Below are 288,358 nucleotides of genomic sequence, written 5' to 3'. Positions count from 1 at the left end.
AGGTTTGAAGGGTTGGTAACTTTGTTGGCTTCTAGTATACCCCCTACACGTGTCTTCGGAATGGTGGGATATTTGTGTCCTCAGGTGTAGGGCTTTAACCGGATTCGTCAAAGGGATATTACTCTTGGTTTTGGTTGGTTTTTATTAGTTTGTGACAGTTTTTCAGTTGATTATATTTTGTTAGTGTTTTTTTTTTATGTTTTGGTTTTGTTCTATAATTGTTCCCTCTACATGTAAAGGGCATAGAGTCTTTTCTGCATCCAGAGGTATTAATAGTTTTTTTTTAGTATTTTGGCAGTAAATTAAATGATTGATAACAGTACTACGGCCTTGCTTATCTTTGGCGCGTATGAAGTTACAGTTTTTTCACTTTTGAAGCCAGTGAAGGAACTTGCATCTTTGCGAGTTTGTTTGACAGGAACCTGGATGGTGTTTCACGCTTGCTATTCCTTACAGTAACGATGGAGGTGAACTTCCAATTTAGAAGCCCATCCATGAGACAAAAAGAAATATGCCAGGATGTTGTCGGTCGTAATATTTCTGCCTGGGCTAGAGATTACCATTGTCAAAGTAAAAGCTGATCTGGTCGGCATCGGCCCAAGCAACTCCGTCTTATTTCCTCTATGAATGAACATACTACAGAGATAGAAAGTATAGGAGTTGGCTTGGCACTACATTTTAATACCTTATTAGTTGGATCAAAGGAATGTTCACAATGGAACGACCTTTGCCTGTATATTCAACAAGCGTCTCATATATGGTGACAATGTTTAAAGGAGAGCAAAGTTATCGACAATTTTTCACAAACTGCTAGACAATGGATCATCAAAATGGAGCCAGGTTTAAATTTGGAGGAATTTCCTCCATGCCCCTGGTGACTGTAATAATATCATTGCCTTCTCAATTGCGGGCAAACAGGCCAGTTGTATGCTCGTTTTCTAGCTTGAAAACTGGCAAGGTGCAAGTGACCAAAAAAATGTTTTGTGCTACTTGACCAACGGGCTTTATCAATGTCTGCTTTTCTGATATATCAGCTGTGAAATTCTTGTGACAGTGATCCATTTTTTCAGTCGTATGCTATATCACTGCTTTAATAATACTTTTCAGAGAGAAAAAAACAAGCAGTTTCTGGTTGCAAAGATAGACGTGTGTGTACTGGTCTTTACCGGCCTACTCGTTCAGTAGAAATCTCTTTAGCTCTTGTTTTTCTCGGGGGTCGTGCAGCTTAATACCACTTTTGACCGTGAGACTAAAAAGGATAGACTCACCAAATTACAACTCTGAAAATAATCCCTTGGATAAGCGATTCTCTACCTCCTTTAAGTTGGGATCTTCATAAGTTCGCACAAGTGTAAAATAATTAAATGTTGATTTTCTCTTCATAAATACAACTTTTGTCAGACAAGACACATTTTCTCGATTAAAAAAAACTAAATTCAGACTCGAATCCATGACCCCAGATTGGGAATTTAGAGGGAGGTTCACTTACCAATTATAAAGTAATATTCTAATCCTCTCATTTCTTTCCTTTTGCCTGTTAAATACCGTCGTTATTTATGTAAAATCTGAATAAATGTAGGCCGAGGCTATAGCCTTAGTCGGCATCCCTGCCTCTTTATCTCAGATCCGTGCACATAGGTCTTGGTCTAGTTTCATTTCTTATGTATGATTTGGTATTATAGGATCAGCCTGGCCTATTACTTATGTCAGGACCCTACACATTTGTCTGGGTCTTGGAGGCAAGTTTTTTCAAGAGGGAAACTATTTTGGGAGACAAATATTACTGGAAGGAGTGATCTCACAAGGGGATATCTCTGGTGTTTGTAGGTAGGAATTATCGACTCTTTTAATTTAACCGATCTAATTGTTTTTTATCTAATTTTAGCTTATTTGTATCAAGTCAAATGGAAGAAATATGGAAACATATAATGAGACATGTTAAACCACATCAAGAAGCTTGGAAAATCAAAGCAAATTTAGAAATAAAGGATTTTACTCGTGTAAGTTTATAAATTTGTCAAAAACACTAAACAACAGTTGTGACAGCATGATTACTTCAAAGGGAACCCTATTCCTGCTTTTAAACGGAACCCAATCCCTGGATCCGATGACATCCGTCTCTCCTTCCATGACAGCCAACAGGTGTTTGTTACGTCATAAGGAATGTTTTTAAACGAAGCATGTTTTAAAAACCTACGAGGGCCAGGTCTTCCTTACTCCAGAATTACCGTGTTTGTTACAAAATAGAGTCTTTTAAGACCTTCAGGGGATTCTTTTTTAATCGAGGATTTCTTTGAATGTTCTTTTAAAAACCTAGGAGATCCCTGCAAAATTCTGTTTTCTTTGATCCTTATGATTAAAAACCTAAGGGCGTGGGGAAAAACCATCTGGGGCCCCACCAAATCAGACATTTTTGGATGATACATAATAGTTTCTTTGATTCTTTGAAAAACGTTTAGGAGCATCTTTACCCTGGTATTTCTTTGAATGTTCTCTTAAAAATCTACGAGACCTCACCAAAGCTTGTTTCCTTTGATTGTTATGGTTAAAAACCTAAGGTTGTCGCGAAAAACCCTAAAGGGCCCCACCAAATGAATATTTCTTCGGGTGATACATAATAGCTACTTTGGTTTTTGAAAATGGTTTTAATAGTTCCATTGAAAAAAACCGCGAGGGCCAGGAAAAACCTTCAGAGGTTCCTTCCCAGTTGGGACATAGTCCGCCATTTTCTACGAGCAGAATAGTTAGAGAGACTATTGATTCTATGGAACGAAGGCTTGTTGGTATCCTGTCATTTCCCGGAAAATAGAAGCGTCGTTCACTACTATCCTAACGGGAGACCGAGTTATTCCAGTTGTTCTTCGGGGGGTAAAAACAGGTATTAGAACGGAAATGTCATTAGTCTTACATACAATTTTGAACGTGACACACCTTAAATTTTATAAAACTGATATGTATCAAAGGTTTCAACAGGTAAGCCTCTCTGTCTATACCCTCATCCCACCAAAAACATAAGGTGTGTATACCCAGATTTGAGCTTCTACTCCCAACATGCAAGATGGAGCTTTCGATATTAATGTAAGTAAAATTTGTTGATATTTCTCGTAAAGCTTATTTATTAGCAGTAAAATCTTGATGTTTTTACTCTATGGGGGGAGTACCTAGGATGTGGGGGGGGGGGGTTAACTCTATTGCCTAATCCTAAAAACAAAACTATTTTTCTGAAGCTTTGAAGAACATTTCGCTAAAAACTAAATTTTGAATGGGAACTTTTAATGAATATTGATTCATTTTAATTCAAACTTTGTTGATTTTTGAATTATAATGGAATAGTTGTTGGCATCAAATCATGGCTAATTGTACAAAAAACCATGACAGATAGTCCAATTGAGTGAGAAGAAAAACCTGGCAAAAATCGCCCCCTTATTAGGATTGTATAAAAAGGAGGTTAGTTTATTTGTCAATAGATATGTCTATCTACTATCTGTCCATGCATCATTGCTAGGGCAGTAGAACCAAGATAGATAGTCATAGAGCTAATATAGTGATAGACCCTATTGTTTTCCAAGTGTTTGATTACTTTGGGGTTGCTAAACGGTTGATGTATACGGGTATAAATAAAATTTAATTAAATTCCGTAATAAATAAAATTTATTGATGTATCATAAATGACATGATGAATTTATATTGATAAATTTATTGATATTTATTGATATTAAATTAAAAAGTAACGGATCTTTCGATAGTTTTAAGAACCCCGTCGGTCCTAAAGGAAATGTACTTTTATTTACTATTGGAACCCTCCTCGATAGTTCTAAGAACCCCCTCGGTCCTAAAGGAAATGTACTTTTCACCATGCTTTTAGCTATTAGTAGTGTTTTCAAAATAAGGTGTTTTTTTAAGATCCTGCATTCTACGGTTGAAAATTTTGCGTTCTAAGAATGGGATTTGAGGATCCCAATCCCAAGATTAATAATGGTTTTTTTTTTATTTTCAATTTAATAATAAGGGAAAATATCAGGTGGCCCTCACTATATTTTTGAGGGGAGATCCCAGGGAAATAGCTAAAAATAAAACTTTTTATTCTGCAATTAACTAAGATCTTCATGCTTCTAAAAATAATGCATCTTAGTATTAAAAATTTTTTGAAGAGGGGATTTGAGGGTCCCATGATTGATATTCCTTTTCAGCATATTAGTTCTGAATTGGGTTGAGGTGCCTTAGATTAACATTCTTTTCACAGCTTAAAATTATAAATACTTCAAAGGGAATAACAATTTGTATTCTGTTTCCAGACCACCAATGATTATCTCCCACCATGGATTAAAAAATCTGCTAACCAATATCTCTGGGGAAGAAGAAAGATGCCGCAGTGTATATCAATACCCCCTCAGTAAGTTTTTAAGTCTCTTTAAAACATTAGGAGAGCTGAAACGTAAAGAGGTGCAAATTAATTGGTATTTTCTGTTCATTAAATTTATAGTTGGTAGTGTGGGGGAGGGGCTCGTTGAACCCGAAGTCTCACTTTGGATGCCAATGCACGGCCAATAAATTTTTAACTGGTAGTCTAGTCTCAATACATCCGAAGGGACCCTTTGAGAGGGCCATTTCTTATCATTACACCTTTAGGTGGTAGTATGGTCTCAATACATCCGAAGGGTCACTCTTCAGTTTAATGTATTCTCTTTTCAGCCTAATATAAACTCTTTTACAGGATGAAATGAAGAGTGATTCACTGAGATGATAAGCTCTTTTTATTTTCTAGGATGTTATACCAGCATTTGCACCTACACCAGGGGCGTACATCGAGACGGCTATCCTGTCGCCGCCACTCTAGTTCCATGACAATTCATATACATCCCCTAAGAATAGTGAATGCGAGGGCCATTATAGTTTGGGGATGAGCACATTGGTTGAAAGTACACTTTCCACTAATTTTGATGTATATAGTTTTTTGAGGGAGCTTGGCCTCGACGCAGATTTTTTAGACAATCTATTGAAACAAGTGCCACCTAATGAGGTCGAGAGGATAATAGATAAACATGCGCCCACTCCTCACAGGGATATGGGGGAACCAAAAAAGAGGTACTGGTTCACCCCCTTTATTGCCTGATACTTACCTTGCCGATACCGCTTTGCGAAATATCTATGTTTTCAGAGCTGAGTTCGGAGACCCCTTCAAAACTCCTACTGGTGGTATTACGGATACGGATCTGGTAGTAATATCACGCTCATAAAATAGTAAGATTCGGGCACTTCTTGAAAACACATTCGAGAGGCGTGGGCAGGGACAGCGTGAAAGAATCCATCGCTTAAAAACATTTTTAAATAAAAAGACGGATGATCTGTACTCGCATTACCTGCAAATAGAAATGCCGACACTTTACCTGGACTTGTACCATTTTGGGGTGTTTTTTCGGATTGGGTGGGTAGTATTCTTAATAGGTTGGAAAGTCATGATGGCGTGGGCAGGGACAGTGTGAAAGAATCCATCGCTTAAAAGCATTTTTAAATAAAAAGACGGATGATCTGTACTCGCATTACCTGCAAATAGAAATGCCGACACTTTACCCGGACTTGTACAATTTTGGGGTGTTTTTTCAGATTGGGTGGGTAGTATTCTTAATAGGTTGGAAAGTCATGATGAAAATGGAAGTGGGTCAGTAGTTTTGTTCATTGAAATTCAGATTTAAATGTCACAAAATTTTTAAAGAATTTTTTAAGGGATGGCGCAGGGAAAAAGAATTTTAGAAAATAAAATGCGGATTTAAAGGGCTGTAGAGGTGTACAACGCTTAGAGGGCCTGGAGTGCTTCAAGTACATGGACCATGTGGCAGGACATAAACCTGAGGCAAAGGATGTTAGTAAGACATTTGGCTTCATAGCAGGACATTAACTTGAGGCAAAGGACATTAGTAGATATTTGGACAATTTGGCAGTTAATAGATTTTGAGGAGGGGTCTGATTTTTCTAAAGTTACCTTTGTTTGTTTAAAGGGACAGTATCCAGTAAGGTTTAAGAGGATAGACATTTATGAGAGGGCTAATGAGTATTTACAGATTTGGGTTTAGTGCTACAGTACGATACAGAATATGAACACGGGCAATTTCAAGATCAAAATTGGGTAATATATTCAGGAAGGGCTCCGTCCATTGAGCTAGTGAAATAGTGGGTATAGCTTCTTTACGAACCTGCCAAAGACCCTGATTCAATTGGAAATTTCATTCTTATTCTTCACCTTGTTTCGGTTTTAAGTTAGGGTAAAACGGACTCTGGGGTGAATGCTACTATTGCCCAATGTGTCTTACAAGATTCCTTATTGGATTAAAATTGAAGCATCATTTGAGGCACTGCAAGCGTCATGGGTACCAGTCCGTAGAGACATTTTTTGACAACAATGGCATCTTGCGGTTTAAGGATTTTCAAAATTTGCTCTTGCAGAGCGACAAGGAAGCATTTAATATCGAGGCCAAACTCATGAACGTGTGCGATCCATCAAACTCGAATCGTTTCAAAGAATATGAAGCTATTGCAGTCTCTTTTGCCCACGGACAGAGACTCGATTAATACCCTGCAAATGGTAGAAGTATTTGGGACCTGGGTAGGGAAGATTGTGTGGGTGCAGCTATGGTTGCAATTATTAAAACAGCTAATAAGTCAATTTCACAGTTGTGCAATACAAATTATCTGATGACTATCAGCAGAAGTCGAGTTGGCAATTAAAATTAAAGACAATGTGTTGGGTCTACAACAAAAAATTTGATGAGGGTTTTGGGGATACGACAGTCCGTGTTCATCATCATTAAGTAATCCTATCTATCGGGGGAGTGACTTTTGGTGGGTTGCGCATAAATATCGAAAAGCAAATGCTAGGCAACAATACTGTCTACCGGTTTACGCGCAAAATTTCAACTATGATTTGAAATTCATATTACCAGCGTTGTCATGTTTGCAGAAAGATGAAGTTGTAGATGACGCTTTGGTAGATGGTTCTTCTTCTTATAGCATCATACCAAAATCATCTGAAAAGTTATTGCTCTTATAATTCAATTGGACAACAGTTGAAAATGAAAATACAGAATTGAATAAATTCTGTTTTTAGAATCCTATAGTTTCTTCCCAAAATCCCTAATCCAACTCATTCAAGTACAATAAATTGACGATTTTAATAGCGTCTCTGTCCTCAAACAGCGCTTTCCAGCTGTTGAAATGTTTGATTCATTAACGTGTAAGGACATATACCCATATGAGTACTACAATTCAATCTCGAGGCTACGTCAGGAAAAATTGGTGACCATCAATGTGTTTTATGATTCACTTTAGGAACGCCAATGCACCACTGCTGATTATGAAATTTCTAAAAAAGTTGGGGCAATGGGAGGTTGTAAGAATGAGGGAGGAGAATATAATATTTTTCGAGTAAGTCATGTGTTGACGTTGTTGGATATTATCTGTTAAAACATGGATAAAATTTACAAGGAATTTGGGTTTGATTTGGGGCATTATTTTTCAGATCCTTCTCTGATGATGGATTTAATTCTTGGAATCATTGATGAAAAAATAGGTCTTATAACCCACGTGAATGAGCACTTTTTGTAGGGTGTTCCTTGTGAGGGGGAATGTTTTTCACAGAGATCGTATCCTGGAAGCTGACCCGACTGGACAACGCACCATTTAAATGTCGAATGCGGTTTTTTGGATATGAACTCCCTTTATCCGTTGCAATTTCCTCACTACAGTTTGCCGTTTGGGAATTACAAATGGCTGGAAAATCCTTGTGATGTAGATTTCCCTGACATTTACACTGTTGACGAGAACGGACCGCATGGGTGGTTTTTGAAATTGATAGTGCAATACCAGTGGAGCAATACCAGTGGAACTTCATGACTCGGTAAAGGACTTTGTTTTCATGTTCATAAATAGACCGGTGCCAATGGATTCCTTGAGTCATTATAATTTATCTTTTTTAGAGGACAAGGGTATGCACTGGACACCTTCAAAACTAAACCTTATTGCCTACCTTCATCCTAAAGATAATTTTTATACCTTAGGTTTTTTTGTAGTGGATGCTGGCCAACGGTTTCAAGGTCATAAGGATCCATGAAGCCGTCCAGTTCAATCAAAAGCCATATATGAAGATGTTTATTCATAAATTTGTCAGTAAACGATCTGAGGCAAAAACGAAGGTTGAAAAAGAGATCTTTTAGCTTATTTTAAATTCAGCCTTTGGTAAGATATGCGAGAGTATGTACAACAGGAGTTGTTGTGACGTTGTAACTGACCAAAAACAATGTGTCTGAATCACTGTCGATCTAGATTTTACATCGTTCACGATAATAGACTCCAATATTGTACTTTTACATAGAAAAAGAAGCGTAATTTTAAAGAAAAACATCGCCGCTGGCAGTACCATAGTAGAAATTTCAAAGCGACTCATGTTGGAATTTTATTACAATGTGTGTAAGCTTCAATGCTTAGTGGAGGGACAAGTTCAAGCGTAATTCGGAGACACTAATTCACTCCTGTTGAAATCTAAGACAGATAATCTGTTTATGAATTGGAAAATGGTACGCACATTAGCTCTTTAATGGACTGCACTAACAGGGTTGAGTCCATTTACCCGGAGCTAGGGAAGTGCTAGGCCGCAAATAAGTTTTTTTTTTTAATTCAAGACGGGAGCGACTTGATATCCAAAGGTGTGCTTATCAGTCCAAAGGTGTACTCTGTGCAAACATGAAACGAGGATATAAAACATGTCTACAAAGGGGTGCCTTCACACTATTTAAAGGAAAATATTGATATAAGTTTTTATAGGAACAGTTTAGAAATTAATATAGTTTCAAGAGCAACGATCATGGCCATTCGCTTTTAAAATTTAGAAATTACCCAATTTGATTAGAGAAAAATGCCATGTTTACCATATCGGACAAGGTCTATGTGCGTGCGGACGGTGTAAGAGTACTACCAGACGGTTACTACCTCACTACCGAGATGTAAGTGTAGATTATAGACGGTGTTTCAGTCGGGAGAAAGCTCAATAGTTGGTGGCAGGGGGTCTGATCAGTCTCCAGCTCAGTAATGTGTGTTTTTTAGTCGTTTTCTTATGTTTTTATAAGTAGTGTTTCAATATTTAGTGTTTTTACATGCTTTTTATGTATTTATATTTTTATATATTTAATTTTTCAGTCTCCAAGGTCCCAATCACTCTCGAGCTCAGTAATGTCTGTTTTCTAGTCGTTTTCTAGTGTTTTTATAAGTAGTGTTTTTATATTAAGTGTTTTTACATGGTTTTATTGATTTATATTTATATATTTTTTTTTATAGAATAGCGGAATCAATGCGGAATCTAGAAGAATCAAATGTTATACTATGAATTTAAAATCATCCCCCCGTGCCGCCGCAGTGGGTTCTTCTGGCCGCAGTTCTTGCCGTTGCGTCTTCCGGAGGGATCCGGTCTCGTCCGGCCCTTCCGGGTGGACCCTTTACTAAGTGCCCTTTTGATGTCCTATTTATTTTAAGTGATTATTTTATGTTGTTTTTAATGTCTGTAATTATGTTCAAGAGTCAATTTTTTGTAAATAGTTTGTTTAAAAAAAATGCAGTGTTTATGTATTAAAGAAACCAGGTATTCTATATTTTTAGTATTTATGTCATGGATTGAGGTTAGGTTCGGTTAGTGTACTTTGATATTGGAGGAGTGTGTATCAATTTAAAATTCCATTCAGATCATTTCTTTTTGGACCTTGAATGTCTGGCAAAACAACCCTTTAACGAAAATAATTCAAACTCATGATAAAATGTTTTTAGAAAATTTGAAAAATATGTAATATTTTTATAGTGTATTGCAAGAGTCCCATGATACAGTTAAGACTGTTGAACCAAACGTAAAATTCAAATGGGAACGAAAAAAGGGTGGCTTCACGTTCAACTATTCAACAGAACAGAGGAGGCTTTACATTATCAATCCATTTGAGAATGAAAAAAATTCCTAAATGAGGATTTATGTGAGGTTTTTGGTTTTAAAGATAGTTTTATTTAAGAAAAAAATTTCCAGTGGTAATGATCATGTTATATATGCAGATTATGCACCCAGCTTCTCATCAGAGAATTGTGTATTTCCTTACCCATTCTTTTTCGAGATGCCAAGAGTCGGTAATGTCAATTTCCTTTTCTACGGGTTCTTGAATTGAAGACCATTCACGAATACAGTCACCACTAAAATATAAAGCACCTTCAATATATTTCAGTCAATACTTTGTATTTGTAGTTCTGTTTGTTACCATTAGAAAGTAATTTTGGTTATTCTTTAGCAATAACAAAAGGTTTGACTGTGATTGCATGTCATTTTCGACCCATTCAGTGAGATGGCTATTAGAAAAATACTTTTGTTTGTTCAGATATTGATTGCTATGTTGCTACTCTCGGACCACGACAATTAGGTCATGGAATCAACTATTACTGGGGTCGTTTGTCAGTGTCTGGCTACGGTCTCAGCTATTGGTTTGCTAAGCTGTTTCGCTCTTTATTACCCCTGGCTAAAATTAATTTTGCACCGGTTGCCGCAGATTTTGCTTCATCTATACTACATGATTGGGACCCTGGAAAGGTTTCTAAAGAAAATGATATCTCTGGTCCGACGTTTGATCCCTTAATGAGTGACTGAAATCAAGACAAAGCAGAAAAGGTTTAAAAAGGGCGAGAAACTCGACATCGGTTGGACATCAACTCAGGTCGAAAGTGTAAAATATCCCTCTTGTCAAAAAAGATGAAAAAACCATGAGTACAAAAAAATGTAGATTTATTTTTCTAGAAATGGTATATCTACCACATAAAGAATCTCATCCTTCAGTCCATTTATCTCTAACGAAAGTAAAACAGTTCAAAATAGGGATGAAACCTTTTTATTGACAGTGAACAGATATAAAATTTAACTGGATATTTCGAAAACATATACATTGTTCATCTTCAGCAGTAAAACTAAAAGACATCCGCAACAGCGGAAGCCAATCTCTTTGACCTTTTCGGTTCCAGTTCATTAGATTTATCTGACATTTTCGGAAAGAAGGAAAAAATTTCTAGAATTTTCTGATGATATTCTGGAAAGAACAGAAAAGAAAGATATTTTTGTTCTCTACCATATGTTCCAGGGTTGAGTGAAAAACTTAAAAAAAATTTACAAAATAATGGCTTAAAGGTAGGTTTAAGAGGTAGTAATACTTTGGCTAGTTTTTTAATTTCTGGAAAGGATCGAACTTCCGTAGATCAACAAAGTGGGGTTCATAAAATCCCATGTACTTGTGGAAGCTCTTATGTGGGACGTACTAACCAGAATTTAAAAATGAGATTGCTACAACATCATAATTCTATTTGATCTTCTTTAAAGCAAAATACCAAACCTGAAGATTTCATGTCGGCCCTCTCGGAACATATCTATAATTATCCAAATCATTTTATTTTGTTTGAAAATGTTTCTTTGATTTCTAGGAACCCAGGTTTAAAGCAAATTTTCAGGGAAACAATCGAAATTTTAAAAAAAATTATTCAAGAATAATTCCATAAAGAGAGATACAAGTGAATTTGGATTGAGTTCAATTTATGATAATTTAATGAGGTCAGATAAAGTAAATGTCACCTCACCTAAAAGCTATGACCTCTGCCAACGGAATATGTCAGATAAATCTAATGAACCGGAACCGAAAAGGTCAAAGAGATTGGCGTCTGCTGTTGCATGGAAAAAAATAAGAGCAATAAACTATATGTAATTAGTTTATTAGGTATAAATTTTGTTTGGTTGAGTTTTTGATTTTGTTGAGAGATACAAGTGAATTTGGATTGAGTTCAATTTATGATAATTTAATGAGGTCAGATAAAGTAAATATCACCTCACCTAAAACCTATGACCTCTGCCAACGGAATATGTCAGATAAATCTAATGAACCGGAACCAAAAGGTCCAAGAGATTGGCGTCTGCTGTTGCATTGAAAAAAATAAGAGCAATAAACTATGTAATTAGTTTATTAGGTATAAATTTTGTTTGGTTTTATTCATGTCTTTTAGTTTTACTGCTGATGATGAACACTGTATATGTGTTCGAAATATCCAGTTAAATTTTATATCTGTTTACTGTCAATAAAAAGGTTTCATCCCTATTTTATGGAAAGGCAGTGTGGTCTTCGAAGTTATTTATCCCTAAATTTATTAAATTCGGAAAATGTTGATGTGAGTGTAAAGCATCGTTACTATGTACAATTTTATCCGCAACAACTGCTCTCTGAAAATGTAAATTTCCAAATTTATTCCAGTGAAAATTATGTCATAGATTTCACTTCCACATTTACAGATTTGCATGTCCTTGTCAAAAAATCTAACAATAAAAAACCGAATGCAGCCGAGGGGCTATCCTATACAAAATTGTGTACTACACAATTTGTATAGGCAACTGAGTGTCTACATAATGGAACGCTGGTGAGCATAAGCAACAATCTTTCAAATTATGCAATTTATATGCAATTCATGTTGATGACTCTATTGTCCTATATGCTTTTGAGAGGCATGGCTATTGGATATAAATATAAAAACGGACACTGACACTAGCAGTATACTTAGAGATGCGACAACTAAAGATTTACGCTTGGTTGAGAAAATAAATCATGTGATTTTAACTCCCAATATTAAGATTGATATAAAAATAGAACTTGCTCCGTCCTTTTTTATTTTGTGAAAAGTCGTTGGCACTGCACCCGATGTAAGTCTCTGTCACCTTGGCAATACTTCATGTACGAAAATAAGAAGTTATGAGTTCTTTTGCTTTTTTAATTGAAAAATTAAGAGCTAGTTGAAATAATATCAAATTACTCGTTTTTCACTCAATCATGAATCAACGACATTTTGCTACAGATAAACCTACCTACACTGACTCATCATTTATCAATGTTGAAATTCAAAACTTGGTTTGGCTTTTGTAAAACATGCCAGTGTTGTTGGTTCTTGGACAAATTCTCCACATAAATTTGAAATATTTGGATTTTCATATCTTGTATGTAAAGTAAATGGAGTTCCACTCTACAACCTATGGTTTGATAAATCGTACAGGACTTTATATGAATTGACAATGTAATCCCTAGATCGTGATCCACAATTATTTGAAAATTGTATAATCCAAGGAATGTTTGTATTAGTATCATCTTATCATTGCATTGGATTTGTCCCGTACTCAGGATACGACTATTGTTCGAACGGATACAGTACGTTAAGACTTTACCTTTGCCGAAGCATTAGAGGAGAGTATTGCATTAATCTCGCCAAATCAATTTGAAACCGATCGGGTAGTTACCCCCAATGAAGTGTTCTATTAGACCTTGCACCTTGAACACATCAAATAATCAATGTATTCAATTTGGATCCTTACATGTCCAAATACAAGTTCTACTGCATACTCTTGGGTTTTTTGGACCATATTCAAAGTGTTAACAATACCCTCACCATTTTTAACAGTACTTACAGGCTACGCATCTTTCAAACAGTGAATAATATTGAATTTTTTGAACCTCTTGGCCTACTGTATTCTTTCTACACGCCTCACATTATTAACTTCTGAGTAAAGCGGAAAATTTATTATTCAAAATTGAAAGCGAGTGCAAGATCTTATTTTATTTTTTCGATGTCGCAGATATACTTACAGCGAATTCTATGGCATTTATGGTGACAATCCTCGATTGAGCGACTTTCTAGTTGAAAATTCTCTCTCCTACCAATATAATATAAGTTTTAGTGCCCTAAGAGTGAAATGCGTCACAAATATTTGAAAATTTGTTCATAAATAAAACTTGTATGTACAAAGCACTGTGTCCTTTAGATTTCTTCTTCTTCGTGTAGGCAAGCATCGTTAATTATAAGGGGCGGCAGCTTGTCAGGATTCATCTTGGCATGCAAAAATAGGATCATATTTTCTACATTATAGCGTAACTTTATTTTAGAATATCGCTTCGTAAAGTCAATAATACTATTCTGATTCATATTATAAATTTCACGTGTTTCAATTTGCTTATTTCAAGCAATGTGTAGGTTTGTAATTATAATAGCCAATATCTTCACAGTGATGTCGTAAGAACCAGACTGTCTTGGTATTCAAGCAACTGAAGCGTATACTCTTAAAAATAATCTTCTTAAAAATAAACTGAATTCACGTTTAAGGTTTTATCCAATCCTACCAGGGTAAATATTTCTCCCATTGATCACATTTATCACAGTGACAATTGGAGCATAGGAAAACTCTAATGTGAGAGTCACAAATCCCTTCTCGACAGGAATTAAGTCTTCAATTTGCACAACATATCATCTGTGCAATTTATATAAATTACGTAATGTTCACTTCATTGTAGTCATCAACAAAAGTACAATTCTCAAAGGATGACTAGCAGCTCAATGTATGTAATGTTGGCCGTTTCACTTCCAAAAAGAAACAGACTTGGGAAAATGAAAGTCTTCTAGGAGGTGGAGCAATCAAGTTGCGTCACACATAAACTAATTAAACCCGTTCGGACAGTTTTCTTAATTTCAACTTATTTCTTGCTGCCGGGCAAAATGGCTGTCTAGGTAGTGATTAATAGTAAAATTACAATATCATTTTTTTTGTTTCAATTAATATATCAATAAATTCAGTAAATGTATCTGGGCTACGACGTAAAAGTTTCATACAATAGTCCAAAGACGAACACTCATTTTCATTATATCGTTAAGCATTATTTGAGAAAATATTTTCCTTTCAAAAGATAACTCTAGAAAACTATCATCTAGAATCAAACATTTTTCTAAAGTCACTTATTTCCGTATGATTCTTTGTTTTTCCCAAATAACGGGCCATTGAGTCCTTTGGGATATTGTTTTTGTTATTGTTATTTTATGAAAATAAATAGAACTTGAACTTGAACTTGTTTCTCAAATCCAGTCATTTTAATCCTGACACTCTCGCTACCGATTACAGGCTAACCGTAGATCTCACTAGTAACAAACTCATTCCTTTTTTTAATAGATTAATTCAGATGGTTGTCTACTATTTTTCACTAGTGCCTTTAATTCGTCTTGTAATCATAGTATATGCATCAATTTTTACTGCAAAACATGAATGTTCTTCCGATTCGTATTTTTTCAATTATATAACGCGTCGCGGAAACATGCCGTCCCATTTTATGGTTAACCGGCGACCCCTTGTAATTTTTACTGCAGCAACGGGCACTCTAGGCTCAGTTTTGCCATTATAAGCATCTTGATTATCCAATAAAGTAAAAGCATCCGTTACTAAAGAATAACATTCTTGATGTTGAAACACTGAACTCTTTTTCAATACTGAAGCAGTCAGGCAAGATTGCTTCATCCTTAACTTTAATTACGTACCATTCAGCTGTATCTCTTAGAAAACATTCTCTCTGAGATAACACACCTGCTGGCTGTCATGGAATGATGGAATAGGGATGTCATGGAATCCAGGGATAAGCCTCCGTTTAAAAACAGGGCTCAATTTAAAAGCACGGATAAGGTTCCGTTTAAAGTAATTATGCCGTCAAAACTAACAACATAAGCTGTTTTTTTTTATTTTAATTTTTTTTTTATTTATTTATTTTTTTTTTAGTTTTTTAATTAACTGGAGTAATCTGAAGTCTTGTGGCATTACCAACAACGCTTTAAGCAGCCCGAAGTACTGGTTCTGCCTGCCTACCAGTGGGTAAAGGCAGGCATACTTAGCAGCCCCTACCCCTGGGGTGTAAGAGGGGACTCATCAGGTGAGACCTATGCTAATTTTAATTTGCTCCTGCTTTGTTATTTGAAATTTGCTGCTAGATTGTGAACCATATCCTGCCTTATACCCAGCCTGCCATATACTACTGCTTACTCTGTACCTGTCTTGTTGTTCACATTAAGTAAGTAATGAAAGGTCAAATCAAGCCACCCCGTGAACTTAGGTCAGACAGCTCACTCCAATTCTCTGGATCAGAATCTGTCTCAGAGCAAATACTCATCCTGACTAGCCACATGAATAATATAAAAATTAAACACAAAATGTTAGCAGATTCACTGCATCCTGACAGCCTTAAATCTTCAGTGAAAGGGTTACTTGATGACCTCATATTGGCCAAGATCTCTACCCAGGTAGATGAGGCTGTGACCAAAATGAAAGAGGAACAGGCATTCATTCAACATGATGCCACTATTTCTTCAGATAAGCTGGATGCAATCAAGCAGGATGTGTATGCTGGCCTCAGTCTAGATCTTAGTAGTCTAGTTGATAAGACCCTTGAAAGCTATAATAAACGCATATCTTCAATTGAATCTTCTTTGACTACTCTAGGGTCATCAATGAAAGACCTTGAGAGCTCTTTCAAGCCTATCCAGTCTAACCTGGCAAGATTAAATGATCGTTTTGAACAGCAGGCTTTGAGCAACCAAATTATTGTCTTTGGGGTGAAAGAAGATGCCCCCATTGAAAACACTGAAAGTCAGTTCATGTCACTATGTGCTGTGAAATTTCCTGGCATACCAATTACCCAGTCTGATGTTGTATCAGCCAAAAGAATTGACAAACCATCTGCCAAACCCAGACCCATAGTTGTAGAATTTTGTAATTTACAAATTCGCCAACTGCTTCTCAGACAAAAGAAGGATTTGAAAGGATCTGGGACACTATTTTCTGAGATGCTTACAAAACCACGCTTACAGCTTCTTTCATATGCCAAGTCAAAGCTTGGTTTACGTAATGTTTGGTCCAGTAAAGGTGATATCCTGTATAAAACTCAGTCTGGAAGAGTAGTTAAGTTCAGTGATCAGGATGAAATTGATTTGTGTGCTGCAAATGCAGAGAATTGAAGTGATGGATTTTAGTTCACTTTGTTATAATATGTTGAATTGTTTTTGTATGAATTTATTTTATGTTCTTACATTTTTCCTTTTTCACTCTTCACTGTCTTCACATAATTCTGACTTGTGCTATATTATGCTTTGGGGCAATACCTTGGATGATATGTCCCTTCCCGCTAATATTGCTCTATGTTTGTTTGTGATTCTACCACCTTCATGTAGTTTGCTTTCTGTTTTACTCTTGTCATGTCAGCATACTTATAGCTCACATAATTTTAACTGGTTACACATTATATTTTGTGCCACTCCTTTAATTAATATGTGCCTTTCCACTGATTTTTCATTATGTTTGTTTGTGATCCTATCACCATCATGTTGCATGGCTTCTAGAACGTTCTTGTTGTGTCTGCACACTTGCAGCTCATCGAGTTTTGACTGTTCCCATATTATATTTTGGGCCAATATTATGATTAATATATGCCATCCTACTGAATTTTTTTTATTTTTGTTTTTGACTTTCTCACCTTCATGTAGGCCAATTTCTATCATATTTTTGTCATGTCAGCATAATTGCAGCTCTTATAATCTTGACTGGCTCCACATTATACTTTTGGCCAGTACTTTGACAAATTTATTTTGCCTTAATTCTACCATATCTTTGTTCTGTGTGTTCACATGCAGATCACATAATTTTGATTGCTCAAATCTATTTTGGTCTTATACTTTGAATATTGTGTGTCTTACCATTGATATTTATTTGTATTTGTTTGTGTTCCTATCACCTTCATGTATGCTATTTTCTATCACACTTTTGTCATGTCAGCACACTTACAGCTCACATAAATTTTACTGGTCCCATATTGTAAATTTAGCCTATTCTTCAAATATTATGAGCCATCCTACTAATGTCTCTTTATATTTGTTTGAGATCCTATTGCCTTTATGTAGCCTAATTTCTGTCATTGTTTGTCATGCCTTAACACTCACAGCTCATCTTTTCCTGATTGGTGCCACATTATTTGACCCCTTTCTTTGGTTAATATCTGCCATCCCACTGATATTTCTTTTTCTTTGTTTATGATTCCATTACCTTCAAGTGTACTATGGATAGTGTGTCATTTGTGAAGGTTTTATATGTCTGAGATAAATATGGGTGATTTCTCTTTCCTTATGAATTCTTCTATTCTTAATTCAGTTATATTTGATCAACCAAGTAGTGCTGGTAAACAAGAGGCACACACTTCTGACCCTCTCCTTGAATCTATGGTTAGTTCTAGCTGTAATTATCACACCACCATTGATTATTGTGATAATATTATGCCCTCACTCTCTTCAAACAGTTGCTTTAATGTTTTTTGTTTGAATGTGCGTGGGATAAGAGATAAGTGGGACACTCTTAAATCGTATCTGTGGTCTGATAATTCTTGCCCTTTTGATGTCATAGGCTTGACGGAAACATGGTTATCTGACAGTGATAATTTTACAGCTTATGACATGCATGGTTATATTGCTATTCATGTCCCTAGAATGGTAACAAAGTGTTCTGGGGGTATTTCTTTGTTCATAAAATCTAGTATTGAATTTTGTAGAAGATCTGATCTTGAATCCTTGTTTACATCGGTGGTGTCTAATAGTAGGACAGTTTATTCTCTTGTTATTGATCTGAAAAGCCAGGTTGCATGTGATACTGTTTGTTTGTTTTATAAGCCCCCTCCTTTTCCAACACATCTGTTCTGTGATTTGCTTGATCAGCTTTCTGGTGTGGGGACTTTCTCTAAAAAACGGATTTGTGTTTTGGGAGACTTTAATTGTAATATGTTAAATGTTGGATCAAATGATGAATGTGACCATCTTTTTGATGTATTTTCTTCTTCTGGGCTACTTCCTTCAATTTTTTTTCCTTCACGCGTTGACCCTTCAAGAAATTCTGCCACTTTAATAGATAATATTTTCACTTCTCTTTCTCCTAATTTGAAGTTCTCGTCTGGTCTTGTTTTCACTGATCTTTCTGATCACTTCCCTATTTATCTATCACTATCTGTGCCTAAAACAGAGATTACTATGGATGAGAAAGGCAAGTCTTCTTTTAGAACTTTTACAGATAGAGAAATTTCTAATTTAATACATAGTCTTCAGAGTAATGATTGGTCTAGTGTTCTTGAAGCTAATGATGCTGATTGTGCAACTAGATTATTTTTGTGTCGTATGGGCACTCTGTTGGATAAGCATTTTCCTCTTAGAAAGAGGCCAAGGAATTTTACACCTAAATGCCCATGGATGTCTAGAGGTCTGATCAATGCAACCCATATGAAGGCGTCTTTGTTCAAGGCTGCATGTAAAAGTAAGACACAGGAAGATCTTCTGAAGTATAAACATTACAAAAATGTGCTCACTTCTTCAGTTCGCTTAGCAAAAAAGCTGTATTTTTCACGTCGAATTAATGAGTGTAAAGGGAATTTGCGCAAGGTTTGGACTGTAATTAATGAAGCTCTCTCCCGTAAGAAACTCAAACAATCTTCCCCATCTCTTTATAGGAAAGCTGATGGATCTGTTGTGGATAAAAAATCCTTAGCAAGTGCCTTCAATTCGTATTTCACCACACTTCCCTCAGTTCTCATTCCACCCCTGAGTAGAGTAAGTTGTTTTCCTATGACAGAGAAGTCTTTTTTCCTTTCCCCATGTAGTACTACTGAGATTTCTATTATTATTTCTCAACTTCCAACTAGTTGTTCAGTTGATAGTTTTGGTTTGAGTAATAATGTCCTTAAAAAAATCAGTCAGTTTGTTTCTCATCCCATCTCACATATAACTAACCTCTCTCTTTCTTCTGGTATTTTTCCTCATTTATTTAAAGTTGCTACCGTTGTACCCTTGCATAAAAAAGGTGATTCTTCTCTAATTTCAAATTACAGACCTATTTCTCTTCTTCCCGTCATCTCAAAGGTTGTTGAAAAAGTAGTGTATCGTCGACTCTCTTCATTTGTATTTAGTACTAATTCGACTGCTGGAAATCCTCTCATCACTAACCATCAGTATGGTTTTCGTCCCTCATTCTCTACCTTGCACGCACTTTCTGATGCAACTGAGTTTGTGCGTGTTAATCTGGACAAGGGCTTGTGTGTTTTGGGTCTATTTCTCGACTTTTCTAAGGCCTTTGATATGGTTGACCACAATGTTCTTTTGTCTAAACTATCTTTATTTGGAGTGCATGGAGTCCCACTAGAATGGTTTAGGTCCTACCTCTCAGAGAGATCTCAGTATGTTTTGGTTAACTGTACTTCTTCCTCTACTTTGCCTGTATTGAAAGGTGTCCCTCAAGGCTCTGTGCTTGGTCCACTTTTATTTCTAATTTACATCAATGATCTTGTTGATGGTCTTCATCCCCATGTTCACCCTGTTCTTTTTGCTGATGACAGTAACTTTTTCATTGCTGCGGTGGACCTGCCATCTGCCACTTCTATGGCTCAAGGTCTTCTTGATAAAATAAAGGATTGGTGCTGGTCAAATGGTATGGCTCTTAACAGCCGAAAGAGTGCCATTGTCAACTTCAGGACCCCTTACCGTATGCGAGACGTACAGGAGCCAATCACCCTGACTTTTGGGAATGATATTATACCACAAGCTACTGTGGTGAAATTTCTTGGTGTGTATCTTGACTGTTTTCTTTCTTTCAAACCGCATATAACTCACACCCGTTCCTTAATCCTCCGCCAGTCTTCAATGTTGCACCGGATTAACTCATTTCTTCCTCCTGATATTATGGTTTCTCTTTATTATGCTTTTATTTATCCTTACCTTTCTTATTGCTGCTCTGTCTGGGGTAATAATAATAAATCTCTTCTCTGCTCACTTCAAAGAGCCCAAAATAGGGCAGTGAAGGCTACTTTTCTTCTCCCTCGGCTTTACCCTTCCTCTGATCTTTATAATGATACTGGAATAGCTCCGCTGGATCATATTATAGGTAAAAGTACCCTTTATTTTGCGCATTCTGCTTTTCTAGGTACTCTCCCACCGCCCCTACAGCAGTTTTTCTCACGGACAGGCTCAGGTAGGTACTTTTCTTCTTTACGTAATTCTTCTCGACGATTTATTTTACCAAAGCGATCTTCTACAGCAAGCCAGAGGTCTCCAGTATATCAATCAATTCTATTATGGAACTCCATCCCTTCGGATGTCCCTCTTTTTCTTTCTGCAAAGGCATTATTTCGTCGGGTATTTCCAATTCAATAATTTTTCTCTCTTTATTAATCCTTTCCTAATTTGTATGTCTCTTCTCTTCTTTTAAAATCATTTTCAGCTATATGTTAATCTCCTTCTAAATCTTCTATCTGTTAAATATCCTATCTATTCAATGTCCTTGTCTTGTTCCAGTGTTTTTTTTTTCTTTTTTTTTTTTTTTTTTTTTTTTTTTTTTTTTTTGTATATATTTTATAGTAGTGTTTTATTCTTGTTCTCTGTGGTCCATTACAAGCAAAGCTTCTTGGGCCTAGTAACCACTTTACTTTTGTAATAGTTTTTTCTTTTAGTATCAATAAATTGATTGATTGATTGACATAGATTCTTTGTTTAATTCGTTTTATGACTCTTTGAAAGAAATTACCTTGGTCACATTTGACACATCCCAGTTGAATCCGGCATCAAAAAGAACAGCCCCTTTGAATCTAGGTTGACTCCTGGACTCCTTAAAATTTAGAGGAAGAAAAACAATATTTGGAAGGCTTACAGATCCTTATAGCCATTTTCGCGTGATTTTCGGTTTCAAATTTTCAAAGCTTATAGAAGAGTTTACAATTCGCTTTGCTGAAAGGCCAAATCGTTATTTTATTATAGAAAATTCTCTGCGTGCGGTAAAGAAATTAGGAAGACATGGCAAGTGATCAATTCTGTTACCAGGCCATCTTTTCTGCCTCCTTCTGTCCCTTCAAGTGTTGTGATTGACGGCAAAAATGTAGAGGGTGAGCTAAAAGTTCAAGATGCGTTTACTTCATATTTTGCTAATACCTTGGACCGTCTTGTCCTAAATCAATGGCATTGGAACCTGTGGTTCCAATGAAGCTGAAGCTGAAATAGCCAGAATTGTCAATGGTTTGATGGGTTCTTCATCCTCTGGCCCAGACCGTATTCCGACTAAGTTTGTCAAGTTCATTCTTCCTGTCATCGCGTCTGCCCTCACGAGACTTGTCAATTTTTCTTTTGAATGTCTTCCCAAGTGTTCTAAAGCGCACTCATGTTATCATTCATTTTAAAGGTGGATCAATTAATGATGCTGCAAGTTATCGCCCCATATCTTTTTTATCATTGTTTAGTAATATTTTTGAAAAAGCTATGCTTTCTCGACTTCAGATTTTCTTTATTCTTAACACTTTTTTCATGATTTTTCGGCTTAGTTTTAGGGCAAAGCACTCAACTGAGCATGCATGTGCAACTCCCTTGAATTATTTAAATTCCACTCTTGACTCTGGTCTGATACCTGCTGCTCTTTTTCTTGATGTTCGAGAAGCATTTGACTCATCAAAACGCAAGATTCTTCTTTTGAAACTGTTCCATATTAGTATAAGAGGGAATGCTTATTCATATTTTCTATCATATTTATCTGGTCGAGTCATCTCGGTTGATCTGTAGTTTTCTAACCCTTTTGCAATAGAGTTTGGCGTTACACAAGGATCTGTCATTGGGCTGATACTCTTTTTAATTGACGTCAATGACCTTATTAATGTGGTTAAAAATTTGAAACCTACCATCTGCTGTCGTCTTTGTCAACCAGTATCTGTTACTAATTGTGAAAGGAGTTTGTCCTTACCGGATATACTTATTGCTTTTGCTGATGACAGTACTCTTGGCACAACTGATAGAACTGAGTGTGATCTTCGTTCAAAGATGATAGCCCTTTTCGAAAGATTTATCCAGTGGTTTGATGTAAGTTATCTTGCCTTAAATGTCGGAAAGTCATGCTTTCACATTTTCTTCAGAGTCTCAAAGGCTTGCCCTGACTTAAATGAAATACGTGTATCAAGAGGTTCTTCAAGTAGACCTAAGGATCGTTACGTTTCATTTCTAGGCATCTTGCTTGACGAAAATCTTTCCTTCAAGCATCACATTGACTTGATTAAAATGAAAGTCTCCAGGAGTGTCGGAAACCTTAGAAAGCTCAAATTCATATTTCCAGGGTGGATTCTTAGAATCTTGTTGTGCAGTCTAGTTCAGTCTTATGTTTCATATTGTTCTGTTATTTCGATGTCAACTTTTCCCTCGTCTTTGAAGCCACTTTCAAAACTTTATGATAAAGCAAGGACTCTTATTCAGAAAACTAACCGATCTTCTCTTAAACCCTTGCTTGATTTGAAATCTCTTTATTTTCTTTCTTGTTCTTCTTTCATCTTTTTACGGTTGCACGGACATCTCGCTGCTGTCCTATGTAATAATATATCTTTTGTTTCTGATCAATCGACTTATCATCTCCGCACTTCCAACAATTTACTGGATCTTCATACTTCATCAGTGAGGTCTAACTTCAACCCTCTGACAGCTTGCAACAGGATGTGGAACATGCTCCCAGAGCTCGTACGAAGCTGCCACTCGTATGGTATGCTCAAAAATTATGTTAGAGATTTTCTAGCTAGTAAATAATTGTTTTTATTCTCATTTCCTTTGGAGTTGATGTCTCTGGATTAAGTTGATATTTATTTGAGTTGGTGAAATCATATGCTACCCCTGCCTAGCTTGTCATTTTTGGGATTATTAAGGTGGGCGACTCAATTTGTTTGGATTTTGTTTACATTTTTTTGTGTTGTTGTTTTTTTCTCCCCTGCTCTTTCCTGGCCCTGGAGGCTTATGGAGGAGATTGTCTTGAAGTAATTTTTTGTTTATGAAATTTATTGTTAATTAAAGAACTCAGAACTCGAATTTGTTGAGGAATTCGCTGTAAATATACCAACGATATCAAAAATGTAATACTGCTTGACTACGGTAGCTTTTTATCAATAAATCTAGATGTGTTTGAGGGTGCAGATTGGTAATTATAGCTAAATTCAAGGGGGCACAAGACGCCAGACTTATTTCCATTTTTTGTTGCTATTTCCTGGCAATTCCTGGCCTGTTCAACTCTTTGACTGGCTCGTGTCACCGTCTGGCACACATTATTATTCTTAAAGCATTTTTCAGACGTTTTTTGATAAAAAATTGTATTTCAACTCCATTGGTTTGTGTTTTCGCAAGCCAAACCGTTCGTGATCACCCATGGCAATTCCCGGCCACTCTGTAACAGGCCCAGGACACCCTCTGACATACATTATCATTTCTAAAGCATTTTCAATAGTTTTCCAACAAAAGATAACCGTACAAACCTTATAAACCAAAATCGACCGTTTAAACTTTCAGGAAAATTCCCAATAGCGTTTCTTCTGATGACTCGTGGCACTCTACGCTTGATCCATGGCACCCATCATCGTCATTTAAGCGGTTCAAACGTTTGAACATCCAGACCGATGTTTTTTTTAACAGTGGGACTCACTATTTAATTTTTAAACCTTGATACTCCATAGCAATTTCCGGCTTGTACCACTCTGTGACTGACCCATGGGACCCTGTGATGCACATTATCATTCCTGGAATATTTTCTTGATACAAATCATGACCAGAAATCAAGAAATAGAGACCAATCTGTAAAGATCAAGACCAACTTGTATAAATTATCTATCAAAAACATTGAAAATAAAACGAGATTTGAATCAATTTTATGTATAGAAGTGTCGGGAACCATGAAAATGAAAAGGGATCTTAATCGATTTGATCTGTAAAAGTAGTAAGAACAGTAAAAATGAAACAGCATTTGAATAAGTTTGATCAGTAAAAGTATCAAGGACAACGAAATGGATTTAATTTTTTGACCATTTAAAGCACCAACAACAGAAGCAATGAAATGACGATTGAATCAGTTCGGTCAATTGCAGTACCAAGAACAATGAAAATGAAAGGGGGGTTAAAAAGATTGATCATTAAAAGTAGCCAGAAGCATGAAAATTAAAAAGTGATTTGAATCGATTTGACCGGTAAAAGAACCAAAAACTATGGTACTTTTAAAAGAGGACTTTAATCGGTTTAACCTGAAAAAGTATCAAGAATAGAGACAATGAAGTGAGATTTTAATCGATCTTACCAATAAAAGTAAAATAAAGATCAATCTGTTTCAACTCCCATTTCATTTTTATTGTTCTTCATACTTTAACTGATAAAATTGATTCAAATGTTCATTTCATGTGTGTGTTGTCAGACGTCAAAACAAGTAAATCTCATTTTGTTGACTCTGTTCTTGATGCTTTTAATGGTCATAGCTGTTCAAATCCCGTTTTATTTTCACTGTTCTTCTTACTTTTACATATAAAGCTGATTCAAATCCTTTTTCATTTTCATTGTTCTCGGTAGAGGATATCTACGGGTTGGTCTTTATTCCTACGGACTGGTCTTGATGTCTATAGTTTGTTTAGATTTCCGCGGATAGGTCTTGATTTCTAGGGACTGGTTTTGATTGCTACGGATTAGTCCTGATTTCTACAGATTGGCCATGATTTTTATGGGTTGTTCCGGATTTCTAGAGATTGTACTCTTGATTTCTTCGGATTAGTCTTGATTTTTAGAGACTGACCTTGATTTCTATCGGTTGGTGCTGATTTCTATGAATTCCTTTGGATTTCTAGGGATTGGTCTGAATTTCCCGGTCTTTAATTTTACTAAATGGTCTTGATTTTTACAGAGTGGTGTTGATTTCTACGGACTAATATGGATTTCTATGGCTCTCTTTGAATTTTACGGTTTGGTCTTGATTTCTACAAATTGGTTTCTTGATTCCTTCAAGTTAGTCTTGATTTTTAGAAACTGGCCTTGATTTCTATGGGATGGTCCTGATTTTTAAAGTTGGCCTTGATTTCTGTGGGTTAGTCTGAATTCCTGGTCTTTAAATTTACGAGTCGGTCCAGATTTCTGCAGAGTGGTGTTAATTTCTACCAATTGGTTTTGATTTCTGTAGATTTCTTCGCATTTTATGAGGGATTCTTGATTTTTAAGGATTAGTCTTGATTTCTGGTGGCCAGTCTTGATTTCTATGGCCTGGTGTTGATTCCTACGGATCGGTCTAGATTTGTATGGATTTTCCTCGATTTCTACATTGTAATCTTGATTTCTATGGATCAGATTGAATTTCTATGGATTGGTCTGGATTTCTATGAATTGTCCTTGATCTCTACAGTTTGATCCTGATTTCTATGGATCGGTCTGGATTTTTACGGATTAGTCCTTATTTGTACGGATTGGCCATGATTTCTATGAATTGCACTGGATTTTTAATGATTGCTGTTGATTTCTATGAATTCGTCTCGATTTCTACGTATTGGTTTGAATATCTTGGTCTTTAATTTACGAATCGGTCTTGATTTCTGTGGAGTGCTTAGGATTTCTACGGATTTTCTTTGATTTCTACAGTTTGTTTTAATTTTTTTATGTTTGGTCCTTGCTTATGGTTCATCTTGGCTATTGATCTTCGTGTACTGGTCTTGATCTCTATGAATAGGTCTTTATTCGGGTAAACAAAGAAAACGTGAAAAAAACATCACAATATGAAAAACAGTCTCTTAAAATTCTCAACACCTCGATCCATAAGCCAAACAAAATATTAAAAATATGAAACATTTGTTAAAATATGGAAAATAATCACCTAAAATCCTCGAGAGCTAGTATGTCCCTAGTCAACATAGCCCCCAAGTGTGCGTGAAAACGTTATCGTTGTGCCATCCTGCTCTCGACGTTGAACTTTTGTTATTATGGATCTATTAAATCCGGGAAAACAATGAAAAATGTGAAAAAAAATGAAAATATGGACAACAATCTCTTAAAACTCTCAAAAACTCGATCCGTCATAGTTATTGATGGATTGTCCTTTCCAGGATTACAACGAAAGGGGGGCATTTATTGTTGCTCAGTTTATAGATTTGTCTTTTTTTTTTTTTTTTTATTTGCTGGTTCTCTTGAGTTTTTATAATAATCGATGGATTGTCCCTTCCAGGATTATGACGAAAGGGGGCCATTTACTGTTGCTCAGTTTATAGGTTTGTCTTGTTGTTTTTTTTTTATTTACTGGTTCTCTTGAGTTTTTTTAATAATCGATGGATTGTCCCTTCCAGGATTGCGACGAAAAGGGTAATTTGTTGCTCTGTTTCTAGTTCTGTGTTTTTTGTTGTTGCTTTTCGGATTTGGTGATTTTCTTGCGTTTTTGTAGTTATCGATGGATTGTCCTTTCTAGAATTACGACGAAAGGGGGCCATTTACTGTTGCTCAGTTTATAGGTTTGTCTTGTTTTTTTTTTTTATTTGCTGGTTGTCTTGAGTCCTTTTTTCCCAAAATCATTCGATCAAACCTATGAGAAAGCCATTTAGCCAAAAAAAATCAACATACAAATTTCATTTTAATTATTCATATGCGGAGAGCCAAAATCAAAACATCCATTAATTCAAAATCGTTCAGAAATTAAATAAAAAAAAAACAAGTTTTTTTTTAACTGAAAGTAAGGAGCGACGTTAAAACTTAAAACGAACAGAAATTACTTCGTATATGAAAGGGGCTGGTCCCTCCTCAAGCCCCCGCTCTTTACGCTAAAATTTGTTACTGTTTTAAAAAGTAGAGTTGAGAGAAAGTGTCAAACTTTAGCGTAAAGAGCGGGGCGTTGAGGAGGGACCAGCCCCTTTCATATACGAAGTAATTTCTGTCCGTTTTAAGTTTTAATGTCACTCCTTACTTTCAGTTAGAAAAAGTTTTTTTTTATTTAATTCAAGTAAGGACCGACCCGGCCCAGTTGGGACTAAAATTCTATAAAAGGAGTTTTGATTACAATCAATGCGTCAAAAGAATTGATTTCTTATGCTGATTCCAAGTATGTAAACTTTATTAAGTTTAATGTTTCTCATCAGAAGGTACAGGCCTTAGAAAACTTGCCTAATTCTTGAAAAAAAGGAAACACCCAAAAACCAAGCAATTGTAATGGAAATCTTACAATCAGTTTCGGCATATAAGAGAACCCTACTGTATAGTTTCAAAGTCCTATCTACAGAAATATGGAATTTTTATTTTTTCCTAGATGGAATATAACGGATGCGTGTTTATTTGTTATTATTATATTTTTTTTCGTGATCGTGTCCGACCAATGGTTCTAGAAGATTGGGAGAGGGTTCATTTGAACATTGATCAAAATTCCTATTTCCCTTTCAAGGGACCCAAAAGATTTGAGGGGAACTTATCCCCCTCCCACGCTTCTTTTCTCCCAAAAACATCCGATCAAAGTATTGAAATAGCTATGTGATTTAGCATAAGTGAAAGGTCCAATAACTATGTCTCTGGGGATTACATTACCACCCACAGTCCCTGAGGAATGGGCTATAGGTTATTAAATTTGTCTGTTGTTTACTTATGGTATATGTTATTGGTAAACACACGTAAATGTGTCGGCTGGGGGGGTGGTGTATTTTTTATGGAAGCAATTTCCACCAGAAGGAAGGTTTCCGTGGGGAAAATTTGCACGATAAAAGATGGGGATTTCCTGACATGATTTGACAGAAGGTCAGAAATTAAATAAAAAATAAGTTTCACAAAGAAGGCTCAAATACAAAAGCCGTTGAATTTGAATGAGAAGTACTTTTAAAGTTTTAAGACTTTAGCCTAAACAGCAAGCGATAAGGAAGGAGCCTCCCTCCTCGTAAAAGGAATAATTTCTCTTCGTTTTAAGTTTTTATGTTGCTCCTTACTTTTAGTTGAAAAAACTTTTTATTTAATTGATATCAACAAACTGTCATGAAAAGTTAAAATTTTGGGCCAAATATACAGTTCTTGAGCTTTAACTTACCCCTCCACCCTGAAAAGATATGTTCACTTGCCCGCTCACTACTATTTAGTGCGTAACCGTGCAGTTACTGCATAACCATTAGTATTATAAACAATATAGAATAGATGTTCGTGCTGTAGGGACTCCATATCCAACAGTTCGTGGTAACGAATTTGTAAGGGACGACCCGGCTCAATAGTAACCGAAACTCTAAAAAACGGAATTTTGATACCAATAGATATATCAAAAGATTTGGGGTTTTGTGCTGGTTTCAAATATACAAGTTTCAATAAGTTTAATCTTACCTGTCAAAGGTTACGAGCCTGGGAAATTTTGCCTAATTTTTGAAAAAGGAGGAAATACCCCCTAAAATTCATAGAATCTTAATGAAAATCACATCATCAGATTCAGCGTATCAGATAACCCTACGATGGAAGTTTTAAGTGCCTATCTAAAAAAATGTGAAATTTTGAATTTTCTGCCAGAAGAAAGATCACGGATACGTGTTTATTTGTTTGTTTTTCCCCTTGGGTGATCGTATCCACCCAATCGTCCTAGTATATCGTGAGAGGGCTTATTCAAACGGAAATAAAAAGTTCTTTAAGTGACCAAAAAATTGGAGGGCAAGTTGGCACCCTCCCATGCCCCTTTTTTCTCAAAATCTTCTGGTCAAAATTTTGAGATAGCCATTTTGTTCAGCATAGTTGAAAGGCCGAATAACTATGCCTTTGGGGATATCATGATTCTCCCACAGCCCCTGGGGATAAGTCTTTTTAAGTTATAAAATTTGCCTATTGTTTACTTATAGTATTTGTTATTGGAAAGTATGCATACATTTTTCGAGGGGCGGGTCTGTTGGTGGAATTTTCTTCGGGGATAATTTTCCATGGAGAGAGAAGTTTCCAGGGGGCAACTTTTTCACGGGAATTTTGCACTGGGGCAGTTTGTTTGAATTACTATAAGAAATTCTTCTTATGTTTTGTTTTCTTATGTTTTTTTCAACTGAAAGTAAGGAGCAACATTAAAACTTAAAACGAACAGAAATTATTACGTGTATGAGGGGGTTACTCCTCCACAACATCTCGCTCTTTATGCTAAAGTTTAAATTCTGTCCTAATCTTTTAAGAACGATTCCTGAACATTATATTAGTTTAATTAGAACACTAAGAAGCTTATTTCTCTAGTACTAAAAACCTTTAGCGTTAAGAGAGAAGTGTTGTGGAGGAGTCACCCTCTTATGTTCGTGATGATTTCTGTCCGTTTTAAGTTTTAGTGTTGCTCCTTACTTTCAGTTGAAAAAACTTGTTTTTTTTTTAATTTAATATTTTTAAGGAAGAATGTATTTTTGCAAAGCAGCATGACGTTTAAAACTGTGATGTTGCATGAATAAATGTATTTCGATAATTCTAAACCATCTATACGTGTATCGCAATTCAGTCGATAGAATTTTGGCTCTCTTCCTACAAATATGACAGTTGACAGCCAATTATGGCAGAAACTGGTACCTTGTTGGGGTGCAATTTTGTGTTGGTTGGAAGGGGCTGTAGAACTTTAAAGATGTCTTTGAATGAAGATTCTCCTACTGTTCTACAATTTCTTGCTCAATACTGCCACACACTGAAAAAAAATAATAAACAATCATCACTAACTGTCCATCTGAGGAAAAACATGAATTCTTATACTTCCATAGGCATGGACATATAGTCTACCCCGTTCTCGGGGTTTTACACAGTTCTCCGTCATTTTGAATTTGGTGGTGTAGCTTTTTTTGCAAAACTTTTTCGCATTTTTAAAAATAATACACGTTTACTTGTCTTATGGATGACCATACTGGTGAGTTTTTGTTTTTGGAACAAACAGCAAAGTGTATTTTTTGATGGGTGAAAAGTTTCTGGGATTCTGCTGTTTGGTTTTTACATAACTGTAGACACTGACCCGTCACAGAGGTTGGTTTTCTACTATTTTATTATTCAAAGAAGCCTTAAACAGTGGTCTTTAAGCTAATCAGGTCTAGACAAATTATTTATCACAAGTAACAAGACTGGAAAAAAGCTTTTAGTTGTTTCCATTGTATGCCTGGGTGCATTTTAGGCATAAACAGATACGCATCTTTTTTTAGACACCCTTTCGGCTGTATTGAATTTTTTTTTGTGTATGGATGTTTTTGGAGCCAATTGCTCAGCGAAAGCATAGTGAGAATGCTGCTTATTGTGGAAATAGTTCTGACTATGTCTTTTAAAGTTTTAATTTTTGGTAATAATCCTAATCGATCGTATTTTCCAATCGGTCTCGTTAATTTTCCTCTTATTTTACTATATACTGGTCCTTCTGGCTTCTAAGAAAGTGATTGCTGTCAAAAAGTTTTTGTCAATCTTTTTGGTAATATTCTAATGCTTATTTTCCTGAAGAGTTTAAAGGGGATAAGGAACCTCCTCATCCCCCTTCTAAAGATCAATGTTTATGAATTATAAGTCTTAATTGTATTAACAGTTCAATTTTAGCAAAAAGAGAAATACTTTGATCAAATTTAGTAGTTTCGGTCGTATAGTGAAAAAAAAGGAAATTCTTACCCCCTCAGACTTGAAATATATGAATACAGCCAGGGTCGTCGACTCAGAACCTATGCCTTATAACGTCCTGTTTCTTTAATTGCTCTGATTATTTTTTCCATGTCATTCTCGTCATAAATATTCTTGATGATGTCAATTGTTGTTGATGTGATGATCACGTACAAGAATTACCGATTGATGTGAACAGTCCTAATTTAATTTAGTCAATTGTATCTTCTTTTCATATTTTTAGAATAGCAGAAAATTGGATTTGAAAAAGAGGATTGAACTATTAAAGGAAGATATTGAAAGCATACAGAAACATAACAAGAGGACAGAAAAAGAAATAATAAAATGTCAGGAAAAATGTTTGGTTAAAGGTAATATTTTAAAAATATCATCTTTACTTTCTTTCTGTCGCCCTTTTTAATTGTTAAATATAGAAGTGTTATAAAGCATTTCCGACCTATCGGGATATTGGTCCTGGTCATCCTGTACCTTTAGAGTTTAGACTAATTAAAGGGTCTAAAGAAATAGTTTTTGTAGTTCAAAATGACCCTATTTGCTTTTATATGGACTGAATTTATGCTAGTGTTTAATTACAGCCTCTTTAGCTTAATGCTCATTGATTGTCTTTTACCCTGAGTTATCAAACGTCAAGGGAGTAATTTTTACTGCAGCAGTTGTACTGCTGATGATGAAAAGCAGCAATATATATGTGTTCGAAATATCCAGTTAAAAATTCTATATCTGTTCACTGTCAATTAAAAGATTTTATCCCTATTTTGAATTGTTATATTTTAACAATTCCAGCTCATGCAATATCACTTAATATCCTATTTAATGGCTGGGTCAGGTGAATTTTATTTAGAACGCTAGAAGAAAGCACAGTGTCTTTCCATCCCTCAAGCGAGGTTTTGAGACAAAACCGCTGTATTTTCCCAATAACAAAATAATTGTACCATCATTTGCTTTCTTAAACAAAGAATATTAATTATACAACTGTACAGCTTCACAATGCTTTGCAATGCTACGTGGGGCTCAGAACCTCAGTCTTTTTGACATTAGAAACTTTTAAATTAAGAGTGGAAAATTTTATTGCAGAAATAATTCCTTTTTTTTGTGGGAGACCAGTGCCTTGTTTATGATGTCCTCAAACAAAATCATGTTTGATTCCCCTTAACAGCGTGTGCATATATTTATGTATGCATGTATATATATATATATATATATATATATATATCTATATATATAAAAATAAGTTGTCTGTCTGTGGATGTGTGGATGGATGTGTGGATGGATGTGTCAGGTGACGTCACCTGAAAAAACTGGATTAGGTGACGTCAAAACTGAAAAAACTAAAAAAAGGCAAAAACTACAAAAAAAACTAAAAACTAATAAAAAAAATAAAAAAGCTAAAAAACTAAAAAAACTATAAAGGTAAAAACCAATAAAAAACTAAAAAAAAAACTGAAAAAACTAAAAAAAGGCAAAAACTACAAAAAAAAACTAAAAACTAATAAAAAAAGTAAAAAAGCTAAAAAACTAAAAAAACTAAAAAAACTAAAAAAAGGTAAAAAACTAAAAAAAATAAAAAATAAAAAAAAACTAAAAAAAAGGAAAAAACTGAAAAATAAGCTAAAATAAAGGTAAAAACCAATAAAAAACTAAAAAAAAAAAGGAAAAAACTAATAAATGACGACACTCAAAGAGAAAGCGACCAGGACAAAAAACTAAAAAAAAAGGCAAAAACTACAAAAAAACTAAAAACTAATAAAAAAAATAAAAAAGCTAAAAAACTAAAAAAACTAAAAAAAGGTAAAAAACTAAAAAAACTAAAAACTAAAAAAAAACTAAAAAAGGTAAAAACTAAAAGAACTAAAAAAGAAAAAAATAAATGACGACACTCAAAGAGAAAGCGACCAGGACAAAAGGAATGTTCGATTAGCAATCAACAAAGCACCGGGACACAGGGAGTATAAATGACGACCAGGACACAAGTAAAAAAAAAAATTAACAAAACTAAAAAGAAGGTAAAAACTACAAAAAAACTAAAAAGAAAAAAAAACTAAAAACTAATAAAAAAACTAAAAAATCTAAAAATCTAAATAAACTAAAAAAGAAAAAAAAAGGAAAAAAATAAAGGAGAAAAACAAAACTAAAAAACGAATGTATATACAGACCGGTACACCGGGATACAAATGACGACCGGGACACAGGGAATATAAATAACGACCGGGACACAGGGACACAACTACAACGGGGACACCGGGGGAAACAGGGGGATATAAATGACGACCGGGACAAAAAAACTAAAAAGAAATAAAAACTAAAAACTAATAAAAAAAACTAAAAAATCTAAAAATCTAAATAAGCTAAAAAAGAAAAAAAAAGGAAAAAAATAAAGGAGAAAAACAAAACTAAAAAACGAATGTATATACAGACCGGGACACCGGGATACAAATGATGACCGGGACCCGGGACACAGGGAATATAAATGACGACCGGGACACAGGGACACAACTACAACGGGGACACCGGGGGAAACAGGGGGATAACCTGACAATCTATTTATATGCAAAGACAATGGGACAGCAAAGAATGTTGTATATTCGCAAGTTTTACGTAGTTAAAACCATATATATATATATATATCTATATTCACAGGTGGGACATAGGGACACAACTACAATGGCGCGTAACTATTATGGCGCGTAACGACTTACGCGCGCGGGGGGGCTTGGGGGGGGGCGCGAAGCGCCCCCACCAACTAGGTGTTGGGGTGGCGCGAAGCGCCACCCCAACAGCTAGTATATATATATATATATATATATATATATATATATATATATATATATATATATATATATATATATATATATATATATATATATATATATATATATATAATTATACTAGCTGTTGGGGTGGCGCTTCGCGCCACCCCAACACCTAGTTGGTGGGGCGCTTCGTGCCCCCCAAGCCCCCCCGCGCGCATAAGTCGTTACGCGCCATATTAGTTACGCACCATTGTAGTTGTGTCCCTGTGTCCCACCTGTGAATATAGATAGATTTATATATGTGTTTCAAACTACGTAAAAATTGCGAATATACAACATTCTTGGCTTTCCCATTGTCTGTGCATATACAAAGCCGTATGTACTAATAATGACGTCATATGCAAACGCTCTTTTTACAAACAAACAAACATGCATACACACAACTCGTTTTTATATAGATAGATTGATAGATAGATACAATACAAATTAACTGCGTAAAACTTGCGAATATACAACATTCTTCGCTGTCCAATTGTCGCTGCATATAAATAGATTGTCAGGTTTACCGACCCTCGAACATGCAACGTACAATTGTCCATGGGAAAAACAATCAGTATTAAGATCTATGCCACATTTTTCTAATGATTGACCTTGAGCTTTTTTCTTAAAAGTATTATTGGTACGCCTATTTTTAGTTGTAGCACGTGTGGTGGAAACCCTGAAAGATCCACGGAATTAAAAAATTCAGATGGATAATTAACCACTTCATTTGGTTCCAAAACTGTGTCGACTGACTTGTAAAGGACTGCCTGGTCTTGAACCTTGGTCAAAACAATATTGTTGATTTCGTGGACGTCTATATTTTTGGGTGCGAGAATCGCTCTTTCACTTAGCCATTTATTATTTTTATAATTTTTTAGAATATTCGGAAATACTTTTTCAATCAATTCATTTTTGGACGTCACTAAATTACAGAAAATCAGAAGGTAGTTGTATACATCCTGAAATTGAGTCTACTGCGAGCTTTCCGTTTCCAATTGCCAGCAATTGATCTGAAAATGTTTGACCAGAGTCATCGTTTTGCAATCGGACACGCATATTTGTAGTTAATTTTAATGTTTTTACGTGTGCCCATAAATTAGAATTTTTCAGGCAAGCATTCATTTCGTCTGCAGGAGTTGATCTAGGTATTATAGGTAATGTTTGGCTGAAATCTCCCGCAAGCAATATTAATGTGCTGCCGAAGGGTTTCGACTTCCCTCGCAAATCTTTCAAGCATTGATCCAGAGCCTCGAGCGATTTTTTGTGTGCCATTGTGCACTCATCCCAAATAATAAGTTTGCATTGCTGCAATACTTTACCCATCCCAGATGATTTGGAAATATTGCACGTGGGAGTTTCTGTAGAATGCGAATTCAGAGGCAATTTCAAAGCGGAATGAGCAGTTCTTCCACCAGGCAGCAATGTTGCGGCTATTCCGGACGACGCAATTGCCAACGCTATATCATTTTTTGATCGAATTGATTCCAGAGTCAGTTTTATCACAAACATTTTACCAGTACCTCCTGGCGCATCCAAAAAGAAAATTTCTCCAACGTTGTTATCGACACAATGCATTATCGTATCATAAATGTCTTTTTGTTCCGACGTTAACTTGGAAATGTTATTTTGTACATACGACAATAGATCACTCGTACTGTAACTTTGTTCACGATCCAATTCTACACATGTCGAAACAGCAGCGATACGGTTAGGTGAAGGCATTCCCAAATCCTGAAGAGGTTTGTTTGCCATACATACTTACAAATCTTCTATAATAACTAAAGTGTAGTTATAAATTTCTGATGTAAAATCAAAAGTCATATCTGACGTCTCTAACTGTTTTCGATGGAGTATATCTTCGGATATTTTTGACTTATATTTTTTCCATAAATCTGTAGGAGCTGATGGAGAGCAAGTTGTTAAAATGATGCCAAACAATGCACGAATTTGACTTGGGGTTGACGTTTTGCACACGTCATTGATGCAGTTATCCCAGTGTTGGTCATTCTCCAATAAATTCAGAGCTTGGCATGCACTACGGTAAGTGTCATGTATAGTACTGTTTACAGTTCTCAAATACTCAAAGGATGTCGGACCGGGCACATTCACCAAAAGCAGGCGTAGAAAGAAGCATTCATGTTGATTGGGGTGAACGGTGTAGGGTCTTCCTATCGTGTTATCTTTGAAGATGGTAGGTTGGCCGTCGACTGACTTACCCTGTTTTTGACGTTCAAATACTTTATTTTTAGTATTCCCCGATTAATATGAAGGCACTTCAGTATACAGCAGTTTTTTTGCAAAAAAATCATTTTTGCAAAGCGAAAAGAAAGCGGTTAACTTTGTATCCTATGGATTTAGGGCTCTTTGTTGCACGTTGGTTTCCGAGAAATAAACACGTTGACCATTCTGTAAATGTTCCGCTAAGTGAACAACAGCTGGACTACGTTCATGTATCGGAAATGAAAGAATTTGCCAAACAGCTTCATTACTGCTTATGTATCTTCCAGCCTGATATTGTACGATTTCGTCGATATCTCTGATTTCGGGCTGCAAGCCAAAATCTGCCATGTCACTGCCTTTGTTGACGTATTTACATATGTATTTGATTGCCTTTACGGAGTTACAGTATTCAACGTTTATGTGTGCATTAAATGTTTTTGATAATAATGGGGAATATGGAACAACCCACTGGTTATCTACTTCGATGGTGGTACCGTTACGCTTCTTTATTATTGCTGTTTTACCGCCATCTTCAGTAGATCTTCTTCTATATTGTGGGTAACCATCATTGCCAGTAATTGTGTTGGATACTAAAAGTCGAGGATATTGCTTTGTGCACCTTCCTTTGCCATGCATGGTGAATTTTCGTTCAGTGCACGGCAAGGTCCATGTATCATATTTTTTACAATAATATCATGTAACCCCTTATCGACATTTTCATCAGGTATTTCAGCGGAAATCACATCATCGATTTCGTTCGAAGTAATTTTTTTATGTAGCCAGATTAGTATATGTGCGTGTGGCAAACCTCGTTTTTGCCATTCCACTGAGTACATCCAGCATCGCACTGACCCAAACACTTCAAGTTTTACTATGTAGTTTATCAGTGATTTCAACTTTTGCCGGAAGACACGGGCCGTAATGTCATGTCTATGAACCGCCGATTGTCCTTGAAGTAAAAGCTGTAGTATCTCGTCCCAAGATTGATTACATGTAAATGTAATAAATAAATCTGGACGACCATAGAGACGAACATACGCAATAGCATCTTGAGCATATTCATGCATATGACGGGGACTGCCAGCATTTGACGAAGGTAAAATTGTTAATCTTCCAACGTTTGTGGTATTACTGTCATTTATAACTGAATCTTGCAAATGAATGTATTGTTCAGAGCGGAGCTTGGTCTGATTCAGGCGGATATATAACAAACGTTCTGATTCAATTTTAGCATACACATCAACGACGAATTGGTGAAACAATTGACGGCATTTTAAAATATAATTTTCTTCATCCTGCCGAATCATTAGTCTATAGGAATAATAATGCATTGCACTGCATTTCTTATTCATTTCTTTGTTAGTGGCTGGATTCATCAATTTAATATTAAAGTGATAGCCGTCGGCTCCATCGGAAAAAATGATAGGATATTGTAGGGCATCGTAGCATCGATGAGTTTCAGTAATTCTTAACAACTGAGCGTTTCGCTTATGAAGAATAATATCTCGAGGTAAAAACTGATCACCGACCATAACGATTGCCGTTTCGTCGATAGTTGGAGCATTGTATCTACGCACATGTTGGCCAGGAGGCGTTTTGTCAGCGGAAATAACAATTTTATGCGTATCAGTAGGCATCAAATCGATGGCTGTTTTGAACAGACACACTAAATTATTATTTTCATGGAAAAGATGTTGCAATTGGGAAACGATTGTCCTTTCAACGTTGGGAGAAATTTCGCAACGTGCATTCAATTCAGAATTTCTATCACTGATGAAGTACAATTGTAAAAATTTATGATTCTCGCCTGAGAATGGTAGAAGGGACCCTGCTCTATGATAAATTTGCCCTTTTACTTTGAAAGTAGACATAAATTTATCTGGATTTTCGATTTGGGCTCCAAACGACGTCATTTGGAAACATGAGTTATATTTTCTGATTTGACAAAAAACGCTTAGATTCTGACGTAGTTCCAGTAAGGAAAGTCTTCAATGGCTCGGGTGGTGCAGCCAATAGAGGAAGTTTAACTTTTCCTGAGGCGCAACACATTCCCATTGTTTCACCATTGAATTTCAAGGCCTTGCAATAGGGACAAATTTTAGACATAGTCCCGATTTGAACACATCTACTCAAGCTATAATCATGAACTGGGCTGTACCTGAATGCCAGGCGATAACTTTCAGGTTGCTCTGATTCCTCGGCACGCTTTCTTTTCTTACTTTCTCTATCAGCAGCAAGCCTGATTTCTTGCTGTTCTTGTGATTCCTCGGCACGCCTTCTTTTTTTACTTTCTCTTTTAGCAGCAAGTCTGGTTTCATGGTGCTCTGGTAGCTCCTCGGCACGCCTTCTTTTTTCACTTTCTCTTTTAGCAGCAAGTCTGCTTTCGCGTTGCTCTGGTAGTTCCTCGGCACGCTTTCTGTTCTTTCTTTCTCTATCAGCCTCAAGCCTGTTTCCTTGCTGTTCTTTTGATTCCTCGGCACGCTTTCTTTTCTGACTTTCTCTATCAGCAGCAAGTTTTTTGGCATAGACTCTTTGAGCATCTTCCTCGGCTGTTGCCATTGTAAGTTCATCAGTCATTTTAAAGTTAAACATTAATATATTTCTACGTGAACACATGTCTTAAATATCTCTAATGACGTCACCGTCATAACAAAAATGACGACAACTAATTTCATGACGTCAGTCAACACACAAACATGACGTCACCTGACAGACACATCCACAGACAACTATATATATATATATATATATATATATATATATATATATATATATATATATATATATATATATATATATATATATATGGGGTGGCGCTTTGCGCCACCCCAGCACCTAGTTGGTGGGGGCGCTTCGTGCCCCCCCGCGCGCGTAAGTCGTTACGTGCCATATTAGTTACGCGCCATTGTAGTTGTGTCCCTGTGTCCCACCTGTGAATATATATATATATATATATATATATATATATATATATATATATATATATATATATATATATATATATATATATATATATATATATATATATCTATGTTTTTAACTACGTAAAACTTGCGAATATACAACATTCTTCGCTGTCCCATTGTCTGTTTATATAAATAGATTGTCAGGTTTACCGACTCTTGAACATGCAACATATAAATGTCCATGGAAAAAACAATTCTGATTCAGATCTATACCTCATTATTCTAATGATTGTCCTTGAGCTTTGTTGATGGTGATTGCTAATCGAACATTCCCTGTGTCCCCGTCGTCCCCTGTTGTAGTTGTTTCCCTATATTCCCTGTGTCCCGGTGTCCCGGTCGTCATTTGTGTCTCGGTGTCCCGGTCTGTAATTTCTCTTCGAACATTCCCTGTGTCCCGGTCGTCATTTATATATCCCCCCTGTGCCCCCGGCGTCCCCGTTGTAGTTTTTCTCTTTGAGTGTCCCGGTCGTCATTTATATTCCCTGTGTTCCGGTCGTCATTTGTGTCCCAGTGTCCCGGTCTGTAATTTCATCAGTTGACAAACATGACGTCAGTCGACAAACAACTTCATGACGACATACAGCTCAATCCTTATAATGACGTCAGTCGACAAACATGACATCAGTTGACACACAAACATGACGTCAGTCGACAGACACAAACAAACAACTTATTTATATATATATAGATAGATATATAATTTGTCTCACATGATTTGTGAGTCTACTGCTTAGTAAGAGCCTCCTTAGGCCACTCAATGTGTCCGCAGGTGGTGATAGGGGAACGCCCTATAGATATTTAGGGTGACTCTATAGAAGGCACGGACTGAGGGGGGGGCCTTGTCCCTGGGGGTCCATAATTGAAACTTGGGCACAGTCGCCTGGGGCTGTAAACACAGGTGGAAGAGGAATAAGGTCCTTCATATGTACACTCAACGAGGTCCACCGGCGTATGCACACGTCCTGTGAATTACAAAAATCCTGCCAGTAATGGGTTAAATTGCTTGGTGATGCAGAACACCATCGTGGGAGGATACTATATAGGGGGACCACTAAAGCAGGGTTTAAGATCCTGATCTATGGACAACGGTCTCTGCAAAGGGCTGCCTAGACCCTTTTGGGGTACCTGCAAGACTCGGGAGCTTGCGGTCAACTCTATTCCCACTTGAGGAGTGGCGCCCCTCTAGGAAATTGTAGCCTAGTAAACGACACAGCAGTCGCACAGGATTCTGATTAATAGATAATTTTTCTGGCCTTTGATCCCTTTTGGTGTGCATTTTCCGGCTAAAAAACCTCTTCGTAGCTAATTTACTACTATGGGCTTGCTCCCCGTAGTAGCATAGTATTTGTAGGCGTAAATACATAACTAGTCAGAGGTAATAGACTTGAGACTCTCTGTGCAGGATTTTGACTCTTGTTGATAGAAGAAAATCGATAAGTGCTGAAAACCATGTTTTGACCAAGATTTGCCCAGGATTGCACAAAGCCTCCATTAATACTGGAGGCCCCAGGGACTTCTTACTCTCCAGTTCTAAGCTGGCTTAGCGCTTAAGCATCGACTTGAGAAGATGGGGTGGTCCCCGTCCTGCACTGGTATCCGGGACCTTCGCTTGTCCTGAGGCCAAAATAATTTCATTGATATATAGAACATGAAAAATGGAACTTGGAATGCTACGATGTTAAAATATAATTATTCTATCGACATGATCATTGACGAATTCATGCGATTCAAACTATACATGTTAGGAGTTTCAGAAACTCATATCCCATGGGTAGGAACATGAAATTAGGCGATATTGCATTTGTTTACTCAGGCAGGAAGGATGGGGTCCCTAGATAGGGACTAGGGCTAGTGATGATTATAGAAAATGCTAAGTCTTGTTTATGCTGGGAAGGTATTAAAAATCGTCCATTTTATGACTAAAAAGTTCAGGGTATCAGTTATAGTAATATATGCCCCTCTAGAACTGACAGACGGAGATATTAGCGACTCGGATGAATTTTACTTACAGTTACAGGAGCAAATAGACTGGGTCCCAGGTAGAAATATGGTTTTTTTTAGGAGATTTTAACGTCCAGGCTGGTAGAAACAGGGATAGATGGTATCTTAGCCTAGGAATATTTATTATAGAAAAAGGAAACAGCCAATACGATATCTGGTCGTAAAGTGGCCCCTAAGTTAACTTAGTATTCACGTAATGGTAAGAAAGCTAACCTTATTGAATTTACTATTGTAAACCGAAGATTGGGAGGGCCAACACAAGATACTAGAGCATATAGGAGCGCTGTTATTTATGTTAAAAGTAAAGATCAACGTCTGCTAGTGTCTAGGGTTAATTTAAAGCTGAAATTTTGGAAGGGTAACTACCTCCCAGGAAGCTATGATGCTGCTAGACTCCAGGAGGAGAATTTGATAGAACTTTTCCAGGAACAGTTGAATTCTAAACTGGAGAGTTAAAAATTTGACAGTGTGGAAGATGGATTGAATAATTTTAGGAAAATAATGTGTGACGTTGCTGATGGGGTCTTAGGCAAGAAAGTCAGGACCGCAGCTAGGAATATTAGTGAAAAGGCTTTATGTTTAGGAGAGGAGAAGGGACTTCTACAAGAACTATCTGAGTGATAGGTCATATAAAAATAAAAGGGATGTAAAGAAGGCAGAGAAAGCGTTAAAATATGAACTAAGGAGGTGTGAAGTGGAGGCCGTGGATAAAATTGCCGAGGATCAGGGAGATGCAGCTAGAAGGCTGAAAAGTAGCATATTGTACTGATATGTTAATAAATTGAGAGTGAGTATTCACCTGGACTTGCTCCGCAATTAAAAGTAAGGAAAGAATTGAAGAGAAATGGGCAGAACTTTTTAGAATGTACTAAACCGAGGTAGAGTTTTAGGAAAAGATCTAGAGGAAAATGAAAAAGTTTGTGACACCTTGGATGTGAAGGAAGATTTGTTTTGTGAGGAAGAATTAGCGACAGTGCTAAAATGATTAAACAATAATAAGGCTCGAAGTACTGAAGTTTGGTAAATGGGTTTCTTAAATATGGCGGCTCCTAGACTAGGAATAAGATACTTAAGATTATGAATAGGATTTTTGAAAAGGGGGAAGTACCTAGTGATTTTAGGAAAACCTTAATTAAATTGTAAAAGAAAGGTGATATGAGTGAGTGTGGTAATTATCGAGCCATTTGTCTTGTCTCTGTAGGTAGGGAATTACTTGTTAACATGATTCGTTTTAGACTGAGAGATGCTGTAAACAAAGTTTTAAGAGAAGAGCAGTGCGGTTTTAGAAAAGGTAGACGATATGTCGGCCAGATTTTCACTCTTAGGCTAATAATTGAGAAGTGCCTTAGTTATCAAACACCCTTGGTCCTCAGTTTTATTGATTATGGGCTAGTGTTCAATTCTGTTGATAGATGAGCTTTAGCAAAGGTTTTATCCTTGTATGGTGTACCAGACAAATACATTAGTGCTATGTACAAGAATAACACTTCAGCGGTTAAGGTAGGAAATGAGGTTAGCTGCTGGTTTCGTATTAAATCTGGAGTTAAGTAGGTTTGTGTTTTATTTCCCTTAATACGAATCATTTTGGTTGATTTCGTCTTAAGAAGCACAGGAAAGGTAATGAGAGACCACGAAATCAAATGGAGAGAAAAACCTCTCCGGTACATAGATTATGCCGATGATTTAAGCATCCTAGATGAAAGTGTGAGCAAAATGAATGAACTTTTAGAGGTTTTGCAAGTTCAGGGTGCTAGAATAGGTTCCTTAATACGAATTTCCTTAATACGAACCATTTTGGTTGATTTCGTCTTAAGAAGCACAGGAAAGGTAATGAGAGACCACGAAATCAAATGGAGAGAAAAACCTCTCCGGTACATAGATTATGCCGATGATTTAAGCATCCTAGATGAAAGTGTGAGCAAAATGAATGAACTTTTAGAGGTTTTGCAAGTTCAGGGTGCTAGAATAGGTTTGAAAATAAATGTGTAAGAAAGTGTAAGTCACTAAGAAAGTGTAAGTCACTAAGGCTAGGAATAAGTGAAAATGAAAAGGTTACGATGGACAAGGAAAAGATTGACCAGGTGGACAACTTCACTTACCTTGATAGTATTGTTAGTAAATAAGGTGGGAGCCGTGAAGATGTTAAAAGTAGAATAGCCAAGGCTCAGGGTGTTTTTTTACAGTTAAAAAAGTTTGGAAGAGTAGGAAGATTAGCCTGCAAACCAGAATATTGGAAGCTACAGTGATGACAATGGTTAAATATGGCTCTGAAACATGGGCATTCCGAAAATTTGATAGACGATTTCCAAAGAAATTGCCTACGGTTTGTTTGGATTGTAAAATTTATGTCTCACTTCAAAATCTCGCAATGCAAGTCTCGCAATGATCAGTCTCGAGAAGATTGAGCAGGTGGGCAGCTTCACTTACCTTGGTAGTAGTTTTAGTAAAGACGGTGGGAGTATTGAAGATGTTAAAAGTAGAATAGCCAAGGCTCAAGGTGTTTTTCCACAGTTAAATTTTTTTTGGAAGAATAGGAAGATAAGTCTGGAAACCTAGATTAGATTATTGGAAGCTACAGTGGTGACCGTGGTCAAACATGGCTCTGAATAACGGGCAGTCCGGAAGCGGATGAAGATTTGCCAGATGTTTTCCAGAGAAATTGCAAATGGTTGGTTTGGATTGTGAAATTTATATTCCGCTTCACAATCTCGTAATGCAAATCTAGCAATGACCAATCGAAAAGGTTGATCAGGTGGAGAGCTTCACTTACCTTGGTAGTATTATTAGTTAACACAGTGGGAGCAGTGAAGATATTAAAAGTAGAATAGCCATGGCTGAGGGTCATTTTTCACAGTTAAAAGGAGTTTGTAAGATTTGGAGGATAAGTCTCTAAACTAAGGTTAGAATACTGAAAGCTACAGTGATAACAGTCGTCAAATGTGGCTCTACAGCATGGGTGCTTCGAAAAGTGGATGAACATTTACTATGTGTTTTCTAGAGAAATTGCCTACGGATTGTTCTGGGTACCCAGCTGACTGACCGTATGGCAGGTTCTGCAGATGAAGGATGACGGATCGCCGAAGATTGTCCTCTTTGCCCAAACGTCCAGGGCTAAACGGAAAGCAGGTCGTCCTCGTCTGGGATGGGAGGATGTCATAAAGAAATATTTAAATGAAATGGGAACTTTCTGGGAGGATATGAAGAGGGAGACTTTGAATAGATTAGGATGGAGGAGGAGCTTGCGTAGTTGTGTTTGCCTCAGCCGGCTTGTTGCTGCGGTGACTTGTTAGTAATAAGCATTTTAAGGGTAGCTTACAAGGTAAATGTTTTCCTAACATCAAAAGAAGTAAGTGTAAAATTGCAGGGAATAGCTACCTAAATTGTGCTTCTTTTAATCTTGTCCATCACACAAGATTTTAATCTTGTTTTGTGTGTTTTTTTAAATGTAGGGTTTGTTAATGTTGTCCATATTTAAGCTTAGTTATCATAAATTGAGCTGGCCTTGAGTGGAAGAATAAGAACATAAGTCTTTGAGCTAAGATTAGAATATTGGAGGCCACTGCATTGACATTGACCAGGTAAGGCCCCAGATGCAAACCATAAACGCAGAAAATCCAACCAAGAAGGAGAAAATGCAATCGACTGTACGTCTTTGACCCCATTAGCCTTTTGCCCCTTTAACGAAAGTGTGAAAGTTGGGGTCTGGGTAAACGGCTTTGAAGAAAATGAACAAATTAGACACATTGCTTTTTCAGTTACAAACTAGGAGCTCTTTTGCTCCCATGTCAGGGGAGATTTTGAAGAAACAATGGTTTCATTGAGAATCAATTCGTGCACGGTGACACCAGAGAACAGAAAATTAGATTGGAGAGAAAATGAAGTTATAGCCACGTTCAACGATGGCCACATTTACCTTATACTCCCTTTTAATTTACAATTGAGAGGCTCTGAGACGAGTGCAGAATATAGTGGTTGTGAGAAATAAAATAATGGTGCTCACTAGTCCTGGACTGAGGTTTTTTATCTGATGCTTTGTGAACACTCTGGAGAAGCCGAATCTCTTTATCCGATCTGCCCTTTTGTTTTGTTTTTTGTATTAGCCAAATTTTAGCTGATGCTTGTTCCAGTAAATAACCCTTCTTATGCTTTTGTTTTGTGTATTGGCTTTAAACTTCAAAGCGAAGAAAATAAATGTAAAATATTTTTTTAATTTTTAGTCCAAATCAGTAGTAATAATATGCGAGATACCCTTTGCTTGGTGCCAAAGAACACCGGTAAATGATGCTCGCCCTAGATTATAGGGTCATTTAGAAATAATGAGCTCAAAGATGGAATTTTAAACAGGCAAAAAAACTGATTCCGTCCTACTAAGTGCCTCGAATTTGAAATTCATTGGGCAACTTTTCAGTGGGCACTTTCTGGCATATAAGAGGACCTTCCATACTAGTCCACTCTCTCTAAACATACTCTTTTATGTATAAAGAAAGGTGCCTTCTCAATTATGTAAATTATGTTAAAATTGGTGTATGCTCATTAAAAGTGGATAAATTGAAGTTTAAGTCAATTAAATTAAAGTTTTTAATTAAAACTAAATTAGTATATATTAAGTGTCAAATTGTTACATCATTTGAAATAAATTATATTTCAGTTTGGAATGTCTGTCAAGAAAGCTGTTTCAGGCATGGGGCTACATTCATTACTAGTGAACTTATTCATCTTCTTTTCGTTGTATTATTAGTATTCCTCTGTATTCATTGTATGAGACTCAGGATAAAGGCTGCACCGCGAAATGGAAAATGTATACGAGTCTGTATCCTAACACTCTGTGGAGGGGGCAAGGGTGGTGCAATGCTTTTTAGAAGCCTTCTGATACACAGTTCCTTTCTTGAGGAGCCAGAGACCGTTGACAATTTGTATGATCTGTGGAAAAAAAAATTATAAGTGGAATTGAACTTTTATTGGTATTATATGTTGAGCATAAGTAAGTAATATAGTATTGAGCTTTAACAGTCTCTACCGGTGTTGCTGATCTCCGTTTCATTCCCCTTCATCCAGGAAGTGCAATGGGGGATTGGGGACCAACCATCCCATGGTTTGTCACATCCTTCCTGCTTACCTTCCCCAGATTTCGCCAGGCATCCATTTAGAGCTGGGTTGACAACCCGTTGAGTAGTGAGGGGAATGCTACTCGATTCAATTTTATTTTATGCATCGAAAATTTTAATCAACTGTTTTTTTTGTACTGGTTAGCCGAAGGATAGGAGAAGGGGGAGATAGGCATTTATTAACAAAAAATACAACATAGTTTTCTTCACCTGGAGAGAAAGTCCCAGGGGTTCCAAATGGCAGGCTCATAACCAGGCACTGAAAAATTTGCTCATAATTTTGAGGCTGTGTATTCAATCCTTTCTTCAAACGTTTCGAATCTGAGTAGATCATCCAATTTCCCTGCTGAATAGATCTTGCTTCTTTCGACTTTTTTTCGCATGCTGACCAATGGTCTGCCATGGTCTAGTGCGCTAACCATTTGGCCTGGACGGCTTCTGCCTGGTTTATTTAAATTGTTGAGTCCACCACCTTTATTTTAAATTTGTAAAGTATTTGATGATACTCATAACATGGACAAGTAACCCCTTGCTGCAGAGAAATAATCGATTGGTAAGCAAAGCTATAGTTATTGAGAAGTATTAGTGATTTTTCTTCTAAATGCCATGAGTCTTTCCATCTTTGGTTTTTTCTATATACCATGTGTTCGTAATTATCCAAGTGTATTTTCTTTCTGTTGTTTCTTTCTATTGTTCTTGTTTCAGCTTTAGGACTTATGAAGTAACACTGGATTTTATTAATGCTTGGTTTTAGAAACCAGTTTGAATTTCTATTCGTACAAGTTTCACGTATTCTTTATCACCAGCTCGCAAAGATAAGTACAAAATCACTTTTCTTGACACAGTTTTTCAAATATTTAATTATTTTTTTTAGTTAAATTTTAACTAGATGGCTTTTCGGTTAGTTAATCCTTTAATTTTATTAAGCTTGATGATAATTTTAGTAATTGGTTCGTGTTTTCTCTAATTTTCGTAGAATAAATTTATTGATTTTATTTATTTATTTATCACCTTTTTAATTTCAGATAGAAGTCTAAGGACCTTACAACTGAAGAAGCTTTCATTTTGGAGAGACGTTAAATTTATCAGAATTCACAAATCTGAATGCATGTCCCTGGCAAGGGAGATTGAGGCGCTGACCCAGAGCATAAAGATTATTTATGAGAAGTTTAAAGTCCCTGCTCTAGAAAAAGAAGAAGAAGAAAATGAACAACTTTCAGCAGAGGTTTTCCTTGAAATTTTGTGGTTCGGCTATATCATTCTGTGTTGTAGGCTGAGGGATTGAGCTTTGTCCTTTCTGGGCTCGCCTTGCCTTTGTCCTTTCTGTCTTGATCCAATATTAAAGCAATATGGGTAAACTTATGAATATCCGCGAAGCCCTTTCTATTTCTTCATTAGACGGGGGGGGGGGAGCACCGAGCTTCAGTGATCCCCGTTATAATGGCTTATAGATGTGATAAGGTGATAATGTTGATGCATAAGGTGATTTGATAAAGATAAGTGAAAACGAAAGAAGATAATTGAAAAGTTTTCGATAAAGACTAATGTAACTTCTTTTTTGAAGGAAGCTAGAGAGGGGAAACTTCATCACGTCCCTTGCTGTCAATAAACTTAATTCCTAACGCATTTGTTTATTTAGCATTTCAGCTTCTAATTTTCTGTATTAAATTTCTTGATAATATAATGTTTAATAATTGTTTTTATTTCAGGTTAGCTGTTTAATTGGCGAAATTAAAGATTTATTTGTTAGCAACGAAACGTTTAAAGGAGAGTCAGCTAAAGACAAAATAATGAATCTGGTGGAAAAGTATGACCATTCTTCAGTTCTTGAGGTAATTTTTCATTTCTTCTTTGCTTAAATCTTTCCTCTTCTTTCCTTTCCTAACCTAAAGTGCACATAACCATGTGCCAGAAATAGTTTCTGGGTTATTTCTATATAGAATTTCTATACCATCCCCTAGTTTTGGTACATATGTAAGGGAAGGAAATTATTTAAGGAAATATTTTTTTGGAGGGAAAGTTCTATTGATAAAAATTAGTAAATAGGAATAGTTGGAATGAAGGATTATGGGGAAACTCCTGAGAATACGATTGAGTCATAGAGCTCTGTTTCTGTATGTGTATAATATCCTAGTTTTTTTTTCAGATCCTTGTTGGCCTTTGTATAAACCAAGTATTTTTATTAAGTTATTAGAAAGCAATACTCCAAGAAGATTTTTTTGAAAATTTTTCTCTACCTTTGAGGTTGAAACTTGGACTTATCGAACACATAGGCAAGCGTTTACAGTTGAACAGAAAAAAATAAAACAATTCTTGTAATCAAAATATTCCTTATTTATTAGCTAATAGATTTCTACGAATGTATATAAAGAAAAAAAAAATCATGAACAGTGAGGAATAATTTCCCTGATGGCACAGATACCTCACATGACCATGTCAACTACTGCTGCTGCATAAGTCCTACAGGCTGCACAGAGCCTAAATACGGCTAAACCATGTAAGGCTCATAGCATGCGTTGTCCTTAATAATTGCAGTATAGTACTTGCTGGTGTGGTACCGCTCTTGTATATCCGCTTTGTCTCTGGTTACTGCCCAAGACTTCAGAAATTTGACAGTTATTTGAATCCGGATGGCAACACAATTTAAATTTGCTCATGTAAGCATATAAACTTCCTCGCATATGTTACCAAGGCTTACGAGGCAACTTCGAGCTAAGTTTTTGCACATGTCAAGACTCCGATTATTGGGAAGGAAAGGAAGCGTTGGATACTAAACATCCTGAATCCTAGCAGCAGGACGGTTCAAGCTTGTGGTTCTGTGGTTCTGTTGTTATTATTAACAACATGATGAGGGGCTCGGCTAATGGGGGTCGACTAATGTTGTTTTTTTATGGTTATTTATTTGATTAATAGTTTGGTGTAAGAAGCCACAGTGCTATAATTGCTTCTGGGATTTTTTCCGGAGGCTATTTTAATTTAGTGGATGTTCTTTCTGATAGATGATTTTGAATTGAGTTGTTGGTCGACACCAAAATGAGGAAGGAAGTTCAATTTAAAATGGATAATATACATGAGGGATTATTAGAATTTCATGTGTTGCCAGTGTTCTAGAAGAAAAATAGGACCATTAAAAGCATATTGTAGAAGAGGTGTTTGATAGAGAATTTACTTTACTAAGGCACATCCATCCACATGTGGTTTGAGGCCTTTGGAAGTTTCATATACCAGGGCCCTGTGTGCTTCAATCTCGGTGCATATCGGGTAGTAGGATGAAACGCTATTTGTGAAAATTATAAATCCACCTCAAAGGAGTTGTTTCTCTTCATCTCCTTCAACTGTCCTTCTGAGCAATATTAAGGTAGGCAAAAAGGGTTCATTCTCTTAACGTACCTGACTAGTGCAGTTGCTATTTCGTGACAATTCTGAGAATTGTGTCTGGTGACTTCAGTCTTTCTGGTTTTCCGTTTGTGACATGACAATCCTACTCAATCATATCTATTCGACGTCAACATTTTATATTGAATGCAAGAAGGGTGTGCTTATTGTCAATATTTACGGTTCATAATTCACAATCCCTTGAGAACAACGGGTATGATCAAGGATTTGAAAAGGTGAACTTCAGATAGTTTGAAAGGCTGCTGGATTTCTGTAAGTTTGACAGTCTTCTGAAACTGTGGCCAGGAAATAATATGTGGCTTTAATGCTGGAGGTGTGGCAATCCAGCATTATCCAGGCAATCCAACGGCTGGAGCCGTTAGGAGACCGCTGAGGTAAAGAAACCGATTAACTCTTTCCGCTTACTTGCCATAGATTATTGTAGAGGTTGTTCTGAATTGCTACGACATGATGTAACCAAAATTTTGTTGACATTAATTTATATACTGATTTGCTGTCTTCCTTTCTTTAAAGACCTTGAACGCTTATATCTGTCAGATCGAAATCGTCAGTATACGGCAGTTTGTCAATTTGAGTTCCTTCTGCCCCCCCCCCCTTCCATTCTCGTAGTATATCAGGGAGATGATAGCTTGCAGTAATAGACTGAAAGAGTGTGGGGAGAGGATGAACCCATTGAGGACACAGAAAGTTTTTTAAATTTTCTCATTTTTCTATTTGTGATTTCTTACAATTTTCACCATACAAGAACGACATAAATTTTCAGGCATCTAATGAAAATGGAAGCAAAAGTAAATGTTATGGAATCAACAATCTGTTATTGACACTACTTCAAAGGAAGAGTAAAAGAAAACAAGATGATTTCAAAATAGCAGAAAAGAAGCAAACCTATTTTTTTAGTCTGAACTGGACGTAGATAGACCAAAAAATATCTTCTTAAATTTAAATTGTCGTATACGGGCATGTGCTAGTTCAAAGTAAGGTTGAGACAGTTCAACATTTGAGTAGAAACAAGAAGAGTGGGACCTATAAACATTAAAAAGTAACCTTATATTAGACCTCAGTTCCTCCAGGGCCGGGTGTGGCACATAGGGCGTCTACAAAGCCTCGCCAGACGTCTCAGAGTGGAGCTGCGGCAGTGACAACCTCAAATTGTGGTCAAAGTGACAGTTCTACGATCCTCAGGTCTCGGTCACACTGTCTTCTCAAGGTGTGTTTCGGTCAACCTTTCCTACGCCTTCCCTCTGGACGCCACGCGTATACAGTTCTTGTAAGTTGGTCCCCAGGCATTTGAAGGATGTGACCAAGGTAGGTCCATCTCCTTTGCTTCAGGAGATCGGTAATAAGAGTCTGACCAGTTCTTTGACGGACTTCTATATTCGTGACCTTCTCCTGCCATGGTATGTCCAGGAGTCTTCTAAGGCACATATTCTCAAACGCTTGGACATGCTTCTCTAGCGGTAGTTCCCAGCACTTGGTAGCGTAAAAGAGAATGGACATCCCATTGCTGTGAAGACGTAGCTTTAATCGTAGTGAGTATTTACTACTACGCCAAACTGGTTTTAGTTTGTTGAAAGCTGAAGTTGCTTGTCCTATTCTCCGTTTTATTTCTTTCATGATTTCACCATCATGCCCATTCCAACTCCCGAGATACTTGGATTCCTTGACTTGTTGTATATCTTTATCCTTGTATCTCAGTATCATCGGTAAGTTAGATGTGGCCATAGTCTTTGACTTATCCATGTTTACGGCCTGTCCCACTTTCTCGGCCTGATCAGTTGTGTTGTCAAGTAGCTGCTGCAGTTGTTGTTTCGCCTCTTGTAGGAGAACTGCGTCATCTGCGAAGTCGAGATCTGAGATCACTGCTGCTAATCTTTAATCCAGAACCTGATGACTGCCGTAGAACGTAGTCCATTATGATTACAAATAGAAATAGAGATGGAATGCATCCCTATTTCACACCTGATATTATTCTGAGGAACTGCGTCTCCCCGTTTTCGGTTCGAAGACAGCGTTTGCTAGGGTCATAGAGGGCTATTATCATTTTACTAGCTTCTCAGGTACTCCATAATACTTTAAAATCTTCCGTAAAATATTTCGGTCAATAGAATCAAATGCTTTTTTAAAATTAATGAACAGTAGCTGGAGCTTTGTGTTCCATTGTCTAGAATCCTCCACTATTTGTCTGAGGATGAAAATTAGATCGGAACAGAATCTACCAGGCCAGAATCCATGCTTCTCTTCTCCGAGGTGCGTGTCAAGGGCTGGTCTTAGGCGATGAAGTATGACGGTAGCCAATATTTTCTTGGAGCCGACGTTATATTGATACATCTCCATTGGCCACATTTTAGGGCATCTCCCTTTTTGAAGAGTCGAACTAGAATTCCTCTAGTTCAGTCAACTGGGATCTTCTCGCTTTTCCAGATACTCACTAGAAGGGCGGTCCATATAGTAATACAAGATCGAAGCATTTGTGAAGCTTTCCTGCTGTGGTTACGTTGTTTCCTAGTGCACACCCATTTTTTAGCCTTTTTATAGCTATTATTACTTCATCAGTACTCGGAAGGTCAGCACTTATGTCAATTTACAAAAGATGTGTGTCAAGTACTATTTCTCGGTCATCAGGTTGGGGTCTATTCAAGATTTTCTCGGAATGTGACGCCCATCTTTCATCAACTTTCCAAGGATCAGAGATGAACTCTCCATTCTCGTCTTTTGTTAGAGGTGACCGGTTTGGTTTCTTGCTGACATTAAAAGGTAAGTGTTAAATCAGTTTATGAAGTCAAAGGTAGTGAAAAGAAAATGTTTTATCCAGTGCAAAGTTCAGTAAAAATATGGGACAACGTATTGTGTGTAAGCTCCGGATCATCACTTTCAGCCACCGGAAACCTGAAGTTTATGCTTTGCTTCTTTGGGGTGACAGTTATGCTTAGTACCGCTAAATTATTTTCTAAACGAAAAATAGTAGTAAATTGTGTTCAACCCTCTACTATTTCTATTTCTGTTTACTTGAAACTTTCTTCGACCAAATGAATGATTGACTGTTTCTGTCGTCAAAACTCTTTTTTTTCAGAAAACTAAATATAACAAAATATTACTAAGATTAGATTGTGTGTGTGAACGAAAAACTGGGCTTTCAAATCAAGAGTACAGAATGGACAAAATCTTAATTTGACCTTAGGCGCCAATCTGCTAGCACGTGCCTGTATTGACATGATAAATGAATTTATTGACTCGACTCAATGCGACCCACCAACAAAAGAATAATACTCTCGAACAGATAGCAGAACTTGTAATTCCTGGGGGTAACACGGATAAAGATTTAACACATCAACCAACAATCAACAAGGTAAAAAGTAACTGAATAAATCAAAGAATAAACAATCAATATATAAGGAACTTCCACAAATTTTGCCAAGTGTTTCATAGCAAGAATTAATGCCAAAATCATAGAAATGAGAATGGCTGCCTCAAAGATGCTGTCTTTTGATGTACGCTACGCTTTCTGTTTCTTATGGTGAATTTTGGTCAAAATTCTAGTTAAATTATGCTTATTATAGGTTATACAATGGCTCTTCCACAGATTTTGCCAGAACTTCCATACAAAGAACTGCTGGTAGTACTGTAGAAATCAGAATGGCTGCCACGCACCTACTCTCATTTGGTGGTTGGGGGGGCGTTTTCTGAATATTCTTTTTTATAATGAGTTTTGACCAAAGTTACTATAGCCCTTTACCGCTAGGGTGGCTGCTCAAATTGAACTAGTTTAATTAAAATACCACTAATTTACTCTAGAACAGAAGGACTTTAGAGCGACTGTATGTCATGCTCACTGTCTGTTACTTAATATTTTCTGGGTATTGTTTTCGCTTTACAAATCTTGTTTGTTTTGTCGCAGATCTGAACTGCTAAGCAAAGGGACACATTTGAAGAAAACCTAGAAAATTTCGAAAAATACCGCATAAAAATAATAAATACTTGCTTATCTTATTCGTAAATGAGCGTTTCCTCACCCCCCCTTATTTTGAACAAATTTGATCGTATAATAATTTTGTTTCTTAGGAACTACTAGAGGCAAACTTTTGTCAGTTTTCAGTACGTTTTAATAATTAATTTATCTTTATCTATTTGTCGAAACTATGTTTATAACTTTCATTAACTTCACTTCTTCTAGGAATTCTTGAAACAATCGAGAAATCAGCTTTGTGAGATGGAGCGGCTTAAACAGCAAGTTAAAAACAAAGTAACCGAAACTAAAGAAAAAACAGGAACTGCTGAATTAGAAGAGGATGTCTTGGAGCTAACCACAAAGCTCAATGGAATGCAGTCCCATGTTCATGAGCTAAAATCCAGGGTAATCCCAGAGTATAAGTTGAGAAATTCAAGAATGAAAGAAGAATTAGTAAGAACTATCCAAAATAGGATGGTAAGTCAATCATGGTTCAACTTTATAATATTGAAAATTTTAGCTTTGTTTCAAAAAGTTTAGCTCTGTTTAACTTTGTCTGTTTTTTTTTTTTTTTTTTTTTTTTTTTTTTTTTTTTTTTTTTTTTTTTTTTTTTTTTTTATTAGAAATATACTCCTATTAAAATACCAATGATACCAAAAATGGAATATGATTTTCCTCCTGGGCCTATATTAAGTCAATTCATAGCTGAAAACCAAGATTTGCTAAGATTTTTCTTTGGGTTGCTTCAGGACTACGAAGTTTGTAGGGCAGTATCACATTTTTCTAGTTTTACCACATTGAGCCGTGAAAACTATCAGACAGAGCTAATTAGTCAAGGTTGTCAACGCTTTTCGTTAGTAAAAACTCAAAATCAAGAATATGTTGACTCCCTACGATAACTACACATTCAGAGGGAAGTTAAAGATATTTAAACTGTTTGGTTCCATATATTTTTGTTTTTGGTGATTTTCTCACCCACATTTTTTTTTTTTAGTTTTGGTATCCACTCCAACCAAAAACTGCATTACCGAACGTAAAGGCTATTTCATAATAGCTGCGATTATTTTTAAAAATTTTAAGATGTATATGTTTTCCACCTAACCAATTTAAACAGCATCGAAGAAGTAGTAGAGCCACATTTTCTTCTTGGCTATTGTAATAGGAGTTCAAAATGAAGATCGGGACAGGAAATTTTTCCGTTTGAGACCGGGAAAGTAATTTTTGATAAATGTTTAAAGTATAGTATAATAAAATAAGCGCACAAAGCTGAAATTCTTGTTTAGGTACGGAGGGCGCTCAGTTATTTCAAAATTTTAACAATTATCTCCACTGCTTTCTTTAAAATATCAAAGGAAGTTTGTCTGAAATACGGTTGTTTATCAAATGAGTTCCAATCTAGGGAATTTTTTATGTCAAATGCTTTAAATTGTTAAATTTAAATTTTTATTAAACAAAAATTTAATAAAAATAAATAAAAATAAAAAATAAAATAAAAATAAAATTTTTTTAAAAATAAAGTTTTTAATTAAAGTAAAAATAAAAAATAAAAAGGGAATTTTATATAAAAAACGCAAGCCTCCATAAAGTACGCTCTTTATAAGCTTAAATAGCGAAAGCTTAAATAGTATGTCCCGTATTTGCCTTTCAATATTTATAGAAAAAATCCCTGACCTATTATTTACCTTACCAAATAAAAAAGACTTTCTTAAAAGCCTTTTCCTGCTTGTCATTGGCAGTGACACTTAAAAGCAGAGCTCAAATATTGTTTGATTTGACTCTAATTTCTGAAGCATTGATGAAATAAATATACTAGCCGGAAATTGGTTAAACAAACTTTTTCCATTTTTTTTTTCTATAGTGCAAGTATATTAAAACAATCATTTTTTTACAGCATTGTTTGTAAAAGGAAAGGGAACAATATATTCAATCCCATATGGCCTGAAGAAGCCCCAGGGTTGTTTGAAAATTTGGTAGCTAATGACCATTTTATTTCATTTTCGATAACCCCCTCTCCCCAAGAAAAATCCTCCAGCCTGATGAGATGAATGTCTCGAACATGTGAAAATTTGAAATATTTTGTCGTTCTTATTCGAAAAATTTGCCTTAAACAATTAGAAGTTTCTTGTTTGTGCAGTGGTAAGAATATAGTATTGATATTGCCCTTTGTAAGCTTTATTCTACTTTTTCCGATCATTCTGTTCTTTACCTTTCTGGGCTTTACCCTATATTTAAGAAAAAAGATATTAGCGATATTCGATCCTCTTATTTCCGTTTCTGCAAATTTCTTCTCTATCTTCCTCTGTGGTATAGGAATCGGAAGATAATCAAAAAGTTCCATCTTCCGAATATTACTGAGAAGCTGACTGATCTACACAAAAAGCTCTCTGAAACGGCGTATCGGCGTTTGTCGCCTCACCACGGTCTGATCCGTTTGTATGATTAATGTCTATTGTTGACTCTCGTTTTTTTTTTTTTTTTTTTTTTTTTGTATCACATTTTTTTTTTTTTTTTTTATTTATTTTCCGTTTTTCTTCAAGCTTTTACTCCACTATTTATCTTTTTGATGTAAGTGGGTTAGAAATAAATATTATTATTATATTATTATATATGTTGTAAATGTGGGCTCGAAGTCATTTGGTTTTTCTGAAAAAAAATAATCAAGGCAGATTTCAGAAAATTTCATCTACAATCTGTTGTGCTAGCCTGAATTCATATTAGCAACGTTGATTCGTTGTTTTCACCTGATGTATTTCACTATAAGGTGTTTTTGATTGACAATCTAGGTTTTCACTTTGTAATGCGAGATTGTGAAACGAAATAAAATTTTTACAATCCAAATTGTAAAAAAATCTTCAATCAGATTGTTTAAAGGAATCGAATTTCAGCGCAATATTTGAATTATTAAAAAGGTGGAAATTGAAAAGGCCGGGTAAATATTTTAATTTTTAGGCCGTCGATGGGGACCCATGTTGGCAACTGGCTGAAATTACATGTGCTCTTGCTGCAAAAAGAGGCTTGATTGAATATTATCAAAATGAACTTAAAACAGAAGAAAATGAATATATTGCTCATGAGCTAGATGTTGTGCAAAACATGAGGTCTAAAAGTGATCTGGCTTTGGTAAGTGTCACATTATGTCTAGGATGCTTGATATCATTATTAATATCATGGTAGAATATCTTTAATTATAAAAGAAGAAGGTAGCTGTCTTGATTGTGATCGATAATAAATAAAGTATTACTATATTATGCTCTAGTGCAAGATTCTTGCGCCCATCAATTACTTAGGGATTTATATTGGAAATTAACAATATAAGTTGTTTAACTGCATGCAAGGATTAGTGTTAAAACTTGAAACGAAAAGAAATTATTTCGTGTGTAAGGGGGGGGGCTGCTCCTTCCTCAATCCCTGCTCTTTATGCTAAATTTTGATTTTTTCTTCAACTCTTAAAAAACAGCTACTGAAATACAAAAATTGTATTTTTGCTAAAGTTTTTTACTGTTTTCAAAAGTAGAGTTGAGAGAAAGAGTCAAACTTTTGCATAAAGAGTGGGGCGTTGAGGAGGGACAATCCCTTTCATATATGGAGTAATTTCTGTTCGTCTTAAGTTTTAATATCACTCTTTACTTCAGTTAAAAAAATTTGACTGAATTTTTAGATAAACATGTATTCAGCATACAACCTCATATATGCATCTCAGCATAAGTTCTTGGGTATGGGCTTTTTTGAATATATGGAGGGCAGAAAATTTTCCCCCTGAGATTTACTTTTGTACACATGTTGGAAAAGTGAAATATAAAAAGCTAAAATGTAGAAATTCTGACATATTTGCCGTAAAAAATGCACACTGATCCCACCAAGGAATCTCTAGCCAGCCAAATCGGCCGATGACTATTGCCGGGTATAAATCAATTGAAAAATAAAACGAAAGTTTTGTTTCTAATTACCTAAAATACAAATTAACTTCAAAGAATGAAATAAAAAGTAGCAATCACTGAGGTATACATTGTATAGATTTTGATTTTAATTTTACATATTAAATCTGTTTTTTTTCTTTTTTTTATGAGCGCCTGGCGAAGAAGACATTATAAGGAAACTAAGGTTTGAAAGTTTTTAATTGATTGGCAGCAAGCAAATGTGTTTTTTGAAAAAGTGTTGGCAAGTTTTTCAAAGTTTTCCCCCCACGAAGTTAGACATTTTCGCCAATTCGCTCGTGTATATATATTCAGCAATGGCCTTATACTACTCCATGTTTTATTATCAAAAATTATACCATTGAAAATGTATTGCACAAATTTTTTGATTGGCATTTAAATTTTAACAAAGTTAAAATTAAATCTATGAAAAATTTAATTTGACCAGGATTGAAAGAAAAACCCATAATAAGAATAGAATAAGGAAAATAAGATAAGTAACAATCGAATTCTTGATTAATTTACTTCTTTTGATTGGAGAACCTTCACAACTTCCAGCCAGCAGCTAGTCTGAAAACAATTACTTGATGTTATACGACGAGTACCTTATATGTGTATTTCTCCACAGAACTTTTGTTATCAGCCTCATAGGATAGTAGTCTTTTTTTGTGCAAATAGCTTGTAGTCAAGCGACTATTTATTCAATTCAATTCAATTTATTCAAATGAAACTAAAATATAACACCAATAATAATAAAGATCCTGGAAGCGAACTTGTTGAGGACCATAACCACAAAAAATTATCATATTATCATAGTAGAGATTGCATACAGTCAGTAGGTTTTTTTTTTTTAGCTTTGGCTGCTAAAAAAAACATGTATTGAATAATAAGGATATGTATTTTTGGGTGCATAGAGGAAATGCCCCTCATCATATATTCTTCGAGTTGTCAGCATATCGTTTGTCTCACATGCTGATGGTCGGACCACTGACTGTATCTCAGAAACTTCTTCCCTCATATCCGATGAATACCTTAATATCTGTCTAGGTTTCAATTAAAAAATCAGAAGTGGTTATGATTGAGGTGGGATAAACTCCTTTGCATAAAACCCTGTATTAACCGTTTTTACTTTCGCTTTCATTTATAACGCTGTCGCGCTGTCATATTTTGTATGTTTTGTCAATCTGGATGAACTTCAATGCAATTCATAAAGCAAAAATGGCCTTCAACAAATATCTGCTCCACGTATTGCTATGGATGGATTCTTAACTCTAGATTGTTTTGTAAATATGCAATAAATGACCCAAAAATCATAGATTCAAAACTGATAGAAAATATTAAAAGAAAACTGCAGGTCATCCATTGTTTTAATTCTTATTTTATTTATTTTATAGTTGTTGTTTTTTTTTTCATGTCTCGTATGAGGGCACAGTTTATAAATGTTACCGTAAGTGCTTAATGTGCAGTTGCTGTTTTTTATTATTTTTTTTCATCAATCCCTTCTTTTATTTTTGTACACGAGTTATCAATTAAATCAAGTATAGATATCTTTATTCATATTTTGTAGACAATAGCTGCAAAAGGATTCACGGAGAAAATATACCAGAATTCAGTGCTCTTACAAGATATTAGGCAATATAAGCCAGCTGTGCCACAATTGTTAGATGTTGTCCATCCGTCTGGATTACGGTCACTTAAAATTAAGGAAGTTCAGTTACTTTTGTCCAGCTTTGAAAAACTTTTGACCACTCAACAGTAAGTTTGTTTTGTTATACAGTTTTGCAATATAGGACGAATATTTTTCTTCTGAGTATTTTTCATATATTTTGCTGGTTTTCTGTCCATAAAATGAAATATAAATCAAGGAAATCAAATGTAGCTTGCGAATATAGTTGGTATTACCCCACCATTATTAGGAATAAGATGCTAACTGTTGATTTTGTTGAAAGCTTAAAAATTGCAAACGGTTCCTAAAACATGACAAATTCAAATTTATCGTCTTAACCAAAAATATTTACTTTGACTTTCATATTCAGAAATTCGAGGTACTTGACAATAAATTAAATATATTTGGATTAACTTGTTTGATTTAACTTAAGTCCTATCCATCCTTGATGGTAGTTTTGGGAGCATTTATTTCACTAGTTTAATGATGTAATGCCTATATGAACTTCTATCATCTGCCAGGCGAAGAAAGTACGGCACGTTTAGCGACGAAAAATCGTCTTTTTTATAACTTTGTGGGTCATCCTCTATGGCGAGAGCCATGTACACGGCCTTCAAAGGCTATATTCGGGAGGTGAGTGCTCTCCATACGCTTGGTGTGTCCTAGAAATATAAGTTGCAGCAGTTTTGTTCCGTCTAGGATAATAGATTTGACATTGAAACTTTGGAGAATCTTGCTGTTGGGTATTCGATTATGGTAAATAATCCCGGCGATGCGTTGTAGTGATTGTGTTTGAAAAGCAGCAACGTAATCCTGATCATCTGTTTTACGAGTCCAAGTTTCACAGGCATAAATTGCGATAGGGACGATGAGTGAGCTAAATAGCCTGGCTTTGAGGATTACTGACAAATTTTTATTCTTTCATATGGGCATTTGGGTTTTAAAACCGGAGTTAAAAAGTACCAGGTGCCCCATGATATCTTTGAAGTTGATATTGCCTGAGATGAGTAAGCTACCAAGATAGTTATATTTCTTGACCTGCCCTATATTATTACCTTAAAGTGGGAGGCTGTGATTGTCAGGGGAATCGTTTTTACGTGAGCAGCACATAGCTTTTGTTTTCGAATGGTCATCCGAAAAAGGTTGGTGTTCATGTGAATGGTGTCGGCCTGGGATTGGAGATCAGGAAGGGACTCAGATATGAGGTCTATATCATCGACGTAAGCTAGCTTGTCTATCACTATTCTTCTTACGAGGGCGCCATATGAGCTATCAGTGAGGGAAGGACTGCAGTAAAAAAAAAGATTGCAGAGATCCAGTAATAAAAGACAGTCTCGCAGAACACTGGTAGTCAAAACTTTTCGTGAGCTCTTCTCTAATCATAGCACGGCTTTTGAACTTTATGAACATGTTTGCAATTTAGGCAGCCAAAGTGGGTGGGATGCCAAAAGGAAGAAGAATATACCCTAGACTTTCTCTCAAGATGAGGGCGAATGCCTGTTTCAAGTCTATGAAAAGTTGGTTTTCAAACTGTTGTAAAACCCTATACTTGCCTTAATTTGTAATCCATTGATTTTAAAAAGGCATTCCCCAGAGCCATTCATGGCGGCACATCTCCTCGTTTTTATAGTGTTCCTAAAATTCATAAGCAAGGTAATCCACTTCGACCTATTGTTTCCTGATTTAACTCTCCTACAACAAACATAGGAAAATTCTTATCAGTTGTATTTCGCCCTCTAATTTCGTGTCCAAGGTAAAGCAAGTTTCGGTTAAACAAAATACAAGAATTGGCAGTTTTGATGCGGATTCAATATTTTGTGATCCCCAAAAGGCCGAACTCATTTTGGAGCATAAACTCAGTTCTAAACCATCTATTTCAGAAAAATCGACACTTTCGAATCGGACACTTCTTTTACTTACAGCACTTTGCAACAGAACTTCTTTGTATTTCTATTATAGAGGAATTTTTTTAAACAGAAATATGGACTTCCATTGGATGCCCCCCTTTCACCAATAGAGGCTGATATCATCATAGAAGACCTTGAAGAAAGGGCTATTTCGTAAAGTCTTTGTAAACCTGAATTTTGGGTTCGTTTTAAAGATGATATTTTTTATTCATGGGAGCATGGTGAAGGATCTTTGGGGTCTTTCCTTCACTTGCTTAACTCCTTAAATCCAAAATTCAAATTTTCTGTGGTATCAGAGGTAGATAGGTGGCATCCTTTCTTGGATGTTCTGGTACACCGAAATGATACATGTTTTGAGTTTTGGGTTTATAGAAAACCTACGCATAGTGAGCGTTACTTAAATTGAAAAAAGTATTAAAAAGTTATCAGAAAATGACACGGTTAACTCAAATCAAAGGAAAAATTCCGTTTACCTTGGTCTCTCATACGTAAAAGGGGTTTCAGAACACATTTCCAAAGATATGAAGAAAAATAATATTTGCTCTTGACCCAGTAAAACTATCAGTTCCCGAATTCATCAAAGTAAAGACCATATCCCGAAAGGTCAAAACTCTGGTGGCTACATAATTCCATGCTCTTGTGGTCTTTAGTTCATCGGAAGAACTGACCACGGCTTACGGATAGATTAACTCAGCACTCTACCTTAATTAATAGCACCCTTATAAGCAAAAAAAAAACTTTTCACTCTACCCTTGCAGAACACATATTTGATCACCTGGAAGATACTATTATATTTAACCAGGCTAGTTTAATTTCACATGACAAAGTTATTGTCCAACACTACAGGGAAGCTGTTGAAATTTTTAAATACCAAAATATATGTCTAGCTTTGAACAGAGATTCTGATGATTTAAGAATGAAAAAGCCGTATTTCGTTTTCTCAAAAGAGAAGCCGATAGTTTAGTAATCCCTGAAATAAACCTTGAACCATCTTCCCAATCACAATCAAACACGCTAACAACCCCATAGGCCTCAAAGGGTGTCAGCAAAGAATGCAATTATTAAAATCAGAAATCAGATGACATAGTTCTCTAACTCATTTAATTGCTGGTTCTTTTCCTTTTAAGTGAATGAATGTTTTCTTTTATTTCTTAGTTGTTCGCTAGTATCCGTCGATGGCAGTTCTAATTTTTTGGATTTCCTGCAAATCGCGGATATTGGCGAATGACTCGCTTTATGGTTGTTAGGTATTTGGTTTTAATTCTTATAATTTTTGGCAATTATTGTCTCAGGCTGAAGAAGAGAGGCGTTTGTCCTCTCGAAATATTCACTTTGTTTGTCCATTCAATATTTTCGTTTTTTTTACACTATGGCAAGCCAATTTGGTTTAAGAAATTATCTTAGGTACTATCCCAGGCCCCTTCCTTTTCTCAGTCATAATAAAGAGCCTAGCTAAGAAATTTTATGGAGGATGGAAATTTGTCGATAACTTTAATGTGCTAGAGGAATTTACTGAGCGACCCAATAAACATCCCCAATGACGTTGCACAAGATTCCTTGATCTTGGACATAAGTAATCTACTTTAAGTTCGTGATAATTCCAATTTGTTTCATTAAATCCCTGCCCCATCTTCGTACCATTATCCCTCTCGATTTTTGTATCCTCCTTCAAGTTCCTTGGCGTCTTAACTCCTTCTAATTTGTACTTGGGTATCCATGTTTACAATATGTTGTTACTTGGCGTCACGATTCCTTCCAATTTATGCTATTTGCAATAAGAACTTCTAAATTAGACCCCAATGACTTCCCTTGAAAAGATTCAGCCTGGATTTCTAGCAAGATCTTGACTCGGGCATTAATGGGCTAATTGTCCGAGAGTGAGATTAGATTTTCTAATTGAAAAGGAAAAGAAGATTCTTAGGATATTTCGACCATTTATAGATATTATACTGGAAACAATGACTTAATATTTTCATTTTCTCATAAAGCAAAACAAAAAATATTTGCCCCTTATGTCAAATCATCTTATTTCATATATTTTAAAATTAATTATTTCATTGGTCGACAGTGTCTTGAAATTGACAACACTAAAATACATGTAGAATGAATTATTATTGTTGAATATACCAAACAGTTCGTGGCAGTAAACTGCCAGGAGTGACTTGACGCAATAGTAAACGAAATTGTAAAAAAATAATTTTGATAAGAATTAATATATAAAAAAATTGCATTTTGTACTGATTCCAAATATGTAAAGTTAATTGAGTTTAAGTTACTAATCCAAAGTTACAAGCCTGAGGAAATTAACGTGATTTTTTAAAAGTGAGGTACATCCCCAAAAAGCTAAATAATCTTAATGACAAATTACACCATTAGGTTCAGCAGATCAGATAACCATTCTGTGGAATTTTTCAAGCTCTTACCTGCAAAAATACGGAATTTTGTGTTTTTTCTTTTGTGAGAAGAAACATCACGGATGTGTGTTTATTTCCCAATGTTGATCATACCGAACGAATGGTCACAGAAGTTTGAATGGTCCTAGAGAGCTCATTTGAACGGTTCTGGTACCCTTTTTAAGTGACCAAAAAGATTGGAGGGCAACTAGCCTTCATCTCATGCCTCTTTTTTCCCAAAAAAACATCTGATCAAAATTTATAGACAGCCATTTGTTTCATCCTAGTTTAGAGGCCCAATGAGTATGCCTTTGGGGCTGACATAATCCCCCACAACCCAGGGGAAAAGGGTTGTAAGTTCTGGAATTTGCCCATTGTTTATATACACTATTTGTTATTGGTAAAAACATGGATATTTGTCTGTTACAATTTTCTGGAATTTATGTGCAGAATTCTTTTTATTTGTCTTACTTTCTCTGTGGCTGCTCAATCTTACATGTGGGAAGAATGTTCTGGGGAAAATCTTCCACGGGATGGGAATTGTCAACGTGATTTTTTAGTGCGTGTGTGTGGGAGGAGGCGAGAGGAATATTACATTGGAGAATACTTTTTGTGGGGAAAGGAGGAGGGTGTATTTCTGGCATGACTTGAAAACGATCAGATTTTAAATTAGAAAAGAAGAAGTTTTTTTTTTTTTTTAATGAAGATATGGAGAATCTTCAAGGGGAATATGTTCGGGGACTGTTTTCAGTAAGAAGGGAATTGCGAGGGAAATCTTACTTTGGGTTTTTCCGCGGGGTATTTTCGGGGGTAAATTTTCCATGGAGGGGGGGGGGGGGTGACATGATTTCCAGACATGAAATTAGATATATATATATATATATATATATATATATATATATATATATATATATATATATATATATATATATATATATATATATATATATATATATATAAAATAAGTTCCTTTTTAGTGAAAGCAAGGAGCAAAATAGAACTTAAAACGAACAGGAATTATTCTGTATATCAGGGCACTACCTCCTTCAGTTCCTCGTAGTTTACGCTAAAGTTCTAATCCTTTTTTCGTAAGTCTGTAAAAACAACTCCTGATGCAAAAGGGTCGTTTAATTTAAATAGGAAGCTTTTTTAAAGAACTAAAAAGTATTAGCTTAACAAGTGAGGGAGTTAGGAGGGGGCTGTCACCCTTATTAACAGAGTAAATTGACGTTCGTTTGAAGTTTTAATGTTACTCCTTACTTTCAGTTCAAAAAACTTGTTTCTTTATTCGATTTCAGTTAGGGAGCGGGTATCCTAACTAAAGTATTGATATAACATTTTAAAGAAGAAAGAATAACTTGAATTGATCAAGGATTGTGGGAGAAGTGAAAACAGCAAAATTGATTTTGTATATATCTTTGCCATTTGTCTTTTTTTTTTCAAGAATTAAAAGAAAACAGTTGTAAAAACGGTGTAAAATCAACACCTAAAATCCAACTATCCTTAATTCTGTGCTTTATATTCTGGTAAAAATTACATGCAGAAAAAAACAGAAGTGGTCTCACAATAGCTATTTTTAATGGAAAATTGCATTTTCGAAGAACCGGCAAAATTTTCCAATGAGACTCCAACAGCATAAAAGAGCTATATGCTCCTCCCCAATGTTGATAGAAATACCAGAACCGTATTATTAAGCTTTTGTGTCTTCCGCATCAAAATGAGAAGACAAAAAATGTAATTGCATCAGTTTTTCAGTACTTTTCATTTTATTTTATATAAGTATTTTAAAAATACATACATTTATTATATATTCTTACCCTTGAGTCCCTGATTTGTTGCAAGAATTAAAGAAAAAATTGACAGGAAAAAAAATCGCTTTAAAAATTCAACCAATTGTACGATCTTTGCTAAATTAAATGGAAAAAAAAAGTTTTTTCGCTGGAAGCAAGGAGCAACATTACATCAAAACGAACAGAAATTATTCCATATATAAAGGGACTGTCTCCCCCCTCCTCAATACCTTGCTCTTCATGCTAAAGTTTTTTGCACTTTTGAAAAAGCTTCCTATTCTAATTAAACAGCCCTTGTGTTTCAGAAGTCATTCTTAAGAAAACGGACAAACAGCAAGACTTTACCGTAAAGCGCAAGGTATTGAGGTGGAAGGCAGCGCCTTCATTTACGAAATAATTTATGTTCTTTTCAAATATTGCCAGGAAGTCTGCCTTATCTTTCATAAAAAAATCTCCTCCCCTCATATGAAACTCCTCCATGGAATGGTCTTCCCCCTGAAAATAAATTCCACTCCCCCTTAAAATTTCTTTGGGACATTCCATCCTCGCTGAAAATCCCCTCCCCCTCTATAAAATTTCTTGACGAAGATTCAGCCTGAAAAATTCTCCTAACCTTACTTTCATTTTACAAAGACTTCAAGTTCGGATCATTTTTTCAATCATTTCGGAAATCCCCCTTTCCGTGGAAATAATTTCTCGGAAATCCAAACACGCTGTAAATTTCTTCAGAACATCCCCACATGCAAAATTGAGGAGGCAAAGAGAAAGTAAGAAAAATAAAAACATTTTTATATAGGAATTCTGTCAAATTCCCTAGTGTAAAATTCCCCCTGACCAGTTAACCTTCGGAGATTTTCTCCACACGGAAAATTATCTCGTTGGAAACCCACCCCAAGCACAAAATCTTCCTCCCCCAAAAAATGTCTGAATACTTTCTATAAGAAATTCTATCCGTGAACTGTGGGCAAATTTTATAACTTAAAGACCTATCCCCAAGGGGGGGGGGTCATGTAATCTCCAAAGACAAAGTTTTGGAGCTTTTCAACTATGCTGAACAAAATGGCCAACTAAAAATTTTGATTGGACAATTTTTGGCGAAAAAGGGGCCTGGAAAATTTTGATTCGATGATTTAAGGAGGGAGAGGGTGTGGAAGGAGGGCAATTTATCCTCCAATCTTTTTGGTAACTAAAAAAGAGCACTAGAACTTTTAATCTCCGTTCAGGTGAGCCCTCTCCCGATTTTATAAAACCATAGTTTCAATATGATCACCCCTGGGAAAAAAGTATAATAAATACGCATCCTTGATGTTAATTTTGACAAAAAATACAAAATTCCATATTTTGCAAATATGAGCTTGATACTTCTGTGGTAGAGTTTTTTGATACGCAGAATCTAATGGTTTGATTCTCATTAGGACTCATTGTCTCTAAGGGCCTGTTTCTCTCCCTATTTTGAAAATCAGGCAAATTTTCTAAGGCTCGAAGCCTTTTATAGGTAACACTAAGCTTAACGAATCTTATATACGTCGAACCAGCATAATAAGCCGATTCTTTTAATAATTTTAATTTGATTGATATCGAAATTCTGTTTTTCAAGTTTTGTTTACTATTGAGCTGTGTCGCTCCTTACTTACAGTCCGTTACCATGAATTCTTCGGTAGACTACTAGAAAATATTTGATACTGAGAAAGATAAAAAAGTTGCGTATAATAACTTGTTCATTTAAAAGCCTGCATGTTCGAGATCACGCCAAAATTTTGAAATTAGACTCCAACAGGGAAGAACAGTAACACTCCTCTCTAAGGTGTAAGAAAAAGGCCTGCAGTAATTTATTCAGCGCCTTTGGAACATTCATTTCATACACCGCATTATGATGCACAGTTAGAAAAAACAAATATAGCTGATTTTTGCGTTGACTTTTATATAGCTTTTGTGTTAGAGATTTCATTTGTAACAGTTTAATTAGAAGAATATCTAAAACCTCTTGTGAACATATCATCGCAGTTTTTCCGCGCCAGCTATTTTAAACATGGTGCATTGAAGTACAGCTGTAGTAAGCGCGTTTACACAAAATTGTAATCTGCCCCACGCACTGTGTATCTCGTCGCTTCGGGAATGCTCTCTTAAACTGAGCAGTCGAATGTTCGTTCTTGTTTTTGTCGTAATTTGAAGTTTTTGTAAGTTCCCCATTATTCTGCTGGAACACTTTTATCTCGTAAAATATTCTATTCGCAAAAATTTAGATGCGGTTAATTAGGAAGAGCTCGATGTGTTTAATATGAATCTAAATCGTTCGTTTTATTTTCTGTGCCATTTTGCATTTACTTTAATTATCGTGAAGTACATTAACCTAAGGTATGCATAAGGTTTTTATATGTAGAACTTGATTCATTTACATAAAATCACATATTGGAAGATATTTTTCATTATGTCCTATGCATGGATTGTTGTGGATTCAGCTTAACTGTAATTGTGTACTATGCGTTACCATAATAAAAAGTTATTATGTTTTTTCTTGTATTCATGTATTTTTAATGTTTTTTTCTTTCCTTTCTCTTGTTCTTATATTTGGAGTTTTTCCTCTTTTTGTGTTATTTTTAGTAGAATTGGGCTTTCCCTTCTATTTTTTTTTCGTTGATAAATATTTTCAGATGTGAAGTCGTAACGTTTTCTGGCTTTTTTAGTTGTTTTTAGTCATTTGAAATGAAACTTAAAAAGTTTCACCCATCACTGTACTTCAACATTTTTTTATACTTTGTTTGTATTTTCTAGACCATGGTACGAAAAAGAATCAATAAACTTGCTACCACCATTGAACGTTATGACGAAGAGAAAGACGATTGACTCGTTTCTGCGTATCAAGTCTTTGGACGAATTTATGAATTCAACTCAGCAAACATTTGAAGCCAAGCGGTTGATTTTTTCAAAGAATGAATCGCGTGTTCAAAATGCAAGAGGTTCTTTTTTTCATACCTTTATCTGTCTTACTATGTGTTAAAGACATAATTCAATTATTTTTTTAGTTCCCTCCCTCTCAAAGAGATTCAAGGGTTTGAATGACCTTATTTCTGATTAAAAAACCCATGGTTTAGAATAGTCTTAATTAAATTGAATGTGCAGTACCCCAAGGTTTAGCTCTTTGACATTTAATATTCTTGAGTTTTGTAAATGATAATCGTCTTAAAGACATTAAAGTAAACTTTGGAGATTTAGGCCCTGGAAACGAATAAGTATTTTTACCTGTGTTATCTGATGGCCTATTTTATGTAGCAAGAAGCGAAACGTACACTGACGGACGTTGCAGTGTTATCACGAAACCGTGTCTCTACTTGGCTTCAGTTGAACCGGCTAAGGTAAAATCGAAAGGAATCAAGTTTTTTTTTATATTGTCGAGGACTAATAATTATCATCCATGGATACAGGAAATTCATTCTGGTGGGGAACTAATTAATCGTCAAAAGTTAGTCAGATACTTGGGTTTCGTTACTTGATGAAATGTTGACATTCATCAATTATATTTAATAAGAGTTCCCATATTCTGCATCGGAAATTAGGTATAAAGTCGACTTTCGCTAACTTGAAATTCACGAGGTGACGATTTTTCTTCGTTGTACGTATAGTTCGATTTATAAATAGTTTGAGCTATAGTGGTCATTCTGCATAAAATTAGGTTGGTAAAGGTAACGAGCTATAGAGGTAAACCAAATAAAAATTTGAGTTACAGAGGTACAAAATTGCTAAATTTAATCCCTATAGCCACTAAAAGTGAAAAGTAACTTTATTAGTATATTATAAACTTGACATATCAAGACTTGACTTTCAAATGTCAATAATAGATCCAGTTTAATAGGAAATTGAATGGTATTTGACACAAATATGTTACACAGAATTAATACTTGTCAAAATTTACACGTTGCAAGCTGCTTACCGGGGTTTCGACTAACAAAGGTTCGTTGGAAACACTTTGAGATACATAGGTGAAATTTGATTTGTGGAGGTAAAGTGAAAATTAAATGACGACCTATTAAACGAAAATATACAGGTAATTTTTGGGGCACTTTTACTTACAGAGGTAAAATTTAATTACAAAATCATTTCGAGTTATGCATGGATTTTTCTTCGATTTATACAGGTTTTTCCAAGGAGATTGAAAATAATATGAAATATCGAAGATTTTGATTTACCTAGGTTCGAGTTTTCGAGAGTCGAGTGCACTATGTAAATTAAAATGTTCTTTTCCTACTTACATCGATTTTTATACTCCGTCTACTTTATAGTTCTTTTATCCAATCTTGTTATTTTATTTTTCATTTCTATGGATAGTGGTGTCAATTCACGAAAATCGGGGAGGAAGTAAAATGTATTTCCAATATGTAGAGGGGGGTAAATTTTTTAATTTTTCATTCAATTTTTAAATTAAAATACCCCCTAAAAGTTTATTTTCCAAAATCTAGGGGCTGGTGGAAAAATAGGTTGAGCCAAGGGCTCCCATTGATGCCAATGTCTATGTATCTGAATATTTATGAAAAGTTTGAGATCTATTTGCATCACCCAAAATAATCCGATAAGGAGAGAGTAAGATACTCTATCCCTTTTTTAGAGTTATATTAGCTTATTTTCTTTCACCCTTTGGTTCAGCTCTGCTATCATGTTGTATGATTGATTGAAAAATAAAACTTCAAAACAACAATCATAGTCTTTCCTGATCCATAGGTTTTCGCAATAATTCCTACTATTGATTTTTAAAAATTAAATGTTAATTCTTTAGGAAAAATTTCAGTACACCAATATATGCTCAATTCAAAAATGTAACCAGTTTTTTTATATATTTTTTTCGAGTTTTTGTGTTTCAAAAAAAACGAAGCTCCAAATGCTACTTGGCCAAATCGGTTAAAATTGAAATTTTGTCGAAAATGCTCAAATTTCATAAAGAAAGAGAGAAAATATAAAAGATAATTATAGGAACAGCATAATTATGTGAATGTTCATATAATTATATGAACATTGCCGAAAGCTGCTGTTTCCTAAAATAAAAAAAAATCCTAAGACTGACTCAAGCCGTCTATCTAGTTTATCCTAAAGTAGAAAGTATACTCCCTATCTAGAAGTAATCTGAAATGACGATTAAAATTGGACGTATTTTAAGAAGGTCTTCATAAATCTTTCTAAATTTTTTTTAATGAATTATTCACGGAGCCTGAAAACTTTTGTCAATTTTGATCATCTAAGATCAGTTATTCCAAGTCGAATTTTCTTGAGGAACTTGATTACAGACTTGAAGCCTCCTTTTAATGTTTTGTTTTTTTACGCCGCTCTGAAGCAGGCTCTGGATTGAAAACTCGAGTCACCTTCGCATGTGGGTTACAGCAGTTTTTGCATTTTTGAACCGGGGTCTGGATCACAGACATGAAACTTTTATAAAATATTACAAGGACCTGTGGCTACCGCTTATGGGTTTTGCTTGCAGCATATTTTATTGGGCTTAAACACTTATTTTACAATAGATAATTTGCAGACAAGATTGAAGAGATATACAAGAAACGTGAAGGAATGGAAAAGTCTCTTTTTCCACGATTGAAAGCCAAGCTAGAGAGGGCTGAGAAAGAAAAAGAAACTTTGGAGTGCTCGCAAAAGGCTTTGGATAACTGGCAAGTTTTTATTTTCTCATTTTCTTTTGAAAATTATAACGCAGCCCTTTGCAAGCTAGCTATACAAATTGTAGTTAAAAGTATTATAAACATAGGTATTCTGAGAAAAAATGTATCATTGCAAAAACATAGGTAAATTCTTCTAAAAAAAAATTTCAAAGTCAATAAAATAAAAATCACCTTTAATCAGTGAAAAAATAAAAATCTATTTCAATTACTATATTTCTTATAATTATATTTTTTTTAGTACTTGGCTTCTCGCTTGTGCTATACATGACACTTTGTCCTTTACCACTTCCCAATTCTCATCGTCCCCCTGCATCCTAATCCTCAAGAGGTGGATTGGATCTGATCATCTGATTCTGAGAGATTGGCTTTAATATAAGAGCAAAAAAGCAGAGGTTCTTTCCTTTTAATATTTGTCAATCAGTGATAAGATTAACTTGTGAACAACCAGCCAGTCGGCAGTCAAACATTTACATTTTTATTGTAAAATAAACTAAGTTCCCATCCTTTATCCAATTGATTTATCTCTAGTTTCGGATTTCGCATCCGGTTTGTAGGAAACAAGGAACTCAGATCCGCACTCAGTCAATGGCTTCGTGGTGGGATTTGCCAGTATCAATGTATTTTCTCTAACGCTGAAGGTTGTACTTTCTTATTTCATTTGTAACACCAGTGATACTCCTCCCAACCAATATTTTAAATACTCGTCGAGGTGTACATGAGATTACAAGTTAATGGTTGGCTTATTCGAGTTACGACTATCCAGACTTAAACTATGAAACTATTCCCCCGCAAAACAAAAGGTAAAACAAACAGTTATTGTTTCTACCAATATCAATAACAAATTAAAAAAAAAAAAAAATCCTTGTTCTTGTGATTTTGAATTTATTTTTTTCTACCGTATTTTAGGCATTGTTATTTCTGTAAGCTATTTCTAAATATATTCCCTTATAAAACATATTCCCTTTTTATTATGAACCGTTTTATCAGAAGTCAAAATTCAACTAACAAAACATATACTGACACTTGCTTATATCCTTGCGCTGGTGATTCACTCTATTCATCAGCACATATTTCCATGGCGTTATGATGACAGCCGGTGACGTGCATCACTGAGGGTCGTCACATGACCCACTAGAGGTTTCAGTTGGGCGCATAACAATTCCTCCCTTTCCTCAGAGTTTGAAGAGGTTGAAAGGTTTGAGCTATGTTGAACTTGGTGAGTATATCGTTGAATTAATTTCTTCCCTCTGGGACTATTATTCTCTTTCCATCGTTATCAGTGAAAATCATTCCAGATGTTGCCATAGCTGGTAAAGTGGGAGCAGGAGTGTTATCAAACATTTTGCTGATGGACTCGTGTTGTTTCCTACGTACATATACCACTGGACGTTTCCTTTTTAGCTTCATCGGTATGATCCATATTGTAGTTCCAGGTCTTGGGTCGGGAGTTTTTCATTAAACTCGGGTCTTAGTAGCGTGATTCATGCTCGACAACACTGGTTGGAGTTCTTCTTTGACGCTGGATGTTTCGTCGTTTGTAACTGATTCTTTGATCGGTCTGAGTGATGGAAATTCTTTAAAGTCTTCATCGGTATAAAGGTTCTTGGTGAGTCTAACAAGCTTCGCAAACGTGTCGTATAACTGAATGTCATTGTCGTCTAAAAATATGATTTCTGCATCGTCTGACGTCTAAAGAAAATAATTATTGGCATATATACAGAGCGAATGCCTGCTGATCAGATATGCGAGAGGACGTGCGCGTTTTTGTTCGACTTCCTTGGGCTTGTGCTGATGATGAAATTAAATTCTTGAAGAGACAGAGCCCATCTTTCAAGGGGATGGTTCCTGTCTCTCACAGAGCTTAGCCATGCCAGGGGACTGAGGTCCGTTACTACATCAAAGTTTGGTCCATGTAGGTAGTAGTGGACTCGTGATTAGGCCCAAACTATTGCAAGACATTATTTCTCGATCGTCGCATATCTAGTCTCTCTGTTAAGCAGTCTTCTTGTCTGGTAACAAATTGAATGCAATCGATCATTGAAGGACTTAGACAGCGGGGCTCCAATTTGCTAATTCAGAAGCGTCTGTTTACAAGAAGAATGCTTTAGGAAAGTCAGGGGGATACAAAACTGGGTACGATATCATCGATCATTGCTTTCTTTCTCATCTTTTTCCTCGAACTTTCGTAGGAGGCTGATGTGATATATTGCTTTCTTTTTCCTAGTGCCTCCGAGCTCTGTTTCGTAATCGCCTGGAGAAATAATACGTCTACCTTGAATGGTTCTTGCCAACTGACATTAAGTTTATGTCTTCCTTCTGGTAATAAAAACAGCACTTGGTCACCGATGAACAAGGTTCTTGACTTTGTTGCTTGGTCGTTTACCGCTTGTTTTTTTGCTTCGGTTGCTTTTGTTTTTGTGGCAAAATTGCAGATTTTTGATAATCTCACGCGCATCTGTCGAATATTTTGCAACAATTATTAGGTCTTCTGCTGTCTTATCTTCCATTATTCTTTCAGTAGGACCTGGACTCCACGAATACGAATTACGAATACTGGACTCCACGAATGGCCGTCCGTATAGTTGGTCTAATGGGCCAAACCCCGAATAGGCATGGGTTGTTTTTCGGTATGCGAATAGTATGAAGAGTATAAACTTGTGCCAGTCGTTTGTTGATGTTCCTACGTATTTGTGAAGCATGGATATTAGAATCTCGTTGAACCTTTCACTTTGTCCATCAGTCTCCGGGTGGTTTGGACTTGTCCTTTTTGTTTTTATATTCAGTATCTGGTACAATTTCTTTAAGACAGAAGTCAGGAACTGAGTTCCTGGATCTGTCAGGATTTCATCGGAAATTCCATAAAGTGAATTAACTTGGTATCTTCATCTGCAATAACGGGTGATTTTGTTGCTAGTAGTGGTATTGCTTCAGGATATCTAGATCTGTAGTCAATAATAACTAGTAGATGACCAGCGGAGCTTTTAAGGGCTCCTACTATGTCCATGGCGATTCGTGAGAATGGCTTAGTTACGGTAGGGAGAGGCCTAAGACACCTTTTCCTTGAGTTTGCGCCTGGTGGTCATTTGACAAGCTGTACAGGACTTGATGTAACTAACGATGTTCTTGTAGCTGTTGGAGCACCAAAAATGGCGTAAAATTCGGTCAGTAGTCCTAGCCTTGCTTAAATAATCTCTCATTGTTTTTGTATATTTTAAATTTGAATTAATAAAAATTGACTGATTGATTGATTGATTGATCATGTTGTCTTGACCTTTATTGATAATATGCGATCTACACTCACTTGGAACAATAAGCTGCTTGTTTGTTCTACCAAGATGATCAGTCAAAAGTCGGTAATACATTCCGTCTTGAAATAAAAAGTGCTGAGGAAGAGAGCCATCAAATTCTTGCAATGCTTTCTCCTTTAAAAAATTCAAAGTTAGACCATTTGCTTGGAGATGAAAAAGTGTTGCAGACCCGGTTGGTTTGCGTTCACTGAAGCTTGCTACGTTGTTTTCCAATTCCTGAAAAGAACCAGGGTTTCTAATTTGGGTTGTTGTGTTTGAAATCAGTCCATCGTTCTTGGAGTCAGACTGATCTGTGGTAGAGAAACGAGACAAGATAGTGACTTCTGTCTTAAGGATCTTTTGTCCTGAGTTTAAAACATCTTGTAGTTCTGTCACATATGACATGTCATAGGGCTTAGAGTCATGCAGAACTACAGTCGACGCTTTATGGGCCTCTGGTTCTGAACTGGGACCACTAAGACTCTTTGATGATAAATGTGTGGTTTGAGATCTTATCACCATAAAGGCTTCTTTTGTTTTCACTTTGGGTAGATCCTGGACGTTAATCCGAAGTAAGTTCTCTTCGAATATCGGTAAATTCCCAAGCAGAATGTTTCGGGGTTATATGGGACGGATCCCTTCAATCAGCTAGTCGATGGTTCTTCCTGGGTGATCCATAAGCTGTATCGTCAGAAGCTCAAGAGTGCATTCTATTTCGCTGTCCTCTGCCGTAACGTACTTTAAAATTTTCTCAGGGGTAGGTTAAACTCCTTTGACCAGTTCTGGGTGTATGAATTTATATCCTGAATTGATCAATTAAGGTAGCATTTGCCCATGACAGTGAGACTTGACGACACATCTAAATTTGGGGTTTGATAGCTCCTCCGCTAGATTAGTTGCACATACCCGTTTCTTTTTTGGCTCTTGGGTTTGGAGTTAGCCTCCCTTGCATTCGTCTGTTCTATAGAACGTTTAGTTAAGATAGTATTAGCAAGATTTTGGAGAGGGTTCAATCGATTTACCTTCCTAAGCAGGAGGCATCATCCTTGGGAAGACAGTCGTTTGAATACCTTAACCGATTCTAAATAACCTTTTAACCTTATCAAAGGGTTCGTAATAACAAACTGTACCCAATTGTGTCTTGTAACCGGAGCCCTTAAAATGAATTTTAATTTCAATAAGTGTATCAAAATTATTTCCTTTTTACGGTGATTCCAATTATATAAAACACATCAACTTAAATTGGCATGCCTGAGAAATTTTGCGCAATTTGAAAAATGGGGACCCCCTTAAAAGGAATGTGAGATTGATATAAATTCAGCATGCTCAAGAACCTAATTGCAAAGTTTCAAATTCTTATTTGCAAGAATAGAAAATTTGGTATTTCTTTGAGAAATTCGCTAACGGGGTCGTGTTTATTTGTAGTTTCTTTTCTTTTGCGATTATATCGAAGTAGTGTTCGCAGATTGTCAAAAGAGAACCCCCTTAAACATCCAAGTTAAAAGTACCCAATTGTCCCCGTTTTGAATAACAAAAGAGGCAGTGCCACCAGAAAGTGCTAATTTCCGCCATTTTATTCCACAAAACGAAATTTTTGGCCCGAAGGGGGCTTAAAGTGAAAAATTTAGAGATTGCAAATCGGTATAGAATCATTGCTAAGGTATATTTTATAGTAAGTATTTTTTATAGTAAGGTATTTTTATAGTTAATATTTTATAGTAAGATCATCCTGAGCAAAGTACCGGTTTCTGGCATTTTGTGTCGTAAAGCCGAAATTTTGGTCCCAAACAGGGCTAAAATGCTGTCAAGTGAAATTTGACTTAAAACTATCGGAAAGGCTTTTGAATATCCTCGCCGTTTCAGAGGTCTTACAGCCAGGTTATGCTGCATTTGTCCTTAAACTAATACAAAACCCACAGAAAATTATTTTATTTCTGTTGATCAGCTATTGGGGTATGGTTGAAAATCAACGTATCTTTTTCGTTCTTTCTTTCTTTCTTTTTTTTTTTTTGGGGGGGGGGCACCCTGACTCTTGAAAAGGTTTTTTTTTTTTTTTTGGGGGGGGGGGGTCTAAATTCTCCAGAATCTTGTGAGAGATCCTTCCCTTCACTGAAAAGAGGATATTCAACCTCTGTCAATCCCACGTTCGGAATAATATGTTTGTACTAAGGTTTTAATATGGCTGATAACAAGAGAAATGTTTTCCTAATATTGCAGAAATATTTTAGTGTGAAGTAAAATTCTGATACATGATGCTAGATTTTAAACAATAATACTTTGAACAATAAAACTTCAGTTAAAGAATTTTGAAAGGCAATCGGTGAGTAAAACATCCACAATAACCTAGTGTCTTTTTTCACTCTCAAATGCTTTTAGTTAAGCATTAGTTAAACTTTAGAGTAAAGAGAAGCTATTGAGGGTAATATCTTGCCTCATATACAGGATAATCTCTGTTCACGACTTTTAATGCTGCTCTTTACTTTCATTGCAAAAAAGTGTTTTTGTTGTTTAATTTAATAAGTATCCTGCCGTGTCTAACAGTAGCCTGTTACTAGTCATTTACTGAAACTAATGAATTTTTTCTATTAATCTTTACGGAAAATTTTTAGATTACTTGTGGAGCCCATGAATTTTTTTTCAGCAAAAGCATTTATGTAGAACACACAGGAAGAAATCTGGGATCATTTGTTGATAATTCTAGTTCATTTTAGGTCCAACTTCTATAATTATTTACATATCTTTATACCTTCAGGCTTAATACAAAAAGAAATGTACTTGTTTTGAGGTAAGTACGTACATTTCCATCTCTTTAAAGGAAGGATCATAAACGGGTCTTGTTGATCATCCCTCCGGAAAATATCTCTCCGAACCCCCCCCCCCCCCCGTAAGTTATTCGTGGAAAATACCCCCAGTGGACAATTCTCCTGATAATTTACTACCATGAAACATTTCCCCACACACAGCGTTGAGGTTCCAAAGAGAAAGTACAAAATACGTACCTCAAATGTCGATCAGTGGTAACAAAGGATGAGCTATCAAAAACAGTTTTAGGACAGGGGTTGTTTGGTCTCTAATTACTTTCAACTTGTAAGAAAGGACTAGAATCCTCAATTTCCGATTGAATGACCATCCTCCGAAGTTTCTACGAAAATGAGGAGAAGGTGGGGATAAAGAAGGGGCAGTCCTCCTCCAATACGGAGTAAATTCGGCTGTTTTGGGGGTTTCATGCTGCTCCTTACTTTCATCATAGAATGGTAGATCAGAAATATTGCTAGATATCAACAGGGATTATTTATCAATTTCTAAATCCCACTCCGCCTGTCTCTTCCTCATATTTAATTTTGTATTTGCCTGAAGGCTCAATGAGGGATGGAAATGTTGGCATGACTTGAAAAAACTCAGTAAAAATGCATCAACATATTTTTGATGTTTTTTTTGTTACTTAACTCCTCCCCCCCCCCCCGAAAAAAATCCACCCCCAAACAAAAGTCCTAGATACGATCTTAGAGATTATATATTAATTTCTACCTTGACCATCCTTTCGGGTCTTCCTTGGAATTAATTCTGTATTTACCTGAAGGCTCTATGAGAGTTGGGATGTTTTGGCGTTAAAATGCACCCTTTGTGGCATCTTTCTTCCTCTCATAAAACAATCAGAAAATCCCACTGTAGAAGTTTAACGATCTTATGTGCAAATATTTGGAATTGTTATTTTATCCCCAAAAAATGATCGTAAGTAAAAACAACACCTAGTAAAACAACAGGTAATTTACCTGAGATTGAAGTTTGTTTAGAGCTTTGAAAATATTTCGACTCTATTCAAGACCTGTTCACAGCAAATTACATATATAAATCTAGTAAAATTTACAACAAAAGTTGAAATTATAAAATTAAATCATTCCAAAGTTTGTTGTTCAAATGATGGAAAGGTAATGTGGCCTTTGTATTTAAAGATCATGGATATGTGTTTTTTTTTTTTTTTGCTTCCCCCAGGGAGGATTGTATCGAGCCAAGGGCCCTAGAAGATTGGGAGATGGCTCATTCCAACAAGAATCCAAAGCTTGAGTGTCTTTTTGTATGACCAAAGAGAATAGAGGCAACAAGGCTCATTCCCTTGTAATCCCCCCCCCCCAAAAAAAAATAACCGAATAAAATTCAAGGTAGGTTTTTGGCTCATCATAATTGAAAGGTCCAATAAGTATGCCTCTGGGAATGACAAGACCCCCCAATTTGACCACTGCTCGAAGATAATATTTGTTACTGGGAAAAAATACGGGCTTTTTTTGAGTTGTAGTCTATTTTTTATTAGTCAAAAGTGATTGGAGACCATCCAGCCCATTTCCTGAAACTGTATTTGATCTATGGTCCTTGTGTTACCCCTTAGGACATCTGACAGATATTTTGAGGTACTTATTTTGTACTTTCTCTTTTGGACCATGACTTTGCATGTGGTGAAATTTTTCATGGAAGGGGGATTTTCTTGGGGGGGGGGATTCACATCATAAACATCTGAAAATTAGAGTAACTTCTTGTAAATTTACGCATGTGGACTCTCCTCTCCCCCAACCTCCTTCGTCTAGGACTGTAGAGATAATTGAGGAAGAAGACGTAAACACAATAAACGGATGTTTTTCGTTCATGCTGTTTTTATCATTTAGGAGTCCTTGCTCTATTCTAATGTTTTAATCAGCTCAGGTTATTTACCCCCATCCGTGGTCAATTGAAATTTTGCTTATAATGTTCTTTCTTTTCTGTAGGAATTACCGAAGGTTTTTTTTTAGGAATTACCGAAAAGAACGAACACTACTTATGTTTAAAATAGGTCACATCCCCCTCCCTTTTCAGTCTTTATTCCCTGAAGAATTATCGCTATGTAGAAACCATAAGCTTTTGTTTTAAAGTATTTCTTCGTTTTTTCTAATCTGGCTAGCGCTTTTTCAAGTTTCTTTTTCACTTGTGGTTGTGATTTTGTATAGACTGCGTACACCTTTATGATTCAGCAAGCTCCACCGCACGGTATTACCATCTCTGAAACTGGAAAGTTCAACGGATAGTTTTTTTTTAACAATTCTAAATCAGTTGCTTATCTTAGAATTTTCATTCGGTGGCTTTATAGTAGACCTTTGAGCCAAAATTGTCGTCTTACTTCACAAAATGGCAGAAAACACCAATCTGCTATGACACTATCTTTTGTTGTTACTAAAAAAAGGTAAGTAGAACTTTCAATTTCTTTTCTTGTAAACATATACAATTAAATGGAGGCAAAATGGTGGGGAGGGATTATTCGAGAGGAACGCGTAGCACCACCCAAACCACTGCAGTTGCTGCCATTTGATTTTCTTGTTCTCTTTAGACTTCCCTAAATAGTTCTAATTAACCCTTTAATTGCAGGATGAAGGAGCCTGGCAAAAATGCTATTATGCCATTCAGAACCGTTGACAATTTGACTTTCGAAGAATGGCAAGCTAAAGTGCCCATGTTTAAGTGAACCTTTGTTGACTTATCCTCACTTTTTGTGTCATTTTAGCTTTCAAGTTAAGTAATTCTGTTAGTATTCAATCACTTGTTTCAAGTGACATGTATTTTTACTAATTTTGTTCAACATTATTGTAATGAAGTTCAAGCATAATAAATACTTAAATTTATACAAATGACCATTCCTTATGTCGTATTTCCATTTTGCTTAGGTCTAGAAGGTGGTTCTTGAATATAATTCGAATAGTCAATTGTCCAGTAATTCAAGTTCAAAACTTAAAGAATAACACGTTCAAAATGAACTGTAACAGGGGTATCAATCGGGGGAGATTGGGGGCATTTGTCCCGTCCCCTACATTTCGAAAAAATTCCTTTTTTCTTTGAAAACATTTTGTTTTGGTATTGTCATTAAAAAAGTCGGAGTCAACTTAACCCACTCCCACAAACACAGATATTAGACAACCGTAACTGGTTGTAGAATTTCCCAGCTTCAAATCTGTTTAGTTTTAGCTGCTCAAATTTAAGGAATAATTGCCATCGTAAAGAACATAAATTTCTCGTTTTTTACGTCTAGGTGGTATGCAAATATAATTATTAGTTTCGGAATTTAAAGATGTTGACACTGATGAGGGGAGAAAAAGCGAGAGTAAAGTAAAATAAAAAGGGTAAGGGATTTCATTTTTTGTTCATAGTATTTACCTCTTTTGGCCTTTTACTAGTGCTGTGCCTTTGGTGCTGGTGCTGTCTCGGAGTTAAATGTTTGATGTGCCACCGACCCTATCAAAGGTTTTCTTATAAATATTTATTGGTGTTGATGTATTAACCATTTGCGCTTCAATTAATGGACTAACTAATCTAGTAATAATTTAAGAACACATTGACTTTAAATTCAAAAAGGGGGTTGCTAATTCGATGTTTTTTTTTTTTTTTTTTTTTACTCTAGTTCTTTTTATAGCCTATTAAGGAATTATTAACTGTGATATATGGCCTCTACAATTCAGGTTTTTACCTAAAACTCATAACAAGTGTATATTTAGGTTTAGTTTAATTTATTAAAATTTGTTTTATTCATTAAAAGTCCAACTTCCTTTAAATTTTATTACTATTCGTAAAATTATGTATCAATTTTGGTCTAATGCAGTTGTATGTCTCGGCTCCCTGGATTTCAAGGCCATATGAGGAATATTGGAAACTCTATCAAATGGCATCATATTCGCCACAAGATTGACTCAATTCTAGTACTGCTAACAACTCACCGCAACAACAAGTAAAACCCAAAAAAACAACTCAAATCAAGTTGAAATTTCGATTTATCAAAACTTGTATTTAGATTAAAGGTATAGGTTTACGTGTGACAATAACTGATTCTTATTAAAAATAGCAAAGAATAGACTAATATGCAGAATATAGGCTAATTTCGAATTATACATATACACAAATTTAGATACAATCCTATTTTGGTGAAAATTTGTAGTTTGTTCCCATCTTCGTTGTCGTAGTTGAAACATTTTACTTGAATCAATAAACGGACCTGTTTTTGTTCTTCTTTTTTTTTATGGTCCCCTGTTGACTAAATAAACTATTTTTAATAAGCTTATAGATAGAAATATTCATCTATATTGAAGTAATGGAAGAAGTTCGGTTGGATTTAGTATTTATTCCGTATAAAATATTTTGAACCATTGTATTCTGTTCCTGTGAGGGTTTCTATCCTTTTTCGGTCGAAGGAAATTAAATATTTAAAAGAAAAGGAAGAAAAATCTTTAAAGTGGCAAAAAGAGTGAAAATGAAATGTGATCGGTTGAACTGATTGAGTTCTCAAAATAAGGGGAAGTCGGGAATAAATTTTTGATGAAAAATGCAGTTTATCGTTGCAGCGGTTATGAAATCTAAAAATAGAAACATGGGGGAAAATCCTTGAGAAAATAAGCTAATATACATTGTATCAAAAAGCTTAAACCAATGTAGCTTTCCTTTGAAGGTGTAGTCGTTTTAGGAATCAACAGATTTTAAATGCTAAAATATTGAGAACGGATGAAAACCGTTGTCAAATTTGACTAATTAATTTTGCTTATTTATTTTCACGATTCGGTGTGGTAACTAATGGAATTTGGTACTGCCCTTAAAACTTAGTAAATTTTAAACTGATTGGTTCCAAGTGCTGAAAATGTTTTTGTTTTATGTGCTTGATACTTCAAACAAAGAAAAATGTGAGCTCAGTGTTTTTACCTATACACGATGAGTCTGTTTTAACAATAACGCATTGAAAATTCTGCAAGTCTAAGCCCTTTGAGCTATTAAATGTGTGGTTATTTGGCCCAGTTGTTGAACTGTAGTGACTGGTTCTGAGTCTGACCTTCACTGTTAGCTTTTCGGGGGACTTTCTCTTTAATTTTAAGAAATGAGCATAAACCTCATGTTTTCGCCCGACATTTTTCATTGGGTTTGACATCAAATCTATTTCGGGTCTGATTGTGCCACGAGAATAATTTGCATGGTTAATTCATTACACAGTAAAACTATTCTATAATGATTTGGGTACTAGGTTTGCCCCCCAAAAAATTAGTCCGCGAATATCTTCCCAGATAATTTCCCCTGCCCCACAAAAAAATTCCTCCACACTCAAAAATAAGCATCCACAGTGATTGTGCAAAATGGGTATCTCGAAATGTCAATAAGATGTCCTCGGCGGTAACAAAAAGACGAGATGTCTGATTTTATTTTTATGAAATTTACAAGCCTTTTTTCAGTAACAAAATAAAAAAATAAATAAACGGAATCAAACAGTTAATCACATTTTCTGAGGAAAAATTCGAATGAAAAAATCAAACAGCAAGAAACGCTCTATTGTTGTCTATAGTAAAGGGTCATAATGCTGACAATTATTAACATAAGGTTTCTATGGAAGGAGTGGTCGTATAAACTTTGGAGGGTGCTCAATCGATATTAAATTCAAATTTATATTGCTCTTTTTTAGAGTCATAACTGTTTGACGGGGACCACTCTATCATATTTATTGTACTTTTCAATTATGACCAACCGAATGGCTATCCCAAATTTTCATTCGAATATCTTGCGGGGAAAAGGGGATAGTTGCTCGCGATTCTGTTTTGTCGCTCAAAATGGCACTTGGATTTTTATTTTCTCTTCTAATGATCCGTCTCCTTATCTTCTAGGACCTGTGGTTCAGTACTATCATCTCTGGGTGAAAAACAGCACATATCCTTGTCCCTCTTATCCACCTATTCTCCCATGAGAGCCGAATAGTTACCATCGTATCTGTTCTTTGTCTTTGAGGTAAGAATGTTTCTACAAACAACAAATGCCAAAAAAGAATATCGTTGCTATACGATAAGAGCCTTATGTTGTAAATACCGTATCTGGATGTTATTATTTGAGTTTACGGTGAAAATTACATTTGAATGCCAGGTATTTTGTTCAATAGTTGAATTGAGCTTAAAGTGACAAGATGTTCAATAAACGAAGTTTTGATATGGATTCTAATATACAGTCGGACGAGATTTTCTTGTACTCTAATTGCATCAAGGATACTGATTCTTTCGATGGTCAATGATGCTTGTTTTGATGCCAAAAAGTTGTATTGACTACATCCGACCAGGTATCCTTTTTTTGATGTAATGGTCCCGAGCATACTGCTTTTTTATTACCAAATTTCGGCACGAGTTTAGACGCACATGTTCCCCTCCAGGGCCTCTTGTCCCCTCCATGGATCCTGATGCCCTCCCCCTTTCTTTATTTTGAATTTTTTGCTTACAATTTTTTGAAACTTAAAATTATTTCTTTTTAACCTTGAAATTTTTCAACTTTTTCTCTTTATGTCTTAAAATGACATGTAATGTTATGTGAATATGGTTTCTAGATTTTTTTATGTGGCCGTCCTCCTGGTAATCTGTGCTTGGTCATCGACAGTAGTCGTTTTATTATGTGTTGTCGATTAATATTAATGGTGCACTGGAAGGATAAACACATAAGTCTTATATTAAAAATAAAGATGAAATATTTTGTGAAAGTATTTCTACATGATAGAGTTGTCCTAGCACTGAATGGTGACAAAGAGACATACCTGAACTTTGAAACAAGCACTAATGGTAACACTTTTGGAAATATATGCGAGTGTTTTCATGGCAGTCAGGGATTAAATTTCTTTGGAGAACTGCAAAAATTCAAATATTGTAGCGGTGGATATACCAGAGTAAAATTTCGAGAGATGGAAGTGGCTAAAGATAATTCAAGCGTAAAACTAAAAGTTAATGACGAGGGCCACCTTCTTGCGAGTGCTAGTGTTAACATGTTACCTGTTGATAAATCATATCAACATCTTTCTGGTACTACCATTCATTGGAACGTAAAAGGAAGAAGAAGAAAAGAACTTGTAAATGTGTTGGAACTGTTACCTTTGTAAAAATGATGGGATAATAAACAGTGGAATCGAGGGCAAAATAAAAAAAAAACAGTGGCAAATAACATCGCCAAGGAAACTAATGACAATTCAATGATAGGTAAAGCATTGCTGAACGTTAATAGTATCATAGGTAGTTTACCAACAGATACCATCATTGAACAGAATAATAGCAATGATGAAAATATAAAGAGGAAAAACTTCAAAAAAGTGGTTGCACATGATAGAGTTATTTTAGCATTGAATTCAGACAAAAAATAATGTGGTAATAGATAGTTAGATCTCTGGAAAAAATAAAAAGTGCATTGGCATATATTATCACAAAGAAAATTAAAGACAATTCAGTGAAAAGCAAAGCATCAGTGAATTGTTAATAGTATCATTGGTAGTTTACCATCAGATACCATGATTGAACAGAATAACAGCAACAGTGAAATTTGTGATGAGCCTGTAAGTAAATCCATATTAAAAGCCACATTTGACCCCAAAATGAAACAAGTGCCATGTCAAGATAAACATGATGAATTATTTTCTTTAATGGAATCGAAACATTCAAATATTTTATAATGATATTCTACATGCTATTATTTCAATAGAAAATATTTCATTCTATTTCTATGTTATGTTTTCTATTATTTTTAGGGTTAGCTAGCGACTCCAACTTTTCTAATGTTTATTCAAAAGTTGGAGACGCAAGAACAGGAATTATCAAAGACATATGTACTACTAGGGAACTCATGGGGGGTCTACCAGGGTCTGAGATACGTTAGCAGGGTTTTTAATATAGTCTGTAAGATATTAACAGGATTTTTTCAAAGTCCACATACAGACATGGAGAGAGCTACACATAAGCACATACACACACATACACACACTAAGCATTTTGTCAATTAAATAACCCAATTAATCTGAAATCATTTTTGCAATATACAAAATATTATTCGATAATGGAAAGTTTTTTTTACATGCAAACTGCAAAACCAAAGATTCTGAAACATTTTTATAGTTTCTTGATTCTGTGAAATGATGTAAAATCCTTTTCAAGCTAAAGAAAACATGTATTTTTCGATAAAAGAAGGTTTTAGTTACATGTAAACTGCAAACCCAAAGGTTCTGGTTTATTTGCATAGTTTCTGGATTCTTTGAGTTATGTAACTCTTTTCAAGTTAAAAGTACCTTTATTATTCGATAATTAAAGATATTAAGCTGCATGAAAACTACAAAAGCAAGGATCCTGAAATATTAGGATAGTTTCTTGATTCCGTGAAGTGATGTAAATCCTTTTCAAGCTAAAAAAACTGGTATTAGTCGTTAACGGAAGGTTTAAGTTACATGCGAACTGCAAAGAGCAAATATTCTTTTTACCTACCGTTTAATACGGTGACATAAGTCCTGTCACATGAAATATGGCGACAGGACTTTTAAACGGGTAACTTTTTACCAGAATCATAAGCAGGAATTTGACCCTCGTCAACTATTACTTTTAGGCATGCGCTATCCTTAAGCACTATCATCTCTGCAAATTTTATTCTAGTATATTTACCATCAGTAATGTTGAATTTTTTTTGGTAATCCGAAGAAATTTAATTTCTCAGTGTCATGACAATACTTACATACATTTCCAGTGCTGTCGCCATTAGTGCTTGTTTCGTAGTTTAAATGTTTGTTTATGTCAGCATTCAATGTTACGATTACTCTATCATATGCACATACTTTCTTGAAGTATTTTATCTTCACTTTTTCATCATTGCTATTATTCTCTTCTATGATGGTATCTGTTGGTAATCTACCAACGATACTGTTAACGCTCAGCGATACTTTTCTTTTCATTGAATTGTCTTTAATTTCCTTCACGATGTTATCTGATAATGCTCTTTTTATTTTGCCCTCGATTTCATCGTCTATTAGTATATTCTTTTTACAAAGCTAACAGTTTCGACACATAGACAATATATTGTTTAGGATATTGGTAGAAGAGTATAGTTTTCTTCTTACTTTTACGTTCCGTTGAATGGTGATACCAAGAAGATAGTTGATATGATTTGTCACCAGGTAACTTGATACCACTAGCACTAGCGAGGAGTTTGCTTTCATCACACCCTATTAGTTTTAGGTTTGTATTATCTTTAAGCACTATCATCTCCTGGAATTTTATTCTGGTATGCCCACCACTACAATATTTGGATTTTTCAGTACTCCAAAGAAAAATCTACTAGTCAAAAAATCTAAGTCAAAAAATCTATCGAGGTAAAAAATTGCGGGAGGGATCACTGGGGCCTATAAATGGGTACATGGGGCTCTGGAGGGGAGCACGGGGACCCAAACTTATGCGCAAGCCTGGTTTCAGAAAACCAGTGTGCTCGGGATTCTTACATTACATAAAAGACAACTGTTTGCCTGTATTCATCACAATTTTTTGGTATCGAAACAGGTCTCGCTGACAATTAAAAGCATCAGGTTACTTGGCTCGATTAGAGTAAAAAAAAATCTCTTGCAATTTTGCATTAGAATCCATATTAAAACGTCGTTTATTAGACATCTTGTCACTTCAAGCTCACTTTAATTATTGAACAAAATACTTTGCATTCAAATGTAATATTCACCGGAAACTCAGATAATAACGACCAGATACAGTATTTGCGACATAGGGCTCTCATGGTATAGAAACGATATTTTTTTGGCATGTGTTGCTTCCAGGAACGTTCTTAGCTTAAAGGAAAAGACCAGATACGATTGTAACTATAGGGCTGTTATGACAGCGCTATAGTTACAAGAGGCTTATTACTCCAATAGTACACCGAGATAGGGCTCTGATGGGACCCATTAATAGGATACTGCTGAAATAGATTTAAAATTCCTCGTGATTTCCTTGGATACTTCTAGTGTACACCGTTATTATGAATGTAAAAAGTAACATTAAAGCCCAAAACGAGTAGACTTTATTCTGTATAGAACGGGGCCCCCTCCTCATCTCCAACCTCCCACTCCTGGTTGTGGAAACTTTGAAGGATGATCATTCAATCGGAAATTGGGAGTTCTAGTTTTTTAAGACAAAGTTGATTGGAGACAATCTGCCACTGTCCTAGTCTGGTGCTTTTGTTACCCCTTAGGACACCTGATCGGCATTTTGAGGTTCCTGTTTGGGTTTCATCCCTGTTTCTTTTCTTTTTTAGATAAATGACCTGTTTTTTTTCGTAATTACATCGGCTTAGATTTACTTATGGTATAATTTTCAATGTTTAGTCGAAGTCCCATCGCTAAGCTAGTAGTTTGCAGTAATTAAAAGCTGTGGTTAAAAATTTATTTTTGTTCGGCTGATCTGGGCCATTGAAATAAAATATCATTCAAAAGAAGCTAATGGTTTGAATATTAATTTAGCCGATTGGTCATGGCCAATCTAAGGTCCCCACCTCCGCAAAGGTTGTTGCATATAACTAGTGATTTAGTTAGCAGTCTCCACCGAGACCCCGCTTAGGGAGTCTGTCGTCAGAGTTTAGAGATTTGTGTTTAAGTGATCTTTGGAAGATTACATGGGATTTATTTTATGGAGCCGTGTGGATTTTTTTCCAGGAACCCAGGCAGGGTAGGAAAAGAGTTTGCGAGAAAATACCGTCATTAGTATATCGAGAGGGGGGGGGGGCTTTTACCCTCTAAAGAGATAGTTAGATATATTAGTTGCGACCCCGGTGGTGGCACCCTTGACCGACAGTTTTGCCCAATTGACCGTTTGATCACGTTACCGTACCCTGGAACAGGGTATACCATAATATGGTATTACCAGACTGTATATTTATGGTACATTAGTGGGGACAGCGAGGCTGTCCATTACAATATGTGACGCTAGCGAGGCTTTCCACTGCAATAAAGTGGTGCCAGCACCAATTTCAACGCCAATAGTACCTATTTTGTACTTTCTCTATGATTGCTCAACTTTGTGTGTGGGAAAGTTTTCCATAGAGTGGGGAGGGGAATTATTCTGGGGGAAAACTCTGGCCCCTAATGGCTCGAACATTTTTGCATAGGCTGATACGGTGCATGATGTATTAGCTTTAAGCTACCACGCAATGCAATAAAAAGCCTAGGTGATAATATTTCTTAAGCCTAGGTGATAGTATAAGCACTAGGTGATAAGCCGAGGTTTTTTCAAATAGAGTATTGAATTGAAGTTTTCAGGGCATTTTGAGGGTGATGCTGAACTAAATCGAAACAAACAATATACGTGCTGGTTATCAAAGGGTTGTATCGGCAATATCCCAGGAACGCCTTAGGTTAATAAGATAAAACTGTCAGGGCTACTGATATTGCTACTAATATACTCCTACTGCTACTATTGAATTGAATCAAAATAGTTTAAGTGGATCCATGCTGTTAAAATGACCCTGGCGGGAACTTAGGACTGAAGTATGGTATAAAGAAGAAGTTTCAGAGAAAGTTTATGTTGCTACGATACTAAATCAAAAGGCACTAAGCGCTTGCGGGTTTTTCAATAGGACGTTTCAACAGTATCTCAAGAACGACAGAAGTTATAAGGTTGAAACTTCCAGGACTACTACTACTATTACTACTGCGGCTACTGCCATTGAACTAAACCAAAGGGGTTCAAAACCCTTTTATTTAGTATATTTTATTTATTTTGATTTCATCTGCATCCAGGTTGTAAACCTGGCATATATGTAATGTCTTGGGAACAGAATAAGGTATTGAAATATAAGGAGAGTTGATGGTGTACACAACTAAATCATAAGGTTGTATGTGTACCAGATTGTGTATTATGATGGAACTTTCAGAGAATGTTACTGGAAATTTTGAACTAAATAAAACGACGCATCTAAGTACATCTAAGTTTGTCAGGAGGGTGTATTTACAATGTCTTTGCAACAGATAAAGGCAATAAGTGGAATTGTTCAGGGCGACTTGAGGGGATGTTTAATCAAATATGGATGTTAAAAGGGCGTTATCTGCCATGTAACAGGAATTATATTATTGTTTTCCCTCTTAGTTGTTGTCCTTGTGCCACATACCGAGGGCATTAATGTGAAACTTTCAGATGGTGTTGGAATATATGTTGAACAAAATCAAAAAACACTATGTGCATGCAGGTTGTCAAAAGGGAGTATAAGCAATATCTTAGGAACAGCTGAGAGTACTAAATTGAATCTTTCAGTTTTACTACAACTACTACTTAGGCTACTACTGTTACTGTGGCCATTGACAACTATCGAACTACTTACGACTGCAAAATTTGTGACCGTGACTGCGTGTGACTGTAACTATATGCAACATTTACCACCTTTTCCGTATGAAGTACCCATGGAAAGAAAAACAATATTAAATAAATAATAATAGATTGGACCCTTAGGTCTTTATAGTCAACATTGCGGCTTCCCTTCTGATTAATAAAAAAAAACTTTTTTTTAGCAAAAGAAGCTTTCAAAGAAAAGCAAAGAGCTGCATTAAACCAAAGATGTTTAATGCAGCTTTAATAGAAATAAAGCCAAAAGATTTTTTAAGCGTTCAGTTTTTTAAGTGCTACCGTAAATCGCGATCAATAAAAAAAAACTAAAGTCAAAACGAACAGAAATTACAATAAATATCTAAGTCAAAATCAATACGAACCAAAACTACAGCAAAGAGGGGTAGGGATAATAACCCCTATGTCTTCAAAAGCCTAGAATATAATTTGTACTTAACTGAAAGCAAAATGTATTTTAAACATTTCTTCATTTTAACTTTAATAACTAAAAAATATTAAGACTTTCCGGAAGGAATGTCACTATTCATATTCAATTGGAATCTGAACTGTTTGATTTTTTTTTTTTTTTCAGGAATCTTTGAGACGACAGTGATTTTTTTTCTTTGATATTATTAGAAATAAAATCGAAGCTCCAAATAAAGATCGATTTTTGTAAAGTAAAAATTATGTTATGATCTTTAGAAGGCACAAGGGGCGTTTAACCTTCTCCTCTTTGGGGTAGTTTCTGCTTGTCTTGAGTTTGACATAGTTATTTACTGTAATTTTTATTCGTTTTAGGTTTAATTTATTTATTGATGTCGATCTATGGTGGTTTTTTGCTTTGAAAACTTTGGATTTTATTTCCGCTAATATTTGTTTTAATGTTGCTCTTTACTTTTCTTTGAAAAACTTCTTTTGTGGATTTGTTTTTGTTTAATTAATCAGAAGTGACGCTTTAACTTTGCCTATTGCAAAGAACCGTAAGGCTTCAATGTAATATTCACAATAATAATTATTTTCCCCAGAGACACTTCATATGGAAAGGGTGGTCGTATAAACTTCCGAGGGGGATCTTATGAAAATTAATAGTTTTAGTACCTTTTTGTGAGTCTAGAGTTATCTAAGGGTAACCAATTCCCCTCTCACAGGTTTTTCCCTCCAATGCATCGGATCAAAATCTTTGAGACAGTCATATTATTCAAAATAGTCCAAAGATCAAATAACTTTGGTTCACTGGTTGACATAACTCCTCAAAATCCCCTGGCACAAGGGTTGTAAGCTTTAAAAGTTGCCTAATCTATATATATAAAAATAAGTTGTCTGTGTGTGTGTGTGTCGAGTGACGTCATGTTTGTGTGTCGACTGACGTCATGTTTGTTGATTGACGAAATTACACACCGGAACATCGGGACACAAATGACGACCGGGACACCAGGACATAGGGAATATGAATGACGACCGGGACACTCAAAGAGAAAGCGACCGGGACACAAGGAATGTTCGATTAGCAATCACCATCAACAAAGCACCGGGACACAAATGACGACCGGGACACAGGGAATATAAATGAAGACCAGGACACTCAAAAAGAAATTACAGACCGGGACACTGGAACACAAATGACGACTGGGACAAAAATGACGACCGGGACACAGGGAATATAAATAACGACCGCGACACTCAAAGAGAAATTACAGACTGGGACACCGGGAAACAAATGACGACCGGGACACAGGGAAACAACAACAACGGGGACGCCGGAGGGTACAGGGGGATATATAAATGACCACAGGGACACAGGGAATGTTCGATTAGCAATCACCATCAACAAAGCTCAAGGGCAATCATTAAAATAATGAGGTATAGATCTGAATACAGATTGTTTTTCCCATGGACAATTATATGTTGCATGTTCAAGAGTCGGTAAACCTGACAATCTGTTTATATGCACAGACAATCGGACAGCCAAGAAGTTTTACGTAGTATATATATATATATATATATATATATATATATATATATATATATATATATATATATATATATATATATATATTCACAGGTGGGACACAGGGACACAACTAGAATGGCGTGTAACTAATATGGCGCGTAACGACTTGCGCGCGCGGGGGGCTTGGGGGGTGCGAAGCGCCCCCACTAATTAGGTGTTGGGGTGGCGCGAAGCGCCACTCCAACAGCTAGTGTTAACATACTATCTTTTATTGGAAAAAGGGCAAGTTTGATCCTGGGTCTCCGAACAGGGTTACGGTATTAAGGTGAAACTTTAAGGAAATGTTGAGAAGGACGCCGAATACAGTCAAAACACACCATGTGCTTGCTAGTTGTAAAAAGGGCATATCAAAATTTCCTGAAAAGGAACATCCCAGAGTACTAAGTTGAAACTTTCAGGGTATGTTGAGGGAATGTTGAAGAATGATTGGAGGGCAACCGAAACCGTCTACTTTTTGCTCTCTTTAGGTGCTACCCCCCTCAGTACCGATGAAAAACTTGAAATAGTCATTTTGTTCGAACTAGTCAAAGGGTTTAATACTACACTTCCGTGGATACCATACCCCACCACAACGCCTTGACAAGGATTGTAAATTATGAGATTTGCCCATTGCTTACATGCACGATTTATCATTAAGAAAAGGGTAAATATTTGATTCTGGCTGTGTCTGAAAAGGCCAAGAGTATTAAGGTGAAAGTTTGGAGAACGTTGAGTGAGATGTTAAACTACATTAAAAGACGGCGTGGGTATCCAGGTTATTAGAAATGTGGATGTGCAATATCTTAAGAACGGCTTGGGGTAATAAGTTGAAAGTTTCAGGGTGTATTGAGAGAGATGTTGGAAAGCGATCAGAGGGCAACCAGCCTCCCGCTTGCCCCTTTAAATGGCCCTTCCATTAATATTGACCGAAATTAGAAAAAGCGATGGTGTTCAAAATAGTCAGAAGGTCTAGTAACTATGCCTCCAGGGATTGAATAACCTCCACAGCCTCCAGGGCAAAGATCGTAATTTATGCAATTTGAGTTTTTACGTGCAGGATTTATCATAAGAAAAGGAGGATGATTTGAATCTTGGTGTGTTTGAAAAAGAAGGGATATTGAGATGAAACTTCAGAGAATGTATGGGGGCGTGAAAAACTAAATCAAAAGGCACTATGTGAGTTCAATATATCAAAAAGGCGTATCTGAAGTATATGAAGAACGGCTGGGTTTATTAAGTTTAAGCTTTCAGAATATGTAAGGGGAATGTTGTAAAACTGTTAGTAAGCCGCCAGTGCCTTTCCCATGCCCGTTTTAGGTCCCTTCTCCCCAAAGACGTTTGACCAAAATTGTGGAATAGCCATGTGCGGAAAAGTCATATGGTGAAAATAGTCGAAAAGCCAAAGTCGAAAACCTCTGGGGATGACCAAGCCCCCAGAGCCCCTGGGGTAAACGGTGTAAGTTTGGCAAGTTGTCTATTAGTTACCGGCGCTTTTGCAGAAAGTTAATACGATTCCTGAACGTTGTGATAGCATTGATGCCTTACAAGTACAGTTAAGTAGCATTATTATGCAGTTATCTAACAATGCTAAGACAAATAATAAAATTAAAAGAGAGCTGAAAAATATGAAATCTAACCTAGCAGTCTCTTATGAACGAGCCAACCAGTTCAAAGCAGAACAGAAAAGAACGAATTTAATCTTCTATATTTATACCCTTCAACAACTTGGCGATTATACTCTCAAGCAAGAAATAACAGGATTATTAAATGGTACTATACCGTCTCTTGGAATAAACTGAAGTGATATACGGGACATTTTTAGATTGAAATCAGGGCCGATAGTAGTAAAGCTAAACTCGGTTGAAATCAGAGACTATATTTGGGAAACAGCTTCGTATTAAGAAGGTTTGGTCTCTCGGTGGCTCTGGATTACACAGCTGTACAAAGGGAGGCCCGTAAACATTTAAAGGAAATGTTGACCATTGCGCAAAATGACTGCCGTGATGCAAAGTTACGAGGTGACAAATTGTTTATCCAAGGCCAAATATTCCAGTACGATGGAAATTCAATAGTCGAGATTAAGCGTTATTTGAAGCCAGTACAAAATACTGGTCCATTCCCTAGTGTTAGGTTCCCAAATGATCCCAATAATATTCCGGTGAGTCTAGTTAGTGATGCCAGTGATAGTGATACTGAGTCATTGGTACCATCGACCAGCGCTCCTCAGCCAGTATCGACGGCCAAAAGACCTGCTAGTAATTTTGTCAGCCCTAATGACCTGCATCGACCCGGCACTCGTAATGTAGCACCCAAAGGGAGCCATTCGCCAAGAAAGAAGTTTAATAAAAGACATCGTGGTGGTTTTTCACGTGATTTTTATGAGAGTAAACACCGAAGTGTGTTAACGAATTTAAATAACCGTAGTCGTGAGTATTATCATGTTGCCTTTTCCCCGACTAAGACTAGTAACGAGTAATTCAACCAAAGGCTAGTGATGTTAACGTGCCAACAGAAGGCGTAGAAACATAGGAAATAGAGGGTCATATACCGAGTCTAGCGTTATGGAACAACAAGGATTACGTGATAAGTTGACCTATTTATATGACGATTTATTTTCATTTGATGTGATTTCGCTTATTGAAACATGGAATGATTATTCTCCTATATCACCTCTCCCCGGGTATTTGGTTGAAAAGACCATGCGTAATGTAGCAAGAAATAATAGACATTATGGTGGCATTTTGGTTTTGGCTAAAGCATCTGCTATTGAAGGTCATGAGAGAATTAGTAGTAGATCTGAAAACTTGCTTTGGCTGTATATTTATTTGAAATGTGGGAAGCAATTAATTTTGGATGTAGTGTATTTACCTCCACAGAATATTTTGTATAGTCGAGAAAATTCTTGGGAAATCTTAGAAGAAGAATTATCGTCAATGCAAGAAAGTCATAGAGATCTAGAGTGCGTGTTGATGGGGGATTTCAATGCTTATACTGGCCTGGAGGCTGAGATCCCAGATGTGTTGATCCCAGATTTAGGTGATTTTATCCCAATTTTTGTAGAATACCACGAATCAACAAGGATGGAAAAAGAAAAAGAAATGTATGGGGAAGAAATCTCCTGGCATTTTTAGGGAACATGGTCTGATGATTGCGAATGATAGGTTTGGGAATGATAAGGGTAGGGTCGAGTTTACTTGCCTTTCGGGTCCAACTCCAAGTGTTGTAGATTATGTGCTAATTAATACACATTTTGTACCTAAATCAATTAATATGAGAGTATTAGATTTAGTTGGATCTGATCGTAGAGCTATTAAACTTGAGATGAAGATTGAGCAGTTTCTGGGCTACGGTTCACGAGTAAGAAATTTCTACAATGTGGATTATAGAAAATAGGTCTAGAAAAACGAATTAGAAGTCATTTGATAGATAAGGATACTGAGACATTTAAAGGGAAGCTTTTGGAGTCGCATGTAAAAAATAAGTTGAAAGCGTAAGAACACAATGAAAAAGATGCACATGATGTAATTATGCACTAATGAAATAATGGGTAGTTGTGCAGAATCATGGGGCCTGACAAAAAAATTAAGAAAGAATGAGCGATATTTTGATTTGAATTGGAAGTTAATGAAAGAAGAAGTAAAATATTTATTAAATCGTTTGAATGAATGTGAAAGCGCGGAAGATAAAAGTTTGAGATTGGCTAAATATAAAGACAAAAGAAGAGAATATAAAAGTTTAATAAAAAGGAAAAAATAGCATGAGAATAAGAAGAAACTGGACATTGCTGATGATTTTAGAAATAAAGATTTTAAAAAGTTTTGGGGCTATATAAAGAATGATAGTGGAAAGGGAAAAATTAATGCCCAAGTTGTTGCGGAAGCTGATTCATGGTCTGATTACTTAGAAATTTTGGAAGGTGATTGTGTAGATTTTCAGGAGGTAGCGCATACCCCAGAGATGGTTATTTATCCTATGAGGGAACATGATGACGATTTAGTGGGTGACGTGAACGGTCAAGAGACCAAGTCGATATTTAGGAATTTAAAATGTGGTACTGCTGCTGGTGTTGATGGTATACCAATAAAGTTATTTAAGAATTTTCTTTCCATTTTAATGCAGATAATTGTTCTTCTCTGTAATAAGGTGTTAACCTCTGGGCAATGGCCAAGCGCTTGGAAGACATCATTGTTTATACCCATTTTTAAGAGAGGAAAGCGGAAGGCTCATGAGAATTATCGTTTAAATGCGCTTGTCCCTGTTTTAAGTAAGGTATTGGAGAAAATATTAGATACCATGTTTTCCAATTGGTTAAATAAAAATAATTTAATACATGAGGAGCAAAGAGGTTTCAGGACAGGGTATGGGATGACAGATAGTGTGTTTATTTTAAAAGCATTAATAGATAAATATGGAAAGGGAAAAAATTGTCTTTATGTGGGATTTCTTGATCTCCATAAGGCTTTCAATAGTGTCGATAGGGAGTTATTGAATGATGCCATGCTAAATATTCGCCTTCGCCATTCATTTGTTAGACTGATAATGAGCATGCATACTTGTGTGAGTGGAATCATACAAGTTGGTAATAGGCTTTTGAAGCTTTTTGATATTTAGCGGGGAGTTAAACAGGGCAGCACCCTTTCACATAAGTTGTTCAATATTTTTATTAATGATATTAACTTTCTAGAGAACAGATGGGCTCCTAAAGTTAGCCTTGGGACTCAAAAACTATCTCTCTTATTATTTGCAAGTTCATGTTCATTTCAAGTTCATTTATTTATTAATCGCACATACATGTATATATATATATATATATATATATATATATATATATATATATATATATATATATATATATATATATATATATATATATATATATATATGACATAGGCCCATGGGGAGACAAGCTCGAAAAACTAGGCCTAGACAAAGAATAAAATAGTAACACACTACAATACAAAGATAAACATGACGGCAAAGATACAATAACACAACAATAGTATGAAAGTAGCAGCTAGCTCAGGATCATTCAATACTGTTGAAGAAATTAAGAATGTATTATTATCAAACAGTTCGTGGTAACGAACTGTATAGTAAGGAGCGACCCGGCTCAATAGTAACCAAAACTCTAAAAAATGGAATTTTGATACTAATAGCTATATCAAAAGAATCGCATTTTAATGCTGGTTTTAAATATATAAGTTTCATCAAGTTTAGTCTTACCCATAAAAAGTTACGAGCCTGAGAAAATTTGCGTTATTTTAGAAAATAGGGGGAAACACCCCCTAAAAGTCATAGAATCTTAACGAAAATCACACCATCAGATTCAGCGTATCATAGAACCCTATTGTAGAAGTTTCGAGCTCCGATCTACAAAAATGTGGAATTTTGCATTTTTTGCCAGAAGGCAGATCACGGATGCGTGTTTATTTGTTTTTTTGTTTTGTTTTTTTTCTTTTTCCCAGGGGTGATCGTATCGACCCAGTTGTCCTAGAATGTTGCAAGAGGGCTCATTCTAACGGAAATGAAAAGTTCTAGTGCCCTTTTTAAGTGACCAAAAAATTGGAGGGCACCTAGGCCCCCTCCCACGCTAATTATTTTCCCAAAGTCAACGGATCAAAATTCTGAGATAGCCATTTTATTCAACGTAGTCGAAAAACCTTATAACTATGTCTTTGGGGACGACTTACTCCCCCACAGTCCCCGTGGGAGGGGCAACAAGTTACAAACTTTGACCTGTGCTTACATATAGTAATGGTTATTGGGAAGTATACAGGCGTTTTCAGGAGGATTTTTTTGGTTGGGGGGAGGGATTGAGAAGAGGGGGATATGCTGGGGGAACCCATCGAGAATTTGTCATGGGAGAAGAAAACTTCCATGAAGGGAGAGCAGGATTTACTAGCATTATTTAAAAAAAAAATTAAAAAATAAATGTGAAAAAGCTTTTTCAGCTGGAAGTAAGGAACAGCAATAAAACTTAAAACAAACAGAAATTATTACCCATATGAGGGGCTCACCTTATAATACCTAGCTCTTTACGCTAAAGTATTTTTAGTAATTTCAACTATTTATTCTACGGCTTTTGTGATTCAGGGGTCATTCTTAATGAATTGGGATAAAATTTAAGCTTTAGTGTAAAGAGCGAGGTACTGACGATGGGGCGGATCCCCTCATATATGTAATAAAAACATGAGAATACAAAAGTTCTTTACGTAAGCTAATTTATAAGTTACGTAAATCTTTTACCAATAAAAAGATTCGTAAAAAATTAAAAGTTCTAGTTGCCTTTTTAATTAACCAAAAAATTGGAGGGCAACTAGGCTTCACCCCCGCTCTTTTTTCTCAAAATCATTCGATCAAAATTATGAGAAAGCCATTTAGCCCAAAAAAAAAAAAAAATGCAAATTTCGTTTTGATTATTCCTCTGCGGAGAGCCAAAATCAAAACATGCATTGATTCAAAAACGTTCAGAAATTAAATAAAAAAAACGAGTTTTTTTAACTGAAAGTAAGGAGCGACATTAAAACTCAAACCGCACAGAAATTACTTCGTATATGAAAGAGGCTGCTTCCTCATCAACGCCCCGCTCTTTACGCTAAAGTTTTTTACTGTTTTAAAAAGAAGAATTGAGAGAAAGAGTCAAACTTTAGCGTAAAGAAAGGGGCGCTGATGAGGAAGCAGCCTCTTTCATATACGAAGTAATTTCTGTGCGTTTTAAGTTTTAATGTCGCTCCTTACTTTCAGTTAAAAAAACTCGTTTTTTTTATTTAATTAAATATAAATTAATACTGGAAGATAGCTGAGAGGCCCATAATCACCCAGAGCAACGAACCATACAAAAACTTTGCCTTACTAAAAAGATACTTAATTAATTAAAAATAATCCTGAACTAAATGAAATTTAAGTTTCCTTTTTATTAAATGGATAGAGGAAAATTTATCAACAAGAGCCTTGTGAGCATCCCAGAACCGAGCTATTGACACAAACGGAGCGAATTTAGATCTCTGAGTATTATACTTGTCAATGTAGATATCCTTTTTTTGTCGAGTGTTATAATTATGCAAATCTTGTGATTGGGAGAAAAAACTTTGATGGAGGTAATATGGTGGTAATTTATTAATGTCATAATTGATTTTGAAAAGAATTGCTCCAAAAGCAAATTGTTAAGAGACTGGAAGTATATCTAGATAAGTATATAAAGATGCAATAGAAGACTTATTTGGAAGTTGAATAGGTGATGGAATAAAAAGTTTAAGGATTCTTAGGGCTTTATTTTGTAAAATCTTTATTGGTTTAATATGGCTTTTAAATGTAGATACATATACTAGAGAACAATAATTGATATTAGTCTGAATCAGAGCAAAATAAATACTTCGTAAAGCAGAGTAGGGCAAACAAAACTTTAACCTTCGCATTAAACCAACATACCTTGAAATCTTTAATCGTAGATTTTGAATGTGTGTTTTAAAAGATAAGCTTTCGTCAATCACAAGTCCAAGGTACTTTGTCATTTTCACCCGAGATACTGATAATAGATACTTTGAAGAAGTAACTCGGGTAATACGAGGGCAGATATTTGACTTTCTGCCGTAAATTATGAAATTTGTTTTTGATGCATTCAAAGCAATAAAATTTGAAAAACACCAATCAAGAACATTAGAAAATGCAGTATTCAGTTTTGTCTCCAACTCCTCGTCATTTTTTTCAGAAATTGAAACTGCCGTATCATCAGCAAAATGTGTGTTGAGACACGGGGATGTAAAAACGCGGTGAAAATCATTTATATAAATTAAAAAAAGGAGAGGACCTAGGACAGAGCCCTGAGGTACCCCAATCTTCGAAGACTGATGTACAGGTGAAGAGAGGAAATTGCCTCCATCTAATCGTTGCTTTCTCTTATCAAGATAAGATTTAACTAGATCCAACGCCGGTCCACGCACACCACAATTATCCAATTTACTAAAAAGAATACAATGGGATATTGTATCGAATGCTTTTTTTAAAATCTAAATATATTGTTGCTGGAATTTCACCTCTATCTAAGCATTCATGAATATATTGGATGAGAGCAACGATAGCATGTTCAGTGTTGTGTCCAGACCGGAAACCAAACTGGAAATTTGTGAAGAAATTAGACGATTTAAAAAAGTCATAAAACCTCTTATAAATTGCCTTCTCAAGTATTTTAGAAAATGCTGACAAAATAGAAATAGGGCGGTAATTTGATGGATTTTCAGGAGAGTCACCTTTGTGAAGCGGAACTATCTGCACTTTTTTAAAAGCAGATGGGAAAACTCCAGTTTTAAATGAAAGATTAATTATATGCTGTAATGGTAATATTATTGCAGACAGTATTTCTTTAACAATTTTAGAACTAGACCCGTCAATTCCCGCTAAATTACCTGGATTTAGATCACACACTATTTTTGTTATTTCAGAATGAGAAATAGGCCCGAGAAAAATTGAATTACTTTGAGGAAATGGAAGGTATGAAGAAAACTGTTTATTACTACGTGAATCAAACTGGTTCATTACTGATGAAACAATTTTCTCTCCTATTTTAGCAAAATGAGTATTCAAAATATCAGCCACTTTCTCCGATTTATTAGTAGTCGAACCATCTTCTAAACTAATAACTTCAGGAAAATTAGACTTACTTTCTTTTTTTATAAAATAATTAATTAAAGACCACCTTTTGCGAGGAGAATTTTGAGCTTCTTCGAAAGACTTTTTATAATACAATTATTTCGACAAACGTATCATTGTGGTTAATTTATTTTTGAAAATTCTAAAATTTTTAATGTTATAATCAGTTGGATTCTTTAACTGCTTTTTAAATAACTGATTTTTTTTCTTAACTGATATCAAAATTCCAGACCTTATCCATGGCCTTATAGGAAATTTTTCTCTGCAAATTTTAATCGTAACAAATGGGCAACTAGAATCAAGGCAGCAATTGAAATTTCTTAGAAAATTATCAGTTGCCATATCTGTATCCTCCGTGGATATTACCTCCTGCCAATCCAATAGTCCAAGGCTTTCATTCAGGTGCTTTAATGTTATTTTATTTATTAACCGTCCTTGACGTTCCTTACTTACCTGTGGTATTTTATAAGTAAAAGCTAAATCTGAAACCAGCAGGAAATGATCCGATATATCACTTAAAACAGCAAAATTTGCTTGAATAGGTAAAGATGTAAAAATATTATCAATGAGAGAAGCAGAACTAGGTGAAATTCTTGTAGGTATCAGGCAAGTAGGAAGCAGACACGCAGAAAAGCAAGAAGACAATAACTCAATAGAAGATTCATTTGAAGCTTCTAGAAGGTCAATATTGAAATCTCCGGAAAGGATTACATCTTTATTTTGAAAATGGGGTTGATGCAAAAAATCATGGAGTTTAGAGAGGAAAGATTTGACTGGAGAAGAAAGCGGTCGGTATACTACGCAAAAAAATATCTTTTTTTCCAAGACTAATTTCAGTCACCATTACTTCAAAAAGCATTTCCTCATGAGAACCTTCCAGATTTGCAATGCGTCGAAAAGAGATACCTTCTTTAACTATTACTGCTAAACCACCTTGGCGCCTAGTCAATCGGTTTTTAAAAATAAATTAGTATCCAGGAAAAACAACCTGAGGAGTCAGGTCTGTAAGAAAAGTCTCACAGAATCCAACGACATGACAAGATAATTTATGAACTACATCAATAAGATCATCCTGTGAACTAAAAAAACCCCTACAATTTAAAAATCCTGTTCTCACAACACCGGTACTGGGAAGATCAGAAACTTCGGAAGGTAATTTATATTTACAATTTGGAAAGTTAATTAGCCCACCGTCATTTATCTTATTTCCTGAAAATTTATCATGGCTCTGGAATATGGAAAAATCAGAAGGGTTAGACTCAAGGTATCTCAGTCTATCCCCAATGCAATTATCATCCAATGTGAAAAATCAGAATTATGATCCGAACTAGCAGAAACTTTTGCAAAATGCATACCGTCTGAGTCTTAAAGTAGCAAAAACAACTGAACCAGTGAGAACTCGAAAATAATGAAAGAAAAAGAAGACAACAAAAGACAAAAAAAAGGACCATGATTATTACGGCTAGATCGTATTTAAATTTTAAACAAACCATGATGACGACAAGAAAAAAGAGAAACAAATATATATATATATATATACATAAACTACATAGACATACACATACATATCTCCCTACAAATTAAAATATAACTCATACTAACAGCAAAAATCATCACTTATCTCGACAAAACCCCATCAAAAAAAGAAAAGAAAAAAGAAGAACTTTCAACTGTTGTCACTTAAAAGGAATAATAGACATTTTAAATAATCATTATAATCTTCACTGGAGTTCAATAATAACTATTAAGCTTCAGGCTGGTCATCGTATTTTATCCACTTATCAGAGTTCAGGTGACATACTTCTAACCATAGATCCGCTCCCTTTTGTTTGATCCTGGAGGACTCCCATTTTCCAGCTTCGCGCAGACCTTTAGCCTTAGCAAGGAGGTTGTTCCTGATATCGTTCAGTTTGGGAGGAAGATCAGACACAATGCGAGCTCCGGACCCTTTAAGCTTCCCTACATTACGCATAATTAATTGCACATCTTTGTCGTTGCTAAGGGAAAGAAAAACTGGTTTTAACGTCTCAGTTTTCGATGAGCCTCGCCTAGTGGTAATGTTATTGCTTGTTTTAGACCCCAGTCTATACAAATTGTCAATTGTAATAGGGCTAGAAATTCCCAAAGTATCACTGATCCATGATTTCACGTTAGATTCCAGGGTTTGGTTACCCTTTTTGTTTCGTAGACCATGAATGATGAGGTTTTTTTTCTGCTTTTTAAGTCAATTAGCAATATTTCTTTCGAAAGTAATTCGCAGGAAGCTTTATGAGCATTCAATTGACTTTCAAGTTCACGAATCCTATTGCCACGTTCTATTCCATCCGATTTTATGACTTCAATATCAGCTTTCAAACTCACAAACTTTAGTGACAATTCGTTTTGGTTTGCCAAAATTATATCAAGTTTATCAAGTTTCATCAGCTTGGCATTAATGCTAACTTTAAAGTCCTCAAAATCCTTTTTGCTGACGCTCGCCATCATTAAATAAATCAATAATTACGATCTAGTTAAAATCACCTTAGATCATTCCTTGCTATCAACAATAATCTGATGCAAAAAACAGGTTTTGCACGGTTGACTTTAGCGAGATGCTAACACCTTGAATGACCAGCCAGAGAATAACAATTGTCTTACTGTATTAATGATTATATCCAAAAACGTGTTTGCAGTATGAACTCTCAAACATAACTTATTGCTTATATTGCTTTGGTGGTTGATAAACCACAAGATCTACAGACACTTTTGAATATCATAGAAGAATATTTGCATAAAAAAAATAAAAAAATTAAGACTGAATACTGAAAAGAGCGAAATTGCTACTTTAAAAAAAGGAGTGTAGGGGGCGAAGAAAAATATACATTTAAAGTTAATAGTAAGGAACTAATTAAAAGTAAACGAATGAAATATTTTTGCTTTATCTTATCGGAAAATGGAAGCCTAAAGAGTCATGTTGATGAAATAATTAAGAGAGGTAAAGTGGCTATGTCAGCAATTTTTAGAAACCCGACGATAATGGGGATTAAAAACATAAAACTATATTAAAGAATATTTAATACAAAAATTTTACCCGTGATAAAATATGGAGCAGAGATATGGGGTGGAGAAACGGTGCAGCAACTAGAGTCCCTTCAGCTCCAGTGCCATAAAAAGTGTTTGGTCTACATCAGACAACTTATTCACAGATCTTATAATGTTATAAATGGAGAGTACAATGCATACATTTTTAGTAAAGCCCAAATGCCAGAATAAGCCTTACAGTTCTTACGGTCAAGGGAGCAGTGAGGGGTAGGTAACCAAACTTGCATTTTATGTGATTTTTGTTCGTTTTAAGCGTGACCTGGTTTTTCGATTTAATTTCTGCTCGTTATAAGATTCATTTATCAACCTATTTCAGTATCTGCTTTCTTTATGTTTAGTATGGCTATTTATTTTAATTTCAGATCGTTTTGAGTTTTTTTTTTATGAATAATACTAAATGACGACTTTTCCTATACACAGTTTTTCAGTTGCTATTATATAACGGATGGTTTTAGAAAGTTAGGGGTGGGCTCATGTGATTGCACATTCTGAGTGGTAGTTCCGCTGTTCTCAATTATCAGACAGTTCGTGGTAACAAGCTGTAGTAAGGAGCGACCCGGCTCATTAGTAACCAAAACTATAAAAAACGGAATTTTGATACCAATAGTTACATCAAAAGAATAATATTTTAATGCTGATTTCATATATAAAAGTTTTATCAAGTTTAGTCTTACCCATCAAAAGTTACGAGTCTGAGAAAATTTACCTTATTTTGGAAAATAGGGGGAAACACCCCCCCAAAATTCATAAAATCTTAACGAAAATTACACCATCAGATTTAGCGTATAAGAGAATCCTACTATACTAGTTTCAAGCTCCTATCTACAAAAATGAGGAATTTTGTAGTTTTTGCCAGAAGACAGATCACGGATGCGTTTTTTTTCAGGGGTAATCGTATTGACCCAGTGGTCCTAGAATTTTGATCACATCAAAAGAATTGCATTTAATTCTGATTTTAAATATATGAGTTTCATCAAGTTTAGTCTTACTCATCAAAAGTTACGAGCCTGAAAAAATTTGACTAATTTTAGAAAATAGGGAGAAACACCCCCTAGAAGTCATAGAATATTAATGAAAATCACATCATCAGCTTCAGCGTATCAAAGAACCCTACTGTAGAAGTTCCAAGCTCCCATCTATAAAAATGTGTTTCCCCAGGGGTGATCGTATCGACCCAGTGGTCCTAGAATGTTGTGAGAGGGCTCGTTCTAGCGAAAATAAGAAGTTCTAGTGCCCTTTTGAAGTGGCCAAAAAAATGGAGGTACCTAGACCCCTCCCACGCTCATTTTGTTTCCCAAAGTCAACTGGTCAAAATTCTGAGATAGCTGTTCTATTCAGCATAGTCGAAAAACCTAATAACTATGTCTTTGGGGACGATTTACTCCCCAAAGTCCCCGTGAGAGGGCCTGCAAGTTACAAGCTTTGATTAGTGTTGCATATAGTAATGATTATTGGGAAGTGTACAGACGTTTTCAGGGGGATTCTTTGGTTGGGAGGAGGGGTTGAGAAGAGAGGGTTATGTGGGGTGAACATTCCATGGAGGAATTTGTCATGGGGGAATTTTTCTATAAAGGGGATATTTTTCCAAAGAAAATTTCCATAAATGGGACGGATCATTTTCTAGCATTATTTAAAAAAACAATGAAAAAATAAATATGAAAAAGTTTTTTCAACTGAAAGTTAGGATCAGCACTAAAACTTAAAACGAACAGAAAATATTGCGCATAAAAGGAGTTTACCTCTTCCTAATACCTAACTCTTTACGCTAAAGTATTTTTAGTAATTTCAACTATTTATTCTACGGCCTTCGTGATTCAGGGGTCATTCTTAAGGAATAAGGACAAAATTTAAGCTTTAGTGTAAAGAGCAAGGTATTGACAAGGGGTCGAACCCCCTCATATACGTAATAAGAACATATGAATATAAAAGTTCGTTACGTAAGCTAATTTGTAAGTTACGTATATCTTTTACTAATGAAAGCGTTTGTAAAAAATAAAAAGTTCTAGCTGTCTTTTTAAGTAACCCAAAAATTGGAGAGCAACTGGGCCTCCTCCTGCGCTCCTTTTTTTTCAAAATCGTTCGGTTAAAAGTATGAGAAAGCCATTTAGCCAAAAAAACAAATATGCAAATTTTGTTTTAATTATTCATCTGCGGAGAGCCGAAATCAAAACATGGATTAACTCAAAAACGCTCAGAAATTAAATAACAAAAACAAGCTTTTTTTAGATGAAGGCAAGGAGCGACATTTAAACTTAAAACGAACAGAAATTACTCCGTAGATGAAAGGGGCTGTTCCCTTCTCAATGCCCTGTTCTTTACGCTAGTTTTTACTGTTTTAAAAAGTAGAGTTGAGAGAAAGAGTCAAACTTTAGCGCAAAGAGCGGGGCGTTGAGGAGGGAACAGCCCCTTTCATATACGGGGCAATGTCTGTTCGTTTTAAGTTTTAATGTCACTTCTTACTTTTAGTTAAAAAAACTTGCTTTTTTATTTTATAGCACATTAAAAATCAGACAAAGCAAAACATTTTCTATGGTGCTAACCATTGGTAACTAAACTGTCGTCCATGACACTAAGCTTATAAAATCCATTGATGGAGAACTACAAAGGTCTTTTGAAGTCCCAATAAGCATTCCTAGTAACTAGGGTAAACTTCACCTTGAGTCAGTCTAAAATACGGTATCCTGAATTAAAAAGATACAAGCATTCTCAGATATATTTTTATTCTGTTTAAACACAACAAATAAGAATTTATGACAAGAGAAAAAAATGTCAAAATATTTTTTTGAAAACTCGTTAAAAAAAAAAATGACTAGAAAAAAACACAAAAATCATGTACAAAAAGTAAATCTAAACACTTCCTTGATACTTAGCTAGTGTTCGAGACTCGAAACTTGAACTCACCCAAACACAACCCAAAGCCTTGAAAAGGTGCCACAGTCCACTTCTTTCGTGCCATAGTTATAAAGTAAATTACTGCTAGAGCCACAGTCATAAATGAAATCAGATCAATCTAAAAAAAAATTTTTTTTTAGGAAATTTCGGTTTCGGGAAATTTTTGTAGGAAATTTTCGGTTGGGAAATTTCTGTGGGAGTGACTTTCCATTGGAGGTGAGGAGATTTCCAGAAAATAAATTCTACAGAAGAGGAATATCCGATATTACTTAAAAACCACTAGAATTTAATGTCTTTTTCTAATGAAAGTATACTAAAGAGAAATTGTTAGGCGGAATTGTCCGCAAGAACTTTTCTTGGGAAATTTTCAGCGAGGATGGAATTTTTATTTATTTATTTTATTTTTCACCCACACGATACATAAAGTAAATATGGTGGAGTAACAATAAATATAAAAAAACACAAAGAGAAAAACAAATACACACACAAAGTCAACGAAAAAAACGGATAAGACAGTGGTGAGGGGATATGCGCGCAGAAGCTGTACTGGAGAGTTTCCTGTGAAGAATCTCCAACTTTATAGTTATATCAGGAACTGAAAATTTTCTAACAAGAGTACGGTTTTTTGTCCAAGGTGGAAGATACAGAAGAAATTTGCAAAATTTGAAACAAATTATCCAAATTTTTTAAATTACCATTGTTAAGAAGTGGGAAAAGACCTGATGCGTTTTGGACAGAATGATCACAAAAAGTAGAATAAAGTTTTGTCAGCGCACGTCTATTATACTTCCCTATGTTTGCAACAACTTTTGCATAACCAATCTGAATCTTTTTGTTTATATCACAAACAGTACGCTGACCTAAGTCGAAAGATTATTAGTAATAGAGATACCAAGCCAACAAATACAATCAACAAGAGGGATAGTGAAGTTATTACAGTGAAGGGGCGTTGCAGTAGCACAGTTATAGGGAAGAAACTCACATTTATCTATATTAAGTGAAAGGCCAATATCAGAGAAAGCATCAGAAACTGTAGAGACCTTTTGGGAAAGACCCTTTTTGGAACGGCTAATCAGAAGAAAGTTTTCAGCATACCCAAGATAAGAAACATCCGCAAGACCATAAAGGTATGTACCTGAAATCTTAGCCAGCACACTAGAAATACAAATCTTAAAAAGCGTAGGGGACAGAACACCACCCTGCCTAACTCCTCTTCGTATTCTTATAATAGTGTCTGGTGCAGATCTTAATTGAAGAAAATAGTTTGAATACCAAAAACTTAAGAAGCATTATAACAGAGAGATTGACCCCAGAATTATACAAGAAAAAAAAGAGCTGACTATGGACCACACTATCTAACGCTTTCGAAAGATCCAAAGCACAAATATAAAGACAATTTCCATGGAAGAATTATCAGCCAGTAGAGAATACATAATCTTATGCGCATGCTGACAACCCACCCTATATCGAAAACCAAATTGGTTCTCACGCTCAATAATATTTTTAGTCAAAAAAGGTAGAAGGATATACTCAAAAACCTTACTAATATTACAAGATACAGTAATAGGTCGATAGCAGGAACAATCAGTAGGTGACTTTCCTCTTTTTAAATTGACGAAACAGTGCCACAAAGAAAACTCTCAGGTACGTATAAAGTACAAAGACACATTTGAAAAAGAAGCTGAAAGTGAGATATATACATATGCATCTTAGAAATACCATCCTTATCTATTGAATCAGATTTTAAACTTTTCACAGCATCAATTACGGAAGAAAAAAATATGGGCACTATATGGCGTTGCAAAAGCGTTATACTAAAGAGGGGGGTAAGAAGGCGAGTATATATAGAATGTAATGAACAGTTAATCACTGAAAAATCAAATAATAATGTTTATACCAAGCTGAAGGTGGAAGGCAATTACTTGTCATATTTTCATCATTTAACTTGTCAGAATTGATCACTTTTCGCCAATCCTTCCTACTCACAGTGAAGTCCATACCGCGGTAACGTGCCGACCTCAGATAACGTTTATATTTGGTTTTAGTTTTACGTTTGAGATCAGCGACACACCAAGAACTTGGCCGACCACATTCATTCCATATCTGGAGCCGTAGTTTCGCTTTATTTTTATCGACTTCAAACAAGGGTCCATTGACCAGATAGGACGAATACATTATTTTACAGTTCTTTTACGAATACATTGCTCTGGTACGTCAGCTTCTTCTGCCCTTTTGCTGAATTTAATAGCAAAATTTTCAATAAGATTCCTCAAATTTTGGGTGATATTTTCTCCGTTTTTCAAAAATCTGGTAGATGTTCTCAGGCTCGTCGCTTTTAATGGCTAAAACTTAATGAATCGTATTTGCTTGGAATTAGTATAATAATCCATATTCTTTTGATGTATCTATTGATATCAAGATTCCATTTTCTAGACCTTCGGTTACTAAGGGGCCGACTCGGTCCTTGATTACAGGTCGTTAGCAGGAGCGGTTTGATAATTAGTCGAGTTGTGGATACCGTGATGGCTATACTGAGGATTTTGAACCAACGAATATTTTTCCTCAAATTTCGAACGAATGTTGATGAATATTTTGTCTTGTGTGAACTCGCCCTAACCAGAATATTGTTTCTTATTTTTGTTTCTTTTTTTCTGTGTTTTTTCATAGCTACTAAGTTTATTCGAAAATGCTAGAATTTCACAAAGATTTCAAAATAGGTTGAAAAAAAAACTGCAAAACTACTCGAAAACATCACCGAAGCTTAGGGCGGTTGGGAGAGGAATTTAAAATGAATTATTGAGGCAGGTGGCGTTAAACCACTAGGGCTTTCAACTTGATATGGATTAATATATTCATGATTTAGGCAAACAGAAATAGGTTCTCTTAAGATTGGTCGGTAAACTAACTCTTGATATTCTTTAAAACAGATAAATGGCAGCCAAAAAGTTTCAAGTTTTCTTACTTAAGCCCCTCTCTCCCAGAAACCATTTTCATTCTTTTCTAAACGTAATATTGTTAGTTGTGTATATCTTTGGGCGAGGGGTTGCTTTTATTTCTGTATATTCTGATTTCTTTAGCACTAGATTTTGCGAATTTTGACAAATTTTTGCACGCTTGTGTTTAATTTTCTTTATTGTATGAATTTTCCATTTTAAACCATCTGATACTAATACTTTCTTTAACTTTTATTTTAAAAAAAAGCGATTTCAAAAGTTTTTTTGTAGATAATTGTAAAGTATAAGTGTTTTATTCGAAAACTGTCTTAGATTTTTATCTGATACTTGCGACTGGCGGAAATCTTTGATAAATCAATGTTCGTAAGGCGAAACAAATTGGCTAGATTAGGAAAGCAGATCTAAGGCACAAGTCTGTGGCCCACTGTGTAGGTTAGATTTTGTCCAAACACTCAACGGCCCAAAAATCATGATAACTTCCTTGTCACGAAATTTTGGTTGAAATTGAGCAGCCTCCTCTTGTAGATGTGTGGGCATTATATCGATTTACCTAACCTCTATTAAGAGAAAATTAAGAAGAAAATAATTACAAAAGTGATTGGTGGCTGTTAATTCAAAGTGAAACTCAGGGGGCTAATCGCGCAAGACTCACACCCGAGGGAACACGTTGCTCATTACCTCTATGACGTTTATTTGTATCCTTAGCCTTATTGTTTTTCAGTTCCATCATTCATCTAAGGGGGCGTCAATTCTCTGCCACTTGAGGTACATCTTACAGCTCTATGTGTGCCGCATAGTTCAACCCTACTTGGAAGGGTTTATATCACACTTGGCACGCGCCACTCAGTTTGCAAGATATCTGAAAGTGGATGCCACCTGGAATTCGTTTTCTCTCTTTTTTTTCAAAGCAGTTTTGCTAGGTAAGTTGCTAATTACTTATATTTCGTAAACCTTTTGAAATGAAATGGTTTTCAACCTGATAATTACGTATTTCAACATAATTCTCTTAAGATGTTAACAAAGTGATCTCAGTGGGAAACGGATTAGAGGTATCGTGTTGAACTTTTTCAGTTCAAACACTACCTTTCAGTAGCAATCAAAAATCAGTTAAAGAAGAATTATCAGAAGGGAAATAAGTAAGGCAATGGACAAAAGTGAGTTTTTCATTTCCATTTAGTTCTTGTTTATCTCGTATAACATTGGAGGGAGGATACCTTATCCAAATGCATGGATTGAACCCAAATGTATAATGTTGTGAAGCCAGAATACGGTGTAACAGAAGGAGCTAGGAGGATGAAGTTCTAGATGGGGGGGGGGCTGAAATACTAGATAACTTGTGTTTAAGGTTTTAAATTATACTGAATATTTAATTTGTGTTACATATGGAAAATAAAGGATGCAGAGGGATGGAGGTGAATGTTTTAGTACTTATGGAGGGAGACAATAACTAAAAGTACTGCCATTCAATTTCTCTTAGACGATATCTCAGACATAATTGGTGCTGCAGTGACATACCCCCCGCCCCCAACCCACCCTTACTCTCACTAATGGAGCCAGATATACCCTTAAGCTATATTCAAAACTTTTGAACAAGAGACGATAATACTCAAACTTTATTTTATAATATACTAGGAATTTTCTAAATGTCACATTTTTATAGATTCTTCAATTTAAATCATCATTTGCCTCGTGGTGAACGGGGAAGGCATTTCCCCGTAGATGCTTGGATTTTACTTTATATAAAATACTGCATATCACTAAAACATTGGGTATAAAGGGTGAAGTTAAAACCTGGAGATTGAAGGGTGAAGTTTGAGATGCGAGGCATTGGACTGTCTTGGAAAAAACCTCTAGACCATGAAGTTCCATATTCCTAAGGACTCTTTCAGCGTTTCTTTCAAGAAACTCTGAAGTACTTTAGGCTATAAGATTGTAAAATATATAAGTATTTTCTATGAAATCAATATAAAACAATCAAACAAGGTTTCTATGATTAGTGCTTTCACAGCAACATTAGATAATAATACTAATTACATATTATCACCCTTTGTAATCAAAGATAAAGTAAGGGGAGCCTAAGAAAAATAAAATAAAAAAAGGAAATGACACACAAATTATGCATAAATATTGAAAGCATTAGCTTTTAAGCACTCAATCAACATGGGTCGGATAGTATGATACTTTATAAGTTAGAATACTAGGCATTTCATAGAAGAAATTAGGACAAATCAAGAATATGGTCACTATATCCAAGTGACAATTCTTCCCTTTTTGACATTGTGTGTTGTCCCATTGTCAACTGTCTGCCAATAAATTTTGATCCTTAATAAGGCAAATATAAGTTCTAATATGTGACTGAGTAACCCTTTTCCAGTTTTTCACAAATATTTTTTCTATATGATTGGGTTGGAGTAAAAAAAAAAATCAAAAAAACAAAAACAAATTCTTCATACTAATGAATTGTATGTAAATAACAGTTCTATAACGCCTAACTATTGATAACACTCAATTAATGAATCAGCTTTTTACAGTGATCCTAAATATGTATTTGTTTGTTTGTAGGCTAATTAGTGCAGTTATTAGCACACAAGAAAGTTCTTATAATCATAGAAAACACAAAGAAAACAACTTAATAAGGGATAATTTCCGTAAAAATATGCCGTATACTTTTGCTTGCATTGCAAGAATACCCATGAGCCACTATAATCAGAAATATTTCCTCTGAACGGAATGCTGGGATGTTCTGTATTTTCCCCCTGAACGGTTTCGTTTTTTGAGTTTTGTTATCATTTTTTTTTCAGGGATGATTTCATTTATCTTATTGTCACTTTAAAAAAAAACTATTTTTTTTCAGTTATGAAGTGTGAAGGTATCAAATATATTGATTTTTGGTATTCAAACTTAAGTTAAAAATATTGAATTAAATTTTTTATTTGATATTCTTAATCTTAGTTTTGATGTATTACTTTGAACAAACTACTTTGATAATTCGTCACTTTTATATGCGCCATATAAAGCCATAAATCATTTTGGTGTTTGGTAGCCAAGTTCAAATTTGTCGAACATGCGTTCAAAATATGCGTCCAACGCTTCGGCATTGCTCAACGGAACTGAATACTCGGAGTTTATATCTTAGTTTTTCTTATGTGGGACATTTTTTGTGTGTATTTTTGCAGTTACTTACTTTTTCCATTTTTATATAATTTTACTTTAATTGACGTACTTTTTTTTATTGTCTTTCGATAAATGTTTGTCTCTAAGCTTCATTAAATAAGAAAAAAAGGTTTTTCATCTGTAAGTAAGGAGCAATATTAAAACTTAAAATGAACAGGAATTATTACGTATAATAGAAGGGCTACCCCTTACCCCCTCGTCAACACATCACTCTTCACTTACAGTTTCTCGGCACTTAAATGCAAATTACTTATTGTTCTAATTAACGGCCTTTTTGTGTTCCAGGCGTCTTTTTAAAGAATTGGGACAAAATTTAAACTTTAGCCTTAAGATGTCGAGGTTGAGACAACCCCCCTCATATACATAATAATTTTTGTTTATTTTAAATTTTTAATGTTGCTCCTTACTTTCACCCTTAACATCTAAACGCGTAAAATTGACACATATGAAGAAATTTTGTATAGAAATGCTGGCAAGTCCACCCAATATAAAAATTTTCCCTGAAAAGTTTATTCCCTGAAAAATTCCCTTTCTGTGGAAAATTCTCCCCTGCAATAATTTAAAGCCATTTAGGTTGCAACAAGCACTTGTTTTGATATTTCCAAGGCCTAATTTAAGTTCTGAGTTTATCTCACTTGATGCTGAATTGGCAGAACAATTATTTAATGCTGCACACTTTAATACCGAAGTTTCCAAGATATTAGCTGACCAGTTTTGGCTTGGTTTCTGATGGTATGAACTATTGACATCAGGTTACAATTGAACTGCCTTGGAGATTTGCTACCCAGCAGGGGCTCCTAAAACGTGGTAACGATTGATTGAAAGATGGATCCAAAAAGCTTTAACAAACAAATTTAGTTTCCAAAAAAAACTTAGGGTGTATCTAAAATAAATTCTTACATTAGAATGTAAATAAAGCAAAAAATGTTACATATATAGTGACAAAAGAAAATGCACAATTTTGTATATGTAGATGTACTTTTTTATTAGTTGGTGGTCAACTACTTACTTACTTGCTACCTTAAAAGCAACGTGTCGCTTAAATAGAAACATTCTGTTTCTTGTCAGCGTTTAGTTGTATTATTATTTGCATGCTGAATTTAGCATTAGCATTTACTTAAAGGATTATTATAGATCGAAAAGATTTGTGTGTGACGATTTATACATATGCATATGTATACATAAATAAGCATGAGAATTAAGTACAAGATATAATACAGGTTATATCTTGAACAAATGCAAGAGACAATATTTTTCCATGTTTTTTTCTAGGGGCTATCCCTTTTTAGCCATCAGTTTTTTTTTCTTAAAAAAAAAATACCTACCCTTCATTAATTAATATTATTAAGTCACTAAAGTCTTTATTCTTGGTACAAATTTTAATTAGGCACAGCAAGACTTCTAATCTGATAGGTTTCAAACTACAATGAGAACGTTAAAAAATTGAAACTCTAAAAAATAGATTTTTTTTTACCACAACATAGAACTGAGATTAGCCTCTATTTAATGTCTTAGCAACAGTTCTTACGACACGAATTTGTTATTACAATATTTACAGAAGCTTTTCCGAACGATGACAATTCTATCAAACAGTTCGTGGTAACGAACTGTAGTAAGGAGCGACCCGGCTCAATAGTAACCAAAACTCTAAAAAATTGAATTTTGATATCAATAGCTACATCAAAAGAATCGCATTTTAATGCTGATTTTAAATATATAAGTTTAATCAAATTTAATCTTACCCATTAAAAGTTACGAGCCTGAGAAAATTTGCCTTATTTAAGAAAATAGGGAGAAACACCCCCTAAAAGTCGTAGGATCTTAACGAAAATGACACCATCAGATTCAGCGTATCAGAGAACCCTACTATAGAAGTTTCAAGCTCCTATCTACAAAAATGTGGAATTTTGTATTTTTTGCCAGAAGACAAATCACGGGTGCGTGTTTATTTGTTTGTTTTTTTTTTTTGTTTTTTTTTTTTTCTTTTCCCCAGGGGTCATCGTATCGACCAAGTGGTCCTAGAATGTCGCAAGAGGGCTCATTCTAACGGAAATGAAAAGTTCTAGTGCCCTTTTTAAGTGACCAAAAAAATTGGAGGGCATCTAGGCCCCCTCCCACGCTCATTTTTTTCCCAAAGTCAACGGATCAAAATTTTGAGATAGCCATTTTGTTCAGCATAGTCGAAAACCATAATAACTATGTCTTTGGGGATGACTTACTCCCCCACAATCCCTGGGGGAGGGGCTGCAAGTTACAAACTTTGACCAGTGTTTACATATAGTAATGGTTATTGGGAAGTGTACAGACGTTTTCAGGGGGATTTTATTTTGTTTGGGGGTGGGGCTGAGGAGAGGGGGCTATGTTGGAGGATCTTTCCTTGGAGGAATCTGTCATGAGGGAAGAAAAATTCAATGAAAAGGGCGCAGGGTTCTCTAGCACTACTATAAGAAAACAATGAAAAATAAACATGAAAACGTTTTTTCAAATGAAAGGAAGAAGTAGCATTGAAACCTAAAACGAACAGAGATAATTACGCATATGAGGGGTTCTAAAAATACTTTAGTATAAAGAGCGAGGTATTTAGGAGGAGATAAATACCTTGCTCTTTATGCTAAAGTATTTTTAGTAATTTCAACTATTTATTCTACGGCCTTTCTGATTCAGGGGTCATTCTTAAAGAATTGGGACAAAACTTACGATTTAGTGTAAAGAGCGAGGTATTAACGAGGGTAAAAACCCCCTCGTATACATAATAAAAATATAAGGTTATGAAAGTTTGTTATGTAAGTTAATTCTTAAGCTACGTGTATTTCTTACTAATAAAAACGTTCATTAAAAATTAAAAGTTCTAGTTGCCATTTTAAGTGACCGAAAAATTGGAGGGCAACTAGGCCTCCTTCTCCACCCCTTGTTTCTCAAAATCGTCTGATCAAAACTAAGAGAAAGCCATTTAGCCAAAAAAAGAATTAATATACAAGTTTCATTTTAATAATTTATGTGCGGAGAGCCAAAACCAAACATGCATTAATTCAAAAACGTTCAGAAATTTAATAAAAAAAACTAATTTTTTTAGCTGAAAGTAAGGAGCGACATTAAAACTTAAAACGAACAGAAATTACTCCGTATATGAAATGGGTTGTCCCCTCCGCAATCCCTCGCTCTTTACGCTGAAGTTTGACTCTTTGCCACAATTCTACTTTTTAAAACAATTAAAAGCTTTAGCGTAAAGAGCGAGGGATTGCGGAGGGGACAACCCATTTCATATACGGAGTAATTTCTGTTCGTTTTAAGTTTTAATGTCGCTCCTTACTTTCAGCTAAAAAAATTAGTTTTTTTTATTTAATAATTATTAAAGGTTAGCGAAATGCATTTATAACTATTTATTTCCTCAATAACACTAGCTGCTAAGACTATATACATTAATTCTTTGCATATTTAGGAATCTTTCTTTTTCAACTTGTTCTTTTGTTCTATATTGAACACACTTTTATCAGAATTCGAGCTCACTCTTCCTCAGGATGTTTATACACTTTCTGAGGTTTTTAATTGTCTTTTCTTGAATTGTCGTATCTTGAGGTTTTAATAATACACTTTCTGAGGTTTTTCCGTCTATGTTATTATTATTATTTTTTTTGCATAACACCTGGTTTAACAGCTGTAATTCACAGATCCAAGGTTTATCGTTTTTTCAAATGATATATATATATATATATATATATATATATATATATATATATATATATATATATATATATATATATATATATATGTACCTTTGTTTCAATTATATCCAACAAGACTACATGATCTAAACTTGCATATGCTAAACTTGAGAATTAGCTTTGAATGAGCTTGAGATGAAATTTCTGACTTTTTACCTTCTTGTCGTATCCTCATCTCAGTAGTATCTATGTGGTGCTTGATCACCATAAGAAGCGTATGGTAGGCTCAATAGCAGTTATTCTGCTGAATCTAATAGGTTTATTAAGAACATGTAAACACAACAATCTATTATTATAGCCACACTCTTATTTATGTTCACAATTTTCTCATAGGCTCTCTCCTTAATCTAAAGGTGACCCTTTTCCAAGGGTTATTTCATTGTCTTCATAATTTTTCCATATTTTACACAATGTTTTAGCTGCAGAGCACTTTATGTCTATCTTTTTGCGTTGTTATGCATCAATTTAGAGGGAGGTGAGTGAATCTTTAGGGAAGGGCTACTTTAGCTTTTCATAACTAACTTACAGTCGGGCCTCAAAAATTGTTAATTCGTACCATTTGGGCTATTAAGGTACATTCTAAAATTGTTTGCCATAGTATAAATTTTTCTCCAAAAACAACTCCCCAATGAAAAGCATAATTACTATTCTCCTCGAAGGATAGTTCCAACATATTCTCCAAAACAGTGATTGTTACACCCTTGGCCACTAAGAATTCCCTCTACCATAATCTGTCACTTACTTTTACTAATCTAGTAAAAAAATATTGCATTATTCTTTTACATGTTTATACAAAAATCTAGATTAGGACCTAGGAAATTCTGCCCTTTCTAAGGCTATATTTATATCTATCATGTTTTACAGATATTTCATCTATGGTCAATTTTCTTACCTCCATGTTAACAGGGATGGCTATCCCTAAGATCAGAGATTTTTTTCCAAATTTATAATTAACTAGAACAATATTAGGTTTTCTAAAAGTACTAAAAAATTTTAGCGCAAAGAGTAAGGTGTTTAGGAGGAAGCATTCCCCTTCATTTACGTAATAACTTTTCTTTTTTTAAAGTTGGAAATTTTGTTTTATTATTTAATCCTGTTCAATAGCGAGAGATTGCTTTCTGCCATGCTTGGATATTGCAATATATGTTGCTCATTTAATGATTTATTTAGTCATGTTTTTATTTTCTTTTTCACAAAATTTGTCTTCCCTTTATTCTAGGGCCATCGGACACTCCTGTAAAGGCAACAAACTTAAATCAGAGCAAAGTACCTATAAAGAAAAGGGTAAGAATCAATTTTGAATCTCCTTTATTTCAATCAAGCCTGAATGAGAGACCAGTTAAGTGATAGCTATATCTATATATATAAAAATAAGTTGTTTGTGTACTGACGTCATGTTTTTCGACTGTAGACTGACATCATGTTTGTCGAGTTGACTGACGTCATGTTTGTCGACTGACGTCATTATAAGGATTGAGCATTATGCCGTCATGAATTTTTTTGTCGACTGACGTCATATTTGTTGACTGACGAAATTACAGACCGGGACACCGGGACACAAATGACGACCGGGACACTGGGACTTAGGAAATATAATTGACGACCGGGACACTCAAAGAGAAATTACAGACTGGGACACCGAGACACAAATACCGACGGGGACACATGGAATATAAATGATGACCGGAAAACAGGGACACGACTACAACGGGGACGCTGGGGGCACAGGGGTGATATATAAATGACGACCTAGACACAGGGAATGTTCGATTAGCAATCACCATCAACAAAGCTCAAGGGCGATCATTAGATTAATGAGGTATAGATCTGAATGCGGATTGTTTTTCCCATGGACAATTACATGTTGCATGTTCAAGAGTCGGTAAACCTGACAATCTATTTATATGCACAGACAATGGGACGGCGAAGAATGTTGTATATTCGCAAGATATAAGTATATAAGGCTTTGTATATGACGTCATTATAAGATGACACTACAGACAGGGACACCGGGACACAAATGACGACAGGGAAATAGGGAATATAAATGACGACTGGGACACTCAAGGAGAAATTACAGACCGGGACATCGAGACACAAATGACTACCGGGGCACCAGGACACAAAGTATATAAATGGACATATAAATGACGACCGGGAAACTCAAAGAAAAATTACAGACCGGGACACCGGGACACAAATGACGACCGGGACACATGGAATATAAATGACGACCGACACAGGGACACAGCTACAACGGGGCGCCGGAGGGCACAGGGGGATATATAAATGACGACGGGGACACAGGGAATGTTCGATTAGCAATCATCATCAACAAAGCTCAAGGGCAATCATTGGAATAATGAGATGTAGATCTGAATACGGATTGTTTTTCCCATGGACAATTATATGTTGCATGTTCAAGAGTCCGTAAACCTGACAATCTATTTATATGCACAGACAATGGGACAGCGAAGAATGTTGTATATTCGCAAGTTTTATGTAGTTTACATATATATATATATATTTCACTACACCGTTGTCCAATTATTCGTTCTTCATCTTAAGCTGTCCTTATCCACCCGAATAAACTTTAGTCTTCAGTGTTTAAAGAAAGGTCTCATGTAACAATTACTTCAATATCTTAAGATAATTGGGTTCATCTTTACAGAAATGAATTTTTGGCTCCTGAGATCCGGCTACAAAAAGATTTCGGTGCAAAACTGGATGACTTCTTCTCACGTAATTGACAAGAAAACAGTAAATTGTAATTACAAGGTGTTCTATGCGTACTGCTATTAGAAAACTAAAAAAGGAAATCGCGTGGTTGTGACAGTACACCAATTCAGCACCTGCTGTTTTGCAGCGAGATGTTCCTTGAGCACCTTGCCTTCATTTTCAAATGACTTTTAACCCGGTCACTGTGCCTGATTCTTTTTCAATAGGAATACTAACACCTTTGCCTAAGAAGGGAAAGCCTCTTTGGCAGTGCTCGTCATTCCGACCTATAACTGTGGCTACAGTTCTTTGTAATTTATTTGAGGCACTTATTGCTGATGAACTGTTGTCAAAATGCACAGTTGCAGACCATCAATTCAGTTTTCAGCCTGGTCTAGGTTGTTGCCACGCTCTTTCTGCTCTTGTTTCGGCCTTGATAGATGCTGAGAAAAGCGGTGAGAGCATAGCTCTCGCTGTGCATGATGTTAGACGGGCCTTCGATTCACTAATTCATAAGCAGATTATTTTAGATATGGGCCTATCAAGTGTTGACCCATGTATGTTAAACCTTTTGTATGATATGTATCAAAATTTAAAAGCTGAGCTTAAGCTACCGACAACACTAAACCTGACAAATAACCCGGTGCTTCTCGTTAAAAAGTTGTAAGGTAGGGTGCATTGACATCACCTACCGCATTTAATAACAGCATCGTCAAATCGCAATCTAAGTCAAATCTGACATACATTCTGAAAGGGATTGATCTATCACTAATAAGCTATGCAGACGATGTACTTAATCTGTGCCGCCTCTTTTGCAGTTTAGAGGAGAATTTTATTCAGTTTCAGGTAGAATATGGAAAAATAGGCCTTCAGTTTAATGAGGAGAAATCAGAAATTAATTTGTTTAATACTAAGTAAGGGTCAGCTGTTGATGTTAGGCTAGGTGGTGCTACTGTTGGGCTTGCCGAACACATAGTTGATTTGGGGATCCCTATTGGCCGGCCTATGCTTGAAACACCAGCTTTTGAAACGTCACCTTTTGCAGAGTCATCTGCAGAAACGGATCTCTTTAGCGTATAGCAGTGTTGTAATTTATAAATGTCAGTTTGATCGGTGGATTTTGGCCCAGCTGCACCATCCAGTGGCACTATCCCATTATCTGTATTTAAGTCCCTTCTGGAGGATATTACAAAAAGAAGATTAGAAAGAATTGCAGTCTACATATTATAAATATGCGAAATACCTCTTACGGCTTCCACCATTGACAAATAACCGTACTGTGACAAGTCGGCAAGGGATTATCAACCCTAATGAAGCGATCATAGCCCAGATCACCTGATATAGCTCTAATATTGTTACTTATCATTGGGAAATTATTTTGAGACAATAGTTTTTGTTTTTGTAGTTATATACCCATTTGTTCTTTATTTTTCTTGTGTTTGTGTATTCTTTTCTAGTGTGTTTTCACTTTTTTTTATCTTATACTCCATCTGTTCCTTTTGATGGGAAATATATATCTCTATATATAAAAATAAGTTGTTTGTTTGTGTGACTGTAAACTGACGTCATGTTTGTGTGTCGACTGATGTCATGTTTGTCGACTGACGTCATTATAAGGATTTAGCTGTATGTCGTCATGATGTTGTTTGTCGACTGACGCCATGTTTGTCAACTGATGAAATTACAGACCGGGACACAGGGACACAAATGACGACTGGACACCGGGACACAGGGAATAAAAATGACGACCGGGACACTTAAAGAGAAATTACAGACTGGGACACCGGGATACACATAATGACCGGGACACAGGGAATATAAATGACGATCGGGACACAGGGACACAACTACAACGGGGACGCCGGGGGCACAGGGGGGGATATAGAAATAACGACCGGGACACAGGGAATGTTCGAAGAGAAATAACAGACCAGGACACCGGGACACAAATGACGACCGGGACGCCACGACAAAGGGAATATAAATGACGACCCAGACACTGAAAGAGAAATTACAGACTGGGACACCGGGACACAAATGACGACCGGGAAACAGGGGATATAAATGACGACCGGGAAACAAGACACAATTACAACGGGGACACCGGGGGGCACAGGGGGGTATATAAATGACGACGGGGACACAGGGAATGCTCGTTTAACAGTCACCATCAACAAAGCTCAAGGGCAATCATTAGAATAATGATTTATAGATCTGAATACGGATTGTTTTTCCCATGGACAATTATATGTTGCATGTTCAAGAGTCGGTAAATTGACAATCTATTTATATGCACAGACAATGGGACACCGAAGAATGTTGTATATTTGCAAGTTTTACGTAGTTAAAAACATATATATATATAAGTACATATATATATATATATATATATATATATATATATATATATATATATATATATATATATATATATATATATATATATAATATATATATATCTATATTCACAGGTGGGACACAGGGACACAACTACAATGACGCGTAACTAATATGGCGCATAACGAATTACGAGCGTGAGGGGGGCTTGGGGGGGGTGCGAAGCGCCCCCACCAACTAGGTGTTGGGGTTGCGCGAAGCGCCACCCCCACAGCTATATATATATATATATATATATATATATATATATATATATATATATATATATATATAAAGGGGGGACAGAAGAAAAAAAGGAAGACTGTTTTCCTAAATTAGTGATTAATAAAGATCAGCACTTGAATGAGGCCTTAACCCTACTCATCCATACAATCACATAGGTCAAACAGCATAGCCATACGCAATCAACCATAAAGAATAATCCATGGACAATATGTATATATATATATATATATATATATATATATATATATATATATATATATATATATATATATATATATATATATATATAGTATATATATATATATATATAGTATATATATATATATATATATATATGTATATATATAATATATATAGTATATAGATAGTATATATATATATATATATATATATATATATATATATATATATATATATATATATACTATCTGTTGGGGTGGCGCTTTGCGGCACCCCGACACCAAGTTGGTGGGGGCGCTTCGCGCCCCCCACCCCCCGAGCCCCCCCGAGCACGTAAGTCGTTACGCCCCATAATAGTTACGCGCCATTGTAGTTGTGTCCCTGTGTACCACCTATGAATATAGATAGATTTATATAGGTCTTTTAAACTACGTAAAACTTGCGAATATACAACATTCTTGACTTTCCCATTGTCTGTGCATATACAAAGCCTTATGTACTAATAATGACGTTATATGCAAACGTTCTTTTTACAAACAAACAAACATGCATACACACAACTCGTTTTTATATAGATAGATAGATAGATAGATAAAATACGAATTAACTACGTAAAACTTGCGAATATACAACATTCTTCGCTGTCCAATTGTCGCTGCATATAAATAGATTGTCAGGTTTACTAACCCTCGAACATGCAACGTACAATTGTCCATGTTAAAAACAATCAGTATTAAGATCTATACCACATTTTTCTAATGATTGACCTTGAGCTTTGTTAATGGTGATTGCAAATGCTAATCGAATTGGGAATTGCAATCTTTTAAATTAAAAAGGCAGATCCGTTGGAATCATGGGAATGCGAGGAATAAGAACAGCCTTGCCCTCAAAAGGCCCTGTCAAGATTGTGGCCTCTATTAGGTTTTCCATTGTTTTTTTACGGCAAGTCGCGTGCCATTGCAAAGCTTTGGTGGGTTGATATTTCTTAAAAGTATTATTGGTACGCCTATTTTTAGTTGTAGTACGTGTGGTGGAAACCCTGAAAGATCCACGGAATTTAAAAATTCAGATGGATAATTAACCGCTTCATTTGGTTCCAAAACTGTGTCGACTGACTTGTAAAGGACTGCCTGGTCTCGAATCTTGGTCAAAACAATATTGTTGATTTCGTGAACGTCTATATTTTTGGGTGCGAGAATCGCTCTTTCACTTAGCCATTTATTATTTTTAAAATTTTTTATAATATTCGGAAATACTTTTTCAATCAATTCATTTTTTGACGTCACTAAATTACAGAAATCAGCAGGTAGTTGTATACGTCCTGAAATTGAGTCTACTGGAAGCTTTCCGTTTCCAATTGCCAGCAATTGATCTGAAAATGTTTGACCAGAGTCATCGTTTTGCAATCGGACACGCATATTTGTAGTTAATTTAAATGTTTTTACGTGTGCCCATAAATTAGAATTTTTCAGGCAAGCATTCATTTCGTCTGCAGGAGTTGATCTAGGTATTATAGGTAATGTTTGCCTGAAATCTCCCGCAAGCAATATTAATATGCTACCAAAGGGCTTCGACTTCCCTCGCAAATCTTTCAAGCATTGATCCAGAGCCTCGAACGATTTTTTGTGTGCCATTGTGCACTCATCCCAAATAATAAGTTTGCAGTGCTGCAATACTTTACCCATCCCAGATGATTTGGAAATATTGCAGGTGGGAGTTTCTGTAGAATGCAAATTCAGAGGCAATTTCAAAGCGGAATGAGGAGTTCTTCCACCAGGCAGCAATGTTGCGGCTATTCCGGACGACGCATTTGCCAACGCTATATCATTTTTTGATCGAATTGATGCCAGAATCAGTTTTATCACAAACTTTTTACCAGTACCTCCTGGCGCATCCAAAAAGAAAATTTCTCCAACGTTGTTATCGACACAGTGCATTATCGTATCATAAATGTCTTTTTGTTCCAACGTTAACTTGGAAATGTTATTTTGTACATACGACAATAGATCACTCGAAATGTAACTTTGTTCACGATCCAATTCTACACATGTCGAAACAGCAGCGATACGGTTAGGTGAAGGCATTCCCAAATCCTGAAGAGTTTGCCATATGTACGCACAAATCTTCTATAATAACTAAAGTGTAGTTATAAATTTCTGATGTAAAATCATAAGTCATATCTGATGTCTCTAACTGTTTTCGATGGAGTATATCTTCGGACATTTTTTACTTATATTTTCCCCATAACTCTGTAGGAGCTGATGGAGAGCAAGTTGTTAAAATGATGCCAAACAATGCACGAATTTGACTTGGAGTTGACGTTTCGCACGCGTCATTGATGCAGTCATCCCAGTGTTGGTCATTCTCCAATAAATTCAGAGCTTGGCATGCACTACGGTAAGTGTCATGTATAGTACCGTTTACAGTTCTCAAATACTCAAAGGATGTCAGACCGGGTACATTCACCAAAAGCAGGCGTAGAAAGAAGCATTCATGTTGATTGGGGTGAACGGTGTAGAGTCTTCCTATCGTGGTATCTTTGAAGATGGTAGGTTGGCCGTCGACTGACTTACCCTGTTTTCGACGTTCAAATATTTTATTTTTAGTATTCCACGTGTAATACGAAGGCACTTCAGTATACAGCAGTTTTTTTGCAAAAGAATCATTTTTGCAAAGCGAAAAGAAACCGGTTAACTTTGTATCCGGTGGATTCAGGGCTCTTTGTTGCACGTTGGTTTCCGAGAAATAAACACGTTGACCATTCTGTAAATATACCGCTAAGTGAACAACAGCTGGACTACGTTCATGTATCAGAAATGAAAGAATTCGCCAAACAGCTTCATTACTGCTTATGTATCTTCCAGCCTGATATTGTACGATTTCGTCGATATCTTTGATTTCGGACTGCAAGCCAAAAACTGCCATGTCACTGCCTTTGTTGACGTATTTACATATGTATTTGATTGCCTTTACGGAGTTACAGTATTCAACGTTTATGTGTGCATTAAATGTTTTTGATAATAATGGGGAATATGGAACAACCCACTGGTTATCTACTTCGATGGTGGTACCGTTACGCTTCTTTATTATTGCTGTTTTACCGCCATCTTCAGTAGATCTTCTTCTATATTGTGGGTAACCATCATTGCCAGTAATTGTGTTGGATACTAAAAGTCGAGGATACTGCTTTGTGCACCTTCCTTTGGCCATGCATGGTGAATTTTCGTTCAGTGCACCGCAAGGTCCATGTATCATATTTTTTACAATAGTATCATGTAACCCCTTATCGACATTTTCATCAGGTATTTCAGCGGAAATCACATCATCAATTTCGTTCGAAGTAATTTTTTTATGTAGCCAGATTAGTATATGTGCGTGTGGCAAACCTCGTTTTTGCCATTCCACTGAGTACACCCAGCATCGCACTGACCCAAACACTTCAAAATTTACTATGTAGTTTATCAGTGATTTCAACTTTTGCCGGAAGACACGGGCTGTAATGTCATGTCTATGAACCGCCGATTGTCCTTGAAGTAAAAGCTGCAGTATCTTGTCCCAAGATTGATTACATGTAAATGTAATAAATAAAGCTGGACGACCATAGAGACGAACCTACGCAATAGCATCTTGAGCATATTCATGCATATGACGGGGACTGCCAGCATATGACGAAGGTAAAATTGTTAATCTTCCAACGTTTGTGGTATTACCGTCATTTATAACTGCATCTCGCAAATGAATGTATTGTTCAGAGCGGAGCTTGGTCTGATTCAGGCAGATATATAGCAAACGTTCTGATTCAATTTTAGTATACATATCAACGACGAATTGGTAAAACAATTGACGGCATTTTAAAATATAATTTTCTTCATCCTGCCGAATCATTAGTCTATAGGAATAAAAATGGATTGCAAGGCATTTCTTATTCATTTTTTTGTTAGTGGCTGGATTCATCAATTTAATATTAAAGTGATAGCCGTCGGCTCCATCCCAAAAAATTATAGCATATTGTAGGTCATCATAGCATCGATGAGTTTCAGCAATTCTTAACAACTGAGCGTTTCGCTTATGAAGAATAATATCTCGAGGTAAAAACTGATCACCGACCATAACGATTGCCACTTCGTCGATAGTTAGAGCATTGTATCTACGCACATGTTGGCCAGGAGGCGTTTTGTCAGCGAAAATAACAATTTTATGCGTATCAGTAGGCATCAAATCGATGGCTGTTTTGAACAGACGCACTAAATTATTATTTTCGTGGAAAAGATGTTGCAATTGGTAAACGATTGTCTTTCAACGTTGGGAGAAATTTTGCACCGTGCATTCAATTCAGAATTTCTATCACTGATGAAGTACAATTGTAAAAATTTATGATTCTCGCCTTAGAATGGTAGAAGGGACCCTGCTTTATTAAATTTGCCCTTTTACTTTGAAAGTAGGCATAAATATCTGGATTTTCGATTTGGGCACCAAACGACGTCATTTGGAAACATGAGTTATATTTTCTGATCTGTGATAAAAAACGCTTAGATTCTGACGTAGTTCCAGTAAGCAAAGTTTTCGATGGCTCTGGTGGTGCAGCCAATAGAGGAAGTTTAACTTTTCCTGAGGCGCAACACATTCCCATTGTTTCACCATTGAATTTCAAGGCCTTGCAATAGGGACAAATTTTAGACATAGTCCCGATTTGAACACATCTACTCAAGCTATAATCATCGACTGGGCTGTACCTGAATGCCAGGCGATAACTTTCAGGTTGCTCTGATTCCTCGGCACGCTTTCTTTTCTTACTTTCTCTATCAGCAGCAAGCCTGATTTCTTGCTGTTCTTGTGAGGCCTTCTTGTGAGGCCTCGGCAGGCCTTCTTTTTTTACTTTCTCTTTTAGCAGCAAGTCTGGTTTCATGTTGCTCTGGTAGTTCCTCGGCACACCTTCTTTTTTCACTTTCTCTTTTAGCAGCAAGTCTGGTTTCACGTTGCTCTGGTAGTTCCTCGGCACGCTTTCTGTTCTTTCTTTCTCTATCAGCCTCAAGCCTGTTTCCTTGCTGTTCTTTTGTTCCTCGGCACGCTTTCTTTTCTTACTTCCCTATCAGCCTCAAGCCTGTTTCCTTGCTGTTCTTTTGATTCCTCGGCACGCTTTCTTTTCTTACTTTCTCTATCAGCAGCAAGTTTTTTGGCATAGACTCTTTGAGCATCTTCCTCGGCTGTTGCCATTGTAAGTTCATCAGTCATTTTACAGTTAAACATTAATAGATTTCTACGTGAACACATGTCTTAAATATCTTTAATGACGTCACCGTCATAACAAAAATGACGACAACTAACTTCATGACGTCAGTCAACACACAAACATGACGTCACCCGAAAGACCGACCCACACAGACACAGACAACTTATTTTTATATATATAGATATATATATATATATATATATATATATATATATATATATATATATATATATATATATATATATATATATATATATATATATATGATTTTAGCTACGTAAAACATGCGAATATGCAACATTCTTCGCTGTCCATTGTCTGTGCATATAAATAGATTGTCAGGTTTACTGACTCTTGAACATGGAACATATAATTGTCCATGGGAAAAACAATCCGTATTCAGATCTATACCTCATTATTCTAATGATGTATCCCTGTGTCCTGGTCTTCATTTATATTCCCTGTGTCCCGGTCGTCATTTGTGTCCCGGTGTCCAAGTCTGTGATTTCTCTTTGATTGTCCCGGTCGTCATTTATATTCCCTATGTCCCGGTCGTCATTTTTGCCCCGGTCTGTAATTTCTATTTGAACAATCCCTGTGTCCCGGTCTTCATTTATATATCCCGCCTGTGCCCCCGAGGTCCCCGTTGTAGTTTTTTCCCTGTGTCCCGGTCGTCATTTATATTCCCTGTATCCTGGTCGTGATTTGTGTCCGGGTGTCCCAGGTTGTAATTTCTCTTTGAGGTTCCCGTTCGTCATTTATATTCCCTGTGTCCCGGTCATCATTTGTTTCCCGGTGTCCCGGTATGTAATTTTATCAGTTGACAAACATGACGTCAGTTGACAAACAACTTCATGACGCATACTGCTCAATCCTTATAATGACGTCAGTCGACGCACAAACATGACGTCACTCAACACACACACACACAGACAACTTATTTATATATATATACTAGCTGTTGGGGTGGCTGATGGATATATATTTTTAGAAATATCAATGAAATCCTTACAATTTAAGACCAAAATATCATCTAAATATCTTTTATTATTTGACAAAACATGTTTTAAATTATTTGGATTATTCTTATCCATCATATATTTATATTCTAGTTGACTTAAAAACAAGTCAGCTATAAATGGGCTGGCATTCCACCCCATGGGAATTCCCACGATTTGCTTGTACAAATCACCACAAAATCTTATATAAGTATTGTATAAAACAAATTCTAATAACTCAAAAATCATATCCAAGCTGTAACATCTCAAGTTAACTCTGGTATTAAAGCAATTTGTCCATATAGCTTTTTTATTGCAAGTGTCTATTTTTAAGAACCTTTCAAACAGTTCGTGGTAACGAACTGTAGTAAGGAGCGACCCGGCTCAGTAGTAACCAAAACTCTAAAAAATTGAATTTTGATATCAATAGCTACATCAAAAGAATCGCATTTTAATGCTGATTTTAAATATATAAGTTTCATCAAGTTTAGTCTTACCCATCAAAAGTTACAAGCCTGAGAAAATTTGCCTTATTAGGAAAATAGGGGGAAACACCCCCTAAAAGTCTTAGGATCGTAACGAAAATGACACCATCAGATTTAACGTATCAAAGAATCCTACTGTAGAAGTTTTAAGCTCCTATCTACAAAAAATGTGGAATTTTGTATTTTTTGCCAGAAGACAAATCACGGGTGCGTGTTTTTTTTTTTTTTTTTTTTTTCCTCAAGGGTCATCGTATCGACCAAGTGGTCCTAGAATGTCGCAAGAGGGCTCATTCTAACGGAAATGAAAAGTTCTAGTGCCCTTTTTAAGTAACCAAAAAAATTGGAGGGCATCTAGGCCCCCTCCCACGCTCATTTTTTTCCCAAGGTCAACGGATAAAAATTTTGAGATCGCCATTTTGTTCAGCATAGTCCAAAACCATAATAACTATGTATTTAGGGGATGATTTACTCCCCCACAATCCCTGGGGGAGCGGCTGCAAGTTACAAACTTTGACCAGTGTTTACATATAGTAATGGTTATTGGGAAGTGTACGGACGTTTTCAGGGGGATTTTATTTTGTTTTGGGGGTGGGTTTGAGGGGAGGGGGCTATGTTGGAGGATCTTTCCTTGGAGGAATCTGTCATGGGGGAAGAAAAGTTCAAGGAGAAGGGTGCATGATTTTCTAGCATTACTATAAGAAAACAATGAAATTTAAACATGAAAACGTTTTTTCAAATGAAAGGAAGGAGTAGCATTGAAACTTAAAACGAACAGAGATTATTACGCATATGAGGGGTTCTAAAAATACTTTAGCATAAAGAGCGAGGTATTTAGGAGGAGATAAATACCTCGCTCTTTATGCTAAAGTATGTTTAGTAATTTTAACTATTTATTCTACGGCCTTTCTGATTCAGGGGTCATTCTTAAAGAATTGGGACAAAACTTAAGATTTAATGTAAAGAGCGAGGTATTAACGAGGATACAAACCCCCTTGTATACATAATAAAAATATAAGATTATGAAAGTCTGTTACGTAAGTTGCTAATTTATAAGTTACGTATATTTTTTACTAATAAAAACGTTCGTTAAAAATTAAAAGTTCTAGTTGCCTTTTTAAGCAACCGAAAAATTAGAGGGCAACTAGGCCTTCTTGTCCACCCCTTATTTCTCAAAACCGTCTGATCAAAACTAAGAGAAAGCCATTTAGCCAAAAAAAGAATTAATATACAAATTTCATTTTAATAATTTATGTGCGGAGAGCCAAAACCAAACATGCATTAATTCAAAAACGTTCAGAAATTAAATAAAAAAAACTAATTTTTTTAGCTGAACAGAAACGAACAGAAATTCCTCCATATATAAAATGGGTTGTACCCTCCGCAATCCCTCGCTCTTTACGCTAAAGTTTGACTCTTTGCCACAATTCTACTTTTTAAAACAATTAAAAGCTTTAGCGTAAATAGCGAGGGTACAACCCATTTAATGTATGGAGGAATTTCTGTTCGTTTTAAGTTTTAATGTCGCTTCTTACTTTCAGCTAAAAAAATTTGTTTTTTTTTATTTAATTACTAGATAAGAGAAAAGGTTTCTTGATAACAATTTTTAAATTATCTAACACTACATTAAGTGATAAATTAGTATACATTATCGCAAAATCGAAAGACTCAATTCTTTTAGCTGAAACCATTGTTAAAAAATCTATCACCTGCAGTGAATTATTAACACTCCAATATGGATTAAAATTCGAAAACTTTTTAATACCAGAACAATAGGTTTTAAGTTTATTTACAATTTCCTTTAAAATTAAAGAGAGGTCAGTAGCAGCAATGCGGGTTGGACATTTAGCTGCTCCAGCAATAAACCGTGGTTTAGGGGGATTCTTATGAAATTTTACAGTCCAATATAGGAAAGGGAACTTTTTATCATTGTCATTTATTTTAATATTAAAATTTTTAAAAAGTATTTCTTCAGTCTTTTCAATTAAATTCTCATCCTCTAAATTTACCTTTTCGTAAACATTAGTTGTGCATTAGTCCCTTTTTAAGATATCACAATACAGCTTCTGACAAATTATGGCAAAATTATTATTAGCTTTATCCACTGGCACAATTACAAATTCATTCTGTAGATTAGCAATTGCTTGTTTAATCTTCGCATTATAAAATAATGATTTAGTGTTACTATTAATTAAGTTAGAATATATTTTATTTCTTATTCTACTAATAATTAAATTCTTCCAACTTTGAAAACTCTTTATTTTTATTCTCTTTCTTACACCACTTATCAATAAATAAATCAAAATCATTTTCCAAGCCATCAAGAACACTTGATTGTTTCAGATGGTGAGAAAGACGGAAATTAGCCTCTTTATTCATTATAATTTGAAGATCATCTTGCTTTATTATTGACAAGTCTCCTGTTATAACATGTTTGTAAGTAGGATTTACAAATGGGCCAAGTTGCTTACAATTACAAACCGGTTTCCAATTTATATCACTATCTAATCTTTCAAGTATTAAATTATAATTAAAAATAATTTGCCCAATAGTTTTTGAAAATTTATAAGTTAAAACTGGACTATCATTACAATTCAAATTACTAGGAAGGGCCTGTTTCACATACCGCTGATTTAAAATTTCTGGTAAATTAATATCTTCAATCTGCTTACAAGTAAAATTAATAGGTAAATATAATCTGTTATCCTTCTTACCAATCTAATCAAACTTTTCCTTTTTTGAAATAAATTTTGTTTTAGTTAGAATGCAAATTGTATCACATATTACTTTGAAATTATAATCAAGAGCTGTATTATTCTTAACAATCCAGAAAATTTTGATTAAATTCCTCTTGGATAAATTATTTAGACATTTTATTACAGAAATCATACCCCTAGATTCAATTAGCTGGCATAGATCTATAGAAAGCACATGTAAATCTAATTCATTTTTCCTATTATTTTTCCTATGTCCTCTCGATCGTTTTTTACGTTTAGTAGGACAAGTAAAAGAAGGATGGTCCATAAAACCATCAATAAATTTAACAACAACCTGAGACATGTCACTATATTTTGCTACACGATCATTTAGCCCAAAAGGATAAGCTGTACCAAGAGTATGGATCCAGAAATCCTCCTGTTTACGTAGTCTATTATTCTTCTCTTCTTTATTTAAATTTTCTAACTCTAAATTTTCTAAAATTGTGACAGTTATATCTGATATGGAACATTTACCATTGTTCCAATGTTGAACTAGATAGTTATTAGTTTTTTTATTATTAACTGTTGTCTTGTGTCCAGAAAATCTTTTATATATATTATTAGTTGTTTTCCCCACATATTGTAGGCAGCATTTATTACATTCTAATAGGTAAATTACATTGGTTGTTTTACAATTAACATTACTACGTAACTTGCATGCAAAATTTTTATTATACAATGTACTCTTTTAACAGAAGTCCGTGGGATAAAATGATCTTACACTTACTAACTTTCAAAAAATCGTTCCGAGTTCCGAGGCTAATATTTTTGTTTTGTTGCATTAAAAGCTATTGAAAATAAATCCAACACAAACCAACATCCAAATCAAAATCCAACAATCAAAGTCCAAAAAACATGCCATGGTCAATAGGTCAATAGGTCAATAAATACATAAAAAAAAAACACATGAAAGAACATGAAATTTGCATAAGTGCCATCTCACCAATAACTAACAATATCAGGTTAAAAACCTAGACCAGGGTAAAGGTCTGTCGGGGAGAAAACTAAAAAATTTTCTCCACCAGCCCTGGATCCAACCAGGAATAATATAATGAAAAGAGAAATCACCAATGCAACAGCACAAACACATTAAAAAAAAGAAAAAAAAAAGAGAGACAGAAGGAGAAAAAGAAGACTGTTTTCCCAAATTAGTGATTACTATAGACCAGCACTTGAATGAGGCCTTAACCCTACTCATCCATACAATCACATAGGTCAAACAGCATAGCCATACACAATCAACCATAAAGAATAATCCATGGACAGGCAGTCATGTCGTCAATAAGTATAAGTCGTCATTTACCAAACAATAGAAAAAATAATAAAGACAAATAATTCAGAGGCAACAACCCAACACAAGGGCTCATCAGGAGAATACACTTGCCAATAGGGTTTCACCACTTTAAATTCTCTACCCAGCCAAGTGTTGTGGCTGCCACAGAATATCCATGGCATCGCTGTGTCAGGTATCATCCCCAAAATACATGCCTATGAAAAAAAGCAAATGTAAAACAACCAAGTAACACCAAAACAAGCTTATCCTGTTATTATATCCCTCTTTTTAGCAACAATAGGTAAACAAAATATGATAAATTTTTACCAAATCACAAATATTAACACATTGCAAAAAAAATTGAATGAACTAAACAATTATAGAGTTCATCTTTACCATGTGGCTATTTTTTAAAAAAAATCCGCTCTATTAGAAACATAGAGCAAACTTCAGTAACTAGCTTAGCTATTAAAAAACTTCAGTTTTCATTTCGCTGTGATTTCGAATGTTATCATTTGGTACTTGAACTGATAGAGTGCAAACGAAAGCTCAGTTTTCAATAAAAACTCAATTAAGCAACAAAAAAAAGTCAGGTTAAGATCATTGTAGTGAGAAAATATCACTAGGGTGAAAAATAAGTAATTGAAACTCTCCATAGGTTTAACAGAACCTTACTATAACCCCTTCTTTGCCTGACTTTCTTTCTACTTCATTCTCTTTTCTCTTACTATGTCTCTGTCACACTTTCCCATTCTAAAAATCCTTTTTCACTTCTAGGTTCTTGCTACGTACCGAAGTGAAATGACAAGCATCCCTGAGGAAGGAGTAAGCTATGGTTTACTGTTTTAATAGCTATTACTAGTTACAAAAGAGTAAATTTGATGAGCTTCTATTGTTTAAACCGTACTAATTCTGGAAAATTCTCTTTATCGTGGCTTATATAATGGCAGTGAAGTTAAATATGAAAATAAAAATTAGTTTAGCATATTATCAGCATGAATTATAAGATGAATATTAATATCAACGAATATTTTATAATTGTTATAAGGAATAATAACAATCAAAATATGAACATTCAATAAAAACTAATTTAACTTTTCTACTGATGTTCTTATTAGTGTTATTTTCTGTATTCATGATTTTGCTAATCATAGACATAGTTTCAAAATTAAGCCTCAATATTTTTGGTCCACTGTGGAGTTTCCTCACACTATTGAAGAGAATAAGATTCAACTTATTTTCTTCTGCTTTTGTAAATATTTTCTCCAGTTGCCGCTTTGGACTTGAAGCCGGTAAATTTACAAGGTATGGTGTTTTTGATACTTTTTGAAAATGGAATAGCTTCGACCCAGATTCTGAATGCACCACGAAAGTATTGTCGACTTTCCGCTAAAATATGTAGATCAAGTATGTTGTCTATGCAATTAAGATGTTACGAGTTTCTCTATGAGTCTTGTGAGTTCTCGTTAGTGCTTTTTTTGTTTTCCTTATTGCTATTATTACCATTATTATCGTTATTATTATTATTATTATTATTATTATTATTCATTTTATTTATAACCCATCACAAAAAAAAACACTGGCAGAAATCCCAGAAAAAGACAGAGTAAAAATCAAGAAAAAACAAAAAGAGACATCAGAAATTAAAAAAAAACACAGTTTGATAACTACAAAAAAGGAACAAACAGAAATGACCAAATATGAGAAGACTTCAGGCATTCGGTAGAGAAATCACAAATACGCTTCTCAATAATCCTAGCTAGGCTTACCAATTGATACTTTCCTTGCAGAAAAGAGTTACTTGTCCAAGTTGGATGTCTCATTAAATACTTTGCGAATTTAAAGTAAAGGAGATGAACTTGTTTTCTCTTGCCACGATTAAGGAAAGACCAAACGGGAGCAAGGGCAAGTAAGTGAAGAACTGTTAGGGTCTTATATAACGGAGAACGGTGAACTCTACTTAGATACGAAAACGTTTGAAGCCAGGGAGGCAAACCCGGCCTGGATCTTAATGGTATAATTTTTTAACTATCAGGCTGAAAGTTTCTTTCAGGTTTGCTCTAATAGGCATGCCTACGTAAGTAAGGCTGCTAGGAAAAAATACCTCAAAGCCGGATAGACCTATTGAGTTTCTATTCCCTCTATAGTTGAATGGTAGAACAACTGTTTTATCAGCATTAAAGCTCAAACCAATATGTTTGTACTCTTCTTGGAGAAACTCAAAGGCTGAAGAGCATCCTTGAAAAGTGCAAAAAAGGTTTACTAGGCCCTCTGCAAACGTAACTAACGAAAGATGAACTCCTTTGAAGATAAAAGTACAGTTCAGCTTATCCTGAGCAGCGAAACACAATTATTAAACAAAATTGGAGAATATTATTATTATTATTGTTATTATTATTACTATTATTATTATTATTATTATTATTATTATTATTATTATTATTATTATTATTATTATTATTATTATTATTATTATTATTATTATTGTTATTATCATTATCAGCATTATTACTATTAAAATATTATTGGTATTATTATTGTTATTACTTTTATTGTTAAATTTATTATTATTGTTTTTATCATTGTTATTATTTCAGTTACTATTTATTTATTTTCTTTATTTCCCTCAAGAAATGAGGAGTAGGCTACAATATAAAGAAAAGAAAAATGATAACGCTTACAATTAAAAATATCAAATATTGATCAAACACTTTAAAAGAGAAAAAAACAGATAAAAAAAACACTCGCTAAATTATTTATCGTGTAAATCATCAAGAGCCAGAACTGTTACTAAAAACGGAAATAAATTGTGGCCTAAAAGGATAATTTTCGCCTTGTCTTCAAATATTTTATATTTTTTCTTTATACAGACTAGAGGATCCTTCACTTTAAGCTCTAAAACAATCTCAGTGTTACTAAAAGAAAGGGGAGACCAAGTAAAAATTTACAAAATTTGAAATAATAAACTTTAATGGGCGAAAGATCAGAAGGTATGAAATTACGGAAGAGGACAGACGGGAACAATACGTGAGGCAGAGCAAAAAAGCTATACATACGATCGAGGATGTCCCGACGGTAAAGACCCCGAAAACGAATTAAAAGACCAAATGCCTTGCGTAGTTTCATCTGAACATGCTGAACCAGGACTGGTTTAAAATCTCTTTTTGAAGCAGCATAAGGTAATCCCAAATAAGTGACTATTGGTGACGACTGGAAAATAACACCATTGTTGCAATCGAGAGTCGCCCTGATATTATCCTCTAAACAATTTACAACAAAAAATTGACATTTTTCAAAACTTATAGAAAGGCCCAAACCTTTTAAACAATTAATTAAACTATTAAAATTAGAAACAAGGCTGAGAAGGATAATTTCATCAGCATATGCAATGTAAGACAGATTTCGAGATAATTAAACAAAAGAGCAGCAAAGAGAATTAAGGGTAGTAGCTAAACATGAATTGAATATATAAGGAGAAATAATTCCTCCTTGTCTAATTCTTCTACCCACTTGAATTAATTTGGACTGAGATGAAGACGAACTCGGACAAATACGGATCTTTAATCCAGAATACCAAGAGCAAAGGACTCGAATGACAGCTAGGGGCAATCCAGCATCGATTAGAGCGAGCAGTGCAGATGCATGAGAAATGTTATCAAAGGCCCCTTTGATATCAACCAAGAGGGCGTATAGTAGTTGACCAGAGATTCTCGCTTTTTCAATAACTTTGCTGAAAGATGTACGGGCGTGGTCACATCCCAAACCTCTCTTAAAACCAACTTGATTAGAACCGACGTCGAGAATTTCAAGAACATCCTTCAAACACAACTCTAACACTTTCCCAATCATAGAACCCCTAGTAATTGGCCTCCAGGAACTACAAGATGACAAATCTTTCTTCCAGCTTTTAGGTATAGGCGTAACTATGCCAATATAGAATGGCGATGGTACTAAACCAGTAATGAGTAAAAGGTTGAAAAATGCCAGAAAAAGGAGCAAGTTTGAGGTGATTAGCAAATACGCCATCATGATCCTTAGCCGACTGCACCTTTAAAGATTTAATTACTTTACATAACATATCCTCAGATATGCTGTAATCAGTTGAAAAATTCTTCAACCTTTCATCTAATTGTAACACAACACTGTTAGAATTGTGCTAAGTTGACGACTTAGAAAAATAATTTTCCCACTCTTTTAGCCATGGTGTGGAATTAGTATCAGGCATGTTAGTCCGCCTATTGCCTCGGAGAAATTTTCAAAGAAGATTCTTGTCCTTGTCGTTATCAATGTTTGAAGAATCTTCTTCTATGAGTTCAGTTCAGTTCAGTTCAGTTTATTAATATCAAAAATAAATGAACAACAATAACTCTCTACCCCTACAAGGCTCCATGGTCCGTTACATAGGGGTTAAAACGAAAATAAATACCAAATAAAGAGTCTCTTCTTAAAAAAACAAGAAATGCAATTAAATAGCTTTGTGTTATTTTTACTTACCACTTCGTCCTCGGAATCCAAATCCAAGTCCACACCATCTCCCACCAACACAAAACCACAAAAATTAAAATTAAATAAATAAACGTGCTCAAGCCTAGCAGCTAGGGATGTCGCCCTACCCTCATTATTGATCATAATATTAGACAAATAACAAATAATTCAAACCAATTCAAAAATAAATTTATTCTCAAATTTATTCCTCAATATTTTTATCAACCAAAAATATTTTTATTTGGGTTTTAAAGGTATCAAACGAATAAATGCTACGGACATTATCAAGGAGACTGTTCCATACTTTATACTACATGCTATTCGGGGACTAAAATCTGATCTGACAGTCTTAGTTTGTGGTAATAGTAGGTGGTCTTTATTGCGTAGATTATAAGAGCTCCTTGAATTAACTAAATCGAATTAACTAAATGATCAGGTTATTATGACGGCGGAGGTCTGCTTGGAACTCGGTCTTTCTCTTTTTCATTAGCAAAAAAGCTAGACGTCAAGAAAGAAATAGAAACATTCGATTAAATTAATGTTACACACTATGAATTTGTGTCTGGGCAGCCAACAAGGCAATTTTAGATTTATAAAAGTCTTAGGGACGCTCAATTCCGACTGTAAATTGAAAATAGACTTTTCGTATGACGTCGTAATCGTAATCGGCACTATACATAATCGGCTTTATTGCTAAGCTTCTTGTTTACTCAATATGTAAGCCATTCAACCAGCTTCAATCTAGTATTTTTGTCATATTTGTTGGTGCTTTTTTAAGCCAGATGGATTATTCTGAAGAAAAGACATCTCTGTAAATTTATAATCTGGTCCGAGTTGGGATACCCCTCCTGTACTCCTAAAAATGGGAGTTGCTGCTTAGGCATACAGCTTTGGTAAACTGCATGCTGCTGACTTTTTACTATTAAGTACTTTTACTATTACTTTTACTATTTACTTTTACTATTTACTTTTAATATTACAATTAAGTATCAAATACTCAATCAAGAAGCCAAGCGTACATTTTGATTTAAAATTTCCACCTATGGCGGTTTTCTTCGCGTGGTTTAAATTTTAAATACGGTACTGGCATCTGTCCTGTATTCCGCACTGTTTGTGTACTACTTCCACCGTTAGGTAGCGCTGTTTTCTTCCATTAATTTGTAGCTTTTCTGGATGTAGAAACTTGAAATTTTACTTTTCTTCTATTATCATTGAAAAAAAAAACAAGACATGGATGACAGAAATGTGTCAGTTTTGTCGATTGTGTCATTTTTTGTTGAAAATTATGTCATTTTCGTCGATTGTGTCTTCATTTCGACCGAATGTGTCATTGTTTCACGCAACATCAAATTGTGTCAAATTTGACACAAAATGTGTCAATTTGGCAGCCCAAATCTAAGATGCAACTCTGATTTAAGCCAGATAGATTATTCTGAAGAAAAGACATCTCTGTAAATTTATAATCTGGTCCGAGTTGGGATACCCCTCCTGTACTCCTAAAAATGGGAGTTGCTGCTTAGGCATACAGCTTTGGTAAACTGCATGCTGCTGACTTTTTACTATTAAGTACTTTTACTATTACTTTTACTATTTACTTTTACTATTTACTTTTAATATTACAATTAAGTATCAAATACTCAATCAAGAAGCCAAGCGTACATTTTGATTTAAAATTTCCACCTATGGCTGTTTTCTTCGCGTGGTTTAAATTTTAAATACGGTACTGGCATCTGTCCTGTATTCCGCACTGTTTGTGTACTACTTCCACCGTTAGGTAGCGCTGTTTTCTTCCATTAATTTGTAGCTTTTCTGGATGTAGAAACTTGAAATTTTACTTTTCTTCTATTATCATTGAAAAAAAAAACAAGACATGGATGACAGAAATGTGTCAGTTTTGTCGATTGTGTCATTTTTGTTGAAAATTATGTCATTTTCGTCGATTGTGTCTTCATTTCGACCGAATGTGTCATTGTTTCACGCAACATCAAATTGTGTCAAATTTGACACAAAATGTGTCAATTTGGCAGCCCAAATCTAAGATGCAACTCTGATTTTATCTTAATTCCTGCTGAACAGTTTTTTTTAACTGATAATTTAATGGTATAAGTAAAAATTTACATTTTGTTTCAAATTATTTGCTGTTGTAAAACCAGTGACTGCTAACTTGAGCAAATGCTCATCGCTTTTCACTATATAGAAAGTAAGTTTTAGTAAACTTCGAATAAATAACTTGAATTTAAAGACAAAATAGAGCTCACTGTACAAAAATACCCTGATAAAATAAAAAAAGTCTTATCTGTGTACAGAATATCAAGCAAAGACAAAAAAAAGAAAGAAAAAAAGAAGCAACAACATAAAATTAGCTTCATGCAATAAATAAACCGAGTTAGCTCAACAAAAGAAAAAATAAAATTGAAAAAATCTGTTCACTATTCCCAAAGTGAATACTTGCTGAATGAAAAATTTGCGTTCTTACATATTATAATCAAGATTCTAATCCCAGTTTTCTAGTCCAGTTCCCTGTCATGTTGCCTTTGGGGTATAAAACGAATTACAGTTAAAGAATGGAACTGGATAAAATTGCGTCTGTGAAGTTTTCTTTTTGTGAAAAACCTGTCACCAGTCTGAACTGTTGTCTTAGCCTGTTTTCGCAAGTCAATCGAAAAGTAAAGTTCGAATAGGAATGTTTTGAGAGAGAAATACACCGCGAAGAAATCTAGAATTTGAGATTCGATGAATCTTGACATACGGGTAAGAATTTATTAACAAAACAGATAATTGAAATAGAAAATCATTTTTCTACGTCTCCTAAAAAGTAGCCCTTGTCCTTGGGGGAGGTGGAGGAAACAACAGCACTGAGAGAAAAACAGAAAAACACATTTCCTCCGACACTACTGGTTTCACCACAATAATCAATAAATACATAAAAACAAACACCATCGTTTACGCAGTCAGAATTTTTTTGAAGACTTGGGTGAAGACTGGCAAGCCCCCCCCCCCGCTAAAGTCCTTACTGAAAGATTTTCAAAAATTCTTATTCGTGTAAAAATAGATTAAAAAGTAGATAACCAAACACTTGAACAGAAGGTTGTATTCAGGATTTTGTTCGGGGGATGGGTATTTTTGGGGAGGGAGGGTTTTACGAAAAGATTTACAGAAACGCATAAAAAATTTACTTATATGTATTTTTACGTTTTTATGAGTCAGGCAAAAATTTTCGGTGGGGAAGTCAAACACCCTGACCCTCCCCTGGATACAAGGATTCAGTAAAAATAAAATTTAATCTTTTTTGAAGCTGGCAAGCTTTAAATTGTTTGGATACGGCTTCATTTAAACTAGAGCTGTGAATCTCTATCATTTTCCCCGAGATTTTGGAAGTTTCTGTCCTGAGCGAACACATGGACACAGACGCGACAGGAAACTAAACGTACTGTGGTTCAAACTTATCTATCATAAGGCTTTTCTCTCGGAGGGTGGTAATTCTTGGGGTAATACAGTCTAAAAACTGACGTAGCTTTGAGGTGTGTTGGCCTCAGGTGGTTTGCCCTTCGATTTGTTGTTAGAAGAATGAGATGAAAATTTAACAATTTTAGTACTAGTGTCTTATTTTTATTTTCTGTAACTAGAGTGTTTTTGCCCTTAGGACCTTAAGCTTCAATATTGATTAACAACTATATTATAATAGCTATCTATTGATTCTTTCTACCCATTCTTTCTTAAAAAAGATTCTTTCTACCCCTTCTATAAAAAGAAAGACAATTAATTTTTATTGTTACTCAGCCATCTTAGAGTAAAACATACCTTTAGAAAAGCTGGGCAGGCAAAGTACTAATATTTATGTTAATGATTACTCATCAATTGAAGAAAGTGATTTAAATCAGATTTATTTGAGTGGAGAAACTAATCAGTATTTCCAAACAAGGGAAATAAAAGAGGAACATGACTATTTAAGTTATATTTAGTTGGTAAACGAATAAGACAAAAGGAGGAAAACATCAAGTTAAAACACAAGCTTACAAACTGAAATAGATAAGTGTTATCCTATCTGCTTTAAAAGAAGTGGATATAAAGAAAAGAAGGGCAACGGTGAATAGTATTAGCAATAAAAAAAAAAAACAAGTATCTACCAATCCAAAAGACTTTAGCAGTGATCTAGCTAATTGTCATATCAAAAAATATGGTAGTCCAAGTTTTCCCTCAGATACAGAACCATAGATTTATTAATTTAGACGTCAGAAAGCTCAGCTCCTTCCTTAGCTCCTCCTTAAGTTTTTTCCAGCTCCTTGCGCTTTTTCTATCATACCAGCAGCCAAATTTTCCTTTTTATAATCATACGTCCAAGGTTTTTTAAATTTCACTGTCTGCTACTACTCTGTTCACAAGCAATAAGTTTATGAGAAGGACGGAAGACATTTCTTTGATTTAAGTAGTGGCTTACTAAAACTGATGATATCTCAGAATCTATTCAATTCACAAGCCTATTTGAAGACCTCAACTTTATTACAGTATAAATACTTTTCCTTTCTCTACAAGATCGTGTTCCGTTCATTTCCGCCACAATTTTTTTTTTAGGTCCATCCATTTTTTTATTTGACTGAGTCTCCTGTTAGGCTTCACCCTTGCTTTAAACAGGGCTGCTTAATCTTAATCTTAATCTAATGTTTCAAGAAAAAGCTATAGAAAATAAAACAGCCGATTTGAAAGACCACTAAGATATTGGTGAACAAATTACAAGATAAACTTGCGCATTTATTGCCCAGATTACCCACTGGTGGAAATACCAAAGACTGATTCCTTGAAAACGACTTTGCTCAGTTCTGTACATTGATGCTGCTTATTCTATGAAAGCCACTGTTGCCTCTTTTCAGCAAAGGCTAAATGGACTATTAATTTTCACTAACGAAGAGTAACAATATATTGGACATGGCTGTTGCCTCGAATTATGTCAAAATGGCAAGAGATAATCAATACGAACTAAATAAAGTGTTTATTAAAACAGGTACATCAGATGTCCCACCATGGATGTTAATTTTCTCTGCTCATTCAAACTAAAACTAACTCTCTTTTACTTACGAGCAAAGAAATTTGATTAATGCCGTTCTTACTGTATTCTCCTTTGAACTTCTTGCCTCTGTTCTGCTTTTAGTTAAGTTTTTCAAAGTTGTTTTTAGTCATTCAATCTGATTTAATTACTGCATTTTCAGGGCCCCATAGATGAAGACAGTACAATAGGTCAGCAAGATGAAACAGGTAGTCCAGGTGTCCCAGATGTACCAGGCATTCCTAGAACACCGAGTTCTCCATATCCTCCGCCACACGTTGGAGCTCTTATTGGTCAGCTTCAGCAGTCTCAGGGAGTTGAAAAAGGTCCAGCGCCCGATTCATTTTCGTTTGTTCAAGCTCAAGTAGGTCCAGTTGGGCCAAGAACCTCCCCAGGTAACTAAATTTCCAACAAGGAATGACCTCCTCAAAATATAATTCGTTGTATTTGTAGTATTTTCTCCCTAATCAAACATTTTTGTAGTAACGAACTGTAGTAAGGAGCGACCCGGCTCAATAGCAACCGAAGCTCTAAAAAATGGAAATTTGATACCAATAGTTAAATAGAAAGAATTGAATTTCAATGATGATTTTAAATATTTAAGTTTCATCAAGTTCAATCTTACGGATCTAAAGTTACGAGCCTGAGAATATTTGCCTTATTTAAGAAAATACAGAAAAACACCCCTTAAAAGTCGTAGAACCTTAACAAAATTACACCACAAGATTCAGCGTATCAGAGAACCCTACAGTAGAAGTTTCAAACTCCTATCTACAAAAATCAGGAATTTTGTATTTTTTGCCTCAACATATATCACGGATGCCTGTTCATTTTTTTTTTCAGGTGTGATCATATCGACCCAGTGGTCCTAGAATGTCACGAGAGGGTTCATTCTAACGTAAATTAAAAGATCTAGTGCTCTTTTTAACTGACCAGAATATTGGAGTGCACACAGGACACCTCCCACGCTCATTTTTTCCCCAAAGTCACCGGATCAAAATTCTGAGATAGCATTTTATTCAGCATAGCCAAAAAACTTAAAAATTATGTCTTTGGGGACGACTTACTCCCCCACAGTCTTCGTGGGAGGGGCTTCATGTTACAAACTTTGACCAGAGTTTACAAATAGTAATGGTTATTGGGAAGTGTAAAGACACATTCAAGGGGAAGTTTTGGTGGGGGGATAGGTTGATGGGAGGGTTTTATGCAGAAGGATCTTTCTATAGAGGAATTTGTCATGGGGGAAGATAATTTCCATGAAGGAGTTGCAGGATTTTTCAGTATTTATTTAAAGAGTGATGAAAAAATAAATACGATCAAGTTTCTTCAACTGAAAGTGAGGAGAAACATTGAAACTTAAAACAAATAGAAATTATTATGCATATGAGGGATTCTCCTCCTCCTAATTCCTCACTGTTTACGCTAAAGTAATTTTATTGATTTCAACTATTTATTCTATGATCTTTGTCATTCAGGGGTCATTCTTCAGGAATTGGGACAAAATTTAAGCTTTAGTGTAAAGAGTGAGGTACTGATAAGGGGGCGAACCCCCTCATATACATTACGTGAGTTAATTCATAAGTTACGTATATTTTTACTAATAAAAAAGTTCCTAAAATTAAGAGTTCTAGTTGCCTTTTCAAGGAGCCAAAAAATTGCAGGCAAACTAGGCTTATTCTCCCGCTCCTTTTTTCTCAATATCGTCCGATCAAAACTATGAAAAAAACATTTAGCCAAAAAGAAAAAATAATTATTCGTGTCTGGAGAGGCTAAATCAAAACATACATTAATCCAAAAACGTTCAGAAATTAAATAAAAAAAAAACAGTTTTTAAACTGAAAGTAAGGAGCAACGTTAAAACTTAAAACGAACAGAAATTACTCCGTATATGAAAGAGGATGTTCCCTCCTCAACGTCCCGCTCTTTGCGCTAAAGTTTTTTACTGTTTTAAAAAGTAGAGTTGAGAGAAACAGCCAAACTTTAGCGTAAAGAGGGGGACACTGGGGAGGAAACAGCCCCTTCAAATACGGATTAATATCTGTCCAAATACGGTCAGTTTTTTTCATATGAAATTATGCAAATTTACTACGCTAACTGTTAATGTATCCAAAGAGATTGTGTGAAAGATTTGTCAAATTTGATGGTGTAATTCGTTCTTGGGTAATATATCTGTAATTATAGCGTTCCTAACTTTATGTTTTCGTTTCATTAGCATATTTTCGAATTTTTCCCAAGTAGTAATTCTTCCCAAAACCACATCTTTAAATTTGCAAGTTCCAAAAATGATTAACATTACAAAATAGAACTGATTCAATTTGCTTCGATGCACATGACTTAAATACAATACTCATTAGTAGAATCAATTTTATTAACGTATACCTGCTGATCTTGGGAAAAAACTGACGTAATTTTTTTTATAATTGATACTAAGAATGTTTCTTTTATTAGGTCCTCAGGGACCACCAGGTCCACAAGGCTTCCAAGTTGCAAGAGGAGAGTCCTGTGACACAGGTACAGTTGGTCCGCCAGGTCCATCTGGTGCTAGAGGACTTCCAGGTCTACCAGGTGAAGACGTAAGTAGTCTTCATTTTATTTTCTGACTTTATTAACCAGTTCTTCAGTTATGTCTATGCCACCCTTATTCAAACAATTTTTTTTGTTCTCTACGAAAAAAATTTAAGGCGAAGCAAATAATTAAAAACAGTTGAAATTTTCTTTGGAGAAAAGTCTAACGTTCAGTAGGTGACAAAGCTTAATCTAAAAATAAAATCCTAGCAATAAGTAGAGTTAATTCACCTAAATTTAGATGTGGGACGTAATTTATTTTTGAAGATCTAAGTGGTAGTGAAACTTTGAACACTTTAAAGGATTTATTTTATAAGTCTGGAGGATAAATTGAACCTACTTAAAAATGCACAAAGTCTGAGGAATATTGAGACTGCGTCTCATTTTTTAAATATATTGTTATTGTGACAGTTTTTATAGCAACAAGTATCTAGTTTCACTCCATGGTCCAAGAGATTATGCTGAATGATCCGAAGACTATTTATCAGAATGAGTGCATATAAAGCCCTTCATTGACTGGAAACAATTGTCTAAGAGCATGTCAGAACGGTTTAAACGCATATAGAAAACATATTTGGGCTAAGGGGACCAGCCTGAGGTAGCTCGGATTATTTGTATTTTTTATTTTCTCCGGTGGGATCTACTCATATAGACCTAAATCAAGTGAAAATGTAATATAAAGTTTAATTATGCCTGGGATGTGAGCTACCAAGCTAATAACAATGAATTAACAATAAGATTAGTCTTCAGTCAGTAGGTCATAGGTCATCGGTCTGTAGGATTGTAAGGCTATCAACAGGGTTGCCACTCCTAGTGATTTATCACTATTTCTGGTGATTTTTATATTGCCTAAACAAGAAAATAAATAAATCAGCCATTTAATCAGTAGATTATTGAAGAAAATCAATAAATCTACCAGATAATCACCATAATGTAATGATTTTTTCTCAGGGCGGCAACTCTGCCTGTCAATGTTGAGCCATAAAATAAATGATAAATTACAACCCTTATTGTTAAATTGACATATTGTACTTATGTTGGAAGGATGGGGAGAGTTATGAACGACAACAAAGAAGTAGAGGAAAGTGTTGAAAAAAACCTAGATGTAGACCTTAAGAGGACACAAGCCCGAAGGTCTTTCTATTGAAGAAGAAAAGTTAGAATAAATTATGTCGACTCTGTATCAAATTATTTCGGTTATTTGACAAAATTTGAAAGGACAGGCCTCTAGATTAATTAAATGTCTAATACGCTGACAGATGGAAGATTGACTGATGAAAATTTCTTTTTCAATAAAAGTAAACTGATTTGTTTCAAAACACCATCAATTAGTTTCACCAATATTGATATTCTATGATTTCTAAATTTTCCAACTCTTCTTTATTAAAACCAGAGAAGCCATCAAGCTCATTAATATGTACCAAAAGCGAATTGAATTTTCCAAGACACGTTTAAGCGTAGGGCTTGATTCATTGAAACACCCATTCCCCAAACCCCATACGAAAAGGCCATACACTGTTCCTGCTTTGAATTTGATCTAATTCAAAACAAAAAAGTGTAGCCAAAGAACTTGGTTGCTAAAATGGCTATTTATCGGCTACCTGGCTACTTATTTAAATTAGTTAATTGATCTCACATTGCTAATTTTAGATTGAATCAGGTGAAGACGGTGAGGCAGGTACAATTGGTGCTGGAGGACCAGCAGGTCCCCGTGGCCTTTCTGGTATGCCAGGTTTGCCTAGTGTCAAAGGCCACAGATGCTTCCAGGGATTAGATGGAACTAAAAATGAGCCAGGTCGTCCAGGTGAAAAGAGGTTACCCGGAATGCCTAGCCCTATTGGCCCAGTCGGCCCTATGGTAAGATATTTTCAGAGTTTTAGTGCTTCAAAACTTAGGCCTTGATTTGAAAAGAAGAGTTAATTTACACATTAAAGAAAATGTTATGATAATTATGTCTGGTTATATAGCTTCGAATAAAATGGTTATTACTAAGTTTCAAAATGTAAGTATTTTTCAGGTAATTTTGAACTTTTTAATGTAGCTGTAAAGAAGCAATTCGAAATATTGTTACTACTTTTGCAATAAAAAAACGCCTATTTTTGAATTTCTGCCTCCTTTTCTACTGTCTTGTCTAAGAATTGGACGTTCATGTCTGATGGTGTAGGCAAAGAACCTTCAATAGAATTTAAACTATGTGTTTTTCATATACATCATAAAAAAAATTTACGAGCCCATAATGAGTAACACAGATAAATACGACCTTCCAAATAGTTTCTGCTTTTAAAAAACGCCTACTATATTTAAGAAAATATGTCGGTTGAAAAACTTGAACTGACAGCCACAAGCATGTTTCTGGGTCATGTTCAAATACCTTTGAATTCCTTTAATATCAAACATTAGCCAATTTCTTAACTAGAAGGGTACCACCTGCGGTCCCGACTGCCCGAAGGACATCAGTGTACCTGTATCGCTTAAAAAACAAATAAGCAAAATGGCAGTGCAAAAACTAAAATAAAGTTTACAAAGAAAACTCCACTTTATTTTGTGTTTTTAAACTAAAAGTGGGTTTCAAACATAAAAACTAAAATATTAAAACTTGAATTACGGTAAATAAGTTCTGAGCCCACGCTGGCTATGCATGACAATCAGACAATTTTTGGGCAACGAAAAATGGCAAGGGAAGTTCACATCAAATGAGAACAAGAACAAGGTCTGAACATTTTCGTCATGACATCTCCTCAGGTGTTTCAAGTACAAAATGAATAAAAATATAGAATAAAATCAAACAATTTTGAAGTTTTTCTTTTTATTTCGTATTGCAGACTTCATTCTAATCTTTATTCTTTTTCCGCTGAGATCGGCTGAGTGGAGATCTTGGCTGAAACATTTACATTTTTTCCTTGTTTTCACTGACCTATAATTCCCTTGATTTTTGTTGTTCTATATTTCCCGTAATTGTTGAATATGTTGAATAAAGGTAACCGTCAAGTAGATATCTCTATATCTACGCTTTTGTATATCAGAGCTGTATTGTGAATCAAGTTTTGTATACTTGGCCAAATTTATTCCAAGAATGATAAGAATATTAGGATTTCAAGGCTTTCAGCCTTATGTGGAGACTCAAACTCATAGCTGAATAAACTGGAAAAAGACACAGTGAAAAAAACTCAAGCAATGAAATAAAATATAGAAACATTTTCTATATCATGTATTTAATTAAAAATTAATTAAGCGGCTATGAAATTTTTTACCCACCAATAAAATTCAAAAATAAAATCCTTAAGAACAAGTTCATTGTTTGTTTCTGTCTAATTTAAGCTTATGACTTCAAAACTATAAAATAGAAGTTGAAAAATACTCACAAAATTGATACCGAAGCACCTACACTTTAAAAATTGCTCACTTAAAGATATTCTAAAAATCCAATACGAGGATATGCTTTTGAATAATACCGAACTCAGTTGTATTCTATAATATCCTTGTCTAATATAGGAACCCACTTGCTTCATTGTTCTTTTGTTCAGGGTCCGACAGGTCCAAGAGATGAAAGAAGAAGAGAGGGTCCACCAGGTCCCGCAGGTTTGAGAGGCGTTGATGGGCTAGCTGGAGCTTCAGGGCAACCCGTAAGTACTTTCTTTTTTTTAATGTAAAATTTCTCTTTATTGTAACTATGATCATTATTCCAATTTTTTCACACAGCATGACCGTTAAGAGGAGAAGCCTAGAGCAGTAAAAAGGCTGACCCTAACGAGTAGTTGGTGATTTTTAGTCCTAAATATTCTGATTAGACATTCGTTCAAAATACTCGATCCTCCATAGAACAAAGTGGGGTATATGCCCAGAAGTATCTCTTAGAATTATTTACATCGTTATGTCGAAAAAAGTACGGTGACTCAAAAAGAATATAAAATAAGATCCTTAACAAATATAAGTGACGATAATACATGGTTAAAGCACATATCGATTGCAAAAAAATTTATATTGTGCAGAAAAAATATAAGAAGTATACTCTGAAGGAGCCTAAAGACATCAACAAAAAAAAACCTTTGCTGAACTATTTTGAAGCTGATTTTTTGTTTACCCAGTACATAAGTTTCTTAAATAAGTGCCACTTTCCTCCACCGTGGCATTTCTCCAGCTGGCGTAAGCTTTGTCAATTTTTCGTAATAACAGAAGGGGCATATTAGGTACTTTCCCCTTCAGGGTACTGTAAATCAAATCCTGTGTATTTTGCCAAATTTAGAAAGAATGATAATAACAATAATGAAATTTTTCACAATTGTAGCTGAATATACTATACGAGCGTAGTATACTTTCAACTATACCTAGCTGAAACGAGATCTACTATAAAAACTAAAAAAGAACGAAAAAATACACAACAGGTTATTTACGTTATATCTCTTTAGTTACGTCAGTTACCTCAGTTTAAAAATCAGAAATTTAAAGTTTACAATATAAAAAATCAGAAATTCACCTCGCCAAATTTAAATCAAATTCCTTAAAAGTAAAATTCATTATCGGTTTCTGTCCTGCTTTAATATCTGGTATGTTTATTTCAGTACCTAGGTTCTAATGGGAACTCAATTGATCATCCAAAAATGCCGTATTTTCCTGTTCAATTTGAAAAATTTGTTTCTAACCGCGCAAAGTTTTGTGTTTTTTGCTGGCACTATAAGTTTCAAAAATTTTTTGTGGGGAGGCTTTGCATTTAAATTATATTCTGTTTAGCTACATTAGCTGTGCTTTAATTATCCTTTGGCACTTGCACTGGTGCAGAAGCTAATTTATGTTGTTTACTAAATGTATGGAATATTGAATACAGAAATTACTCCATATATGAAATGGGTTGTCCCCTCCGCAATCCCTCACTCTTTACGCTAAAGTTTGACTCTTTGCCACAATTCTACTTTTTAAAACAATTAAAAGCTTTAGTGTAAAGAGCGAGGGATTGCGGAGGGGACAACCCATATCATATACGGAATAATTTCTGTTCGATTTAAATTTTAATGTCGCTCCTTACTTTCAGCTAAAAAAACTAGTTTTTTTTTATTTAATCTAACAAAAGAACCAATCGAGTTCAGAGAAGTTGGAGCGCCAGTGAAAAGAACGGACAGTTTTTGAATCATAATATTTTCCCAATTAAACTCTTGTTTACTCTGTGCTGGAACTTAGTGAAATGTTTTTTTGAAATAAGTTTTTAAGTTGTATATTTAACTAGGTAATATTAAGATGTGCTTTAAATATATGCTTCTAATGTGTCAATAGTTTTCATTCCGACGGGTAAGGGTTTTTGGTATATCTGATTCAGTCTTAGGACGATTTTGTAAAAAGTGTATTTTCAAAGTAAAATTACCAAAGAAAAACCAGTTTTCACTAAGCCTAATAACGTACTAGTGGGTAAGAGAATCCTTATGAGGCTGGATCTTTAAGTGTTTGATGCGACTGTAATGACTGTAGTCAGTATGGTGTCTAAGGGAAGAGAATGTGAATTTTTTTGGCATTGGCACTGTCTAAGAAGGATTTAGGCATAAGGCTTACCTGACAAGGTGTTCATGTTCCTATTGTATTTTTGTCTCAGCGGAAGACTGTTAGGATGGATGAGGGCTATATAGCTAGAACTGCGCTATTAAACAGCTTGTCAAGAATTAATAAAAAGGTTGGAAATACCTTTGGTATCTCCTTTGGTAGTACAATATAATAGATTATAAGACTTTTGAAACTTTGGAAACAGTAGAAACTTTTGGGTTTCATGGACCATCTCAATACTTATGACCGAAATTTACAAATTACCGTAAAAGTTGAAATTGAAAATAAACTAGCGTTTTTAGATGTGTCAATTATTCATAATACTGATAAACTGGATTCTAATATTAATCGAAAGCGAACACAAAACAATAGATATCTTCATTTAATTTAAATCACCTCCCACAAATTAAAAGAACAGTCGTAACTTCTCTCATTGATCATGCCCTGAACATTTGCCCCGATTCGCATATAAGTGCAAAAATTAATTTTATCAGAGATATTCTTTTTGGTAATGGATAGCCCACTCCTTTTTTCAATAAAATTATTAACCATAGACTAAAAAGACATTCCCGTAAAATCAAATATAAGTCACAATATGAGGCTACTGATAAGCCTTCAAATATTATGTATCTTCCGTATATCCCAAGAATCACAATAAAATTTAAAATATGTTTGTACAAAAAACTTTCTGTATGTAGTTCTCACTAATAGTTTTAAAATCATCCATTTTTCAAACTAAGGTAAAGATAAAGCCCAAGGTACTTGCCAAAGAGAGGTCTATCAAATACCTAGCGACTGTTGAAATTACTAGGTTAGTAGGACCCAACAGAATCTAGAAAAACGGCTACACTAGCTTAAAGAACACATAGAAATTCAAATAGCTCAAATAGAAATTCATTAATTTCAAATAGCTCTAATAACTCTTTTGATTTTGCTTTAGGTTGGCATGTACTTAATAATCCTTCCCACACGATACTTTTTGAAAAATCTTCACAAATAAGTAACGCTTTGGGGATAAAACTGGTGGTTCTGGAATCCATTGAAATTAGTTTCAAAACAAATAATAATATTTCCTTGAATATGGACTTGGAAGAGTACTCACTAAATCCTGTATATTAAAATTGAATTACAAATCATCTAACAAAATATTTTACTAAACCAATTTATAGTAGTATTCAACCAGTTACAAAATGACCTTCGGGACAAGCTGCCAAAAACCCAAGATCAGTCCTGGTTGAACTTCGGTGCAGTAATGATGCTAGGACTGTTTTAATAAAACGTCATTAGACTGTTATATATATTTTTTATATATATATATATATATATATATATATATATATATATATATATATATATATATATATATATATATATATATATATATATATATATATATATATATATCTTTTTTTCCTGTTGTGCTGATGACGGCCCTTGGATATCCAATATCCACTGAATTGAAATCAACTTTCTTGAAAAAAAAAATCCTTGTTGTTTCTACTTAGTGATTGTTTGATATAAAACTTTTTTAAGGATTTCTTGGGGGGTTTTATAGGAAGGATGGAGGACGGATGTTTTTGAGTTTGTTAGCCACTTTGAGCTTTAGATCAAGACATTGGTAGTAGTAGCAAGTCAAGAGTACAGCTGAAATAGCGAGTACCGGGCTACTACTAAAACGAAAATAAATCTTGATCATAAACAAAATGCCAAAATTAACGAAAAAAACCTCACACTATAAAGATAAACACATTAAAAAAACTGTTAGGTCTAACGTCTCGCGTTTCAAACAGTCCGCGGTAACGAACTGTAGTAAAGAGCGACAATAGAAACAAAAACTCTAAAAACGGTAATTTGATAACAATAGTTACGTCAAAGTATCAAATTTTAATGCTGATTTTAAATATGATATTTTCATCAAGTTTAATCCTACCCATCAAAAGTTATGAGCCTGAGAAAATTTGCCTTATTCAAGAAAATAGGGAAAACACCCCTTAAAATTGATACACTCTTATCAAAAGGTCACCATCAGATTCAGCGTATCAGAGAACCCCACATCAGAATTTTTAATTTCGTATCTACAAAAATGTGGAATTTTGTATTTTTTGCCACAAGACAGATCACGGATGCGCGTTTATTTGTCTGTTTTGCTTTGTTTTTTTTTTCCAGGGGTGATTATATCGACCCAGTGGTCATAAAATGTTGTTTGAGGGCTCATTCTGATGAAAACTAAAAGTTCTAGTTCCCTTTTTGAGTGAAAAAAAGTGGAGGGCTCCTAGGCCCCCTCCTTCGCTCATTTTTCCCCAAAGTCACTAGATCAAAATTCTGAGATAGCCATTTTATTCAGCATAGTCGAATATCAAATAACTACGTCTTTGGGGACGACTTAATCCCCCAGAGTCCCCGTGTGAAGGGCTGCAAGTTACAAACTTTGACCAGTGTTTGCATATAGTAATGGTTATTTGGAAGTGTAAAGACGTTTTTAGGCGGATTTTTTTTGGTGGGGGGGGGGTATGTTGCAGAAACTTTCCATGGAGGAATTTGTCGTGGAGGAAAAGAATTTCCATGGAGGGGAAGCAGAATGTTCTAGTATTAAAAAAAATATGAAAAATTTTTTCAACTGAAAGTATGGAGCATCATTAGAACTTAAAATGAACAGCAATTATTACGCATGTAAGGGGTTCAACTCCTCCTGATACCTCGCTCTTTACGCTAAGTATATTTAGTAAGTTTTGACTATTTATTCTACGGCCTTTGTGATTCAGGGGTCATTCTTAAAGAATTGGGACAAAATCTAAGCTTTGGTGTAAAGAGCGAGGTATTGACGAGGGGGCGAACCCTGTCACATACGTAGTAAAAACATACGAATATAGAAGTTCTTTACCTGAGTTAATTCGTAAATTACGTATATTTTTACTGATAAAAACCTTCGTAAAAAATTAAAATTTCTAGTTGCCTTGTTAAGTAGCCAAAATTTGGAGGGTAACTAGGCCTCCTCCCTTACCCTTTTTCTTCTAAGAATTGTCCAGTCAAAACTATGAGAAAGCCATTTAGCCAAAAAAAATTATTTATATGCAAATTATGCTTTAATTATTCATGTGCTAAGAGCCAAAATCAAAACATGCATTAATTCAAAAACATTCAGAAACTAAATAATAAAAACAAGTTTTTTAACTGAAAGTATGGTGCAACATTAAAACTTAGAACGAACAAAAATCACTCCTTATATGAAAGGGGTTGTTCCCTTTTTAAACACTCCGTTCTTTACGCTAAAGTTGTTTACTGTTTTAAAAAGTATAGTTGAGAAAAAAGTCAAACTTTAACATAAGGAGCGGGGTGTTGAGGAGAGAACAGCTCCTTTCATATACGGAGTAATTTCTATTCATTTTAAGTTTTAATGTCGCTCCTTACTTCCAGTTTTAAAAAATGATTTTTTAATTTAATCACTATACAGGATGCCTTTAAAGTCGGTATCCTAGTCACAACACATAAATGGACTACCAAACAACTCGTTGTAAAGAACTGTATTAAGGAGCAACCCCGTTCGATTGTAACCAAAACTCTAAAAAGAGGAATTTTGATACCAATAGTTGCATCAAAAGAATTGCATTATTGTACTTATTTTAAATATGTAAGTTTCATCAAGTTTAGTCATACCCATCAAAAGTAACGAGCCTGAGAAAATTTGCCTTGTTTTAGAATATTGAGGAAAAACACCCCTTAAAAGTCTTAAGTCTAAAAAGTCTAAAATAATCTTAACAAAATCAGAACATCAGATTCAGCGTATCAGAGAATCCTCCTGTATGAGTTACAAACTCATATCTAAAAAAATATAGAGCTTTATATTTTTGCCAGAAGACAGATCATGGGCGCGTGTTTATTTGTTGTTTTTTTTTTTGCTATTTTTTTGTCTTTTTTTCAGGGATGATCGCATCAAACCAGTGGTCCTATAATATCGCAAAAGGGCTCATTCTACCGAAAATTAAAAGTTCTAGTGCCCTTTTTAAGTGACCAAAATGTGGAAGGCCCCTAGGCCCCCTTCCACGCTAATTTTTCCCCAGAGTCACCAGATCCAAATTTTGAGAAAGCCATTTTGTTCAACATTGTCAAAAAACCGAATAATTATGACTTTTGGGAGGACCGAATCCTCTACAGTTCCTGGGGGCGGAGTCGCAAGCTACAAACTTTGACTATTGTTTACATATGATACTGGTTATTGGGAAGTGAAAAGTCGTTTCCAGAGAGACTTTTTCACCATGGGGGGGAGCGTCGGAGGGAGCAAGATTTTCTACCATTATTTAAGAAAAAAACAGTGAGAAAACAAATAAAAAAGTTTTAAAACCTAGAAGCATTAAAACTTGAAACGAAAATAAATTATTACGTATATAAGGGGGTTCGTCTCCTGCCCAATACCTCACTCTTTCCACTGAAATATTTTCAGTAATTGCAACTATTTTTTCTACTGCCTTTGGGATTCAGGAGTGATTCTTAAAAAATCGGAACAAAGTTCAAGCTCTAGTGTAAAGAGCGAGGTATTAACGAAGGGGCAAAACTTCTAAATACTTAAAAAAATACATACAAATATAGAAGTTCGTTACGTAATTAGTTCGTAAGTTATGTATATTTATTACTAATAAAAATGTTCGTAATAAAATAAAAAGTTCTAGTTGCCTTTTTAAGTAACCAAAAAATCGAAGGGCGACTAGGCCTCCTCCCCCGCCCTCTTTTTTATCAAAATCGTCCGATGAAAACTATGAGAAAGCCATTTAGCAACACAAAAATAATGTGTAAATTTTGTTTTAATTATTCATGCGCGGTGAGCCAAAATCAAAACATGCATTAATTCAAAAACGTTCAGAAATTAAATAAAAAACAAGTTTTTTAACTGCAAGTAAGGAGCAACATTAAAACTTAAAATGAAAAGAAATTATTGCGTATATGAAAGGGGTTGTCCCCTCCTTTACGCCTCGCTCTTTACCCTAAAGTTTTTCATTGTTTCAAAAATTTGAGTTTTGAGAAAAAGTCAAACTTTGGTGTAAAAAGCGGCGGTTTGAGGAGGGGACAACTCTTTCATATGCGGAATAATTTGTATTCATTTTAAATTTTAATATCGCTCCTTACTTGCGATTAAAAAAACTTGTTTTTTTTTAAATTCAATTACCTAGTAGAGTCTATTCTGATCCCGCATCTTTGTGCGAATTTGTATCAGTACCTGGTATTGAATTAGGGTAAAATGGGTATTGGGTATAGTGGCCTTAAAACGACTTGCGTACTACCATTGATAGTATCAAGGTATAAATTCCTTGATTACATAGAAATAGGATTCTGAAATTTATCATGAAAAGAATAAGGTGGATAATATATTTTTTCATACACTATGCCTAACGTACACTATCCCTTTCATACACTATCCGTGGCTCCATAAATGCCTGGATTTGTAGATATTCTTTTCTTTTTAAGCTCTCAAAATGCATTAGTCTGATGTTTTTCTTCCAACAGTGTCGTTTGTGAATCTCTTGATTTAGCGTATTTTTTTGCACCTTTTTTAGGGTGCAGTTGGCAAGCATGGTCCTCCAGGTTTTCTTGGTTCTCCCGGCTTTAAAAGGAATGTGAGTCCTACAGATCCTAGGGGAAGTCAAGGTCTTCAAGGTCCACGCGGTGAGTCAGGTAGGCCTGGTGTTCTTGAAGAATCCGGTTCTAAGGGTGAGTTAAAGCTAGGGAATAGACTTCCCTGTAGCTTGTTTATTTCTTCCTTTTTCCTGAAATACTTATCTTGAAGACAAGAAATTGACTTACTAAGATCCTATCATCTTATAAAACTACGAACTATTGTAAATTATCGATGCAACATAATTTATTTTTGAAACAAAAAACACCCCTTAGAAGTGACAAATTCTCAATGAAAATAATACCATCAGACTCAGTGTATCAGAGAACCCAACTGTAGAGGTTTCAAACTCCTATCTGCAAAAACGTTGAGTTTTGTATTTTTTTCGAAGAAGAGAGATCATGGATGCGTGTTTTTTTGTTTGTTTTTTTGTTTATTTTTCCCAGGGGTGATCGTATCGATTCAGTTATCCTAGAGTATCACAAAAGGGCTCATTTGAATAGAAGTTGAAAGTTCTAGTGCCCTTTTTAAGCGACCAAAAAAATTGTAGGCAACTAAGCCCCTCCCACGCTCAAATTTTTCCCGAAGTCACCTAGTCAAAGTTTTGAGATGACCTATTTGTCCAGAAAAGCCGAAAATCTAACAAATATATCTTCGAGGATGACGTAATCCCCCAAAGTCCTGAGGAGAAGGGCTGGAAACTATGAAATTGGCCTATTGTCTACATTTAGTATTTGTTATTGGGAAGAGACGTTTTCAGAAGGGATATTTTCTGTTGGGGGGTAAAGGGTAGGGGATTACGTGGTAGATATCTATGGAGGATGTTTTTATGGGGGAAGGGACATTTTTATGAAGGGCTTGCCAGATTGCCCACCATTATTTAAAAAACGATCAGAAACTAATTTTTTTTTAAAAACAAGCTTTTTCAACTGAAAGAAAGGAGCAACATTAAAACTTAAAACGAATAGAAATATTGTGTATATGAGGGGGTTTGCCCCCTAGGCATACTTCATTCTTTGCTTGACAAAAATGTATAGTATAATGTTCTTGACAGGTGTCAAATGTATGTGTATAGTATAAAAATGTATAGTAAAAATGTGTCTTGACAACAATGTATAGTATAAGTTCGAAGTATAAACACACTGTTCTATATGCCTACAAGAGATGGGCGCAAACAAAACTTGTAATCAGAACAAGAGATGGATCCCAGAAAGCTGTTGCACCAAACGTGTGACAATAAAGATCCCTTCATGCGTCTTTTGCATTTCCTATTATATTGCATGAACCAAAGGATCCCTAAACACACTACTACTTCTTCTAGACGAATGCATCTGGAATAATTTCAAAGTCCAAACACACTGTTACATATCATTACAAGAGAAAGGACCAGAACAAGAGATGGACCTGGAAAATCTGTTGTGCCAAATGTGTGACAATAGGGATCCTTTCTTATGTCTTTTGCAGTTCCTATTATATTATTTGAACCAAAGAATCCCTAGACACGTTGCTAAATCTGCTTCACAAATGAGTCTGGAACAATTTTGAAGTCCAAACACACTGTTACATATCCATACAAGAGATGGAACCGAACAAGAGATGGGCCCTGGAAATCTATTGCATCAAATGTGTGACAATAAGGATCCCTTCACGCGTCTTTTGCAGTTCCTATTATGTTTCGTGAACCAAAGGATCCCTAGACACACTACTACTTCTGCTAGACAAATGTATCTGGAATAGTTTTGAAGTCATGAAACTGTTACATATTCTTACAATAGATTGGACCAGAACAAGAGATAGACCCTGACAATCTGTTGTGCCAAATGTGTGACAATAAGGATCAATTTATATGTCTTTTGTAGTTTATATTATATTGTGTGAACCAAAGGATCCATAGACACACTGCTACTTCTGCTTGACAAATGTATTTGGAATAATTTTGAAGTCCAAACACTCTGTTTCATATCCATACAAGAGATGGACTAAAAAAAGGGATGGAACCAGAACAAGAGAAGGACCCTTGAAATCTGTTGCACCAATTGTGTGACAGTACGGATCCCTTCATGTGTCTTTTGCAGGTCCTATGATATTTTGTGAACCAAAGGATCCCTGGACACACTGCTACTTCTTCTTGACCATTATATCTGGAATAATTCCGAAATCAAAAGACACGGTTACATATCCATCTTTCGATTCAGTAATTCAACCAATGCTTCGTAAGCCGAGACTTTCTATACCGACTCAGTCAGATGGCATAACGTTGCCTCGAGTATTTAAAGTGTTCCTCATGTTCAAAGTAAAATCGAATGATCCAGATTCTGGGGAAAATGATATCATAAATGAACCTCACCTTCTTGGAAATAATAATCGTTAAAAATCTTGGAAATGATATGTTACCAAAGGAATGCCCCTTTTCGTTAAGTCTGAGATACGCGAGTGGGAGAGTTTTGTCAGTAAGAGAGATGCTTGTTCATACAGAGCATAATCTTTTTGAAAAGGCCTCTTTTTGCGTTAGTCTGTCAATTGATTCAGGGAAAATAATCGCATCTGGGATACGGTTGCATTTCGGATAAAAGCGTGAATACCCTGGAAAGTTGTAAATTTGGTTTAAGAGTTGTAAAAATGAAGTAACAGCAATTTAGATGATTCTACAATTTACCTTGATATGTGCTGAGTCTTAAATTATTACCTTAAATTACTGTTGAGTATTGTTAAAATAAAGAGTGGTACACTATATTGAAATTATTATGAAGAAAAATTGTGCAATTTTAGAGTTTATTAGAGAATATGGTACCTAGGTGTGTGCAAATCTTTTTTCTTTTCCTTTTTTTCTTGCTATGTTCCGAAAGTAACTAATATGCTGCTATCTTGAAAAGTCGAAGATTTCCACATGCAAGATGAGCAAACGAGACACGCTGTATAATCTTTGCCTCTAATATGCTTGTTTTCCTATGTTCAATTTAAAAAAATTTATCCATCCAAAGGTGAAAATGGATCTCCTAGCCCCCGTGGTCTACCTGGTCAACAAAGTGCTGCGATTAAACATGGTATGATTGCTCTTCGTGGCCTTCTCAGTCCACCAGGCCCTTATGGTGAACGTGGAGCTCATGGTGATAGAGGTCTCCCTATTCCAGATGGTCCCCCAGTTCCCAAAGGACAGACAGGTGATAGGGGTCATTCAGGCCCTAATGGTCAAAAGAGTAAACAAGGTGATCCGGAGAGGCCAGGTCCATCAGGTCTCCAGGTATTTCTTGTGCTTATTGTACCTATTTTGGGAAACAAAATACATAAATTAGTTGATAAAATTTGCTTTCTGCATGATTGTTATATTATTGACAATGAATTGACAGGAGGATTTCTTTTCATATGTAATTTAATCTTTGATTGGAGGGAGGGGGGCATTAAAAACAGAATATATGTTTCCTATTATGGCTAATGTATATGGATAATCTTAAATATGCAATCTTAATCTGTATGCGAACAATGCTTCTTTTTGTTGTAATTCGTTCTCTCGAAATATTCGCTTTCTATGTTTTCATTAGTATTTTCATTTGGCCTTTAAAACCCGTTTTTTATCGGGCTCTTCAGTTTCAAAGTTTTCTCACTTGAAAAATATTGCCGTTTTTTTTGCAAGAGCTAGGGCATAAATAAGTTCATTACAATAAATATTAAGCCAAACTCGAGTATCGAATATATTCTTTTTTGAACTCCGCATCAACAAATCAAACGGTATACAAGTTTTCGTGTGAACATCATTGTACGCATTCTGGAGAATACTTGGAGACTCCCTGTTCTAATCATTAATATAAAATACAGATTGATTTTTTCGAAGCCGGTTAAAAGAAGACCGAAATCACCGACCTGAGCACTAAAAGACAAATGAAAATGATTTGACGTAAAATTGGAATTACTAACAACAACTTTTGCGACAGTTACGGATGACGTATAACAAACATGGCTCAAGTTCTTTGGTGTGTTACCCGAGTTATGGAACTAAGTAAAACTCTCATTCCTCGGTACAACTACATTATCATTATTGAACATACCAAAAATAATATTTGAGCAATCATAATCACCAGAAAAATCAAGCGGGTTGGTTAGATTATAATTAAAGTCACCAGTCACGATAAAGCATAAACCGTTCTTTTTGTTATTTGTTGCAAGCATTTAGATAAACGAGCGGCACTAAGGGCAAAAAGTCTCTTAGATTGGTCGGCACTATAGTTTGTGGGCAGATAAATCTTTAGCACAACAAAATTCTGGATTCTAATCAACCGAAAAGTCACTTGTTAAATCAAAAATGGGCGAAGGAAAACGTGATTTCACAAACGTGAAGCCAGCAACAAGACTTAAAATGGCATGCAGCAACCGAGAACACTTTTTGATTAGTTGATAGTTCCAAAAGGCTGAGGCTTAAAGTAGTTGTAAAGTACTACTGAATACACATTATATCATCATTAGAAAAGAGTCTTTTAAAAACACAGACCGATTTAGCAAATTTCCATTTGGATTCCACAAGACAATCGTATAGGAGATGGAGGATCCTTTGTTCATTTCTTCATTGCACCTAGAGTGGGATGGCTATAGTCTCTTTTTAATAGGGGCTTAGCATTGTTTACCACCTTATTAGCCGGACACCTTACACTGTAGCATGTATAGCCGTTCTTTATGAACAAAATACAAAACATATCTTTTGTGTGTCTGCTTTTCTTCACGGAGATGTGTTGAGAAGCACCACAACAACCACAAATAAACGTCAGTACGCAGCTGGCCCCTATGTGACCATCTCCTTGGCAGGAAAAACACTTTTTCAGGAGAAATTTGAAGTCTTTCGCAAGCAGCTTCTCATAGCCGACCCAAACTAATAGAATCTTTCATATACTTCCTGATCCCAAAATACAGCTTAAACACATTGGAACTCTCAAAATTACCGATTACAATTGCCCTTGATGCACATGGAACAAGGAATTCTACGATCAGTATGAGTCATGTTAGGTCAAATCTGCCTCACGACGGCAATAAATAGTTTCTATTTCAGCATGGCAGCAAACTCAGACTTACTAGCTTTCATTTTCTCAGAAACTTTCACAGCCGATTATTTAGATTTGACGTATAATTTCTTGTTTCTTAACTCATTTATTTTTGCTGAATCGGGACCAACGCAGTCCAACAAATCCTTTCGTGCTTAGTCGAGAGATTTTGGCATTTCGAAAAAAACGGCATAAGGTGACTGGGGAATAACAGCTACTGGATTAGTAAAGCCTGGGGCTTTACTCGTCCTGTGACAGCATAGGCCCCCCACTTTATCTGTTGACACAAGGTTCTTGAATTCTAGGCATAAATCATTTACCTTTTGGAATACCTTGGTGAGGGCTTGCCTCATCAAGAATTGTAGGGACTTCATCAAGTTCATAAATAACGAACTTTGGTAGGTTCACTGAATTCTTACAACAATATCGAGAACTTTCAAAATTTTCGCAAAAGTGTCAGCAGCTTCTTGCCTCTCTGTTTGCCCAGTAGTATACCTTGCCACAGATCAAACAATTTTGTAAAATCTTCGTTTACATTATCTTTGGTGAAAAAATTGCAAGCAGCTTTAATGATATTGGTGTTAGCATTTCCTTTTGATTTTACATCCACTAAAAAATTCAGCACACTATTCTGTAGTAGTCCATCCGGTATTGCCCTGGGATGTACCCCAATAAACAAGGGAAGTTTTGGCACTCATTCCAGGCAGGTACAATGGCACTTGTAATGGGGAAGTGCCCTTCTTCTGCTTGTCAACTGGGGGTACATGAAAACGGCTTGGCATATTTATTTTTACGAAATATTAATATATGACCTAAAAATAGGTCAATAGATTACAACATTTTTAATTCCTATAATAATAAATTATAATTTTGAATGGATTTTGACTCTGTAAGATTTAATTTGTTGTAGGTCTACTAAAATTTTAGTAAACGTCTTTATTAAAATAATATTTATAGTTTTTTATTAAATTTATTTATTTGTGGGCTCTCTAATTTATATTGATGAATAGCATTAACAACATCATGCCACATAAAGCTGAAGCAAAAATGGTACGTCATATAAAGGAAGACGTGGACCAAGGGGGCCTAGCCCCTGGGGGTCCATAAATTGAAACTAGGTTACACTCGTGAAGGGCTCATAAATACAAATGGAGGAGGAAGAAGGCACCTCTGGTACACACTGAGCAGGACCCATTGGTCTGTTGACACGTTCCTTTAGTTGCAAACCTTCTTCCGGCAAGGGGTTAAATTGTGTGATACTGAAGGATACCATCATGAGAGAATCCTTTGCAGGAGGACAACTGCGAAAGAGTGGAAGATCCAGACTTGGACAACGGCCTCTGCGAGCTGGGGAGTGCGATGGTAGGCTCCGACAAACCACTCAGGGGTTGGCGTCCCTACCTGCTGAGCTTGAAAGTGTTAGGTACTATAAGGTCCCGACTCCTGTCCCTATAGGGGACACCCCCACCCTTGCTGAGCCTAAGTATGAGGTCTTATGACCACTCCTTTTTTGATGAGGCAAAGTCTGTCTTAAGAGTTCTTTTTTCTGCTGTTTGAGCCAACTACCCATCAGTCGGTATTTAACTAGTTTTTAAAGTAAAAAAAAAACACGCCTCAGACTGGACTTCCTTTCAGTGGAATACAAAATGCCCAATGCAACACTCAGTATCAAGAGTGGGCTGAACTCTTTTCTCGGGGGAACGATATTTGCCTTCTTTCTTTTTACATCGCAAAAGCTTTTGATCGTGTATGGCAGAAGGGACTTCTTTGTAAAATCAAAGTCTAAGGATTGTGATTACATCAACAAATGACTCCTCAAAGACATCAAACAACGATGACATGCTAATTTTTAGTTTTTGGAGCTCTTTACTTTTCTTTGAAAAAATTATTACATGGAAAAAGATTTAAATTAATATTTGAAATCAGCATGAAAAGTTCATTCTTGGTATCAAAAAATTCTTGATCTATTGGAATCAAAAATTACTTTTAAGCCATTTGGTTACTATTGAACCGCGTCACTTCTTACATGAAGTCTGTTTTCACAAACTGTTTGATTAATTTGAAACTTTTTTTGCATACTTGGGGGTTTAGCCAATCAAAATGTACTACTTGCATACTAACAGGGCCAGTATTACACCAACTACTACTGCTGTTAGTGCTATTATTACCTTTAATACTACTATTTTTTCTACTAATACTTCTAAAATTACAAAGGATAAGAGCATTAGGGTGGTATGTTCGGGAAATATTTAGCCGGAAGTTATACTAAATCAAAGAAAATTATATGTATGCTGATGTTAAAAGGGTATATCAGGGATTTCTCAGGTATGGCTCAAAGTCTTAAATTGAAACTTCTAGGGTAGGTTGATTGCAAATACTAAACTGAAAAAAGCACGGTGTGAATACTATTATGACTGATTGTAGTAAAAATCAATATTTTTTAAGCCTAGAACTAAGAAGATATTCTTTAATTGCAGCCGATAATGGCTACTTTAAGCAAAGCAGAGACTGAAAATCAGTTCATAGGATCCGAAGTCCAAAGTATGGAGCATGAAAATAACGAGGTATAAATCTTTGGCATTTTCCTATTTTTGTATCATAGAACATATTTTAACTGCACCTTTCTGATACGGTTGCTCTACCTTTGAAATTTCAGATTTAATAAAATAAAAAATAACCTTTTTGAAGACCTCATCCCTGCCATGTACCTTATGGCTAATACGTAATATCATTGATGATACCACTCTATAATAGCTAGAATCTTTATTAAAAAAATTCAAGGATATAATTTGATTTTCAATTAAAAGTTTTAGTGCCCTATTTACGGGTCAAAAAGAGATTAGAGTGAAAGTAACCTTCCTCTCGAGACCAATTATTTTCCAAACACACCCAGTCAACATTTTGAGATGGCCATTTTGTTCAGCTTAGTAAGAAGGTCCGTTAACGATGTCTTTAGGGATATTTTGTTTGTCCATCCCCCCCGCCCAAATATGCAATAGCCCATTGTGCCCTCCCACTTGCATATTCAACCCATGAATGCCGATTTTCTTAGGGGTATATAAGCAATATCGCAGGTGGTCCTACTCTATAATGGTTAGAATTACTATTAAAAAAATTTTAAGGACCCAATTCATTTGGAAATTAAAAGTTCTAGTGCCTTATTTACTATTCAAAAGAGACTAGAGTGATAACAGCCTTTCCCACAAGCTCAATCATTTTCCAAACACACCCAGTGAACATTTTGAGATGGCTATTTTGTTGAGCATAGTAAGACGGTCCAGTATCAAAGTCCTTAGGGACATTGGGTAGGTCAACCTCCCTCCCAATTATGCGATTGACCACTTATGTTTTATCACTAAATTTTGCGTTTGAACTAAATTAAGGTACTCTGTGTATGATTGCTAATAAGACACCTCAGCATTGTATCGAGAATGACTGGAGTTATTAAATTGAATCTTTGAAAGTCTTGGGGGGTTTTATGATTGGAAATTAAAAAAATTAAAAATAATAGAGTGTAACGAATTGAAAAGATATTAAAGAGTTGAACTTACAAAGGTATGAGACAGTTGCTTGTGCTTTCGCTAAGATACAACGCTGTATTTGGTTCTTGGATTGAAGCTGAAGACTTTCAAAATATCTATGTGAAATTCATGTTCAGCGCGTCTGACCCCATCCATTACAATTTGAATTAAATAAGTGATTTGTTGATAAAACTCTATCCATCCATCAAATTTAAGGGGAAGTATGAATTTACTCTTGTTCATTATATTCTTGAGCACACATATGATATTCTGAAAAAGGCATGGCACATATGTGACTTATGTTGGATATCATGATTTGCGACTCGTTACTGAGGAATGGATAGAATCAATTAATTCGTGCGAAAATTGATTCATCACCTCACCACACTAGGAATATGGTAGCCTAAATTATTTTTGTCGTGCAATCAGTAAAATAATATTTGCTCATAAGAATGGGGGATTCCACTTTAACTATTGAACGGAACACGGCAAGATTTAAATTAGTTCTCCCTTTGACAATGAGAAGGTTATTCTTAATGACAATCTGAAAGATGTCCTTGGTTTTAAGAAAAATTTAATCACTGGTTTAAATTTAAGTGCCGGAAGTATCTGTGGGATATAATATGTCATTTTGAAGACTATCCCTCTGGCTTCTCGTTAGATACTTGTATGATTTTTTACACGTCCTTTGTCGAGACACTGAAAGTTGGTAGTACCAATGTCGTGCTGTCAATAGAAAAATCTCTGCTTAACCATGACACTGAGAAGATTATTTTCAATTATAATCTGAGCAATGTTCTTGGTTTTAAACAAAATATAATTTAATAATTGAAGCACTGGAACGTATCACTTTGGCAGACTGTCCCCCTGGCTTTTCATTAGACATTTGTATATTTGTTTTTCACATCCTTTGTTGAGACATCAAGAGTTGGTAATACCTATGTCCCCTTCTACGTATTCTCAAACGAAAAACACCTCATGAATACATTCAAAGCTAAAATATAAAGCACCTTCAATATATCCCAGTCAACACTTCGTACTTAGAACTCTGTCAGCTAACATTAAAAAGTGAATTTGTCAACCCTCTAGCAATAAAAATGGGTTTGGTTTTAATTACATGTCATTTTCGACCCATTAGAATATGAGATGGGTCTTAGAAAAAAATACTTGTGTTTGTCCTAATATTGATTGCTATGGTGCTATTATTGGACCACGACAATTTGTCATGGAATGGACAATTACAGGAATCGTTCGTCAATGTCCGGTTACGGTCTTGGTAATTAGTTTACTAAGTTGTTTCACTCTGCATTATCCTTAGCAAAAAATATATTACACGGATTGCCACAGATTTTGCGTCCTCTACATTACATGATTGGGGCCTCTGGGAAGGATTTTGAAAGTGTTTCACAAAATATTAGGTCTAGTGCACGATCCGTGGGTGAGTGATTGAAATTACGACAAAGCAGAAAAGGTTTAGAATGGGTGAGAAACACCTCATCACTCCTCAGTCTTAAATCAGACTGAAAGTATGAAACAACGCTCTTGTCAAGGAAGAAAAAGAAGTAAAAATAGTTAGATCGAAAAAGGATTTCTTTTCCTAGAAATGGCATATCTACCACATAAAGAGTCTGATCCTACAGTCAACTTATCTTTAAATCTTTTTGGTGCAAAAAATAATGATATGAGTGAAAAACATGGTTACTATGAACAATTTTATTTGCAACAACTGCTCTCTGAAAATGTACATTTACAAATTTATTCCAGTAAAGATTGTTTCTAGCAATAAAAATCTAACAATAAAAAACCTAGTGTAGCCAAAGTATTTGTTTAGGCAAATCAGTGTCTACATAAATGGAACATTGTTGAGCACAAGCAATAATCTTTCAAATCATGAAAGTTATATATAATTCATAATAATGACTCCAATGTCCTTTAAGAAATTGAGAGGTAGGACTATTGGATTTAAATATAAAAAGAACATCGACACTAGCAGTACACTTAGAGAGATGACAACTAAACATTTACACTTGGCTGGGAAAAAAAATCACGAAATATTTAATATACATCAGTGGTTGGCTCCTAATGTAAAGATTGATATAAAAAAAACAATTTGCTCTATCCAATTTTATTTTGTGAAAAATAGTTGACACTGTACCTGATGTGGCAGTCTCTCTCACCTCCGCAATACTTCATGTGCAAAATCAACAAGTTATGAGCTCTGTTGCTTTGGCAATTGAAAAATTAAGAGCTAGTGGAAGAAATATATATCTGCTTGTTCCTTATAAAAGCACGAATCAACGACTTATTGGTATTGGTTCCCGTACATGCACCCATTCTTCCTTTTTCAATAGAAAAATTCAATCAGAACTTACTTTGGCTTTTGTGAAAAGAGCTAGTGCCGTTGGATCATGGCCAAATTCTCCACATAACTTAGAAATGTTTGGACTTTCATCTCTTGTTTGTAAAGTAAGGTCCAATAGGACTTTATATGAGTTGACAATGCATGTCATAGATCAAGATTCACAATTATTTGAAAATGGTATAACCGAAGAAATGTTTCCAAAAACTTATTTTATCATTGGATAATATTTATCCAGTGCTGATGATATGACTATTGTCTGAAAAGGTTCAGTACGTTTAGAGTTTACCTTTGCCGAGCCATTTGAGGAGAATATTGTATTAATCTTACTAAATCAATTTGTAACCTATTTGGAATTTACCCCTGAAATTACCATGTTGGATTCTCTCGAGCATATTCAAAGCTTTGACCCTATCCTTATCATTTTCAATAGTAGAAAATCAACTGTGAAGACGGGGAATTTTGTGTGTATATTTCAAACAGCAAAGAATATTGAATTGTTGATCCTCTTGGCTTACCATATACGTTCTACATGCCTCACATTGAAAACTTTCTTGAGCAAAGTGGAAAATATATTATTCAAAATCAAATAAGAGTAAAAGATTTAGAAGCCAAAGCTATGATTTTCTTGCACTATTATATCTTATTTTTTGATGTCGCGGATATGCTTACAGTGAATTTCTAAGCATTTATGGTGACAATCCTTGATTGAATGGGTTTCTAGTCGAAATACTCTTTCTTAACTGTTTAATATAAATTTTAGTAGCCTAAAAGAACATTAATTAAAATTTTTCTGTAAATTCGTTTGTTCATAAAACTTTTATATACAAAAACTCTGTGCTCATTATATTTGTTCTTCCACATGTAGGTAATTTTTGGAAATCATACATTGCGGCAGCTCGTCAGGATTCAACTAGTATTTAACTTGGCATGCGAAGTCAGGGTCAGATTTTCTGCAATATAATATAACTTAATTTTATTATATTCTTCGTAAAGTCAATAGTACTATTTTGATTCATATTATAGAATACACGTGTTTCAATTTGTTTATTTCAAGCAATGTCACACAGAAAATTCTCATATGAAGATTCACTTTCTGTAACAGCTAAATAAATGGGTATAGGATTACAATTATAGTAGCCAGGATATTCACAGCAATTTCGTAAAGGCCAGACTCTTATTATTCTAGCAATTGAAGTATTGACTAGGTTTTACCTCCTGAAACAATTTAAAACCATGGCAACACCAGTCTTTTAAAAATGAACTAAATAACATTTCGTGTTTTTGGCAATCATGCCAGGGTAAGTATTTTCCCGTTCATTATACTTATCATAATGACGATTGTAGCATAGGAAACCTCTAATTTGAGAGTCACAAAACTCTTCAACACAGGAATTAGAGTCTTTAATATATACTGCAAATCCTCTCAGCAACTTACAGTGATATTATAAACAACACTTTTCATTATAGTCATCAACAAAGCTATAATTTTCAAAAGTTAACTATCCGCCCATTTATACAAACATATGTAAAAAAAAATTCGTTGTTGACTGTCTCACTTTCAAAAATAAACTCGTTGGGTAAAATGAAAGTCTTCTGGGAGGAGGAAGAGCTACACCACAAAACTTATTCGACTTATTTGTTGTTTTATTGCTTGCTGGCCGTCTGGGTAGTTGTTAAAAGCCAAATCACCATGTCATTTTATTTTGTTTCAATTGTTATATCAACAAGTTGAGTAAATGCATATAGGCCACAACGTAAAAGTTTCATGCAATAGTCGAAAGATGGAGACTCATTTCTCATTATATCGTTAAGCATTCCTTGTGAAAATATTTTTCTTTGAAAAAATAACTGTAGAAAATTTTCATCTACTTTCAAACATTTTTCCATAGTCACTAGATTCTGTATGATTTTATTTTTTTTTTCAAATCCACTTATTATCAATCCTGACACTCACCACCGATTATAGAAAAACTTTAGATCTCGCTAGTAACAGACGTACTCCTTTTTTGTAGATTGATTCAGATCATTGTCTTCAATATATTTCTTCCGATTTGAATCTGCTTAATTGTATAATTTACTGCGTAAATATTTTGTCGCATTCTAGGGTTAGCCGTCAACCCTTTATAATTTCTATTGTAGCATTAGACACTCTGGGTTTCTTTTCACTACTATTAGTGCCTGCGATATCAACAGAGTAAAACTATCCATTCCTAAGGAGTAACATCCTTGATGTTGAAATACTGAACTCTTTTTCATTACTGAAGCAAAGTCACGCAAGATTGCGTTACCCTCAACTTCAAATACGGAACATGCAAAAGTAAACAATCCCCATGACGTAACACCTGCTGGATGTCAAGGAATCCAGGAGTAGGGCTGACATGGAAAGCAGGGATAAGGTTGACATGAAAATCAGTGAGAGGGACTTCTACTATAACGATTATGTTTGCTACTACTCTTACTACTGCTGATAATGGGGCTAGCTACAACTGTGAGTCCTTTTAATCGTTACTATTTTTGAGTGCGAATACTTGAATTGCATCCATGATTGTGACTAATTGTAACTCCAACTACTCATGACTTTGACTACTTTGAACTCAGATTGCAACAACATGCTATTTTGACTGTAATTATTCCTTATTTCTGCAGCTACTAATGACTGTGACTGCAAGTAATTTTAACTCTGGCTGCAAATATTTTACACATAGACTATGACTGTTTGCAACTGCAAGTACTTCTGGTTACCACTGAAGCTAATTGGAATTGCGACTGAAGCTACATGTGGCTTTGACTATTTTTAATGGCAATTGTGAGTTCTTGCAGCAGCTACTACTGCAACTGTAATTTTAGTGAATATATATCCTGGTCATAAGCCTACAAGGATACACGACAGAAAAATCTAGTGTCGTGGGCGAAAAATTATTAATAAGTAACAACTATTAATAAGTTTTGTTTCTAACAATTTTTTTTCGTTACCGTACAAATCCTCTTTGGTAGTCGCGGTGAAAATACATGATGGATATTTCCATTTTAAAATTTAAAAAAAATCAAAATTTTCTACACACCAAGTTTTTATGTCTTATTTTCTCCCCTCCCTTCAATGTTTTTTTAGATTTGATGAGAATGTAGTTGTTAAAATAGTTTTTATTGCCCTTTTAATCTCATAATAAATTGAATAGTTACTTTTATAGTCACAAAATCTTCAATTTGTATTTGCCAACACTGTCTGCGTAGTTGAAAAATTATATCTGTTACTATTCAGGTTGTAATTTTTTTGCCAAATATTTATCTTTCTATAGATTTTCAATTTGGAGTTAGAAATCGGACAAACTACTAGCATGCTGAGCGAAACTAGTCAAGACGGTAACACTCATAACTGGGAGGTTTTTGTACGTGGCAAAAACAATGCCCCTATTGAAAATATCATTAATCGAGTGGTGTTTCGATTGATATTATTTCCTGATCCAGTAAGAAGTAAGTTTCTCTTTTATATTTATTTTGACCATTCTTAGTTTTATAGTTGTTGTTTTTTTCGCCTTCTAGTCTTTTGTAAGAAAATTGCTGGGTTTTTTTTCTATTGTAGGTCCAAATAATCGACCCTAAGGGTGTTAAACAATTTGTAGTGTGGAAATAGGGGCTAATGTTTGAACAGCTTTCTAGCTCAATCTTTTGACTATAGATAGTAGATTCAGTAGTTAATTCCTTTTTTCGTCACAATTTGTTGGTTTCAAACGGTATATTTCTATCGTAAAAAACACACTTCACATTAGAAAAACTTGCTATTTCCTGGCAACTAGATTCTTCTGAAGTAGAAGGGTCTTTTCCAGCAATTTTTAAGGGGTTTGGGAAAAGCCTGGGTTGAGAAGTATCCATTTACCTGAGAACTATGTATTATGAAAATAGCGCGCATGTTCAAAATATTGAAGGATAATACTTTATTTTAAAGAAGGGTGGTTGAGGCTTTTTTGACCATTTATTGGCTCTGAATTCCATCTATTGGGTTTAGATTGGAGTGTATTAATTGGTAATTTTCAGGAAATGATCAGGGAGATGACTAATTGACAAAAAAGAAAAATTGGAACGCTACTAATACTACAACTACCACTAATTCTAATGCTACCACAACTACTACTGCTGCCAATGCTATCAATATAACTACTATTCTATAGCGAGTCTTAATATGGCTGGTGTTATTTAAATAAACATCTAAAGAAAAGTTAAATGAGAAGATGAACTAAATCAAATTATACTATGTGCATGCTGGTTGCTGATACTGGCGTATCAGCAATTTTTTTTTAACAGCCCGTTATATCAAGAGGAAACTTCAGGGGCATTATGGGTTGGATGTTCTGTACCTGCTACTAATACTACTACTACTATTAAACTACTCCAACTACTATTTCAATTGTAACAGCTTGCAAGGCTTTGAAGATTTAGATGAAATATAGGTCAAAAGAAAATCAGAAGTATATACCAGCATTATTTTTCGAACCGTTCATCATGTCAAAATGATGTTGCAACTGCTATTACTATTACTACCACTACTGCTATGATACTAGTACAATTAAGAATAGGTGCCTGAAGGTGACAATTCGACAGAATATTTCGGGGGAATTTAAACTAAATCAAAACACACTGTGTAAATGCAGGTTGTGAAGAGATTTATCTCAAAAATACATTTGGGTATTAAGTTGAAACTTTCAAAGAATGCTTAAACGGGAGGATCAATTGACAAAAAGGTAATATACGCATGTCATTACTAACGCTACAACAATTGGTACTTTTACTAATACTACTACAAATATTAAACGACTTCAACTACTATTTCAATTGTAAAAACTTGCCAGGCTTGGGACACTTAGATCAAGTTTATGTCAAAAGAAGCTCAGAAGCACATATCAGCATTATTTTTCAAACGGTTCATCGTGTCAAAATTAAACTTCCGGGTCATCATGAAAAGGTTATTGAACTGACCAAAAGGAAAGATGTACATGCTTCTTTCACTATTAATACTGCTGCTACTACTACTATTACTACTACTAATAATGCAACACTAACACTGTTTCTACTTCTTCTACTACCACCGCAACCACTATGATACTAAAACTGTTAAAGCTCAGTATATAATGGTAAAATTTGAAAGAATATTGATGGCAAATTCGAACTAACAAATAACACTTACTTACTTACTTAGAAATTATCCTCCTACGCCTGAGAGCGCATAAGGCAGCAACAGTGATTCGCAGTGACGATCTGCCCTGAGCCCTCGACCAAAGCTCCTCCATCAAAGACCTCTCCTTCTTCGGTTCCTCCTCTAACATCCTGCCAATGGTAATTTTGGGTCTCCCTTACTTGCGGAGCCCAGGGGGTGTCCAACACCATATGTCATGAGGTAGCCTTCCATCACCCATTCGTACCATTTGCCCCCAATACATCCATCGTTGCTTTCTGATGGCATCAAGGATGGGGGTATGATTTGTCATGATATGAATCTCATCATTTCTTATTCTCTCCCCCAATGTATATTCAAAAATGATCTTAGGCAGTTATTATCGAATGCCCTAGTCGTTTTCCTAGTTGTGCAGTGATGCTCCGAGTTTCACAGCCATATATAAGGACGGAGAGGATATTGCTATTATAAATTCTGAGATTTAGCTTCTGGGAATATTTGTTATTACTCCAAAAATTTCTAAGACAATTACAAACAGAGCCAGCCAATGCTGTTCGGCACAAAATTTCTCTTTCAGGATTGGCATCTTGCGTTAGAATGTTCCCGAGATATTTGAACTCTCTCACTACTTCAATTTCCTCATTATTGACCAAGAGTCCCTCAGCTAAGTTAGGAGTGATCGCATTTGACATTGATTTAGTCTTGTTAGCGCTTATGGAGAGTCCAACAGCATTTGCCACACGCCCAAGCTCATTTATATTGTGTTGTATAGCTTCTGATTCATGAGCGAAGAGTGCAATATTGTCCGTAAAAACACCATCATGAAGTGCTCTTAGTGGGTTTAATTGTAGACCCCCACTGAAGCTACATCCACGAAGGACAAAATCTATGACTATGGCGAATAACAGTGACGATAGAATGCAGCCCTACCTTACATCTGAATGAAGGGTGGACCAGTCCGTTAGGCCACCCTCGGTTTGTGCTGCGCACATAATATCAAGGTATAGCACTTTAATTATATTTGCAATTTTGATCGGATCCCGTAATGCATTAAAATTTTCCAGATAGTCTCGCGGTGTATCGAGTCGAAGGCCTTGAGAAAGTCTATAAATACTGTGAGTAGTTGAACCTGCCATTCATTAGACTCTTTGAGCAGGAATCTCAGGCTAAATATTAGGTCAAAACACGATCTGTTTTGGCGGAATCCATGTTGTTCATCTCTCAGAACTTTCTCCACTTTACTTTTAATTCTATTCAAAGTAAGACTCAAAGTCATTAGAGCCTCTTTTACTTCACTCAGCAAGAGAGGTCCGGAATATATTCCAAGATCGAACAGTGTTTCTTCAGGAAAATTTAAAGAAGTTGTGGGAGGGGCCTGATTTAATACCTCACTGAAATGCTCCATCCAGCGTCGGTTTATATCATCTGTCTGGATTAATAAGAAGCCTTCTTTGTTTTCAACTTGGGTTGAAAAAGCCTTCAACTTACCTGCAAGCTCCTTCGTTATAGCGTACACAGTGCGATATCTCCCCGCCTGGTGGCTACTTTAGCCTGATCAGCCATAATTTCGAGATACACCCTCTTATCATTCCTAGTCTGTGTTTTGAATTGTTTATTCAGACGCTAATACTGCCCTTTTAAATCATCTAAATATTATCTAATGCATGTCGTGTTATGCTCATGCCTATCTACGAGAAATTTTACTTCTGCCCTTTGATCAATGATATCCCAGTTACTTTCATGTATCCACTGCTCTTTCTTCTTCATGTTGTATCCCACAACTTCTTGTGCCACTTGTTTCAGGGATTCGACAATCAATTGACAACTTCAATTGAATGTCAATTGACAACTCGTCCCTTAGTATGGAAAACTTGTTTGACAAAATAGATATATACTTTTGTAATACATGCGGGTCCTTCAGTTTTCTCACATTAAAATTTTTTAATGACCGCTGGGGCTTTATGACAGTTTTTAGTTTCAGCTTAAACTTAGCAACAACATATTGATGGTCAGAATAGCAGTTGGCACCTCGAAAGGTCCTAATATCCTCTGAACAACGTCGCCTGTGCTTGGTAATTTAAATGTAGTCCATTTCATTTCTTGTTAAACCATCAGGCGAGTTCCAAGTACATTTGTGTATTTGTTTATGAGTGAATCTTGATGCGCCGACGATAAGTTCATGAGTCGCACAGAAGTCAATTAAACGTACGTCATTATCATTGATTTCCCCCAGTCTATCCTTACCAAGGATAGCTAGGGCATAGGAGGTATGACTTCCAATTTTAGTGTTTAAGTCCCCACACAAAGTCACAATATCGTGCCGATGCGCTTTAGCAACAACATTTGACAACACCCGATAAAAATCATCTTTGGTCTGATCGAAAATATCATTAGTTGAGGCACAAACAACGATCACTGTCAATTCGGCCCGAAAAGTGGCAAAGCGAGCACGAAGGATCCACTCATTAATAGAATCCCAGTCCACTACGCATTTTTTTGCCCGACTACTTAATGCCATTCTTAATAATTCTTAAAAATTAACTGCCATTCTATATAAAAATGAACAATGAACAGAAACTTAAACGAACCTTCAAACGAACAGAATTTGATTCGTATATTAAAGGGGCTGCTCCCTCCTCAACGCCCCGCTCTTTACGCTAAAGTTTTTTAAAGTAGAGTTGAGAAAAAGAGTCAAACTTTAGCGTAAAGAGCGGGGCGTTGAGGAGGGGGCAGCCCCTTTCATATACGAATTAATTTTTGTTCGTTTTAAGTTTTAATGTCGCTCCTTACTTTCAGTTGAAAAAAACTTGTTTTTTTATTTAAAAAACTATGTACGGAGTATTTTCCTCATATAAGGAAGCAATTTTAGAGGATAATTGGACGTTTCTGAATGTAACATATTAAATTCTAACATCATAAACATGTTTCTAATGATTTATGACACTGTAACATATTACGTAAAATAGAATATTATGTTCGTCTTAAAATATTACTGTCGAGTTACTCCGTATATGAAAGGGACTTTTCCTCCTAAACGTACCACCCTTTACGTTAAAGTTTGACTCTTACTCTTGACTCTACTTTTTTAAACAGTAAAAAAAAGCTTTAGCGTAAAGAGTGGGGTGTTGAGGAGGAAAAGTCCCTTTCATATACGGAGTAATTTTTGTTCTTTTTATGTTTTAATGTCGCTCCTTAATTTCAGTAAGGTCTACTACTGCTATCACTGTTACTCGAACTAACACTTGCTTTGCAACTACTTTTATGGCTAATAGCATTAAGATAAAAATTTCAAGAAGTATTCGAATATGCAGGTTATCAAGAGGAAACATTAACAATGTCTTGCCAGTGGGTATTTCTTTTAAGTTGAGCACTAATACTACTGCTGTGACTACTACTACAGCTATATCTAAGGATATGAAGGTAAAATTTTTCAAAAAATTTTAGGGGGGAAGGTAAACTGAAGTACAACACACCATCCTTATACAGGTTGTAAAAGGTCATATCAGAAGTATCTTATGAACAGTTCGTGTGTAAAATTGAAACTTTCCCAGGAAAGATTAACTTAATAATCTAAGCCACTAATATAATACGACTTTGTCCCTCTTTCAGCAAACTACATGATTGTAGTTCAATTCGATTTAGTACGACATCTGCCTATATATTCCTTAAAATTTTCACCTTAATACCCTTAGCTTGTGTAGTAGCCATAGGCGTAGTGACAGCAGTAGCATTGGGACAGTATGCATATAGCACCTTTGGTTTTTTTTACATCCCGTTCAAAACGTAATGAAAGTTTCACCTAAACACCGTCAACTGCACCTGCATCATTGCTAATACGTCATCTTTACAACCTATGTGCATATACCGTTTTTAGAATTGGCTCATACAGTTTCAATATTACCAAAAACTTTCACCGGAGCCAAAAGATAACAACGTGTTTTTAAAAAACTTGAGTGAATAAAAATTGGGATCTGAAACTAATTAAGGAATAGCAACTATTATTTCGGCTTGTCTTAAAAGCAAAGGTTTCTCGCGAAAAGAAATTTATGGGGATTTTCAAAAAAGCCTGAAATCCTTCAAGAAAGGTGTCATGTCAAAATAAAAAGTGTACCATTGGAATCAATATGGTCAAAAAACCTTATAAAGGAAATTTCAGTCCCCCTCCATGAACAACAAAGAAAGTCACTTTTTGCATTGATTGCACTTATCTGTCACCCGTTTTTTTTGTTTTTTTTTTCAGGCCTAGTGGATTACCAAAACCTCTTAGAGATATGCTTAATGGCTAATTCAAATGCTATTTTTCATGTCTAAGTGATTCTTATAAATTCTGCCGTCTACAAGTAACATATGGCACTAATACAGCACTTCCTAAGAAATTTCCCTCCGAATTTTTTTTTTTATTAATTGAATTTGTGACCATTTTCACTTTCTACTAACGACGTATAATTGTTGAAGCTCCCTTTAAATTTCTTTGTTTGTAAGTTTATCAGTTTAATCTATTATTTGCCCCCCACTATGAAAAATCCTGGATCAATCCACGTAAGAGACTGAAATTTAACAGACTCTGACTATAATGTAGCTGAACTTAACTTATATCCATCTACTAAATCAATTTTTTTTAATTTTACACGCAGGACTTTCAGTCTTAGCATGTTTAAATTGCTCAGAAATAGTTAAAAAAAGACCTTTCTTTTAATTTTTGTTAAGAATAGATCCATCCAATACCACAGAATCCAATTGTATGAGCAGTCAAAATACAGGGTGCAAGTTAAAGCTATTTCATAATTGCTTATTTCAGAGGGAAAGTAATCCGATTTTTTTTTTTAAGTTATTTGCAATTCTTCCCAAATTCCTCTTATAATTGCACTTCGGTGAAAATGCTGTTCTCAACCTATTTGCTCCCCAAAAATAATTTTTTTTTAGTTCACAATTCCTTTCGTTCATATCGAAGAAAAAGATAACGTTGCTCTAATATAATTGACAATTTCAGTCCCAAATATTATTTATAAAATATTCTTCAAGAATATCTGCAAGATTATTTACTTTTAATAAATCTAGTTCAGACTCTCTTTGAAGATCTCTCCAAGTTAAGATTAGTATTTTGATTAAAGCAAAATACTTATGGATGTAATATAAATAAGTTTTTTTTAACTACTTTTATTATTTTAGCTATATGCAAGGCTCCGTTTACGATAAGAGAGACTGGCTACGGGTGTTTTAATATAAATATTGAAGTGCATTACAAAATCCCAATGAGGAAGAGTAATAGATTTAAACATTATTTGAAGCTGCACAACAAAATAGAGTGCCTGAATTTTAAGACACACACCATCATTTTTAAAAATATTGATGGTCATTGGAAGGACAAACTATTGAAAGCGGGTGCCGTAAGTTCTTTTTACCAATTTAAGATCATTTGTTGTTTTTAAAGTTAATCAGTGGTTGGGTTAAAACCTATGTTTAAACTGTAAGTTTTAACTTTATTGAGGAGGCTTACCTTATTCAAGAGAAAATAATAACACTGATATTGAGATAGTTTTAAATTTTTTTGGGCCAAGAATTTTCACGCTATTTAACACATAATAAAAAATGCTAGCAAATATATTTTAATTACTCTCTGTTTATCAATATTAATAAACAAACCAGCGTCATTTATCGTTTGCTTTTCTTGCAATTTTCCATCCTTCTTAAGTGTGTTTTTCTCAAAAACTTTCATCAGAACTGTTATAATATTTTTTCTGAAACAGTAATTATACTTATTTTTCTTTATTATTGCAACGATGAAATTTCAATAATTGTCAAATGTTATAAGGACAACAAGTCTCATTGTTGATAAGGGCCATCAGAAATGTAAGCTGAAGCTAAGGCTGGACCACTAATTGTATCACCTTAACTAATTAGTCTGCTTAAAGCTAATCTGCGTTCAGTGTTAAGGTTGTCTTCACTTTCTGTTATTGGGTCACTATAAGAACACATGGATGGGAATCGGATCCCTTTTCAATTCCCTTTTTCTTCTTGTTCCAATTTCCGTTGCCTTTTTAAAATTAGTTCTGAGCCAAAGACAAAAAGCAGGAGCTTTACCCTTTATTGGCTTTACAAGCTTGTTATAATCAAACAAAATCACTACAAATTATATTTTCATTAATGTTATGAAACACATCAAATTTGAGAGATGAAAAAATATTTTTCTATGGAACTGGTTAATGTGAACCAGTCCCCGAGTCATCATCCCCAAGCCTGTGGCTGCAGACGGAGTTATTCTGAATATATAATTAACAGAGTATGTAGCAGATGAGCTGTCCTAATCCTGAGACCACTTAAAGATAAACTCTCCCAAATCAAAGATTTACCAAGCGGTCAAAGAGTAAAGATGGCTCATTTCTTCCCCAATTCTTCGATAGGAAATTTTTCTCAGAGTAATAAGGAAGAAAAGTTACTTCTTAGCAAAGACACTATCCAGTTAAATTTATAAAACACATACAGATTAAATGATAAATAGATAAAAAATGTACATGCAGGAAACAAACTGATAATTAAATAGTGAAAAACTAAGGTAGTCAGCAATGACCTGCTTCAAACGACAATAGTGTACTGTAAACCATCTTTTGGGTAGTTGATGGTAAGTCCAATAGGCTCGGTTTTTTTAGTAGCACACCATTATAGTGCAAATATATCCCTTTTACTCCTTTCAACTCCCACACCCGTTATTGGAAACTAAATCTCTCAGATGAACTATGTACTGCTTTAACAGTCCCGTGCATTGTATCATTCAGTTGCATGTGATTTGAAAATGGCGGCTTAGAAGTTAAGAAAATTTACCCATTAAACCGCTATTGTTTAAACCGCCATTGTTAATTAACTACAAGGAAAATTTTGGTATATATCGTATTTTGAAAATAAGATGTGATCATGTTAGAATAAAATAAATGCAAGGAAAATAGAGAAATCATTAAAATACATAATCCTATACAAAATACATAATATTTCGTTCCTTTTAGGGAAAAAAGTTAAAACGCCAAAGAGATGTCACTAATTTATATTTGGAAAGAACACCGAATTAGGAAATGAACAGAATATTGAAGTTCTCCTCTGATTTCTATCCTATCAGTAACTTCAATGGAAACTTCTGGGAGTGTTTATAAAACCTAAAATATGCTGACTATGCCTCACTCCCCATCTTTTGAGCTTCGCATAACATCTGTAAACTTTTTTTGCTTTCAAACCTGTGCCTTTTTTCTAATAGGCAGTATTTAATCCCACCGTTTCTATAATCAAAACACAAAAAAGAAAATTACAACAAATTTTGACAGTTTCAATAAAACAACAATGAAATTTTGAGAGGAAACAAGACCTCTGATATGATTTGAATTTGTAAGACTGAAAAATGGCACTAGTGTCGGCAAAAAAACAATTATTGTCCAATTTTATGTAATACTTTAGGAAAATAACAACTCCTAAAGTATTTTGTAACAACCAGGTGTATATAAAGGGTTAATAATCAACAACACCTGCTATTTGCTAAGGCCCGATTGGAACTGGTTGCTGGGGTCTAGCTAGACATATAATGCAATCACTACTTCTTGGGTACGTGCCGTAGATAACCTGTTTGAAATAATGTGATTGTTTTACTGCTGTATTTTACTCAATAGTCCTCAAAACCTTTATTATTCTAGTAGCAATATTAAGACGCACGGTAAAATTCTGTTTTTATTTTATTACCTTCTGTTATCTTGTTATCAAGTTCTATCTTGTCTTATCCTTTATCATCTTGCTTTTATTTTGTTTATATTATTTTGTTTTTATTTCTGTTCTTATTTATTTTGTTTTTATTTTGTACTTTCGTAATATTATTCTGTATTTGTGCAGCTTATACCATTTATAAGGCTTTTATTAAAATTTTTCTTAATTGCAGGTAATTCACCAAAATAAAAAAAAAGGAAAAACCCCAGGTATATGTTTAATTTCTCTTTGAATAATATACTTTTGTCAAAAAAATTCAACAGCTTTATAATTTCAAATAGTTCATGGCAACGACTCTAAATAAGGAGAGACGTGGCTTAATAGTAACCAAAACTCTAAAAGGCAGAATTTTGTTGTCATTAAAAACGTTAAAGTAATTATCATATTATGCTGCTTTCAATATATATGATTCAGGTTTAACATTACCTATCAAAAGCTACAAGCCTGAGAAAATTTCCCTGATTTTCGAGAAGGGGTATGAACAACCTATAAATTAAAAGTATCTGAATGAAAAGAGTGTCATTAGATTCAGCTTATCCAAAAACCAGGGGTATCATATTTTTGGGGGCTTGGGGGGATTTTCCCCCAATTTGGAGAAAAAATTATTATATAGCCCATGTCCATTGACTCTCTGGATGGAGATACCGTTTGTCCCTCCAATAAAATACCAGAGCTCCACCCCTGCAGAGAAACTTAGGGTAGAAATTTCAGGCTCCTATATGAAAATTAAATAAAAAATAAGTTTTTTCAACTGAAAGTAAGGAGCGACATTTAAAATTAAAACGAACAGAAATTATTCCGTATATGAAAGGGGTTGTGCCCCTCCTCAACGTCCCGCTGTCTACGCTAAAGTTTGAATATTTGTCATAGATCTACTTTTTAAAACAATTAAAAACTTCAGCGTAAAGAGCGGAACGTTGAGGAGGGGAGAGCTTGTTTTTTATTTAATAAACTTGTTTTTATTTAATATCTAAATGTTTTAAATTAATATATGTTTTGATTTTGACTAACCGCACAGGAATAATTAAAATGAAATTTGCATATTATGTTTTTGGCTAAATGGCTTTCTCATAATTTTGATCGGACGTGTTGCCCTCCAATTTTTGGTTACTTAATAATGCGACCAGAACTTTTTATATTTTTACGAACGTTTTTATTAGCAATGAAAATACGCAGCTTCCAAATTAACTTACGTAACGAACTTCTATATTTGTACGTTTTTATTACATATATAAGATACATATATATTCACCCCCTCGACAATACCTCGCTCTTTACACTAAAGCTTGAATTTTGCCCCAATTCTTTCAAAATGGCCATGAATCATAAAAGCAGTAAAATAAATAGTTGAAATTTCAAAAACACTTTAGCGTAAACAGCGAGGTGTTGAGGAGGAGACAAACGCCCTCATATATATAATGATTTCTGTTTGTTTTAAGTTTTAATGCTGCTCTTTACTTCCAGTTGAAAACTTTTTTTGTGTATTTTCTCATTGTTTTTTTTTTAAATAATGCTAGAAAATCCTGCGCCCCCTACATAGAAATTCTCTCACGATAAATTCCTCCATTGAAAGATCCTCCCTAGTAAAATCTTATTCATTCTGAACATCTTTCATTTTACTCATTATCCAGTACACTAGAGTTTATCCCTTGTTGGGCTTTAATGTTCATTTAGTTCTGATTTGATTGCAAGGAACTTACTCATACATAAAGAGGGAATTGTATTGTGGAAGAAAACTTTTCAGACAAAGGCAGCTGCTTTTTCCATGTAGACTCCTAATATATCAGTTTTTATGTATATTACGGTTCAGAATTTCAATTTTACCCCGAATGCCCTTAAGGAGGGGTTCTGTGAGGTCCAAATTCTTTATTTATGCTCCAAAGGAGTGTTTTCCAACCCATAGAAATGCCCTATAAAACACATTGATTTTTTGATTTTTCCTTATATGCAAAACGTATACTCTTTTATCCCCTGCTCTTGTCCCAGACTTCCAAATTGTCAGAATTATAGATAAGATTTTACTAATAATACTATGTTTAGACATCTTCTACATAGATTAATGGGGACAGAGGACCATGAGAAATAAAATAACTGCTACAAAGTAAAGAAATAACATTCCCGAGGACAGTGATAATAGCGTGTCATAATTAATGTCTCATAATAGCATTTATCTTAATCATTATGACACAGCCCTTATAATTAGTATCTCAGTTTTACCATTACCAACAGAATAACTGGCAGAGAACTAACAAAACGACATATCTGAGCTGAACTTTAAAATATTCCAAATCAAAGTCGCAATATATATGAGGTGCACCAAGAAACTTTGAATAATTTCAAAATGCACTGAGTGGCAGACAATCTTTCTCTTTGTATGATCTCTATAAAACTAATCGATCTCATTGACATTTGATCAGACTTAGGATCTTATCTCGAAAATACATGCCGCTCAATTTTATATTTTTATTTGTTCTCTTATCGTGCGAATGGGACAGTAGGAAAAAATATAGAAATAAATAACTGAATAAGTAAGCTATTCAAGTGGCGCTGTAGAACCTAGATTTTCTGTATACGTTGGAGTAAGATAAAAGCAGCCCCTTAATAAGATACTGAAGGTCTTTTAACAAATTGAAAAATAAATAAATGTAAGGCCACTTATGGAAGCATAACTTTTGTGATGGCCAAATGTGAGGCCAGTTTTATTTTTGTCGAGTAAATTTAAAATTAATAATTCAAAATGTGAATAAAGATTATCCCGGTTGCAACGGTAGCAAGCACCCTGGTAAGAGACAATCACGCCTCATAGTAAAAAACAAAATAGCCGCTAAATCCTAAAATTAGAATAAATCTTAAAAATGAAGTACAAAATGAGAACCGTCTTGTCAGAAACCCTTATGTAGGAAACTTACAGCTCGTTGGCTTGAATATCAAATAAATCCAGTGGCTTGAAAATATACGAAACGTTGCTTGAAAAACGATATTCGACATTGACGGCATCTTTTTTCCTTTTTTTCCTCCACAGCTAGTGGGGCACTAGAAAATCATAGCGAGCTGTTTGATGGCTCTTTTTCTGGAATCTTTTGTAATGAAAACAATATATTTATAAATTTTTGTGACAAAACTGTATTTCCATATACAAGATTCATGAATGACACCATAATCTTAGGTTTTAACCATATAGGATGTGAAATTAAATGCAGTATTATGATGTTATCTATAAAGTTATCAGTATATTTTAACATATTTTCTCTTCAGAATCGCTAAAGTTATCATTTAAACTTCAAAAATATTTATTGTATCTGAGTATCAGGGTTGCAGTGGTTGCCTGCAACCTAAAAAGAGACAAACACGTCCAATACTAATAAATATAGTAGCTTATAACTCCTAAAAATAGAGTATGACTGAAATATTGAGTTTACTTTTAGAATCACCTCTTCTGAAACCCTTGTGTAGGAAACTTACAGCTCCTTTGTTTTAGTAACGAAGATAATCCATTTACTTGAAAAACAAGAAAAGCTGCTTGAACTATGGTATTCTGCATCGAGGGCATTTCCCCCCTCTCAGATAGATGGGCACTTGAAAATCATAGAGCGCTACTTAATGGCTCATCTTAATGGAAACTGCTACATCTAGTGCTTTTTGTAATTAAAAACTAAAAGTTTTTAAAATAGAATAGCTTTGTACGAAAATTTTTAAAATAGAATAAGTTTTAAAAGAAAAACTTAATTTTTATGCACAAGCTTGATGAACGATGACGTCATAATCGTATATATGACGTAATAAGCGAATGTAATATTATACATTTATACGTTTATCTTTCGAAAATATAATTTTATTTATTTTAGTTCTCAGTTAAGGATCGCCAATGTTATTATGTAACGTAATCTGCAAAAATATTAATGGTGTCTGAGCAATAAGCAATAATTATAATTTGTAGTTAAAACTAGAAAAATACTTGAAAATCAGTTTTGTTTAACTATGTTCTAACTACTCGATGCGTCATTTTATGGGACTGATTTTAAACATTGACACGATTTCAACAAGTGAACATAAGAAAAGAAAGTATGACAGAGAAAGGTATAATAGTCAAGTGATCCAAATATATAATTTAAGAAAAGAGAACTATAGATAAAAATAGAGATAAAATCCTGAAATAATAGAGAATAAATCAAAAGTCTATTTAAAAAAGATTTTTCCATAAAGGTTCGATATAGTTCGTCATAAATGGTGTCAGTCAAAAGAATCTCATGTAATAGTTATTAGTATGTAATTTATTTAGACTTTAAGTTGACAAATGTTTCAAAATTGCCTGTCCCAGGAATTGAACTTGGGACCAAAGTGGTAGCTTTGAGGCTGTTGAAGCTGCAAGCGGTAGCTTGCAGCCTAGTAAGAGACGATCATGTCCAATACTAAGAAATACAATAGCCCCTAACTTCTAAAAATAGTGTTAGATAATCTAAAAAACTTCTGTATAAGAGGGAACTCAAGCTGCCACAAATCTATTCAAGCAGACAGCTGATTGGAGTATTGAAAAGTACATATGTATATAATTTTACCTTTAGACGAGTAAATGTTTGTTGTGTGTATCATTAAATTTGTCAAGAATTGATTTAAAGAAATAATTAAGCTGTAATGACTTCTCTGTTTAGCCCCAGCCGTCGAGTTCACTAGGAGACTGCCAAAAGTTACAAGTGTCTTGAAAGGAAGTGAAGCTACTTTTACTGTTACTTTATCACAGGAAAATGCAGATGTTACATGGTATAGGTAAAATTTCCATTACTATAATTGGCTATTAATGCTCAAGCCCTTTCACAGTGTGGTAGAGGAGGGGATTAGGTTCAAATCGTATAACAAAAAAGCCAGTGAAAAGAAAATACTTGAAACAAATTTTCTCCTTTAGTGACAAGTTCATAGACGTATTAGAAAAAGACTGTACCTCCTCCTATTACTGATTGGCTCAGATACTTACACAATAAGGGAAGGGAGAACGTTAGCTTGAACCTTTATATCCCCCCCACAAAATGTAGTTATCTTCAAATACCTGTATTTAGGGGGGACACAATTTTGTTATTCGTGCTAAGGCTCTCCTCCACAGGGTGAGACAGGACGGGGTCAAGTGCTAATCCTATGATGTTGCACGACATTGACATAAGTTTGTTTATTCCATGTTTTCGATCAGTATTAATAGTACACTAGAAGGATAAACACTTAAGTCTTATCTAAAAAGCGAAGACGAAATAATTCAAGAAAGTGTGAGTAAAGAGTTGTTTTAGCAATGAATGCTGACAAGGACAAATATTTGAACTATGAAAGAAACACTCAGGTGGCTTGTAGAGCTTAAACAGGCAAACATAGAAGATTTGTTTTTTCAAGGGTCTGGCAAAAAATGAAATACGTTACAATAAACCTAAAACCATTTATAAATACCATTAATATCATATCGTATATTATACACTTATTCATTGTGCTTGTTTTTAAACTTTCCTTAGTTTAGACTCATCTAGTATTATTTTCTTTAACTATATTTCATAAATGCTTACGTTTCGAGGAAACCCTCCTCTTTTCTCAATGTTTGTACCCATTAAAAAAAAAGTTGAATGTGTAACCTGTGCTAGGCGGTTTAATTTGTACCAAATCCTTATATGAAAAAGCTTGTGAAAATTCCTGTCTTTGAATCTATCTCTTTTAAACGATCTCTGAAGAGATTAAATAAAAAAAATAAGTTTTTTAAATGAAAGTAAGGAGCGACACTAGAACTTAAACAAACAGAAATTACTCCGTATATGAAAGGGGCTTTTCCTCCTCAACGCCTCCCTCTGTGCGCTAAAGTTTGACTCTTTCTCTTAACTCTACTTTTTAAAAAAGGAAAAAACTTTAGCGTAAAGAGCGGGGCGTTGAGGAGAAAAAGCCCCTTTCATATACGGAGTAATTTCTGTTTGTTTTAAGTTTTAGTGTCACTCCTTACTTTCATTTAAAAAAACTTGTTTTTTTTATTTAATTTCTAGACGTTTTTCAATTCATGCATGTTTTGATCTCGGCTCTCCGCAAATAAATAATTAAAACGAAATTTGCATATTAATTTTCTTTTTGGCTAAATGGCTTTCTCATAGTTTTAATCGGAAGATTTTGAGAAAAAAGGAGAGAGGAAGGAAGCCTAGCTGCCCTCTATTTTTTTATTACTTAAAAAGGCAACTAGAACTTTAAATTGTTTTACAAACATTTTCATTAATAAAAAATATACGTAATTTACGAATTAAGTTACGTAACGAACTTCTATATTCGTATATTGCTATTGCGTATATGAGGGAGTTCACCCCTCGTTGATACCTCGCTCCTTACACTAAAGCTTAAATTCTGTCCCAATTCCTTAAGAATGACCCTTATATCACAAAGGCCGTAGAATAAATAGTTGAAATTACTAAAAATACTTTCGCGTAAAGAGCGAGGCATTACGAGGAGGTAAATCCCTCATATGCGGAGCAATTTCTCCTCATTTGAAGTTTTAATGCTGCTCCTCACTTTCAGTAGAAAAAAACTTCTCATATTTATTTTTTCCTTGTTTTTTCAAATAATGCAAAAAAATCCTGCGCCCCCTTCATTGAAAGTCTCTTCCCCCATGAAAAGTTTTTCCATGGAAAGATCCTCCCACGTAACCCCCCCCCACCTCAGCTCTCCCTCCCAAACCAAAAAAATCCCCCTGAAAACGTCCGTACACTTCCCAGCAACCAATACTATATGTAAACTCGGGTAAAAGTTTGTAACTTGCAACCCCTCCCAGGGAGACTGCGGGGTAGTAAGTTGTCCCCAAAGACATAGTTTTTAGTTTTTGGATTATTGTGAATAAAATGGCTATCTCAGAATTTTGATCCGGTGACGTTGGGGAAAAAATGAGCGTGGGAGGGGTCCTAGGTGCCCTCCAATTTTTTTGGTCACTTAAAAAGGGCACTAGAACTTTCAATTTCCATTAGAATGAGCCCTCCCACGACATTCTAGGACCACCTGGTCGATACGATCACCCCTGGGAAAAAAACAAAAAAACAAATAAACACGCATCCGTGATTCGTCTTCTGGCAAAAAATGGGAAATTCCACATTTTTGTAGATAGGAGCTTGAAACTTCTAAAATAAGGTTCTCTGATATGTTGAATCTGATTATATGATTTTTGTTAAGATTGTATGACTTTTAGGGGGTGTTTTCCCCTATTTTCTAAAATGAGGCAAATTTTCTCAGGCTTGTAACTTTTGATAGGTTAGACTAATCTTGATGAAAGTTATATATTTAAAATCAGCATTAAAATGCAATTTTTTGATGTAACTATTGGTATCAAAATTCTATTTTTTAGAGTTTTGGTTAATATTGAGCCGGGTCGCTCCTTACTACAGTTCGTTACCACGAACTGTTTGAAAAATACAAATTGAGCTGTTTGAAGCTGTACTGCATTTTGAAGTCAATAATCAGATCCTATTTTATCGGGATACTTTTGATTGTAGGTACATGGTTGCAATTCGTTGAAATTTCTTGAAGATTGCAGTCTGGAACTCTTGCAAGACGTAACTAGGCTGATGTTAGAAAAAAAGGCCTGATTTTGGGTCTTTTCGGCTTTATTTTAAATAGGGAAGGCTATTGTTCGTCTGAACAGTTCTGAATAAAATCAAGCTTTCTTGGGTTGATATTTCGCAGCATGATTATTAGTTACACCTATGTTTAGTTGTAGCACGTGTGGTGGAAACCCTTGGTGATCTAGCGAATTTTAGATTGTCCGGTTTACCGCACCTATACCACATTTTTTAATGATTTCCATTGAGCTTTGCTGATGGTGATTGCAAATACTAATCAAATTGGGAATTTAAGAATCTTGGGAATGCGAGGAATAAAAACAGCCTCATCCTCGGAAGGCCCTGTCAAGATTGTTGCCTCTATTACGTTTTCCATTTTTTTTTACGGTAAGTCGCGTGCCGTTGCAAAGCTTTGGTGGGTTAATATTTCGCAACATGATTATTGTTACGCCTATTGTTAGTTATAGCATGTGTGGTGGAAACTGTGGGAGATCCAGCAAATTTGAAAATTCCGATGGATAGTCGATTGCTTCATTTTTCTTTTTTTTTCACTTTATTTTTAATTTTTTTCTTTTTTGTTTTTTTTTCTTTTTTTTTGTTTTCTCTTTTTTTCTTTTTTTTCATTCTTGTTTTTTAGTTTTTTGACTTTTTTTAGTTTTTATTTTAGTTTTTTTTCTTTTTTTAACTTTCATTTTCTTCTTTATTTTTTAGTTTTTTCCCCTCTTTTTATGGATTTTTATTTACATTTTTTATTTAAATATTTACAATTTTATTTATATAGAAAGATAGTTTTTTTTCTATTTTTCTATTTTATAGTTTTTTTCTTTTTTGGTTTTTCCTTTTATAATTTTTTTTAGCTTTCTTTTTTTAGTTATTTTCTTTTATTTTTTTTAGTTTTTGCTTTTTTATTTTTTTTTTCTGTCTTAGTTTTTTTCTCATTCATTACAATGAAACCTATATATATATATATATATATATATATATATATATATATATATATATATATATATATATATATATATATATATATATATATATATATATATATATATATATATACTAGCTGTTGGGGTGTTGCTTCGCGCCACCCCAACACCTAGTTGGTGGGGCGCTTCGCGCCCCCCAAAGCCCCCCCGCGCGCGTAAGTCGTTACGCGCCATATTAGTTACGCGCCATTGTAGCTGTGTCCCTGTGTCCCACCTGTGAATAGAGATAGATATAAATATATATTTTTAACTACGTAAAACATGCGAATATACAACATTCTTTGCTGTCCCATTGTCTGTGCATATAAATAGCATTTATATTCCCTGTGTCCCGGTCGTCATTTGTATCCTGGTGTCCCAGTTCGTAATTTCTCTTTGAGTGTCCCGGTCGTCATTTATATTCCCTGTGTCCCAGTGTCCCGGCCGTCATTTGTGTCCCGGTGTCCCGGTCTGTAATTTATATTCAAACAATCCCTGTGTCTCAGTCGTCAATTATATATCCCGCCTGTGCCCCCGGCTTCCCCGTTGTAGTTGTGTCCCTGTGTCCCGGTCGTCATTTATATTCCCGGTTATATCCACGCTTTCTTTTCTTACTTTCTCTATCAGCAGCAAGTTTTTTGGCATAGACTCTTTGAGTCTATGCCAAACGTATTAGATGGAAAACGTATTAGAGGCAACAATCTTGACAGGGCCTTCCGAGGGTGAGACTGTTCTTATTCCTCGCATTGCCATTATTCCAACGGATCTGCCTTTTCAATTTGAAAGATTGCAATTCCCAATTTGATTAGCATTTGCAATCACCATCAACAAAGCTCAAGTGCAATCATTAGAAAAATACCGTATAGATCTTAATACGGATTGTTTTTCCCATGGACAATTATATGTTGCATGTTCTAGAGTCGGTAAACTGGAGAATCTATTTATATGCACAGACAATAGGAAAGCAAAGAATGTTGTATATCCACAAGTTTTACGCAATTGAAAATTAGCACCTCGCATACGTGCTGCTTTAGGGGGGAGGTTTTAGGCTTGCGTCGCAGAGAAAAAAATACCAAAAGAAAGCGTGGTGATGAAATACAAGAGCAACGCGAAACCTGGCTTGCGGCTGAAATAGAAAGTAAAAAAAATGCCTGTCGAGGAATTACCAGAGTATATCAGAGGAATTACCAGTTGTATATCCCCAAGTTTTATGCAGTGAAAAATTAGCACCTTGCATACGTGTTGCTGGGGCACGTTCTAAAAAAAACTAGAAAATAAAGAAGAAGAAGAAGATAAAAAACAGAAGAACCAAATTAAAAAAAATAAAATGGTAAACAACTAAAAATTAAAAAAGGAAAAAGATAAAAAAAAATTAAAAGAAAAAAAAATTTAATTAGAAAACAAGGGATTACAAGAATTCAAAAACCTTAAAAAAGAGTACCAAAACTTTGAAGCTTAGTAGATATCATTGTTAGAAATTGAACTTGCTTTAATAATCGATTCTATACGAAAAAACTGCAATAGAACACAAGGGACAATAAGAATCCATATTTAGAAGGTTGCCGCATTCAGTACTGGGGCCCGGCAAAGCCGCCCGGACCCAGCTAGTAGGTTATAATTTTACTTCATTCATGGTTGTAACTTACATTTTTAGTTTCTTTCATGAAGTACTTGTATCATGTAAAGTATGTTTGTAAGTTAAGTTGGGTATAGCTTTTGCTACACTAACCATTATTTTTATGCAGTCACCGGCTGGTTGCTTTTATTCAAAAGGTCATAAGTGACGCAGCGTGAATTTAACTCTAGAACGAAAACAAAAACTTTTCGATTTTTCGATTGGTATTGTTTAACAGTGGTTTATTGAAGAAATTTTTTCTATGATAACCAATATGAAACAAACACAATTGTAATATCAAAAGATCCCAATTCCGAATATTTGTGCATTTGAGAAAAAGAAAAATTGAGTCATATTTTGGAAAAATTAGAAACTACTTATTGAAAAATAGTTTCTTGAGAGATTTCATATCTTGTAATCAAGATCACAATATCTATTAAGAATACATGTCTTGAGAGTTTTGTAAGATATATTAAAGCATGTTACTATTGTCCTTGATTCACTTAGTAGGACTGGTTATGAACATCCCCTTGATAAAACTATTTTATATTCTTTCTAGTTACTGAAACCGAGGTCTGATTTTATTTTACTTCAGGCAATAATTATTCTTCCATTTTCAGCCTTTGCAATTCAGGATGCTTTAAAAGCAATACTTATTTTTCTTAATTTTCTTTAGAAACAGGACCAAATTATGTCAGTCTGAACGCTACAGAATTAGTGTCGATGGGGCAACAAGAACTGTGGTAATTAAGGAATCTCAGCTTGATGACGCTGATAAATACATTTGTAAACTTGGAAAACTGCAGACTAGTTCAACTTTAGTTGTTGAAGGTAAGTTAGATTTACAATTTCTATCGTTATACATGTTTATTTGTGCATTGTGAAGCCAAAACCATGGCATAATTTGTGTTTTTCTCTCTCTTTTTTTTTAGCGCTACGGATCTTAACGATTTTCATTTATTCAAGAATAAAAGGTACAAAAACATATACGAAGAGAATAAAAGTAAAATAAAAGAAGGAAATTGCAAAGGATAACTTAGATACTAATGTGTATCTATGCCTTGATTCATGTTTGGGAAAACCCAAAAAGGAACAAAAAATAGCAAATCCTTTTCCCGAAAACAAGCTACAAAAATATCCTTAAGTGAATAAAAACAAAAATTAGACTGCCCTCGCATTGATATAAAACGAGCGACTTAGTCCAAATCTCTTCATGTCAGGACAGTTTTTGTCTTCCTCCGGTTTTTAACACCTAAATTAAATCTATGTAGCTTTTGTCCCATTTAGGAAACTCTTTTGAACGTATTTGTATCTTCTTAAGGTAGCAAAGTAACGAAAACCTGAATCGTCGCTGCATCTGCAGCTTTTTATTAATGGGTTATTTGCTCTAGATCCTTGTTTAAATATAATTTTTATAGAACGGAGGAAGCAAAGAGGGAGTACTTCAAGACATTGACTTTGACATTTGAAATATTTGCAATTTTCAATATTTTTGGTGCTTTCTTAAAATTTGTGCTGCCTTAAAAAATGTATCCCTCACAATAATCCCCACACCCCTCTATCTAGGTGCCTCTTCATTTTTATCGAATTCTATTATAATAAAAAAAATACATGCTGAAATAAAAATAATTAAATTGTATTCCATATAATGCTTTATTAAGAAGAATTGAGTCAGTTTTCCATAAGTATTGTATCTTCTTTCAGCACTCCAAGTGGCCCCTAAAGTTCAGGAGGAGAATGTCAAACTCATCCAAGAGGTTAAGAAAGGAGACAACGTTACTTTCAACATTCCTTACACTGCTGAACCTCAGCCTAAATCTCAATGGTTCTTTAACAATCAGCCGTTGAAGAAAACCAGAAAGGTAAACATCTTTTAAAGTTGATCATTTACTTGTATTTTTACCATATGCTATCCATCCAAGGGCTCATCGAATGAAGCTGCCCTTTTCTAATGCAGGTTTTAGGCATTTAGATGAACACACAAGTCTCTATACAATTTCGGGCCCCTCATCGGCGTTTTTCTATCCCAGTGACTTAATATCTTTAGAGTAGCAATTCATGTATTTTTTTATCCTTAGATACTCTTCTTCATTTGAGAAACCTAGCACTTGTTACCTGATGAAGTTGTCCAGTTAACGTAAAGTACACCCAAATCATATGTCATCTTGTTTTGACATTGAAATAAATAATGGACAATTGGTGCCACCCTGATCTTCTTGGATGTGTAAGGTTCAAAATTATCATATCTAATCCGAATAGCAATAAGCCAACACCACCTGAGTCATACTTCTTTTTATTGGAACTGAGCTATAGAAATGTTCGTATATGAAATTACGGTATATCAATTGGTGTCGAAATATTATCTTGTTATAGAAAATACGACTGAAATTTGGGTTATTAAAATTGAATAATACGTTTTCAAAATTCAAAAGATCGATCAGAAATCAAAAAAGAGACTTTCAAACAGCTTTAAATTACCAATATCACTCTCTCTCTCTCTCTCTCTCTCTCTACTTATCTACTCTTTCTTCTCATCTGTTTCTCTCTCTTTCTATTCCTATTTTTCTCCTTATATATTTATTCCTCTCTCGCTCTCTATCTTTAAACACCGTTTTGATAGTTAGTTATTATGCTTTACTCTGGTAGTTAAATTACTCTTTGTTTAATTAAGATTGTTCCAACAATATCAAGTGACTGTGTCTCAATGACAATCCATTCAGTAGAAGAAGCAGACTGTGGCACGTACACATGCAAAATGACCAATGCTTGTGGGGATGTATCTGTTGATGTTACCTTAAACCTTCTTGGTATGTTATGGTTTCCTATAATTTTACTTGTCAGAGTATACAAATTCTTTTTGCAGAGCTAAGGTCTCAAATTCAGGCAGTTTAAAATTTATCTCGTTCCGAGTAAAGAACAAAATTTGTACTTCCCCATACAAAAATAAGTTAAACAAAAAGATATATTTTGTTCCTTTAATATATTGCTATTGATGTTTTGGGATTTACATAGAAATATTGGATCCTCGTTGATATTTCTCGATTCAATCAGCTGATAAATGTCCCATAGTCTTCATTCCTTAATACATTACTATACAATAATAGCTGCCACAGGAATGTTGGCCAGAATAATAGCTTAACTCACTGATCATATTAATGTTTGGTCGCTTCAGAGGCAATAATGAATCATATCCTTGAACAGTACGGAATTCTTCTGAGCCCCGAATTCTTTTGGATATTTTTGAAGCTCTTAATAGAGGTACTAAAATGCAAATAGCATGTTTCCCTGGGGAACATGCACATTAAGTACTAAAAGCACTGCGTCCCAATTAAATCAAATGACGACTTTTATTCATTGGAGGTACAGAGTTAAGTTTTGGTCAAGCAAAAAGAAAGCCACAGCGTTTGGTCTCATTAATGGAACGAGGAATCTTAATTTTCATTTGTTAATGTCAAGCATTACTCTATGATTAATTTTAAAATACAATTTTAAGTTATAAACATGTTGTAAGTACAGTTCCGAAACCCTTTTTTTCAAAAATTAGATTTTCAACTAGCAACAAAGAACCCCATTAAGCCAAATGTGAGTATAACTAAGCAAAAAAAAAAATGAATAATTTAAACTTAAAACGATTGGAACTATTCGTTTTAAATCACTACCAGGGAAAATAAAAAGAACTGCATAGTAAAAAAGCTTCTGAGATTTCAAAGATACGCCTTTTTTACAACCTGAATGCATATAGTACCATTTGATTTATTTCAACCTCACCCTAAACATTCTCTGAAAGTTTCAATTAACCTTTTTTAAAACATGAATGCACACTGTGTCTTACGTTTAACTCAACACACCTCTCAAGGTTTCCTGAAAGTTTCAACTTATTACTGAAAGCCATTTGTGATATATTTAAGATACACCCTTATGGCAACTTTGATCCACACAGTGTCTTTCGATTCGGGTCATCATCCTCCTCGACTTTTCCCAAAAGTTTTGACTTACAACTATTAGATGTCCTTGAAACATCACACCTACGCGCTTCTGACAACGTTAATACGCATCGAGTCTTTTGCGTAAATCGGAAATTCCTAGGGTGTACTTGAATTTAGCTCGACGGTTTCCCCGTATATGCCTTGAAAGTTTGAAGCTAGTACCAGTAAGGCTTCCAGAAATATTGCCTATACGCCTTCCTGATAACTAAGATTCAGATAGTTTCTATTGATTTAGTTCAATATCTTCCTTAATATTTCTTGAAAGTTTCAACTTTATAGCTTTAGTCGTTCCTGAGACATTGCAGATACATCCTTTTGACAACATGGATGCACATAGTGTCTGTTTCATCCCACTCACTATTTTGAAATTCTCCTCATTATTCTCTGAAAGTTTCAAATTAACATATTTAACGCCCATTCAGAATGAGCTTCCACTAATTTGAGCCAATCATAATTTTAATAGAATTTTGCAACCAATTTCAAAATTTTACGAAGCATATGAATAGCTCAAATCAGCGCTAGCTAAATGTCAGTATTCGCAAATTTTATTTGGGCCTTTAAACATTTTCTATAGCAGTGCAGAAGTGCCCTTACGACAACTTTTATGTACTTAGTGTCCTTTGATTTCGTGCAACATTTTCCAACAATATTATATCAAAGTCTCAACTTAGAATCCCTTCGCCGTTTCTGATATATTGTATTTTTGCCCTTTTCACTCCCTGGATGCAAATAGTGTCTTTGTTACTTTAACATTTCACTCAATATTTGCTGAGAGTTCCAACTACCCTTCAATATTTTTGGGCTTGTGACTTGTGACTTTTATTCGCCCTTTTGAGAATCTAGTTGCAGATTGCGTTTTTTGATTTAATTCAACCTCCCCCGAAATCTTCAACCTAATTCTATGAGCTGTTTCCGAAACATTATAGATAGATTTCTTTCAAAACCTGGATGCTGACAGCATCTTTTGGTTTTGTTCGACGTTCCTCTCGAATCTCCCTGAAATTTGAATATGGTGCTTTTACCCGTCCGTTAGATATCAAAGATACAACCTTTTAATAGGCTGGATGCACTAAGTATCATTTTATTAAGTTTAAAGTTCCCTTCAACATTCCCTGAAACTTTCATCTTAATGCTCACAGCTGATCTATGGATATTGCAGATAGGGCTTTTTTATAACAGGGATGTATATAGTGTCTTTTGATATATTTCCGTATCCCCTAAACATAATCTCAAGGTTTCAAATTAACTTTTAAGTTTCAATGTCGCTCCTTGCTTTTAGTTAAAAAAAACCTGTTTTTTTTATTAATTTTTGAGTGTTTTTGAATTAATACATGTTTTGATTTTGGCTAACCAAACAAGAATAATTAAAACACAATTAAGAATCTTTTTTTGCCAAATGGTTTTCTCATAGTTTTGATCGAAAGATTTTGAGAAAAAAAGGAGTGGGGTGGAGGCCTAGTTGACCTCCAATTTTTTAGCTACTTATAAAGGCAACTAGAACTTTGAATTTTTCAGGAAAGTTTTTATTATTAAAAAATATACGCAACTTACCAATTAACTTATGTAACGAACTTCTATATTCACCTGTTTTTATTACGTATATAAGGGGGTTCGCCCCCTCGTCAATATCTAACTCTTTACATTAAAGCTTGAATTTTGTTTCAACTCCTTAAGAATGACCCCTGAATCACAAAAGCCGTAGAATAAACAGTTGAAATTACTAAAAATGCTTTAGAGTAAAGAGCAAGTTATTTAGAGGTGGTGAACCCCTCATGTGCTTAATAATTTCTGCTCATTTTAAGTATTAATGCTGCTTTTTACCTTCAGTTAAAAAAAATATCTTATTTATTTTTTCATTCTTTCTTTAAATAATACTAGAAAATCCTGCGCCCCCTTAATGGAAATTATCTTTCTCCAAGACAATTTCCTCCATGAAAGGATCCCCTACGTAACCCCCTACCAACAAATCAGCCTGAAAACGCCTCTACACTTCCCAATAACCATCACTATATGTAAACGCTTGTCAAAATTTGTAACCTTAAGCCGTTTCCAGGGGGACTATGGGGGAGTAAGTTGTCCCCAAAGACATAGTTGTTAGGTTTTTCAATAAATCTGATGGTGTGATTTTTGCTAAGATTCTATGATTTTTAGGGAAAATAGGATTCCATGATTCTATTTTCTTAAATTAGCCAAATTTTCTCAGGCTCGTAACTTGTGATGGGTAAGACTAAATTTGATGAAACTTATATATTTATAATCCATATTAAAATGTAAATCTTTTGATGTAACTATTGTTATCAAAATTCTGTTTTTAGAGTTTCGGTTGCTATTGAGCCTGGTCGCTCTTTACTACAGTTCGTTACCACGTACTGTTTGACATGTGGGATTTTGGATTATTTGCCAGAAGAACGATCAAGAATTCGTAGTATTTGTTTTATCCTGTTTGTATTGCCTAGGGATGATCGTATTCAACAAATGGTTGTAGAAGATCTGAAGAGGGTCCATTTGAAAGTAAACTAAAAGTTCTAATGCCGTTTTAAAGTCATTAAACAATTGGAGGGCAACTACCCCAAATCCCATGATTTTTTTTTCTCAGGGTAGTTTGATCAAAATTTTTAGATTTTTTTTCAACTTAGTAGAAAAAAAATTATACCTTTAAAACTAGCAAGATCCCCAGAGCCCATGGGAAATGGCTTTAAGATACGAAATTTGCCCATTGCCTGTGTATGGTATTTATTATTGAGACTTATTAACACATTTTCGAAGGGGATATTTTGTGCTCGGGGATTAGTTTCCACGGAAAGAGTATTCCATGGGGAGCCAAAAAATTTTTTATTTGCCTTACTTTCGCTTTGTCAACTCAATTTTACAAGTGCATATGTTGTGGAGGAATGATTCGGGAAAATTTCCAGAGATTTCCAGAGTGACATAAAGAGAAAGGAGATTTCCAGAGTGACCTAAAAAACAATTAGAAATTTAGAGCTATTTAAAATCAAAGTTTGCTAAATACAATTTTTTAGGCTAAACCATCCGCAAGAAATTTTACGTAAGTGGGGGATAAGGTTTTACATGGAATGGGGTTATTATTTTATGTGGAATGAACTTCCCACGGAGGAGTTTTCTGTGACGGTATGGAATTTTTCATGGAGAATAAGTCACATTTACCTGCATTGTTTGAAAAACGATCAGAAATTTTAAAAAATCTAGCTTTTTTCAGCTGGAAGTAAGGAGTAACATAAAATTTCGAAACCAACAGAAAGTATTCCATATTTGAAGAAATACCCCCCTCCTCAATTTTTGTTCGTTTTGATTTTGACTGTTGCTGCTTCTTTTCACTTGAAAAAACTGTTTTTTTTTTGATAAACTGAGCGTAATAAGCTGCATTAAAATTTAATATAACTGAAAATCATTTCATATATTAGGAGGGCTACCCCCTCCCTTATTCTATTTTTTAAGTACTTTTAAAAACCTTCAGATACTAATTAAATGACTTTTGAGTTTCAAAGTAGTTCTTAAGGAATTGGAAGAAAAAGTCAATCTTTTGCGCAAAGAGGGGGCTGGATATTTTTCAATTACTTTTGACTATTAAAAGGGGCACTAGTCTTTAAAATTTCCAATTGAACGAGCCCCTTTCGAATTTTCTACGACAGCTCCTTCTTTATGAAGTTCCCTGGTCCTACAAAAAAAAAAAAAAAAAAAAAAAAAAAAAAAAAAAAAAAAAAAATATACCCACATCGCTCATTACTTAGGCAGCACTATTGGGCTGCCTATGATTATCGACTTTGGATGCGTTTTTGTGACTCATGAGCAGCCAGGCAAAAATGGGTGAGAATGGTGGCCTCATGATTCCTTCTATTTAAGGGATTAATATGGAAGATGAAGGCCAGGGGACCTAAAATTTCTCAACGACATACCCCAAAAAATAAAATTCTTTACGACATTCACGTAAGACTTTTTTGGTAAAAATTGATAAAAAAAAAATTATCCACAAAATATGTTGTTTTCTTATAGTAAAGGGCTTCATAAAACCAAAATAAAGACAAATTATCTTCAAAGTAAAAAAACTATGCAATCTAAAAGAAAAAAAGATTTAAATATTTCTACCCACAAAAAGGCTATATTAAAAAAAACAAACAGAAATGGATTTTAAAAACTTATTTCACAAAGCAAGCTTGCCAAAGAAGAGTAAAGAGCTCCATTAAGCTAAAATGAGTAAAAAAGTAATTGAATAATTTTTTAAGCATAAACTGCCACAAATAAATAAATAAATTAAACCCAAGACTAACTAATATTACAAAAAATAACCGATTCAAAGTCAAAACAGGCAAAAATTCACAGGAGTAGGCCTGACAACCCCCACGCCTTCTCAGACCAGAACATAATCAGACATAAACAAAATACATTTTAAATATTTTCACGTTTTTACTTTAACAAATAAGGAAGTGTTAAGACTTTATGAAATAAATATCAGAATTTATTTGTATATAAAACTGACAATCCATGTTTAAATCGCAAATTATTTTCTGGTCTTGAGAAGACATGGGGGCTGCTAGCCTTACTCCTTTTAAACACAAAACTAGACAATATCTAGTCTCTGCTCGGTTCGAGTACGCTAAACTGGAATACCGAGTCTCTTTAATAAACCAAATGACATTAATATTAAAATTATAATATTATAATTTAAAATAATTTGGAGAAGTTTTGCAACTTGAAGAAGATCAATATGATCATTAAAAACTGAAGGTTCAGGGCTTATACCATATCATATATAGGTTTTAGCGTAAAGTTTTCCAAATTTTATTTATAGTATCAAACAGTTCGTGGTAACGAACTGTAGTAAGGAGCGATCCGGCTCAATAGTAACCAAAACTCTAAAAAATTGAATTTTGATATAAATAGCTACATCGAAAGAATCGCATTTTAATTCTGATTTTAAATATATAAGTTTCATCAAGTTTAGTTTTAGCCATCAAAAGTTACGAGCCTGAGAAAATTTGCCTTATTTAGGAAAATAGGGGGAAACACCCCCTAAAAGTCGTAGGATCTTAACGAAAATGACACCATCAGATTCAGCGTATCAGAGAATCCTACTGTAGAAGTTTCAAGGTCCTATCTACAAAAATGTGGAATTTTGCATTTTTTGCCAGAAGACAAATCACGGGTGCGTGTTTATTTGTTTGTTTTTTTTTTTTTTTTTTCCCCAGGGGTCATCGTATCGACCAAGTGGTCCTAGAATGTCGCAAGAGGGCTCATTCTAACGGAAATGAAAAGTTCTAGTGCCCTTTTTAAGTGACCAAAAAAATTGGAGGGCATCTAGGCCCCCTCCCACGCTCATTTTTTTCCCAAAGTCAACGGATCAAAATTTTGAGATAGCCATTTTGTTTGGCATAGTCGAAAATCTTAATAACTATGTTTTTGGGGATGACTTACTCCCCCATAGTCCCTGGGGGAGGGGTTGCAAGTTACAAACTTCAACCAGTGTTTACATATAATAATGGTTATTGGGAAGTGTACAGACGTTTACACTTTTTTTTAAATAAAAGCCATTTTGTTTGGCATAGTCGAAAATCTTAATAACCATGTTTTTGGGGATGACTTACTCCCCCACAGTCCCTGGGGGAGGGGTTGCAAGTTACAAACTTCAACCAGTGTTTACATATAATAATGGTTATTGGGAAGTGTACAGACGTTTTCAGGGGGATTTTTTTGGTTTTGGGGGTAGGGTTGAGGGAGGGGGCTATGTGGGAGGATCTTTCCTTGGAGAAATATGCCATGGGGGAAAAAAATTCAATGAAAAGGACGCAGGATTTTCTAGCATTACTATAAAAAAAAACAATGAAAAAATAAACATGAAAACGTTTTTTCAAATGAAAGTAAGGAATAGCATTGAAATTTAAAACAAACAGAGATTATTACGCATATGAAGGGTTCTAAAAATACTTTAGCATAAAGAGCGAGGTATTTAGGAGGAGATAAATACCTCGCTCTTTATGCTAAAATATTTTTAGTGATTTCAACTATTTATTCTACGGCCTATTTGATTCAGGGGTCATTCTTAAAGAATTGGAACAAAACTTACGATTTAGTGTAAAGAGCGAGGTATTAACGAGGGTACAAACCCCCTCATACACATAATAAAAATATAAGAATATAAAAGTTTGTTACGTAAGTTAATTCTTAAGTTACGTATATTTTTTACTAATAAAAACGTTCGTTGAATATTAAAAGTTCTAGTTGCCTTTTTAAGTAACCGAAAAATTGGAGGGCAGCTAGGCCTCCTTCCCCACCCCTTATTTCTCAAAATCGTCTGATCAAAACTAAGAGAAAGCCATTTAGCCAAAAAAAAAATTAATATACTAATTTCATTTCAATAATTTATGTGCGGAGAGCCAAAACATGCATTAATTCAAAAACGTTCAGAAATTAAATAAAAAAAACTAATTTTTTTAACTGAAAGTAAGGAGCGACATTAAAACTTAAAACGAACAGAAATTACTCCGTATATGAAATGGGTTGTCCCCTCCGCAGTCCCACGCTCTTTACGCTAAAGTTTTTAGTTGTTTTAAAAAGTAGAATTGTGGCAAAGAGTCAAACTTTAGCGTAAAGAGCGAGGGACTGCGGAGGGGACAACCCATTTCATATACGGAGTAATTTCTGTTCGTTTTAAGTTTTAATGTCGCTCCTTACTTTCAGTTAAAAAAACTAGTTTTTTTTATTTAATTAGAGGTAAAAAGGAATCGCCGAGTACATAATGTGCTTGTGAGTCAGTATAATATGTATGTACATTTAATTTATGGTTATTCAGGTTAGGTTATTCAGGCCTTCCTCTCTTTTGATATCTGGTGAGAGTTTTCTCTTTGGCTCTAAAGTTGATAGGATGGGATCCTGCTGTAGCCCTTATTGTATCAGTTTTTGCAGATAAAAAAGACGGTGGAAATTAAATCCATAGAAGTTCTTTGAACAGATCATGACCTTTTTACAATTTTTTTTTCAGTGCTGACAACCATACAGATATTGCCTATAATATGGTGGATTCAATAGCAGCTTTATATAACTCTCTTATGACAAATGGATTAAGACCCAAAGTGGTTATGGTGGCACATAACAATTTGATTGAATATTGTCTGACGACTTTTACTTTACTTTCAACATGTTCATTCCAAAGTAATTTCCTCTCCAAAATTCAGCCCAAGTATCTTATTTTATCACTTATTGGTATATTACGACTTAAAAACTGAAGATTAGTTTGTTAAATTTCTCTTTCCTCCATAACGATGATAGCTTCACATTTATTAACATCAGGTTTCAATTTATTTTTATCTACCGATTTTCTAATAGCGTAAATACCTTTTTTGTATTTAGGATCTAAGGAATTCGTATCTTTAGAAGACATTTTTACACAAATACCATCAGCATACGCTTGTATTGTGCACCCTGTAGGAAACTGAATGAGGCTAATCGTCCACATTAATAGGCCTTAAAAAGAAGAGAGTATGCTTCCTTGTGGGCACGATTTCTGAAGAATACAAGTTACATTATTAGCTTTATCACTATAAGAAATTCAAAAGACCCGTTAGGCACCAGAGCCTGAACTTGAAGGAGCACCTTCTCTCTTTTATAGTCATGATTTTATTGGCTCAGGTTATTTAGTTTTCTTCGTTTCAAAAATAATTTCCAAGTTTTAGCACTTTTGGTCTTTGCCCGAATTCGTAGAACTCAATCCACCAGCAGCAGGGACACATTGAGGGGGCATTGCACTAATACTTTATTCAAAACATTTTACCATTTTTGGTATTTTTCCCGCAAATCTAAGAATTTTGCATAATTAGTAAGTTTTTTTTTCTTAAAGATTCTCTTTTCCGTCTCACCAATACAAAAAGTTTAAAATTATTTCGTTTTCACGTATGTTTTGAGTGCACAAAAAATGAGTGCTTAATTGGTTACTTTGAATAAATTGCTGCCTTATGATTATTAGGATAATAATATACACAATTGTCCTAATTATGAATCTTTATAAATATTAATGAAATTTTGGGATCATAATTATTCAGTGATAACGGAAAAAATGCAACGACCGTTCAAAGAGTTGGTCAGTAAGTGATTGAAAAGGAGTTAGTTATGGTTTGTTCTTGAAGTGGAAAAGTATCCTGGACTTCTAAGGTTAGATTTCTGTTTTGTATATTTGTCTGCTGTCAAACATGAATATAATCTTCTCTGTAAAAATACAAGTATGCATTTTAAAATGGGAGAGGACTCGAAACCGTTTTGTAGAATTTAGAAAATAAACAAATTCTAAAAAAATATGTAAACGTTAAGAAAGCTTATAGAAAGGCCTTCTTATAAACATTAGGGTTACCTCAAGAATTACACTTCATTTTTCTTTTGTAAATCGTGCTAAGAAACATCCTATTGCTAGAGGCGAATCATTTTGACAATTTACAAGACATATTTGATGTATTAATGCTTTCGAACCTGTGAAGTTTTTTCAGAGGAGGGAGGGGGAGTAGAAAATAAATTCGTAAGCTCTTTGAATATTTTTATTGGCTTTTAGAACTTGATTTAGCCTATCCTGTGCATTTGGTTTTAAATATCTCTTAGTATTTTCTGTAATTCAACGGTAACACTGAACCATTTCTGTCTCAATGTTTTTGCAATTTTCTGACATCTGCTATCTGCGCGCCATTTTCCATAAAAAAAAAATCGCATCAATGTTAACAAAAGGTAAACCACTCGGTATATGTTACCCCATCAGGCACTGGGGGGGGGGATTATAACACTTTTGAATCTGTAAAATTTTTTTCAGAAGTGAAAGGGGGATAGAAAAAAATGTCGTTTATGAACAAATCTTTAACAAACGTGCAGAAAATTGTCATTAGAGTGTGTTTTTAAAGTTACCCCGATTTCTTTGTCTGCGTATTTTAAAGCCCCTTGCGATCTTTCAGTTCGAAATTCTTTTTATTTGTTTTATTTTATCTCTCTACTAACTCAGTTTTCCATGTGGATATGTTGGAGGGGGGTGGAATAGCTCAGTGAAATTTTCAGCAGGTTTCAGTTTCTAGAAAAAAAAAATCACGGAATGGGGATTTCTGGAGTGACCTAAAAACGATTAGAAATGTAAGGCTTTTTCAAATCAAGTTTGTTAGGAAAATATCTTTTTTAGTGTGAATCGCTCGCAACAAATTTTACGTAAGGGGAATTTCAGAAAGGAGTAAATTGTTTGGATGAAATTTTACGTGGGGCTGGGGGTAGAGATCTTATTTTGTGTTGATCGAAATTTTCACAGAGGAGTTTACCGTGATATTAGGAAAGTTTTTGCATGGAGGGTGTGCCACATTTTACTGCATTGTTTGAAAAATAATCAAAAAATAAATAAAAAGCAAATTATTTTCAGCTGAAAGTTAGGAGTAACATCAAATTTCGAAACCAACAGAAGTTCTTCTAATATGAATATGAAGAAACAGCTCCTCTCCTTGATTTTGTTTGTTTTGAGTTTGACTGTTGCTGCTTCTTCTCAGTTGAAAAAAAAATAATTTTTTTAATTTAATCAACTGAGACTTGGTAGTGGGTATAAATCACAAAAAAAACATGTGAATAAACTATACAACATTTACCCATAAAAAACGCATTTATACAGGTATAATAAACTAATGTTTTTGAGCCTGATCTTAGAAGTTTGAAGCATCTGGCACCCTCCTCCAAAGGTACGATATTAGTGACTCCATGTCAATGTCTAAGAAATTGCTCTGTTTGACAGGCTGTAATAACCTTTCATTCCTATAGATCATATTGGAAACCATAAAATGAAGGGGCTGTCTATAACATAGTACTTGAATTTCTATACATTCTTTTGTTTTTTGCGTTAGGTAATGACTGATTTTTTTTTACCATTACCATTAGATAATGGCTGCAATGGCTATAGTAAGGCAACCTGCCACAGTTTTGATTTTTACAAACCTTTGCTACCTCTCAATCTTACAGACAAGATTAAGCAGGACATGAGTTGCTAAAATACTTCTAGACAAATTTTGAATATTCCAGTTTTTGAAACTAACATTGATAAGCAGCAATCGCAGTCTAGATTCTGAATAACGAAATGAAAACTTTTCATTTCATTTCTTTCAGAAATGAAGAGCCCGGAAGAGGCGAAAAAGGTAGAAGCAATTCAAATGATTAGAGCGAGGAAAGAACGCTCATTCCAAAATGCAGAATTGGCAAAGAGTATGTTGTCAAAACATAACTCTTGTCAAGAGGCAAAAAAAATATATCAAGTATGTAATGACTTTCTTTTTTCATTTATATCTCTTTCATTTTTATATCTAATAATTCATACTAACGAGCTGTATTAAGGAGCTAAAAGGCTCAATAGTAACCAAAACACTCAAAAACAGAATTTTAAATATGTAAGTTTCATCAAGTTTAGTGTTACCCATCAAAAGTTAAGAGCTTGCGAAAATTGGCTTTATTTTTCAGAAAAAGAGAAAACACCTCCTAAAAGTCATATAATCTCAATGAAAATTACACTATCAGATTCAGAGTATCAGAGGTTTTAATAATGTAGAGTTTTGAAGCTCCTAACTGCAAAAATGTAGCATTTTGTAGTTTTTGTCAAAAGAAAGATCATTAATGCGTGTATATTTGTTTTTTTTTTGTTCTTTTTCCCCCCATGGATGATCACATCGACCCAGTGCTGTTAGAATGTAACAAGAGGGGTCAATTTAACAGAAATTAAAAGTTTTAGTGCCCTTTTTAAGAAACAAAAAAAACTGAGGGACAGTAGGATCCCTCCTACGCTCATTTTCTCCTCCAAGTCACCGAATCAGAATTTTGAGATAGCCATTTTGTTCCCCATGGTCAAAAAAGCTAGTAACCATGTCTTTGAGAACGAATTAATCCCCCATGGTTCCTGGGGGAAGGGCTGGAAGTTATGAACTTAGCCCATTCTTTACATGTAGTATTGGCTATTGAGAAGTATGCTGACGTTTTCAGGGAAAATTTCTCTGGTGGAGGAGGGTCAGGGGTTGTTAGTTACGCTATAGGATCTTTCCATGGGGAAAGATAATTCTCATGAAGGGGGTGCTGAATTTTTCTGCGTTATTGAAAAAAACGACGTAAAGTTAAATCAAAAAGCAATTATTTTTAACTTAAAGTAAGGAACAACATTAAAAATAACATAAATTATTATGTATATGAGGGGGGTTCATCCCCTCCTAAATACCTCACTCTTTAGGCTAAAGTATTTTTTGCAATTCAAAAATAGTGTACCGATCGGATTGGTGCGCTGGATTCAGGATCCTATGTCTAAGAGGACGTGGGTTCGAATCCCAGTGTATCCAATTGTTCAGTTTGGGACACGGGTCAGTGGGGTGACTCTGTAAGCTTCGTCAGAGTCGACCCAGCTCTAAATGGGTACCTGGACAAATCTGGGGAAAGTAAACAGAAAGGGTGTGCGAAAGCACAGGATGGTTGACCCCCCCCATTGCACTTCCTGGCTGAATTGCCCAGAAACAGAGATCAACACCGCCGGTAGGGACTGTAAAGTCTAATGCAGTATCCTTTACCTTTACCTTTTTTTTCATTTATTAAAATTAAACAGTCATTGTGATTCTGGGGCCAGTCTTAAAGAATTGACACAAAATTCAAACTATAGCGTAAAGAACAAGGTTTTGACGAGGGTATGAACCTTGTCATATAGGAAATATAATATATGAATATAGAAGCTCGTAACGTAATTTAATTTTTAAGTTACGTGTTTTTATTCGTAATAAAAACGTCCTATTTAGTTCAATAAAAGGTTTACTATTTAGCCAAAAAAGTAAACTTAAAATGCAAATTTCGTTTTAGTTATTCATGCACGGTGAGCCAAAATCAAAACCTGTATTAATTCAAAATTGTTCAGAAATTGAATAAAATAAGTTTTTGTTACTGAAAGTAAGAAGCGACATTCAAACTTAAAACGACCAAAAATTATTCTGTATATGAAAGAAGATGTCCCCTCCTCAACGTCCCGCTCTTTACGCTAAATTGTAAATTTTACCCATCACCCCATCAAAAATTTCTTTATTCTAACACCAATTATTAAGTCTGAGTTTTTCCTTCAATGCCTAGATTGGACTTGAATTGTTTTTTGTTTTTTATGTGTCTTTTTCAGGATTTTCTCAAAAAATTTTGACAGGTTTGTTCAAGCTAGTCCCCCTTTGATAATGTCTTTCGTTTGTGAAGTGGAGATATTTGGTTTTTGACTTGCGGTACAGTTTATTTTTAATTCTCTTATTTAAAAATATTGCACTTTTTCATATTCACCTTTGGTCTTTTCTGTATGAGATTAAAAACCGTCCTTTAAGCTTCTTATAGATTTTTTGTATGATGTTTTTATTAATCTTTCTTATTTTTCCTGAAATCTAAAAAAGTAACTGGTCTGAAATTCACGCTTTGATCTTTTTTAAAAATTCAAGAAACGAAATCCATGAAATAACCATTTTGAATGAAACTAAATTAGAAATTTAATATTTTGACTGGAGGCAAAGAATAAAAGCAGATGGAACTTGCAAATTTTCCTACGGTCTGGCATCTGTTAACAATAATACGTCAATGGCTACTAGGAACACAAAATGTCCCTCATTGCACAAATGATGTTTCAGACAGTTCGTGGTAACAAACTGTAGTAAGGAGCGACCCGGCTCAATAGTAACCAAAACTCTAAAAAACGGAATTTTGATACCAATAGTTACATCAACAAAATTCTATTTTAATGCTGATTTTAAATATATAAGTTTCATGAAGTTTATCTTACCCATTAAAAGTCACGAGCCAGAGAAATTTTGCCTTATTTTAGAAAATAGGGGAAACACCCCCTAGTTCATGGTAACGAACTGTAGTAATGAGTGGCCCGGCTCAATAGTAACCAAAACTGTAAAAAACGGAGTTTTGATACCAATAGTTACATTAAAAGAATCGTATTTTAATGCTGATTTTAAATAGATAACTTTCATCAAGTTTATCCTACCCTTTGAAAGTTACGAACCTGAGAAAATTTACCTTATTTTAGAGAATAGGGGGATACACCCCCTAAAAAGTTATCGAATCTTAACAAAAAGCACACCATCAGAATCAGCGTATCGTAGTCTCATTCAGCGTATCATTATTCAGTGTTTCAAGCTTCTATCTAAGAAATGTGGAATTTTGTATTTTTTGCCAGAAGACAGATCACGGATTCATTTTTTTTGTCAGGGATGATGGTATCAACCCATATATATATATATATATATATATATATATATATATATATATATATATATATATATATATATATATATATATATATATATATATATATATATATATATATATATATATATATATATATATCTATATATATATAAATAAGTTGTCTGTCTGTCTGTGGGTCTGTGGATCTGTGGATCAGGTGACGTCATGTTTCGGCTGACGTCATGAAATTAGTTGCCGTCATTTTTGTTATGACGATGCTTAGTATATTGTAAAACACATTAATTTGGTTAATAATATACCATTTAAATCACCAAAATGAACATGCTGGAGTAGTCACTCGGTGAGAGAGGGTGTCAGAACGGAGAATGAAGGTCCCAGGTTCAAATCCTGGTTAGGCTAAAAAAGGTAAAAAACTAAAAACTAAAAAAAAAACTGAAAAAACTAAAAAAAGGCAAAAACAACAAAAAAAACTAAAAACTAATAAAAAAATAAAAAAGCCGAAAAACTAAAAAAACTAAAGAAACTAAAAAAAGGAAAAAACTTAAAAAACTAAAAACTAAAAAAAACTAAAAAACAGGAAAAATGAAAAATAGAAGAGAAAAAGAATACTAATAAAATTAAAAATAAAAATAAAAAAAATAAAAAAGATAAAAAGCTAAAAAAAGGTAAAAACCAATAAAAACTAAAAAGAAAAAAGGTAAAAAACTAAAAAAAAAAATTCATCTAAAAAACTAAAAAAAACTAAAAAACGTAAAAACTAAAAGAACTAAAAAAGTAAAAAAAAAACTAAAAAAAGGAAAAAACTGAAAAATAAGCGGGATATAAAACAGGGGGATATAAATGACGACCGGGACACCGGGACATAAGGAATATAAATGAATCAGAAAATACAACTCATGTTTCCAAATGACGTCGTTTGGAGCCCAAATTGAAAATCCAGATCAATTTATGTCTACTTTCAAAGTAAAAGGGCAAATTTATCATAGAGCAGGGTCTCTTCTACCATTCTCAGGCGAGAATCATAAATTTTTACAATTGTACTTCATCAGTGATAGAAATTCTGAAATGAATGCACGTTGCGAAATTTCTCCCAACATTGAAAGGACAATCGTTTCCCAATTACAACATCTTTTCCACGAAAATAATAATTTAGTGCGTCTGTTCAAAACAGCCATCGATTTGATGCCTACTTATACGCATAAAATTGTTATTTCCGCTGACAAAACACCTCCTGGCCAACATGTGCGTAGATACAATGCTCCAACTATCGACGAAGTGGCCATCGTTATGGTCGGTGATCAGTTTTTACCTCGAGATATTATTCTCAGGGTTTCCACCACACGTGCTACAACTAAAAATAGGCCTACCAATAATACTTTTAAGAAATATAAACCCACCAAAGCTTTGCTATGGCACTCGACCTGCCGTAAAAAAAACAATGGAAAACCTAATAGAGGCCACAATCTTGACAGGGCCTTTTGAGGGTGAGGCTGTTCTTATTCCTCGTATTCCCAAGATTCCAACGGATCTGCCTTTTCAATTTAAAAGATTGCAATTCCCAATTCGATTAGCATTTGCAATCACCATTAACAAAGCTCAAGGTCAATCATTAGAAAAATGTGAACTATAGATCTTAATACTGATTGTTTTTCCCATTGACAATTGTACGTTGCATGTTCGAGGGTCGGTAAACCTGACAATCTATTTATATGCAGCGACAATTGGACAGCGAAGAATGTTGTATATTCGCAAGTTTTACGCAGTTAATTTGTATTTTATCTATCTATCTATCTATCTATCTATATAAAAACGAGTTGTATGTATGCATGTTTGTTTGTTTGTAAAAAGAGCGTTTGCATATGATGTCATTATTAGTACATACGGCTTTGTATATGCAGAGACAATGGGAAAGCCAAGAATGTTGTATATTCGCAATTTTTACGTAGTTTAACTCCTGCAGACGAAATGAATGCTTGCCTAAAAAATTCTAATTTATAGGCACACGTAAAAATATTAAAATTAACTACAAATATGCGTGTCCGATTGCAAAACGATGACTCTGGTCAAACAGTAGACTCAATTTCAGGACGTATACAACTACCTGCTGATTTCTGTAATTTAGTGACGTCCAAAAATGAATTGATTGAAAAAGTATTTCCGAATATTCTAAAAAATTATAAAAATAATAAATGGCTAAGTGAAAGAGCGATTCTCGCACCCAAAAATATAGACGTCCACGAAATCAACAATATTGTTTTGAACAAGATTCGAGACCAGGCAGTCCTTTACAAGTCAGTCGACACAGTTTTGGAACCAAATGAAGCGGTTAATTATCCATCTGAATTTTTAAATTCCATAGATCCTTCAGGGTTTCCACCACACGTGCTACAACTAAAAATAGGCGTACCAATAATACTTTTAAGAAATATCAACCCACCAAAGCTTTGCAATGGCACGCGACTTGCCGTAAAAAAAAAAACAATGGAAAACCTAATAGAGGCCACAATCTTGACAGGGCCTTATGAGGGTGAGGCTGTTCTTATTCCTCGCATTCCCATGATTCCAACGGATCTGCTTTTTCAATTTAAAAGATTGCAATTCCCAATTCGATTAGTATTTGCAATCACCATTAACAAAGTTCAAGGTCAATCATTAGAAAAATGTGGTATAGATCTTAATCCTGATTGTTTTTCCCATGGACAATTGTACGTTGCATGTTCGAGGGTCGGTAAACCTGACAATGTATTTATATGCAGCGACAATTGGACAGCGAAGAATGTTGTTTATTCGCAAGTTTTACGCAGTTAATTTGTATTGTATCTATCTATATAAAAACGAGTTATGTGGATGCATGTTTGTTTGTTTGTAAAAAGAGCGTTTGTATATGACGTCATTATTAGTACATACGGCTTTGCATATGGGACACAGGGACACAACTACAATGGCGCATAACTAATATGGCGCGTAACGACTTACACGCGCGGGGGGGCTTGGGGGGGCGCGAAGCGCCCCACCAACTAGGTGTTGGGGTGGCGCGAAGCGCCACCCCAACAGCTAGTATATATATATATATATATATATATATATATATATATATATATATATATATTTATCGGCATTTAGCACGCAGCAGGCTTCTAAGCCGCGAGTCACATTCTCCTCTTAATGTCACTTATATATTTAAAATTTGCATTAAAATGCGATTCTTTTGATGTAACTATTGGTTTCAAAATTCTATTTTTTAGAGTTTCGGTTACTGTTGAGCCGGGTCGCTACTACAGTTCGCTACAACGAACTGTTTGATAACGTCACCACGGGTTCGTTATAAACACCCTGAGAAAAAGATCAATTCTTCCTTAAGGACCTATAGACCGATTTAGATCATTTTGATGCCAGTCATACTCGTTTTCGCTTGTAATTTTGCCGCCCCTTATCTTTTAGCCGCATATTTCTTTGTTCTTCACTTTCGTTTCTAATTGGTTCTACTCCTTGGAGTCGCATGTATTATAACGGCATATTTCTTTGATCTTCATATCTCTTTCGGCTTGTTTTAATTGTTGTTTTTTGACTCGTTGTAATTTTCGCTGTTACAAGAATTCTGATTGTATCTTCATTTTAGTTTATCATTATTTTAGACTTTTTTTTCATAGCCTTGACTTTAGCCTCTCCTATTGGTCAGATCCAGTCACATAGGATTGGAGTTGTCAGGTTTGAAGTCACTTTAACGTTTTTTGTAAATATATTAATTACACACGGTATTTCATACTTAGCTATGTTCCTTTTGCAATGTGGTAAGTGTTGAAGACTTAAAAACGATATATACACTCTTGGGGGGATGACATAATTTATTTTCTTCAAAATATAATCATAAACATAACGTCAATCATGCGATTTTTGGTTGTCAATCATTTGCTGAAAACGATAAAACAACAAGACGTATGTATGCTATTCGAATGTATTCATAAATATGATGTCACTTACATTTTTTTTTAAATTGAGGCTTTTAACGATCATCATTATGTTATTTTGAAATCAAAAATTTCCTTCAGATTTTTGCACAGGTAATCATTAATTTTTTATTAGCCTACAACCAACATTTGTGTCAATCAAGTTACGCGGAGTGCACCGTGCAACGTAATCATCCCTTAGTTCCTAATTTACGGCTGGGGATCAAAAATGAAAAAAAATGTTTCATACATAAGTTGGAATCATAAGAGGCAAATTCATTATCACTAATTCATGGAAAAGTAGGAGTGTTGTTTTTCTTGCATTTTTCACTAAAAATTTTATTTTGTAAATCTAGGGGAATTTTTTTTTTATATTCTTCGGTTTTTTAGGCTAAAATGATCAAAATAAGTTATTTCTTCTACAATCTACGAAGTTCTGTTTACCTACCGGAACCAGTGTTTTTTTTAGATATAAAGGTTGTTGCCATTATACTTACTTTCAACCCCTCCTCTATTAGTCAAAATTTCTAGAAAAAAAAATAATTTTTTTCTAGAACTTGAAAAAAGAATACGACTTGACCGTAATAGAATTAAGGAAGGCTGAAAAAGACTACAAAGGAAGCACGCACTGAGAGATAACCTGTAAGTACAATTCTTGTTACAATAAAAAAAAAAAATCAACTAAAAGTAAGGATCCAGATTGAAACCTAAAACAAACAGAAATTATTCCATATATGAGGGGGTTTGCCTATTTTTCAATCTTCGTGCTAAAGTGTTTTGATAACTTTTAAAAAGCTTTATATTTCATAAACGGCCATTGTGTTTCAAAAGTAATTCTTAAACAATTGGGACACAAAGTCAAACTTTAGCGTCCACCCCTTTGATCATTGGACACCCCTAGTCAACTAGCCGACCACTCTGAGACAAACACTAAGCTGCTTTTATCCAAATGTGTACACTAAAGTAAGGCATTAAAGCTAGTCAAATACTCATTCAGAAAATTTAGATAAATCCTATAGAAGAAAATACAACAAGTAGTGATGCGTTTCTTATGTATTATTTAGTTATTTATGGCTGGTTTTATGTTGGTACATTCGGCTAATGCCTTTGTAACTGTTAGGTTAGGAACTAAATATTTATTGTCAGTTCTGATATAAATATCTTTCTTTTGGTTTTAGTTTCCTTTCTGGTTAGCTTTTTCTCAGTTTCGTTTATGTATATTTTTGATCATCCTCTAAACCATATACCAATTACTTTGTTTGTTTGTTTTTGTGCTAATTATAAATTTTCTTTTGATTTATTATTTATTTTAATTTTATGTTTTAAATTTATACGACATGTTTACTTGTTTTTTTTGCCAATTTTTTATTTGCCTTCATATAAATGCAAACATGAGTGCCTTATATGAAGGTTTTTTGGTTAGATTTTCATGTTTTTATGGTTAAGTTATTCAGGTGAAATATGTATTATGTACTATACTCTTATTGGTCATTTAGTACCTTTTGTTGGTTCTCAATCCTACGCCTGAACGGAAGCGAGAGCTTGGCTACTACTATAGTTTATTTTACATAACTAAACTAGAAACATAAATGCACCAAAATATACTCATCTTAGGTTTACTCAACTGAACTTGAAATTCAACTGCACTTATGAAATCACTCCCCTTATCTATATATACCCAAACTGACATATACCCAAGCGAAACCCACAAGATATTCCCAGAAAATGATAAAATACTCAAGAAACTAAAGTGAAATTGACACTTCCATCTATTTAGAATCCACTTAACCCGGTATAAACCCTAGTGTACAACACCTCCCTCCTTACATTGAACCGTCCCGGTTCAAATTAAAAAGAAACAAAAAAAAATAACAACATCTGACAATTTAAAAGACATACAATGTACATTTTAATCACTTCTGTCCATTTTGAAGCAGCTCGCACTTAAAATGTCAATTTTTGCTATATCTTAGAGAAATCTTGGGAGTTGCATTGCAAACGACTGGCTCATTATCACATGCAACTGAAAGTTTAAGACAGACCGGCTTATCACCACAACCTACCGAAAGCTTATGACCTACATTGGAAAAGTCATGTTTCCACCATATCACTGTCTCACTTGTAAACGAACTTCGATGAACAGATGTTACTCTCAATGACAGCAAAACGTTAGGAGAACAAGACAGATTCAATATGTAAATCAGGAATAAATACTTAAATCAGGATCAAATGCCTAAATCAGGATAAAATAGGTAAATCAGGATGAAATAGCTAAATCAGGATCAAATAGATAAATCAGGACCAAATGCGTAAATCAGCATCAAATACGTAAATCAGCTCAATGTAAAACTTGGGATATGACGGCTACATCTAGAGATAACTAGATGACTAGATGAAGGGCATTGCACTAATACTTTATTCAAAAAATTTAATTATTTTTGGTAATTTTAAGCAAATCTAAGAATTTTGCATCAAAACGGCCATTGCGTCTCAGATGTAATTCTTAAGTAATTGGGACACAAAGTCAAATTTTAACGTAAAGAGCAAAGTATTGAGAGGGGGTTAACCACCCTCGGATACAGAATATTTTTTTTTCGTTTGAAGATTCAATGTTGCTCCTCACTTTTAGTTGAAAAGTGTTATTTTGAATTCAATTTTATCTTTTCAAGTACTGCTGAAAAATCTGGCTTTCCTGTTTGTAAACTGTCCTCTTTACGCAGAAAATTTATCAAAGTAAAGTTTCTTCCACTTAAACTAACCCCTCCCCCACTGGAAAATTCTCTCTAAACACTTCAATCCTTGCTGAAAATTTCTTACGGACGATTCCACCTAACAATTTAGTGGTTTTTAAGTAATTTCGGTTATCAATTACGCAATTGACATGTTGGTCATTCACAGTAAAATTTCATTAATATCAGGATTCAAATATTGGTAATTTAAGTCAATCAGAATTTGTCGTAAAATAAGATCGTTGAATATATACGGTCGACTTGTAAGAGGCAGGCGCTGTAGTTGATAAGTTAAAATCAATACCATCTACTGTTTGGTCTCTTTTACCTTTTTTCAAGCTTCTTAATTTAGTTTTTCTGAGCGACTGGTGTCAGAGACTAATCATTGCAACTATAATTTTGTTAGATACAGATGAGGTTATAGAAACGCTAGATGGGGTTAGTGGTACCGTTTGTTGTTACTAGTGTAATTTTTCAGTGTCATAAGCTTGGTACTGCAAACGAAATTTAACTATAGTGATAACAAATAAAGAAGTATTACGAATTTAAGAAATAAATATCAGGACATATTTGTATGTAAAACTGACAATCAATGCGTAAATTGCTAATTATATTCTGATCTTGAGAAGACAAGGGGGCTACTAGCCCTACTCCTTTGAAATTTGTCTCGTTTTGAGTTTGAACCGATTATATATTGTAATTTATGTTCGTTTTGTTTTTGTTCTTTTATTAAATGTTAATTCTGATAGTTTTACGCATGGAAGATAAGAAAAACTAACTTGTGGAATTTGAGAACACTTTCGTCCCTAAAAAATAAACAATAAGAATTCTTTGGCTCCCTAAGCCAAGTATGATGAATGATTTTACTCAGTGAAATAAAATAAAAAGAACACGTTTTTTCAACTGAAAATAAGGAGCAACATTAAAGTTTAAAATGAAAAGAAATTATCCCATGCATGAAAGGGGCTGTCCCCTCATCAACGCTGTGCTCCTTATGGTATAGTGTTTAGTTACTTTAAGAAGAAGAGTTGTGACAAAGAGGCAATCTTTAGCGTAAAGAGCGGGGCGTTAATGAGAGGACAGCCCCTTTCATACATTGAATAATTTCTGTTTATTTTAAGTTTGAATGTAGTTGACGTAATATATATATATATATATATATATATATATATATATATATATATATATATATATATATATATATATATATATATATATATATATATATATATATAATTTTTTTGGGGGATTAGTGCCATCTATCCATACTCAAAGTTTTGCCAATTTTGTTTTTCTTCTTTCAGGTGCACACTGTCAACGCAAAACCATTGGTGAAGAATTTTCAGTCGAGCGTTGTTTTTAATTAGTCCTTTATTTTGAGATTGAAAAAATAAATATTAATGTCTTATTCCTATTTTGTTTGAATTATTGTTGGAGGTGACTTATTTACATTCATATTACTTGCATTCCTGTAAATAAGGGTAGATGAAACTCTCACAGGCTAGTAAGAAGGCTCATTCTTTTCCCCATTCAAATATTTGAAGGAAACACCAAAATATGCTGATTCTGGATATAAGCCTTTTAGATGCCAGTTTCAGTTCCATTTATTGTGGTGCTTTTTCATTTGACGTTTTATACTGAAAATTAGCCAATTCAAAACTCGGCCGTTGACAAACAGTTTTTGGTTCTTCCATAGTAACACCAGTGATACTTCTGTGGTGGATTTGGCCTTTCTTGTGCCCGGAGTAAAACTTTGATGCAGTCTTTAAACTTTTGGTCTTTGCCCCAATTCGTACACCTCAAGCCACCAGCAGCAGGAACACATTGCACTAATACTTGGGCATTGTACTAATACTTTATTGCACTAATACGGGGGGCATTGCACTAATACTTTATTCAAAAAAATGTTTGGTAATTCTTCCGCAAATCTAAGAATTTTGCATATAACGTATGTTTTTTCTTAAATATTCTCTTTTCCATCTTACTAATACAACAAGGTATTTAAATTTTTTTTTTCACGCATGTTTTGAGGGCACAAATTTTTTTTTGTGTTCGTCTTAATGTTTTACTCTGATTAAATCTTGGCTTTATGATTATTAGAATAATAACATACTCAATTGTCCTAATTATGAAGCTTTTAAATATTAATGAAATGTTTCGAATCATAATTATTTGGTGATAAGGGAATAAATGCAACGATTGTTCAAAGAATTGGTCAGTAAGTGATTGAAAAGGAATTAGTGGAGGTTAATTTTAAAGTGGAAAAGCATCCTGGACTTTCAAGGTGAGACTTCTCTCATGTATATTTGTCTATTGTCAAACATGAATATAATCTTCTCTGTCAAAACACAAGTATGCATTTTAACATGGGCGAGGACTCGAAACCGTTTTGTAAAATTTAGATAATAAAAAAATTATTAAAAAAATATGTAAACGTTATGAAAGCTTATAGAAAAACCTTCATATAAACATTATGTTTGCTCCAAGAATTGCGCTTCATTTTTTTTGGAAATTGTGTTACGAAACATCGTGGATCTAGAAGCGAATTATTTTGACATAGTAAAAAACATATTTGATGTAATAATGCTTTTGAACCTGTAAAGTTTTTTAAGAGGAGGAATGGGGAGTTGAAAATAAGTTCGTAAACCCAGTGAAATTTTTTATTGGCTTTTAGAACTTGATTTAACCTATTCCTGTGCATTTGCTTTTAAGCAAATAAGTATATTCTGCAGTTAAGTTTTTAAGTATTTTCTGAAGTTAAACAGAAACACTGAACCGTCTCTGTGTAAATATTTTTGCAGTTTTCTGACATTTGCTATCTGCGCCCCATTTTTAATTAAAACAAAAAATCGTATTAATGTTAACCAAAGATAAACTTCTCGGTATATTCCACCCCATCAGATGATGGGGAGGGTGGATAATAATACTTTTGAACCTTTATAGTTTTTTTCTGAGGAGGAAGGTGGATAGAAAAAAAATTTGTTTGTGAACAAATCCTTAGCAAACGTATCACTAGAGGTGCAGAAGATTGCCATTCTGGCACATTGTAAAAGTTGTAGTTTTTTTTATCATGAAAACATATTATGCTTTCATTTTTCGACCCTATAAAACTTTTTTTTTTCCGGACGGTGTTCGCTTTTTTCATCTTTTCTGTCCCTTTTTTTTATAGAAAAAGCCGTCAAAAACTAAGTGTTGCAATGCTATAGGCTTAGAAAATTGCTACTCTAGCATGTAGTTCAAGTTAGACCGTATCCAAGGGGGGACGCCAGGGATTTTGAACCCCCACCCCGATCTGTTTGACTGACTCGTCAAAACGCAACAAAATGCATATAAAGTTTACTGCTAAAGTTTCTTACTGTTTTCAAAAGTAGAGTTAAGAGAAAGAGTCAAACTTTAGCGTAAAGAGCGGGGCGTTGAGGAGGAAAAGCCCTTTTCATATACGCAGTAATTTCTGTTCATTTTAAGTTTTAATGTTGCTCCTTATTTTCATTAAAAAAAAAAAATTATTATTTAATCTAAAAGTAAGGAGCAACATTAAATTTCGATTCCAACAGAAATTATTCTAATATGAATAAGAAAAAACAGCTCCCCTCTTTCAATTTTATTGGTGGAGGTCTTATTTTATGTGGATTGAACTTTCCACGGAGGAGTTTGTGGCGAGGGTAGAACAATTTTTCATGGATTGGTTGCCACATTCTCCTGCATTGTTTGAAAAATAATCAGAAATTAAATAAAAAATAAATTATTATCAGCTAAAAGTTAGGAGCAACATTAAATTTCGAAACCAACAGAAGTTCTTCCAATATGAATATGAAGAAATAGCTCTTCTCCTCGATTTTTTTTCGTTTTAAGTTTGAATGTTGCTGCTTCCTCTCAGTTGAATAAAAACAGATTTTTTTTTTCTATTTAGTCAACTGAGACTTGGTAGTGGGTATAAATCACAAAAAAACACGTGAATAAAAATATACAACATGTACCCATAAAAAACACGTTTATAACAGGTATAATAAACTAAGGTTTTTAAAACTGATCTTAGAAGTTTGAAGCATCTTGTACCCTCCTCCAAATGTACGGTATTAGTGATTCCATGTCAATGTCTAAGAGACTCTCCTGTTTCACTAGCTGTAATAACCTTTCATTCTTATAAACCATATTGAAAACCAGATAATCTAGGGGATGGCCATAAAATATTATTTGAATTTCTATACATTCCTTTGCTTTCTGCGTAATTTGACACATTTTTTATTTTTCCAAACCTCTGCTTCCTCCCAAGCTTACAGAAAAGTTTAAGCAAGACATGAGTTGTTGAAATACTTACAATTTTTTTTTGAATATTCCAGTGTTTGAAACTAACACTGAAAAGCGTAACACTGAAATCTTAGTTTAGATTCTAAAATAAAGAAAGGAAAACTTTTCTTTTAGTTAAAAACTTAAAAACATCAAAAAAAAAAAAATGAATTTCCCAGAAGAATAAAAAAAGGTAGAAGAAATTCAGGCTATAAGAACTGAAGCCAGGTCAAAAACGCAGAACAGATGTATCAAGAACATGCTACCGAGTTGACAAAGAATCATATCAAACTTACAAAACAAATATATCAAAAATGTAATGACTTTCTTTTTTCATTTATACCTTTTTCATCTATTTTCAATTTTACTCTTTTTTTTCTAACAATTCGTAGTAGCAAACTATATTAAGGAGCTACCAGGCTCAATAGTAACCAAAACACTCAAAACTGAATTTTGATGCCAATACATCCATCAAAAGAATTGAGATTTTATGCTGATTTTAAATATATATATTTCATCGAGTATAGTCTTACCCTTCAAAAGTCAGGACCCTTCGAAAATTGGCCATATTTTTTTTCAAAAACGGCAGAAATACCCCCTAAAGTCATAGACTTAATGAAAATTACACTATCAGATTCAGCGTATCAGAGAACCCTACTGTAAAGGGCCTGTTCCCTCCTCTACAACTCGCTCTTTACGCTGAAGTTTGACTCTTTCTCTCAACTCTACTTATTAAAAAAGTAAAAGACTTTTACGTAAAGAGTGGGGTGTTGAGGAGTGAACAGCCTCTTTTTTATACGGAGTAATTTCTGTTCGTTTTAAGTTTTAATGTCGCTCCTTACTTTCAGTTAGAAAAACTTGTTTTTTTTTATAATTTAATTTCTGAACGTTTCTGAATTAATACATGTTTTGATTGCGGCTTTCTGTACATGAATAAAAATAAAATTTGTATATTAATTTGTTTTTTTGGATAATTGGCTGTCTCATAGTTTCATAGGTGGTTTCATAAGAAACCGCGCCCTCTGGTAGGAGATAATATGTAAGTAGAATTCTTAGCAATTAAATAAAAAAAGATTTTTTCAACTGAAAGTTAGGAGCAAAATTAAAACCTAAAACAAACAGAAACTACGCCATATATGAGGGGGTTTACCTCATCTTCAATCCTTCGTTCTTTGTGTGAAAGTGTTTCGATAACTTCTAAAAAGCCTCATATTCCATCAAAACGGCCATTGTGTCTCATAAGTAATTCTTAAGTGATTGGGACACAAAGTCAAATTTTAGCGTAAAGAGCTGAGAGGAGGTTAACCACCCTCATATATAGAATATTTTTTTTTCGTTTGAAGTTTCAATGTTGCTCTTCACTTTTAGTGGAAAAGTGTTATATTAAATTCAATTTAATCTTTTCAAGTACTGCCAAAAAATCTGGCTTTCTTATTTGTAAAATGTCCTCTTTACGCAGAAAATTTCTCAAAGTAAAGTTTCTTCCACTTAAACTAACCCCCTCCCCAACTGGAAAATTCTCTCTAGACATTTTAATCCTCGTTGAAAATTTCTTACGGACGATTCCACCTAACAATTTCTCTTTAGTATACTTTCATTGAAAAAGGACATTAATTTCTAGTGGTTTTTAAGTAATTTCAGATATCCCCCTCTGTAAAATTTATTTTTGGGAAATTTCCTCACCTCCAATGGAAAGTAACTCTCACACAAATTTTCCCCAAAAAAATTTCTTAAGTGGGAAATACCCCCTCCCATACAAAGACCAACAATTCCAACACCACTGAAAATTTTTCCTGGAACATCTGCACATCTTTAATTTAGTCGGCAAAGACAAAGTTTGTTTTTCGTGTTTGCGTTTCTAACTCGTCTCTTAAAGATTTGTGACAAATATCATGCTAAATCCTCGGATACTTTCCTCTTCGTGAAAAGTTCTTCCCGAGAAAATTTTCTCACAAAAAATTGCCCAAAAATATTCATGCATTTTTCCTAATATTTACTTTGTGTTTTAACAATGTACAAATTGTTTATAGTGCTGGCGAAGAACACAAAAACACTATCGTGTTTGATGAATGCGCCAAAATTGGCTGAAATGTACTTTCGAGTCTGTTCTTTAATAGGGCTTGATTAAGCAAGCGAAATTTTCTCTCAGAACGCCACTAGGTGACTTGAAATCCTAGATAGCGGACAAAAATACGAGTGTGTCAAAACGAGTAGACATGGTCGTTCGAATCGGGTTGTATGAAGTAATCAATGGCAGAGGTTCCGAATAAGAGCTTTAAAATATCCTAAGTTGTACCGTAGTGTCACTAGATACCCCAAATCTAAGAGCGCGGTCGAAAATATGAGTTTGTCAAAATTAAAAGATATGATCACCCAAAAAGGCCAGTATGGGGTAATGGGCTAATCGATGGCAGATGTTCCGAATATGAACGTAAAATGTTGTACTGTGGTACCAAAATATGGTACCAATTGTGAAAACAGTTGTGCCGTAGTGTTGCTAGGCACTCCAGATTCAAGATGGCGATCAAAAATACAAGTTTTGTCAAAACAAAAAGTAATTGACTTCAAATGAGCGGATTAGGAGCAACCGATACTTCAGATTCTGAAAATACACGTATATGCATATAAATATACCTTACTAGTACCGTTGATCCACCTGAGGTCTAAAATTAGTTGATCTGTTAATCCGCTTGGGGTCTTAGTATGAGACCAAGATGCGTCGATTTTATGGCCTTTGTTTACATTTTGCTAAACCAAAATCAGTTAATAGGTGTTAAATCTTCATCTCTTTATTTATTGTAAATGAATCAACTGAAGATAAACAGCTGGTATTAAACATTTAAAAATTATATTTTTATAAGGAACAAAAAGAGACCAATCAAATTTTCTAGTAAAAAAATAAATACAAAATAAGAACATGTTCAACAATTAAAGCACTTTGATTTGCACCAGCATAGTGGTCTACAGTTAAGGTCAAATTTCCTTCAGTGGCATCTTCTTTCACACCCTCTTTTGCAACCACAACAGACTGTCTCGGGACAGGCTTCTGATGCTTGTAAAAGGGAGTATAACCAATAGAGATGCCCCTTTCAATCGGCGCCAAGAACCCAGGAAAAAAAACAGGGAAAAGTGGGTATTGACTTCAGGTTACGACTCCACACATAACCTGGCATGTAGTGACATGTCAGTGCATCTCTAAGGATATGTTTTAGAAATGAGGCACTAGCTTAAGGAAGTCTCTGCAAGTTCTTGGTCTTTTGTCATAGACATGTTTCTTTACTAAATGTATTCACGTCGTCGCAGTCTTGTTTCACGTCGTATGTCTTCATGACAAAGCGTTAAAAGTCGTGTACTTGCTGCTCTGTCACTTTGGAAGGCTGGTTTGTAAGTTGAAGGAAAGTCTCCGTCAGTCCTGGAATGTTTTGTCAAGTGCCTCTTTGGGTGGTGGATAATAGAAGAAACGGTATCAAACAGTTCGTGGTAACGAAGTGTTGTAAGGAGCGACCCGGCTAAATAGTAACCAAAACTCTCAAAAATGGAATTTTGAAACCAATAGTTACATGAAAAGAATTGAATTTTAGTGTTGATTTTAAATATACAAGTTTTATCAAGATTAGTTTTACCCATCAAAAGTTACGAGCCTGAGAAAATTTGTCTCATTTTCGAAAATAGGGGGAAACATTCCCTAAAGGTCATACAATCTTAACAAATATCATACCATCAGATTCAGTGTATCAGAGAACATTCTTGTAGAAGTTTCAAACTCCTATCTATAAAAATTTGGAATTTCGCATTTTTTGCCAGCAAACTGATCATAGATGCGTGTTTATTTGTTTTTTTGTTTTGTTTTTTTCCCCAGAGGTGATCCTATCGACCCAGTTGTCCTAGGATCTTGCAAGATGGCTCATTCTAACGGAAATGAAAAGTTCTAGCGCCCTTTTTAAGTGACAAAAAAATTGGAGGGCACCTAGGTCCCCTCCAGCGCTAATTATTTTCCCAGAGTCAACGAATCAAAATTCTGAGATAGCCATTTTATTCACCATTGTTGCAAAATTTAATACCGATGCCTTTGGGGACGACTTACTCACCTGCTGTCCCCGTGGGAGGGGCCACAAGTTACAAACTTTGACTAGTGCTTACATATAGTAATGGTTATTCGGAAGTGTAAAGACGTTTTCTGGGGGATTTTTAGGTTGGGGGGGGGTTGAGAAAAGGGGAATATGTTGGGGGACTTTCGATGGAGGAATTTGTCATTGGGGAATAAAAGTTTCACGAAGGGAGCGCAGGATTTTCTAGCATTATGAAAAAAAAACAATGAAAAAATAAATATGAAAAAGTTGTTTCAACTGAAAGTTAGGAGAAGCATTAAAACTTAAAAAGAACAGAAGTTATTACGCATATGATGGGCTCACCTCCTACTAATACCTCGCTCTTTACGCTAAAGCAATTTAGCAATTTCAACTATTTATTCTACGGCTTTTGTGATTCAGGGGTCATTCTTAAGGAATTAGGACAAAATTTAAGCATTAGCGTAAGGAGCGAGGTACTGACGAGGGGGCGAACCCCTTCATATATGTAATAAAAATATGAGAGTACAGGAGTTCGTTACGTAAGTTAATTTGTAATTTTTTAATATTTATTACCAATAAAAACATTCGTAAAAAAAGTTCTAGTTGCCTTTTAAAGGAACCAAAAACTCGAAGGGCAACTAGGCCTCCTCCCCCGCTCCTTTTTTTCTCAAAATCATTCGATCAAAGCTATGAGAAAGCCAATTAGCTAAAAAATAAATATACAAATTTCGTTTCAATTATTCATCTGCGGAGAGCCAAAATCAAAACATGCATTGATTCAAAAACGTTCAGAAATAAAATAAAAAAAACAAGTTTTTTTTAACGGAAAGTAAGGAACGACATTAAAACTTAAAACGAACAGAAGTTACTTCGTATGTTAAAGGGGCTGCTTCTTCATCAACTCTCCGGTCTTTTTTAGTGGATGTGAAATCAAAAGGAAATGCTAACACCAATATCATTAAAGCTGCTTGCAATTTTTTCACCAAAGATAATGTAAACGAAGATTTTACAAAATTGTTTGATCAGTGGCAAGGTATGCTACTGGGCAAACAGAGAGGCAAGAAGCTGCTGACACTTTTGCGAAAATTTTGAAAGTTTTCGATATTGTTGTAAGAATTCAGTGAACTTACCAAAGTTCGTTATTTATGAACTTGATGAAGTCCCTACAATTGTTCATGAGGCAAGCCCTCACCAAGGTATTCAAAAAGGTAAATGATTTATGCCTAGAATTCAAGAACTTTGTGTCAACAGATAAAGTGGGGGGCCTATGCTGTCACAGGACGAGTAAAGCTTTCATTTCCTTTTGATTTCACATCCACTAAAAAATTCAGCACACTATTCTGTAGTAGTCCATCCGGTATTGCCCTGGGATGTACCCCAATAAACAAGGGAAGTTTTGGCCCTCATTCCAGGCAGGTACAATGGCACTTGTAATGGGGAAGTGCCCTTCTTCTGCTTGTCAACTGGGGGTACATGAAAACGGCTTGGCATATTTATTTTTACGAAATATTAATATATGACCTAAAAATAGGTCAATAGATTACAACATTTTTAATTCCTATAATAATAAATTATAATTTTGAATGGATTTTGACTCTGTAAGATTTAATTTGTTGTAGGTCTACTAAAATTTTAGTAAACGTCTTTATTAAAATAATATTTATAGTTTCTTATTAAATTTATTTATTTGTGGGCTCTCTAATTTATATTGATGAATAGCATTAACAACATCATGCCACATAAAGCTGAAGCAAAAATGGTACGTCATATAAAGGGAGACGTGGACCAAGGGGGCCTAGCCCCTGGGGGTCCATAAATTGAAACTAGGTTACACTCGTGAAGGGCTCATAAATACAAATGGAGGAGGAAGAAGGCACCTCTGGTACACACTGAGCAGGACCCATTGGTCTGTTGACACGTTCCTTTAGTTGCAAACCTTCTTCCGGCAAGGGGTTAAATTGTGTGATACTGAAGGATACCATCGTGAGAGAATCCTTTGCAGGAGGACAACTGCGAAAGAGTGGAAGATCCAGACTTGGACAACGGCCTCTGCGAGCTGGGGAGTGCGATGGTAGGCTCCGACAAACCACTCAGGGGTTGGCGTCCCTACCTGCTGAGCTTGAAAGTGTTGGGTACTATAAGGTCCCGACTCCTGTCGCTATAGGGGACACCCCCACCCTTGCTGAGTCTAAGTATGAGGTCTTATGACCACTCCTTTTTTGATGAGGCAAAGTCTGTCTTAAGAGTTCTTTTTTCTGCTGTTTGAGCCAACTACCCATCAGTCGGTATTTAACTAGTTTTTAAAGTAAAAAAAAACACGCCTCAGATTGGACTTCCTTTCAGTGGAATACAAAATGCGTACCCAATGCAACACTCAGTATCAAGAGTGGGCTGAATTCTTTTCTCGGGGGAACGATATTTGCCTTCTTTCTTTTTACATCGCAAAAGCTTTTGATCGTGTATGGCAAAAGGGACTTCTTTGTAAAATCAAAGTCTAAGGATTGTGATTACATCAACAAATGACTCCTCAAAGATATCAAACAACGATGACATGCTAATTTTTAGTTTTTGGAGCTCTTTACTTTTCTTTGAAAAAATCATTACATAGAAAAAGATTTAAATTAATATTTGAAATCAGCATGAAAAGTTCATTTTTGGTATAAAAAAATTCTTGATCTATTGGAATCAAAAATTACTTTTAAGACTTTTGGTTACTATTGAACCGCGTCACTTCTTACATGAAGTCTGTTTTCACAAACTGTTTGATTAATTTGAAAACTTTTTTTGCATACTTGGGGGTTTAGCCAATCAAAATGTACTACTTGCATACTAATAGGGCCAGTATTACAGCAACTACTACTGCTGTTAGTGCTATTATTACCTTTACTACTACTATTTTTTCTACTAATACTTCTAAAATTACAAAGGATAAGAGCATTAGGGTGGTATGTTCGGGAAATATTTAGCCGGAAGTTATATTAAATCAAAGAAAATTACATGTATGCTGATGTTAAAAGGGTATATCAGGGATTTCTCAGGTATGGCTCAAAGTCTTAAATTGAAACTTCTAGGGTAGGTTGAGTGCAAATGCTAAACTGGAAAAAGCACGGTGTGAATACTATTATGACTGATTGTAGTAAAAATCAATATTTTTTAAGCCTAGAACTAAGAAGATATTCTTTAATTGCAGCCGATAATGGCTACTTTAAGCAAAGCAGAAACTGAAAATCAGTTCATAGGATCCGAAGTCCAAAGTATGGAGCATGAAAATAACGAGGTATAAATATTTGGCATTTTCCTATTTTTGTATCATAGAACATATTTTAACTGCACCTTTCTGATACGGTTGCTCTACCCTTGAATTTCCAGATTTAATAAAATAAAAAATAACCTTTTTGAAGACCTCATCCCTGCCATGTACCTTAGGGCTAATACGTAATATCATTGATGATACCACTCTATAATAGCTAGAATCTTTATTAAAAAAATTCAAGGATCTAATTTGATTTTCAATTAAAAGTTTTAGTGCCCTATTTACGGGTCAAAAAGAGATTAGAGTGAAAGTAACCTTCCTCTCGAGACCAATTATTTTCCAAAAACACCCAGTCAACATTTTGAGATGGCCATTTTGTTCAGCTTAGTAAGAAGGTCCATTAACGATGTCCTTAGGGATATTTTTTTGTCTATCCCCCCCCCCCCAAATATGCAATAGCCCATTGTGCCCTCCCACTTGCATATTCAACCCATGAATGCCGATTTTCTTAGGGGTATATAAGCAATATCACAGGTGGTCCTACTCTATAATGGTTAGAATTACTATTAAAAAAATTTTAAGGACCCAATTCATTTGGAAATTAAAAGTTCTAGTGCCTTATTTACTATTCAAAAGAGACTAGAGTGATAACAGCCCTTCCCACAAGCTCAATCATTTTCCAAACACACCCAGTGAACATTTTGAGATGGCTATTTTGTTGAGCATAGTAAGACGGGCCAGTATCAAAGTCCTTAGGGAAATTGGGTAGGTCAACCTCCCTCCCAATTATGCGATTGACCACTTATGTTTTATCACTAAATTTTGCGTTTGAACTAAATTAAGGTACTTTGTGTATGATTGCTAATAAGACACCTCAGCAATGTATCGAGAATGACTGGAGTTATTAAATTGAATCGTTGAAAGTCTTGGGGGGTTTTAGGATTGGAAATTAAAAAAATTAAAAATAATAGAGTGTAACGAATTGAAAAGATATTAAAGAGTTGAACTTACAAAGGTATGAGACAGTTGCTTGTGCTTTCGCTAAGATGCAACTCTGTATTTGGTTCTTGGATTGAAGCTGAAGACTTTCAAAATATCTATGTGAAATTCATGTTCAGCGCGTCTAACCCCATCAATTACAATTTGAATTAAATAAGTGATTTGTTGATAAAACTCTATCCATCCATCAAATTTAAGGGGAAGTATGAATTTACTCTTGTTCATTATATTCTTGAGAACACATATGATATTCTGAAAAAGGCATCGCACATATGTGATTTATGTTGGATCTCATGATTTGCGACTCGTTACTGAGGAATGGATAGAATCAATTAATTCGTGCGAAAATTCATTCATCACCTCACCACACTAGGAATATGGTAGCCTAAATTATTTTTGTCGTGCAATCAGTAAAATAATATTTGCTCATAAGAGTTGGGGATTCCACTTTAACTATTGAACGGAACACGGCAAGATTTAAATTAGTTCTCCCTTTGACAATGAGAAGGTTATTCTTAATGACAATCTGAAAGATGTCCTTGGTTTTAAGAAAAATTTAATCACTGGTTTAAATTTAAGTGCCGGAGGTATCTGTGGGATATAATATGTCATTTTGAAGACTATCCCTCTGGCTTCTCGTTAGATACTTGTATGATTTTTTACACGTCCTTTGTCGAGACACTGAAAATTGGTAGTACCAATGTCGTGCTGTCAATAGAAAAATCTCTGCTTAACCATGACACTGAGAAGATTATTTTCAATTATAATCTGAGCAATGTTCTTGGTTTTAAACAAAATATAATTTAATAATTGAAGCACTGGAACGTATCATTTTGGCAGACTGTCCCCCTGGCTTTTCATTACACATTTGTATATTTGTTTTTCACATCCTTTGTTGAGACATCAAGAGTTGGTATTACCTATGTCCCCTTCTACGTATTCTCAAACGAAAAACACCTCATGAATACATTCAAAGCTAAAATATAAAGCACCTTCAATATATCCCTGTCAACACTTCGTACTTAGAACTCTGTCAGCTAACATTAAAAAGTGAATTTGTCAACCCTCTAGCAATAAAAATGGGTTTGGTTTTAATTACATGTCATTTTTGACCCATTAGAATATGAGATGGGTCTTAGAAAAAAATACTTGTGTTTGTCCTGATATTGATTGCTATGGTGCTATTCTTGGACCACGACAATTTGTCATGGAATGGACAATTACAGGAATCGTTCGTCAATGTCCGGTTACGGTCTTGGTAATTAGTTTACTAAGTTGTTTCAATCTGCATTATCCTTAGCAAAAAATATATTACACGGATTGCCACAGATTTTGCGTCCTCTACATTACATGATTGGGGCCTCTGGGAAGGATTTTGAAATAGTGTTTTACAAAATATTAGGTCCAGTGCACGATCCGTGGGTGAGTGATTGAAATTACGACAAAGCAGAAAAGGTTTAGAAAGGGCGAGAAACACCTTATCACTCCGCAGTCTTAAATCAGACTGAAAGTATGAAACAACGCTCTTCTCAAGGAAGAAAAAGAAGTAAAAATAGTTAGATCGAAAAAGGATTTCTTTTCCTAGAAATGGCATATCTACCACATAAAGAATCTGATCCTACAGTCAACTTATCTTTAAATCTTTTCGGTACAAAAAATAATGATATGAGTGAAAAATATGGTTACTATGAACAATTTTATTTGCAAAAACCGCTCTCTGAAAATGTACATTTACAAATTTATTCCAGTAAAGATTGTTTCTAGCAATAAAAATCTAACAATAAAAAACCTAGTGTAGCCAAAGTATTTGTTTAGGCAAATCAGTGTCTACATAAATGGAACATTGTTGAGCACAAGCAATAATCTTTCAAATCATGAAAGTTATATATAATTCATAATAATGACTCCAATGTCCTTTAAGAAATTGAGAGGTATGACTATTGGATTTAAATATAAAAAGAACATCGACACTAGCAGTACACTTAGAGAGATGACAACTAAACATTTACACTTGGCTGGGAAAAAAAATCACGAAATATTTAATATACATTAGTGGTTGGCTCCTAATGTAAAGATTGATATAAAAAAACAATTTGCTCTATCCAATTTTATTTTGTGAAAAATAGTTGACACTGTACCTGATGTGGCAGTCTCTCTCACCTCCGCAATACTTCATGTGCAAAATCAACAAGTTATGAGCTCTGTTGCTTTGGCAATTGAAAAATTAAGAGCTAGTGGAAGAAATATCTATCTGCTTGTTCCTTATAAAAGCACGAATCAACAACTTATTGGTATTGGTTCCCGTACATACACCAATTCTTCATTTTTCAATAGAAAAATTCAATCAGAACTTACTTTGGCTTTTGTGAAAAGTGCTAGTGCCGTTGGATCATGGCCAAATTCTCCACATAACTTAGAAATGTTTGGACTTTCATCTCTTGTTTGTAAAGTAAGGTCCAATAGGACTTTATATGAGTTGACAATGCATGTCATAGATCAAGATTCACAATTATTTGAAAATAGTATAACTGAAGAAATGTTTCCAAAAACTTATTTTATCATTGGATTATATTTATCCAGTGCTGATGATATGACTATTGTCTGAAAGGGTTCAGTACGTTTAGAGTTTACCTTTGCCGAGCCATTTGAGGAGAATATTGTATTAATCTTACTAAATCAATTTGTAACCTATTTGGAATTTACCCCTGAAATTACCATGTTGGATTCTCTCGAGCATATTCAAACCTTTGACCCTATCCTTATCATTTTCAATAGTAGAAAATCAACTGTGAAGACGGGGAATTTTGTGTGTATATTTCAAACAGCAAAGAATATTGAATTGTTGATCCTCTTGGCTTACCATATACATTCTACATGCCTCACATTGAAAACTTTCTTGAGCAAAGTGGAAAATCTATTATTCAAAATCAAATAAGAGTACAAGATTTAGAAGCCAAAGCTATGATTTTCTTGCACTATTATATCTTATTTTTTGATGTCGCGGATATGCTTACAGTGAATTTCTAAGCATTTATGGTGACAATCCTTGATTGAATGGGTTTCTAGTCGAAATACTCTTTCTTAACTGTTTAATATAAATTTTAGTAGCCTAAAAGAACATTAATTAAAATTTTTTTGTAAATTCGTTTGTTCATAAAACTTTTATATACAAAAACTCTGTGCTCATTATATTTGTTCTTCCACATGTAGGTAATTTTTGGAAATGATACATTGCGGCAGCTCGTCAGGATTCAACTAGTATTTAACTTGGCATGCGAAGTCAGGGTCAGATTTTCTGCAATATAATATAACTTAATTTTATTATATTCTTCGTAAAGTCAATAGTACTATTTTGATTCATATTATAGAATACACGTGTTTCAATTTGTTTATTTCAAGCAATGTCACACAGAAAATTCTCATATGAAGATTCACTTTCTGTAACAGCTAAATAAATGGGTATAGGATTACAATTATAGTAGCCAGGATATTCACAGCAATTTCGTAAAGGCCAGACTCTTATTATTCTAGCAATTGAAGTATTGACTAGGTTTTACCTCCTGAAACAATTTAAAACCATGGCAACACCAGTCTCTTAAAAATGAACTAAATAACATTTCGTGTTTTTGGCAATCATGCCAGGGTAAGTATTTTCCCGTTCATTATACTTATCATAATGACGATTGTAGCATAGGAAACCTCTAATTTGAGAGTCACAAAACTCTTCAACACAGGAATTAGAGTCTTTAATATATACTGCAAATCCTCTCAGCAACTTACAGTGATATTATAAACAACACTTTTCATTATAGTCATCAACAAAGCTATAATTTTCAAAGGTTAACTATCCGCCCATTTATACAAACATATGTAAAAAAAATTCGTTGTTGACTGTCTCACTTTCAAAAATAAACTCGTTGGGTAAAATGAAAGTCTTCTGGGAGGAGGAAGAGCTACACCACAAAACTTATTCGACTTATTTGTTGTTTTATTGCTTACTGGCCGTCTGGGTAGTTGTTAAAAGCCAAATCACCATGTCATTTTATTTTGTTTCAATTGTTATATCAACAAGTTGAGTAAATGCATATAGGCCACAACGTAAAAGTTTCATGCAATAGTCGAAAGATGGAGACTCATTTCTCATTATATCGTTAAGCAGTCCTTGTGAAAATATTTTTCTTTGAAAAAATAACTGTAGAAAATTTTCATCTACTTTCAAACATTTTTCCATAGTCACTAGATTCTGTATGATTTTTTTTTTTTTTTTCAAATCCACTTATTATCAATCCTGACACTCACCACCGATTATAGAAAAACTTTAGATCTCGCTAGTAACAGACGTACTCCTTTTTTGTAGATTGATTCAGATCAATTTCTTCAATATATTTCTTCCGATTTGAATCTGCTTAATAGTATAATTTACTGCGTAAATATTTTGTCGCATTCTAGGGTTAGCCGTCAACCCTTTATAATTTCTATTGTAGCATTAGACACTATGGGTTTCTTTTCACTACTGTTAGTGCCTGCGATATCAAACAGAGTAAAACTATCCATTCCTAAGGAGTAACATCCTTGATGTTGAAATACTGAACTCTTTTTCATTACTGAAGCAAAGTCACGTAAGATTGCGTTACCCTCAACTTCAAATACGGAACATGCAAAAGTAAACAATCCCCATGACGTAACACCTGCTGGATGTCAAGGAATCCAGGAGTAGGGCTGACATGGAAAGCAGGGATAAGGTTGACATGAAAATCAGTGAGAGGGACTTCTACTATAACGATTATGTTTGTTACTACTCTTACTACTGCTGATAATGGGGCTAGCTACAACTGTGAGTCCTTTCAATCGTTACTATTTTTGAGTGCGAATACTTGAATTGCATCCATGATTGTGACTAATTGTAACTCCAACTACTCATGACTTTGACTGCTTTGAACTCAGATTGCAACAACATGCTATTTTGACTGTAATTATTCCTTATTTCTGCAGCTACTAATGACTGTGACTGCAAGTAATTTTAACTCTGGCTGCAAATATTTTACACATAGGTTATGACTGTTTGCAACTGCAAGTACTTCTGGTTACCACTGAAGCTAATTGGAATTGCGACTGAAGCTACATGTGGCTTTGACTATTTTTAATGGCAATTGTGAGTTCTTGCAGCAGCTACTACTGCAACTGTAATTTTAGTGAATATATATCCTGGTCATAAGCCTACAAGGATACACGACAGAAAAATCTAGTGTCGTGGGCGAAAAATTATTAATAAGTAACAACTATTAATAAGTTTTGTTTCTAACAATTTTTTTTCGTTACCGTACAAATCCTCTTTGGTAGTCGCGGTGAAAATACATGATGGATATTTCCATTTTAAAATTTAAAAAAAATCAAAATTTTCTACACACCAAGTTTTTATGTCTTATTTTCTCCCCTCCCTTCAATGTTTTTTTAGATTTGATGAGAATGTAGTTGTTAAAATACTTTTTATTGCCCTTTTAACCTCATAATAAATTGAATAGTTACTTTTATAGTCAAAAAATCTTCAATTTGTATTTGCCAACACTGTCTGCGTAGTTGAAAAATTATATCTGTTACTATTCAGGTTGTAATTTTTTTGCCAAATATTTATCTTTCTATAGATTTTCAATTTGGAGTTAGAAATCGGACAAACTACTAGCATGCTGAGTGAAACTAGTCAAGACGGTAACACTCATAACTGGGAGGTTTTTGTACGTGGCAAAAACAATGCCCCTATTGAAAATATCATTAATCGAGTGGTGTTTCGATTGATATTATTTCCTGATCCAGTAAGAAGTAAGTTTCTCTTTTATATTTATTTTGACCATTCTTAGTTTTATAGTTGTTGTTTTTTTCGCCTTCTAGTCTTTTGTAAGAAAATTGCTGGTTTTTCTTCTATTGTAGGTCCAAATAATCGACCCTAAGGGTGTTAAACAATTTGTAGTGTGGAAATAGGGGCTAAGGTTTGAACAGCTTATAGCTCAATCTTTTGACTATAGATAGTAGATTCAGTAGTTAATTCCTTTTTTCGTCACAATTTGCTGGTTTCAAACGGTATATTTCTATCGTAAAAAACACACTTCACATTAAAAAAACTTGCTATTTCCTGGCAACTAGATTCTTCTGAAGTAGAAGGGTCTTTTCCAGCAATTTTTAAGGGGTTTGGGAAAAGCCTGGGTTGAGAAGTATCCATTTACCTGAGAACTATGTATTATGAAAATAGCACGCATGTTCAAAATATTGAAGGATAATATTTTATTTTAAAAGAAGGGTGGTTGAGGCTTTTTTGACCATTTATTGGCTCTGAATTCCGTCTATTGGGTTTGGATTGGAGTGTATTAATTGGTAATTTTCAGAAAATGATCAGGGAGATGACTAATTGACAAAAAAGAAAAATTGGAACGCTACTAATACTACAACTACCACTAATTCTAATGCTACCACACCTACTACTGCTGCCAATGCTATCAATATAACTACTATTCTATAGCGAGTCTTAATATGGCTGGTGTTATTTAAATAAACATCTAAAGAAAAGTTAAATGGAAAGATGAACTAAATCAAATTATACTATGTGCATGCTGGTTGCTGATACTGGCGTATCAGCAATTTTTTTTTAACAGCCCATTATATCAAGAGGAAACTTCAGGGGCATTATGGGTTGGATGTTCTGTACCTGCTACTAATACTACTACTACTATTAAACTACTCCAACTACTATTTCAATTGTAACAGCTTGAAAGGCTTTGAAGATTTAGATGAAATGAAGGTCAAAAGAAAATCAGAAGTATATACCAGCATTATTTTTTGAACCGTTCATCATGTCAAAATGATGTTGCAACTGCTATTACTATTACTACCACTACTGCTATGATACTAGTACAATTAAGACTAGGTGCCTGAAGGTGAAAATTCGACAGAATATTTCGGGGGAATTTAAACTAAATCAAAACACACTGTGTAAATGCAGGTTGTGAAGAGATTTATCTCAAAAATACATTTGGGTATTAAGTTGAAACTTTCAAAGAATGCTTAAACGGGAGGATCAATTGACAAAAAGGTAATATACGCATGTCATTACTAACACTACAACAATTGGTACTTTTACTAATACTACTACAAATATTAAACGACTTCAACTACTATTTCAATTGTAAAAACTTGCCAGGCTTGGGACGCTTAGATCAAGTTTATGTCAAAAGAAGCTCAGAAGCACATATCAGCATTATTTTTCAAACGGTTCATCGTGTCAAAATTAAACTTCCGTGTCATCATGAAAAGGATATTGAACTGACCAAAAGGAAAGATGTACATGCTTCTTTCACTATTAATACTGCTGCTACTACTACTATTACTACTACTAATAATGCAACACTAACACTGTTTCTACTTCTTCTACTACCACCGCAACCACAATGATACTAAAACTGTTAAAGCTCAGTATATAATGGTAAAATTTGAAAGAATATTGATGGCAAATTCGAACGAACAAATAACACTTACTTACTTACTTAGAAATTATCCTCCTACGCCTGAGGGCGCATAAGGCAGCAACAGTGATTCGCAGTGACGATCTGTCCTGAGCCCTCGACCAAAGCTCCTCCATCAAAGACCTCTCCAGCTTCAGTTCCTCCTCTAACATCCTGCCAATGGTAATTTTGGGTCTCCCTGACTTGCGGAGCCCAGGAGGTGTCCAACACCATATGTCATGAGGTAGCCTTCCATCACCCATTCGTACCATTTGCCCCCAATATATCCATCGTTGCTTTCTGATGGCATCAAGGATGGGGGTATGATTTGTCATGATATGAATCTCATCATTTCTTATTCTCTCCCCCAATGTATATTCAAAAATGATCTTAGGCAGTTATTATCGAATGCCCTAGTCGTTTTCCTAGTTGTGCAGTGATGCTCCAAGTTTCACAGCCATATATAAGGACGGAGAGGACATTGCTATTATAAATTCTGAGATTTAGCTTCTGGGAATATTTTTTATTACTCCAAAAATTTCTAAGACAATTGAAAACAGAGCCAGCCAATGCTGTTCGGCACAAAATTTCTCTTTCAGGATTGGCATCTTGCGTAAGAATGTTGCCGAGATATTTGAACTCTCTCACTACTTCAATTTCCTCATTATTGACCAAGAGTCCCTCAGCTAAGTTAGGAGTGATCGCATTTGACATTGATTTAGTCTTGTTAGCGCTTATGGAGAGTCCAACAGCATTTGCCACACGCCCAAGCTCATTTATATTGTGTTGTATAGCTTCTGATTCATGAGCGAAGAGTACAATATTGTCCGTAAAAACACCATCATGAAGTGCTCTTAGTGGGTTTAATTGTAGACCCCCACTGAAGCTACATCCACGAAGGACAAAATCTATGACTATGGCGAATAACAGTGACGATAAAATGCAGCCCTACCTTACATCTGAATGAAGGGTGGACCAGTCCGTTAGGCCACCCTCGGTTTGTGCTGCGCACATATTATCAAGGAATAGCACTTTAATTATATTTGCAATTTTGATCGGATCCCGTAATGCATTAAAATTTTCCAGATAGTCTTGCGGTGTATCGAGTCGAAGGCCTTGAGAAAGTCTATATATACTGTGAGTAGTTGAACCTGCCATTCATTAGACTCTTCGAGCTGGAATCTCAGGCTAAATATTAGGTCAAAACACGATCTGTTTTGGCGGAATCCATGTTGTTCATCTCTCAGAACTTTCTCCACTTTACTTTTAATTCTATTCAAAGTAAGGCTCAAAGTCATTAGAGCCTCTTTTACTTCACTCAGCAAGAGAGGTCCGGAATATATTCCAAGATCGAACATTGTTTCTTCAGGAAAATTTAAAGAAGTTGTGGGAGGGACCTGATTTAATACCTCACTGAAATGCTCCATCCAGCATCGGTTTATATCATCTGTCTGGATTATTTTATTTTGTGTCTGGAAATTTATATATGTCTGGAAATTTTATTTTGTAAATCTAGGGGAATTTTTTTTTTATATTCTTCGGTTTTTTAGGCTAAAATGATCAAAATAAGTTATTTCTTCTACAATCTACGAAGTTCTGTTTACCTACCGGAACCAGTGTTTTTTTTAGATATAAAGGTTGTTGCCATTATACTTACTTTCAACCCCTCCTCTATTAGTCAAAATTTCTAGAAAAAAAAATAATTTTTTTCTAAAACTTGAAAAAAGAATACGACTTGACCGTAATAGAATTAAGGAAGGCTGAAAAAGACTACAAAGGAAGCACGCACTGAGAGATAACCTGTAAGTACAATTCTTGTTACAATAAAAAAAAAAATCAACTAAAAGTAAGGATCCAGATTGAAACCTAAAACAAACAGAAATTATTCCATATATGAGGGGGTTTGCCTATTTTTCAATCTTCGTGCTAAAGTGTTTTGATAACTTTTAAAAAGCTTTATATTTCATAAACGGCCATTGTGTTTCAAAAGTAATTCTTAAACAATTGGGACACAAAGTCAAACTTTAGCGTCCACCCCTTTGATCATTGGACACCCCTAGTCAACTAGCCGACCACTCTGAGACAAACACTAAGCTGCTTTTATCCAAATGTGTACACTAAAGTAAGGCATTAAAGCTAGTCAAATACTCATTCAGAAAATTTAGATAAATCCTATAGAAGAAAATACAACAAGTAGTGATGCGTTTCTTATGTATTATTTAGTTATTTATGGCTGGTTTTATGTTGGTACATTCGGCTAATGCCTTTGTAACTGTTAGGTTAGGAACTAAATATTTATTGTCAGTTCTGATATAAATATCTTTCTTTTGGTTTTAGTTTCCTTTCTGGTTAGCTTTTTCTCAGTATCGTTTATGTATATTTTTGATCATCCTCTAAACCATATACCAATTACTTTGTTTGTTTGTTTTTGTGCTAATTATAAATTTTCTTTTGATTTATTATTTATTTTAATTTTATGTTTTAAATTTATACGACATGTTTACTTGTTTTTTTTTGCCAATTGTTTATTTGCCTTCATATAAATGCAAACATGAGTGCCTTATATGAAGGTTTTTTGGTTAGATTTTCATGTTTTTATGGTTAAGTTATTCAGGTGAAATATGTATTATGTACTATACTCTTATTGGTCATTTAGTACCTTTTGTTGGTTCTCAATCCTACGCCTGAACGGAAGCGAGAGCTTGGCTACTACTATAGTTTATTTTACATAACTAAACTAGAAACATAAATGCACCAAAATATACTCATCTTAGGTTTACTCAACTGAACTTGAAATTCAACTGCACTTATGAAATCACTCCCCTTATCTATATATACCCAAACTGACATATACCCAAGCGAAACCCACAAGATATTCCCAGAAAATGATAAAATACTCAAGAAACTAAAGTGAAATTGACACTTCCATCTATTTAGAATCCACTTAACCCGGTATAAACCCTAGTGTACAACACCTCCCTCCTTACATTGAACCGTCCCGGTTCAAATTAAAAAGAAACAAAAAAAAATAACAACATCTGACAATTTAAAAGACATACAATGTACATTTTAATCACTTCTGTCCATTTTGAAGCAGCTCGCACTTAAAATGTCAATTTTTGCTATATCTTAGAGAAATCTTGGGAGTTGCATTGCAAACGACTGGCTCATTATCACATGCAACTGAAAGTTTAAGACAGACCGGCTTATCACCACAACCTACCGAAAGCTTATGACCTACATTGGAAAAGTCATGTTTCCACCATATCACTGTCTCACTTGTAAACGAACTTCGATGAACAGATGTTACTCTCAATGACAGCAAAACGTTAGGAGAACAAGACAGATTCAATATGTAAATCAGGAATAAATACTTAAATCAGGATCAAATGCCTAAATCAGGATAAAATAGGTAAATCAGGATGAAATAGCTAAATCAGGATCAAATAGGTAAATCAGGACCAAATGCGTAAATCAGCATCAAATACGTAAATCAGCTCAATGTAAAACTTGGGATATGACTGCTACATCTGGAGATAACTAGATGACTTAGATGTACAGCATACAAGGATGATAATTGTTTGAAGGATTACTGAGTTTAAGTTATACTTCGATAGGAATAGTTCATCAATTTAGATACTGCAGGCCAAGCCCGTGGCTTGCTCTTCTGCCTACATGATGCTTCGAAGTAAGTTTGGAAAATGGAGAAATGAATAGCAAGAGAAATCTCGTCTCCGAAAAGTATGGTTCTCATGTCACGTCGATGAAGCTAATCTGGGGTGATCAATGAAGATTTGAAGGGCATTGCACTAATACTTTATTCAAAAAATTTAATTATTTTTGGTAATTTTAAGCAAATCTAAGAATTTTGCATCAAAACGGCCATTGCGTCTCAGATGTAATTCTTAAGTAATTGGGACACAAAGTCAAATTTTAACGTAAAGAGCAAAGTATTGAGAGGGGGTTAACCACCCTCGGATACAGAATATTTTTTTTTCGTTTGAAGATTCAATGTTGCTCCTCACTTTTAGTTGAAAAGTGTTATTTTGAATTCAATTTTATCTTTTCAAGTACTGCTGAAAAATCTGGCTTTCCTGTTTGTAAACTGTCCTCTTTACGCAGAAAATCTATCAAAGTAAAGTTTCTTCCACTTAAACTAACCCCTCCCCCACTGGAAAATTCTCTCTAAACACTTCAATCCTTGCTGAAAATTTCTTACGGACGATTCCACCTAACAATTTAGTGGTTTTTAAGTAATTTCGGTTATCAATTACGCAATTGACATGTTGGTCATTCACAGTAAAATTTCATTAATATCAGGATTCAAATATTGGTAATTTAAGTCAATCAGAATTTGTCGTAAAATATTATCGTTGAATATATACGGTCGACTTGTAAGAGGCAGGCGCTGTAGTTGATAAGTTAAAATCAATACCATCTACTGTTTGGTCTCTTTTACCTTTTTTCAAGCTTCTTAATTTAGTTTTTCTGAGCGACTGGTGTCAGAGACTAATCATTGCAACTATAATTTTGTTAGATACAGATGAGGTTATAGAAACGCTAGATGGGGTTAGTGGTACCGTTTGTTGTTACTAGTGTAATTTTTCAGTGTCATAAGCTTGGTACTGCAAACGAAATTTAACTATAGTGATAACAAATAAAGAAGTATTACGAATTTAAGAAATAAATATCAGGACATATTTGTATGTAAAACTGACAATCAATGCGTAAATTGCTAATTATATTCTGATCTTGAGAAGACAAGGGGGCTACTAGCCCTACTCCTTTGAAATTTGTCTCGTTTTGAGTTTGAACCGATTATATATTGTAATTTATGTTCGTTTTGTTTTTGTTCTCTTATTAAATGTTAATTCTGATAGTTTTACGCATGGAAGATAAGAAAAACTAACTTGTGGAATTTGAGAACACTTTCGTCCCTAAAAAATAAACAATAAGAATTCTTTGGCTCCCTAAGCCAAGTATGATGAATGATTTTACTCAGTGAAATAAAATAAAAAGAACACGTTTTTTCAACTGAAAATAAGGAGCAACATTAAAGTTTAAAATGAAAAGAAATTATCCCATGCATGAAAGGGGCTGTCCCCTCATCAACGCTGTGCTCCTTATGGTATAGTGTTTAGTTACTTTAAGAAGAAGAGTTGTGACAAAGAGGCAATCTTTAGCGTAAAGAGCGGGGCGTTAATGAGAGGACAGCCCCTTTCATACATTGAATAATTTCTGTTTATTTTAAGTTTGAATGTAGTTGACGTATATATATATATATATATATATATATATATATATATATATATATATATATATATATATATATATATATATATATATATATATATATATATATAATTTTTTTGGGGGATTAGTGCCATCTATCCATACTCAAAGTTTTGCCAATTTTGTTTTTCTTCTTTCAGGTGCACACTGTCAACGCAAAACCATTGGTGAAGAATTTTCAGTCGAGCGTTGTTTTTAATTAGTCCTTTATTTTGAGATTGAAAAAATAAATATTAATGTCTTATTCCTATTTTGTTTGAATTATTGTTGGAGGTGACTTATTTACATTCATATTACTTGCATTCCTGTAAATAAGGGTAGATGAAACTCTCACAGGCTAGTAAGAAGGCTCATTCTTTTCCCCATTCAAATATTTGAAGGAAACACCAAAATATGCTGATTCTGGATATAAGCCTTTTAGATGCCAGTTTCAGTTCCATTTATTGTGGTGCTTTTTCATTTGACGTTTTATACTGAAAATTAGCCAATTCAAAACTCGGCCGTTGACAAACAGTTTTTGGTTCTTCCATAGTAACACCAGTGATACTTCTGTGGTGGATTTGGCCTTTCTTGTGCCCGGAGTAAAACTTTGATGCAGTCTTTAAACTTTTGGTCTTTGCCCCAATTCGTACACCTCAAGCCACCAGCAGCAGGAACACATTGCACTAATACTTGGGCATTGTACTAATACTCTATTGCACTAATACGGGGGGTGCAATAGAGTATTGCAACCCCATTATAGAGTATTATTCATACGTTGAATAATACTTTATTCAAAAAAATGTTTGGTAATTCTTCCGCAAATCTAAGAATTTTGCATATAACGTATGTTTTTTCTTAAATATTCTCTTTTCCATCTTACTAATACAACAAGGTATTTAAATTTTTTTTTTCACGCATGTTTTGAGGGCACAAATTTTTTTTTTGTGTTCGTCTTAATGTTTTACTCTGATTAAATCTTGGCTTTATGATTATTAGAATAATAACATACTCAATTGTCCTAATTATGAAGCTTTTAAATATTAATGAAATGTTTCGAATCATAATTATTTGGTGATAAGGGAATAAATGCAACGATTGTTCAAAGAATTGGTCAGTAAGTGATTGAAAAGGAATTAGTGGAGGTTAATTTTAAAGTGGAAAAGCATCCTGGACTTTCAAGGTGAGACTTCTCTCATGTATATTTGTCTATTGTCAAACATGAATATAATCTTCTCTGTCAAAACACATGTATGCATTTTAACATGGGCGAGGACTCGAAACCGTTTTGTAAAATTTAGATAATAAAAAAATTATTAAAAAAATATGTAAACGTTATGAAAGCTTATAGAAAAACCTTCATATAAACATTATGTTTGCTCCAAGAATTGCGCTTCATTTTTTTTGGAAATTGTGTTACGAAACATCGTGGATCTAGAAGCGAATTATTTTGACATAGTACAAAACATATTTGATGTAATAATGCTTTTGAACCTGTAAAGTTTTTTAAGAGGAGGAATGGGGAGTTGAAAATAAGTTCGTAAACCCAGTGAAATTTTTTATTGGCTTTTAGAACTTGATTTAACCTATTCCTGTGCATTTGCTTTTAAGCAAATAAGTATATTCTGCAGTTAAGTTTTTAAGTATTTTCTGAAGTTAAACAGAAACACTGAACCGTCTCTGTGTAAATATTTTTGCAGTTTTCTGACATTTGCTATCTGCGCCCCATTTTTAATTAAAACAAAAAATCGTATTAATGTTAACCAAAGATAAACTTCTCGGTATATTCCACCCCATCAGATGATGGGGAGGGTGGATAATAATACTTTTGAACCTTTATAGTTTTTTTCTGAGGAGGAAGGTGGATAGAAAAAAAATTTGTTTGTGAACAAATCCTTAGCAAACGTATCACTAGAGGTGCAGAAGATTGCCATTCTGGCACATTGTAAAAGTTGTAGTTTTTTTTATCATGAAAACATATTATGCTTTCATTTTTCGACCCTATAAAACTTTTTTTTTCCGGACGGTGTTCGCTTTTTTCATCTTTTCTGTCCTTTTTTTTATAGAAAAAGCCGTCAAAAACTAAGTGTTGCAATGCTATAGGCTTAGAAAATTGCTACTCTAGCATGTAGTTCAAGTTAGACCGTATCCAAGGGGGGACGCCAGGGATTTTGAACCCCCACCCCGATCTGTTTGACTGACTCGTCAAAACGCAACAAAATGCATATAAAGTTTACTGCTAAAGTTTCTTACTGTTTTCAAAAGTAGAGTTAAGAGAAAGAGTCAAACTTTAGCGTAAAGAGCGGGGCGTTGAGGAGGAAAAGCCCTTTTCATATACGCAGTAATTTCTGTTCATTTTAAGTTTTAATGTTGCTCCTTATTTTCATTAAAAAAAAAAAATTATTATTTAATCTAAAAGTAAGGAGCAACATTAAATTTCGATTCCAACAGAAATTATTCTAATATGAATAAGAAAAAACAGCTCCCCTCTTTCAATTTTATTGGTGGAGGTCTTATTTTATGTGGATTGAACTTTCCACGGAGGAGTTTGTGGCGAGGGTAGAACAATTTTTCATGGATTGGTTGCCACATTCTCCTGCATTGTTTGAAAAATAATCAGAAATTAAATAAAAAATAAATTATTATCAGCTAAAAGTTAGGAGCAACATTAAATTTCGAAACCAACAGAAGTTCTTCCAATATGAATATGAAGAAATAGCTCTTCTCCTCGATTTTTTTTCGTTTTAAGTTTGAATGTTGCTGCTTCCTCTCAGTTGAATAAAAACAGATTTTTTTTTTCTATTTAGTCAACTGAGACTTGGTAGTGGGTATAAATCACAAAAAAACACGTGAATAAAAATATACAACATGTACCCATAAAAAACACGTTTATAACAGGTATAATAAACTAAGGTTTTTAAAACTGATCTTAGAAGTTTGAAGCATCTTGTACCCTCCTCCAAATGTACGGTATTAGTGATTCCATGTCAATGTCTAAGAGACTCTCCTGTTTCACTAGCTGTAATAACCTTTCATTCTTATAAACCATATTGAAAACCAGATAATCTAGGGGATGGCCATAAAATATTATTTGAATTTCTATACATTCCTTTGCTTTCTGCGTAATTTGACACATTTTTTATTTTTCCAAACCTCTGCTTCCTCCCAAGCTTACAGAAAAGTTTAAGCAAGACATGAGTTGTTGAAATACTTACAATTTTTTTTTGAATATTCCAGTGTTTGAAACTAACACTGAAAAGCGTAACACTGAAATCTTAGTTTAGATTCTAAAATAAAGAAAGGAAAACTTTTCTTTTAGTTAAAAACTTAAAAACATCAAAAAAAAAAAAAAAATGAATTTCCCAGAAGAGTAAAAAAAGGTAGAAGAAATTCAGGCTATAAGAACTGAAGCCAGGTCAAAAACGCAGAACAGATGTATCAAGAACATGCTACCGAGTTGACAAAGAATCATATCAAACTTACAAAACAAATATATCAAAAATGTAATGACTTTCTTTTTTCATTTATACCTTTTTCATCTATTTTCAATTTTACTCTTTTTTTTCTAACAATTCGTAGTAGCAAACTATATTAAGGAGCTACCAGGCTCAATAGTAACCAAAACACTCAAAACTGAATTTTGATGCCAATACATCCATCAAAAGAATTGAGATTTTATGCTGATTTTAAATATATATATTTCATCGAGTATAGTCTTACCCTTCAAAAGTCAGGACCCTTCGAAAATTGGCCATATTTTTTTTCAAAAACGGCAGAAATACCCCCTAAAGTCATAGACTTAATGAAAATTACACTATCAGATTCAGCGTATCAGAGAACCCTACTGTAAAGGGCCTGTTCCCTCCTCTACAACTCGCTCTTTACGCTGAAGTTTGACTCTTTCTCTCAACTCTACTTATTAAAAAAGTAAAAGACTTTTACGTAAAGAGTGGGGTGTTGAGGAGTGAACAGCCTCTTTTTTATACGGAGTAATTTCTGTTCGTTTTAAGTTTTAATGTCGCTCCTTACTTTCAGTTAGAAAAACTTGTTTTTTTTTATAATTTAATTTCTGAACGTTTCTGAATTAATACATGTTTTGATTGCGGCTTTCTGTACATGAATAAAAATAAAATTTGTATATTAATTTGTTTTTTTGGATAATTGGCTGTCTCATAGTTTCATAGGTGGTTTCATAAGAAACCGCGCCCTCTGGTAGGAGATAATATGTAAGTAGAATTCTTAGCAATTAAATAAAAAAAGATTTTTTCAACTGAAAGTTAGGAGCAAAATTAAAACCTAAAACAAACAGAAACTACGCCATATATGAGGGGGTTTACCTCATCTTCAATCCTTCGTTCTTTGTGTGAAAGTGTTTCGATAACTTCTAAAAAGCCTCATATTCCATCAAAACGGCCATTGTGTCTCATAAGTAATTCTTAAGTGATTGGGACACAAAGTCAAATTTTAGCGTAAAGAGCTGAGAGGAGGTTAACCACCCTCATATATAGAATATTTTTTTTTCGTTTGAAGTTTCAATGTTGCTCTTCACTTTTAGTGGAAAAGTGTTATATTAAATTCAATTTAATCTTTTCAAGTACTGCCAAAAAATCTGGCTTTCTTATTTGTAAAATGTCCTCTTTACGCAGAAAATTTCTCAAAGTAAAGTTTCTTCCACTTAAACTAACCCCCTCCCCAACTGGAAAATTCTCTCTAGACATTTTAATCCTCGTTGAAAATTTCTTACGGACGATTCCACCTAACAATTTCTCTTTAGTATACTTTCATTGAAAAAGGACATTAATTTCTAGTGGTTTTTAAGTAATTTCAGATATCCCCCTCTGTAAAATTTATTTTTGGGAAATTTCCTCACCTCCAATGGAAAGTAACTCTCACACAAATTTTCCCCAAAAAAATTTCCTAAGTGGGAAATACCCCCTCCCATACAAAGACCAACAATTCCAACACCACTGAAAATTTTTCCTGGAACATCTGCACATCTTTAATTTAGTCGGCAAAGACAAAGTTTGTTTTTCGTGTTTGCGTTTCTAACTCGTCTCTTAAAGATTTGTGACAAATATCATGCTAAATCCTCGGATACTTTCCTCTTCGTGAAAAGTTCTTCCCGAGAAAATTTTCTCACAAAAAATTGCCCAAAAATATTCATGCATTTTTCCTAATATTTACTTTGTGTTTTAACAATGTACAAATTGTTTATAGTGCTGGCGAAGAACACAAAAACACTATCGTGTTTGATGAATGCGCCAAAATTGGCTGAAATGTACTTTCGAGTCTGTTCTTTAATAGGGCTTGATTAAGCAAGCGAAATTTTCTCTCAGAACGCCACTAGGTGACTTGAAATCCTAGATAGCGGACAAAAATACGAGTGTGTCAAAACGAGTAGACATGGTCGTTCGAATCGGGTTGTATGAAGTAATCAATGGCAGAGGTTCCGAATAAGAGCTTTAAAACATCCTAAGTTGTACCGTAGTGTCACTAGATACCCCAAATCTAAGAGCGCGGTCGAAAATATGAGTTTGTCAAAATTAAAAGATATGATCACCCAAAAAGGCCAGTATGGGGTAATGGGCTAATCGATGGCAGATGTTCCGAATATGAACGTAAAATGTTGTACTGTGGTACCAAAATATGGTACCAATTGTGAAAACAGTTGTGCCGTAGTGTTGCTAGGCACTCCAGATTCAAGATGGCGATCAAAAATACAAGTTTTGTCAAAACAAAAAGTAATTGACTTCAAATGAGCGGATTAGGAGCAACCGATACTTCAGATTCTGAAAATACACGTATATGCATATAAATATACCTTACTAGTACCGTTGATCCACCTGAGGTCTAAAATTAGTTGATCTGTTAATCCGCTTGGGGTCTTAGTATGAGACCAAGATGCGTCGATTTTATGGCCTTTGTTTACATTTTGCTAAACCAAAATCAGTTAATAGGTGTTAAATCTTCATCTCTTTATTTATTGTAAATGAATCAACTGAAGATAAACAGCTGGTATTAAACATTTAAAAATTATATTTTTATAAGGAACAAAAAGAGACCAATCAAATTTTCTAGTAAAAAAATAAATACAAAATAAGAACATGTTCAACAATTAAAGCACTTTGATTTGCACCAGCATAGTGGTCTACAGTTAAGGTCAAATTTCCTTCAGTGGCATCTTCTTTCACACCCTCTTTTGCAACCACAACAGACTGTCTCGGGACAGGCTTCTGATGCTTGTAAAAGGGAGTATAACCAATAGAGATGCCCCTTTCAATCGGCGCCAAGAACCCAGGAAAAAAAACAGGGAAAAGTGGGTATTGACTTCAGGTTACGACTCCACACATAACCTGGCATGTAGTGACATGTCAGTGCATCTCTAAGGATATGTTTTAGAAATGAGGCACTAGCTTAAGGAAGTCTCTGCAAGTTCTTGGTCTTTTGTCATAGACATGTTTCTTTACTAAATGTATTCACGTCGTCGCAGTCTTGTTTCACGTCGTATGTCTTCATGACAAAGCGTTAAAAGTCGTGTACTTGCTGCTCTGTCACTTTGGAAGGCTGGTTTGTAAGTTGAAGGAAAGTCTCCGTCAGTCCTGGAATGTTTTGTCAAGTGCCTCTTTGGGTGGTGGATAATAGAAGAAACGGTATCAAACAGTTCGTGGTAACGAAGTGTTGTAAGGAGCGACCCGGCTAAATAGTAACCAAAACTCTCAAAAATGGAATTTTGAAACCAATAGTTACATGAAAAGAATTGAGTTTTAGTGTTGATTTTAAATATACAAGTTTTATCAAGATTAGTTTTACCCATCAAAAGTTACGAGCCTGAGAAAATTTGTCTCATTTTCGAAAATAGGGGGAAACATTCCCTAAAGGTCATACAATCTTAACAAATATCATACCATCAGATTCAGTGTATCAGAGAACATTCTTGTAGAAGTTTCAAACTCCTATCTATAAAAATTTGGAATTTCGCATTTTTTGCCAGCAAACTGATCATAGATGCGTGTTTATTTGTTTTTTTGTTTTGTTTTTTTCCCCAGAGGTGATCCTATCGACCCAGTTGTCCTAGGATCTTGCAAGATGGCTCATTCTAACGGAAATGAAAAGTTCTAGCGCCCTTTTTAAGTGACAAAAAAATTGGAGGGCACCTAGGTCCCCTCAAGCGCTAATTATTTTCCCAGAGTCAACGAATCAAAATTCTGAGATAGCCATTTTATTCACCATTGTTGCAAAATTTAATACCGATGCCTTTGGGGACGACTTACTCACCTGCTGTCCCCGTGGGAGGGGCCACAAGTTACAAACTTTGACTAGTGCTTACATATAGTAATGGTTATTCGGAAGTGTAAAGACGTTTTCTGGGGGATTTTTAGGTTGGGGGGGGGGGTTGAGAAAAGGGGAATATGTTGGGGGACTTTCGATGGAGGAATTTGTCATTGGGGAATAAAAGTTTCACGAAGGGAGCGCAGGATTTTCTAGCATTATGAAAAAAAAAAACAATGAAAAAATAAATATGAAAAAGTTGTTTCAACTGAAAGTAAGGAGAAGCATTAAAACTTAAAAAGAACAGAAGTTATTACGCATATGATGGGCTCACCTCCTACTAATACCTCGCTCTTTACGCTAAAGCAATTTAGCAATTTCAACTATTTATTCTACGGCTTTTGTGATTCAGGGGTCATTCTTAAGGAATTGGGACAAAATTTAAGCATTAGCGTAAGGAGCGAGGTACTGACGAGGGGGCGAACCCCTTCATATATGTAATAAAAATATGAGAGTACAGGAGTTCGTTACGTAAGTTAATTTGTAATTTTTTAATATTTATTACCAATAAAAACATTCGTAAAAAAAGTTCTAGTTGCCTTTTAAAGGAACCAAAAACTCGAAGGGCAACTAGGCCTCCTCCCCCGCTCCTTTTTTTCTCAAAATCATTCGATCAAAGCTATGAGAAAGCCAATTAGCTAAAAAATAAATATACAAATTTCGTTTCAATTTTTCATCTGCGGAGAGCCAAAATAAAAACATGCATTGATTCAAAAACGTTCAGAAATAAAATAAAAAAAAAAAACAAGTTTTTTTTAACGGAAAGTAAGGAACGACATTAAAACTTAAAACGAACAGAAGTTACTTCGTATGTTAAAGGGGCTGCTTCTTCATCAACTCTCCGGTCTTTACGCTTAAGTTTTTTACTGTTTTAAAAAGTGGAGTTAATTAAGAGAAAGAGTCAAACTTTAGCATAAAGAGTGGGGCGTTGATGAGGAAGTAGCCTCTTTCTCATACGAAGTAACTCACTCCGAATTACTCCGTGTATGAAAGGGGCTGTTCCGTGTATGAAAGGATTTTTAGGTTGGGGGGGTTGAGAAAAGGGGAATATGTTGGGGAAATTTTCGATGGAGGAATTACCTTTTAAAGTAACCAAAAACTCGAAGGGCAACTAGGCCTCCTCCCCCGCTCCTTTTTTTCTCAAAATCATTCGATCAAAGCTATGAGAAAGCCAATTAGCCAAAAAATAAATATGCAAATTTCGTTTTAATTATTCATCTACGGAGAGCCAAAATCAAAACATGCATTGATTCAAAAACGTTCAGAAAAAAAATAAAAAAGACAAGTTTTTTTTAACGGAAAGTAAGGAACGACATTAAAACTTAAAACGAACAGAAGTTACTTCGTATGTTAAAGGGGCTGCTTCTTCATCAACTCTCCGGTCTTTACGCTAAAGTTTTTTACTGTTTTAAAAAGTAGAGTTAATTAAGAGAAAGAGTCAAACTTTAGCATAAAGAGCGGGGCGTTGATGAGGAAGCAGCCTCTTTCTCATACGCAGTAACTTACTCCGAATTACTCCGTGTATGAAAGGGGCTCTTCTCTTCTCAACGCCCTGCTTTTTACGCTAAAGTTTGACTCTTTCTCTCAATTCTACTTTATTAAACAGTAAAAAACTAAAGTATTCTAAGATTTTTAGGGAAAATAGGATTCGATAATCCTATTTTCTTAAACAAGGCAAATTTTCTCAGGCTCGTAAATTCTTATGGGTAAGACTAAATTTGATGAAACTTATATATTTATAATCCAAATTAAAATGTAAATCTTTGGATGTAACTATTGGTTTCAAAACTCTGTTTTTAGAGTTTTGGTTACTATTGAGCCTCGTCGCTCTTTACTACAGTTCGTTACCTCGTACTGTTTGACATGTGGGATTTTGGATTATTTGCCAGAAGAACGATCAAGAATTCGTAGTTATTTGTTTTACCCTGTTTTATTACCTAGGGATGATCGTATTCAACAAATGGTTGTAGAAGATCTGAAGAGGGTTCATTTTTAAGGAAACTAAAAGTCCTAATGCCGTTTTTAAGTTATTAAAATAATTGGAAGGCAACTACCCCAAATCCCACGATTTTTCTTCTCATGGTAGTTTGATCAGAATTTTTAGATTTTCTTTTCAACTTAGTAGAAAAAAACAAAACAAACAATTATTCCTTTAAAAGTAGCAAGACCCCCAGAACCCATGGGGAAAGGGCTTTAAGATACAAAATTTGCCTATTGCCTGTGTATGGTATTTATTATTTAGATTTATTCACACATTTTTGAGGGGCGTATTTTGTGCTCGGGGCTGGTTTCCACGGAGAGAGTATTCCATGGGGAGGAAATTTTTTTTGGTCTTACTTTTGCTTTGGTAACTCAATTTTACAAGTGTATATGTTGCGGGGAAATGGATTCGGGGAAATTTTCAGCGGGTTTGAATTTCTTGAAAAAATTCCATAGAAGGGAGATTTCCAAAGTGACCTAAGAAACGAATAGAAATTTAAGGCTTTTTTAAATCAAAGTTTGCTAAGGACTATGTTTTAGGCTAAACCATCCTAAGCAAGCAAGAAATTTTACGTAAGTGGGGGATTTCAGAGCGGATGGAACTGTCTGGATAAGGTTTTACATGGAAAGGGGTTCTTATTTTATCTGGAATGAACTTCCCATGGAGGAATGTTCTGTGACGGTATGGAATTGTTCATGGAGGGTAAGCCAAATTTACCTGCATTGTTTGAAAAACGATCAGAAAAAAAAAATTAGCTTTTTTTCAGCTGGAAGTAAGGAGTAACATTAAATTTCGAAACCAACAGAAAGTATTCCATATATGAAGAAACATCTCCCCTCCTTAATTTTGTTCGTTTTGATTTTGATTGTTGCTGCTTCTTTTCACTTGAAAAAACTGTTTTTTATTTAATAAACTGAGCGTAATGAGCTATATTAAAAGTTAATGTAATTGAAAATCCTTTCGTATATTAAGAAGGCTTTTTTAGTACTTTTAAAAACCTTCAGATGCTAATTAAATGACTTTTGAGTTTCTAAAGTCGTTCTTAAGGAATTGGAAGAAAAAGTCAATCTTTGGCGCAAAGAGTGGGCTGGTTATTCTCGGATTACTTTTGACCATTAAAAGGGGCACTGGTCTTTAAAATGTCCAATTTAATGAGCCCCTTTCGAAGTTTTTGCGACAGCTCCTTCTGTACGAAGTTCCCTGGTCTAAAAAACAAAACAACAGAAAAACATATTAGGCCCACATCGCTCTTTACTTAGGCAGCACTATCGGGCTGCCTATGATTATCGAATTTGGATGCGTTTTAGTGACTCATGAGCAGCCAGGCAAAAATGAGTGAGAATGGTGGCCTCATGATTCCTTCTCTTTAAGGGATTAATTTGGAAGATGAACCTAAAAGGGGACCTAAAATTTCTCAACGACCTACCCCTTAAAACTAAAACTCTTAAACATTCACGTAAGACTTTTTTGGTGAAAATTGACAAAAAAAAAAATTATCCACAAAATATGTTGTTTTTTTTAAAGTAAAGGGCTTCATAAAACCAAAATAAAGACAAATTATCTTCAAATTTAAAAATTATGAAATCTGAAAGAAAAAAAGATTTAAATGTTTTTTAACCACAACAAGGCTATATTAATAAAAAACAAACAGAAATGCATTTTAAAACTTTTTCTACAAAGCAAGCTTGCAGTAAAAAGCTCCATTAAACTAAAAACGAGTAGAAAAGAAATTGAATAATTTTTTTAAGTATAAACTACCAACAAATATTTTAGAAATCAAATGTTTTAGAAATGATTTCGATAGATTTAGTAGGCCCATTACCTAAAACAGTTAATGGTAATACATTCTCTCCATATTAGATTATTTTATGCACCATATTTGTATATTATAGATGCCAAAGCCCAGATAGTTTTACGTGTTTTAGTTGAATATTTCTGCCACATTTTTGGATTCCCTACTTCCATTTTGTCCGATAATGGTAGTCATTTCAAAAACCAAGAATTTCAAGATTTTGGCCATAAATTGAGAATAAATCACCTTTTTACGTCGCCGGAAAATGATCAAAGCAACTGAGCCCTTGAATGAAGACATCGGGAAGTTGCCTCAATCCTTTCGCAGTGTGTCAATCAGCAACAACGAGGGGATTGGGATGCATGGACTTCTTATGTTTCTTTTGCTATGAACACGGCTAAACATAATATGACCCAAGAAAATAGTTTCTTTCTCATATTTCTGCAGGATGTCATTTTTCCTGCAGAAAAAGTTGTAGAACAGCAAACACTCTACGATTCTGATAGCTCTTACAAATCTGAAATGTTAATGCGATCTAGAGATATTTTTCAACAACTCAGCTCAAATATAATAGCGGCTAGGTTCAAACAAAAACAACAATATGATAAAAAAGTTCATTTTAAACCTTATATTCCCAGAGATGTAGTTTATTTAAATGTTGAATTGTCTGGGAAAGGACAAAACTTTCAAATTTAAAATTTGACGGTCCATATAGGGTTTTAGCAAAGGTAAACGAAGCTAACTATGAAATCAAGAAAATTGATGGGAAATCACGCGTGATTACTGTGCATCAAAACCGACTAAAACCGGCCATTCTATGAACTCCTTGGTCGTTTGAACCCAGTGAGCAACTACCAGACGGACATACGGACAAAAAGACTACTTGCACACAATAATAAGATATCGAATTTGACTCGGAAGCTTTTCGAGACTACGACACTGCTCGTCATACTAATTTGGCACAGGATAGCTCAATCATTGATTCGACTGACCAATGGCTCGATACAACTGGTGACATTTTACAAGCAAGCCACACTAGCACGCCATACAGGCAACGAGAAAATTTTACGAACATGACGTCTATAATTTTATTCAAACAAATTCCTCTTTTATCAACTAATAATGAAATGGACAGCAACTTTCAAGGTCAGTCAACGAATGACTTGGAAAGTTTGGATCCGTCAAGCCTAACTGCGATTGGTAGAGAAGATTCTACTTCCCCGCAGTTAGCGCAGTTGCATGAGTCGGTCACGAAGCACTCGAAGGTCCCGGGTCCTCTGCGATTGTGGCCGCAACGAGAAACTCGGAGTCTGGAGCGCCTTCAATATAAAACGTTAGGTGGCGCAAATGCTATTGCAATGGACCAACCTGGTGTTGAGTGCTTAATATTGAATGTGTTTTCTAAGCTGTTGGAAAATGAATTTGTCAAAAAATTTTATTTTATGTATATTACTCGCACCATGTACCTGTTTCCTTTATTTTGTGTTTCTTTTTTTTATAAGTAATTGATACTCACCATACTTCTAGATACAACGACCTACATGCGACGGCACACCATCGCCACATCGATAGTCAGCCATGACTCTTTTCTACATCCATCCATATCCACCAAGTTCCAAAGAGAAGCTGCACTTCGATTCTTCATTGATCAGCCCAGAGTAGCTTCATCGACGTGACAAGAGAACCATACTTTTCGCAGACGAGATTTCTCTTGCTATTCATTTCACCGTTTACCAAACTTACTTTGAAGCATCATGTAGGCAGAAGAGGAATCCACGGGCTTCGCCTGCAGTATCTAAATAGATGAACTATTCCTGTCGAAGTATAACTTCAAACTCAGTAATCCTTCAAACAATTATCATCCTTGTATGCTGTACATCTAAGTGATCTAGTTATCTCCAGATGTAGCTGTCATATCCCAGTTTTACCTTGAGCTGATTTACGCATTTGATACTGATTTACGTATTTGATGCTGATTTACGCATTTGGTCCTGACTTGCCTATTTGATACTGACTTACCTATTTGATCCTGATTTACCTATTTCATCCGGATTTACGCATTTGATGCTAATTTATGTATTTGATCCTGATTTACCTATTTGATCCTGATTTACCCATTTGATCCTGATTTAAGTATTTATTCCTGATTTACATATTGAATCGGTCTGGTTCTCCTAAGGTTTTTCTGTCATCGAAGAGTAACATCTGTTCATCGAAGTTCGTTTACAAGTGAAACTGTGATATGGTGGAAACTGACTGTTCCAGTGTGGGTCAAGAACTTTCGGGAGGCTGCGGTGATAAGCTGGTCTATCATAAACTTTCAGTTGCATGTGATAATGAGCCAGTCGTTTGCAATGCAGCTCCCAAGATTTCTCTAAGATATAGCAAAAATTGACATTTTAAGTGCAAGCTGCTTCAAAATGGATAGAAGTGATTAAAACGTACATTGTATGTCTTTTAAATTGTCAGATGTTGGTATTTTTTTGCTTCTTTTTAATTTGAACCGGGACGGTTCAATGTAAGGAGGGGGATGTTGTACGCTAGAGTTTATACTGGGTTAAGTAGATTCTAAATAGATGCAAGTGTCACTTTCACTTTAGTTTCTGGGGTATCTTATCATTTTATCATTTTTTGGGAATATCTTGTGGGTTTCGTTTGGGTATATGTCAGTTTGGGTATATATAGATAAGGGGAGTAACTTCATCAGTGCAGTTATATTTCAAGTTCAGCTGAGTAAACCTAAGATGAGTATATTTTGGTGCATTTATGTTTCTAGTTTAGTTATGTAAAATAGACTATAGTAGTAGCCAACCTCTCGCTTCTGTTCAGGCGTAGGATTGAGAACCAACAAATGGTACTAAATGACCTATAAGAGTATAGTACATAATCCCCATCACACTTCCTGGCTGAAGGGCCAGGAAATGGAGATCAGCACCGCCGGTATGGACTGTAAAGTCTAATGCCGTATGCTTTACCTTTTTTTTTTTTACATATTTCATCTGAATAACTTAACCATAAAAACATGGAAATCTAACCAAAAAACCTTCATATAAGGCAGTCATGTTTTCATTTATATGAGGTAAAATAAAAAATTGGCAAAAAAAACAAGTAAACATCTCGTATAAATTTAAAACATAAAATTAAAATAAATGATAAAACATAAGAAAATCTATAATTAGGACAAAAACAAACGAAACAAAGTAATTGGTATATGGTTTAGAGGATGATCAAAAATATACATAAACGAAACCGAGAAAAAGCTAAACAGAAAGGAAACTAAAACCAAAAGATAGATATTTATATCAGAACTGACAATAAATATTCAGTTCCAAATCTAACAGTTACAAAGGCATTAGCCGAATGTACCAACATAAAACCAGCCATAAATAACTACATAATACATAAGAAACGCAACACTACTTGTTGTATTTTCTTCTATTGGATTTATCTAAATTTTCTGAATGAGTATTTGACTAGCTTTAATGCCTTAAGTTTAGTGTACACATTTGGATAAAAGCAGCTTAGTGTTTGTCTCAGATTGGTTGGCTAACTGACTAGGGGTGTCCAATGATCAAAGGGGTGGACGCTAAAGTTTGACTTTGTGTCCCAATTGTTTAAGAATTACTTTTGAAACACAATGGCCGTTTATGAAATATAAAGCTTTTAAAAAAAAAACACTGGTTCCGGTAAGTAAACAGAACTTCGTAGATTGTAGAAGAAATAACTTATTTTTATCATTTTAGCCTTAAAAGACCGAAGAATATAAAAAAACTATCCCCTAGATTTACAAAATAAAATTTTCAGTGAAAAAATGCAAGAAAAACAACACTCCTACTTTTCCATGAATTAGTGATCCTGAGTTTGCCTCTTATGATTTCAACTTATGTATGAAACAATTTTTTTTTCAATTTTGATCCCCAACCGTAAATTAGGAACTAAGGGATGATTACGTTGCACGGTGCACTCCCTGTAACTTGATTGACACAAATGTTGGTTGTAGGCTAAAAAAAAATTAATGATTATGTGTGCAAAAATCTGAAGGAAATTTTTGATTTCAAAATAACATAATGATGATCGTTAAAAGCCTAAATTAAAAAAAAATGTAAGTGACATCATATTTATGAATACATTCGAATAGCATACATACGTCTTGTTGTTGTATCGTTTTCAGCAAATGATTGACGACCAAAATTCGCATGATTGACGTCATGTTTATGATTATATTTGAAGAAAATAAATTATGTCATCCCCCCCAAGAGGGTAATTAATATATTTACAAAAAACGTTAAAGTGACTTCAAACCTGACAACTCCAATCCTACCTGACTGGTTCTGACCAATAGGAGAGGCTAAGGTCAAGGCTATGAAAAAAGTTAAAAAAAAATGATAAACTAAAATGAAGATACAATCAGAATACTTGCAACAGCGAAAATTACAACGAGTCAAAAAACAACAATTAAAACAAGGCGAAACAGATATGAAGATCAAAGAAATATGCCGTTATAATACATTCGACTCCAAAGAGTAGAAACAATTAGAAACGAAAATGAAGAACAACGAAATATGCGGCTAAGAGATAAGGGGTGGCAAAATTACAAGCAAAAACGAGTATGACTGGCCACAAAGGGTAGTTGGAACTCTCAGCAAATATTGAGTGAAATGTTAAAGTAACAAAGACACTATTTGCATCCAGGGAGTGAAAAGGGCAAAAATACAATATATAAGAAACGGCGAAGGGATTCTAAGTTGAGACTTTGATATAATATTATTGGAAAATGTTGCACGAAATCAAAAGACACTAAGTACATAAAAGTTGTCGTAAGGGCACTTCTGTACTGCTATAGGAAATGTTTAAAGGCCCAAATAAAATTTGCGAATACGAACATTTAGCTAGCGCTGATTTGAGCTATTCATATCTTTCGTAAAATTTTGAAATTGTTTGCAAAATTCTATTAAAAATTATGATTGGCTCAAATTAGTGGAAGCTCATTCTGAATGGGCGTTAAATATGTTAATTTGAAACTTTCAGAGAATAATGAGGAGAATTTCAAAATAGTGAGGGGGATGAAACAGATACTATGTGCATCCATGTTGTCAAAAGGATGTATCTGCAATGTCTCAGGAACGACTAAAGCTATAAAGTTGAAACTTTCAAGAAATATTAAGGAAGATATATGGAAAACTGACTTTTATATGGAATTAAGGAAGATATATGGAAAACTGACTCAATTCTTCTTAATAAAGCATTATATGGAATACAATTTAATTATTTTTATTTCAGCATATATTTTTTTTATTATAATAGATTTCGATAAAAATGAAGAGGCACCTAGATAGAGGGGTGTGGGGATTATTGTGAGGGATACATTTTTTAAGGCAGCACAAATTTTAAGAAAGCACCAAAAATATTGAAAATTGCAAATATTTCAAATGTCAAGGTCAATGTCTTGAAGTACTCCCTCTTTGCTTCCTCCGTTCTATATAAATTATACTTAAACAAGGATCTAGAGCAAATAACCCATTAATAGAAAGCTGCAGATGCAGCGACGATTCAGGTTTTCGTTACTTTGCTACCTTAAGAAGATACAAATACGTTCAAAAGAGTTTCCTAAATGGGACAAAAGCTACATAGATTTAATCTAGGTGTTAAAAACCGGAGGAAGACAAAAACTGTCCTGACATGAAGAGATTTGGACTAAGTCGCTCGTTTTATATCAATGCGAGGGCAGTCTAATTTTTGTTTTTATTCACTTACAGATATCTTTGTAGCTTGTTTTCGGGAAAAGGATTTGCTATTTTTTTTCCTTTTTGGGTTTTCCCAAACTTGAATCAAGGCATAGATACACATTAGTATCTAAGTTATCCTTTGCAATTTCCTTCTTTTATTTTACTTTTATTCTCTTCGTATATGTTTTTGTACCTTTTATTCTTGAATAAATGAAAATCGTTAAGATCCGTAGCGCTAAAAAAAGAGAGAGAGAAAAACACAAATTATGCCATGGTTTTGGCTTCACAATACACAAATAAACATGTATAACGATAGAAATTGTAAATCTAACTTACCTTCAACAACTAAAGTTGAACTAGTCTGCAGTTTTCCAAGTTTACAAATGTATTTATCAGCGTCATCAAGCTGAGATTCCTTAATTACCAAAGTTCTTGTTGCCCCATCGACACTAATTCTGTAGCGTTCAGACTGACATAATTTGGTCTTGTTTCTAAAGAAAATTAGGAAAAATAAGTATTGCTTTTAAAGCATCCTGAATTGCAAAGGCTGAAAATGGAAGAATAATTATTGCCTGAAGTAAAATAAAATCAGACCTCGGTTTCAGTAACTAGAAAGAATATAAAATAGTTTTATCAAGGGGATGTTCATAACCAGTCCTACTAAATGAATCAAGGACAATAGTAACATGCTTTAATATATCTTACAAAACTCTCAAGACATGTATTCTTAATAGATATTGTGATCTTGATTGCAAGATATGTAATCTCTCAAGAAACTATTTTTCAATAAGTAGTTTCTAATTTTTTCCAAAATATGACTCAATTTTTCTTTTTCTCAAATGCACAAATATTCGGAATTAGGATCTTTTGATATTACAATTGTGTTTGTTTCATATTGGTTATCATAGAAAAAATTTCTTCAATAAACCACTGTTAAACAATACCAATCGAAAAATCGAAAAGTTTTTGTTTTCGTTCTAGAGTTAAATTCACGCTGCGTCACTTATGACCTTTTGAATAAAAACAGCCAACCGGTGACTATATAAAAATAATGGTTAGTGTAGCAAAAGCTATACCCAACTTAACTTACAAACATACTTTACATGATACAAGTACTTCATGAAAGAAACTAAAAATGTAAGTTACAACCATGAATGAAGTAAAATTATAACCTACTAGCTGGGTCCCGGCGGCTTTGCCGGGTCCCAGTACGGAATGCGGCAGCCTTCTAAATATGGATTCTTATTGTCCCTTGTGTTCTATTTCAGTTTTTTCGAATAGATTCGATTATTAAAGCAATTTCAATTTCTAACAATGATATCTACTAAGCTTCAAAGTTTTGGTACTCTTTTTTAAGGTTTTTGAATTCTTGTAATCCCTTGTTTTTTAATTAAATTTTTTTTCTTTTAATTTTTTTTTATCTTTTTCCTTTTTTAGTTTTTAGTTGTTTACCATTTTATTTTTTTTAATTTGGTTCTTCTGTTTTTTATCTTCTTTTTCTTCTTTATTTTCTAGTTTCTTTTAGAACGTGCCCCAGCAACACGTATGCAAGGTGCTAATTTTTCACTGCATAAAACTTGGGGATATACAACTGGTAATTCCTCTGATATACTCTGGTAATTCCTCGACAGGCATTTTTTTTTACTTTCTATTTCAGCCACAAGCCAGGTTTCGCGTTTCTCTTGATATTTCATCGCCACGCTTTCTTTTGGTATTTTTTCTCTGCGACGCAAGCCTAAACCCTCCCCCTTAAAGCAGCACGTGTGTGAGGTGCTAATTTTCAATTGCGTAAAACTTGTGGATATACAACATTCTTCGCTTTCCTATTGTCTGTGCATATAAATAGATTCTCCAGTTTACTGACTCTAGAACATGCAACATATAATTTTCCATGGGAAAAACAATCCGTATTAAGATATAGACGGTATTTTTCTAATGATTGCACTTGAGCTTTGTTGATGGTGATTGCAAATGCTAATCAAATTGGGAATTGCAATCTTTCAAATTTAAAATTCAGATCCGTTGGAATAATGGCAATGCGAGGAATAAGAACAGTCTCACCCTCGGAAGGCCCTGTCAAGATTGTTGCCTCTAATACGTTTTCCATTGTTTTTTTACGGTAATTTGTGTGCCATTGCAAATCTTTGGTGGGTTAATATTTCGCAACAGTATTATTGGTACGGCTAGTTTTAGTTGTAGCACGTGTGGTGGAAACCCTGGGAGATCCAGGGAATTTCAAAATTCTGATAGATAGCTAACCACTTCATTTGATTCCAGAACTGTGTCAACTGACTTTTAAATGACTGCCTGGTCTCAAATCTTGGTCAGAATAATATTGTTGATTTTGGGGACGTCTTTGTTTCTGGCTGCCAGAATCACTCGTTTATTTAGCCATTTATGATTCTTATAATTGTTTAGAATATTGGGAAATACCTTTTCAACCAAGTCATTTTTTGACATAACTAAATTACAAAATTCAGGAGGCAGTTGTATACTCCTGAAATTGAGTCAAGTGGGAGCTTTCCGTTTCCGGCTGCCAGCAATTGATCTGAAAACATTCCACCAGAGTGATTGTTTTGCAATCGGAAACGCATATTTATAATTAATTTTAATGTCTTTACGTGTACCAATAAATTAAAATTTTTCAGGTAATCATTCATCTCCTCCATAGGTGTCGATCTAGGAATAAAAGGTAATGTTGTCTGAAATCTGCCGCAAGTAATATTAATGTGCTACCGAAGGGTTTGGAATTTCTTCACAAATCTTGCAGTGATCGGTCAAGAGCCTCGAGCGATTTTTGGTGTGCCATTGTGCACTCATCCCAAACAATAAGTTAGCATTGCTGCAATACTTTACCCATCCCAGGTGATTTGGAAGTATTGCACGTGGGAACTTCAGTAGATTGCATATTGAGAGGCAATTTCAAAGCGAAATAAGGAATTCTCTTATCAGGCAGCAACGTTGCGTCTATTACGGACGACGCAAGGGCCAACGCTATGTCAGTTTTGGATCGAATTGATGCCACAATCAATCTATTTAGAAACGTTTTACCAGTATCTCCTGGCGCATCCAAGAAGAAGATTTCTCCAACTTGGCTATCGACACAATGATCACATCATAATATGATCTGATCATAAATGTCTTTTTGTTCAGACGTTATAGTAAAAATATTTTTTTGTTCATGCGACAATAGATCAATCGTGTTGCAACTTTGTTCACGATCCAATTCTACACATGTAGAAATAGCAGCAGTACGACTAAGTGAAGGCATCCCCAAATGCTTGAGAAGTTTGTTTGCCATAGATAAGCACTAATCTTCAATCATAACTGAAGTGCAGGTATCAATTTCTGTTGTCATTTTCTGTCTCTAGCCATATTCGATGGAGCATATCCTCAGCCATTTGCGATTTGTTGTCAATATGATTCCAACAATAAAAGAATTTTACTTGGAATTGACGTTTCTCATGCGTCATTGATGCAATTATCCCAGTGCCGGTCGTTCCCCAATAAATTCAGAGCTTGGCATGCACTACAATAAGTGTCATGTATAGTCCCGTTTACAGTTCTCACATGCTAAAAGGACGTCGGGCCGGGTACATTAACCAAAAGCAGGCGAAAAAAGAAGCATTCATCTTGATTGGGGTGAATGGTGTAGATTTTTCCTATCATGGCTTCTTTGAAGATGTTAGGCTGGCCGTCGAGTGACTCACTCCATTTTCGAAGTTCAAATGATTTTGTCTTAGCATTCCACGTGTAACACGTAGGCACTTCAGAATACAGCAGTTTTTTGCAAAAGAGTTATTTTGACATAACGCGAAGAAAGTAGTTAACGTTGTATCCGCTGAATTCAGGGCTCTTTGTTGCATGTTGGATTCTGAAAAAATAAAACACGTTGACCCTTCTGTAAATGTACCGTTAAGTGAACAACAGCTTGACTTCGTTCATGTATCGAAAATGAAAGAATACGTCACAAAGATTCATTACTGCTTATGTATCTCCCAGCCAGATATTGAACGACTTCATTGACATCACTGATTTTGGACTGCAAGCCAAAACTGCCATATCGCTGCCTTTGTGACGTATTTACAAATGTATTTGATTGATTTTACGGAATTACAATATTCAACGTTTATGTACGCTTGTAAGTTTTCAATAATAAAGGTGAATATGGAACAAACCACTAGCTATCTACTTTGATGTAACGGCTACACGTCCTTATGATTGCTGATTTTCCGCCATCTTTGGTAGACCTACTTCTATATAAAGGGTATCCATCATTACTGGTAATTGTGCTAGGTACTAAATTTGAGGACATTGCTTTGTGCACCTCCCTCTGTCCATGCAAGGTGAATTTTCATTCAGTTCACCGTAAAGTTCACGTATCTGATTTTTTACCACAATCTCATATAAGACTCTATGGACATCTACATCAGGTATTTCAGAGGAAATCAAATCGTCAACTTCATTAGAAGCAATTTTATCAAATAACTATATTAGTATACTTGCGGATGGTAATCCCCGCTTTTGCCTTTCCACCGACTACAATCAGCATCGCACTTGCCGAAACACTTTAAGTTATACTATGAAATTCATCAGTGGTTTCAACTTTTGCCAAAAGACACGTGCCGTAGTGTCATGTCTATGAACTGGTGATTCGACAGGAAGTAAAAGCTGCGTATCCCATCCCAAGACAGAGTACTTGTAAATCATTGTTCAATCTTCTATCTAAATAAAAATGTACTGTCCGTCTGTCTGTCTGTCTGTCACTAAGTATGACGTTAGTATACATATAAGCTTTCATTTTAATACTTTTCATTTTAATATTTTCATTTTAATTTTTAATGAAAATAAAAAGAAAAAACTAAAAAAGGCAAAAATTAAGAAAAAAAGAAAAAACTAAAAATATAAAATTTAAAAACTAAAAACTAAAAAAGAAACTAAAAAAAGGAAAAAAAAATAAAAGACTAAAAAAGAAAAAACAAAAAAGGAAAGACTAAAAAAACTAAAAAACTACATCTATCTATATAAATAAAAATGTACTGTCTTTCTGTCCGTTACACTATCTTCTATAACAAAAAAAGAAAAAGTAAAGAAGAAAAAGAAAACTAATAAAGGAAGAAAATTAAAAAAATTCAAAAAAAGATAAAAACAAAAAAACTAAAAGGAAAAAAAGAAGAAAAGGAAAAAGAAAAATGATGTCATATATATATATATATATATATATATATATATATATATATATATATATATATATATATATATATATATATATATATATATATATATATATATATATATATATAAAAGGTTTCATTGTAATGAATGAGAAAAAAACTAAGACAGAAAAAAAATAATAAAGCAAAAACTAAAAAAAACTAAAAGAAAATAACTAAAAAAAGAAAGCTAAAAAAAATTATAAAAGGAAAAACCAAAAAAGAAAAAAAACTATAAAATAGAAAAATTAAAAAAAAACTATCTTTCTGTATAAATAAAAATGTAAATATTTCAATAAAAAATGTAAATAAAAACTCATAAAAAGAGGGGGAAAAACTAAAAAATAAAGAAGAAAATGAAATTTAAAAAAAGAAAAAAACTAAAATAAAACTAAAAAAAATTAAAAAACTAAAAAACTAGAATGAAAAAAAGAAAAAAAGAGAAAACAAAAAAAGAAAAAAAAAGAAAAAAAATTAAAAAAGAAAAAACTAAAATATAAAGTGAAAAAAAAAGAAAAATGAAGCAATCAACTATCCATCAGAATTTTCAAATTTGCTGGATCTCCCACAGTTTCCACCACACATGCTATAACTAAAAATAGGCGTAACAATAATCATGTTGCGAAATATTAACCCACCAAAGCTTTGCAATGGCACGCGACTTACCGTAAAAAAAATGGAAAACGTAATAGAGGCAACAATCTTGACAGGGCCTTCCGAGGATGAGGCTATTTTTCTTCCTCGCATTCCCAAGATTCTTAAATTCCTAATTTGATTATTATTTGCAATCACCATCAGCAAAGCTCAATGGAAATCATTAAAAAATGTGGTATAGATGCGGTAAACCGGACAATCTAAAATTCGCTAGATCACCAAGGGTTTCCACCACACGTGCTACAACTAAACATAGGTGTAACTAATAATCATGCGGCGAAATATCAACCCAAGTAAGCTTGATTTTATTCAGAACTATTCAGACGAACAATAGCCTTCCCTATTTAAAATAAAGCCAAAAAGACCCAAAATCAGGCCTTTTTTTCTAACATCAGCCTAGTTACGTCTTGCAAAAGTTCCAGACTGCAATCTTCAAGAAATTTCAACGAATTGCAACCATGTACCTACAATCAAAAGTATCCCGATAAAATAGGATCTGATTATTGACTTCAAAATGCAGTACAGCTTCAAACAGCTCAATTTGTATTTTTCAAACAGTTCGTGGTAACGAACTGTAGTAAGGAGCGACCCGGCTCAATATTAACCAAAACTCTAAAAAATAGAATTTTGATACCAATAGTTACATCAAAAAATTGCATTTTAATGCTGATTTTAAATATATAACTTTCATCAAGATTAGTCTAACCTATCAAAAGTTACAAGCCTGAGAAAATTTGCCTCATTTTAGAAAATAGGGAAAAACATCCCCTAAAAGTCATACAATCTTAACAAAAATCACATAATCAGATTCAACATATCAGAGAACCTTATTTTATAAGTTTCAAGCTCCTATCTACAAAAATGTGGAATTTCCCATTTTTTGCCAGAAGACGAATCACGGATGCGTGTTTATTTGTTTTTTTTTCCCAGGGGTGATCGTATCGACCCGGTGGTCCTAGAATTTAATGGAAATTGAAAGTTCTAGTGCCCTTTTTAAGTGACCAAAAAAATTGAAGGGCACCTAGGACCCCTCCCAAGCTCATTTTTTCCCCAAAGTAACCGGATCAAAATTCTGAGATAGCCATTTTATTCACAATAATCCAAAAACTAAAAACTATGTCTTTGGGGACAACTTACTACCCCGCAGTCTCCCTGGGAGGGGTTGCAAGTTACAAACTTTGACCTGAGTTTACATATAGTATTGGTTGCTGGGAAGTGTACGGACGTTTTCAGGGGGATTTTTTTGGTTTGGGAGGGAGAGTTGAGGTGGGGGGGGTTACGTTGGAGGATCTTTCCATGGAAAAACTTTTCATGGGGGAAGAGACTTTCAATGAAGGGGGTGCAGGATTTTTTGCATTATTTGAAAAAACAAGGAAAAAATAAATATGAGAAGTTTTTTTCTACTGAAAGTGAGGAGCAGCATTAAAACTTCAAATGAGGAGAAATTGTTGCGCATATGAGGGGTTTACCTCCTCGTAATGCCTCGCTCTTTACGCGAAAGTATTTTTAGTAATTTCAACTATTTATTCTACGGCCTTTGTGATATAAGGGTCATTCTTAAGGAATTGGGACAGAATTTAAGCTTTAGAGTAAGGAGCGAGGTATCGACGAGGGGTGAACTCCCTCATATACGCAATAAAAATATACGAATATAGAAGTTCGTTACGTAACTTAATTCGTAATTTACGTATATTTTTTACTAATGAAAATGTTTGTAAAACAATTTAAAGTTCTAGTTGCCTTTTTAAGTAATAAAAAAATAGAGGGCAGCTAGGCTTCCTTCCTCTCTCCTTTTTTCTCAAAATCTTCCGATTAAAACTATGAGAAAGCCATTTAGCCAAAAAGAAAATTAATATGCAAATTTCGTTTTAATTATTTATTTGCGGAGAGCCGAGATCAAAACATGCATGAATTGAAAAACGTCTAGAAATTAAATAAAAAAAACAGGTTTTTTTTTAAATGAAAGTAAGGAGTGACACTAAAACTTAAAACAAACAGAAATTACTCCGTATATGAAAGGGCTTTTCCTCCTCAACGCCCCGCTCTTTACGCTAAAGTTTTTTCCTTTTTTAAAAAGTAGAGTTAAGAGAAAGAGTCAAACTTTAGCGCACAGAGGGAGGCGTTGAGGAGGAAAAGCCCCTTTCATAAACGGAGTAATTTCTGTTTGTTTTAAGTTTTAGTGTCGCTCCTTACTTTCATTTAAAAAAACTTGTTTTTTTTATTTAATCTCTTCAGAGATCGTTTAAAAGAGATAGATTCAAAGACAGGAATTTTCACAAAATTTTTCATATAAGGATTTGGTACAAATTAAACCGCCTAGCACAGGTTACACATTCAACTTTTTTTTAATGGGTACAAACATTGAGAAAAGAGGAGGGTTTCCTCGAAACGTAAGCATTTATGAAATATAGTTAAAGAAAATAATAATAGATGAGTCTAAACTAAGGAAAATTTAAAAACAAGCACAATGAATAAGTGTATAATATACGATATGATGTTAATGGTATTTATAAATGGTTTTAGATTTAAGTAACGTATTCCATTTTTTGCCAGACCCTTGAAAAAACAAATCTTTTATGTTTGCCTGTTTAAGCTCTACAAGCTACCTGAGTGTTTCTGTCATAGTTCAAATATTTGTCCTTGTCAGCATTCATTGCTAAAACAACTCTTTACTCACACTTTCTTGAATTATTTCGTCTTCGCTTTTTAGATAAGACTTAAGTGTTTATCCTTCTAGTGTACTATTAATACTGATCGAAAACATGGAATAAACAAACTTATGTCAATGTCGTACAACATCATAGGATTAGCAATTGACCCCGTCCTGTCTCACCCTGTGGATGAGAGCCTTAGCACGAATAACAAAATTGTGTCCCCCCTAAATACAGGTATTTGAAGATAACTACATTTTGTGGGGGGGATATAAAGGTTCAAGCTAACGTTCTCCCTTCCCTTATTGTGTAAGTATCTGAGCCAATCAGTAATAGGAGGAGGTACAGTCTTTTTCTGATACATCTATGAACTTGTCTCTAAAGGAGAAGTTTTGTTTCAAGTATTTTCTTTTCACTGGCTTTTTTGTTATACGATTTGAACCTAATCCCCTCCTCTACCACACTGTGAAAGGGCTTGAGCATTAACAGCCAATTATAGTAATGGAAATTTTACCTATACCATGTAACCTCTGCATTTTCCTGTGGTAAAGTAACAGTAAAAGTAGCTTCGCTTCCTTTCAAGACACTTGTAATTTTTGGCAGTCTCCTAGTGAACTCGACGGCTGGGGCTAAACAGAGAAGTCATTACAGCTTAATTATTTCTTTAAATCAATTCTTGACAAATTTAATGATACACACAACAAACATTTACTCGTCTAAAGTTAAATTATATACATATGTACTTTTCAATACTCCAATCAGCTGTCTGTTCGAATAGATTTGTGGCAGCTTGAGTTCCCTCTTATACAGAAGTATTTTAGATTATCTAACACTATTTTTAGAAGTTATGGGCTATTGTATTTCTTAGTATTGGACATGATCGTCTCTTACTAGGCTGCAAGCTGCCGCTTGCAGCTTCAACAGCCTCAAAGCTACCACTTTGGTCCCAGGTTCAATTCCTGGGACAGGCAATTTTGAAACATTTGTCAACTTAAAGTCTAAATAAATTACATACTAATAACTATTACATGAGATTCTTTTGACTGACACCATTTATGACGAACTATATCGAACCTTTATGGAAAAATCTTTTTTTAATAGACTTTTGATTTATTCTCTATTATTTCAGGATTTTATCTCTATTTTTTTCCATAGTTCTCTTTTCTTAAATTATATATTTGGATCACTTGACTCTTACACCTTTCTCTGTCATACTTTCTTTTCTTATGTTCACTTGTTGAAATCGTGTCAATGTTTAAAATCAGTCCCACAAAATCACGCATCGAGTAGTTAGAACATAGTTAAACAAAACTGATTTTAAAATTTTCAAGTATTTTTCTAGTTTTAACTACAAATTATAATTATTGCTTATTGCTCAGACACCATTAATATTTTTGCAGATTACGTTACATAATAACATTGGCGATCCTTAACTGAGAACTAAAATAAATAAAATTATATTTTCGAAAGATAAACGTATAAATGTATAATATTACATTCGCTTATTACGTCATATATACGATTATGACGTCATCATTCATCAAGCTTGTGCATAGAAATTAAGTTTTTCTTTTAAAAACTTATTCTATTTTAAAAATTTTCGTAAAAAGCTATTCTATTTTAAAAACTTTTAGTTTTTAATTACAAAAAGCACTAGATGTAGCAGTTTCCATTAAGATGAGCCATTAAGTAGCGCTCTATGATTTTCAAGTGCCCATCTATCTGAGAGGGGGAAAATGCCCTCGATGCAGAATACCATAGTTCAAGCAGCTTTTCATGTTTTTCAAGTAAATGGATTATCTTCGTTACTAAAACAAAGGAGCTGTAAGTTTCCTACACAAGGGTTTCAGAAGAGGTGATTCTAAAAGTAAACTCAATATTTCAGTTCTACTCTATTTTTAGGAGTTATAAGCTACTATATTTATTAGTATTGGACGTGTTTGTCTCTTTTTAGGTTGCAGGCAACCACTGCAACCCTGATACTCAGATATAACTTTAGCGATTCTGAAGAGAAAATATGTTAAAATATACTGATAACTTTATAGATAACATCATAATACTGCATTTAATTTCACATCCTATATGGTTAAAACCTAAGATTATGGTGTCATTCATGAATCTTGTATATGGAAATACAGTTTTGTCGCAAAAATTTATAAATATATTTTTTTTTCATTACAAAAGATTCCAGAAAAAGAGCCATCAAACAGCTCGCTATGATTTTCTAGTGCCCCACTAGCTGTGGAGGAAAAAAAGGAAAAAAGATGCCGTCAATGTCGAATATCGTTTTTCAAGCAAAGTTTCGTATATTTTCAAGCCAGTGGATTTATTTGATATTCAAGCCAACGAGCTGTAAGTTTCCTACATAAGGGTTTTTGACAAGACGGTTCTCATTTTGTACTTCATTTTTAAGATTTAATCTAATTTTAGGATTTAGTGGCTATTTTGTTTTTTACTATGAGGCGTGATTGTCTCTTACCAGGGTGCTTACTACCGTTGCAACTGTTATAATCTTTATTCACATTTTGAATTATTAATTTTAAATTTACTCGACAAAAACAAAACTGGCCTCACATTTGGCCATCACAAAAGTTATGCTTCCATAAGTGGCCTTACATTTATTTATTTTTCAATTTGTTAAAAGACCTTCAGTATCTTATTAAGGGGCTGATTTTATCTTACTCCAACGTATACAGAAAATCTAGGTTCTACAGCGCCACTTGAATAGCTTACTTATTCAGTTATTTATTTCTATATTTTTTCCTACTGTCCCATTCGCACGATAAAAAAACAAATAAAAATATAAAATTGAGTGGCATGTATTTTCGAGATAAGATCCTAAGTCTGATCAAATGTCAATGAGATCGATTAGTTTTATAGAGATCATACAAAGAGAAAGATTGTCTGCCACTCAGTGCATTTTGAAATTATTCAAAGTTTCTTGGTGCACCTCATATATATTGCGACTTTGATTTGGAATATTTTAAAGTTCAGCTCAGATATGTCGTTTTGTTAGTTCTCTGCCAGTTATTCTGTTGGTAATGGTAAAACTGAGATACTAATTATAAGGGCTGTGTCATAATGATTAAGATAAATGCTATTATGAGACATTAATTATGACACGCTATTATCACTGTCCTCGGGAATGTTATTTCTTTACTTTGTAGCAGTTATTTTATTTCTCATGGTCCTCTGTCCCCATTAATCTATGTAGAAGATGTCTAAACATAGTATTATTAGTAAAATCTTATCTATAATTCTGACAATTTGGAAGTCTGGGACAAGAGCAGGGGATAAAAGAGTATACGTTTTGCATATAAGGAAAAATCAAAAAATCAATGTGTTTTATAGGGCATTTCTATGGGTTGGAAAACACTCCTTTGGAGCATAAATAAAGAATTTGGACCTCACAGAACCCCTCCTTAAGGGCATTCGGGGTAAAATTGAAATTCTGAACCGTAATATACATAAAAACTGATATATTAGGAGTCTACATGGAAAAAGCAGCTGCCTTTGTCTGAAAAGTTTTCTTCCACAATACAATTCCCTCTTTATGTATGAGTAAGTTCCTTGCAATCAAATCAGAACTAAATGAACATTAAATCCCAACAAGGGATAAACTCTAGTGTACTGGATAATGAGTAAAATGAAAGATGTTCGGAACGAATAAGATTTTACTAGGGAGGATGTTTCAATGGAGGAATTTATCGTGAGAGAATTTCTATGAAGGGGGCGCAGGATTTTCTAGCATTATTAAAAAAAAACAATGAAAAAATACATAAGAAAAGTTTTCAACTGGAAGTAAAGAGCAGCATTAAAACTTAAAACAAACAGAAATCATTATATATATGAGGGCGTTTGTCTCCTCCTCAACACCTCGCTGTTTACACTAAAGTGTTTTTGAAATTTCAACTATTTATTTTACTGCCTTTGTGATTCATGGACATTTTGAAAGAATTGGGGCAAAATTCAAGCTTTAGTGTAAAGAGCGAGGTATTGTCGAGGGGGTGAATATATATGTATCTTATATATGTAATAAAAACGTACAAATATAGAAGTTCGTTACGTAAGTTAATTCGGAAGCTGCGTATTTTCATTGCAAATAAAAACGTTCGTAAAAATATAAAAAGTTCTGGTCGTATTATTAAGTAACCAAAAATTGGAGGGCAGCACGTCCGATCAAAATTATGAGAAAGCCATTTAGCCAAAAAAATAATATGCAAATTTCATTTTAATTATTCCTGTGCGGTTAGTCAAAATCAAAACATATATTAATTTAAAACATTCAGATATTAAATAAAAACAAGTTTATTAAATAAAAAACAAGCTCTCCCCTCCTCAACGTTCCGCTCTTTACGCTGAAGTTTTTAATTGTTTTAAAAAGTAGATCTATGACAAATATTCAAACTTTAGCGTAGACAGTGGGACGTTGAGAAGGGGTACAACCCCTTTCATATACGGAATAATTTCTGTTCGTTTTAATTTTTAATGTCACTCCTTACTTTCAGTTGAAAAAACTTATTTTTTGTTTAATTTTCATATAGGAGCCTGAAATTTCTACCCTAAGTTTCTCTGCAGGGGTGGAGCTCTGGTATTTTATTGGAGGGACAAACAGTATCTCCATCCAGAGAGTCAATGGACATGGGCTATATAATAATTTTTTCTCCAAATTGGGGGAAAATCCCCCCAAGCCCCCAAAAATATGATACCCCTGGTTTTTGGATAAGCTGAATCTAATGACACTCTTTTCATTCAGATTCTTTTAATATATAGGTTGTTCAACCCCTTCTCGAAAATCATTGAAATTTTCTCAGGCTTGTAGCTTTTGAAAGTTAACATTAAACCTGAATCATATATATTGAAAGCAGCATAATATGATAATTACTTTAACGTTCTTAATGACATCAAAATTCTGCCTTTTAGAGTTTTGGTTACTATTAAGCCAAGTCTCTCCTTATTTAGAGTCGTTGCCATGAACTGTTTGAAATTATAAAGCTGTTGAATTTTTTTGACAAAAGTATATTATTCAAAGAGAAATTAAACATATACCAGGGGTTTTTCCTTTTTTTTTATTTTGGTGAATTACCTGCAATTAAGATAAATTTTAATAAAAGCTTTATAAAAGGTATAAGCTGCACAAATACAGAATAATATTACGAAAGTACAAAATAAAAACAAAATAAATAAGAACAGAAATAAAAACGAAATAATATAAACAAAATAAAAGCAAGATGATAAAGGATAAGACAAGATAGAACTTGATAACAAGATAACAGAAGGTAACAAAATAAAAACAGAATTTTACCGTGCGTCTTAATATTGCTATTAGAATAATAAAGGTTTTGAGGACTATTGAGTAAAATACCGCAGTAAAACAATCACATTATTTCAAACAGGTTATCAACGGCACGTACCCAAAAAGTAGTGATTGCATTATATGTCTAGCTAGACCCCAGCAACCAGTTCCAATCGGGCCTTAGCAAACAGCAGGTGTTGTTGAATATTAACCCTTTATGTACACCTGGTTGTTACAAAATACTTTAGGAGTTGTTATTTTCCTAAAGTATTACATAAAATTGGACAATAATTGTTTTTTTGCCGACACTAGCGCCATTTTTCAGTCTTACAAATTCAAATCATATCAGAGGTCTTGTTTCCTCTCAAAATTTTATTGTTGTTTTATTGAAACTGTCAAAATTTGTTGTAATTTCCTTTTTTGTTTTTTGATTATAGAAACGGTGGGATTAAATACTGCCTATTAGAAAAAAGGCACAGGTTTGAAAGCAAAAAAAGTTTACAGATGTTATGCGAAGCTCAAAAGATGGGGAGTGAGGCATAGTCAGCATATTTTAGGTTTTATAACCACTCCCAGAAGTTTCCATTGAAGTTACTGATAGGATAGAAATCAGAGGAGAACTCCAATATTCTGTTCATTTCCTAATTCGGTGTTCTTCCCAAATATAAATTAGTGACATCTCTTTGGCGTTTTAACTTTTTTCCCTAAAAGGAACGAAATATTATGTATTTTGTATAGGATTATGTATTTTAATGATTTCTCTATTTTCCTTGCATTTCTTTTATTCTAACATGATCACATCTTATTTTCAAAATACGATATATACCAACATTTTCCTTGTAGTTAATTAATAATGGCGGTTTAAACAATGGCGGTTTAATGGGTAAATTTTCTTAACTTCTAAGCCGCCATTTTCAAATCACATGCAACTGAATGATACAATGCACCGGACTTTTAAAGCAGTACATAGTTCATCTGAGAGATTTAGTTTCCAATAACGGGTGTGGGAGTTGAAAGGAGTAAAAGGGATATATTTGCACTATAATGGTGAGCTACTAAAAAAAACCGAGCCTATTCGACTTGCCATCAACTACCCAAAAGATGGTTTACAGTACACTACTGTCGTTTGAAGCAGATCATTGCTGACTACCTTAGTTTTTCACTACTTAATTTTCAGTTTGTTTCCTGCATGTACATTTTTTATCTATTTAACATTTAATCTGTATGTGTTTTATAAATTTAACTGGATAGTGTCTTTGCTAAGAAGTAACTTTTCTTCCTTATTGCTCTGAGAAAAATTTCCTATCGAAGACTTGGGGAAGAAATGAGCCATCTTTACTCTTTGACCGCTTGGTAAATCTTTGGTTTGGGAGAGTTTATCTTCAAGTGGTCTCAGGATTAGGACAGCTCATCTGCTACATATTCTGTTAATTATTAATTCAGCATAACTCCGTCTGCAGCCATAGGCTTGGGGATGATGACTCGGGGACTGGTTCACATTAACCAGTTCCATAGAGAAATATTTTTTCATCTCTCAAATTTGATGTGTTTCATAACATTAATGAAAATATAATTTGTATTGATTTTGTTTGATTATAACAAGCTTGTAAAGCCAATAAAGGGTAAAGCTCCTGCTTTTTGTCTTTGGCTCAGAACTAATTTTAAAAAGGCAACGGAAAGTGGAACAAGAAGAAAAAGGGAATTGAAAAGGGATCCGATTCTCATCCATGTGTTCTTATAGTGACCCAATAACAGAAAGTGAAGACAACCTTAAAACTGAATGCAGATTAGCTTTAAGCAGACTAATTAGTAAAGGTGATACAATTAGTGGTCCAGTTTTAGCTTCGGCTTACATTTTTGATGGCCCTTATCAACAATGAGACTTGATTGTCCTTATAACATTTGACATTTATTGAAATTTCATCGTTGCAATAATAAAGAAAAATAAGTATAATTACTGTTTCAGAAAAAATATTATAACAGTTCTGATGAAAGTTTTTGAGAAAAACACACTTAAGAAGGATGGAAAATTGCAAGAAAAGCAAACGATAAATGACGCTGGTTTGTTTATTAATATTGATAAACAGAGAGTAATTAAAATATATTTGCTACAATTTTTTATTATGTGTTAAATAGTGTGAAAATTCTTGGCCCAAAAAAATTTAAAACTATCTCAATATCAGTGTTATTATTTTCTCTTGAATAAGGTAAGCCTCCTCAATAAAGTTAAAACTTATAGTTTAAACATAGCTTTTAACCCAACCACTGATTAACTTTAAAAACAACAAATGATCTTAAATTGGTAAAAAGAACTTACGGCACCCGCTTTCAATAGTTTGTCCTTCCAATGACCATCAATATTTTTAAAAATGATGGTGTGTGTCTTAAAATTCAGGCACTCTATTTTGTTGTGCAGCTCCAAATAATGTTTAAATCTATTACTCTTCCTCATTGGGATTCTGTAATGCAATTCAATATTTATATTAAAACACCCGTAGCCAGTCTCTCTTATCGTAAACGGAGCCTTGCATATAGCTAAAATAATAAAAGTAGTTAAAAAAAAAACTTATTTATATTACATCCATAAGTATTTTGCTTTAATCAAAATACTAATCTTAACTTGGAGAGATCTTCAAAGAGAGACTGAACTAGATTTATTAAAAGTAAATAATCTTGCAGGTATTCTTGAAGAATATTTTTATAAATAATATTTGGGACTGAAATTATCAATTATATTAGAGCAACGTTATCTGCTTCTTCGATATGAACGAAAGGAATTGTGAACTAAAAAAAAAAATATTTTTGGGGAGCAGATAGTTTGAGAACAGCATTTTCGCCGAAGTGCAATTATAAGAGGAATTTGGGAAGAATTGCAAATAACTTAAAAAAAAAATCGGATTACTTTCCCTCTGAAATAAGCAATTATGAAATAGCTTTAACTTGCACCCTGTATTTTGACTGCTCATACAATTGGATTCTGTGGTATTGGATAGATCTATTCTTAACAAAAATCAAAAGAAAGGTCTTTTTTTAACTATTTAAAATAGTCTAATATCTTCATTTTTTCAACATACGTAGCTATTACCCACGAAAACTAAAACTTTTGAAATAGGAAAAGAGCCTTTAATCACATTCTTTACCATGTGCAATCATAAAATTGTCTAATATCTTCATTTTTTTCAACATACGTAGCTATTACCCTCGAAAACTAAAATTTTTGAAATAGGAAAAGAGCCTTTAATCACATTCTTTACCATGTGCAATCAAAAAATTGTCTAATATCTTCATTTTTTCAACATACGTAGCTATTACCCTCGAAAACTAAAACTTTTGAAATAGGAAAAGATCCTTTAATCACATTCTTTACCATTTGCAATCATAAAATTGTCTAATATCTTCATTTTTTCAACATACATAGCTATTACCCTCAAAAACTAAAACTTTTGAAATAGGAAAAGAACCTTTAATCACATTCTTTACCATTTGCAATCATAAAATAGTCTAATATCTTCATTTTTTCAACATACGTAGCTATTAGCCTCGAAAACTAAAACTTTTGAAATAGGAAAAGAGCTTTTAATCACATTCTTTACCATTTGCAATCATAAAATAGTCTAATATCTTCATTTTTTCAAAATACGTAGCTATTACCCTCGAAAACTAAAACTTTTGAAATAGGAAAAGAGCCTTTAATCACATTCTTTACCATGTGCAATCATAAAATTGTCTAATATCTTCATTTTATCAACATACGTAGCTATTACCCTCGAAAACTAAAACTTTTGAAATAGGAAAAGAGCCTTTAATCACATTCTTTACCATGTGCAATCATAAAATTGTCTAATATCTTCATTTTTTCAACATACGTAGCTATTACCCTCGAAAACTAAAACTTTTGAAATAGGAAAAGAGCCTTTAATCACATTCTTTACCATGTGCAATCATAAAATAGTCTAATATCTTCATTTTTTCAACATACGTAGCTATTACCCACGAAAACTAAACTTTTGAAATAGGAAAAGAGCCATTAATCACATTCTTTACCATTTGCAATCATAAAATAGTCTAATATCTTCATTTTTTCAACATACGTAGCTATTACCCTCGAAAACTAAAACTTTTGAAATAGGAAAAGAGCCTTTAATAACATTCTTTACCATTTGCAATCATAAAATAGTCTAATATCTTCATTTTTTCAACATACGTAGCTATTACCCTCGAAAACTAAAACTTTTGAAATAGGAAAAGAGCCTTTCATCACATTCTTTACCATGTGCAACCATAAAATTGTCTAATATCTTCATTTTTTCCACAGACAAAGCTATTACCCTCGAAAACTAAAACTTTTGAAATAGGAAAAGAGCCTTTAATCACATTCTTTACCATTTGCAATCATAAAATAGTCTAATATCTTCATTTTTTCAACATACGTAGCTATTACCCTCGAAAACTAAGACTTTTGAAATAGGAAAAGGGCCTTTAATCACATTCTTTACCATCTGCAATTCAAAATTGCAAAATTTCAAAAACATTTTCTATTTCAAAAGTTTTAGTTTTCGAGGGTAATAGCAACGTATGTTAAAAAAAATGAAGATATTAGACTATTTTATGATTGCAAATGGTAAAGAATGTGATTAAAGGCTCTTTTCCTATGTCAAAAGTTTTAGTTTTCGAGGGTAATAGCTACGTATGTTGAAAAAATGAAGATATTAGACTATTTTATGATTGCACATGGTAAAGAATGTGATTAAAGGCTCTTTTCCTATTTCAAAAGTTATAGTTTTTGAGATTAATAGCTACGTATGTTGAAAAAATGAAGATATTAGACTATTTTATGATTGCAAATGGTAAAGAATGTGATTAAAGGCTCTTTTCCTATTTCAAAAGTTTTAGTTTTCGAGGGTAATAGCTACATATGTTGAAAAAATGAAGATATTAGACCATTTTATGATTGCAAATGGTAAAGAATGTGATTAAAGGCTCTTTTCCTATTTCAAAAGTTTTAGTTTTCGAGGGTAATAGCTATGTCTGGGGAAAAAATGAAGATATTAGACTATTTTATGATTGCACATGGTAAAGAATGTGATTAAAGGCTCTTTTCCTATGTCAAAAGTTTTAGTTTTCGAGGGTAATAGCTACGTATGTTGAAAAAATGAAGATATTAGACTATTTTATGATTGCACATGGTAAAGAATGTGATTAAAGGCTCCTTTCCAAAAGTTTTAGTTTTCGAGGGTAATAGCTTTGTCTGTGGAAAAAATGAAGATATTAGACAATTTTTGATTGCACATGGTAAAGAATGTGATTAAAGGCTCTTTTCTATTTCAAAAGTTTTAGTTTTCGAGGGTAATAGCTATGTATGTTGAAAAAATGATGATATTAGACTATTTTATGATTGCAAATGGTAAAGAATGTGATTAAAGGCTCTTTTCCTATGTTAAAAGTTTTAGTTTTCGAGGGTAATAGCTTTGTCTGTGGAAAAAATGAAGATATTAGACTATTTAATGATTGCACATGGTAAAGAATGTGATTAAAGGCTCTTTTCCTATGTCAAAAGTTTTAGTTTTCGAGGGTAATAGCTTTGTCTGTGGAAAAAATGAAGATATTAGACAATTTTATGATTGCACATGGTAAAGAATGTGATTAAAGGCTCTTTTCCTATTTCAAAAGTTTTATTTTTCGAGGGTAATAGCTACGTATGTTGAAAACATGAAGATATTAGACTATTTTATGATTGCAAATGGTAAAGAATGTGATTAAAGGCTCTTTTCCTATTTCAAAAGTTTTAGTTTTCGAGGGTAATAGCTACGTATGTTGAAAAAATGAAGATATTAGACAATTTTATGATTGCACATGTTAAAGAATGTGATTAAAGGCTCTTTTCCTATTTCAAAAGTTTTAGTTTTCGAGGGTAATAGCTACGTATGTTGAAAAAATGAAGTTATTAGACTATTTTATGATTGCAAATGGTAAAGAATGTGATTAAAGGCTCTTTTCCTATTTCAAAAGTTTTAGTTTTCGAGGGTAATAGCTACGTATGTTGAAAAAATGAAGATATTAGACCTTTTTATGATTGCAAATGGTAAAGAATGTGATTAAAGGCTCTTTTCCTATGTCAAAAGTTTTAGTTTTCGATTTTCGATATTAGACTATTTTATGGTTGCAAATGGTAAAGAATGTGATAGCTATCACATTCTTTGTAATAGCTAGGTCTGTGGACAAAATGAAGATATTAGACTATTTTATGATTGCACATGGTAAAGAATGTGATTAAAGGCTCTTTTCCTATTTCAAAGTTTTAGTTTTCGAGTGTAATAGCTTTGTCTGTGGAAAAAATGAAGATATTAGACTATTTTATGATTGCAAATGGTAAAGAATGTGATTAAAGGCTCTTTTCCTATGTCAAAAGTTTTAGTTTTCGAGGGTAATAGCTACGTATGTTGAAAAAATGAAGTTATTAGACTATTTTATGATTGCAAATGGTAAAAAATGTGATTAAAGACTCTTTTCCTATGTCAAAAGTTTTAGTTTTCGAGGGTAATAGCTACGTATGTTGAAAAAATCAAGATATTAGACAATTTTATGATTGCAAATGGTAAAGAATGTGATTAAAGGCTCTTTTCCTATTTCAAAAGTTTTAGTTTTCGAGGGTAATAGCTATGTATGTTGAAAAAATGAAGATATTAGACTATTTTATGATTGCACATGGTAAAGAATGTGATTAAAGGCTCTTTTCCTATGTCAAAAGTTTTAGTTTTCGAGGGTAATAGCTACATATGTTGAAAAAATGAAGATATTAGACTATTTTGTGATTGCACATGGTAAAGAATGTGGTTAAACGCTCTTTTCCTATTTCAAAAGTTTTAGTTTTCGAGGGTAATAGCTACGTATGATGAAAAAATGAAGATATTAGACTATTTTATGATTGCACATGGTAAATAATGTGATTAAAGGCTCTTTTCCTATGTCAAAAGTTTTAGTTTTCGAGGGTAATAGCTACGTATGTTGAAAAAATGAAGATATTAGACTATTTTATGATTGCATATGGTAAAGAATGTGATTAAAGGCTCTTTTCCTATTTCTAAAGTTTTAGTTTTCGGGGGTAATATCTACGTATGTTGAAAAAATGAAGATATTAGACTATTTTATGATTGCAAATGGTAAAGAATGTGATTAAAGGCTCTTTTCCTATTTCAAAAGTTTTAGTTTTCGAGGGTAATAGCTACGTATGTTGAAAAAATGAAGATATTAGACTATTTTATGATTGCAAATGGTAAAGAATGTGATTAAAGGCTCTTTTCCTATGTCAAAAGGTTTAGTTTTTGAGGGTAATAGCTACGTATGTTGAAAAAATGATGATATTAGACTATTTTATGATTGCACATGGTAAAGAATGTGATTAAAGGCTCTTTTCCTATTTCAAAAGTTATAGTTTTTGAGATTAATAGCTACGTATGTTGAAAAAATGAAGATATTAGACTATTTTATGATTGCAAATGGTAAAGAATGTGATTAAAGGCTCTTTTCCTATTTCAAAAGTTTTAGTTTTCGAGGGTAATAGCTACATATGTTGAAAAAATGAAGATATTAGACCATTTTATGATTGTAAATGGTAAAGAATGTGATTAAAGGCTCTTTTCCTATTTCAAAAGTTTTAGTTTTCGAGGGTAATAGCTATGTCTGGGGAAAAAATGAAGATATTAGACTATTTTATGATTGCATATGGTAAAGAATGTGATTAAAGGCTCTTTTCCTATGTCAAAAGTTTTAGTTTTCGAGGGTAATAGCTACGTATGTTGAAAAAACGAAGATATTAGACTATTTTATGATTGCACATGGTAAAGAATGTGATTAAAGGCTCCTTTCCAAAAGCTTTAGTTTTCGAGGGTAATAGCTACGTATGTTGAAAAAATGAAGATATTAGACTATTTTATGATTGCAAATGGTAAAGAATGTGAATAAAGGCTCTTTTCCTATTTCAAAAGTTTTAGTTTTCGAGGGTAATAGCTATGTCTGTGGAAAAAATGAAGATATTAGACTATTTTATGATTGCACATGGTAAAGAATGCGATTAAAGGCTCTTTTCCTATTTCAAAAGTTTTAGTTTTCGAGGGTAATAGCTATGTATGTTACAAAAATGAAGATATTAGACTATTTTATGATTGCACATGGTAAAGAATGTGATTAAAGGCTCTTTTCCTATGTCAAAAGTTTTAGTTTTCGAGGGTAATAGCTACATATGTTGAAAAAATGAAGATATTAGACTATTTTGTGATTGCACATGGTAAAGAATGTGATTAAACGCTCTTTTCCTATTTCAAAAGTTTTAGTTTTCGAGGGTAATATCTACGTATGTTGAAAAAATGAAGATATTAGACTATTTTATGATTGCAAATGGTAAAGAATGTGATTAAAGGCTCTTTTCTTATTTCAAAAGTTTTAGTTTTCGGGGGTAATATCTACGTATGTTGAAAAAATGAAGATATTAGACTATTTTATGATTGCAAATGGTAAAGAATGTGATTAAAGGCTCTTTTCCTATTTCAAAAGTTTTAGTTTTCGAGGGTAATAGCTATGTCTGGGGAAAAAATGAAGATATTAGACTATTTTATGATTGCACATGGTAAAGAATGTGATTAAAGGCTCTTTTCCTATGTCAAAAGTTTTAGTTTTCGGGGGTAATATCTACGTATGTTGAAAAAATGAAGATATTAGACTATTTTATGATTGCAAATGGTAAAGAATGTGATTAAAGGCTCTTTTCCTATTTCAAAAGTTTTAGTTTTCGAGGGTAATAGCTATGTCTGGGGAAAAAATGAAGATATTAGACTATTTTATGATTGCACATGGTAAAGAATGTGATTAAAGGCTCTTTTCCTATGTCAAAAGTTTTAGTTTTCGAGGGTAATAGCTACGTATGTTGAAAAAACGAAGATATTAGACTATTTTATGATTGCACATGGTAAAGAATGTGATTAAAGGCTCCTTTCCAAAAGCTTTAGTTTTCGAGGGTAATAGCTACGTATGTTGAAAAAATGAAGATATTAGACTATTTTATGATTGCAAATGGTAAAGAATGTGAATAAAGGCTCTTTTCCTATTTCAAAAGTTTTAGTTTTCGAGGGTAATAGCTATGTCTGTGGAAAAAATGAAGATATTAGACTATTTTATGATTGCACATGGTAAAGAATGCGATTAAAGGCTCTTTTCCTATTTCAAAAGTTTTAGTTTTCGAGGGTAATAGCTATGTATGTTGAAAAAATGAAGATATTAGACTATTTTATGATTGCACATGGTAAAGAATGTGATTAAAGGCTCTTTTCCTATGTCAAAAGTTTTAGTTTTCGAGGGTAATAGCTACATATGTTGAAAAAATGAAGATATTAGACTATTTTGTGATTGCACATGGTAAAGAATGTGATTAAACGCTCTTTTCCTATTTCAAAAGTTTTAGTTTTCGAGGGTAATATCTACGTATGTTGAAAAAATGAAGATATTAGACTATTTTATGATTGCAAATGGTAAAGAATGTGATTAAAGGCTCTTTTCTTATTTCAAAAGTTTTAGTTTTCGGGTGTAATATCTACGTATGTTGAAAAAATGAAGATATTAGACTATTTTATGATTGCAAATGGTAAAGAATGTGATTAAAGGCTCTTTTCCTATTTCAAAAGTTTTAGTTTTCGAGGGTAATAGCTATGTATGTTGAAAAAATGAAGATATTAGACTATTTTATGATTGCAAATGGTAAAGAATGTGATTAAAGGCTCTTTTTCCTATTTCAAAAATTTTAGTTTTCGAGGGTAATAGCTATGTATGTTGAAAAAATGAAGATATTAGACAATTTTATTATTGCAAATGGTAAAGAATGTGATTATACGCTCTTTTCCTATGTCAAAAGTTTTAGTTTTCGAGGGTAATAGCTACGTATGTTGAAAAAATGAAGATATTAGACTATTTTATGATTGCAAATGGTAAAGAATGTGATTAAAGGCTCTTTTCCTATTTCAAAAGTTTTAGTTTTCGAGGGTAATAGCTACGTATGTTGAAAAAATGAAGATATTAGACTATTTTATGATTGCAAATGGTAAAGAATGTGATTAAAGGCTCTTTTCCTATTTCAAAAGTTTTAGTTTTCGAGGGTAATAGCTACGTATGTTGAAAAAATGAATATATTAGACTATTTTATGATTGCAAATGGTAAAGAATGTGATTAAAGGCTCTTTTCCTATTTCAAAAGTTTTAGTTTTCGAGGGTAATAGCTACGTATGTTGAAAAAATCAAGATATTAGACAATTTCATGATTGCAAACGGTAAAGAATGTGATTAAAGGCTCTTTTCCTATGTCAAAAGTTTTAGTTTTCGAGGGTAATAGCTACGTATGTTGAAAAAATGAAGATATTAGACTATTTTATGATTGCAAATGGTAAAGAATGTGATTAAAGGCTCTTTTCCTATTTCAAAAGTTTTAGTTTTCGAGGGTAATAGCTTTGTCTGTGGAAAAAAGGCAGATATTAGACTATTTTATGATTGCAAATGGTAAAGAATATGATTAAAGGCTCTTTTCCTATGTCAAAAGTTTTAGTTTTCGAGGGTAATAGCTACGTATGTTGAAAAAATGAAGATATTAGACTATTTTATGATTGCACATGGTAAAGAATGTGATTAAAGGCTCTTTTCCTATTTCAAAGTTTTAGTTTTCGAGGGTAATAGCTTTGTCTGTGGAAAAAATGAAGATATTAGACTATTTTATGATTGCAAATGGTAAAGAATGTGATTAAAGGCTCTTTTCCTATGTCAAAAGTTTTAGTTTTCGAGGGTAATAGCTACGTATGTTGAAAAAATCAAGATATTAGACAATTTTATGATTGCAAATGGTAAAGAATGTGATTAAAGGCTCTTTTCCTATGTCAAAAGTTTTAGTTTTCGAGGGTAATAGCTACGTATGTTGAAAAAATGAAGATATTAGACTATTTTATGATTGCAAATGGTAAAGAATGTGATTAAAGGCTCTTTTCCTATTTCAAAAGTTTTAGTTTTCGAGGGTAATAGCTTTGTCTGTGGAAAAAATGAAGATATTAGACTATTTTATGATTGCAAATGGTAAAGAATATGATTAAAGGCTCTTTTCCTATGTCAAAAGTTTTAGTTTTCGAGGGTAATAGCTACGTATGTTGAAAAAATGATGATATTAGACTATTTTATGATTGCACATGGTAAAGAATGTGATTAAAGGCTCTTTTCCTATTTCAAAAGTTATAGTTTTTGAGATTAATAGCTACGTATGTTGAAAAATGAAGATATTAGACTATTTTATGATTGCAAATGGTAAAGAATGTGATTAAAGGCTCTTTTCCTATTTCAAAAGTTTTAGTTTTCGAGGGTAATAGCTACATATGTTGAAAAAATGAAGATATTAGACCATTTTATGATTGCAAATGGTAAAGAATGTGATTAAAGGCTCTTTTCCTATTTCAAAAGTTTTAGTTTTCGAGGGTAATAGCTATGTCTGGGGAAAAAATGAAGATATTAGACTATTTTATGATTGCACATGGTAAAGAATGTGATTAAAGGCTCTTTTCCTATGTCAAAAGTTTTAGTTTTCGAGGTTAATAGCTACGTTTGTTGAAAAAATGAAGATATTAGACTATTTTATGATTGCACATGGTAAAGAATGTGATTAAAGGCTCCTTTCCAAAAGTTTTAGTTTTCGAGGGTAATAGCTACGTATGTTGAAAAAATGAAGATATTAGACTATTTTATGATTGCACATGGTAAAGAATGTGATTAAAGGCTCGTTTCCTATTTCAAAAGTTTTAGTTTTCGAGGGTAATAGCTATGTATGTTGAAAAAAAGAAGATATTAGACTATTTTATGATTGCACATGGTAAAGAATGTGATTAAAGGCTCTTTTCCTATGTCAAAAGTTTTAGTTTTCGAGGGTAATAGCTACATATGTTGAAAAAATGAAGATATTAGACTATTTTGTGATTGCACATGGTAAAGAATGTGATTAAACACTCTTTTCCTATTTCAAAAGTTTTAGTTTTCGAGGGTAATAGCTACGTATGATGAAAAAATGAAGATATTAGACTATTTTATGATTGCACATGGTAAAGAATGTGATTAAAGGCTCTTTTCCTATGTCAAAAGTTTTAGTTTTCGAGGGTAATAGCTACGTATGTTGAAAAAATGAAGATATTAGACTATTTTATGATTGCATATGGAAAAGAATGTGATTAAAGGCTCTTGTCCTATTTCAAAAGTTTTAGTTTTCGGGGGTAATATCTACGTATGTTGAAAAAATGAAGATATTAGACTATTTTATGATTGTAAATGGTAAAGAATGTGATTAAAGGCTCTTTTCCTATTTCAAAAGTTTTAGTTTTCGAGGGTAATAGCTACGTATGTTGAAAAAATGAAGATATTAGACTATTTTATGATTGCAAATGGTAAAGAATGTGATTAAAGGCTCTTTTCCTATTTCAAAAATTTTAGTTTTCGAGGGTAATAGCTACGTATGTTGAAAAAATGAAGATATTAGACAATTTTATTATTGCAAATGGTAAAGAATGTGATTAAAGGCTCTTTTCCTATGTCAAAAGTTTTAGTTTTCGAGGGTAATAGCTACGTATGTTGAAAAAATGAAGATATTAGACTATTTTATGATTGCAAATGGTAAAGAATGTGATTAAAGGCTCTTTTCCTATTTCAAAAGTTTTAGTTTTCGAGGGTAATAGCTACGTATGTTGAAAAAATGAAGATATTAGACTATTTTATGATTGTAAATGGTAAAGAATGTGATTAAAGGCTCTTTTCCTATTTCAAAAGTTTTAGTTTTCGAGGGTAATAGCTACGTATGTTGAAAAAATGAATATATTAGACTATTTTATGATTGCAAATGGTAAAGAATGTGATTAAAGGCTCTTTTCCTATTTCAAAAGTTTTAGTTTTCGAGGGTAATAGCTACGTATGTTGAAAAAATCAAGATATTAGACAATTTTATGATTGCAAATGGTAAAGAATGTGATTAAAGGCTCTTTTCCTATGTCAAAAGTTTTAGTTTTCGAGGGTAATAGCTACGTATGTTGAAAAAATGAAGATATTAGACTATTTTATGATTGCAAATGGTAAAGAATGTGATTAAAGGCTCTTTTCCTATTTCAAAAGTTTTAGTTTTCGAGGGTAATAGCTTTGTCTGTGGAAAAAATGAAGATATTAGACTATTTTATGATTGCAAATGGTAAAGAATATGATTAAAGGCTCTTTTCCTATGTCAAAAGTTTTAGTTTTCGAGGGTAATAGCTACGTATGTTGAAAAAATGAAGATATTAGACTATTTTATGATTGCACATGGTAAAGAATGTGATTAAGGGCTCTTTTCCTATTTCAAAAGTTTTATTTTTCGAGGTTAATACCTACGTATGTTGAAAAAATGAAGATATTAGACTATTTTATGATTGCAAATGGTAAAGAATGTGATTAAAGGCTCTTTTCCTATGTCAAAAGTTTTAGTTTTCGAGGGTAATAGCTACGTATGTTGAAAAAATGAAGTTATTAGACTATTTTATGATTGCAAATGGTAAAAAATGTGATTAAAGACCCTTTTCCTATGTCAAAAGTTTTAGTTTTCGAGGGTAATAGCTACGTATGTTGAAAAAATCAAGATATTAGACAATTTTATGATTGCAAACGGTAAAGAATGTGATTAAAGGCTCTTTTCCTATGTCAAAAGTTTTAGTTTTCGAGGGTAATAGCTACGTATGTTGAAAAAATGAAGATATTAGACTATTTTATGATTGCAAATGGTAAAGAATGTGATTAAAGGCTCTTTTCCTATTTCAAAAGTTTTAGTTTTCGAGGGTAATAGCTTTGTCTGTGGAAAAAATGAAGATATTAGACTATTTTATGATTGCAAATGGTAAAGAATATGATTAAAGGCTCTTTTCCTATGTCAAAAGTTTTAGTTTTCGAGGGTAATAGCTACGTATGTTGAAAAAATGAAGATATTAGACTATTTTATGATTGCACATGGTAAAGAATGTGATTAAAGGCTCTTTTCCTATTTCAAAAGTTTTATTTTTCGAGGTTAATACCTACGTATGTTGAAAAAATGAAGATATTAGACTATTTTATGATTGCAAATGGTAAAGAATGTGATTAAAGGCTCTTTTCCTATTTCAAAAGTTTTAGTTTTCGAGGGTAATAGCTTTGCCTGTGGAAAAAATGAAGATATTAGACTATTTTATGATTGCAAATGGTAAAGAATGTGATTAAAGGCTCCTTTCCAAAAGTTTTAGTTTTCGAGGGTAATAGCTACGTATGTTGAAAAAATGAAGATATTAGACTATTTTATGATTGCAAATGGTAAAGAATGTGAATAAAGGCTCTTTTCCTATTTCAAAAGTTTTAGTTTTCGAGGGTAATAGCTATGTCTGTGGAAAAAATGACTATATTAGACTATTTTATGATTGCACATGGTAAAGAATGTGATCAAAGGCTCTTTTCCTATTTCAAAAGTTTTAGTTTTCGAGGGTAATAGCTATGTATGTTGAAAAAATGAAGATATTAGACTATTTTATGATTGCACATGGTAAAGAATGTGATTAAAGGCTCTTTTCCTATGTCAAAAGTTTTAGTTTTCGAGGATAATAGCTACATATGTTGAAAAAATGAAGATATTAGACTATTTTGTGAATGCACATGGTAAAGAATGTGATTAAACGCTCTTTTCCTATTTCAAAAGTTTTAGTTTTCGAGGGTAATAGCTACGTATGATGAAAAAATGAAGATATTAGACTATTTTATGATTGCACATGGTAAAGAATGTGATTAAAGGCTCTTTTCCTATGTCAAAAGTTTTAGTTTTCGAGGGTAATAGCTACGTATGTTGAAAAAATGAAGATATTAGACTATTTTATGATTGCATATGGTAAGGAATGTGATTAAAGGCTCCTTTCCTATTTCAAAAGTTTTAGTTTTCGGGGGTAAGATCTACGTATGTTGAAAAAATGAAGATATTAGACTATTTTATGATTGCAAATGGTAAAGAATGTGATTAAAGGCTCTTTTCCTATTTCAAAAGTTTTAGTTTTAGAGGGTAATAGCTACGTATGTTGAAAAAATGAAGATATTAGACTATTTTATGATTGCAAATGGTAAAGAATGTGATTAAAGGCTCTTTTCCTATGTCAAAAGTTTTAGTTTTCGAGGGTAATAGCTACGTATGTTGAAAAAATGAAGATATTAGACTATTTTATGATTGCACATGATAAAGAATGTGATTAAAGGCTCTTTTCCTATTTCAAAAGTAATAGTTTTTGAGATTAATAGCTACGTATGTTGAAAAAATGAAGATATTAGACTATTTTATGGTTGCAAATGGTAAAGAATGTGATTAAAGGCTCTTTTCCTATTTCAAAAGTTTTAGTTTTCGAGGGTAATAGCTACGTATGTTGAAAAAATGAAGATATTAGACCATTTTATGATTGCAAATGGTAAAGAATGTGATTAAAGGCTCTTTTCCTATGTCAAAAGTTTTAGTTTTCGAGGGTAATAGCTACGTATGTTGAAAAAATGAATATATTAGACTATTTTATGATTGCACATAGTAAAGAATGTGATTAAAGGCTCTTTTCCTATTTCAAAAGTTTTAGTTTTCGAGGGTAATCGCTATGTCTGTGGAAAAAATGAAGATATTAGACTATTTTATGATTGCACATGGTAAAGAATGTGATTAAAGGCTCTTTTCCTATGTCAAAAGTTTTAGTTTTCGAGAGTAATAGCTACGTATGTTGAAAAAAATGAAGATATTAGACTATTTTATGATTGCAAATGGTAAAGAATGTGATTAAAGGCTCTTTTCCTTTTCAAAAGTTTTAGTTTTCGAGGTAATAGCTACGTATGTTGAAAAAATGAAGATATTAGACTATTTTATGATTGCAAATGGTAAAGAATGTGATTAAAGGCTCTTTTCCTATTTCAAAAGTTTTAGTTTTCGAGGGTAATAGCTACGTATGTTGAAAAAATGAAGATATTAGACTATTTTATGATTGCAAATGGTAAAGAATGTGATTAAAGGCTCTTTTCCTATTTCAAAAGTTTTAGTTTTCGAGGGTAATAGCTACGTATGTTGAAAAAATGAAGATATTAGACTATTTTATGATTGCACATGGTAAAGAATGTGATTAAAGGCTCTTTTCCTATTTCAAAAGTTTTAGTTTTCGAGGGTAATAGCTACGTATGTTGAAAAAATGAAGATATTAGACTATTTTATGATTGCAAATGGTAAAGAATGTGATTAAAGGCTCTTTTCCTATTTCAAAAGTTTTAGTTTTCGAGGGTAATAGCTACGTATGTTGAAAAAATGAAGATATTAGACTATTTTATGATTGCACATGGTAAAGAATGTGATTAAAGGCTCTTTTCCTATTTCAAAAGTTTTAGTTTTCGAGGGTAATAGCTACGTATGTTGAAAAAATGAAGATATTAGACTATTTTATGATTGCAAATGGTAAAGAATGTGATTAAAGGCTCTTTTCCTATTTCAAAAGTTTTAGTTTTCGAGGGTAATAGCTAGGTCTGTGAAAAAATGAAGATATTAGACTATTTTATGATTGCACATGGTAAAGAATGTGATAAAGGCTCTTTTCCTATTTCAAAAGTTTTAGTTTTCGAGGGTAATAGCTACGTATGTTGAAAAAATGAAGATATTAGACTATTTTATGATTGCAATGGTAAAGAATGTGATTAAAGGCTCTTTTCCTATTTCAAAAGTTTTAGTTTTCGAGGGTAACAGCTACGTATGTTGAAAAAATGAAGATATTAGACTATTTTATGATTGCACATGGTAAAGAATGTGATTAAAGGCTCTTTTCCTATTTCAAAAGTTTTAGTTTTCGGGGTAATAGCTACGTATGTTGAAAAAATGAAGATATTAGACTATTTTATGATTGAAAATGGTAAAGAATGTGATTAAAGGCTCTTTTCCTATGTCAAAAGTTTTAGTTTTCGAGGGTAATAGCTACGTATGTTGAAAAAATGAAGATATTAGACTATTTTATGATTGCACATGGTAAAGAATGTGATTAAAGGCTCTTTTCCTATTTCAAAAGTTTTAGTTTTCGAGGGTAATAGCTACGTATGTTGAAAAAATGAAGATATTAGACTATTTTATGATTGCAAATGGTAAAGAATGTGATTAAAGGCTCTTTTCCTATTTCAAAAGTTTTAGTTTTGAGGGTAATAGCTTACGTATGTTGAAAAAATGAAGATATTAGACTATTTTATGATTGCAAATGGTAAAGAATGTGATTAAAGGCTCTTTTCCTATTTCAAAAGTTTTAGTTTTCGAGGGTAATAGCTACGTATGTTGAAAAAATGAAGATATTAGACTATTTTATGATTGCACATGGTAAAGAATGTGATTAAAGGCTCTTTTCCTATGTCAAAAGTTTTAGTTTTCGAGGGTAATAGCTACGTATGTTGAAAAAATGAAGATATTAGACTATTTTATGATTGCAAATGGTAAAGAATGTGATTAAAGGCTCTTTTCTATTTCAAAAGTTTTAGTTTTCGAGGGTAATAGCTACGTATGTTGAAAAAATGAAGATATTAGACTATTTTATGATTGCAAATGGTAAAGAATGTGATTAAAGGCTCTTTTCCTATGTCAAAAGTTTTAGTTTTCGAGGGTAATAGCTACGTATGTTGAAAAAATGAAGATATTAGACTATTTTATGATTGCACATGGTAAAGAATGTGATTAAAGGCTCTTTTCCTATTTCAAAAGTTTTAGTTTTCGAGGGTAATAGCTACGAATGTTGAAAAAATGAAGATATTAGACTATTTTATGATTGCAAATGGTAAAGAATGTGATTAAAGGCTCTTTTCCTATTTCAAAAGTTTTAGTTTTCGAGGGTAATAGCTACATATGTTGAAAAAATGAAGATATTAGACTATTTTATGATTGCAAATGGTAAAGAATGTGATTAAAGGCTCTTTTCCTATTTCAAAAGTTTTAGTTTTCGAGGGTAATAGCTATGTATGTGAAAAAATGAAGATATTAGACTATTTTATGATTGCACATGGTAAAGAATGTGATTAAAGGCTCTTTTCCTATGTCAAAAGTTTTAGTTTTCGAGGGTAATAGCTACGTATGTTGAAAAAATGAAGATATTAGACTATTTTATGATTGCAAATGGTAAAGAATGTGATTAAAGGCTCTTTTCCTATTTCAAAAGTTTTAGTTTTCGAGGGTAATAGCTACGTATGTTGAAAAAATGAAGATATTAGACTATTTTATGATTGCAAATGGTAAAGAATGTGATTAAAGGCTCTTTTCCTATTTCAAAAGTTTTAGTTTTCGAGGGTAATAGCTATGTCTGTGGAAAAAATGAAGATATTAGACTATTTTATGATTGCACTGGTAAAGAATGTGATTAAAGGCTCTTTTCCTATTTCAAAAGTTTTAGTTTTCGAGGGTAATAGCTATGTATGTTGAAAAAATGAAGATATTAGACTATTTTATGATTGCACATGGTAAAGAATGTGATTAAAGGCTCTTTTCCTATGTCAAAAGTTTTAGTTTTCGAGGGTAATAGCTACATATGTTGAAAAAATGAAGATATTAGACTATTTTATGATTGCACATGGTAAAGAATGTGATTAAAGGCTCTTTTCCTATTTCAAAAGTTTTAGTTTTCGAGGGTAATAGCTACGTATGTTGAAAAAATGAAGATATTAGACTATTTTATGATTGCAATGGTAAAGAATGTGATTAAAGGCTCTTTTCCTATGTCAAAAGTTTTAGTTTTCGAGGGTAATAGCTACGTATGTTGAAAAAATGAAGATATTAGACTATTTTATGATTGCACATGGTAAAGAATGTGATTAAAGGCTCTTTTCCTATGTCAAAAGTTTTAGTTTTCGAGGGTAATAGCTACATATGTTGAAAAAATGAAGATATTAGACTATTTTATGATTGCACATGGTAAAGAATGTGATTAAAGGCTCTTTTCCTATGTCAAAAGTTTTAATTTTCGAGGGTAATAGCTACGTATGTTGAAAAATGAAGATATTAGACTATTTTATGATTTCAC

General features: G+C 34.3%; 3 protein-coding genes across 9 annotated transcripts in view; all 3 read left to right on the top strand.

The window, feature by feature from the left end:
- Positions 1 to 79,984, top strand: part of LOC136042732 (chromosome partition protein Smc-like) — a 101,202-nt gene extending 21,218 nt beyond the window's left edge. For 2 of the 4 annotated variants that reach the window (XM_065727695.1, XM_065727696.1), the window contains exons 2-11: positions 1,886 to 2,000; positions 31,517 to 31,643; positions 47,403 to 47,602; positions 48,087 to 48,209; positions 53,945 to 54,196; positions 56,669 to 56,839; positions 59,201 to 59,388; positions 68,162 to 68,346; positions 70,905 to 71,037; positions 79,725 to 79,984. In XM_065727695.1, the coding sequence (XP_065583767.1) occupies positions 1,886 to 2,000; positions 31,517 to 31,643; positions 47,403 to 47,602; positions 48,087 to 48,209; positions 53,945 to 54,196; positions 56,669 to 56,839; positions 59,201 to 59,388; positions 68,162 to 68,346; positions 70,905 to 71,037; positions 79,725 to 79,821 (1,591 nt within the window). In that variant the 3' untranslated portion in view covers positions 79,822 to 79,984. The remainder of the gene's footprint in view (positions 1 to 1,885; positions 2,001 to 31,516; positions 31,644 to 47,402; positions 47,603 to 48,086; positions 48,210 to 53,944; positions 54,197 to 56,668; positions 56,840 to 59,200; positions 59,389 to 68,161; positions 68,347 to 70,904; positions 71,038 to 79,724) is intronic. The other 2 variants (XM_065727697.1, XM_065727698.1) reach the window with 2 other exon arrangements.
- Positions 79,985 to 109,593: 29,609 nt separating this feature from the next.
- Positions 109,594 to 214,660, top strand: LOC136042731 (uncharacterized). Of its 4 annotated transcripts, none has more exons than XM_065727692.1 (20): positions 109,594 to 109,944; positions 117,140 to 117,204; positions 132,960 to 133,007; positions 141,872 to 142,103; positions 144,157 to 144,281; positions 145,924 to 146,130; positions 147,798 to 147,896; positions 155,346 to 155,463; positions 158,386 to 158,645; positions 162,909 to 162,995; positions 169,611 to 169,785; positions 176,651 to 176,868; positions 179,394 to 179,430; positions 183,871 to 183,985; positions 190,034 to 190,188; positions 191,062 to 191,219; positions 192,029 to 192,164; positions 203,466 to 203,611; positions 211,072 to 211,159; positions 214,551 to 214,660. In XM_065727692.1, the coding sequence occupies exons 1-19, from the start codon at positions 109,707 to 109,709 to the stop codon at positions 211,147 to 211,149; spliced, it is 2,697 nt and encodes an 898-aa protein (XP_065583764.1). In that variant the 5' UTR covers positions 109,594 to 109,706; the 3' UTR covers positions 211,150 to 211,159; positions 214,551 to 214,660. The 4 variants fall into 4 exon arrangements, with proteins under 4 accessions (XP_065583764.1, XP_065583763.1, XP_065583766.1 ...); XM_065727691.1 differs by having other exon boundaries at positions 155,346 to 155,499; XM_065727693.1 differs by lacking the exon at positions 109,594 to 109,944 and adding an exon at positions 109,957 to 110,178 and having other exon boundaries at positions 155,346 to 155,499.
- Positions 214,661 to 215,476: 816 nt separating this feature from the next.
- LOC136042724 (protein AF-9-like) lies at positions 215,477 to 238,887 on the top strand. The gene is made up of 4 exons (XM_065727684.1): positions 215,477 to 215,530; positions 224,794 to 224,880; positions 231,498 to 231,672; positions 238,778 to 238,887. The coding sequence occupies exons 2-4, from the start codon at positions 224,800 to 224,802 to the stop codon at positions 238,834 to 238,836; spliced, it is 315 nt and encodes a 104-aa protein (XP_065583756.1). The 5' UTR covers positions 215,477 to 215,530; positions 224,794 to 224,799; the 3' UTR covers positions 238,837 to 238,887.
- Positions 238,888 to 288,358: the final 49,471 nt, after the last annotated feature.

The sequence above is a fragment of the Artemia franciscana genome, unplaced genomic scaffold, assembly GCF_032884065.1.
Source record: "Artemia franciscana unplaced genomic scaffold, ASM3288406v1 Scaffold_188, whole genome shotgun sequence".
Taxonomy (NCBI): Eukaryota; Metazoa; Arthropoda; class Branchiopoda; order Anostraca; family Artemiidae; genus Artemia; species Artemia franciscana.
The sequence above is the reverse complement of the archived record's forward strand: the minus strand, read 5'-3'. Positions and strand labels throughout refer to the sequence as shown.

Excerpts from the sequence above, each read along its gene's own strand:
- LOC136042731 (XM_065727691.1), top strand. The coding sequence starts at position 109,707 with ATGACGTTTATTTGTATCCTTAGCCTTATTGTTTTTCAGTTCCATCAT. Across the intron at positions 133,008-141,871 it reads CAAGCATCCCTGAGGAAGGA|GGCCCCATAGATGAAGACAG; the intron begins GTAAGCTATGGT and ends CTGCATTTTCAG. Across the intron at positions 169,786-176,650 it reads ATTTCCTGATCCAGTAAGAA|CTATATGCAAGGCTCCGTTT; the intron begins GTAAGTTTCTCT and ends TTATTATTTTAG.
- LOC136042724 (XM_065727684.1), top strand. The coding sequence starts at position 224,800 with ATGGCTACTTTAAGCAAAGCAGAAACTGAAAATCAGTTCATAGGATCC. Across the intron at positions 224,881-231,497 it reads TGGAGCATGAAAATAACGAG|ATTTTCAATTTGGAGTTAGA; the intron begins GTATAAATATTT and ends ATCTTTCTATAG. Across the intron at positions 231,673-238,777 it reads ATTTCCTGATCCAGTAAGAA|GTGCACACTGTCAACGCAAA; the intron begins GTAAGTTTCTCT and ends TTCTTCTTTCAG.